General features: G+C 40.6%; 3 protein-coding genes and 2 long non-coding RNA genes across 14 annotated transcripts; 2 read left to right on the top strand and 3 right to left on the bottom strand.

Moving 5' to 3' along the window:
* Positions 1-59,367: 59,367 nt before the first annotated feature.
* Positions 59,368-131,699, bottom strand: LOC105498664 (abhydrolase domain containing 17B, depalmitoylase). 5 transcript variants are annotated; one of them, XM_071077672.1, is made up of 6 exons: positions 131,164-131,699; positions 93,043-93,512; positions 88,531-88,710; positions 85,554-85,761; positions 81,266-81,322; positions 59,368-59,384 (listed from the first exon to the last, which is right to left on the bottom strand). In XM_071077672.1, exons 2-5 carry the CDS (start codon positions 93,507-93,509, stop codon positions 81,296-81,298), a joined length of 882 nt encoding a protein of 293 aa, XP_070933773.1. In that variant the 5' UTR covers positions 93,510-93,512; positions 131,164-131,699; the 3' UTR covers positions 59,368-59,384; positions 81,266-81,295. The 5 variants fall into 5 exon arrangements, with proteins under 5 accessions (XP_070933773.1, XP_011769226.1, XP_011769225.1 ...); XM_011770924.3 differs by lacking the exons at positions 59,368-59,384; positions 131,164-131,699 and adding an exon at positions 130,977-131,022 and having other exon boundaries at positions 76,391-81,322; XM_011770923.3 differs by lacking the exons at positions 59,368-59,384; positions 131,164-131,699 and adding an exon at positions 103,376-103,398 and having other exon boundaries at positions 76,391-81,322.
* Positions 131,700-132,059: 360 nt separating this feature from the next.
* On the top strand, positions 132,060-196,680 carry C14H9orf85 (chromosome 14 C9orf85 homolog). Of its 6 annotated transcripts, none has more exons than XR_011612456.1 (5): positions 132,060-132,358; positions 165,435-165,541; positions 166,083-166,205; positions 177,975-178,405; positions 187,014-187,127. XR_011612456.1 is itself a non-coding variant. In XM_011770921.3 (5 exons), the coding sequence occupies exons 2-5, from the start codon at positions 163,142-163,144 to the stop codon at positions 188,042-188,044; spliced, it is 384 nt and encodes a 127-aa protein (XP_011769223.2). In that variant the 5' UTR covers positions 132,060-132,358; positions 163,068-163,141; the 3' UTR covers positions 188,045-195,828. The 6 variants fall into 6 exon arrangements, 3 of the variants coding, with proteins under 3 accessions (XP_011769223.2, XP_070933775.1, XP_011769222.2); XM_011770921.3 differs by lacking the exons at positions 166,083-166,205; positions 177,975-178,405 and adding exons at positions 163,068-163,153; positions 187,894-195,828; XR_011612455.1 differs by lacking the exon at positions 166,083-166,205.
* A 49,407-nt stretch (positions 196,681-246,087) lies between these two features.
* On the bottom strand, positions 246,088-254,238 carry LOC139358109 (uncharacterized). The gene is made up of 3 exons (XR_011612452.1): positions 254,139-254,238; positions 251,115-251,227; positions 246,088-246,484 (listed from the first exon to the last, which is right to left on the bottom strand). It is a non-coding gene; the product is annotated as an uncharacterized lncRNA (long non-coding RNA).
* A 1,906-nt stretch (positions 254,239-256,144) lies between these two features.
* Positions 256,145-269,877, bottom strand: C14H9orf57 (chromosome 14 C9orf57 homolog). The gene is made up of 4 exons (XM_071077671.1): positions 269,729-269,877; positions 268,512-268,620; positions 261,607-261,729; positions 256,145-257,180 (listed from the first exon to the last, which is right to left on the bottom strand). Exons 2-4 carry the CDS (start codon positions 268,558-268,560, stop codon positions 257,056-257,058), a joined length of 297 nt encoding a protein of 98 aa, XP_070933772.1. The 5' UTR covers positions 268,561-268,620; positions 269,729-269,877; the 3' UTR covers positions 256,145-257,055.
* On the top strand, positions 257,630-259,937 carry LOC139358299 (uncharacterized). The gene is made up of 2 exons (XR_011613045.1): positions 257,630-258,173; positions 259,375-259,937. It is a non-coding gene; the product is annotated as an uncharacterized lncRNA (long non-coding RNA).
* Positions 269,878-288,358: the final 18,481 nt, after the last annotated feature.

Here is a 288,358-nt window from a genome sequence, read left to right as displayed (position 1 = left end):
ATTCAGAAAATTTAGTACACAGTCCATATTTCAAACTCAGTTGGCTCAACAATAGCGTTTATAGAATTTTCCCCAAATCCAGAATTCAAGACCCAAGCAGAATTCAGGAATTGCATTTAGTTGTAACGTCTCTTTAGTTTCCGTTAATCTGGAGCAGTTCCCCAGCCTTTCTGTCTTTTGTGACACGAATGTTGAAGGGTACAGGCCAGTCATTTTGTATAATGTCCCTTAATTTAGGCAGAAAAACTCGTAACTCTATCTATAATTCCAAGGTTCTGTCAATTCAACCTTTCTCTTTTCCAAGAATAACTAGAATTGTTTTTATAGGAATAGAGAAAAATTGAACTGTTAAGCCTTGAAAGTATACATAAAGTATATTCTCCAGGAGCAGTTTCAGACATGCTCTGCTAATAGTGAAATTCGTTACATAAATTTACATGACGGTATCAGGTTTAAGCTTGGCAAAAGACAACTGACAGCTGTAAGTTGATATTAAAACATATTACCAGCCTGGGCAACATAGACCTCATCTCTACAAATAATAATTTTTTTAAAAAACTAGCCAAGCATGGTGGTGTGCCTGTGGTCCCAGTTACTTGGGAGGCTGAGGTGGGAGGATTGCTTGAGTCCAGGTGATCAAAGCTGCCGTGAGCTGTGGCACTGTGATTGTGCCACTGCACTGCAGCCGGGCTGACAGAGTGAAGCCCCATCTCAAAAACAGAACAAAATACGTTACCAAGAGAATCTCTAGTGATCTCTAAAAGTCTGGGTTTTCTTTTGTTTAATTAATTAATTTGTTTATTTATTTATTTATTTATTTTTTGAGACGGAGTTTCATTCTTGTCACCCAGGCTGGAATGCAATCAATGATGTGATCTCGGCTCACCGCAACCTCCATCTCCTGGGTGCAAGTGATTCTCCTGCCTCAGCCTCCTGAGTAGCTGGTATTACAGGCGCGTGCCATCACGCCCAGCTAATTTTTGTATTTTTAGCAAAGACGGGGTTTCACCATGTTGGCCAGGCTGGTCTCGAACTCCTGACCTCAGGTGATCCACCCATTTTGGCCTCCCAAAGTGCTGGGATTACAGGCATGAGCCACAGCTCCAGGTCTATGTATTTTATCTTTTTCTTTTTTTGAAATGGGTCTCGTTCTGTTGCCCAGGCTGGAGTGCAGTAGCACAATCTCAGCTCACTGCAACCTTCGCCTCCTCAGTTCAAGTGATTTTCCTGCCTCAGTCTCCCAAGTAACTGGAATTAAAGGCACATGCCCCCACAGCTGGCTAATTTTTTGTAGTTTTAGTACAGACAAGGTTTTACCATGTTCGCCAGGCTGGTCTTGAACTCCTGACCTAAAGTGATCTGCCTGCCTTAGCCTCCCAAAGTGCTGGGATTACAAGCATGAGCTACTGTGCCCGGCTGTTTATTTTTAACTTTTAGAATAGCATAAATATTTTCTTATCTAGGATGTGCAAGGTATGTATATACAAAAGCAAGAAAACCAAATTTAACTTAAGGTATCTTCCAGAATTGAATTAGTAGATTGAAGAAACCTTAGAGATCATCCAATTCAACTCCTTATTTTATAGAAAATGAGAACAAGACCCAGACTGTATCCAAAGGAAATATCTGAAGAAGTCAACGTGGATGTTTTGCACTAGGATGTTCACCCAACAATGTTTATAATAATAGGGGAAAGGAAATTATCTCAATATCCCGTCATGGAAAGTTGCTTTAAAAATTATTTTGTTGGCCAGGCGCTGTGACTCACGCCTGTAATCCCAACATTTTGGGAGGCCAAGGAGGGTGAATCATGAGGTCAGGAGTTCAAGACCAGCCTGGCCAACATGGCGAAACCCCATTTCTACTAAAAATACAAAAAATTAGCTGGGCGTGGTGGCGGGTGCCTGTAGTCCCAGCTACTTGGGAAGCTGAGGCAGGGGAATCTCTTGAACCTGTGACGTAGAGGTTGCAGTGAGCCAAGATCACGCCACTGTACTCCAGCCCAGGCAACAGTTCAAGATTCTGTCCCAAACAAAAAAAAGAAAAGAAAAGAAAATTATTTTGTCAATACAGTAGATTATCTGTAGCCATTAAATAATGATGTAAATATATATTTAATGAAACTTACTAATCATATATGAAATAGAAAAGCAAATTCTAAAATAGCATGTATAATATAATCCCATTTTTCCAAAAGTAAATTTGTATGGGTGTGTGTGACTGCGGAAAAATGTCTAGAGAGAAATGTACTAAAATATCACTAGTGATGCCATCTAGGCAAAACTAGAATTGGTTTTAACTGACTTTTTAAAAATCTTAGTAAAGTGTGAATTTTTACATCAATTCTTAAAAGGAAAAATAAAGTTATTTTCATTTCAAGAAGCAAAAGTATTTTGATTTTGACTCTCACTGATAAGTATTAACCACCATCAAAAGTGTGTTGGGGCTGGCCATGGTGGTTCACACCTATAATTCCCGCACTTTGGGAGGCAGAGGTGGGCAAATTGCTTGAGTCCAAGAGTTCAAGATCAGCCAAGGCAATATGGCAAAACCTCATGCCTACAAAAAATACAAAAATTAGCCAGATGTGGTGGCACATGCCTGTAGTCCCTGCTACTCAGGAGGCTGAGGTGGGAGGATTCCTTGAGCCTGGAAAGAGGAGGTTGCAGTTAACCAAGATCACACCACTGCACTCCAGCCTGGATGATAGAATGAGACCCTGTCTCAAAAAAGGAAACAAAGTGTGTTGGACAGTATTTTGAAATTGTTACTAGAGGCATTATTCTTTTTTTTTCTTTTTCTTTTTCTCTTCTTTTCTTTTTTTAAGACAAGGTCTCACTTCATTGCCTAGGCCAGAGTGCAGTGGTGTGATTGTGGCTCGTTATAGCCTCTCAGTCTCAAGTGATCCTCCCACCTCAGCTTCTGGAGGGTAGCTGGTACTACAGGGGCGCCACCCTGCCCAGCTAATTTTTTTAAAAAACATCAGTTTTAGACACCGAGTCTGGTCTCAAGTGATCCACCTGCCTTGGTCTCCCAAACTGTGGAAGCATTATTCTTAATTTCCAAGATTAGAACTCCATTAACGATAACATGAAACACCAGGTGAAGTGGCTCACGCCTGTAATCCTAGCACTTTGGGAGGCCAAGGCGGGTGGATCACTTGAGGCCAGGAGTTTGAGACCAGCTTGACCAACATGGTGAAACCTCATCTCCATAAAAAAATACAAAAATTAGCTAGGCATGGTGGTGCATGTCTGTAATCCCGGCTACTCGGGAGGCTGAGGCACGAGAATCACTTAAACCTGGGAAGCAGAGGTTACAGTGAGCTGAGATCATGCCACTGCACTCCAGCCTGGGTGACAGAGTAAGACTATCTCAATAAATAAATAAATAAATAAATAAATAAATAAATAAATAAAACACAAGAGAACAACAGTGGACTTGGCAATGGAATTATACCACTGGGATTCAAATCTGAAAAAAAGGAGAATGTGTCTGATTCATTTGAGAAATACTTGCCATAGGGAGTTTTTTGCATGAATGTAGGAATGTAGAAATGGATGGATGGATATAGAGATGAACGGACAGATGACTGGATGAATGATGGATACATATGCTTAAATATTTATGAATGTACATCACATATTATTCTCTAAATGACTAGAGATGGCTGGAAGGAGAGATGGATTGCTAGAATGACCCTAGGTTTTCATCCTTTAGTATTCACAGCCAACTTTGACAGTAATCATATTTCTTCGTGTTGTAACACCCTTTCAGGGAAAGAAAGGAGAACTTTAGGGCTTTGCTACTCTGAACCTCTGTCCAATCAATATGCCTTTTTTTTCTTTTTTCTTTTCTTTTTTTTTTTTTTTTTTTTTGAGATGGAGTCTAGCTCCGTCACCCAGGCTGGAGTACAGTGGAGCTATCTCGGCTCACTGCAACCTCCACCTCCTGGGTTCAAGCTATTCTCTTGCCTTAGCCTCCCAAGTAGCTAGGACTATGGGCACCACACCCAGCTAATTTTTGTATTTTTAGTAGAGACGGCCACCATGTTGGCCAGGCTGGTCTGGAACTCCTGACCTTAGGTGATCCACCCACCTCAGCTTCCCAAAGTGCTGGGATTACAGACGTGAGCCACCGCGCCTGGCCAGTCAATACTCTTACATCATAAAATGCTCTCACACAGCTTTGTGGCTTCAAAGAATGGATGGAGGTGTGGTAAATGGTGACAATTACAACTATTTGAGGAGTTCCTAGCCTCTATAAAAGGTACTGGGCCCCTTTAAAATCTGAAGAAAGCTAGGGCCCATCCCTCTAGAAAAAGTGAGCACCATATTCTGGCACATTCAGAAGATTCATGAGACCCCAGAGCCCGTCCTTTGATTTCATTGAGGTTCATGAACTCTATGTTAAGGACTCCTAAGCTAAGTAGCAGTAAGAGATGACCGGAGCTGGTAATGACAGGCAGAATTGGCCATGGATGCTTTGGAGGTCAAGCCCTTGTATTCCTGTTTAACACAGAGGATCCTGACTACCTTGAATGGAGCTGAAGTAACTGGATACTTCCAGTTAGAAGGAAGAGGCTGGAAGTTAATATATTTTTTTGGTAAATACTTTGAGTTATAACAATACCTTTCAGAATAAATAATTAACCACAGTCCCAAGAGTTGAATTAAGGACAAGAGTCCATGATTCCTTACAAAGAAATGAAAGAAATAAAACTAAAGATGTATTCATTTATTCAACAAATCTATATTGAAATCTCACTATATGCCAGGCCCCATTCCAGGAGCTGAAGACATAACAAAGAACAAAATAGACACAGTATCTGCCATGTGGAGCTCACTTTATTGTTGAGGCAGGGGGAGGAAGACAATAAACAAATAATTATGTTACATAATGTCATATTGTAATAAGTGCCCAAAAGAAAAATACAGCAGGGTAAAGAGAAAGAGAGCAACCGGGAGGCTGCGTGACAGGGAGCAGTGAGGGAAGGTCTCACTGAGAAAGACATTTGAACAGATGCCAGAATGGAGTGAAGGAATGAGCCATGCAAGCATCTGGGGAAAGGATTTTCCAGGAAAATGAAAAAAAAAAACAAAGGAAATGCAAAGTCTCTGGAAAAGGAATGTATCCCATGTGTTTGAGAAACAGCTAGGAGTCTGCTGCGGTTGGAGGTAGGTGAGCAATGGAGTAGGGAGATAGCGGGGAGGTGTCCTGGGGTCAAACCATGTAAAGGTTTGGAGGCCACAGGAAGGGCTTAAAATTGTCTTCAGCCAGGCACGGTGGCTCACGCCTGTAATTCCAGCACTGTGGGAGGCTGAGATGGGTGGATCACTTAATGTCGGGAGTTTGAGACCAGCCTGGCCAACATGGCGAAACCCCCTCTCTACTAAAAATACAAAAATTAGCCAGGAGTGGTGGTAGGCACCTGTAGTCCCAGCTACTCTGGAAGTTGAGGCAGGAGAATCGCTTGAACTTGGGAGATGGAGGTTGCATTGAGCCAAAATCGCAATGCTGCACTCCAGCCTGGTAGACAGAGTAAGACTCTGTCTCAAAAAAAAAAAAAGAAAAGAAATTGTCTTCTAGAAGTTGTGGGAAGCCATCGGAAGGTTTTCAGCAACGGAGTATCATGATCTGACTTATGTTTTACGAAGGGTCACTCGGGTGCTATGTGAAGAGGAGACCATCAGAGGAGATCCGTGAAGGCTGAGGGACAGGAAAGAATGCTTATTTTCCATTTCCAAATAGTAACCAGTGATTTTTGGTGGCCCAAGGAAAAGAACATAGACACAAAGATGATTTGGATCAAACTGCGTTCTTTAGTCCAGTTCTTTCCACTCAGTATGTTATGAACATCCAGCTGGTAGGTCCTGGAAACCAGACAGCAATCACCCAAGTCAACATTAACTTTTTTTTTTTTTCTTTGAGATGAAGTTTTGCTCTTGTCACCCAGGCTGGAATCTTGGTTCACTGCAACCTCTGCCTCCCGGGTTCAAGTGATTCTCCTGCCTCAGCCTCCCAAGTAGCTGGGATTACAGGCACCCACTACCACGTCCAGCTAATTTTTGTATTTTTAGTAGAGATGGGGTTTCATCATGTTGGTCAGGCTGGTCTCGAACTCCTGACCTCAGGTGATCCACCTACCTCGGCCTCCCAAAGTGCTGAGATTACAGGCATGAGCCACCATACCAGCCTGGCTCTTATCTTTTCTGTGCAAGTAATTTCTTGTCTTTTCCTCAATCCTCCCACTGCAAAGTAGACACAGTAGCTAAGATATAGCCAGCAAAGCCCTGGACTTGGATTCAGAAGACCTGCTCTGACAACAAAAACCTGTATAGACTGGGCAAGTTATTTAACCCCTCTGGACCTCAGATTCTTCATAAGATGAAAAATAATGCTACATTTTTCACAGAGAAGTTATGAGAAGTAAAATTCAAAACTGTATTTGAAAGAACTTTGAGAACTGCAAAGGGCTATGCCAATGGAAAGAATGATTACTGAAGGCTGACTCAGCTCCTGTTAAATCTTAACCCAGCTCAGACCTGGCAATCACTAAGGGAAGGAAGATGGGGCAAAAATATTTCTCCCATTACTCTCTTGCATTTAGCTCTGGAGATGGTCAGCCAGAGGGCAGGCTAAGATTTTTCAAAATAGAGAAAAAGGAATGGGACGGGGAGTGGGAACCTGAATACTAGAGGGAAATGGGAGAGAAAACACAAGAAAAAAGCTGATTCTGGATAGTAGACAGTGGTGCCACTGCCCAGATGGCCTTTTAAGGCTTGCAGTCAATAGACAATCTCTAACTACCAGCTATGTCAGGGTCTGACAATGAAGACTGCATTGGCCAGGGAAGAGTTCACTGGCCTGGGAAGAATGCACTGGCCAGGGAAGAATGCACTGAACAGGAAGAATGCACTGGCCTGGGAAGAATGCACTGGCCTGGGAAGAATGCACTGAATAGGAAGAATGCACTGGCCTGGGAAGAATGCACTGGCCAGGGAAGAATGCATTGACCTGGGAAGGATGCACTGGACTGGGAAGAATGCACTGGCCAGGGAAGAATGCACTGAACAGGAAGAATGCACTGGCCTGGGAAGAATGCATTGACCTGGGAAGGATGCACTGGACTGGGAAGAATGCACTGGCCAGGGAAGAATGCACTGAACAGGAAGAATGCACTGGCCTGGGAAGAATGCATTGACCTGGGAAGGATGCACTGGACTGGGAAGAATGCATTGGCCAGGGAAGAATGCACTGAACAGGGAAGAATGCACTGGCCTGGGAAGAATGCATTGACCTGGGAAGGATGCACTGGACTGGGAAGAATGCATTGGCCAGGGAAGAATGCACTGAACAGGGAAGAATGCACTGAACAGGAAGAATGCACTGGCCTGGGAAGAATGCATTGACCTGGGAAGGATGCACTGGACTGGGAAGAATGCACTGGCCAGGGAAGAATGCACTGAACAGGAAGAATGCACTGGCCTGGGAAGAATGCATTGACCTGGGAAGGATGCACTGGACTGGGAAGAATGCACTGGCCAGGGAAGAATACACTGGCCTGAGAAGAATGCACTGAACAGGAAGAATGCACTGAACAGGAAGAATGCACTGGCCTGGGAAGAATACACCGGCCTGGGAAGAATGCACTGGCCTGGGAAGAATGCACTGGCCTGGGAAGAATGCACTGAACAGGAAGAATGCACTGGCCTGGGAAGAATGCACTGGCCTGGGAAGAATGCACTGAACAGGGAAGAATGCACTGAACAGGAAGAATGCACTGGCCTGGGAAGAATACACTGGCCTGAGAAGAATGCACTGAACAGGAAGAATGCACTGGCCTGGGAAGAATGCACTGAACAGGGAAGAATGCACTGGCCTGGGAAGAATGCACTGAACAGGGAAGAATGCACTGAACAGGAAGAATGCACTGGCCTGGGAAGAATGCACTGGTCTAGGAAGAATGCACTGGCCAGGGAAGAATGCACTGGCCAGGGAAGAATGCATTGGCCTGGGAAGGATGCACTGGCCTGGGAAGAATGCACTGGCCTGGGAAGAATGCACGGAACAAGAAGAATGCACTGGCCTGGGAGAATGCATTGACCAGGAAAGAATGCATTGACCAGGGAAGAATGCATTGGCCAGAAAGAATGCAGTGGTCAAGGAAATGCATTGGCCTGGGAGCCCTGTCCTGAGACACAAACCACAGTGGTTCTGCCTGAGGCCCAGAATTCAGGAAAAGACAAATCCAGACACAGAAAATGTTTCTATTCTTGAGAGTGAACTGCTGGCCCTTCCAGAATGAAAGGGGCCCAATGTAGTCAACTTCTTCCCTAGTCTCTGTTGCTGGCAGCTGCACATTTGGTAGTGGCAGTCTTGGTAAATGGGAATCCACAATGCTTGTTCCATGAGTGACCTCAATCTCTGCTACCATGGCCACTTGATTTGTGTGTCTATCATGCCAACACTGGAGTGGCCAATGACAGGGACAGCTGTCAGTCAACCGGCCAGGACATTTTGTCTATTTGGTTTTTAGTGCCTCTTTTGAGGGTGCTCCCTGGTGGATGTTCACATTGTATGCACTTTATGCTCATTCCTGTATGTCTATCCACATCTCTCTTCCGCAGATCTCCAATCTTTTTCCCTCCAAGTCCCAAATCAACTGAGCAGACCATTTGCCATTGCTCATGAGTTTGTACATATCCTAACCTCAAGCTACTTCTCTTTCCACACAAAGTGGATAACTGAGTGCCCTTCTCAAAGCTCTACCTATTGGGAGGATATTCCCCAGCCACCTGCCACTCTCTCTCAAGACCACCTTTGAGCAGACTGTGGAGAAGCTACCATCCATTTCCAGCTTGCACACATATACAGGGCAGAGCAATCTGCAAAGTAAGCTCAGACATTTTTCTCTTTTTTCGGTTTGTCATGAAGAATCCCCCATTCAACCATGAGAGCGTGGCACTGGGAAAACAGTGGTAGGTACATTGGCGGTCTGGGCTGCTGCTTATGCAGCTTACTTCTGCCCTCTGTTCCTGCTTACGTTCAGTCCCACAGCACCTTCATTTTAGGATGAATTCCTGCTGGGGTCCCCTTATCTTATAACTTGGTTGATTTCCCCCGGATCACAATGAGAAGTTTCACTGCCTGGTCACTTGGCGACCATTGGCAGGCTTTCCGTCTCTGCCAGAGCCTCGTAGCATAGCAGGAGTAGTTTTTTCAAAGGCATGTGATTCTCCACTGGAGATGGCATAGCCTTGCTCCAAATTCCCAAAGCCCTGAGTTGTGATTCTTCCACTGGGCCTTGCCACAAAATCCATATAGCATCTTTCTTTCTAATCTACCTATCTGCACACTGAACACATAGCATCTTTTCTCATAACTGAGACCTCCAAGGCAAGTGTATCTGCAGGATCGTATGGCCCGAGTGACAGGGCCCGGACCTGCTGCAGAGCCTTTTCTTGCACTAGGTCCTATGTAAACTTGGCACTCTTTCATGTCACTGAGTATAGGAGCGGGAGCAGTAATCAAAATATGCACATGGCTTCAAGTTTTCATCTATTTTTGCTAAACATAATGGTGAAGGTGGTTGAAAGCTGGCTGACCCAGGAAGAGGCGCATCAATTTACATGTAGGATCCCGGCTCTCGGGGAGGGAAACACTAGAGAACACTCCTCTTGAAACCACCTATGGTCGCTTTTTCCTGAGGCATGCAAAAATCAAACTTTCTAGTTGATTAGCCAGGCATGAGGTTCTATCTTGTCAAGAAGAAAGTACATCCTGTTGTCTTCTCGTCTTGATCTCAAATGGGTTCTTGCCAGATATTAATACATTGCCTTTCTTTAAGCACAGGAAGTGGGTAAGGCAAATTTTCTCAAAGGCTCAGAATGGCACAATATTTCTCCCCTTCGCTTACATGCAGACGATATCTGAGAATATATCTAGCCAATATGTGTAAAGTTTTCATTGGCTCAAGCAACCAGAAGAGTCCAGACAATAATACGGCATCCTAATTGTTCTAGTGTAAATAAAGGCTCTGCACTTATTTGTGGTTATTTTAAAGAAATCCACTTTGGAAAACGTGCAGGAAATTTCAGGCTTGGCTAATGCTCTTTTTCCATCTCATGTCCATTAGCATATGACTCAAGTTTTCCATGTTATCATAAGATAATTTTGTTCTCTTTCATTTATTAGTGTTTATTATTACTTATTATTATAATATAATGCCAATATAATCACACTTAATACTTAGAAAAATCTAGTAAAGGAGGCTGTGCCAGGAATCTACAGGATCAGGTTCAATGATTTGCTAGGAATCTAAATATAATGACATTCACGTGTAAGATTTATTACAGTAAATAGATGCAAAGAAAAATTAGCAAAGGGAAAAGGCACACGGGTGAGGTCCAGAAGTAACCAGGCACAAGCTTCCAAGAGCCCTCCCCAGTACAGTCCCCTCCCAGTAGATTCCCAAAGGACATGCCTGATTCTTCCAGCAATGAGTTGTGACAACACATGTGAAATGTTGTCTGCAAGGTGAGATAGGAGGCAGTACTCTGGAGGTGATGCTCAGAAACTGGACCAGATTGAGGACTAGCTAAAACAGGGAAGAGGTTAAAATACCTCTCTGTAAGACATGCCTACAAGTGTGCCATGTCAGTTTACCATTGCCATGGCAGCACCCAGAAGTTTCTGCCCCTTTCCATGAAAATGACCCAATGACTCAGAGGTTGCCACTCTTTTTCTACAAAGTTCTGCATAATCCACCCCTTGATTTGCATGCAATTAAAAGTGGGTATAACTATGACTGCAGAACTGCCTCTGAGCTGCCACTCTGGGCACAAGCCTGTGGGGTGGCCTTCTCCACAAGGAGCAGCACCTCTGCTGCTGCTGTACACTGCTGCTTCAATAAAAGTTGCTGTCTAGGCCAAGCGCAGTGGCTCACACTTCTAATTCCAGAAATTTGAGAGGTTGACGTGGGCAGATCACTCGAGCCCAGGAGTTTGAGACCAGCCTGAGCAACATGGCAAAACACTATCCCAACCAAAAATACAAAAATTAGCCAGCCATGGTGACATGCACCTGTGGTCCCAGCTACTCGGGAGGCTGAAGTAGGAGGATCACTTGAGCCTGGGAGGTTTAGGCTGTAGTGAGCTATGACCGTGCCTCTGCACTGAAGCCTTTGAGACTTTTGTCTCAAAAAAAAAAAAAAAAAGTGCTGTCTAACACCACCAGCTTGCTCTTGAATTCTTTCCTGGTCAAAGGCAAGGCAAGAACGCTCCTTGGCTAAGCCCCAACTTTGGGGCTTACCTGCCCTGCATCAAAGGGAAGCCTGTTAGGGCCTCAGTGCTGAGAATTTTTATTGGGGATGGTGGTTTTAATCTTAGTATTTTTCATTTCTAAGAGATTTTTAAAGGAAAAGTACGGATGATCAGCTATGTAGTTGTCTTTGTTAGTTTCTTTGTGTGATTGTTGGTTTTGACTTTGACCTGAGGTGAAAAAAGTCCCAAGGACAGACACCCAGAAACACAAGATGAGTAATCCATCAAAGCTTCCGTATGAGATGCAAGCCTTCCTCTTTCCATCTCTTCATAGGAGGAAATGGGAAGATTCTTCCCCTGAATCATAGCCCTCCAAGTGTCTACAGGATATACAGCTATTTTCACTTCAGTAGCTTCACATGGGAAAAAATCCCTGACATGGCTTTCAGGTCAAAATGAATCAAGAGATAAGAAACATGTATTTGTGAGACTTTTAGACCTAAAAACCAGGCTACATGACAACTATTTATTGGCTCTCTTAACTGTATTAAAGCAAAGTACAAAAAAATAAACATGTCTAAAAATAAATCAGTAAATTAGTCTACACCTACCCACTTCAACATTGCAAACGAACTACTGTGCAACACGGTCTACACTGTGCTGTTTCTTCCGGCAAGTTTCTTGCTTTGATTTGCACAGCAGAAAAGAATCTTCTCATAGGGCATTATTTATGTATCAGTACAGCGAATACTTTGGTCAGCTACCCAATACTAATAAAACTAATGCCTGTTTATGGTTCATCTTAGTCTCACTTGTTTTCTCTTTTCATTTGTGTTGTTGTTGTTGCTGTTGTTGTTGTTGCTGTTGTTGTTGTTGAGACAGGGTCTTGCTTTGTCACCCAGGGTGGAATGCAGTGGTACAATCAATGGCTCACTGCAACCCCAACCTCCCGGGCTCAAATGATCCTCCCACCTCAGCCTCCCGAGTAGCTGAGAGTACAGGTATGTGCCACCATGCCCAGAAAGTTTTATTTTATTTTTGTAGAGATGAGGTCTCACTATGTTGCCCAAACTGTCCTTGAACTCCTGGATTCAAGCGATCTTGCCTCCTTGGCCTCCCAGAGTGCTGGGATTACAAGCATGAGCCACTGTGCCCAACCTTTTAAATGTTTTAACTGGCAAATAATAAATGTATTTACGGGGTGTAGTGTGTGATATTCTGACATATGTATACAGTGAAATGAATAAATCAAACTGATTAACATATTGATCACCTCACTTACTATTTCAGTCTCTCTTGTTTATTTTCAAACCTTAGAAGCCTTTGTATAAATAAAAGCAGGTTTAGCCTTAAGGAATGAAGTCAGTGGTTATTTCAACCACCTCTTGGCCCATATGCCCTTCCCTTTTTCTCCCCAAACAGTGCTTTTATGATCAACATGCCTCTCTAAGCTTACGTGAAAATTTCAGCCCCATAATTTACAAGTGAAGTGAGCTTCGACCAGCTATTTAACCTTTCTGGTTTGAGTTTCCTCATCTGTAAAATGAGAGTGATAATAATACTCATCTCTTGAAGTAGCTGAATTAATGATGCAATGCATGCAAAGCCCCTAGCATACTGCCTGGTACTTAATAAATGCTTAAAATTTTTTATTTATTTTTGTTTATTATCATAAAGGCCACTCCGTGATAACTGACAATCCATTTTGAAAAGTCTGTACAATCTGTCAGAACAGAAATTCTTTTGGCCAGTCATGATGTCTTACACCTGTAATCCCAAGACTTTGGAAGGCCTAGGTGGGTGGATTGCTTGAGCCTAGGAGTTTGAGGCCAACCTGGGCAACATAGCAAGACCCCATCTCAACAACAACAAAAAAGAAATTATTTTATGGTATTCTTTTTCAATCTGTATCAGTTATGTAATGTTGGTATTGTTCTTATGTATGAACACTGGGTATTGGGAAAGTCATGCAAAAATCCAGCAGAGCCCTTTGGTGCCAAATGTTGAGAGTATAGGGGTCCATCTGGGACTAAATACAAGCTAAATGTCGCAAGGTGCCAGACAATAGGAAGATCGAGCCCCAGCTGAGACCCTGAGATAACTTTGGAACTAGGAATGGAGGCTGCCTTTACTGACACTTTCTTGTAATCTTTCCCAATCAACTTTGCTTGTTTGGTATGTGGGTTGCTATGGTGATAGGATAATGGGAAGAAACTGTGCAACAGATGGTCCTAATCTATTTAAACTTTACTAAAGTTTATTCCTTTGAGGTAAAACTGTGACAGCACATACCTAGTTGCCAAGATACCAGTAAGCATCATGACTTTAGTCTGGCCTCTGTCTTCCCTATACGTCCTTGTAACCCAGGGATGCCACCACTTGTGCCAAGTAGTATGATTTGGTGAGGGTTAAAGACTGCTATTTGGTAGCAGTTAAGCATATGCTTATATAAGTGTCTAAAGGCTGAGCACAGTGACTCATACCTGTGCTTCCAGCACTTTGGGAGGCCAAGCCAGGAGAATCAGTGGAGGCCAGGAATTCAGGACTAGCCTGGGCATCATAGTGAGACTCCATCTCTATAAAAACTAGACAAAATTTGCCAGTGTGGTGGTGCACACCTGTACTCTCAGTACTTGGGAGGTTGAGGTGGGAGGAGCGCTTGAACCCAGGAGGTTGAAGCTACAGTGAACTTTGATCATGCCACTGCACTCCAACCTAGGATACAGAGATACAGAGTTAGACGTCATCTAAACACACAACACACACACACACACACACACACAAGAATCTAGAAGATTTTACTATAAAGTTGTAAAGAGAACTTGAGATTTGGAGTCACAAAGATTTAGATTTCAAAGCTTCCCTCCACCACTTAATAACTCTGTGTTCTTGGATGTTTGTTTACCTCTAGAACCTTATAAAATAGGACAATAGTGTCTGTTCTCACTACTTAATAGTTGTTATGAGAATCAAATGGATTAACAAACTTGGAAACCGTTTATGAACTGTCACACATCATAAAGGTATTTTGGTACTATCCAAATGACTGCCTTGGAGTGAGGCTCCATGCAACCTTTTCAGAGAAGTTGCTTTCTGTCTCCCAGAATAAGGTTAATAAGCTGAATTAGAAGGTGACACTTTCCAACAATCCACCAACCTAATGAGCACTTCAAATAAGAACTTTGGAAAAGCACTGAATTGAACAAAATGTCTTTTAAACCTGTTTACCTTCTCCCCAGAATTTCCTAGTAGAAAACAAAATTAAAGACCATCCTTTTTTTTTTTTTTTTTTTTTTTTTAAGAGACAAGGCTCACTCTGTCACCCGGGCTGGAGTTCAGTGGCACAGTCACAGCTCACTGCAGCCTCGAACTCCTGGGCTCAAGCAGTCCTCCTGCCTCAGCCTCCTGAGTAGCTACAACTACAGGCATGTGCCACTGCACCTGGCCGCAAGATCACATCTCTAAAAAACAGAAAAAAGAAAATTAAAGCTGTAAAACTAAAAGTTCACCAAATGCTTACAATAACTCATGCCTGGCCATTTTTTAAAAATAAAATACAGGTAGAAATTAGTACAAATCCATTCAGACCTTACCTAAACAGAAAGAACCAAGCTGTAACACTTGATGACAGTTTGAAAATATGATCTATTGGAATAATGGTACAATCTATAAGATACTGAGGCTTACCACTATAAAAGATATCGTCAGCAAGTATGGGTAAGTTTGCTACATATTTTTCAAGCTGAATTTTTAACCTGTTAAAAGGTTTAACAGGTTATACCTCCATTTCCTTGCAGTTAGTATTCTGGGTTATTTCTAGCCAAAGGTCAAAACTTCTGTACTTAGGATTATGATTTTTATCTTTATATGTATCTCTTATAGTGTGACTGTCAATTTCATAAATGAACTATTGCCCCATCTTCTAGCTTTGATGAGGCTTTTTTTAAATAAGGAAATTAAAGCCAAAGAGCCTCTTATTTCTATTAAGATTAATTTTTTATCTTTGAATATTTATTCTAAAATGTGGGGTATATAATTTGCCTAAGCCCTTTAGCAATAGCAAAGCAAGCAAAATTTCAGCATATGTGATAGTCATAATTATGTAAGATCATTTTTTTAACATGTTTCCATTTTTTATCTGTTCTTTCTTCCAAGATGTCATATCCTTTGCAAAGAAAATGAATAAAATATAAAATGTGATATATTTCCATCTCTGCAGAATATTTTTCACTTCACTGAAACTTGATATGTAGATTCAACGTAGACTATTAGTTCTAAAACTATTAGAGTATCTGTATTAAACTTTAATCATTTTTTCATTGTCGTCTTCACGGAAAAGAAACCTAAATTTTTTTCACAATGTGCCGTATTTTACAAAGTTTGCAACATTTTTAAAAGAATTTTCCTCTCAACATGAATAACTTTCTCCTAATTCAGCAATAAATAGAAGTATGCAAAAGAAGTCATTGCTTTAAAACTACACAGCAATAGAAAAGGCTTTTGTTTTTGCCTGCTTTGAGGAAATTCAATATAGTGTTTTAGAAAGGTTGGCAGAGGTGCTGATGGGGAGAAACGGAGACCCCCTCACCCCAGTTTCAAGTCTTTTAAACCGAAGTTGCATTCTAGGTCATCCACTATGTGTAGTGGTTAGGCTCCTAGTTTAGAATATTTTACATAGATAAAGATAGGCTTTTTTCATATGAAAAAAAGCTCAATATCACTGATCATTAGAGAAATGCAAATCACAACCACAATGAGACACCATTTCATACCAGTCAGAATGGCTATTATTAAAGAGTCAAAAAATAACAGATGCTGGTGAGGTTGTGGTTGTGGGAAAAACGGAACCCTTATACACTATGGGTGGGAGTGTAAATTAGTTCAACCATTGTAGAAAGCAGTATGGTGATTCCTCGGTGAGCTAAAAGCTGAACTACCATTTGATCCAGCAATCCCGTTACTGAGTGTATACCTAAGGAATATAAATCATTCTACCATAAAGACACAAGCATGCAAATGTTCACTGCAGCACTATTCACAATAGCAAAGGCATGGAATCAACCTAAATGCCCGCCATTGACAGACTGGATAAAGAAAATGTCCATGGTACATATACACCATGTATGTATACCATGTATATGTACCAAAGTATATGTCCATGGTTCATATACACCATAGAATATTATGCAGCCATAAAAAAGAACAAGATCATGTCTTTTGCAGGAACACGGATGGAGCTGGAGGCTGTCATCTTTAGCAACCTAATGCAGGAACAGAAAACCAAATACTGCACCTTCTCACTTATAAGTAGGAGCTAAATGATAAGAACTTATGAAAACAAAGAAGGAAACAAAAGACACTGGGTTTTACTTGATGGGGGAGGGTAGGGGGAAGGAGAGGAGCAGAAAAGATAACTATTGGGTAGTGGGAGTAATACCTGGGTGGTGAAATAATATGTACAAAAAACGATTTATGTAACAAACCCTCACATGTACCCCTGAACCTAAAATAATTTTTTTTTGAGAGGGACTTTTTAAAAAAGAAATGTTTCGCCAGGCGTGGTTGGTCACACCTGTAATCCCAGCACTTTGGGAGGCTGAGGCGGGTGGATCACCTGAGGTCAGGAGTTAGAGACAAGCCTGATCAACATGGAGAAACCCGGTCTCTACTAAAAATACAAAATCAGTTGGGCTTGGTGGCGCATGCCTGTGATCTCAGCTATTCGGAAAGTTGAGGCAGGAGAACTGCTTGAACCTGGGAGGTGGAGGTCATGGTTAACCAAGATCATGCCATTGCACTCCAGCCTGGGCAACAAGAGCGAAACTCTGTCTCAAAAAAAGAGAGAAATGTTTCATAATACGTATTGGTAATAAAAATAATAAGATGGACACCCCAAAGGGAATAAGCAGTTAATCCTACACCATGACATGAAACTGCTTGTGTCAAACTCTTCATGTTCCCAAACACGGTAGTCCTCAGCAGTTGGCTGTGGGATAATTTCAAGCCTTTATTGGCAATGACACCACAAAAGAAAAATACAAAGCGAAGATCAATGTTGTGCAACATTCTGTATTATTATGATAGTCTGGTTCAGATTGCCTCTCCAAAACTGGTTCATTGTCAAACGGCTCATGAACTTTGACTGTTATGCTACTATATGTCTACCATACCAGCACAAAAGAGCTAGGAAATCATAATGATCAAGGAGAACAAAATAGTTTAACTTTTGAAAATAAAAAGTGACATCTGTATCTTTACAAAAAATGAAGTTTGGGTCATTGCATCTAAAATTGTAGTGTCATCCAAGTTACTCTGTAAATAGCTGCAAGTTCAGAAGCTAATGTTGTGTAAGTGGTCACAGGTCTCTTTTCAAGGGAAAAGAATGGAAACATGACAGTTGAGGATTTAATACCACAGCATAAATCAGTGACTTTTCTCCCAGAAAAAGCTATCAGGGGCTCCCACTGCTTTAGCGTCAGAAGAGTTGGTCAGTCAACCAGGAGTACGACTTGAGGATGCTACTAAAAACTAAAAGATGGCTGGGCGCGGTGGCTCATGCCTATAATCCCAGCACTTTGGGAGGCTGAGACAGGTGGATCACATGAGGCCAGGAGTTCAAGAGCTGTCTGGTCCATAAGGTGAAACCCCATCTCTACTAAAAATACAAAATTAGCTGGGCATGGTGGCGCACGCCTGTAGTACTAGCTACTTGGGAGGCTGAGGTATGAGAATTGCTTAACCCTGGGAGGCGGAGGTTGCAGTGAGCCAGGATCAGTCCACTGCACTCCAGCCTGGGCAGCAGAGCAAGATCTTGTCTAAAAACAAAAACAAAACAAAACAAAACAAAAAACTAAGAGACTATTGCAAGAATGGAAGCCTTTCTTTTAAATATGTGAAGACATTTAACATGGATGAGCATGTAGTACTGTCCAGAAATCATCCTGAGAGCTACCATTATGGTATGAGTACCTTTTAAAGTATATTGTTACAGATCCTAATCATGCTCATAACCTTGATGAGTATGCTGCAAATTTACAAGCAGAATGTGGTGGATTTGAAAACAAATTTATAAAAGCTGGAGGAATAAATATTTCTGTTGCTAGGAATGATCCTCATAAGAGACACACACAAGGCATTTTCCCTGTACAAAGCAATAGTGAAAAAAGCCAGTTACATGTAGACTATTTTCGCTTTCCAGCAGCATCCCCAAACTATTTTTGTATGTGCTGAAGATGCTACTTTAGAACTAACAGCGAAAATTGTGAAACACTTTACAGTTTAATGAACATGCAGAGTAAGCTTGTGGGTCCACTCCAGAGTATGACAGAAGGAAATTGAAGGCAATTAGAGTAAAATTCCCCTTGAAAGAACAAAATACTTAAATAAATTGTTAACTACTCAATATGAAAACATGGGGAATTCTGGAGGTTGTAATCGTTTTAAAAATCCAATGACTAGCTGGGCGCAGTGGCTCACACCTGTAATCCCAGCACTTTGGGAGGCCGAGACGCATGGATTACCTAAGGTCAGGAGTTTGAGACCAGCCTGACCAACATGGAGAAACACCATCTCTACTAAAAATACAAAAATTAGCCGGGCATGGTGGCACATGCCTGTAATCCCAATTACTCGGGAGGCTGAGACAGGAGAATCGCTTGAACCTGGGAGGTGGAGGTTGCAGTGAGCCGAGAGTGCCTCACCGTACTCTAGCCTGGACAACAAGAACAAAACTCCATCTAAAAAAAAAAAAAAATTCCAATGACTATATGCCAAACATTTTATATTTAGAGTGTGTCTATTTAATACAAGGGCTTAGGAAACATAGTTGGCTCTCACAAGTGACCAGCTGTTTATTATAAATAAATATTTTAAAATAAACTTTGTCATACATGGCCAGCCTATATAACAGCACAGAAATGAAATATCTGCCTGTTTTAAAATTGTAACAGTTAGCCAGGTGCAGTGGTGTGTGCCTACAGTCCCAGTTACTCAGGAGACTGAAGTGAGAGGATTCCCTTGAACCCAGGGGTTTGAGTCCAGCCTCGGCAACATAGCAAGACTCCATCTCTTTAAAAAAAATTCAGGCGGGGCGCAGTGGCTCACGCCTGTAATCCCAGCACTTTGGGAGGCCGAGGCAGGCGGATCACGAGGTCAGGAGACTGAGACCATCCTAGCTAACACGGTGAAACCCTGTATCTACTAAAAATACAAAAAATTAGCCGGGCATGGTGGCGGGCACCTGTAGTCCTAGCTACTCGGGAGGCTGAGGCAGGAGAATGGCGTGAACCTGGGAGGTGGAGCTTGCAGTGAGCCAAGATTGTGTCACTGCACTCCAGCCTGGGCAACAGAGCAGGAGTCTGTCTCAAAAAAAAAAAAAAAAAAAAAAAAAAAAATTATTTTATTTTATTTTATTTTATTTTTTTATTTATTTTATTTATTTTTTTTTTTTGAGACAGAGTCTTACTCTGTCGCCCAGGCTGGAGTGCAGTGGCCGATCTCGGCTCTCTGCAAGCTCTGCCTCCCTGGTTTGCGACATTCTCCTGCCTCAGCCTCCGAAGTAGCTGGGACTACAGGCGCCCGCCACCTCGCCCGGCTAGTTTTTTTGTATTTTTTTAGTAGAGACGGGGTTTCACTGTGTTCACCAGGATGGTCTCGATCTCCTGACCTCGTGATCCGCCGGCCTGGGCCTCCCAAAGTGCTGGGATTACAGGCTTGAGCCACCGCTCCCGGACTAAAAATTATTTTAAAGGTGAAGATTTTGCATATCAAGTACCATTTAAGAGTTTCACTCCAGTGGCATAATATGCATAGATTTGTATTGTTTAATTACATGAAGAGTCAGCAAGCCTTTTCAGTATCAAACAACTTATCTTTGCAAACCTTTATTTGTAACATGCTATCTACTTATTTTCTGTGCATCAGACACAAGATTTTTTGCATAAAGGTGACTTAATCATCTTTCTGTGTTAGCATCTGGGCATCAAAAGTCCTGCCATATATTGTTGACAAAGGAAATCTGAAGAGAAACAGCGCCTAAAAGTGCACTTTGGCCGGGTGCAGTGGCTCACACCTGTAATCCCAGCACTGTGGGAGGCCGAGGCAGGAGGATCACCTGAGGTAGGGTGTTTGAGACCAGCCTGGCCAACATGGTGAAACCCCGCCTCTACTAAAAATACAAAAATTAGTGGGGCATGGTGGCCCATGCCTGTAATCCTAGCTACTCGGGAGGCTAAGGCAGGAGAATCCCTTGAACCCAGGAAGCGGAGGTTGCAGTGAGCCAAGATCATACCACTGCCCTCCAGCCTGGCCTGAGCAACATAGTGAGACTGTGCCCATCCCCCTCCTCCCCAAAAAAGTGCAGTTTATGTCCTTTTGAAAAGTATGTATAAGTGCCTGTTCTTACGCACTTTCTTCTATAGCCTTTTTTTTCAGGTGTGCTTTTATTTTATTTAATAATTTTAGTTCATTCCCTTAATATAAAGATCTTGGCAATTATACTAAGGAAATTATTCTGAAGAAAATTTTCTAATTTTCTTTCTTTCTTTCTCTCCTTCCTTCCTTCCTTCCTTCCTTCTTTTTTTGAGACAATGTCTCTTATTCTGTCACCCAGGCTGGAGAGCTGTGGCACATTCATGGTTCATTGCAGCCTCAACCTCCTGGGCTGAAGCAATCCTCCCACCTCAGCCTGCTGAGTAGCTGGGACTACAGCTGTGCACCCCCATGCACAACTAATTTTCTTTTATTTCTTGTAAAGAAGGGGGTGGTTCTCCCTATGTTGCCCAGGCTGGTCTCGAACTCCTGGTCTCAAACAATCCTCTCACCTTAGCCTCCCAAAGTGCCGTGATTATAGGAGTGAGCTACCGGCCTGATTATTGTTAAACTTAATAAATAGTTAAACCTATTGTTCATATTTTAAAAGTCTAAAAGGATAATATGATAAAGTGCATGCAAATCACTGTAAAGTATTTTACATTGCCATAGCAACGTGCATGATGAAATTGCAAATAAAAGCGTACTGCTTTCTACTTTTAGCTCAAATAATGCTTATAATAAGCAAACAAAAAGCTATCAGGAAGGCCTTAGCAGGTACTGTGGTCTGATTTAGCTGAATACCCAAAGCCATTAATAATCCAATTCTCCATCCCCTTCCTGGATGTGGCTCCACTTTGCCAGTAGAGGGCACCATGTGCATACTGGGCAGAGAAGGCCAAAGGCTTATTATTAAGTAGGACAGCCTCTGGCACTGGTTTCTTTGTCTTCAAAGGAATAGCCCATCCAGTGTGAGTGTGGTTGGAGATCAGAGCTGGAGGACAGGTTGTTACAGCAATTATGCAGAACTTCAAACTCTTATGATGCCCCTCAGCAGTTCACCATCCAGAGGAGCCTGAGTTCAGCCTTGACCCAAATGGGAAAACAAGGTGTAATTATAATCAAATGGTTGTTTGTGGAGGTTGATTGCTGGCAAAATGACAAACAGGAGGAAGTGGAGGTTGAAGTCTTCTGTGTTTGAGGTAGTCCAGGTAGCAAAAATCAGACCAAGCTGGGGGGTCAGGAGACCTGGTTATACCAATTCGGGGGTCGCTCTGTACAAACTAAGAGGAGGAACCAAGTTCCAAATACATTTAGAAGCTTTGCTTTTGCTATTATTACACATGCTCAACATGAGAAATACTTTTTTTTTTTAGTTTGCCATTATAATTATGGAAATTAATATGTCCACTTATTTAAATATTTATAAAATATTTGGTTTGGAATAATACAACCATACTTTTTATGCATAGTATGTTTAAAGATTCAACTTTGGCTAATATTTATTTTAACTCTGTAATGTTTACATAACTTAGAGTAATCGAACTAATTTTTAATATAGCAAAGAACAGCTAGCAATGGCTGAGATTATTGCAGAAATGTGCAAAATTGTGCTTATCTCATTAAAGATTTTTTTGAGACTCTCCTAAGAGCAAATAAAATACCCAACTTTTCAGAGGCAGATTTTATATGGAAAAGATATACAATGTAGAATTATTCAAAATATTAGAGACAATATATGTGAAGTGGCTGTTGCATACTCAATAAATGATCTCCTTGTCTGCTTTTTAATAACATTATTTTAGGAGTGAGGCTGCATTAAAGCAGCTCTCTCTAGGTCATAAATCTAACCTGAAAATAACATGGACATCTCATGTTCAGGTTAATCACATTGTCATATCTATAAAGAACCAAATCTTGCCACCAAGAACAATGAAGGGGTTATATAGATTGTATAGGTCTTAACTCTGGGTCTCTTGATGAGGCAACAAAAAAGGAATTTCCACTTTGGCAAGCCGAGGTAGGAGGATTGCTTGAGCCGAGAAGTTTGAGACCAGCGTGGGCAATATAGTGAGACCCTGTCTCTATTAAAAAAACAACAACAACAAAAGGAATTTAATTGCACAACACAGAGCAAATCTTCATAAACATCCTCCTTAGAGAACAACCACCTCTCCTTTTCTCAATGTCAACTACTCACTCCTTCATTCACCTTAAAACACTCACCCAATCCAGTCTTATTCTCAATTCTCTTGCTCCTCACTCTTTTCTTTCATTCAGTAGTTCCTTGCCCTTGCTTCTATAGAATAATAATTCAGCTTTCTACAGAGAGATACTTTTCGAAATGATGTTTCCTTTTGTTAGATAAGACATCAGCCAAATTACTAACAGAATTTGACACTATCTGGCTACACTGCATTATTAAAATCACAGATAGAATCAGAAACTCTGTAGCTGGGTGTGGTGGTTTGCCCCTGTAATCCCAGCTACACCAGAGGCTAAGGTGGGAGGAATCCTTGAGCCCAGGAATTAGAGGCTGCAGTGAGCAATGATCACACCACTCCACTCCAGCCTGGGCAACAGAGTGACACCCCATCTCTGTCAAAAAAATACATGTGCATATATATTTTTTAAAGGAATCAGAAGCCCTTTGACCTGGAAAGGATCAACAAGTCCAAATCACATATTTTACAGACCCAGAGAGGGTAATTGGATTGTCCATGTTTCCCTGATTAACTACAAAGCTGGGATCAGGATCTAGATTCATTGACCCTGACCTGCTTTGTCCATTATGGCACACTGCCTTGAGCTAAGTTTTTAGCTACATTTTCATTATAATGAGATGTTTCTTACTATAAGAAATCTTAAAATAGAAATAAAATCATCCTTCATAGGGTTTTCTTTCCCCATTGCTATTTTGGAACAACTTTTCTGCCTATTTCATCTAAATGATATGCTATAAATAATTCAGAAATATAGTGTATGTATTTTTATAAAGGGTGATTTTGCAAATATGTTGAGAAAATCATATGTAGGTAACATTACACTAGTTTACTTAAAATAAAACACAACTACAAATCTTTCTTAAAATTGGAAATTTATCTCATCCACTCCATTTATTTGATAAGAAACAAAATGAACTTTTTTCTCCTTTACTATCTCTGGTTTTGTGCTAAGATCAAGTACAAATCTTTGGGAGAAACACTAAATTCTGAGTAGAACATATTTTAAATGACATTGTCATAGGAACTAGCAATACAAAGATGGGTAAGTAATTCTCTTGAGCACCTCAGTCTAGTAGAACAACCTAGCTATACTCTCTCTCCTTTTGTTTTTTATTTGTTTTTGTTTTGTTTTGTTTTGTTTGAGACAGGGTCTTGCTCTGTTGCCCAGGCTGGAGTGCAGTGGCATGATCACAGTGCATTGCAGTCTCACCCTCCAAGGCTCATGCGATCCTCCCACCTCAGCCTCCTGAGTAGCTGGGACCACAGATGCATGCCACCATGCCTGGCTAGTTTTTAAATTTTTTTTAGAGACAAGGTCTCCCTATATCGGCCAGGCTTGTCTATAATTCCTAGGCTCAAGTGATTCTCCCACCTTGGCTTCCCAAAGTGCTGGGATTACAGGTGTGAGCCACCATGCCCAGCAGAAATATTCTTTACCATCACTGCAAAAGGCAGAATAACCACTTTCCTTCTCTCCAAAACAAACAAACAAAAAATGTATGTATAGGCCGGGTGCGGTGGCTCACGCCTGTAATCCAAGCACTTTGGGAAGCCAAGGTGGGCGGATCACTTGAGATCAGGATTTCGAGACCAGCCTGGCTAACATGGTGAAACCCCGTCTCTACTAAAAATACAAAAATTAGCAGGGCGTGGTAGTATGTGCCTGCAATCCCAGCTACTGGGGAGACTAAGAAACAAGAATCGCTTGAACCCGGGAGGCGGAGTTTGCAGTGAGCTGAGAGCATGCCACTGCACTCCAGCCTGGGCGATAGAGTGAGACTCAGTCTCAAAAAAAAAAAAAAAAAAAAAAAAAATATATATATATATATATATATATATGTAGCTATGTGCGTGCATGTGTGCGTGCGTGTTTGTGTATTTGGTCCTCTGTATTTAGGAGTTCCACAGATCAAAAATATTCCAAAAAAATCAGTAAAAAATAAAAATAATACAAATTTAAAATACAGTATAACAACTATTTACATACCATTTACATTGTACATAGTATTGTAAATAATCTAGAGATGATTGAAAGTGTCAGGGGCCAGGTGCAGTGGCTCATGCCTAGAATCCCAACACCTTGTGAGGCCAAAGTGGGAGGATCACTTGAACCCGGGAATTTGAGACAAGCCTGGACAACACAGGGAGACCCCACATCTGTTTAAAAAGAAAAAAAGAAAGAAGGGACAAAATAAAGTATAAGGGAGGATATGTATAGATTATATGAAAGTACTACTCTACTTTATATTAGGGACTTGAGCATCCTTGAATTTTGTTATCCGTGGGGAGTCCTGGAACCAATCCCCTGCAGATAGCAAGGGATGATTATATATGAATCTGTTGGCAATAAACCTAATCCCATACATATATGGTTATCTTCTCTACAATATTTTCATCTGCAAACTGAGTGCAGGATCGTATCATGGTTTTTGGTATAATTAACAGGAAAAAAAAAATCAAATGTGCAAAACTAGCTTAAGTGTGATTGTCTTTATCTGGGAACAAAAGAGACTCTCCGTGACTCTTTATAACCTACTTTGGTTTAAATTAAGAACATTTGGCCAGGCGCGGTGGCTCACGCCTGTAATCCCAGCACTTTGGGAGACCCAGGCTGGTGGATCACCTGAGGTCAGGAGTTTGAGACCAGCCTGGCCAACGTGGTGAAACCCCGTCTCTACTAAAAATACAAAAATTACCTGGGTATGGTGGTGCGCGCCTATAATCCCAGCTACTAGCAGGGGCTGATGCAGGAGAATTGCTTGAATTCTCCGGGAGGGAGAGGTTGCAGTGAGCCAGGATCATACCACTATACTCCAGTCAGGGCAACAGAGCGAGACTCCGTCTCAAAAGAAAATAAGATAAAATAAAATAAACTAAGAACATTTGTGATAAATCACCTACATTTAAGTGTAGAAGTTGAATGCTAACATTTTTCACTTATCACTTTGGCAATGATTTTAAAAGCTAACTCCCCACATTAGTGAGGACACTAGCAAATTTGCCCTCTGATATGCCATTGGTAGGAATATAAATTGGCATAATGCTGGAAGGCAATTTGGCAATGGATACCAAGTAGAAAATAGTCACGACTTTTGACTCAACAATTTTGCTGTTAAGAATTTGCATATAGCTGGGCACGGTGGCTCACTCCCAGAATCCCAGTACTTTGGGAGGCTGAGGTGGGAGGATTGCTTGGGGCCAGGAGTTCAAGACCAGCTTGAGCAACATGTTGAAATCCTGTCTCTACAAAAATAAAAATTAAAAAAAGTATCCAGGCATAGTGGCTTATGCATGTAGTCTCAGCTACTTGAGAGGCTGAGGCAGAGGACTGCTTGAGTCCATGAAGTCAAGGAGGCAGTGAGCTATGATCATGCCACTGCACTCCAGCCTGGGTAATATAGCAAGACCCTCTTTGGGGAGAAAAAAAAGAATTTGCTTATGAAAACAATCAGAGTTGGGGGAAAGGATTTTGATCACAGCATTATTTATAATTACAAAAAAAAAACTGAAGAAATTTAAGTACCCAACAATAGGGAACTGGTTAACTGCATTATGGTATAAGCATATGATGGAATACTATAGGCTGCTGAAAATATTGTAAAATAAGATTTAATGGTATAAGAAGATGTTTATGATGTATTTTAAGAAAAAAGAATATCTACACACACACATATACAAACACATAGAATTCATACAAATATCTTTTTTTTTTTTTTTTTTTTTTTTGAGACAGTTTCACTCTTGCCCAGGCTGGAATTCAATGACGTGATCTCGGCTCACTGCAACCTCTGCCTCCTGGGTTCAAGCAATTCTCCTGCCTCAGCCTCCTGAGTAGCTGGGATTATAGGCACGCGCCACCATGCTGGGCCAATTTTTTGTATTTTTAGTAGAAACAAGGTTTCACCATGTCGGCCAGGCTGGTCTCGAACTCCTGACCTCAGGTGATCCACCCGCCTCGGCCTACCAAAGTGCTGGGATTACAGGCAAGAGCCACTGCGCCTAGCCACAAATATCATTTTTAAAACTGTAAAGAGTATGTAACAACAACGTCACAGTGATTCTCCCTGAATGGTAATGTGATGAAGAGTGTTTATTTCCTTCTCTGTATTTTTCTGTACTTCTAAATTTTCTACAATAAATATGTAGTATTTTTTTTTTTTTTTTTTTTTGAGACGGAGTCTCGCTCTGTCGCTCAGGCTGGAGTGCAGTGGCCGGATTTCGGCTCACTGCAAGCTCTGCCTCCCGGGTTTACGCCATTCTCCTGCCTCAGCCTCCCGAGTAGCTGGGACTACAGGCGCCTGCCACCTCGCCTGGCTAGTTTTTTTGTATTTTTTAGTAGAGACGGGGTTTCACCGTGTTAGCCAGGATGGTCTCAATCTCCTGACCTCGTGATCCGCCCGCCTGGGCCTCCCAAAGTGCTGGGATTACAGGCTTGAGCCACCGCGCCCGGCCTGTAGCATTTTTTTAATTAAGAAAAAGTGATTTCTTTTTCTTAAGCCAGACGCTTCTCAGTTGATTGTCCAAATGTGATAGGGCATATAAGAGAAAGTTCGCATCAGAGCTGCAATGTGTTCAGAGCATGCTTGCCGTTGCAGTTGTGTGCAAACCATTTGTCAAGCCTCAAGCACACCCTTGGCTCTGGAGCTCAGCACAGTTTCCTTTCTGTGAATAACATTCTATCCAAAAAGGAGCGCCTCAGCAGGCTGTTCCTGAGCCACTAAACCTTCCAACACCCTGTGAGCATAGCAGAAAGACCAATTCCCCACTGAACCGGCAGATGGTGAAACATCCCCTTGGCTCTTGTACATCTAGACATATTGGTGCAGACACAGCTGCAAAAAGGCAAGCAAGTTCTCCAAGGCCAGGCAAAATTAGTCCTTTCTCAAGGGAGTGCTCTGCCATGCCAGCTGGCATTTCCTGCCATGCCCCCAGCCTGTTTCAAGAGTGGATAATGGACAAAAATGGAGAGGGCTTAAACTGAAGGACTGAGTATCTCAACCAGTGCAGAGCTGGGCTTTGAACACGGTGAATACACGGTCAAGAAGTAACAGTCTTTCAGGAAGCAAAGAATTCCATATGACAGCAAAGTAGAAGGAGGCCTGGACTGTGAATTAGGAGCCCTGGGTGCTTGTTACATCTCACAGTCTCCCCTCTTTTCAGTTCCTTCTTCTATAAAACATTGGGGGTGGCCTAGGGAGTCGATAGATGAAATGAGCTATAAAAGTTGTTTCCAGCCTTCAAGACCTTTATAATGATTAATAATGAAGTCATGCAGTATAGATTTCAGTCAATAAAAATTTACTCAATACCTATTATATCTGGCAAGAAGGAGCCAGATAAATAAAACACTGTGGCCACCCACAGGACTCACTGTCCAAAGCACTGGAAAATTCCTTGGTTTCAATATGTATAATTATTCGCTGTACCATTTATTTAAGATAATGTTTTCCTCAAGATTGAATTTTCTCTGTTGCCAATAAAGCTAATTCCATTTTCGATGAACAATGTGTGTACTGTATAATGGGAGACAGTATAGGTTTGGGTTAAAAGCATGAATTATAGACTCAGAAAGTCCCAGTTAAATCTTAACTCCACTGTTTCTTAACTGAGTGATCTTGAAAAAATTACTTAAATTCTCTTAGCTTCAGTTTCCTTATCTATAAAATGGGAATAATAATGGTACCTACTTCTTGGGACTATTGTAGGGAATGAATGACCTGAGTCATTTACATTAAATAAAGTCTCAGTAAATCACTGTTATCTGTTTTTAATATAGGAAGTTTAAAATAATTTTAATGTCAGGGGGTTTTTTGGGGGTTTTTTGTTTTTTCGGTTTTTTTTTTAGACTGAGTCTCGCTCCATGGCCCAGGCTGGAGTGCAGTGGCCGGATCTTGGCTCACTGCAAGCTCTGCCTCCCGGGTTTACGCCATTCTCCTGCCTCAGCCTCCCCAGCAGCTGGGACTACAGGCGCCCGCCACCTCGTCCGGCTAGTTTTTTTGTAATTTTTTGTAGTTGAGACGGGGTTTCACCGTGTTCGCCAGGATGGTCTCGATCTCCTGACCTCGTGATCCACCCGTCTCGGCCTCCCAAAGTGCTGGGATTACAGGCTTGAGCCACCGCACCCCGCCAATATCAGTTTTTAAAAAGCACAAAATCTTGGAATGTTAGATTAAACAAGGGACCCTAGAAATAATCAATTCCATTTCAATCCTTCGATCCTCCCATCTTACATAAGAAAGCCATGACTGAAAGAGGCTCACTAAGGTCCCAGGGACCCTTTTGAGTTTTTTTTTTTTTTTTTTTTTTTTTTTTGGTATATTCTGTTAATTAATTAGGAAATATATTGTGCTTTTCTGAAAAACTAAAAACATATATATTTGCAAGTCATACAGAAATTATTTCAACCATTACTATTATTTTGAATTATCTATCTGCTGCTTACTGAGATTTAACTGTCATTTCAAAGTTTTTCCGACAATCTGGCATTTTGGCTAAACAGCCCAGTTGACTCTTGCCCCAGCTTCCCAAAATCCATAGTGATTGATCTAAATGGGCTCAGAATTTCCCTCCTTGTGCATAGATGCCACTTAATCTGCTTTTCCATCTTGGTTTTTTTTTTTTTCTAGCTACTTTTGGCTATCAGAAAAAAATAATTTTTTTTTTTTTTTTTGAGACGGAGTCTCGCTCTGTAGCCCAGGCTGGAGTGCAGTGGCCGGATCTCAGCTCACTGCAAGCTCCGCCTCCCGGGTTCACGCCATTCTCCGGCCTCAGCCTCCCGAGTAGCTGGGACTACAGGCGCTGCCACCTCGCCCGGCTATTTTTTGTATTTCTTAGTAGAGACGGGGTTTCACCGTGTTAGCCAGAATGGTCTCGATCTCCTGACCTCGTGATCCGCCCATCTCGGCCTCCCAAAGTGCTGGGATTACAGGCTTGAGCCACCGCGCCCGGCCAGAAAAAAATAATTTAAAGTTTGTACAAACCAAGTTTGTTTCACTGACTCCAATCAGACAAAGATACCTTTTCCAGAAATCAAGACTGTGGATCTACACCAGTGTCTGGAGGACAATGAGAAGACAGAAGAAAATGGAACTCACGGAGATGAGAGAGAAAGAGAGCTGACACTTACCCTGTGCTTCTGTGTTCCCAAGGATTCACTCGGTCCTCAGGACAACCGTGAATTCGTCATGACTCTCCCCGCTTCAGGTGAAAAAGCTGAGGGTCAGAGAGCAACTTGCCTGATGTAGCACAGCCAGGAAATAGAGAGGGAACTTGAACCCAGGCCAGCCTGTTTCCAAACTCTTTCCAGTAAGTGGGCCACACTCCTCCCATGGTCTTAATGTTATTCAATTGACAGAGAACTGCTTGGTGGAAAAGAATTTAAAAATGAAAACAAATGGTTCCTATAAGATGGTGTAGTCACATATTTGGAGAAGAGAGATCCATTATGCAATTCACTAAAACGTGTTGAATGTCTACTAAGTGTTACCAAAGCACTGACTTTCAATCATTAAAGACTCATCCCAAGTATCGTAAGTCACGTTTCAGTCCTCCCTAATACGGTTTTCCTGTATTATGTATTATGACTCTTGAATGGTCAGAAATGAGAGTGAAACTTAACAGATGACAATGAAGACAGGATTATTATATACATGTTGTTTCTATAAAAACTTTTCTCTAAATCTAATGTCTTTGTAATTGATCGATTCATTGTCCATGGCCTTTTTGAGAGTAAAGGTTTTGTGTTCTCTTCCACCTCCCTACCCTGGCTTTTTTTCAAAGCATTTTTCCAGTCCACTTACAGTTTAGAACAGATGTAGATGCTGGCCTGCTCCCAGAATCTTGCTGCGAAATCATAACTTCACCATTCCCCATGGACTGAGTAGTGCCGAGGTAGAAAATGACTTCAATCCACAGCAGAATCTGTGTTGCTGCCAATCCAATTTAAGCCCAAAGGAGTCACTCCTATTTGTGGCAAGTTTTTTCCTTTCCCGTTTATGCCGAGAATACATAACGCATCATATGTTGATGATTTATAGAGTATATCTGAAGGCCTCTTTCTCCTCCCTGCCCCGACATTGTCATTTGTCAATTTTGCAGACTTAACATGCAGCAAAGGAGCAAAGTTTTCAGAAAATCTGAAGCAAACAATAGATAAAGAATATCAGCCGGGCACAGTGGCTCACGCCTGAAATCTCAGGTGGGCGCCTGTAATCCCAGAGACTCAGGAGGCTGAGGCAGAGAATTGCTCGAACCCGGGAAGTGGAGGTTGCAAATCATGACACTGCACTCCAGCCTGGGCGACACAGCAAGACTCTGTCTCACAAAAAAAAAAAAAAAAAAAAAAGAATATCTAGACGGCCGGCACAGTGGCTCATGCCTGTAATCCCAGCACTTTGGGAGGCCGAGGTGGGTGGATCACTTGAGGCCAGGGGTTTGAGACTTGCCTGCCCAACATGGTGAAACCCCGTCCCTAGTAAAAATACAAAAATTAGCTGGGCTTGGTGGCAGGTGCCTGTAATCCCAGCTACTTGGGAGGCTGAGGCAGAGAGAATTATTTGAACCTGGGTAGTGGAGGTTGCAATGAGCCAAGATCGCACCACTGCACTCCATCCTGCGCAACAGAGTGAGACCCTGTCTCAAAAAAAGAAAGAAAGAAAGAAAGAAAGAAAGAAAGAAAGAAAGAAAGAAAGAAAGAAAGAAAGAAAGAAAGAAGGAAGGAAGGAAGGAAGGAAGGAAGGAAGGAAGGAAGGAAGGAAGGAAGGAAGGAAGGAAGGAAGGAAGGAAGGAAAGAAAGAAAGAAAGAAAAAGAAAGAAAGAAAGAAAGAAAAGAAGAAAAGAAAATCTAGACATGGCTGCCAAGACCCTGTCTCAAAAAAAGAAAGAAAGAAAGAAAGAAAGAAAGAAAGAAAGAAAGAAAGAAAGAAAGAAAGAAAGAAAGAAAGAAAGAAAGAAAGAAAGAAAGAAAGAAAGAAGAAAGAAAGAAAGAAAGAAAGAAAGAAAGAAAGAAAGAAAGAAAGAAAGAAAGAAAGAAAGAAAGAAAGAAAGAAAGAAAGAGAAAGAAAAGAAGAAAAGAAAATCTAGACATGGCTGCCAAGAAAAAGAACATGAACTGAAAGAGAAAATAAAACGGGTCTTAAAGAAAATAACTGCAAATTATTTAAAACATGAGTAAAATTAGAGCATATGACCTGGAAGATGAACACAAAATAACTTTGGGTTACTCCTGTGTACTAATGTCAGCTGTATCATTTCCCCATCACTGAGAGGTACAGGAAACTGTACTGTGTTGCTAAAAAGCAGATAAGAAAGGGGATGGCTGTCAGTAACTCAGCCCATTATTACAGTAAAACTACTCCAGAAAACCTCTGGCTCAAAATGCTGCAACATACAACAGCAGGAACACAAAGTGACCAAAAAATATTGTTACAACTGTCCATTCCAGAAACATTTAGAGATGATCCACCACGAGATGGCCTTGACCAGGCATGGCTGAACATCTTCATGATAGCTAAAGCAGATGCATCATGTGGTATTCTCATGACAAATTTCAAGGCCCAAAGAAGCTAGTCAGGGTCCTGTTTTCCACTTGCTTCAATATATTTAAGCTCCTTGAACTATGATATCCTCCCAAACAGGCTCGTTGACTTCATTCACTGAGGCACCTACCAAATATTTGTTGAGCTCTTCCCATGGGTCAGGAACTGTTCAAGGCACTGGACATAGGGTGTTGAACAAGAAAGAAAGACATGATGATCCTTGCTGTCGTGAAGCATTCATTTCAGAGTCACACTTCTTCTGTTCACACACAAGTGAAGCGATCGATACTGGTATTTCAGAGTGAATGTGCTTTATAACCAGTATCGATATTTTTCTTCTCTAGAGGCTCCCTTTATTTCTTAGTCACAAAACAAATATTTTTGAAAGCAATGAAAACTTGGAACTTTTAGAAAAGCTGTTTATTGCTAGAAATGGGCTAAGCTTACCTTTTCCTAAAATATCTGTAGAATGAAAACATAATCCAAAAAGACACACATTCACCAAGAGTGTCGCACGCTGGCCTTTGACTTACATAACTCTAAGGAAATAACTAGTTTCTATTGATGTTTGACGAACTTTGACAAACTAGCACAAAGGATTAGATCAAATGAACTGTATGCACTGTCTGAACAAGAGGACTAAGCGAAAAATAAAATAAAATAAAATAAAAACCCTCTCTTACAAGGAATGTTGGACTCAAGTATACCCTCCTAGAGAAGAAAACGGAGACTCCTCGATGTAGAGCAACTGGCTCTAAAACACAGAATTAGGGTAAAGGGAAGGAGGTCACTGGAGCAGCAAGGGCGGGCCTGAGCCCTTGATGATGATGGCTAGATTTCAGCTCTGCGTCGATACAGGCTCACTTCCTTCACATGGGGAAACAAATAACAATAAAAAAATAGGGAGGGTAGCTAGAAGCCAAGACTCAGCTGGGAACAACAGGAAGCAGCCGCAAGCTGAGTGCCACTGTGGCCACTTCAAATGGCAGAAGGTGAGAAACCAGCACAGCCGGCAAGTAAAAATGAACTTGCAAACACGAGCAGGCAGAAATCAGGATTTCAGCCTCTGGGGATGCAACAATGAAAAAGACCTGGGGGCCTCTGTTCTGAGAACTCTGAGATTAGAAGAGGAAATAGATGAATTACACGATGTGATAAAAGGGGTGAAGAGTCAAAATGAGGAACACAGTGAACCTGGGGATGGAGGGGGCGGAGGCAGATGATTAATTCAGTCCAGTAACACAGGTATCATAGAGAAGGGATTATGCTCTGGGTATTGAAGTATAAATAGGAGTTTTCCAGGGAGACAACTTGGAAAGACCATAGCATTTCAATTTGGAAAACAGCAAGCTTACAGATAATGAACTAAAATCATGTATTACGGCTGAAGCTTAAACATCAAGGGGGAAAAACAGCAGATAAATCTGGAGAAGTAGGTAAGGACTTTGGATATTATTCTGAGGAAAGCCAGTGAAACATTTTGTTTTGTTTGTTTAACTTTGTTTTGAAAATAAATATAAGCTTACAGAAAAGTTGCCACAATAAAAAAGATTGTACAACATACCTGCATACCATTTATCTACTGTTAACATGTTGCCGCATTTTTCATTCTCCCTCTCTTTCTTTCAATATATATATATCGTTTTTTGAACCCTTTGAGAGTAAATCGCATACAGCCATTGAAGTGATTTCATTAGTGGGAGAACATGATCAGATTTGTGTTTTAGAACAGTCACTCTCATGGGGGTAGGGAGCTCTTCAGGAATATATACCAGAGGCCTGGAACTAAACTAATGAGAAATCAAATGAGGGGTATGTCTGTGGGAATGGAGAGGAGAGAGTACATTCGAGAGAGAAATAAATTTTGCCAATTGCATATGGTATCTGAGGGACAGGGGTGAAAAGAGTGGAATCTGAGTTTTGGGACTGGGTAACTGAGCGGTGGAGACCCTGTCAAGACAGAGAATAATAAATAGAACATAAGAAAAATATGAATAGTTTATATCTATTGAATGCTAATTATATGCTAGGCACAGTTCCTAACACTTTAGGTATGTTAATCCATTTAATCCTCAAAATAGTCCTAACAGGTTTGTTCTTTTATTAACTTCATTTTACAAATAATTTAAACAAACTTGTTTAGAGAAAAAAAAATTAAAATTAAAAAACGTGTTTTGGCTGGGCGCAGTGCTCACGCCTGTAATCACAGCACTTTGAGAGGCCAAGGCAGGCGGATAGCTTGAGGTCAGGAGTTCAAGACAAGCCTGGCCAACATGGTGAAACCCAGTCTCTACTAAAAATAGAAAAATTAATTGGGTGTGGTGGCATGCACCTGTAATCCCAGCTACTGTGGAGACTGAGGCATGAGAATCACTTGAACTCAGGAGGTGGAGGTTGAAGTGAGTGGAGATCATGCCCCTGCACTTCAGCCTCTGTCTCCTAAAATAAATAAATAAATAAATATACATGTTTTGAGGAGAAAAATGATAGAGTCATTTTTGGGGACAAAAAGTACAACCTACTCTTTCTAGAAGCTCCTCCAAAAAGATCAAGGGAAATGTGGGGCCATGGGTCAAGGAATTGTCTAGGAAAACTTGGAACATTTAAGTTTCATTCACATCAAGATATAGCTTGCCATACTCCAAACCTCCAACCTTAGCTTAAATACTGAAGATTACATTCATTTTGTATGTAATTTTATGTCTATAATGCTGGAGATTATGTACACATTATATTAATATAACTTTAGCTCACCCAGCAAATAATTAAACCTAAAATACCAAAGAGATGCTTTCAATCAGAAATTTCTTTCAAATAATACAAAACAAAATTAGATACAGAAATGGAAAATCAATTTTATTTCTATTTTAATTTTCAAAAGGATTTTTAAAATCACTGAGAAGAAAAGCAGCATCTTCTGGGCGCCCCCTTGTGGCTTGGATTAATGATTCCCAAATTTGTCTAATGGACAGCATTTACTTGGAGAACTTCATGAAAATAGTTTCCAAGGCTGCATCCACAAATAATCAGAACAGGTAGAAAGAGATCCATACTTTTGGAAGCGCTCCAAAGAGATTTTGATGACCAGCCACTGTGAAAACCTGCAGTTTAAAATTTCTTTTTTTTTTTTTTTTTCTGAATCAACTTCAGGGCTGGGCGCGGTGGCTCACACCTGTAATCCCAGCACTTTGGGAGGCCAAGGCAGGCGGATCACAAGGTCAGGAGATAGAGACCATCCTGGCTAACACGGTGAAGCCCCATCTCTACTAAAAATACAAAAAATTAGCCGGGCGTGGTGACACACGCCTATAATCCCAGCTACTTGGGAGGCTGAGGCAGGAGAATTGCTTGAACTGGGAGGTGGAGGTTGCAGTGAGCTGGGATAGCGCCACTGCACACCAGCTTGCACTGAAACAACTTCAGAAACAAAGATTGTAGAATCAGGAGGAAACTTAGAACTCATTTTATCCTGTCGTTGCCCTTTACATGTGAAAAAACTACAACCAAACACATGAAATGACCTGCTCAAGATCATAGAGAATGTAAATGTCAAAACCAAGAGCAGAATCTAATGTCTCCTGGCCCTAAATTCAGCATGATTAATTGGAACAATGCTGTCTAATCCAATCTATCTCAACATGTTTATCCCTTAACTCACTGACAGTTCTACAACGCTCCCTACACCCCACATCGCCTCTGACTGAGGAGAGCACAGGCAAAATTGCCAGTGTCTTCTTCGGATATAATTTTTTCCTTGTTAATATTTGGCATATCGTAGATTGATTTTAAGGCAGCACAGATAAATAAGCTGGAGAAAGTATTTCCTATAGGATGAGCCACTTCAACAAGCTGAGTTTCTTCTCTTCTCCAATATCCATCTAGAACTGATACTGGAGGAGTGCTGAGCAGGGACCCTTCCCTACAAATATTGAAGTATTGCCTGTCATTCCACATTAAACATTTATTTCTTTGGGTCTTGAAATTTGAAAGTGCATCTGAAAATGCAGCTTCCCAGGGAGGGATGGGGAAGATGTAACAGGAAAAACCACCTTTCTGTCTGCCCACAGGCAAGGATTAGTTAACCAGCTGCAGAAAGACGGGCTAAGGCCCAGGCAAGGTGCTGAGCCAGGAAAGGAATTTGGAAAGTAGAAAAATAGGCCTGATAACATTTGTCTGCCTCATCATTTTGCAAGATCTAGTTTTGTTTATCCCCAATATAATTACATTTCTGAAATTCCTTTGGGTCCTGTCTCAGTGCCCATGTGTACTTGGAGAAGTAGTGAGCACATCAAAAACTCTGATTTCTTTTTTTTTCGTTTTTTTGGGTTTTTTTTTGTTTTTTTTGTTTTTTTTTCAGAGGGAGTCTTGCTCTGTCACCCAGGCTGGAGTGCAGTGGTGCGATCTCGGCTCACTGCAAGCTCCACCTGCCGGGTTCACGCCATTCCCCTGCCTCAGCCTCCCAAGTAGCTGGACTGCAGGCGCCCGCCACCATGCCCGGCTACTTTTTGTTAGTAAAGACGGGGTTTCACTGTGTTAGCCAGGATGGTCTCAATCTCCTGACCTCATGGTCCGCCTGCCTCACCCTCCCAAAGTGCTAGGATTACAGGCGTGAGCCACTGTAGAACTCTGATTTCTTAAAAGTCAGTCAGCATCATGGGCATCCCCTGGGAGCTTGTTAAAAAATGCAGAAACTTGGGGCCCCACCCCAGACCTATTGAAGCAGAATTGGCATTTTAACAGGATCTCCAGGTGACGCATATTAAGGTGTTTTGTTGTTGTTGTTTGGAGACGGAGTCTTGCTCTGTTCCCCAGGCCAGAGTGCAGTGGCGCAATCTTGTTCTCGGTTCACTGCAATCTCTGCCTCCCAGATTCAAACGATTCTCCTGCCCCAGCCTCCCAAATAGCTGGGATTACAGGCACCCGCCACCATACCTGGCTAATTTTTGTATTTTTAGTAGAGACAGATTTCGCCATGTCGGCCAGGCTGATCTCAAACTCCTGACCTCAGGTGATCCACTGCCTCAGCCTCCCAAAATGCTGGAATTACAGGTGTGCACCGCTGGGCCCAACCTTGCACATTAAGGCTTGAGAAACGCTGCTCTAAAAGATAAGTTTCAGAATCCCGGGGCAGGGTGAGAAACAAAACGTTACTTGGGCAAGTTCAGAGTTTTTCAACTGTATTGAAATAAAAGATTTCATGGGATGTTTCTATGATTCCAAGAAGCATAATGATATTTTGCTGAAACTGCTGAACGTATAAATACTTTGAAAATTAGATCAGGGCCGGGTGCGGTGGCTCAAGCCTGTAATCCCAGCACTTTGGGAGGCCGAGACGGGCGGATCACGAGGTCAGGAGATTGAGACCATCCTGGCTAACACGGTGAAACCCCGTCTCTACTAAAAAAAATACAAAAAACTAGCCGGGCGCCTGTAGTCCCAGCTACTTGGGAGGCTGAGAGGCAGGAGAATGGCGTAAACCCGGAAGGCGGAGCTTGCAGTGAGTTGAGATCCGGCCACTGCACTCCAGCCTGGGCGACAGAGCAAGACTGTGTCTCAAAAAAAAAAAGAAAGAAAGAAAAGAAAATTAGATCAGAACCCAGTTTCTTCCTCTCTTTCTTTAAATCACACAGTTAACTTCACCTATGGGGGCGCATTTGTTTCCAAATGCAGTCAAAGGGAACTAACACCAAACAGCTCAAGCATTGTCATTTGAAGTAGCAAACAAGGCAGCGGCTCTCAGAAATAATGAGATGTGTGGACTTCAGCAAATTACCTGATTTTCTTGAATATTAGTCACTACATCAATAAGATGGAGACAACATTGTCTGCCCTGTGTCTCTTCCAAGATCAACAGAGTTCCCAGTCTCCAGAAATGGTGCCGCTGACTAATAAGTGGCTCAAATCAGTAAAGTGGGGGCTGCCCTTGACTTCCCACAAGCCCATCCCCAATTATTATCAAGCTTATCACTTCTCTCAAAATCTGTGTCAACCTAAAGGAAGAAGCTGAGACACACAATATAATTTTGAAGAGTTTACTTAAGCCAAAGTGAGGACAGCTGCCCAGGACACACTTCCAAGTTGCTTTGGCGAATGCTCCGTTCAGCCTTCGCTACAGCAGGTTTTCAAAGGCAAAAGAAAACAAGGAATGGGCGAATACAAAATTGTTTGACAGGAATTCTCATTGGTTTACAGGAATAACATGGATTAATGACTGGGTATACACTGGCGAACCATAGGGTATGAATTATGTGTCCAGCGTATGACGTTGTTAGGATTTCATGACTACTTGGCGTCAGTCAGTATAGAGCCCACAGAGCAAGTGGCTTCCTTATTTAGCTCAGCGAGGGAATGAGACATGGCTGCTGTCACATTTTATTTTAATAATTTTTTTTTTCTTTTTTGCAGAGATGGGATCTTGCTGTGTTGCCTAGGTTGGTCTCAGACTCCTGGGCTTCAGCGATCATCCTGCATTGGCCTTCCAGGTAGCTAGGACTACAGGTGAGTGCCACTATGCCCAGCTAATGTTTATTTTTGTTTTGTTTTGTTTTGTTTTGAGACAGGGTCTCACTCTGTCACCCAGGCTGGAGTGCAGTGGTGCAATCTCAGCTCACTGCAGCCTCGACTTCCCAGGCTCAAGTGATCCTCCCACCTCAGCCTCCCCAGAGCTGGGACTATAGGTGTGAGCCACTGCCCCCAACCCAACTAATCTTATTACTTTTAGTAGAGATGGGGTCTCACTATGTTGCCCAGGCTGGTCTCAAATTCCAGGGCTCAAGCAATCTTGTCTCAGCTTCCCAAAGTGTTGAGATTATAGATGTGAGCCATCGTACTTGGCCATGCTGTGACATTTCAAATGCCTCTTTGGACCTGATGTTTTAAAGGGGCTTGAATTCCTCAGATTAAAGGGTTATTTTCTTTCTTGCCCTCCATTTCTTTTATCTTCACTGTCACTACTCTAGATCAAACCACCATCATATTTTGCCAAAACCATGTCCTTTTGGTGATTCCTGCCTCTACTGCCCCTCAAATAATCATGTAGCCTGAAACTAGAAGGATTTTTTAAAAAACACAACTTCGGTCACAAAATTCCCCCATCTCAAACTCTTCAACGGCTTTTTTGTTGTTGTTTGTTTGAGATGGGGTCTCACTCTGTTGCCCAGGCTGGAGTGCATTGGTTAATCATAGCTCACTCCAGCTCAAACTCCTGAGCTCAAGTTATCCTCCCACCTCAGCCTTCTGATTAGCTAGGACTAAGGTGTGTGCCACCATGCCTGGCTAATTTTGAAAATTTTTTGAGGAGACGGGGTCTCCTTATGTTGCCCAGGCTGGCCTCAAACTCCTAGCCTCAAGTGACCTTCCTGCTTTGGCCCTCCAAAATGATAGGATTATAGGTGTGAGCCACCATGCCTGGTTTCAAAGGCTTTTTTAAAAAGCCTTTAGGGAAAAGTCCCAAACTCTCATATGACTCATTCTTCCTTCAAATCTGGCCCTTGCCACCTTCTCTACCATATCTTCTCTTGCCACCCTCTAGGTTATATCACTGTTGAAAATCAGGACTCATAGAACATAATCAGGAAACAACAGGAGGAAACCAAAATATACCACCCCAAAATATATATTTTTTTTGTATCTTGATATGGCTATTCAGAGGGGCTGCAGACCACAGGAATAGCTCTGCAAAGCTGTGCTTTTGTAGGGGAGATTTACATCTGTAGAGGAAATCTACATTAGTGAGAAACAGCAGACACAAAACAGTCTGCTCTGAGGCCTCCCTTATCTGTCTTATCCAGATCTAGGAAAGATTAACCCACAGGAGAAGCAGACTAAAAGTCAGACACTTTTAAAGGTCTGACGAAGAAACTTTTACCACAGGCTCTCCCATCTAATCTTCTCTCTTTCTCTCTCCTTTCCTCTCCTCCCCTCTCCCCTCCCCTCCCCTCGCCTCCTCTCCCCTCCTCTCCTCTCCTTCTTTCCTCCCTCCCTCCCTCCCATTCCTCTCATCCCTCCTCCTTCTTTTCTTTTCTGTTCTGTTCCTTTCTGTTCTTTTCTTTCGTCTGTCTCAGTCTGTTGCCCAAGCTGGAGTACAGTGGTATCATCCTGCTGCACTGCAGGCTTGACATTTGAGTTCAAATAATCTTCCCACCTCAGCATCCCTAGTAGCTGGGACCACAGGCTGCACCACCATGCCCTGCTAATTTTTAAATTGTTTTCTGTACAGAGTCCCACTATGTTGCCCAGCGGGTCTCCAACTTCTAGATTCCTGTGATCTTCCTGCCTCAGCCTCCCAAAGTGCTGGGATTATAGGCAAGAGTCACCACCTGGCCCCATCTAATTATTCCGAGTTCTGCTACCTGAGGGACTTTATCTGCCTAACAAGACAGTCTTTGCCCACCCTGGATTTCCTCCCCACTCCCGCCCATAACCTGTCACTGGGCTCCCAGACTCTATTCTTTTCTGTATAGCATAAAAGCTTCAGTCATCTGGCTCTTCTTTGAGTCTCATATTTGCAGGACACTATGTCCATGTGCACATTATTACATTTGTATCCTTTTTTTTTCTTGTTCTTCTGTCTATTGTCAGTCTGTTTTATAGACTCAAATGATCAAACCTTGAGAAGGCGAAAGGAAGCAAATTCCCTCCACCTCTACACAACTTAAATCTCTCTCCTGCTGTTCCTTTACCCCTTTATCTGACTAATTATTTTCTGACACTTGGATGAAAATGTCAGCAATGTGTTTTTTTTTTTTTTGAGACGGAGTTTCACTCTTGTTGCCCAGGCTGGAGTGCAATGGTGCATTCTCGGCTCACCGAAACCTCCACCTCCCAGGTTCAAGCGATTCTCCTGCCTCAGCCTCCCGAGTAGCTGGGACTACAGGCGCCCGCCACCTCGCCCGGCTAGTTTTTTGTATTTTTTAGTAGAGATGGGGTTTCACCGTGTTAGCCAGGATGGTCTTGATCTCCTGACCTCGTGATCCGCCCGTCTCGGCCTCCCAAAGTGCTGGGATTACAGGCTTGAGCCACCACGCCCGGCCTAGAAAATATTATAGTCACTTTAAGTAGCAAGCATATTTTCAGTCTAATATTTTATTTATTTTTGTTTTTTATCTTTTTGTGAGACAGAGTCTTGATCTGTCTCCCAGGCTGGAGTGCCATGGCGCGATCTCAGCTCACTGCAACCTCTGCCTCCTGGGTTCAAGCCATTCTCCTGTCTCAGCCTCCTAAGTAGCTGGGATTACAGGCACAAGCCACCATACCCAGCTGATTTTTGTATTTTTAATAGGGACAGGGTTTCACCATATTGACCAGGCTGGTCTTGAACTCCTGACCTCACGATCCACCCACCTCAGCCTCCCAAAGTGCTGGGATTACAGGCATGAGCCACCACACCCGGCCTCAGTCTAATATTTTAAAATACCTAGTCCTATATAACCATGAAAATACCAAATTTGATCTCAAACTGTGGCCATCTTCACGCTAGGACCGAAGCTGGGGTGGCAGTTTGTGGAGGCAAGGGGTGAGTCGTGATCTCTTCTTTTCTTTTGCTCCCACTTGGTATTCCCAACTTCCTCAACCTCCTTTATCATGCACAATCTGGTTTCTGAGTCCACTAGGATGTTGAAGCAGAGGAAGAGAGTGGAGGTGCTGAAAGAACTAAAGTTCTTTTCTGACTGATATTTTGGTAAGATGCCACACCAGATAACGCCAGCCATTTTGCCTGTAAATTTTTCATGTGTAGTATTTTCTGGAAACAAGGACATTCTCTTACATAACCCGAGTACAATGACTAATACTATTATCTTACCTAGGGATTGGCAAACTGTGGTCTGAGACTCAGTCAAATCCAAGCCACCATCTATTTTTGCAGGGCTCACCAGCTAAGAATGCTTTTAGATAGCTAAGCACTTTTTTTTTTTTTTTTTTTTTTTGAGACAGAGTCTTGCTCTGTCACCCAGGCTGGAATGCAGTGGTGCGATGTCCGCTCACTGCAAGTTCCGCCTTCCAGGTTCATGCCATTCTCCTGCATCAACCTCCCGAGTACCTTGGGCTACGGGTGCCCGCCACCACGCCCAACTACTTTTTTGCATTTTTAGTAGGGACGGGGTTTCACTGTGTTAGCCAGGATGCTCTCGATCTCCTGACCTCGTGAACTGTCTGCCTCAGCATCCCAAAGTGCTGGGATTACAGGCATGAGTCATGGTGCTCGGCCAGCACTTTTTTTTTTTTTTTTTTTTTTGGAGACAGAGTCTTGCTCTGTCACCCAGGCTGGAATGCAGTGGCACTATCTCAGCTCACTGCAGTGTCCACCTCCCGCATTCAAGCGATTCTCCTGCTTCAGCCTCCTGGGTAGTTGAGACTACAGGCACGTGCCACCACACATGGCTAATTATTTTTATTTTTTAAGTAGAGACAGGTTTTCACCATGTTGGCCAGGCTGGTCTTGAACTCCTGACCTCAAGTGATCCACACACCTCAGCCTCCCAAAGTGCTGGGATTACAGGTGTGAGCCACCGCACCCGGCCATTAGCTGTTTTATTTCAGTGAATGGAAATGTTTGACAGAGAAACAACTTTGGATGCAAATGCTGAATATCAACCATCTAAGCCCCAATTCAGAGGAGCTATTTTGCCCACATACTGGACAATGGGGGAAAAGTGGGAGGATAAGAACTATGTTCCAATTTTGGCTCTGTCATGATATTTACCAGCTGCTCAATCTTAAGAATCTTGGCCTCAGTTTTCTTACCTACAAAGTGGGAGTAACAACTCCAACTTCACAGGATTGTTCTGAGGATAAAATGAGAAAAATAGGTACCAAGTGCTTGGGACATAGTAAGTATTCAGAACATGTTAATTTCCTTCCCCACCATGAAAGAAATAGGTAAGTTTGGCCAGGTCCGGTGGCTCACACCTGTAATCCCAGCACTTTGGGAGGCCGAGGTGGGTGGATCACCTGAGGTCAGGTGTTCAAGACCAGCCTGGCAAACACGATGAAACCCCGTCTCAACTAAAAATACAACATTAGCCGGGCATGGTAGCAGGCCCCTGTAATCCCAGCTACTAGGGAGACTGAGGCAGGAGAATTGCTTGAACCTGGGAGGCGGAGGTTGCAGTGAGCAGAGATTGTGCTGTTGCACTCCAGCCTGGGTGACAACAGCGAGAATCATCTCAGAAAAAACAAAAAAGAAATAGGTAAGTTTGTGTTCAAAATGCTGTAGAACTGTCACAGTTACTTACAAACCAAATTTAAGCCTGTGCTCTATTTTAAGTGAACTCATTATTTCATTTGACAGATATTTATTGAATACTATGTACTAGATATTTTCATGATAGATCTGTAGCTTCAACCTCCCAAATGAAAAATGGTATCTCTTCTAACCTAATGACAAGATTTCTGACTCAGGTCATGCACTACATAAGAATGTAGTTACCACAACTTAGGCTCTGGGCAAATAAAATGTTTAATAAATAATGACAAAATGACCCTTGGCGCCAGTATGGCATTTAAGGCCATTAATACTCCCTGCTGTCTGCTGAGTCATTGCTAAGCTGGGGAAACATGAGTTCCTAAAGGTACCTGGAAGGCTGGTTATGTCACCTCTGGTTGAAATAGATCCCAATATATATGTCATGTCCAGGATGGGGAGGGAAAGGTTTTAACTCCTGGAAAATGAGATACTACTTTGTTTCAGTTTACAAAAAAGATCTATTGGACTTCATTCCCAGAAACTGTCTCCTGAATGACTTAAGGCAGTGCTAAGGAAACAGCATATTTTAAATTGATTCTTTCTTTGAGCTGTGTTCCAAGTTGCCTAATAAATTTTTAAATTTCCAAAGAGATGCATTCAGAGTGACTCCCAAAAAGATGTTCTAATTTGGGATGTCACCAGCATCAGTGACATAAATCATCACAAACAACATTGTCGCTTTGACTAATTGCGGGCTGTGTGAAAGGATGTTCTCTTTGTCCTCCTTATCTGCTTTCTCCTTCTTCACCTTATTGGGTATCAGTTCTCAAAGTTAGGGATAAGAATTCAATCTATTCTCCTTTTTTTTTTTTTTTTCCCAGAAGGAGTCTTGCTCTGTCACCCAGGCTGGAGTGCAGTGGCACGATCTCGACTCACTGCAATCTCCACCTCCCTGTTTCATGCGATTCTCTTGCCTCAGCCTCGCGAGTCACTGGGACTACAGGTGTACGCCACCACACCCAGCTAATTTTTGTACTATTAGTAGAGATGGGGTTTCACTATGTTGGCCAGGCTGGTCTGGAACTCCTGACCTCGTGATCCGCCCACCTTGGCCTCCCAAAGTGCTGGGATTACAGGCGTGAGCCACTGTGCCCAGCTATTCTCCTATTAATAATTCAGATGTTAGGTCATAGAAGTACCATAGCATTTTGGAGCTGGCAACTGGAGCTGGGAGTTGTTGCATGCATTGCTCAAGGCCACATAACTTAGCTCAGTGCTTCTCAAACCGTATCACACATCAGAATCACTTGGAGGACTTGTTAAAACACAGATAGCGGGGCCCCATCTCCAGGGTTTCTGATCCAGTAATGGGTAGTCTGAGAATCTGCATTCCTAACAAATTTCTAGGTATTACTGATGCTTCTGGTCCAGGAACTACACTTTGAGAACCACTGTCTTAGTTAATTGTAGGGACAAGGTATAGAAGGCAACTTTCAGACAGTCCCGTACTTTTTCCAAGTACGGGCTCTTTTTTAGGGTACAGATTTTATGCTAAGGTTATAAAAGCCATACTTGTGCCTTTAAAAATAAGAAGGGTTTCTTCTCTTGACATCCTGAAAGGGCAGAATTTCACTGAAGGTAGAGCTGAAAGGATGAGCTTTGGAATCAGGCAGATCTGGATAAAGAATCAGGCAGTCCACAGATTAGCTTTGTGACCTTGAACAAATTACTTAGTTTATTTGAGTCCCAGTTTCTTAATCTGTATATCAGGAGTTATTAGTTCTGAATATTTGAGATTTCGGAGGAATAGTCTAAGAACTATTTGACATAGAGTTATAAGATTGGAAACATTTAACTAATAGAGCATCTAAATTAGCATTTACTAATCTTCATTTTTCTGGGGTGGAAACAAAGGTCTAGGGAAAGTAAATGTCTCAGTCAGGATCTCATGGAATATGGCAGAATGAGGACCAGAACCTGGTCTTTTAATGGGATTTGTTTTGTTTTACTCCTTCACATTGGATGAATATTTCCAAACTAGACACCACTTCGAAACTAAACATTTTGATAGTGGAAGTTTGTTCACGTGGAAAGGTGGAAATTTAGGGCTTATGGCAAGCATTTAAGAGAGCCATATTAGCTAAATTTTATGATTTAATCCACTTTTCATAACACCATTCCTTATATGATGTTGTACATTTTTTTTTTTTTTTTTTTGAGACGGAGTCTCGCTCTGTCACCCAGGCTGGAGTGCTGTGGCCGGATCTCAGCTCACTGCAAGCTCCGCCTCCCGGGTTCACGCCATTCTCCTGCCTCAGCCTCCTGAGTAGCTGGGACTACAGGCACCCGCCACCTCACCCGGCTAGTTTTTTGTATTTTTTAGTAGAGACGGGGTTTCACCGTGTTAGCCAGGATGGTCTCAATCTCCTGACCTCGTGATCCGCCCGTCTCGGCCTCCCAAAGTGCTGGGATTACAGGCTTGAGCCACCGCGCCCGGCTATGTTGTACATTATTAATAGTAAGATAATAAAACATGTATTCTGCTCACACCTAACTACTAAAAGAAAATTTATAGGAAGTAAATTGATTTTTTTTTCTTTAGAGTAGATTTTCAAAGTGGTCTCTTTTTTTTTGGCATAATAGCATATTGCAAAAGGGGTATGGCTATTTATAGAATTGTTGTCTACACTATTACAAATGATTACATTTGAGAAAGAAGAGATTAGTAGATGGGAAAACAATTTCTACATGAAGGGGGAAAAGTTTTAAATGTGTTGGTCAAATGAAAGTAAATGTTTGAAAGGAAAAAAATGCAACTTAAAGGATTCACTCAAGCTGTACTTGTACTTGTTTGGGAAGAATAAAAATTAGAGTGTTTTAAGTCCCTGCTATTCAGGAGGCTGAGATGGGAGGATCCCTTGAGCCCAGGAGTTTGCATCCAGCCTGGGCAACATAGGAAGACCTCATCTCTAAAAATATAAAATAAAATGAGAGTGTTTTAGAGTCAGGTAAATCTCCTCATCTAGCAGACATAGACTCTGGGATGCAGAGATGTCGAGAGTTATGCTGAATTGAGCAAATGATAATGGCAGAGAGGGGGATGAAGCCCAGGACTTCTCAACTCTAGTTTGGTGCTTTTGGCACTGTGACCAGCTTGTCATCAGCATTGTCATTTTTGAGTTTAATATTTTGGAGAAGCCATGAAATAAAGGGTCATTGTTATATACTAAGAGACTGTGTGGTATGCCTTGATGCTCTATTATTATTTATTTTGAAATGAGCCAACTGTTTTACACCCATTAAAGAAAAAAATTACCCAAGTACTTGTTAAGATGGGAAGGCAGACTAAATTCAAGAGGGGGCCATGGTGATAGATAAAGGGACAATTGAAATGAGGTGTTGCAGCAGGGGAGAGAGATTAGACTCAACTCCAACAAGGACCAGTGGAGATCTACAACCAAGGAGTAGGGTGGCAGTCGGCAGATGGAAAATTACTAAGAGAAAGCATCAAACATAAGGGTACGTGGCTAAACCGACTGGATAGGATTATTGCTGAAGGCAGGTCAGAATGGCGAGATATTGAGGGTGGTCAGACACACTAAGGATGGGACAGTTTTGATAAACTGATTTAGAATAATTCTTGTTCAAATTGGATTCTACAAGGACAGAGAGGGAAGCCCAAGACTGGGCCGAGTCAAACAGAGAACTCAGAAGAGACTGACTAAAGTTTTGGCCGAAGGAGAGAGTCTTTGTCATACGTAAGTCAACACTTGGTTTATACTAAGAGTAGGGCCAATGATGTATTTTGTAAGTTACTTTGATCGAAGGAACATTGCCATTAAGTGGCCACTAGCTGGCTAAGTAGACAAGAAAGACACCTCTTCTCACAACTATTTAGTTACCTGTTTGAAGCTTCAGTATCAAGATTTATTCAGTGATACAGATACTCCCACATGGCAAGAATTTTCAACTGCCTTGGAAGGACATACTGACATGTAACAGATCAGCGGGTGAAAAAGGGGGCATGTTCACAGCTATGGGGCAGCGAATTGTGCATATCAGGGAACCTGTGTTATCTACCCAGCACCTGATAATTAACAGTACTCACTGGTAGAATGGTGTCCTCCCAGGGAGAGAATGGAAAATCTTTTTTAAAAGCCAGTTTGATCCTAGTCAAAATTTACAATGTGTTTGTCCTCAGATGATTTGCAGCTCATCTTCATAGGCCTGAAAATCTGAAAATAAATTATTTTGAAGTGATGATATAAATTATGCATGAGTATCAATTGAATATTCAAGTATAATGAGTTTATAGAATACAAGAGAGTGTTTCTTTTGAGATGTTGCAATACTGCTATTGTTAGATTCAGGGCCCAGCTGATTGCTTATAGAGAGCCTTTGTGCAAATTTGAAAAAGGCACCCCCTCTGGGTGATGCAGCCCTGTGGGTACATGATTTGGCTAGTAGAGCTTGAACTGGGTCTTTGCTCCCTTTTGTTCCACTGGCTGGGTGCCTTTCTGCAATGCACAAACTGTGCTTCCCTCAACAGCAGCCCCAGTTGCTACTGGACATGTGTGCCAGCAGAAAAGATGTAAAGGCTTGAAGTGCTTGCGTTAGTTGTTAGAAAGTATTTGAAATTTGTAGGCTAGGCGCGGTGGCTCATGCCTGTAATCCCAGCACTTTGGGAGGCCATGGCAGGTGGATCATTTGAGGTCAGAAGTTCAAGACCCAGCCTGGCCAACATGGTGAAAACCCATCTCTACTAAAAATACAAAAATTATCCGGGTGTGGAGGCACATGCCTTTAGTCCCAGCTACTCGGGAGGCTGGGGTGGGAGAATCACTTGAACCTGGGAGGCAGAGGTTGCAGTGAGCCGAGATCATGCCACTGCACTCCAGCCTGGGCAACAGAACCAGACACTGTCTCAAAAAAAAAAAAAAAAGAAAAGAAAAAGAAAAGAAAAGTAATATGTAAAAGTAAATGGTTCCTTCTCTTACCCCAACATAGAATATTATTTGCAAGAGATAGTTTCAGTTCAGTTCTAAAATACAATGAAAGCAAGTGGTGCCTTCATGATAGAGAGTTGAGATCTGTCTTGGTGTATATATTTCCCGAAAAAAGCACAGCTGGTGAGGGCACACTTCCCTAGCTAGGGGCAAACAACTCAACATCTGGGAAACTTAGATTTTTGGCACCAGAGCCTCATTTGCTACCTGTTGCAGTGACACAACAGGTCAGAGAAAAGCTGTATTGTGTTGGGTGTGGCTTTAAAACTCTTTACACACACCTAGATGGACTGGAACTTAGGAGTGGTGCGTGTTAGCATTAAAAAGCGTATGGGTTTCAATGTCAATTTTTCCTCCTAGAACCATTATAATGCCACAGCAGTGACAGCAGAACCACAGGAATGAATCAAATTCTGAATTTCTGGTTTCAGGACAGAATGGAGTACACACACATCTTCGTATTTCTCCTGCTAAGTGCAGTTAGAGGCCCTGGATATTGTATATAAAACAAGTACAAGAAATTTCTAAAAGGGAGAGAGAAGATGGGCTCAGCTAGGGATCATGGATTTTCTTCCTGCTTTATATAGCCCAAACTGGGTGCTAGAGAAACAGGCAATTAGAAAATGCTAACAGGTGCAGACAAAAAAAGGCCTAATAACAGTCTGCTCTCTAACTACAGGACAAGAAAAGGGGCAGCATAAGCAATCAACAGAGCAAAGAAACAACCAACAGAATGGAAGAATATATTTGCAAACTAGACACCTAAGAAGGAGTTAATATCCAAAATACATGATACTCAAACAACTCAAAACAAAACGAAAAAACAAAAACCGAATAACCCAATTTAAAAATGGGCAAAAGACCTGAACAGATATTTATTTCTCAAAAAAAAGCCCATGCAGATGGCCAACTAATATATGAAATAAATGTTCAACATCACTGATCATCAGGGAAATACAAATAAAAACTACAATGAGATGTGACTTTACTCCAGTTAGAATGGCTACTATCAAAAAACCAAAAGACAGCAAGTGTTGGCAAGGATGTGGAAAAAAGGCAGCCCTTACACACTGCTGGTAGAAACAAAAATTAGTGTACAAAAATTAGCCAGGCATGGTGGCACAGGCCTATAGTCCCAGCTAGTTGGGAGGCTGAGGCAGGATAATCGCTTGAACCCAGGAGGCAGAGGCTGCAGTGAGCCAAGATCACGCTACTGCACTCCAACCTGGGTGACAGAGTGAGACTCTGTCTCAGACAAAAATAAATCAATAAATAATAGAGAGGAAAATTAGTACAGTCCCTATGAAAAACAATATGGAGATCTTCAAAATATTAAAAATAGAATTACCATCTAATTAGCAATCTTACTACTGGGTGATACACCCAAAGGAAATAAAATCAGTATGTCGAATACTGCATATTCAGTAAATTTAAAAAGTAATCTAATTCAGTAAATTTAAAAAGTTGTTAAATTCCGGATTTAACAACTTTTTAAATTTCACATATGTGACTTCTCTCATACATGAAATTTAAAAGGTTGTTTTTTAAAACAACTACCCCAGCCAAATACCATAGAAAAAAATGTGACCCATTCGCAACCTGCACCAAAAGCCAAGAAGGAGCCTAGACTTATGTCTTTGCACCGTTACAACAAAACAACTCCCTTCTCCTCCCCGTTCATGGTGTTAGAGAAGACCAAGTAGGAAGCCGGGACTTTTCTCCCGACCTTAAGTGATGGGAACACTCCCCAACTTCTGCTTGAGGTGTCAGTAAAGACCATGTGGGGTAATAAAAAGCTCCCAGTAGGGAAAAGTGCAGGTCCTGATGGCTTCACTGCTGAATTATACCAAACATTTAAAGAACTATTACCAATACTACTCAAACTATTCTGAAAAATAGAGGAAGAGGGAATACTTATAAACTCATTTTCCGAGGCCGGTGTTACCTTGATACCAAAACCAGACTAAGACACATCAAAAAAAAAAAAAAAAAGACAGGAAAGAAAACTATAGGCCGCTATCTCTGATGAATATTGACGCAGAAATCCTTAACAAAATGCTAGCAAACCAAATTTAACAACACATTAAAAACATCATTCATCATGACCAAGTGGGATTTATCCTTGGGATGCAAAGAAGTTTCAACATATGCAAATGAATCAATGTGATACATCACATCAACAGAATGAAGGACAAAAACCATATGACATTTCAGTTGATGCAAAAAAAGCATTTGATTAAATTCAACATCTCTTCAAGATAAAACCCTAAAAAACAAGGTATAGAAGGAAAATGCCTCAATATAATAAAAGCCATATATAACTGATGACGGATCCACAGCTAATATCATATTGAATGAGGAAAATCTGAAGGCCTTTCCTCTAAGATCTGGAACACAACAAGTATGTCCATTTTCACCACCATTTTTCAACATAGTACTGGAAGCCCTAGCTAGAGCAATCAGACAAGAGAAAGAAATAAAGAGCGTTCAAATTGGAAAGGAAGAATTCAAATTATCCTTGTTGGCAGATGACATGATTTTATATTTCAAAAAACCTGAAGACTGCACCAAAAACTATTGTAACTGATAAATTTAGTAATATTGCAAGATATAAGATCACTCACAAAAATCAGTAGCATTTCTATACGCCAACAGTGAACAATATGGAAAAGAAATTTAAAAAGGAATCCCATTTACAATAACCACAAATGAAATTAAATACTGAAGAATTGTGAACTGGAAGTATCTGAGACAGGTCTCAATAATTTAGAAAGTTTATTTTGCCAAGGTTAAGAACATGCCTGAGACACAACCTCAGAAGGTCCTGATGACATGCACCTAAGGTGGTCAGGGTACAGCCTGCTTTTATACATTTTAGGAAGACATGAGACATCAATCAATATGTGCAAGACGTACCTTGGTTCAGTCCAGAAAGGTTGGACAACTGGAAGTTCAGTCCAGAAAGGTTGGACAACCTGGCTTCCAGGTTATAGGTGGGTAAGAGACAAATAGTTGCATTCTTTTTAGTCTTTGATAAGCCTTTCACTGAACACACAAGTTACATGTGAGAGGTGCATAGAGGAATAGTCAATTATGCCTTAGTCTGGCTCAGTGAATCTACATTTTTTACATAAATAATACGGCAGAGGAGGCAATCAGATATGCATTTGTCTCAGCTGAGCAGAGGGCTATTAGTTCTGTCCTTTATCCCTCATCTGTGAAGATAAGCTATCAATTTATATTACCACGGTAAAATTCAACAGAACTCTTTTAGGGTCAAGATCTTGAAGCCCACAAGGAATTTCCTTTGTAGCTATCTTTGTAGCTATCTTATTTAGGAATAAAATAGGATATAGGTTTGTCTGACACAGTTCCCAGCTTGGCGCTCCCCTTTTGCTTAGTGATTTTAAGGTCCCAAGACTGATTTTCCTTTCACAGAATTAACCAGAAAAGTGAAGAATCTCTACAATTAAAACTATAAAACACTGACAAAATAAATTGAAAGGAACACACAAAAAATGAAAAGATATTCCATGTTCATGGATTGGAAAAAGGAATATTGTTAAAGTGTCCATACTATCTAAAGCAAATTACAAGCTCAATGCAATCCTTATCAAGATGCCAATGACATTCTTCACAGAAATAGAAAAAACAATTCTAAAATTTATATGGAACCACAAAAGACTCAGAATAGCTAACATTATCCTTAGCAAAAAGAATAAATTGGAGGAATCACATTACCTTACTTCAAAATATACTATAGAGCTATAGTAACCAAAACAACATGGTACCAGCATAAAAACAGACACATAGACCAATGGAACAGAATAGAGAACCCAGATACAAATCCATGCATATGCAGTGAACTCATTTTCAAGAAAAGTGCCAAGAACATACATTAGAGAAAGGACAGTTTTTTCAAAAAATGGTAATGGGAAAATTGGATATCCATATGCAGAAAAATGAAACTTTATCTCTATTTTTCATCATATACAAAAATCAAATCAAAATGGATTAAAGACTTAAATCTCAGACATCAAACTATGGAACTACTACAAGAAAACATTGGAGAAACTCTCTAGGACATTGGTCTGGGCAAAATTTCTCGAGTAATATCCCACAAGCACAAACTGCCAAAGCAGAAATGGACAAATGGTATCACATCAAGTTAAAAAGTGTATTCACTGCAAAGGAAAAAACAAGGTGAAGGAACAACCCACAGAATGGGAGAAAATACTTATAAACTCACAAAGGGTTAATAAGGAGTTTAAACAACTCTATAGGAGAAAAATCTAATAATCTGATTTTAAAAAGGGCAAATGATCTGCATAGACATTTATCAAGGGAAGATGTACAAATGACAAAAAGACATACGAAAAGGTGCTCAACATCACTGATCATCAGAGAAATGCAAATCAAAACTACAATGAGATATCATATCACCCCAGTTAAAATAGCTTTTATTCAAAAGACAGACAATAACAAATGCTGGCAAGGACGTAGAGAAAAGAGAACCTTCATACACTGTTTGAAGGAATGTAAATTAGTACAACCACCTTGCAGAACAGTTGGGAGGTTCCTCAAAAAACTAAAAGTAGACCCATCTAGGTCCATGACTCATGACTCAACCAGTCCTGTGTCCCCCACCCAAAGGTGGACTCAGCGCACAAGGACCATTTTCCATACCTCTATGATTTTGCCCCCAACCAATCAGCAACACCCATTCCCTATACCCCTGCCCACCAAATCACCCATAAAAACCCTAATCTTTGCGTTCTCAAGGAGTTTGATTTGAGAACTATCCTCCTGCTTACCTTGCTTTGCATTAATCTTCCTTTCTTTCTTTCTTTCTTTCTTCCTTTCTCTTTCTTTTCCTTCTTTCTTTCTCTATCTCTTCTTTCTTTCTTTTTCTCTTGTTTCTTTGTTTCTTTCTTTTTTTCTTTCTTTCTTTCTTTCTCCTTCCTTCCTTCCTTCCTTCCTTCTTCTTTATTTCTCTTTCTTTCTTCCTTGACAGGGTTTCACTCTGATACCCAAGCTAGAGCGCAGTGACATGATCATGGCTCACTGCAGCCTTGACCTCCCTAGGCTCAGGTGATCCTCCTACCTCAGCCTTCTGAGTAGCTGGGACTACAGGTGTGTGGCACTACACTCAGCTAAGTTTTGTATTTTTTGTAGATACGGGGTTTCATCATATTGCCCAGGCTGGTCTCAAACTCCTGGGCTCAAGCAATCTGCCCACCTCAGCCTCCCAAAGTGCTGGGATTATAGATGTGAGCCGCCATGCCTGGCTACCTCTTTCTTTACAGCAATACTACTGTTTCAGTGAACTGGCTCTATCTTTGCAGAAGGCAAGGGTAATTACAGGAGTAAAAGCAGAAGGTAAAGGTCAAAGGAAAGAATCAAGGACCTTAAAGACAAAACAATAGAAATTACCCAATCTAAACAACAGAATGAAAATAGATTGGAAGAAAATAAACAGAACCTCAGAGACCTGTGGGACTAAATAAGAGATACAATATTTATGTCATCAGAGTCCCAAAAAAAGAAGAAAAAGAAGATGGTGCTCAAAAAGTATCCAAAGAAATAATGAGCTAGGAGCAGTGGTTCAAGCCTGTAATCCCAGTACTTTGGGAGGATGAGGCAGGTGGATCACTTGAGCCCAGGAGTTTGACAGCAGCCTGGGCAACATGGCAAAGCCCTGTCTCTACAAGAAATACAAAAATTAGCCAGGCGTGGTGGTACACACCTGTAGTCTCAGCTACTTGGGAAGCTGAGGCAGGAAGATTGCTTGAGCCCAGAAGGTGGAGGTTGCAGTAAGCCAAGATTGCATCACGTGGGTAACAAAGTGAGACCCAGGCTGGGTGCAGTGGCTCATGCCTGTAATCCCAGCACTTTAGGAGGCTGAGGTGGGCAGATCATGAGGTCAGGAGATTGAGACCTTCCTAGCTAACATGGTGAAACCCCATCTCTACTAAAAATACAAAAATTTTAGCCGGGTGTGGTGGCGGGCACCTGTAGTCCCAGCTACTCAGGAGGCTGAGGCAGGAGAATGGCGTGAACCCGGGAGGCAGAGCTTGCAGTGAGCCGAGATCTCGCCACTGCACTCCAGCCTGGGTGACAGAGTGAGACTCCGTCTCAAAAAAAAAAAAAAAAAAAAAAAAAAAAAAAAAAAAAAAAGAAAGAATGAAAAGGAAAGAAAGAAAGAAAAACAAAAGAAATAATTGCTAAAAATGTCATGCATTTGGCAACAGATGTAAACATAAATTTAAGAAAGTGAGCCAACTCCAAATAGGAGAATCTAGCACCGAGGCTTCCCTTTGTAAGGAACTGTAAAACAGATGTCAACTGCACAGTCAAGTAAAACAATTTTTTTTTTTTAAGTTGGAGTCTCACCCTGTCACCTAGGCTGGAGTACAGTGGCATGCTTTTAGCTCACTGCAACCTCCACCCACTGGGTTCAAGCAATTCTCCTGCCTCAGCCTCCCGAATAGCTGGGATTACAGGCTACCATGCCAGGCTAATTTTTGTATTTTTAGTAGAGACGGGGGTTTTGCCATGTTGGCCAGGCTGGCCTCGAATTCCTGACCTCAAGTGATCAGCCTGCCTTGGACTCTCAAAGTGTTGGGATTACAGGCATGAGCCACCGCCCCCGGCCAAACACATTTTTTTTAAGGTGATAATATTGCTTTAGAGCATCACTGTCGTAGTGTTAAGCATAGTTAAGCTTTTAAGAAAACCCATGACTTGGCTGGTCACGGTGGCTCACACCTGTAATCCTAGCACTTTGGGAAGCCCAGGCAGGCAGATCACCTGAGGTAAGGAGTTCGACCAGCCTGACCAACATGGTGAAACCCCGTCTCTACTAAAAATACAAAAATTATCTGGGCGTGATGGCATCTGCCTGTAATCCCAGCTACTAGTGGAGGTGGGGGTTGCAGTGAGCCGAGATCGCGCCATTATATTCCAGCCCGGGCAACAAGCAAAACTCCGTTTCAAAACAAAACAAAACAAAACAAAACGAAACATAGCTTGGGGATTGCTAGCTTAATTTCAGACAAATTTACATCTGCTAAGCAAACAGCTGAGAATATATATAGTCAATTAGTGAAGCACCAAAGTGATTTGGGAGGTGATTTTTTTGTTTGTTTGTTTGTTTGTTTGTTTTTTGAGACGGAGTCTCGCTCTGTTGCCCAGGCTGGAGTGCAGTGGCCGGATCTCGGCTCACTGCAAGCTCCGCCTCCCGGGTTTACGCCATTCTCTTGCCTCAGCCTCCTGAGTAGCTGGGACTACAGGCGCCCGCCACCTCGCCCGGCTAATTTTTTTGTATTTTTAGTAGAGACGGGTTTTCACCGTGTTAGCCAGGATGGTCTTGATCTCCTGACCACGTGATCCACCCGCCTCGGCCTCCCAGAGGTGATTTTTAAGGAGAGACTTTGGTTTTCATAACCTACCAGTATAACTCTTCACGGTTTTCAAATTTATTTATTTTTTATCCTCTAATTAGTTTGGCAGCAACATTAGAGTGCAGGTGTTTAAAAATGAACTCATTGTTATTTGTTTAATGTATTTAGCATTTAAAATGGTTTAAATTTAACAACCTAGTGAAAATAAAATTCAGAATTTTTAGTTTCAAGTAAATACAATAACCACATATACCATTAATTTCATCTGGAAATACAACCGGCTTTTTTGTCAGCTTCTAGAATCAAATGGCCCAAACAGATGAGACTCCTCTGACAAACTTGAATATTTGTCAATGTGTATAGCAAAGAATGTTGCTTATTTTCAGGCCAGGCACAGTGACTCACGCCTGTAATCCCAGCACTTTGGGAGGCTGAGGCGGGCGGATCACCTGAGGTCAGGAGTCCGAGACCAGCCTGACAATAGGATGAAACCCCGTCTCTACTAAAAATACAAAAATTAGCCGGCTGTGGTGGCACACACCTGTTATCCCAGCTACTCGGGAGCCTGAGACAGGAGAATTGCTTGAACCCGGGAGGTGGAGGTTGCAGCGAGCCCAGATCGTGCCATTGCACTCCAGCCTGGGCAACAAGAGCGAAACTCCGTCCCCTTCGCCCGCCCCCCCACCAAAAAGAATGTCGCTAATTTTCTTATAAACATGACATGTGAAAAGCGGTTGTTAAAAAAAAAAAAGAAAGAAAGGAGAAAAATGATTATTGGGTTATAAGACGTTTATTCAAACATTATCTCCTTTAGTTCTTATAAGAACCCAGCAAGAAGACATTAACCTCTTTATAGAGAAGAACAAAGAGATTCAGAAAAATTAAGGTTTGTGCTGGGTCCTTCCTAGCTGAAGCAGTCACACAACTGACACAAAAATCTGATATTCTTTCCACTTAGGCATCTCATAAAGCATAGAAACTTCATTTCGAGGTCTTAGTTGCCAATGTGTAGGGGAAAATATCAACTGACTTTATGTCAATCAAACTAAAATCTTTTGTTAAGTGACATAGAGTATAAATGAGAACATGCAGTGTTCCAGAATACGTTTTTGTTGTTGTTGTTGTTGTTTGTTTGTTTGTTTTTTGAGACGGAGTCTCGCTCTGTCGCCCAGGCTGGAGTGCAGTGGCGCGATCTCGGCTCACTGCAAGCTCCGCCTCCCGGGTTCCCGCCATTCTCCTGCCTCAGCCTCCGAGTAGCTGGGACTACAGGCGCCGCCACCACGCCCGGCTAATTTTTTTGTATTTTTAGTGGAGACGGGGTTTCATTGTGTTAGCCAGGATGGTCTCGATCTCCTGACCTCGTGATCCACCTGCCTCGGCCTCCCAAAGTGCTGGGATTACAGGCATGAGCCACCACACCCGGCCAGAATAAGTATTTTTTATCCCAAAGTTATGTCTTTTTTTTCTTCTTCTTCTTCTTCTTTTTTTTTTTGAGATGGAGTCTCACTTGGTCGCCTGGGCTGGAGTGCAGTGGCGCTATCTCGGCTCATTGCAACCTCCGCCTCCCGGGTTCAAGTGATTCTCCTGCCTCAGCCTCCGGAGTACCTGGGATTACAGGCTCCAGCCAATATGCCCAACTAATTTTTTATATTTTTAGTAGAGACAGGGTTTCACCATTTTGGCCAGGCTGGTCTTGAACTCCTTACCTCGTGATTCACCCGCCTCAGTCTCCCAAAGTGCTGGGATTACAGATGTGAGCCACCATGCCCAGTTCACAGTTATGTCTTATTCAATATTTAATAGCTTCAAAGATGGCTCTTCTTGATTATTTTCCCTCATTTTAACATATGCACCAGGCACAAGAATGGTCCCTGCTCTTGAGGAGACTGAAAATTTGGGGGGAATATGGATATGCCATTTGTTATATTTCTGGGCACATTGAGTCTGTTACCAGTTTTACTCTAATCTTCTCAGTAACAAGAAAATTGATGAGGTGTTTCCGAGTCTTTAACTGTTATGTTTTTCTTCCCAAGTCACGAAAATCAACCTCTCACTGTGTGATCCTTACTTTATACCCAGAATACTCCCATACACTTTCAATTAAAAACCTGGCGAACAGTTACTCCAAGTAAGTCTTTGTATACAGCGTGTAAGACCTTCCGGGAAGGTATACATTTCTCTTGCCCTTCTTTCCCTAGCCAGTCAAAAAGGCCGATCTGGAAATTGTCTGAGCAAAAATATATCAATCCATTAACTTTCCTTCCCCCAAGAACAAAAAAAATCAGAACAGCATCCTTTCTATGTCTATGTTTATTCTTCTTTTTTCCTTTTGTCTCAACACTCTTCCCTTATCCAAATAAGTTTTGCCACTTAGTATTTTCCTGGTGTTTTCCTCCCTGCCCCACTCCCACACCCCATTTGATTACAAGAATTTGAGAATAGTTTATAATTCTCAGGGTATGTGCAAAACACTTTCAGCATGTGTTCAGTTAGTTTTTTATCTTGTTCACAAGAGAAAATCTGGGAAAGCCTTTAGTCCCTTCCAAGACAGTGCGACTTGAATCTGATACGGCTGTGGCAAACAGTTTGATTTGAATTTGATTCTACTTTTTTGGCATCTTCTTCAGAATCTCTTTGTTCTCTGAAGTTGTGTTTAACAATGCTATGCCTTAGGCATGGTCAGGTGTGTTTGAATTAAAAATATGATGTAATTCAATGTCACACTGACATGATAGTGAAAAGGTAATGCCCTTGCATGCTCTCTTACTTTATTCATCCACCAAATTGAAGTCTGGCAATAGAAAAAAAATGTCTTATCTTGGCAATGTACCTAATACATGCTTCTTACAATATGTTTTCTGGGGTACTCCAAATTCCGTCAGTTAATTTAAATAAATAAAATCTGACTAGCCCCACCCTGTCCAACACAGCTGTGTTACAGCAAGTTGGACACTCTTTAACTTCTTGATGAATCCCAGTCAGTTATTTCTTGATAGATTTCACTTCTCAACATGTAATAGTAAGCATGACTTATTTAGCGATTGCTGTTTATTTTTATTTTCCAAGTTAGAATGATATAACAGCTTGGTAAAATTATCTATTGTTGACTTACTAGGGAAAAGTTTGAATGGGATTCACAAGGAGAGGGAAGAAGAGGAAGAATGAGAGAGATGAGGGGTAAAAGTGAGAGGTTAACGATGAAACACATGTTTTTTCATATGTGGAAAGCAGATAAAACAGCTATAGAGACTAGTATAGAACATAAGCAAAAGCTTCCTAATACAAATTAAGTTCCTTCAGCAGCAAAAGTGTTTCCTTTTTCATTCTTATCAAAAAGCATCAGCCAGGCATGGTGGCACACACCTGTAATCCCAGCTACTTGGGAGGCTGAGATGGGAGGATCACGTGAAGCTGGGAGTCCAAGACCAACGTGGACAACATAGCAAGACCTTGTCTCTAAAAAAAAAAAAAAAAAAAAAAAGACAAAAAACAATTTAAAAAGCACCAATCCTTTCTTAACAGGCAATAGAATAGCTGACTAATCCAAACACAAAATAGATCATTATGGTTGCACATGACATCAAGGTGAAAATATTTAAGAGCCTAACTGCAGAGGCTGGGTGCAATGGCTCACATCTGTAATCCCAGCACTTTAGGAGGCCAAGGTAGGAGGATCAGTTGAGCTCAGGAGTTCAAGACCAGCCTGAGCAACATAGCAAGACCCTGTCTCTAAAAAAAAAGAAAAAAAGAAACAAGGTTTATCTGCAACATTTTTGTATAAATCCCATTCCTCCCCACATCCTGTGATATCATAATGTAAGCAAGGTTCTACAGTCTCTAAAATGGAGTGACTCAGGGCCAAAAAATTTTTTTCAGATCTGCGTTTTCTTTTTAATTTTTTAATTTTTTTTTTTTTTGAGACGAGTCTTGCTCTCTTGCCCAGGCTGGAGTGCAGTGGCATGATCTCAGCTCACTGCAAGCTCCGCCTCCCGGGTTCAAGTGATTCTTCCTGCCTCAACCTCCCAAGTAGCTGGTATTACAGGCATGTGCTGCCATGCCCAGATAATTTTGTATTTTTAGTAGAGACAGGGTTTCACCATGTTGGCTAGGCTGGTCTTGAACTCCAGGTGATCCGCCCACCTCGACCTCCCAAAGTGCTTGAATTACAGGCATGAGCCACTGCGCCCAGCCCAGATCTGCATTTTCTTGAATGATTTATACTAGAGAGTTGACTGTTTTCCTGAGAATGCTCAGATTGAACCTTTTTGGAGAAATTCAATATTTTCTGGGTTACCTCACTTTCTCTATAGATATTCCACGGCAAATGATGTATCAGACCATTTTTTCCTGCCCTCACGTGCTGTTAGATTGTATGTGCTCATGGTACACAATATCATACTTAAATGAAGTGGTAAGGTATATTGAAGTGGAAGGTAAATTGCTTGCCCAATTTATGTCTTTACAGTTTAGATTGTCTTCTCATGTTATTTGTTTTCCCTTAAATTCTTGAACATGTTTATAACTGTTTTCTATCCCTTGCTACCTAATTTCATCATTTCTGTCATTTTTAGTTCTGTTCTTATGATTTTCTCCTGGATATGAGTTGCAATTTGCTGTTTTTTTGTATGTCCACTAATTTTTCATTGGGTGCTGGACATTATGTATGTGACACTGTTTTGTGTTGAGATTTTGTTGTCCTCTTTTAAAAATGTTGAAATTAGTTTTGGCAGGCAGTTGCTACCTTCAGATCACCTTGCTTCTTTTGAAGCCTTGTAAGTTTTATTATATTGAGTTTAGTGTTGCCTTTATCCTAGGACCAATATAGCGTACTTGTAAGGTATAAACTCTCTCAGATCCCCTCTGATGGCCATAAATATTCAGAAAAGTCTTTCTGCCCTGGGTGGACAGAATTCAAATGTCCCCAAGCCCTGTGTGAACTCTTCCTTTACATGCTGGTCTTGTGGAGTTTCACCCTATGCATACAGAGTGGCAGTATGCAGCCAAGAAATCAAGGAGGTCCTTGTGAGATTTTCTGAGTTCTTTCCCTGTGTAGTTTGCTCCCCTGCAGTTTTCTGCACTGGAAATGTTACCTGCCTCAGCCTCACCAAACTAGAATTTCTATCTCCTCATCCTAATGAAATGATAGTCCATTTGAGTTTTCTCTCCCTGTGTCACAGTCCAAAAATTGCCTCCAGGTAGCATTGCCGGATTTAACAAAGAAGAATACAACATTGTATTGTGTACATACTCATATGAAAAATTATTCATTATAATCTGAAATGTGTTGTGTATGTGAAATTTAACTAGATGTTCCTGTATTATGTCTCACAACCCCACCTCAAGACCGAAAGCCAGTTCAATTGTAGGGCTCATTTTAATTGTATCGCTTCTCTCAGGAATCAAAATGTTGAACATACTGTGATTCCAATGTCTGAAAACAGTTGTTTCATGTATGTTTTACAGTCTTCTAGTTGTTTATAGTGGGAGGGTATTTCTGTACCAGTCATTCCTTCTTGCCTAGAAATTGAAGTCCGTAGTACATCTTTAAATTTAAAGAAAGCAAGTAAACAAATAGGATAGCTGGAATTATTCAGGGAATCATTGAAGAAAATAATAAATAAACGCGTCATTTCCACTCATCCTGGGGTATGCTACATAGAATTGCCTGTTTGAGAAAGAGCTAAATTATAATTCAGAGCATCTGCCTTTAATTCAATATTCTCATTTGAAATCACCATTTCTCTTCTGCTTTATGGTCTCATCAGGCTTTAAATGTACCTTAGTTTCAGCTGCTCTGAAGGATGTCAACCTCTCTGGGAAGCTACAATTTATGCCTGGTGAATTATGTGCAGGTCACAGATCCAACATTGTTAGAAAGTGCATCCCTGGCTGGGGCACTGTGGCTCACCCCTGTAATCCTAGCACTTTGGGAGGCCACGGAAGGTGGATCACCTGAGGTCAGGAGTTCAAGACTAGCCTGGTCAATATGGTGAAACCCTGTCTCTACTAAAAATACAAAAATTATCTGGGCGTGATGGTGCACACTTGTAATCCCAGCTAGCTGGGAGACTGAGGCAGGAGAATTGCTTGAACCCGAGAGGCGGAGGTTGCAGTGAGCTGAGATTGTGCCACTGCACTCCAACCTGGGTGACAGAGCAAGACTCAGTCTCGGGGGGAAAAAAAAAAAAAAGGAAAGTGCATCACAAATATACCTTGAAAATCTGTGAAATGCAGGCATCTTCATATGAGAGACAGAGTTCATTTTATTTATATGAATAAGTACAATTATGACTCTCATATCTTGAGAAATTCAAATAGTGTTCATCTAACAATAGTTATATAGTGTGGTGGAAAGAACTCAGGCCTGGTGAGGATGAGAAGGCAACTATTATTTATTGAGTATCTGCTATATGTCAAGTGTTACACAATCAGTGGTGTGCTGAAGCTGGCCCGTGCTGGCTCATACAGGATTATGAGAAGCAGTGATTAGGAATTTCACCAGCTGGTTGCTAAACCACTGGTAGCTTGGAACTGGCCACTGGATGAATATTTACACCATAGAAATAACCAAATACTACAAATTAGGGCTTTTCCTTCAACCTCAAGAGTCTATTATTAAATATTTACCAGCTGGGCGAAGTAACTCACACCTGTAATCCCAGCACTTTGGGAAGCCAAGGCGGGCAAATCACCTGAGGTCAGGAGTTCGAGACCAGCCTGGCCAAAATAGCAAAACCCCATCTCTACTAAAAATACAAAAATTAGCCGGCCATGTTGGCACACACCTGTAATCCCAGCTACTTGGGAGGTTGAGGCAGGAGAATCACTTGAACCAGGGAGGCGGAGGTTGCAGTGATCCAAGATCATACCACTGCACTTCAGCCTGTATGACAGAGGGAGACTCTGTCGCAAAATATATATATATATATATATATATTTTATTTTTTATAAATAAATAAATATAAATATTATATTTTTTATAAATATATATATATATTTTTTTTTTTACCACCACTCCACCGTCACCTTTTTCATTATAGTTTATTTTCCAAACAAGTCTACAAGACGCATAATAGAATGCAAAGTCTAAACATAGAAAAAAACTCAGATTACATAAATAACAAGTCCACATTTACCCAGAGAGCAAGTAATGAAACTAATTCTATGTATATCCTTGTCTTTTCTACTTACGTTCTTATACCTTTGACTTACGCTAAGTTTTTGCCTTAATATTGTGTGGTCTTGGACCAAAACCTGACCATTCCCACCCTGCATTGTCCTTTCAGCTGTCAAGTTGGGAACGTGAATTACTTAATCCCAAGGTCTCTTTTGGATATAATAATCTCTGCTGTCCACTACCTGGTGCTTAAAAGTATGATACCGCCAAATTTGCTTTCTTCAAATCTCCACCATCAAGGAAATACAATAAAGAAAACGTGTGTAGTGGATTGACTTATTGGTTTTTTGACAGAGAACAGTAACTTACCGTAAAATTACCTGTTTTGTTTTTCTCAGCTTTAGACTCGAGAGTTACCATAACTCTTGTCCCAGAAGGGTAACCAAGTCTTTGTCTCATTGATGGTTTTATCCCTGAGGACTATGCAGATCTTTATTTTCAAGTGATTCATTATGGAGATTAAAAGTGGAAATAGTGAAGGACTACTTCAAAGGTAGAAGAGGGAAATATTCCCATTTTATTTTATTTTTAAAAATTTATTTAGAGATAGGATCTCACTCTGTTGCCCAGGCTGGAGTACAGTGGTGTGATAATGGCTCACTGCAGCTTTGACCTCCTGGGCTCAAGTGGTCCTCCCAGCTCAGCCTCCTGTAGCTGTAACTACGGGTGTACACCACCATGCCTAGCTAATTTTATATATGTATGTGTTTTTTTTAGAGATGGGGGTCTTACTTTGGGTTTTTGTTGTCATTGTTGTTTGGGTTTTTTGGTGGTTGTTTGTTTTGTTTTTGGGAAGATTCTCCCTATCGCTCAGGCTGGAGTGCCATGGTGTGATCTTGGCTCAATGCAATCTTTGCCTCCCTTGTTCAAGAAATTCTCAGGCCTCGGCCTCCCAAGTAGCTGAGATTTCAGGCGCACACCAGCATACCTGGCTAATTTTTGTATTTTTAGTAGAGACAAGGTTTCACCATGTTCGCCAGGCTGGTCTCAAACTCCTGACCTCAAGTGATCTGCCCGCCTCAGTCTCCCAAAATGCTGGGATTACAGGCATGAGCCACCATACCCGGCAATAGGGTCTCATTTGGTAATCCCATTTTAGAGGATGAAAATATTTCTGAAATCTAGGAGAAAAGCTGTAGGCTTATAAGTTTAAGAGGACTGAATTTATGGGTTGTTTATGGGGAAAACTGCAGGAATATTACTGAGACCAGGTACTAAGTGTCTTGGCCTTCAGGGCTCAGCAAAGTTCCTCATAATGGGGCACCAGCAGAATAGAGCCACTAGTACAACCATGAGCCTTTGAGTGGACTGAGAAGTGATTTCTGAGTAACCATAGACTGAGGACTAAGACTTTCCTAATTTCTTTAAGGAGGAAAGAGGAGTGAGTTCTAAAGACTTTTACATTTAGTCCTACATATTCATGAGTTAGGCATCTATGGATTCATAGACAGACAATTCATAGATAGACAATCTGTATGGATTCATATGGATAGACAATACTCAGAAAAAATTCCAGAGTTAGAAAAAGTAAAATTTGAATATGTTGCAGACCAAGTACCATGTTGAATCGCATGAATGAAAGACACATGAATGAATATACAGGCACTGTAATAGGTATTATAAGTAATTTAGACATGATTTAAAGTATACAGGAGGATATGCATAGGTCATGTGCAATACTACCCTATTTTATATAAGGGACTTGAGCATCTGGGAATTCTGGTATCTGAAGGGCCTCCTGAAACCAATCCCCAGGGATACCAATGGATGAATGTATTTGACAATTGGGCTTCAGACCAAAATCTCATTGTCATGGAGAAATGTATACCCATTATATACAAATAATTAATACTTTCCAATATGATAAGCGAAGAGATTCTGTGATATACCTCTGTGGCAGGGTAGGGAAAAATAATTTTAGAAACTGGCATAGTTCTTAGGAAATGTTCTACATCTTGCCCTCTCCCCGGTAAATCTCTCTCCATGAAGCTAGATGAAATTGTATGTACAAGAGATTTACTGGGAGAGGGTAAGGTGTAAAAAGTAAACAGAGAGGGCAGAGTAGGGAAGAAAAGCCTTCAGATTGTGACGAAGGTATGACATCTCTGAAAGGAGAGCAGAGCTAAATTTGTAGGATGGGCCTCCGACTGCAACACAGTTCTGAGAAAGTCTGACCCGGTCAATGGGGAGTCCCTGGGCAAATTCCCCCTGGGACTTCTGTAGAGAAGCTCCCCGTCAGGCAAGAATGGCTCCCTCGGCCGGGCGCGGTGGCTCAAGCCTGTAATCCCAGCACTTTGGGAGGCCGAGATGGGCAGATCACGAGGTCAGGAGATCGAGACCATCCTGGCTAACACGGTGAAACCCCGACTCTACTAAAAAATACAAAAAAACTAGCCGGGCGAGGTGGCGGGCGCCTGTAGTCCAAGTACTCGGGAGGCTGAGGCAGGAGAATGGCGTGAACCCGGGAGGCGGAGCTTGCAGTGAGCTGAGATCTGGCCACTGCACTCCAGCCTGGGCAACAGAACGAGACTCCGTCTCAAAAAAAAAAAAAAAAAAAAAAAAAGAATGGCTCCCTCTAGTAGCTTCACTATGTGTAGTTACTGGCTGGGAGCATCCCAGGGGAAGCACAATCTCAATGTGAGAGTCACAGCAGAAACAGAAGTTTGGCAGCCGGAAGCTGTCAGTCAGCTCTGCTCCTGAAGCAAGTGCCCTTCAAGGGACATCCGAGGGGTCCACCTCCATGTCTGCCACTTTTCAGGAAAGTATGTTTTTAGAAAAATACCATGAGGCACTGCTTTGGGGTACCAGGTGGGACCATGAGGCATGATCCCACAAGGGAAAAGGAAATAAAAAAAAAAAGTGTTCACATTTTCACCTTCATAGAATCAGAAATTTGAGAGCACCATTCAAGAATAAAGGAGACAGGCAAAAAACATGGCAGGAAATGACCAACTGACTTTTTACAATCAGTGGTATCTAATATTCAGAGTTACATTTTTTTGTGTCCCAATAAAATCCTTTGTGTCATTGCAAGCCATCAGTAAAATCTTTTGTGTATACAAACACCTCATGGGAACATGTGTGTGCACATATGTGTTTAAGTCAAGAAAAAAGGCTATGTTCTATTCATAGGTCAATAAGATACAAAGCCAGGTGCAGTGGCTCATGGCTATAATTCCAGCACTTTGGGAGAGGCCGAGGTGGGAGGATCATTTGAGGCAAAGACTTTGAGGCCAGCCTGGGCAACATAGCGAGACTCTGCCTTTACAAGAAATTAAAACATTAGCCAGGTGCAGTGGCACATGCATGTAGTCCCAGCTACTCGGGAGGTTGAGGAAGGAGGATTGTTTGAACCTAGGCTTCAGGGAGCTAAGATGGTGCCATTGCACTCTAGCCTGGGCGCAGAGCAAGATCCTGTTTCAGAAAAAAAGATACTAAATAGGGACATTGTTGCAGGAAAAGAAAGAAAATTCATAAATGAATTAATTCTGTAGAAACAGGAGTTCCGAGCCAGAGGTGGTCACTAGAGAGCACAGTTACCCAGGAATTCACAGAAACCTGGGGGAGGGCATTGGAAATTCCAGACTGTGCAATGAGGGCATTGGATCCATTTTGTCTAGCTTTCCTGGGGTTCATACAGATTGACTTCAACCATGAGGTCTTCATGCTTAACCACTGTCAACCCATAGAGTCATGTATGGAGATGTGAACAGTGGTAAGAATAAAGAAGAGATGCCAAGAAATTACATTGCTTTCCAGGGTTTTCCTCTGTCTTCTATGCAATTTTCTGTGCAATTCTGCTAATATATCTTTTCTCCTTCTCTGTACCTCCTTTATAGGATATAATGGTTTCCATGGTCTGTCACATAGAACGCCACTCTTCAGACTGGGCTGAGAAAGCGTTATACATTATTTTTTCCCATTCTGCAAACAAATCCTTGGTTTTAAACCTAACTGATTAGCATGGCTCTCATAAACAACCACCTGTCTCAGACCTAGAATGCCTTCTCTCTTCACTTATTCCAATTTCAACTGGTGTCTTGCAGCTTTCTTCAATTAATAATAACAATAATAATCTTTGTGTGAATATCTACCTAAATTCTTTCACATGTATGATCTTTAAAAAGACCCAGTAATGCAGGCAGGGCAAATATTAATATTGCAACCACTTATAGATGAGGACATTTAAGTTTTGAGTGATGGTATAAAGTCATGCTGTAAATGGTATAGCCAGAATTTAAATGCAGATATTTAATGTTCAAAAGCCTCCCTTTTCCATTATACTGCTTTTCTAAGGTTCCTTCCATGTAGATCTAAATATTCCATGATTTGGTGACTTTGGGAGTCACAAATAGGTTTTAAGCAATGGCAGAATCTTTCTAGGGACCCTCCCCCAATAAGTAGACCCTGAGACAAGCAAGGATTTGGATACAAATACAGACATACCTTAGAGATATTGCAGGTTCAGTCTCAGAGCATTGCAATAAAGCAAGTCACACATTTTTTTTTCATTTTTCAGTACATATAAAAGTTACGTTTATACTATACCAAAAGCAATTGCAACAAAAGCCAAAATTGACAAATGGGATCTAATTAAACTAAAGAAGCTTCTGCACAGCAAAAGAAACTATCATTAGAGTGAACAGGCAACCTGCAGAATGGAAGAAAATTTTTGCAATCTATCCATCTGATGAAGGTCTAATATCCAGAAACAAGGAACTTAAACAAATTTATAAGAAAAAAAAATCAAAAAATGGTCAAAGGATATGACCAGACATTGCTCAAAAGAAGACATTTATGCAGCCAACAAACATGAAAAAAAGCTCATCATCACTGGTCATTAGAGAAATGCAAATCAAAGAAACAGTGAGATACCATCTCACACCAGTTAGAATGGTGGTTATTAAAAAAGTCAGGAAACAACAGATGCTGTCAAGGCTGTGGAGAAACAGGAACTCTTTTACACTGTTCGTGGGAGTATAAACTAGTTCAATCATTGTGGAAGACAGCGTGGCAATTACTCAAGGATCTAGAACCAGAAATACCATTTGACCCAGCAATCCCATTAGTGGGTATATACCCAAAGGATTATAAATCATTCTACTATAAAGACACATGCACACGTATGTTTACTGCAGCACTACTTATGATAGCAAAGACTTGGAACCAACCCAAATGTCTATCAGTGATAGACTGGATAAAGAAAATGTGGCACATATACACCATGGAATACTATGCAGCCATTAAAAAGGATGAGTTTGTGTCCTTTGCAGGACATGAATGAATCTGCAAGCCACCATTCTCAGCAAACTAACACAGGAACAGAAAACCTAACATCACATGTTCTCACTCATAAGTGGGAGGTGAACAATGAGAACATATGGACACAGGAAGGAGAATATCACACACTGGGGCCTGTCAGGGAGTGGGGCGCAAGGGGAGGGAGAACATTAAGACAAATACCTAACGCATGTGAGGCTTAAAACCTGGATGACAGGTTGATAGTGCAGCTAACCACCATGGCACATGTGTGCCTATGTAACAAACCTGCACGTTCTGCACATGTATCCCAGAACTTAAAGTAAAATAAAATTTAAAAAATAAATATATTTTTGTCCTCACAGCATGCAGTCTACCCTGAAGTACCTCTAGAATTTTTCTATCAGAAGGGATTAGGACAGCAATCTGGATGGAAATAGGGCTCAGGAAACTTAAGAGATACGTTAAGAGATATGTGTGTATAGAAAGCACATTAAAACAAATGAACAAACAAAAAAACATTATGTTTATATTACACTGTATTATATTAAGTATGCAATACCACTATGCCTAAAAAAGCAATGTACATACCTTCATTTTAAAATATCTTGTTGCGGCCGGGCGCGGTGGCTCAAGCCTGTAATCCCAGCACTTTGGGAGGCCGAGACGGGCAGATCACGAGGTCAGGAGATCGAGACCATCCTGGCGAACACAGTGAAACCCCGTCTCTACTAAAAAATACAAAAAACTAGCCGGGCGAGATGGCGGGCGCCTGTAGTCCCAGCTACTCGGGAGGCTGAGGCAGGAGAATGGCGGAAACCCCGGAGGCGGAGCTTGCAGTGAGCTGAGATCCGGCCACTGCACTCCAGCCCGGGCGACAGAGCGAGACTCCGTCTCAAAAAAAAAAAAAAAAAAAATCTTCTTGCAAAAAAAAAAAAAAAAAGTCTTGTTGCTAAAAAAGGCTATCAATCATCCAAACCTTCAGCAAGTTGTCATCTTTTTGTTGGTAGAAGGTCTTGCATCAGTGTTGATGGCTGCTAACCAGGATGGTGGCTGCTGAAGGTTGGAATGGCTGTGGCAATTTCTTAAAGTAATAGTGAGGTTTGTTGCATCAATTGACTCTTCCATTCAGGAAAGATTTCTCCGTAGCATAAGATGCTGTCTCATAGCATTTTATCCATAGAACTTCTTTCAAAATTAGAGTAAATGCTCTCAAACCCTGTTGCTGCTTTATTAACTAAGGTTATGTTATATTTAAATCCTTTGTTGTGTCATCTCAATAATGTTCACAGTATCCTCAACAGGAGGAGATTCCATCTCAAGAAACCACTTTCTTTGCTCATCCATAAGAAGCAACACCTGAACTGTTCAAGATTTTTTTTTTTTTTTTTTTTTTTTTTTTTGAGATAAGGTCTTGCTCTGTTGCCTAGGCTGGAGTGCAGTAGCATGATCATGACTCACTGCAGCCTTCATCTCCTGGGCTCAAGCAATCCTCCTGCCTCAGCCTTCCAAGTAGCTGGGACTACAAGCACGTACTATCATACCCAACTAATTTAAAAAAATTATTTTAGTAGAGACGAGGTCTCACTATGTTGCCTAGGCATGTCTCAAACTCCTGAGCACAAGCGATCCTCCTGCCTCAGCCTCCTAAAGTGCTGAGATTACAGGCATGATTACCAGGATTACAGGGCCACTTCACCTGGCCCTGTTCAAGTTTTATCATGAGGTTGCAGCAATTCGGTCACATTCAGGCTCCACTTCTAATTCTCCTGCTATTTCCGCTACATCAGTAGTTATTGCCTCCACTGAAGTCTTAAACCCCTCAAAGTCATCCATGAGTGTTGACATCAACTTCTTCCAAACTCCTGCTAATGTTGCTATTTTGACCTCCTCCCATGAATCACAAATGTTTTTTTTGAGACAGTCTCACTCTGTTGGCCAGCCTGGAATGCAGCTCGCGATCTCGGCTCACTGCAACCTCTGCCTCCCAGGTTCAAGCGATTCTCCTGCCTCAGCCTCCCGAGTAGCTGGGGTTACAGGTGCCTGCCACCATACCTGACGAATTTTTGTATTTTTAGTAGAGACGGGGTTTTGCCATGTTGGCCAGGCTGGTCTTGAACTCCTGACCTCAGGTGATCCACCCACCTCAGTCTCTCAAATGTTGGGATTACAGGCGTGAGCCACCGTGTCTAGCCCACAAATGTTCTTAATGGCATCCAGAATGGTGACTCCTTTCCAGAAGGTTTTCAATTTACTTTGCCCAGATTCATCAGAAGATTTACTATCTATGGCAGCTATAGCCTTATAAAATGTATCTCTTAATAAGACCTGAAAGTCAAAATTATTCCTTGATCCATGGACTGCAGCATGGATGTTGTGTTAGCCACTATAAAAACACTAATCTTATACATCTCTACCAGAGCTCTTAGGGTGCATTGATAATGTGCAGTAATATTTTGAAAGAAATCCTTTTTTCTGAGCAGCAGGTCTCAAAAAATGGACTTAAAATATCCAGTTACCAAGCTGTAAACAGATGTGCTATTATCCAGGCTTTGTTGTTCCATTGATAGAACATAGGCAGAGTAGATTTACATAGTTCTTAAGTGCCCTAAGATTTCCAGAATGGTAAATGAATATTGGCTTCAACTGAAAGTAACAAGCTACATTAGCTTTTTTTTTTTTTTTTTTTTTTTCTGAGACAGCATCATGTTCTGTCACCCAGGCTGGAGTACAGTTGTATAACCATAGCTCACTGCAGCCTTGAAATCCTGGACTCACATCATCCTCTGGCCTCAGCCTCCTGAGTAGCTGGGACTATGGGCACACGCCATCATCTTCAACTAATTTTTTCTTTTTCTTTCTTTTTCTTTTTTTTGAGACAGAGTTTCACTCTGCTGCCCAGGCTGGAGGCAGTGGCGCGATGTCGGCTCACTGCAACCTCCACCTTTAGGTTCAAATGATTCTCCTGCCTCAGCCTCCCAAGTAGCTGGGATTCTAGGCGTGTACCACCATGCCCAGCTAATTTTTATATTTTTGGCAGAGACAGGGTTTCACCACGTTGTCCAGGCTGATCTTGAACTCCTGACCTCAGGTGATCCAACCACCTCGGCCTCCCAAAGTGCTGGGATTACAGGCATGAGCCACCGCGCCTGGCTAATTTTTTCTATCTTTGGTAGAAATAGGGTCTCTAACCTGGATTAGGCTTTGGCCTAAGGGAATGTTGTGGCTGGTTTGATCTTTCCAGATCACTGAAACTTTCTTCCTATGACCAATATGGTTGTTTCACTTTCTTATCCATGTATTTGTTGGAGTATCACTTTCAATTATCTTCAAGAACTTTTGCCTTCCATTCTTAACTTGTTAACTGTTAGGTACAAGCCTAGCTTTTGACCTATCTTAGCCTTACACATACCTTCCTCACTAAGCTTAATGATATCCAGTTTTTGATTTAACATGAGAGACTAATGGCTCGTCCTTTCACTTGAACAGTTAGAGACCATTGCAGGGGTTTTTACATATATATATACACAAAATATATTTTTATATATTTTTATATATATATAAAATATATTTTTATATATTTATATATTTTATATATTTATATATAAAAATAAATATATATATATATAAATATATATTTTGTGTGTATATATATATATACTTTTTTTTTTTTGGACAGGGTCTTGCTCTGTTGCCCAGGCTGAAGACAAGATCTTGCTCTGTCACCCAGGCTGGTTGTTGCCAACCTCTGCCTCCCAGGCTTAAGTGATCCTCTCACCTCAGCCTCCCAAGGAGCTGGGACTACAGGTGTGTGCCACCACACCTGGCTGATCTTTGGGTTTTGGGTAGAGACAGTGCTTTGCCACATCGCCCAGGCTGGTCTCAAACTCCCAAGCTCATGTGATTTGCCCGCCTCAGCCTCCCAAAGTGATGGGATTACAGGTGTGAGCCACAGCACCTGGTCATCGCAGTTATTAATTGGCCTAATTTCAATATTGTTATGATTCGGGAAATAGGGAGGCCTGAGGAGAGGGAGAGAGACGAGGGAATGGCTGGTCGGTGGAGCAGTCAGGACACACACATTTATCCATGAAGTTTGCCATCTTAGTCATCTTATATAAGCGTGGTTCATGGCACCCCCCTACAATTACCATAATAACATGAAAGATCACTGATTATAGATCACCATAACAGATATAGTAATCATAGAAAGTTTGACATATTGTGAGAATTACCAAAACATGACACAGAGACACAAAGTGAGCACATGCTGTTGGAAAAAATGACACCGATAGACTTGCTTGACTCAGGGTTGCCACAAACCTTCAATTTGTAAAAAGCAAAAGCAGTATCTGCAAAGCAGAATAAAGCAAAGCAAAATAAAATAAGGTGTCTCATTATAGTTTATTTTAGGAGGTCTACAGTTTCTTTTAAAAGGTGAAGAAGATCCAGGAGAATGGGGAAATGTCAAGGGGGGGAAAAGGCAACCAATAAAGTCTGAAATTAAGATAGCTAAGATTCTAAGGGACTGAAGCATAATCTTTGTAATCTCTCTGGGGAAACTCTGGGAGCCTGTGAAGGACACAAAGCTCAGTTATCCCACCTGGAAGGCGAGGGAGCTGGGGTGTGCCTAAACTCCAGCCAGTCTTTGGTTAAGGGCTGCTCCCAGTGAGTATAATTCTGCCAATACTTCCAGCAGACTGGACAGCAAAACTGGCTCAGGTAGTGAGAGAAAGCCCTCAGGGAAGAAATACAAGTGCTGGCAGTTGGCAATTGGGCCCATGTGCACTGAAGTGGTACAGATTAGGGAATATGAGTGAGGCACCAAAGCATTTTCGTGGAAGTTTCAATGGAACAGCTTATACACAGACATCATGCTCATTTTTCTCTAATAATAAATAATTGGAATAGAATATAGCTTTACAATTTTAAGAGCCCTTTCACATATATTATAGGATTATTAAAAATCCTTTGATATAAGCAGCATCATGAATATGGAAAAATCAGGAATAAAAATAAATTGGTCACTTGCATTGAATGCTCTGTAGAAAGTACAAATTGTATCTCCTCCATGAGGATTATCATAAATTTAAAAGTTCTTGTTTTCTTACACCAAATTAATTATTCTAAATTACAGTCTTATTTTGAGAATTTTCTGACCTTTTCTTTGGTGGAGCAAGCAACGCAGTAGGGAAACAGGAGCCGTGGGTGATGAAGACCATTTCTTTCTTTTTTTGTTTTTGAGACAGAGGCTTGTTCTGTCGCCCAGGCTGGAGTGCAGTGGCGCAATCTTGGCTCATTGCAACCTCCGCCTCTCAGGTTCAAGTGATTCTCATGCCTCAGCCTCCTGAGTAGCTGGGACTACAGGTGTGTGCCATCACACCCGGCTAATTTTTGTATTTTTAGTAGAGACGGGGTTTCCCCATGCTGGTCAGGCTGATCTCAAACTCCTGACCTCGTGATCCACCTGCCTCGGCCTCCCAAAGTGCTGGAATTACAGGTATGAGCCACTGCACCTGGCCTGATGAAGAGCATTTTAAAACCCCAATTTAAAACTCTTTTTCAGAACTATACAAGTTAGTATAGCACTTTATAACCTAAAATTTAAAAAAGACTAATTAACTGCTGGAATCAGAAAACATAAACAATGTATGGATTAAGTCAAATCAATTCAAATCAATAAGTCAATAGCTGTTCAATTGTTCACTTATAAATATTTTACATTACATTATACAGTAGAAGAAATATTTTCTTCATAAAGTAGTTTAAATCAAAGTGTTTTTCCTTCCCCTTCTCCAAGGTCTGGTGAGATGAACTTACTTCAACGCAGCCACCACTGAAAAGTAATGGAAAAGCTCCAGGAAAGTCATAAGTAGGAGATTTTCTGTTTATTAGCTTGTTTTTCAGGGCAGCTAAATGAATGGCAACTCTGGACAACCACTTTAAAGGGATTATCCCAAATGGATTGGATTGTTTTAAAAAACCCTCCTATCTAAATCCATTGATTCCTGGTTAATGCAAAGGAGTGACTCTACTGCCACTACATTTGAATGAGAAAACGAATGACACAGATTATAAGAACTTAGTCAAGGTATAGAGTTTTCTGTACATCATATTTCTGTTATCATAAAGATAAATAAAATATTAAGAAGGCCGGGCGTGGTAGCTCATGAGGTCAGGAGTTTGAGATCAGCCTGGCCAGCATGGTGAAACCCCATCTCTACGAAAAATACAAAAATTAGCCAGGCATGGTGGCACAGGCCTGTAGTCCCAGCTACTTGGGAGGCTGAGGCAGGAGAATCACTTGAACCCAGGAGGCAGAGGTTGCGGTGAGCCGAGATCATGCCATTGCACTACAGCCTGGGCAACAAGAGCGAAAGTCTGTCTTAAAAAAAAAAAAAGAAATTAAAAGTTTTACATTTAAAAATCTTCTTTAAAAGACATTAAATCTTATTAATGTGCTAGTTATTTATTTATTTATTTTTATTTTTATTTTTTTTGAGAAGGAGTTTTGCTCTTGTTGCCGAGGCTGGAGTGCAATGGCACGATCTCGGCTCACTGCAACCTCCGCCTCCCGGGTTCAAGTGATTCTCCTGCCTCAGCCTCCCAAGTAGCTGGGATTACAGGCATGCACCACTAGGCCCGGCTAATTTTGTATTTTTGGTAGAGATGGAGTTTCTCCATGTTGGTCAGGCTAGTCTTGAACTCCCGACCTCAGGTAATCTGCCCATCTCAACCTCCCAAAGAGCTGGGACTACAGGCGTGAGCCACTGTGCCCAGCCATGTGCTAGTAATTTATTAAGTTTCTTATTTTTTTTTTGAGATGGAGTCGCACGCTGATGCCAAGGCTGGAGTGCAGTGGCCCAATCTCGGCTCACTGCAACCTCCGCCTCCCAGGTTCAAGCAATTCTTGTACCTCAGTCTCCTGAGTAGCTGGGACTACAGGTGCATGCCACCATGCCCAGCTAACTTTCTGTATTTTTAGTAGAGACGGGGTTTCACCTAAAGTTAAACAGCAAACCTCTAACAAACTAAATCTGAATAATTAATTCTGATGTAAGTGGAGGAGCATTGTGATTAAAAAATGCAATCAGGTTTTTTTTTTTTTTTTTTTTTTTTTTAAGGAAAACTGAGCACCAAGGATTTGCCACTACAGATGAAATCTTTGCTGAAACTATGGGATTTTCCTTTCAGCTGTTCCATTGTTGTTTGTCTTGCCTTCATCCTTTCTAGTTTAAACATCAAAATGAAAACACAAAGGCAGCATGTTTGGAGACAATAGAATACATTTGGACCCAAAGTGTCATGAGAATGAAGCGATATTGGACAGGACAAAAGGTGCACTTGCTCTCATTTGCTGTGGTTCACCAGCTGTGCCAGCTTCCTGAAGAACCATCACTTTAAGGTACTACAGGCCAAAGAAAGAAATGGGCCAACTTTAATCAGAGTTCCACAGACTCAAGTGTTCACTGCTAATTCACTTGTAAATTGGCACATTATCAAAAATAAAAACTCCTCAAAAATTATCTACAAGTCCCAGCTACTTGGGAGGCTAAGGCAGCAGGAAGATCACTTGAGTTCAATTCCAGGCTGGGCAACATAGCAAGACCCTGTCTCTAAAAAAGAGAGGAAATAAAAAAAAGTAATGCATGGCCTGACACTTCATTGCTAGGTGTAGATCCAGCTATAACATAAACAATTCCTTATTTTTATTTTTTTAATTTATTTTTTTGAGACGGAGTCTTGCACTGTCGCCCAGGCTGGAGTGCAGTGGCCGGATCTCAGCTCACTGCAAGCTCCGCCTCCTGGGTTTGCGCCATTCTCCTGCCTCAGCCTCCCGAGTCGCAGGGACTACAGGCGCCCGCCACTTTGCCCGGCTATTTTTTGTATTTTTTAGTAGAGACGGGGTTTCACTGTGTTCGCCAGGATGGTCTCGATCTCCTGACCTCGTGATCTACCCGTCTCGGCCTCCTAAAGTGCTGGGATTACAGGCTTGAGCCACCGCGCCCGGCCTACAATTCCTTATTTAAAAAAAAAATTTCTTTAGGGCACTAAGTATTCCCACTTAGGATTATTATTTAATCTTCATAGTAAATCTCTAAGGTCAACAGAAAGGATAATTATCTACCTTTAACTGGTGATGAAACTGTGGCTCAGGGATTACTGTCTAACATTTCAAAAGCTACCCTTAATATCCCCCTTGTACTATTAATTTTACTAGTTTCTTCTCTAATGTAATAAAGATATTTGAGAAAAACATAAAGTCACAGCTTTGAATTATGAGGCTATCCTATTGACTTAAAGCTTTCAAATAAGGCAACAAAAAGGAAAAGTCTTATTTTTTTGGAACATGTTCTTTCTTCATATTAATTCAATTGTTGGGAAGCTTTCAGTTACCAAGGAAGGGAAGGGTGCAAAGATAAAAATGAAAGACATATTCTCTGCCCTTCAGAGATGCCCAATCTAACAGATAAGATAGCAGATAGCTTCTTGGAAGGCAGATCTATAATGCAAAGGGCCTTTGTTTCTGGGGATCTTCTTCCTTTACAACACTCTGCATGGCACTTTGTTGAGAGAACTACCTAGAACTGAGAGGATTAAAAGGGACAGTACACAGTAATATCTCTCATGTCTCACTCCAAGTACTGGAGTGAGGCTTCGAGGGGAAACACTGGGAGAGATCCAAATGACTAGTGCAAACGGCTGTTGTTAGGCTTTCCTTACATTCTTTTATATTCTTTTAATCATTATTATTATTTGCCTTTTTCTCTCGGGCAGACCCTGGCTTCTCTAAGGCACAAGAGTGCTAAGTCCAAATGTGACCAAAATAAGGGCTTAAATAGTGCTAAAGACACCCTAGTCATACTCCCACCAATATAGCCTGTTTCCAGCATTTCAAACAACTGTTCCACACTATTTATTCATATTCAAATGAACAATTAACCCAGAATCTTTATTTATTTATTTTTCTAATGTTATGCTCAGAGTATCTCATGACTTGAAATGTTCCTTAACTGGGTGTTTGGGTGACATTTATATCTACCTTGCCTTTCTTCTAATTATGTATTTGTTTGGAAGGATTTATTAGACCTAAACTATTGCATGTTTCCTCCTATTCTGTTTCTGTTGATTAACCCATTCCTTCATTTTCAAAGTCACTCTAAGTTCTACTCTGTATTTCCCCAATGTTTGCAACTGCTCAACTTTTTGTCTTTGTTTTCAAAGGGAATGCTTCCATATTCATCATCTCAGTCAATGATGGTTATCAAACTACACTAAGCTCAAGGCTGACTGATGCATTCTACCACTTCATATATTACCCCTCAGTTTTTCACATTGCTGATGAGTCATTTAGAAACCATTGACTCAACACTGGCAAAACTTGGGGATGATATATTGCTCTGGTTCTTGAAAATTCATGACTTCTTAAAAAGAAATATAAAAGATAATAGCAGTAACATTCACAAGAAGAGCAGACTCCTAGCAAGCAGCCCAGTATCCTTACCCACTGGACAGAACCAAATCAACTGGGCAGCTAGTAACTACTACTTATTCATTTATTTATTTATTTTTTTGAGATGGAGTCTCGCACTGTCACCCTAGCTGGAGTGCAGTGACGCAATCTTGCCTCACTGCAATCTACACCCCCTGGGTTCAAGCGATTCTCATACCTCAGCCTCCCAAACAGCTGGGATTACAGAGCCATGCCACCACACCTGATTAGTTTTTGTATTTTTAGTAGAGATGGGGTTTCACCATGTTAGCCAGGCTGGTCTCAAACTCCTGACCTCAAGTAATCCGCCTGCCTCAGCCTCCCAAAGTGCTAGGATTACAGGTGTGAGCCACCGCACCTGGCATAACTACTTCTTATTCAGGGTAGGGGCAACTTTAGTCTTGACTATCTGGCTATTGCTCACAGCATAGCCTTTCAGAGATTTCAGTGGAGCTATTTTGCTCTTAATTTAGACATAATGTAATAAGTTTAATTATCTAGTTTCCTAGATCATCTGAGTGGAAATACACAAAAAGCAAGTTGGAACAAAAGAAACAAACTCACAGTAGCAAGTAGCAACAGCTGACAGTATGAAAGAACAACAGAGGAAAGCAGAGAACAAATGTGAGAATCTAAAAAAGCAAAGCAGCCCAAGGTCCATTAACATAAGAGCAGCTGTAATCCTGTAGCCCTTGTGCTGAATACCAGGAGAGAAAAAAAAATATTTGGAGAAATAATGGCAGAAAAGTTTCCAATTTTATTAGAAATCTATAACTTATACATCCAAGAAGCTTAACGAATGCTCTGGGAAAAAAAAGCAAAGATGCCCACAAACAGATACTTTATAGTATAAATGCTGAAAGTCAAAGGAGAAGTTTTAATCAGCAAGAGAAAAACAATGCATCACTTACAAAGGTACTTCAATAAGATTTAAGATTAACACCTTACTTCTCATCAGAAACCATGGAAGCCAGAAAGCAATAGGAAAACATATTCCATATACTCAAAGAAAAAAGTAGGCAACCAAGAATCTTATATAGACTAAAGCTATCTTTCAAAAATGAAGATGAAATAAATACTTTCCCAGATAAGCAAAACTGAGAGAATTTGTTAGCAGACTCATTTTACAATACTAAATGAAGTTCTTCAGGCTGAAATCAAGTGACCCTACAGAAATATGAATCTACAGGAACAAACAACATTGATAATTACGTAATGATAAATGCATATTTTTCCTCCGTAATTGATTTTAAAAAGCAATTTCAAATAATATGTATATAATGGATTGTTGGGCCTATAACATATAGAAATGTAATGTATTTTACTCCCTCTATATTTTTGCCAATAGCACATAGGAAGTAAGTAAAAACAAAGCTGTAATGGGCTAAGGAAATGACTACAGATGGTAAAGTAGTAACTATAACAATGCATTATAGAGTTTTTAACATTAATATATTATGTAGGCAATGCCTAAAAAGTACTTTAGACCTGGCACTCAGTGAGGATTTCAGATATTATTATCCTATTCATTACATTCCCTGCCAAAACAAAACACAAAATTCAATATCGTTCACCCAAATAAAGGAATCCTCTCCTCCTCCAGCTACTTTTATTTGCTGCTCTGGTAGCCAGGCTGAAAACACATTTGAGAATTACTTCTCCTGTATCTGTTCTGGGGTCTTATGATTTTGGAAGTCCAGAAGCCAGTTTCTGACAGTGAAAACCAGGAGACAGTGAAGAAGTAGGTTTCCCCCCTTCTTTTTTATCATAAAAAATAACACACCAACATAAAAGATACCTTTTTAAGTAGGTCAAGGAAAAAAACTCACCCATAATCCTATTGCCTCAACACAATCATTTGTTTCACTGTATTTATTTCCTTTGGCTTTTATTCCATAGACACTCACATTTTATTTTACAGAGGTGTAATCATTTATACTCTCTTTTTCATTTAGGATTACACTGAATACTTTAGCAAGTTTAATTATCATTTTTGACAGCACCAGATATATTTAGGGATATATAAACTATTTTCTTTTGTCTCCTTCCCTTCTGCCCATTCTATTTCCCAGGGATGGGCCTTGAAGGCTTGGAGCCCTAGACTTAAAAGAGCTCAAAAAGTAGCCAATTCTCACTTTGGTGAAGTGATATAGATGGCCTCTGACTTTACCAAAGTTATTAGGTGTTCAAATAGAAACACAAGTTTCATCTAAGATTCATGAGAATGCTAATTATAAGTTTTGATTTATAGCCTATGAATTCACAATACATAGTGTACCTATATTCGTAAACCTACCTGCTACCCTCTCTACTTCTTTTCTTCTTCAAAAACCAGAAGACTGAATCTACTTTAATTCAATACACTGCCTTAAGTAGTTGTTTTAGAGGAAAAAGAAGTCCAAATTTTGAATTAATCAAGTAGTACAGTGGCTGAAACTTGCATTTTATTAGGAGATAAACAAAAATTATCTAAAAATAGCATTTCCCCATTTTTCTAATATAACAATGTCATTTTTTAAAACACACTATTAAAACTTTTTTCTAAAAGTGTCATAATTATATTATGCAAATTTAGTACATGGCCTACACAAGGAAATAGAGGGAGTAAAATAGTTTCATGTCCATCTGGCTTCATATGAAAAAGCCAGTTTAACAGCTTTCAGTTCACTGACATTTGCAAAGACCTTTGTACTTTCCCTAGAAAAAAGAAAGAAAGAAAAACACACAACTCTAACGTAAAGTGGGTCATTTCCAGCATAGAGGTGTTTGTTTCCTTCCTTAGCATTACTCATTCAACTATTCAGTCAGAGGCATAATCCATTTAGAGATACGATAGACAAATGTCTTTTCCATTCTGCAAGTTAAAACTGAAAGCCTCGTTCCAAGTATCGTAAGCATAAACTGTTATTTCTGGTTGCTGGGCGTTTGGGGTGCACATTATCAGAATGCAACATGCTATCATGTTTGAATAAATAGCCTATTTTAAAACAAACCACAAGATAAAAGTTAATTCGTAATAACTATATTGATACTTTTTTCAATGTAATTGCTTATTCTGCGTGTTACAATTTGTAGTAAATCAGCTCCTGAAGTAAATACTTGTTTATTCATGTGTCTGTGGCTACCATCCTCACTAGGTTTCAACATAACTAAATAACTGTAACTCTGCCTAGTAAAATGAATTAGTATTAAATTCTTTAAATAATCATTAACATGAGAATTAATTGGCACAATCTACCAATTTACTATTCAATGAATAATTAGTTGACAAGGAGGGCTCTACCCATTAAAAAAAAATTGTGACTAACATTGGAGAGCAAATAAGTTTACGCCACATAATTTGAAAGGCTCATTGGTATATTAATCCAGATAAGTTTGGTAAAGAGAAGATAATGGAATACATAGTACCGTCGTTGACAACTGTAGACCTTGAGAAAATCACTTCCCTTCTTTATGTTTCTGCACCTGTAAAATAAAGGGATTAGGCTATATCATCTCTGAAGTTTTTATAATCTATGAGTTTATGTGGCTTTCCATAACTTTATGAAAAATCACTCTTAAAAGTTTTGTCATATATGTCTAAATGCAAGAATACCACTATTTACATGACAATTGCTGTCAGTCTACAATTTCTAAAATTCATTTTATAATTATTTTTGCAGAGACAGGGTCTCATTCCATTGGTCAGGTTGGAGTGCAGTGGCACTATCAGTTCACTGCAGCCTTCTAGTCTTGGACTCAAGTGGTTCTCCCACCTCAACCTCTTAAGTAGCTGGGATTACAGGCTTGAGTTACCTCGCTCTACTTAAAATTCATTTTCACTTATGAAGCTCTCTTAAAATGAACACTACCTATATATTTATAGAAATCACAAAGAAAAAAAAATCTATGATATATATTCATGTAGGATATAGAACTGGTAAATTTGTGTAAAGAAACCTGGAAAAGTGTGAAGATGATAAACTAGTTCATGAAAGTTCTTATCTACCATTCTTTTTTGTACCTGGAGGATATGGCAGGAGCTATGTACCAAGGATTTGTGTTATTATCCAAATTGCACTATGTTAGTATGCACAAAAGCCAAATATCAAAACAAGCTAACTGGCACCACTCTAGTTAAGGCTAAAAACTGATATGAGCCATTACGTGTGAGTAGGGCTGAAATTTTCACATTACATTAGAAATGTAAGGGATATTATTATTCAATTAGTTCCATTTCTTTATTTCTAGTGAGAAAACTGAGGTCCAGAAGTAACTTGCCCAATGTTGCAGATCTAATCACTGTTAGCTGACAAGGGGCCCAGATCTGACTGCCAGTTTAATTGTTCTACATCATACTGTCTTCTCAAAACCATAAGGTAAGCTCTGAGGAGTAAGTAGAAATCAAAATGGAATACAAAGTCTCAAACAACCTTACACACAGTACATCTAGTACAACTTTTCATTTAAATCTGGAATTTCTTCTGTGACACCTATGACAGACGTCATTCAGCTTCTGCTCTGTCTCTAGTGATAAGACACTCATTAATGCTTAGGAAGCAATCCCTTTCCTTTACGGACAAATAACCATAAAGTTATTTCTCATACTGAGTTCAAATCTGGTATTTTGTAATTTTCACCCAGTTCTGCTCTGAGAGCCAGATAGAATACATTGTACATGCCTCTCAAATATTTGAAGGCAGCTATTATGCCTTAGTCACATCTTTCAGCTGGTTTGGGAGTTTCAGTTTATGGTACCTTTTCCAACTTGGCAAATACCTCAGGATTTGCTCTAATTTGCAAATATCCTTTCACTGCATCCTGGAATAACATTAGTAATGCAAACGTGGTTTGAACAGCACTTTGTGTATCATTTTCCCATGATGTATTTTTCACCACTCTAAAATTAGATCAGTTTCTACAAAACTGACTTATATGTTATTTCCAGCAAGCAAAAATCTCCAGATTTTTTCATCTATACTCTTGACAAGTGCTGTTTCCTTTTCTATCAATGGCTTCCTGTTTGTTTCTAAGATAAAGACTAGGTAGGGTTCACGATGCCATCTGCAATTGTGTTCCTAATTAGTAGCCTCATTCCTAGGCCAAACTTTTTTTTTTTTTTGAGACGGAGTCTTGCTCTGTTGCCCAGGCTGGAGTGCAGTGGTGCGATCTCGGCTCACTGCAACCTCCACCTCCAGGGTTCAAGTGATTCTCTTGCCTCAGCCTCCCGAGTAGCTGGGACTACAGGCGCATGCCACCACGCCCAGCTAATTTTTTGTGTTTTTAGTAGAGACAGGGTTTCACCGTGTTAGCCAGAATGGTCTCGATTTCCTGACCTCATGATCCACCTGCCTCAGTCTCTCAAAGTGCTGGGATTACAGGTGTGAGCTACCGAGCCCAGCCCAGTCCTCATATTTAACTGCACCTTCCTTCCTCTAGGCTTCCATATATTATTCATCCCCCTCAGCCAGGAATGCTTCTCCTGGGTCACCCAGGTCTACCCAATTCTTAGTTATCCGTCAAAACTTAGCTGAAATACCACTTCTCTGGGGGACTCTTCCTTGTCCTGCTCCCCATGTTCCCCTCCCAAAAGTACCTTTTACCTGTTACAATACCTTACAAATCTCCTTCAGTCCTTATTAAAATAGTAATATTTGGGCAATGAGGTGCCTGTCTCCTTAGCTATACCATGAAATCTATGAGGACACAGTCTGTCTTTACCTAGCACAGGGTTTTGCATGATTTATACATTCAATAACTATCGTTGAATGAACGAACACTGAATAAATAGAATCAATATTTAGATTTCCCTAGGTAATCAAAGAAAACATTTAGCTAAGCCCTGGGTTGTATGCTGTACAAAGAAGAAACTGTATAGGTTACAAGACAATCTTGAGAAAGAAAGACCTCTCCAAAAGAAGTGATGATATAATTTTAAAAGTTTTCAAACTATGTCCTATAAAAACGAAGGGTAATTTTTTTCTTTTCACGCTTTCTAGTGTGGGCGTGGGGAGCATGGAAAAAGGCAAATAAGCACAGGTCAGTGGTATATTTGTTGTTTTACTGTTAATTTGACACATCTGAACCAAAGCATTCACAATACTTGATATACTTTGAAGAGAATCGTATACTATAGTCTTAGACATAACCACGGAACAAGCAGAACAATTAAAACTACATAAGGCCTTAAAATATATCCACAGTGTGTATTATTTCCATATTCATTCATTTACAAATTAGACTACATACCATTAATTTTTTATTTTTATTTTTATTTTTCTTTCATTGTTTTATTCAGGCAGGGTTCATTCAAGGAAAGGCAACTTAGTTTTTGTATGTGTGAGCTTTATTGTTTTACTATATTGGTTAATATAAAAGTTATGAATTAAATGTATTCTTATCTCCTATACCCAGGAGTGAATCCATGAAATTCTCAGATAGTAATCCAAAACAACAGGTCCTATTTTTAAAAATAGCCAAAGTGGGCCAGGCGCGGTGGCTCATGCCTGTAATTCCAACACTTTGGGAGGCCGAGGAGGGCAGATCATGAGGTCAGGAGTTCGAGACCAGCCTGATCAACATGGCAAAACCCTGACTCTACTAAAAATACAAAAATTAGCCAGGCGTGGTGGCGGGCATCTGTAATCCCAGCTACTCGGGAGGCTGAGGCAGGAGAATCGCTTGAACCTGGGAGGCAGAGGTTGCAGTGAGCCAAGATTGCACCACTGCACTCCAGCCTCAGCGACAGAGCAAGACTCCGTCTCAAAAAATGAAAAAAAAAAAAAAAAAAAAAATAGCCAGTGAAAAGGGATCAGATAGCCACTCTGTTTGTGGTCTTTAAGATCAACTCATGGACTTTCAGGATTTCATACAATGAAGACTACTGCAATTCTATGAGACTATGAGATCAGTCAAAATTTAAAACATTGCATACAAAATCATTCTTGAAATCTCTAAATGCCTTTTAAATAACCAGCATGAAAATTTTAAGTAGTTGCCTCACAGTACCAAACTTAGAAGTCAAAACTAGTTAAAATTCAGTGCTATCATGACTTCTCATTTACAAGGTAACTCATTGGTAAATTAACAGATGGCATAAAAATTAAGATTTACATCTTTTTTAAAGGATAAATGTATGTAATCAGAGTATAGAGAAAATTCAATGTATTTTACAATAAAATATCTTTAAACCTCTATCCCTGTACAACAGGGTTTAGGTTAATTCTAGTGAACTTGCATGGTTTTAAATCTCTTTTACAGTTCATTCTATTATGAGTACTTAAATTGCTTTAGATACATAGCTTTCTTCAAAAGAATATTACAGTTGTATTCCAGGATAAGATTTAGTACATTGAGATGTTTTAAAAATATTTATAAATTTGTTTCTAGTATGCAAAAGCATTTGGCAATACTTTTACAGCATTTGATTTTATAGAATTAAAATCTCATACAGTACTCATCTTGATGTTAAAAAAAAATTCACAGAAAAAATATAAATTACACAGCCTGACTGCATGGTACTGTTATTTCCAGTTCTTAGTTCTGGTAATTAAAACCTTCATTAAGTCTGTTAACAAATCATTACCTGTACATTTATGAAGGCAACTGACATGATTTGCAAACAAAACCTTCAGGTTTTATGTTAGTTACCAAAGAGTGCAGTTCAGCAAGAAAGGAAAACCCAGTAGCAAATTTACAGAATATTTTACAAATTTACCAGTTCCTGTGACACAAACTGTTTCAACCTTTCAAGATACTGTCCATACAGTTCCACATCATTGTGACCTGCTCCTTCAACCCAGAGAGGCTCCACAGGTCTTTGGCAACGTTCAAACAACGCGAGGCCATGTGAAAAGTCAATGACTTCGTCTTCAGTCCCATGAATTATTAATACTGGAGAGGTTATCTTAGAGATTTTGTCAATGCTGCAGGGAAAAAGGAAGGGAAAAAATGCAATAAATTAACTATGTAAAGGAACATAAATATTCTTGTGCTGTATCAGACAGGTAATTCAAATATGAGAATTGTACGAATCAGTTCAGAAGGTAAGAACGTCTCTTGAATTTCCAGTAAGATTCAAAAATTGCCTTTTACATACTCCCTACCTTAAGATTATCTGAGGAAGTTATTTTCATGCACTTGTTTTGATGGTTTTGCTGGAATCACTCAATGCTCTCGTCACTCTACTGTACCTTTCTACAATGTTGACTTTTGGCACAGAGAAACTTAGGTGTCCAGAAGAGGAGAAAACTTAAGAACCATTTCAAGTATGCGCTAATTTCACTTTTTGCACTCACTATATTCTTTCTCCTAGTCTCCTACTAAAATGATAGCAAAATGTTTTATGTTTTTGTTCTTGTTTGAGGATAAAGATACAAAAACAAAGAGAATGTACTAAAATATAATAAAATGTTGGAGCTGGAAAGATTAATGTGTGAAATAATTTATCAAAAGGAGAGAAGAAAACACAATTTTAGGCAGATAGACCACAAAGTGATGAACGAAACCAATTTATACCACAGAATACCCCAGAAAGTTAAGGAATTACCATGGTGATGAAGGGGGTGACTGAAATATACAGGATTTTTTCAAAGTCTGTGTAAGAAAGTTAGCCTCCCCTTCCCAGTTCCTTTTGCCTATTCATATACCCGGAAACTGTCTGCCCCCAAGACTGGAATGTCTGTGGACTAAAAGACTCCCAGAGTTTAGAACAGAGGTATCATAGAGACAACGGACACATATACATTTACATACTGGCTACTATGAACCCATTTTCCCTATGTGGCTCCCAGAATGCTGGTAGTCAGGCCACTGTCCTCAAGGAGGGACTTTTAGAAAGAGCCTTCTTTGGAGATTATATCAGAGCAGCCCTTTAGTTGATCTGCTAAATCTTGATTGCCGGCTTATATGTAAGAGTAAAAAGTTGATCAGTTCCTTTACTTACATATAAGCAGGCAACCAAAAGTTATCAGACATGAGAGGAGAACACTTCAAATAACACAGGAATCAAAACAAACACTTTTTTAAAAAAAAACACTTGGCAACTTGGAGGAGACAGAAACTACACAGACAAACAATTCTTTTTAAGAATCCTTAGAGAAAGATATTATAAATAACATAAAATGAAAATGGAATTTTGACAAGGAAAAAACCATCAATGAAATAATCTAAGGCTGCATTTGGTAAGAATAAATACTTGGGTTTACTATCTGCTGTCAGAAAGAGGTTCAGAGGTAGAGGAATTAAAACTTGAATAAAAAAAAGAAATATATTATCTTTTTCAAACAGTTTATTTTTATTTTTTGAGACAGGGTCTTGCTCTGTCACCCAGGTTGAAGTGCAGTGGCACCATCTTGTTTCACTGCCATCTCTGTCTCCCAGGTTCAAGGGATTCTCATGCCTCAGCCTCCTGAGTAGCTGGGATTACAGGCGTGCATCACCACGCCTGGCTAATTTTTGTAATTTTAGTGGAGACAGGGTTTCACCATGTTGGCCAGGCTGGTCTCGAACTCCTGGCCTCAAGTGATCCACCCACCACGGCCTCTGAAAGTGCTGGGATTACAGGCGTGAGCCACTGTGCCTGGTCAAACAGTTTATTTTTAGTGTTGCTCTCTGTTGGTGCACCAGAAATGAAAGAGGGAGCTAGACAGAGATATAAGTTGGCAACAACACTGATATAGGGATACTCAGATACATCCCTATCATTTTTACCATTCAGCTAGACAGAGGCAGTGTAATGCCTATACCTACATTACCTGAAACAAAAACAAACCCAAAACAAAATAAAAACCCAAACACGCCCAGTTTGCCCTTGTGATAAGATCATGTGTTCACATACTTTCCCTACTAAAGTGATCCATTACTGGCTAGTGATGAAAATAATGTGTTTTTAAAATAATCTTTGCTATTCTTTATAAAGAACCATGTGATGACTTTGCCTTAGGCCCATCGGCCATTCACAAAAAAATCCTTTGTATTGTTGCCAATTGGAGAAAGGAAAGAAAACTAAAATTTGCCAGCTTATTTCTTGTCTTCTACTTCTTTGAGAAAAATAGTCCATTAATTTTTTCCAACTATGAAGAGTAGGTGGGAACTACCTCCTGTCTTGAAAAGCATGAAGGAAAAGTAGCTACTTTTCTTTCAAATACATCTAAGTATGTTGGCGGGTTTTGTGGCAGCAATACTTACTAATCTAGTTAATTTAAGATTCAACTTTTTTCAATTCACTTTTGTAAATTAGATATCATTAATCAGATATTTACTCATTTTAACCTCTACTTGTTTTTCTCTAACATCAAGTGTTTCACTGGATGGCACCATCCATTAGCACCTCAGGGCAGAAACATGGTAGTCATGTTCAAGTTTTTCTCTTTAGCATCCTACGTCCAAGTCTGACACTCAGTTCTGTCAAATCTTTCTTTCAAACTCATTCCCTTGTCTCCAATACTAGTGCCACCACCTGAGGTGTAAGGCCCTCAGCAATTTTCATCTGGATTACTACTCCTCAAACATTTCAGCCTTCTGACTGGTCACCAGCTAATACCCTCTTTACAAATTAATTTTTCATAATGTATATGTGCTAATATATGTAAAATAGAAACTTATGGTTGAGTGAACTATGTCACGAATACTTTAAATGATGAAAAAATTCCTAAGTTTCTTGGAATTGAACTATTTTGAATACTGCTACTTACTTTGGGAATGCATCAAAACAGTAGGTCTTCTTGGTGTCAGGAAAGGCAACTCGCATTCCCGAGGTCAGAGGAGAATGAAGAATAACAGCAGCACTCTCATATCGAGCAGCAAGATCCACAGACGGTACTGTCCCTATACTTTGGCCATATATAATCACATTTTCAGGGCGAATGCCATATCTACAAAGTTCAGGCGTTAAAAACAAAAAAGTTGGAGTGGTATGAAATGTTCCATCATTCCAAAGGATTTGATCTTAGAATAAGACAATGTCAACTAATCCATTTTTTAAACTTAAATTTCTTGGCTATTACTGTTATTTTTAACATTACAATAAAGTCTGTATCATCAGTTTATTTCATGTGTTTCTATTTCATCTTTTGGAAAAATAATTGCTGAGGTATTTTAAAATTTCAATCTTAAGAAATAAATTTATTAAATAATTTATTACACTGTAGTATTTCAACCTAGCATACTGTTGACTGAGCTTGGGGCATATCACTAATATTTTAATGAACTGATGTTGAATGAATAGGTCATATTTATTTTCTGTTCAATGTAAGAAAAATTATTTATTTCTCCACACATCAGGAGCAGCTCATTTTAATTTCCAAAACTGGTCATATTGATGAACTGTTACATATAGTTACGGTATGAAATGAATAAACTATATGTATGGTTTTAGTCAAGGGCAAATTATGATTTTATGATTTTTCTTAAAGTTTGTCTTTCCTTAGTTGTAGAAATGGACTAATGATTGAAAACATAAAAAAGAATTCCAAACACCACATGGTCCAGTTATTTATGAATAGACTTTATGCTAAAATCTCAAGGTACTATTTTAATCCCTTTAAAATGGCTGCAGGTTTAAATAGATGAAAACTCATTGACTCAATAAATATTTATTGGGTACCTAGTATGTTCAAGGAACTGCTTGCTACTTGTCTACAGTATAATCATCCCAAAAGTAAACTACTGCAAGTCCAAGTGCAGTGCTACCTGAGCTAATGAATGTGGGGTTCAAGGTTACAGTGACATTAAATACAGCTTTTCACTTAGAAGGCACACAGCAGTCACTCTGGCAGCTAAGACCACAACAGCTTCTTTTGGAAATCTTTTGCAAACGTAAAATATCTTTCTGAGAATCTGAATATTCACCAGGAAAGAGGGAGGCAAACTGTCCCTGTGTTCTCTTCCAGGGGCATAATACTATTTCAACTATACAGGTAGTAACACAGGTCTCCCCACATAGTTTCTTCAAGTCAGGACTACACAAGCATTTGGAAAGGACACAGAAAGTGGGGCTCTGTCTACTCCAAATTGACTCTAAATATTAGCAAACTCAGAAAAGCTTTTTTCTTTACAACAGACCTAGTTGCACATATTTCAAATGAATGAAGAAATTAGGAGAATGAACATTTGCAGCATAACCACAATTCTTGAGGTTGCATTGTTGCTGTCAGTTGAATATCAGCATTGTTGGTGGCAATCATGAAATCTGGGCTATAGCTAGCAATGACAATGCTTGAGGATAGAGTTGCAGAGGTAGCTGACAATTAAGCATTAGGGGACTCACAAGAGTAACAACTGCCTAACAGTATGAGCTAGAAAGGAGTTTAGAGACCATTTAATATAGACTCCAGCTGCCTAATGAGCAGACCTTCAAAGTCACCAGTAGGTGACAGCTCTATAATTAGAACTCAGGTACACTGACTACCAGGTTCAGTGTTTTTTACCTCTGAAGCCCACAGATGAGGAGCTCAAGGACTTTGTGGGAAAGGTGCACAGTGAATGCCAGGCCCTGAGTTTCTTTTGGTCCATCAGAAGGTCAGAAATTGGAGTTATTACGGATATCCAATTTTCCCAAAAAGGACATCATTAAACAAATTTAAGTTTAAGTTTATTTAAGTTCATTATTTATTTTCTCTCTCCTGGTTACTTAAGTCCTAACTTTTAATCAGGTAAATAAAATAAAAGGCATGTCTTCTAATCACACACATTTCATTAGATGACAGAATTCCAGAACTGGAAAAGATCTTGGGGATCATTTAATTCAATCTCTTCATTAAACAGATGAGGAAACACAGGCTCAGAGAAGTTACATTTCCTAAAGTACCTATACTTATGAAACTCTTACAACTATATTTTGGGTTCAACATGAAAGAAAACAGAAGTCTAAAATTCTAAAATGTAAGTGCTAAAATAGTATGTGGGATTATCGGTGAAATCTGCCCATTCCTCATTAACACTGGCTATCAAATATGTTAAAAAAAATTAATCAAGACTGAAAATCATTTTTGAAAGTTTTCTTCAAATTGATAAATGCCAAGATTAAAAAAAAAAAACCAGTAAGTTGACCACTTAAAAAATGGGATTTTTTTCACAAAGACACAGAACACTGAACCCAATACTAACATGTTTTGTTTGAGTAAAGTGACCCTTTTTTGTTACTGGGAAGCACTAATAATGAAGGCTATCAGTTTTAACTTAGCACCCTTTAAAACTTCATTATTCCACTGAAGTTAAACTTTAAAAGTGTGAACTTTATCGCTCAATAAAGTTATTTTGTTTTAATTATAATACTTTCTTACAGTTATTATGTTATTCAACTGGCTGGCTCTAAAAAGTGGGCACTCAGGTTTTGTTTTAAGGCCTGATGTAACTCATATCAATATACCTAAAAAGATTTTTATTTAAAGCAGTTTTTAAATTTATCAATTAGACAATAATTTTACCAACCCCCATCAACTCTACCTACTACTTGCCATCTTTTTTTCCTTATTCCCCATATTTATGTTTTTATATAATTCCAATTGATTTTAAGAATCCCTTTTATGTAGAACTTTGCTATGAGAGCATAACTTTACTACATTTCTTTGGAGGGAAAAATAATTTTAAAGATTTTTTATATATCTTTAATATTATTAACTACTTCATTATTATTAAAATTGAGGAAATTCTTCCTGACTAAATCAAATCTTTAATATTTAAACATTAAATTAGAAAGAGTAAGTTTTCTTTATATCCTATAGGTTCAGTCAAAAACATTCTGGAAGTCAGATGTTTTATTTTCATATAATATAAAGAACAGCCTATATTAAGGTTATCTGTTTATTGTACACTAACCTGACTAATAATACACTGAAGTCTACCAAATTGTGATTTTTCAAGAAAAACGTTTAGGTATCTTGGCAACTAGAAAAGATTAATGCAATTTCTAGTTCCCCAAAAATGTATGCTGCTATATAATCAAAGAATAACTGAACAGTAAGAAAATTTTATTAAACAATTTATCATAACATTAATTTTTTTTTTTTTTTTTGAAACAGAGTCTCACTCTGTCACCTGGGCTGGAGTGCAGTGGTGTGATCTCGGCTCACTGCAACCTCCGCCTCCCGGGTTCAAGCGATTCTCCTGCCTCAGCTTCCCAAATAGCTGGGATTACAGGCACATGCCACTGCACCCAGCTAATTTTTGTATTTTTAGTAGAGACGGGGTTTCACCATCTTGGCCAGGCTAGTCTTGAACTCCTGACCTTGTGATCCACCTGCCTCAGCCTTCCAAAGTGCTGGGATTACAGGCATGAGCCACTGCGCCCAGACATTTTTGTATTTTTAGTAGAGATGGGGTTTCACCATGTTGGCCAGGCTGGTCTCAAATTCCTGACCTTGTGATTTGCCTGCCTTGGCTTCCCAAAGTGCTGGGACAACAGGCGTGAGCCACCGCACCCAGCCTAAAAAATTTTTTTAAACTTGATACCATCTCTCTCAATTTTAGCAATGAAGAATATAAAGTAAAATCTCATTTTTATAGAATGAATACTTGAAAGATAGTTCCAATAAGGTATCTTTAAGTTGTACCTCTCAAGAAGTAATCACATAAAATAATGCAAATCTTGGCTTAGGATTTTAATAGAAAGCAATCCAGCCTCATACTGTTGATGATAGATCAAGTGAATAATTAGCTAAGTCAGTATTTTCTCTCATTGCCTTGAAAGGCTGCAGCTTTGAATAAACATTTTTTTATATCACACTCCAATAAGAAAGCTTACAAAACGAAACATTTGTCACTGGATTTATTAATTTTTTTAACTTTTTAAGAGACAAGGTCTCACTCTGTCACTGAGGCTGGAGTGCAGTGGCACGATCATAGCTCACTGCAGCCTCAAACTCCTGGCCTCAAGTGATTCCCCTGCCTTAGCCTCTTAAGTAAAAACGACTACAGGCATGCACCATGGACATCCAGCTAAGGATTTAAGTGAAAAAAAAAAAAATCATACATATATACATGTATTAATGTAGACAAACCTGAAACTGTCTTTAAAAACTTTGCTTTGCTATTATGTGAAATTTAAAATTGCTGTCTAAAATATTAATTATTACAGGAACATAAAAGTAAACATAACCTCTATATAGCAGTTATGTATAATAAAAACAGCTTTTACTCTATTCTTACACATGGTATTTTTAGCTAACCACCACGAGTATGAAAAATAATTTCCAACTACAATTTACCTTGTCCTAAGAGCAAGCCAAGCAGCTTCAATGTCTGCATAGAGGTTCTTCTCTGTGGGTTTCCCGGAACTTGCACCATATCCAGAATAATCATATGAGAATATATTACAATTAATCCGTGATCCTAGTCCTATGTAAAAGCTGCTCATTTGACCAAGATCAACAGCATTTCCATGTGAGAAGAGTAAAGTGTATTTCGCATTGGGTGAGCAACGTACAAACATACAGGCAATTCTGTTGCCTTTACTGGTTCTAGTCATGAAACACTCAATAGCATCTTTTTCTCTAGAAGAATACTGCCAGTCTGCTCGTTCAGATAGATGTAAAGTCCAACGGCTTCCGCTTTCATCACACATCAGTGTGTAAGTTGGATCAGGTGGCAAAAATGCTAATTTTGAAGCAATTTTCCCTGGACAAGGTGGACAGCAGAAGAGGCAACATAGTTCACTAAATGAAAGATTATTCATGCTCTGAAAAACAAAAGGAGATAGTAAATATTTTAATAACTGAATGTAGATTCTACATTCTCATACAATAAAAAGTTAAAACAAAGACATGGGTAAATTTTATTGGTGGTTAATGACTATTACTATTTTAGGTATGATTCCAAACAGATTTTTGGCTTCTTTCTTTTCTTTTTTTGAGATGGAGTTTCGCTCTTGTTGCCCAGGCTGGAGTGCAATGGCACGATCTCAGCTCACCACAACCTCCGCCTCCCGGTTCAAGAGAATCTCCTGCCTCAGCCTCTGGAGTAGCTGGGATTACAGGCATGCACCACTACACCCGGTTAATTTTGTATTTTTAGTAGAGATGGGGGTTTCTCCATGTTGGTCAGGCTGGTCTTGAACTCCTGACCTCAGGTGATCCACCCATCTCGGCCTCCCAAAGTGCTGGGATTATAGGCGTGAGCCACCGCGCCTGGCCTTTGGCTTCTTTCTAGAAGTACTTTAAATCCTGGGGTGAGGCAAATATTCCTGACCAGCAGACAGACTCAAACACTATATGACAGGTTTCAAATAGCAGTGATTATTATCTCATTTAACAAAAATGTCAAAAATGATAAAGGTAATATTTGCCATTTCTTTACAAATAACACTGAAGGTATGACATATCTTTAGTGTAGTCTGTAGTTTCTATGTAACTCAGCAAAACTTCTCAGAACTTCATGGAGAAGCTAGGGATTTAGCATAAAGTGAATACATAATAATAGCATTTATGAAACTATTTGTCAGACATTGTGCCAAATGCTCTATGTGTATTACTTTGTTTAATTCTCAAAACAACTGTGTAAGTTGGCATGAGAAAGGAAACTTGCACAAGATGAGGCAGTGTTGGAGCCAGGATTTGACCCCAGGCTGTCACTACACTATGTTACTGGGCTATACTGACCTCACAGATTCAGAACACGCTCAGAATACTATCACTTTGGTCACAGTGCCAGTGGTCCAAATAACCTATAGAACATTAAAGTGTATGTTAAGTATGCATGCATGCATGTATGTATGTAATTACTGCCCAAACTAAAAAGGCTATAATATAAAGTTTATTGTGGAAAAAAGGTAAAATCTACTAAAGGTAAACTTTTCTAAATGTTTGGAAGAGAAAGAGTACAAAGTTTAAAGTTAGGAAGCTGGGGTAAAATCCTAACTCTACCACTTACTGTTTACCAGCTGTATGTCCTTGGGCAAACTATCTCTTTGACTCTCATTTTCTTCATAAGTAAACAAGGCCAATACCTACACTGAAGGACTTGGTTGTGAATATCAAATGTTGGTGTAGTGAAGGTCTATCATACAATGAGTGATGGGCATATCATCACACTTTAACTGACGGACAAAAAATTAATTAATACTTGTTTGTTCTATCAGTATTTCCTTCCATCTTGTCCTTTTTCAAACTCCTGTCTCTTTTTAGCAGAATTAGGCCATTGCTTAGTTCCAGGGAAAAGGCATTTAAAATCAACACCTTACAGGTTTGGTGGCATCCAATTTTCTCCAAAAAAAAAAAAAAAAAAAATCTAAATATAAGAATAGGAAAAAAAAAAAGTACATTATTATACCAAAAATGGGATGAAAACAACTCAAGAGAGTGACTAAATGGTTGAGAATATCTGGGGGAAAAAATGCCCTTTTCACTCACTAAAAATCGAATATATCCTATAAAGTTCAACATAAATGTGTTTATAAGCAGCAGCAGAAAAAAGCACAGGAAGAGAGAAACAAGGGTAGGTATAATAACATAAAAGGCAAGGGAATAATAAAAGGTGAGGGAAGGGCAGAAAAACATCTTGGATATTAGGAAATGCTTTAATTGCTTTCTACCTTTATTCCTTTTTAGCCTTCAAAATACTGCCTGAATAAGTTAATGGCTTACTCTGGTTGGAATAAGAAATAGGACAGAAATAACAACGAGGTGTCATCTGTCACCTTTAATTGAGGGCTTCCTGAAGTGTTGTGCTGAGAATGATTCTAAGGCATATGCAGGGCTTAGCCGCCCAATGATATGTGATAAATTAGTGACGTTTACTATAGACTTTGGCTACAAATTTACTATCCTGGTCAGGAGGATAAAGTGCCTGTTGAAGAAGATGGAAGTGAAGGGACTCAAAGGGTCTGTTACAGAGGAGGAAATGACCTGCAGAAAGATGATGAGGTACAAGGTATAATATCAATGCTATTTGTTTAGTATCAGTCTATGGTTATTTCTCAACCCCAATGACCTCATATACCATTGACTGCTGAGCCACAATAGCCTTTTTAAAAGCTTAGTAAGTAAATGGTACATATCTAGACTATAATCTTATAATTTATCTCTTAGCCAGAAAAACTTTTGTTGTTGTTTTTTGATTGTTTATTGAGACGAAGTCTCACTCTATCGCCTAGGCAGGAGTGCAGTGGCGCGATCTTGGCTCACTGCAACCTCTGCCTCCCACGTTCAAGCGATTCTCCTGCCTCAGCCTCCCCAGTAGCTGGGATTACAGGCACACACCATCATGCCCAGCTAATTTTTGTATTTTTAGTAGAGATGGAGTTTCATGATGCTGGCCAGGCTGGTCTCGAACTCCTGACCTCAAATAATCTGCCTGCCTTGGCCGCCCAAACTGTTGGAATTACAGGCGTGAGCCACCGCACCTAGCAGAAAAGCTTTTATAAACTATAATAAACAACTTTTGAAATAAACCTGGCTGGTTGAACACATATAAGGCTGTGAAGAAGCTTCTGGGGATGAACACCAAAGGAAAGAAGCAGAAAGGAGAAAAACTGCAGTGCCAGGGTCTAGTTTAATGACAGCTTCACTTCCTTAATGCTGACAGAATGATTCCCTCTTCCACTGCCCAAAAGTCAGATAACTGGGGCTTATTTAATGACAACAGCTTGCAAATGATCACTTTCCAAAACAGGCCTGGTATAGGGCAGCAACACAGACCTACTCTCAAAATTTAATTGAATAATGTAAGTCTGAAAATTTTCACAAAAAGTATAAACAAAACAAACAAATCTACATTTTAGTATAGTGTGAACAAGTTACTGAAGAAAAATATTTTATTCTGTAAAAAAAATATATTTTATATATAATATATAATTATTTATTTATAATATATTATATATTATATATTTTATATATTTACATATAAATTATATATATGTAAAACTGAAATAGCTTGTTAAACGTAGATAATTTCAAGTCCAACTTGTTCTTATAAAACTCATGTAGGGCCAGGCACAGTGGATTGCCTGAGCAGTAACAGCTGAAAAGCACATCAGTGAGCTAAAAGATCAGGCTGAGTAATTTACAAATATGGAATTTTTTGTGTGTGGGAATTAAGATAGAAAACAAGAAAATTTAATAGATAATAAGAAGTAGAAATATCACTAACTGTACTATAGAAGTTCCAGGAAAAAAATAAAGGAGAAAATAAAGATAAGACTATCCAAGAATTTCTCAGAATTAAAGGGGGAAAAACAGACTGAAACACCTCAAAGTGTACCAAAAAACAACAAACTACTTACAAATGAACAAGATCAGATGAACATATGACTTTCAAATATCAACACTGGAAGCCAAAAGACAATGAAGAGATAATTTTAAGCTAAAGAAGAAATCAAACTTTTAACCTAGTATTGTACACAGAACAAAAATACAGTTTTAATATGAGGATAAAGGTATCTGGGCTGGGTGTGGTGGCTCACTCCTGTAATCCCAGCACTTTGGGAGGCCAAGGTGGGAGGACCACTTAAGCAACATAGGAAAACATTGTTTCTATCAAAAAAAAAAAAAAAAAAAAAAGAGAGAGAGAGAGAGATCTGCAGGCCCACAAACTTGTAAGACTTAACCAAATCAAGTCTCTCTTTGAAAAACCCCAGCAAGGAGGAAAGGAGATAAATCCAAGGGAAGGCCAGGCACGGTGGCTCACACCTATAATCCCAACACTTTGGGAGGCCGAGATAGAAGGATTGCTTGAGCCCAGGGTTCAAAACCAGCCTGAGCAACATGGCAAAACTCCATCTCTATAAAAAATACAAAAATTAGCCGGGCATGGTAGTGTGTGCCTGTAGTCTCAGCTACTGGGGTGGCTGGAGTGGGAGGACTGCTTTGAGTCTGGGAGGTCAAGGCTGCAGTGAGCTGTGATTAAGCCACTACACTCCAGCCTGAGCTATAGAGTGAGAGCCTGTCTCAACAATAACAAGAAACAAAAAACCCCCAAACCCCAAGGGAATTCTATGAGATATCTGAGATATGAGAAATAAAGGAGAATAGTTAATACAATGTTTTTTGTACAAGTGAGCAATGGAAGCAAGGAGGGTGAAGACAACAAAGTATATCCCTAAAAATCCAGAATAAAAACTTTGGTGAATATGCATATGAAGAGGATTGACAAAAGAGGTACTATTTAAGAGGTAAAAATGTGCTGGGGTACCTGACTTGTTGAGAATGCTACTGATACTGATAAGCTTAAGACACAGAAGAAAAGCATGAATATAAGCATGACTCTTAATAAGTCAGACATAATCATCAGAAAAGTGATAGTGCAGGGCACATCTAAAGGAGTTATAATTATCCATTACAAAAATCTAGCTTTAAATATTAGTGTTCGACTTAAGGAGAGAGTAAGCACAAAGAAACAAGAAAAAGAAAATTAAAAACAGATATCAACACAACAAAGAACAAAAAGCAATGGAAAACCAACAGCTGATTTTAAGAAAAGGCTTCCACTACTACTAATAGCAGATAGTATTAACTGAACACTTACAAAGTGTCAGGCACTATTCTAAACACTTGTCACACATTAATCCTTTCAACAATCCTCTGCTGTAGGGACTATTACTACACCCATTTTGAAACAGAGAAAACAGAGGCACAGAAGAGTTATATAAGTTGCCTAATGTCACAAATATGATCAATGGAACTGATATGTGATAGAATGACTATGTAACCCAAACTCATAACTATTGTTTTGTAGAAAGGGTACTCAGACAAGACTGATCACAAGAAAGAGATAAGCAAAATAAACAAAATAATGTACTAAAGGAAAAAGGACTTTGAGCTACATAGTTTCTAGAAATGAAAGAATATCATGTGTCAATAAATAACCTAGACAAAATTCATGCATTTCTTAATATAAAAGTACAAAATTGGCACAAAGGCTAGGATATGCAAATAACCATGAGAACTTCAAATGGAAATTAAAGACCACCTTCATTTAAAATACTTTAAGTGAAGTTATTCCAGAAAATGAATGCTGCTCAACAATTGCTTTCTGAAGATATTATAACTTTACCCCAAAACTTAGAACTGTAAATAAAACTGTAAGTCCATTTCACTTTGAACATGCATGAAAAAAACCTTAAAAACTTTAAAAAAAAAGAAACATGTAAAGTATATATAAATACAAAATACAAAATCAAACTGAAAGACAAGAATGATAAATCTTCCAATGTTAAACCAAAGTAATTCACATTAATGAACAAAAGAAAAAAAATCACATGGTTTTCTTAACAGATATACAGGGACAAAACAATATGTTTGGTAGATGATGTAATCACCTTGATAGAAAACCAAAAGAATCTGGAAAGTATTAAAACAAATGAGAATTCTCAGCAATTTTGGCAAATGCATGAACTTAGGGAAAGTTGGTACAGTTCAATGTTAGCTAGCATTAAACAACTAAAACTATAGTTAAAAAAATAATAAATAAGATCGCACCCACAACCAAAACAACTATCTAGGAATTAATATAAAATAGAATGTAGAAAACCTTTATGCAGAAAAATTTTAAATAAGAACATTAAAAAATGGAAAGAATGACTTAATAGCATTGAGAATGTCAACTCTCCAAAAATGAAAATTTCAAGGTAATTCCCATCAAAATTCCAGCAGAAATTTGAGTAACTCAAAAGTGATTATAAAATTTACATAAAAGCATAAAGGTCTACAGAAAATAATAATAATTAAGAAAAAAGACTCCTCCACTTATAATCAAGAAAAACAAAATGCAGAGAATTCATACGGGACCTCAAGGAACCCACAATAGCCAAATCAATCTTGAAAAGAAAAACTAAGTTGGAGGATTCACACTTTCCAATTTCAAAACTTATAATAAAAAGCAACAGTAATCAAGAGAGAATGGTATTGGCATAAGGGCAGACAAACATATCTAAGGAATAGAACTGAGAATCCAGAAATAAACCTGACATTTATGGTCAGCTGATTTTTGACAAGAGGGCCAAAACAATTCAACGGTGAAAAAAGTGTTTTCAACAAATGGTGCTAGGGCAACTTAATATCCACATGCAAAAGAATTAAATTTTACTCTTAACTTCACACCAAATACAAAAACCAACTCAAAATGAGTCAAAGACTAAATGTAAGATCTAACTATGAAGTTCTCAGAAGAAAATATAGGCATAAATCTTTGTGACCTTGGGTTATAAAATGTTTCCTTAGAAAAGATACTGAAAGCACAAGTAACAAAGAAAAAAAAATAGATAAATCAGACTCCAAAATTAAAAACTTTCATGTTTCAAAAGACACAAGGATAATGAAAAGACAACCTACTGAATGTAAGAAAATACAAATAACCTTTACAATTCAACAATAAAAGGACAGCCGGGTGCAGTGGCTCAAGCCTGTAATCCCAGCACTTTGGAAAGTTGAGGTGGGCAGATCACGAGGTTAGGAGATCCCTGCTAACATGGTGAAACCCTGCCTCTACTAAAAATACAAAAAATTAACATGGTGGCATGTGCCTGTATTCCCAGCTACTTGGGAGGCTGAGGCAGAAGAATCACTCGAACACGGGAGGCAGAGGTTGTAGTGAGCTGAGATCACGCCACTGTACTCCTGAGGAACGGAGCAAGACTCCGTCTCAAAAAATAAATAAATAAATAAAAGGACAACCCAATTAATAAATAGGCAAAGGGATTTACAGACATTTCTCCAAAAGATATACAAATCGCCAATGGGCATGTGAAAAGATGCTTAACATCATCAGTTATTAAGGAAATGGAAATCAAAACCACAAAGAGATACAGCTTCATCTCCATTAAGATAGTTATAATCAAAAAGACATAATAATAAAGGTTATCTAGCAGGTGGAGAAATTGGAACCCTCATACACTGCTGATGGGAAGAAAAATGGTACAGTCACATTAGAAAACAGTCTGATACTTCCTCAAAAACTTAAACAGAGTTGCCAATTGACAAAGCAATTCTACTCTCAAGAGAAAGGAAAACCCATGTCGACACAAAAACTTGTAAGTGCATGTGCAGCACTATTCACAATAGCTGAAAAATGTAAGCAATCCAAATGTTCACCAACTGATGAATGGATAAACAAAATGTAGGCCGGGCACAGAGGCTCACATCTGTAATTCCAGTACTTTGGGAGGCCAACGTGGGCGAATCACCTGAGTTCAGGAGTTCCAGACTAGCCTGGCCAACGTGGTGAAACCCTGTCTCTATTAAAAATACAAAAATTAGCTGGTGTGGTGGTGCATGCCTATAATCACAGCTACTTGGGAGGCTGAGACGGGAGAATTGCTTGAACTCAGGAGGTGGAGGTTGCAGTGAGCTGAGATCGAGCCACTGCACTCCAGCCTGGGCAAAAGAGTTGAGATTCCATTTCAAAAAAAAGAAAACAAAAACAAAACAAAATGTAGTATATATACCCATAAAAATGGAATACTATTTGGCAATAAAAACAAAATACTGATGCATGCTACAATATGAACTTTCAAAACACTCTGCTACATGAAAGGGGCCAGCCATAAAAGAGCTTTTTTTCCCCCTTTTCTTTTCTTTTCTAAGAAAACAGGCTCTCCTTTTGTCACCCAGGCTGGTGTGCACTAGTGTGACTAAAGCTCACTGTAATCTCCCAAACTCCTGCACTTAAGTGATCCTCCCACCTTCGCCTTGCAAGTAGCTAGGACTACAGGCATGCATCACCACACACGGGTAATTTTTAAAATTTTTGTAGAGATGGTTCTTAGTAGGTTGTCCAGGCTGATCTCTAACTCCTGACCTTGAGCATCCTCCTCCTCAGCCTCCCAACATGTAGGGATTACAGGCAGCCACCATGCCTGGCCCACAAAAGACCATTTATCGTATGGTTCCATTTATACAAAATGTCCCTAATAGGCAAACCTATGGAGACAGAGGGTAGATTAGTGGTTGCCTGGGAATAAGGAGAACAGGAGGGATGGAGAACAATAGCTAAAGGGTAACAGGTTTCTTTCTGGGGTAATGAAAATGTTCTGAAATTGATTTGGGTGACTGTTGCACAATTCTGTGGATATATATATTAAAAACATTGTCAGGCGTGGTGGTTTACACCAGTAATCCCAGCACTTTGGGAGGCTGATGTGGGCAGATCACGAGGTCAGGATCAGCATGACCAACATGGTGAAACCCCATCTCTATTAAAAATGCAAAAATTAGCCAGGCGTGGTGGTGCATGCCTATAATCCAAGCTACTCAGAGGCTGAGGCAAGAGAATCGTTTGAACCTGGGAGGCAGAGGTTGCCATGAGCTGAGACTGTGCCATTGCACTCCAGTCTGGGTGACAGGGCGAGACTCTGTCTCAAAACAAACAAACAAACAAACAAACAAAAAACACTGACCTATACCTTAAATATTTGAGTGTTATGGTATGTCAATTATATATTAATAAAGAAGTTACCAGAAAATGTCTATAAAGAGCAAAGGTGTATATATAGACACACACACACACACACACACACACACACACACATATATATATATTTATTTGTGGGGTAGCTGGGAATTTTCCATCCCAGATATTAAGACACAATGCACAAAGTCATAGTAATAAAGATAGAGTGGTGCTGGTACAGAAACAAATAGACCTAGTAACATAGCTTATGAATGAACCCCTATGTGAATGGGACTAGGGACTGACACAGTTGGTTTCTCAAAGCAGTAGGAAAGGATGGATTCTTTAGTAGATTGTGCTGGGAAAACTTACCACATGGGGTAAAGTGGTTGGATCCCTACATCATGGAATACAGAAAGCAAATTCCAGGCAGACTACAGACCTAAAGAGCAAAACTAATTTTTACACAATCCACAAAAGACAAACATTGGTAGATTTAACTTCATTCAAACAAAGGATTTCTCTTAAATGAAACATGTCAGGGCAGGCATGGTGGCTCACGCCTGTAATCCTAGCCCTTTGGGAGGCCAAGGCAGGTAAATTACATGAGGTCAGGAGTTCAAGACCAGCCTGGCCAACGTGGTGAAACCCCATCTCTACTAAAAATACAGAAATTAGCTGGGTGTGGTGGCGTGTGCCTATAATCCCAGCTACTCCGGAGGCTGACGCAGGAGAATCACTTGAGCCTGGGAGGCAGAGGTTGCAGTGAGCTGAGACTGTGCCATTGCACTCCAGTTTGGGCGACAGAGCAAGACTCCGTCTCAAAAAAAAAAAAAAAAAAAAAAAAAAAAACAGAAGGAAAAAAGAAAAATGTCCTTTTTTGGATGATTTGATCATCCCAAACTGTCAGAATATTTAAAATGTAGGGAACTTCAGCAAAAACAAGAAAAAATTGGGTAACTCAAGAACAATGGGCAAAAGATAGGAACAGGCAATTCACATGGCTAACAAGTATACGAAAAAAGGCTCAACCTCACCAACTATCAGAGAAATCAAGAAATAATATATCAAAACTAAAAGAAAAAATTAGAAAGCTGAGTATTATCAAGTGCTGGTGAGAATAGGGAAAATGGGAATCTCTGTAAACTGCCTGGTAAGCCATTGTGTTTACCAATGACCCAGAATCTCTCTCTTGGGTAAGTGCTACAAAGAAATACTTACACAGGTCCTTAAGGTGTATCTGAGGTATTATTATGTCAGGGCCTGAGATGCAATATAGGTTCCATACCTGGGGAAATGAGTAAGCATGTGTTGGATGCAGATAATGGAAAATTAACACAGTCAGAAGCAATGACTGGTGACTAGGGATTAAATATAACGGTATTGGGTGAGAAAGGTAAGGTACAAACAAATCTATAATACCATTAACATACATGCAAAACAGACATAAACAAAACAGACAAATACATTTCTAAGGGTATGTATGTCAGAGTATATGCTTACAGAAGGGGATGGGGTTGGAGGAAAAAAAATAGAAATTAAGTAAAACAAGAGCAGGGCCTATGCTGATAGAGTGATGGTGATAATGTGCCATGAACTAGATTAGAAATTCCAGAGGGCAACAATCATATCTGCTTGCTTACAACTGGACATCTAGTATCAAGCAGAATACTTGACATATAGTAGGGTTTCTAATATTTTTTAAATGAATGACTTAGTAAATTATTAAGACGGATTCAACTCTCTACACCCAAGAAGCTCCTACAAAAGAAAGAAATTCACTAAATTTATATGTCAAGAAAGAATGCAAAAATGTTTTGTTACTATTACTTAGGTTTATCATGGGGGCAAAAAGGAAGCTTTTTCATATAGGGGTGAAAGAGAAGCAGTCAAATAAAAATCTGTGAACCTAAGTGGGGGCAGGTGGAAAAAGCCTTCCAAGTTACTCAAATCATTCAATGTGTTATGAAACACAGAAAAGGACCCTACTCTAGGGAGGAGGGACTCTTGCCCCTCTTGAAACAAATACACAAAATGAAAGGTCAGGAGGGGAACGGTGGCTCACGCCTGTAATCCCAGCACTTTGGGAGGCCAAGGCAGGAGGATCAATTGAGGTCAGGAGTTCAAGACCAGCCTGGCCAACACGGTGAAATCCCATCTCTACTAAAAAAAATAATAATAATTAATACAAAAATTAGCTGGGCGTGGTGGCATGCACCTGTCATCCCAGCTACTCGGGAGGCTGAGGCAGGAGAATGGCGTGAACCCAGGAAGCAGAGGTTGCAGTGAGCCGAGATTGCACCACTGCACTCCAGCCTGGGTGACAAGACTCTGTTTCAAAAAAAAAAAAAACAAAAAAAAAAAAAAAAAAAAACAGGGTCACCTCAATGTTAAACAGATGGCCCATTGTGAAATTTAAGGTTTTCCTTTTGGCAGGGTATTCAACAGTTTCTTGACTTACAGCAAAAGCAATTTCCTAAAATTGTATGAAATAATAATTTAAGAATCTGCTTCTTCTGGTAACGTTTTCCTCCTCAATGACAAAGAAAAAAGATGAATAACTGATTCTTTCTCAGCAAAACAGGAAGACAAATGTTAAAAAAAAGTCCCTAAATAGAATGACCTACTGTATCTCCTTCCTCTCTTCTAATGTAAGAAATTACTGACATGACTCCTGTCGATTTTTGATGTAATAACAATTTACTGGGGAAAAAAATCTCCCTTTGATCTCCTTGTAATAGTTTCTTGGTAATGCAGACCAACTCATATTACTACCATCTACAAAGAACTAATTATTATAAGGTTTAAGATTTTTGTTGTACTGAACTAGTACTAAAAGTCTTTAAAAGCAGGTTTAGAGAAAACATCTAAAGGAATGCTTATATCTTTCTTCATTTCATGTGATATGTTGACAGCTATGCTCAGTACACTGTATATGATAAACCATTTAAATTTTGATATATTAGATTTCCTGTTAAGAACTACAGTCTAAAATTCAAGATGAATTACTCCATTTATGGGTAAATCTGGGGGTGCAATATCATTCTATGTAATCTGCAGTAGTATTCAAAGTATAGCTACATGTGAATCCCTGAGTGTTATGGTTTTTAGAAAGTCATACACATTACAGAGTTTAGTACATACAGAGAAGCTGAATATTCACCTTGAAAGAAGATGAAGCATCCAAACCACAGTATCAGAGTTTCCTGGGACTGGCACAGTGGCTCATGCCTGTAATCTGAGCACTTTGGGAGGCCGAGGCAGGAGGATCTCTTAAGGCCAGGAGTTCAAGACCAGCCTGGGCAATATAGGGAGACCCTGTCTTTAAAAAAAAAAAAAGAAAAGAAAAGAAAAGAAAAAAGTCCACTAACTCACTAACTAACTCACTAACTACAACTTAGAAAGGGGGTACTTAGTTGTAACAATGTTTTAAAACATTTTCTATCTTACCTGGGCATGCCTTATGCAGGACGATAGCTCGTCACACTCTGTTGCCCTGGCTGGAGTGCAGTGGTGTGATCTTGGCTCACTGCACCCTCTGCCTCCCAGGCTCAAGCGATCCTCCTATCTCAGCCTCCCGAGCAGCTGGGACTACAGGTGTGTGCCACCATGCCTGGCTAATTATTCGTACTTTTTGTAGAGACAGGGTTTCACGGATGAAACAGGGATTTCATCTGTGAGATCAAAGGGCTCAAAATTCAGGTGACTTTGCGGGAAAAAGTCTACTTTGCTTGAAGACACAAACTGGATGAACTGCGCTACATGAGAATAGAAGTTTATAAACTCGGAGAAAAAAATTTTTAAATATTAATGTTTTAATATTTTGAATTAAAAGAAGAAATTTTTGCAAAACCTCTTCTTTGAAAAAGAATCATGTCTGGTACTTTTAAGGTAAAGTTGCAATTTTTAAATACCAATAAGATTCTAGATATAGAGTATAACAGTGCCAATGGGTCACTTGAAAACACCCTTAGAAGTATGGGCTTTTTTGGTGGTAAATTGAACAAATGCCTTAATAATTGTGAGTTTAGAAAAATTTAGAGGAGTTTCTCAAATGGAAAAAAAATGTACTGGGCAATGGGCAAATGAGAGTCCTTTCTCACTGGTGGAAAGTACTGGAGTTAGACGAAAAAAGAAAGTTGAGGTGAAGATAGGAGGCATCAACCAGAGACATCAAAATAGTGTCAGTTCTAGTGTAAGCTGTGAACTTACTATTCTAGTAAAAAAAGCTAGTAAGGCTCAGAAATGAAGACGTTAGATCTATGTGACATTATAGTAAAAGATGCAAATTAAGGGTAAAGAGCCTATAAGCTGTGCCAAGCAAACTAATTTGGGTCAGAAGTCCTATTTAGTTTAATGCAGTGCTTTTTATTGCTTTTGTTTTCCCTCAGTTTCTTGATACTACTAGACACAGCACTAAGCACTCACTCTCTACATATGATTATTTAAATTTAAATTACCTAAAATTAAATATTCACTTCTTCACTCCCATCAGCCCCTGTAGCTACAAGTTACACAGCATTGTATGAGTATTTCTTTCACTACAGAAAGCCCTACTGGGCAGTGCTGAACTAAAACCTTTGAAACCCAGGCAATCCAGAACAAATAGTTCCATGCTTTAAATTCATACTAGCTTCAAATGCTAAAGAGCACCTTCCTTCCTGGCTTTTCCATCAAAGTACATATAGGTAATTCTCATAGATCTTTCTGTTGAACATTGATAAGACACATAGAACTAAATGAGATTGCCTACACAAGACTATTCTGGAAAATTTTATCTTTACGACACAGACTTATTTCTAACCCAATTCTAACATAAAAGCCATTTTATTAAAAATGAGCAGTGCAACTCAATTAGGCTATCTATATGTTTTAATCCATGGTTTGATGCATCAAAAGGATTCATGTTCTTGAGAGGCTCCTTGTAAGCTGAAGTTGCAAAGTAAACCATGAGAAAGTGTAAAAAACATTTGTGACTATTAGCTAATGAATTTCTGAACATAGTCCAAAACAGTATCCTAAACACTTACAATCTTGATGATCCACCGGAGCAATGCCCTAACAAGTGAACTAAGTCTTCCTGATGGAGCAGTAAAACAGGATGTGGGTTTTTGCATATGCTAGTATCACATATTCCTATAAAACTTTTGGTGACTGGAAAGTACAATTAGCTCAGGGCTTTTAAAAGTCACACCTCTACCTGTTGCTGAGTGTAAGCTAGACATGAACAGACACATGTTTTCTCTCCCTAATCATCAGCCTGTCATTTCTATTCTAAGAATCCAAATCATGCTTATCCTCAAAGTTCATAGAAAAGCTGACATATTACATTGTTCCAGAAACATTCCACAAATGCACATTATTCCCTAGTTTATAAGCAAGTCCCTGAGAAACTTTTCAGGTGAGTACCTACTCAGTATTTTTCATACCATAGAACAGCCATATGTACCCCAATATTATCTAGTCAATGTAGTCATAAATCTCACAAAATTTAAGGATTATTGATTATAAATAATGAATACAATCTTTTTTAAAAAGAGGTTCATATTATGGGTACCCCAGTTTGAATTTCTAAGACTTACAAAAAAGATTATTTCTAAGAGTTTATAAAAACAGATTATAAAACCATTTACAGGTCAACACAGCATATGAACATGTACCCAATCGACCCTTATTTACCAAGCAGTAAATAAAATAAGGTGTTTCAACAAAGTTAAAAAAACTTTACCAAACAACAACAAAGCTTTTGTTTTTTAGGCAACTGAAACTGCTGTAAAACATATTAGAGCTACAGTGAAAAGACAAAAATGTAAATGGTGATAAGCATATATTCAAATAAATATTAATCAAGTTCCACAAGAGGGATTTGATATTTTAAGAAATAAGATTGCTATTATGAAAGTATTACAAGACATGGTTTTAAAAAAGTCAAACCAGCTGAGTGCAGTGTCTCACGCCTGTAATCACAGCACTTTGGGAAGCTGAGGCAGGTAGATCACAAGGTCAGGAGTTCAAGATCAGTCTGGCCAACATAGTGAAATTTTAGTCTCTACTAAAAATACAAAAAAGTAGCCGGGGGTGGTGGCAGGCGCCTGTAATCCCAGCTACTCGGGAGGCTGAGGCACGTGAATCACTCGAACCTGGGAGGTACAGGATGCGGTGCGCTGAGATCGCACCACTGCACTCCAGCCTGGGCGACAGTGCAAGAATCCATCTAAAGAAAAAAAAAGAAAATCAAACCACATGTTACAACTATTTTTAAAAGTCTCCTTGCCAGGCTAATTGGTTAAAAGTCCACTTCAAAAAATGCAGTTCCCTAGATACTATCTCCAACTCCTAAGGTAGAGGTTTAATTGGGAAAACCTCCTCTGAGGAATCAGACTAATCTGAAAGACATATCTTAAAAGATACTGATATGGCAAATTACACAGGGAAGTTGGGGGATCTGGAAGCGTATTTGTGCGATATTGGTGGGAGACAGCTATGCTCTCTTCTGTAAGTGGGATGTCAACATGTAAGAGGTAGTAATATAATACTGTTATCTAGAGATATGGAGGTAAACACCAAAAGAATCATTCAAAAATAAGTAAATGCCCCTGGGAATTTGTAGAATTATTTGGCTTCCTGACCACGTACAGGTACAAAACTGATAAAAAACAAAAAACAACAAAAAAAAAAAAAAAAAAAAAAACACTTAAAACTTCTTTAGTCTCTTCCCTAATTGCAATCCAAACCTCAGACTTATTCTCAGAAATTACAACGTTGGGTCATTTGTTTTTAATTCTTCTAGTGTTTACTACCATACTCATTTTTTAAAAATCCATTATTTCTTATCATAGTGTATCCTCATTATAAAAGATTGAGCGGGCTGGGCGTGGTAGCTCATACCTGTAATCCCAGCGCTTTAGGAGGCAGAGGCGGGTGGATCACTCGAGGTCAGGAGTTTCAAGACCAGCCTGGCCAACATGGTGAGACCCTGTCTCTACTAAAAATCCAAAAAAAGAAAAAAAACATAAGCCGGGAGTGACAGTGCATGCCTGCAATCCCAGCTACTCGGGAGGCTGAGATAGGAGAACGGCTTGAGCCTGGGAGACAGAGGTTGCAGTAAGCCGAGTTCGTGCCACAGCACTCCAGCCTGGGTGACAGAGCTGGACTCTGTCACACACACACACACACACACACACACACACACACACACGAAAGAGTGAGAAGATTTACACTAATTCCCGCCTTCTCTGTTCATTCTGATTTAGTTTGTATTAGTTACAACTTTACATATTATAGCTGAACCTGTATTTCTTATTCTATCAACTTTAGGAAGTTTCTTCTGGCTCCCCCATGTAATCATATACCATTACTGCCGAGTATACAATTAAGTTTCACATTAAGTTTTACATCATTTGCAGTTTATTAAGTTTTTATCTATTGGTTGATTTTCATTAATTGGATAATAAAAAGTACTTACAGTGTCATTCACTGCCCATCCAAGGGGCATGGTAAAATTCAGAGAATAAATAGCAATTTTATATTACTAAATTCCAAATGTCAATGTGTTTATGTTCTTGACACTGAATTACACCTCACTGTTCAAAAATAAGGCACATTTTCATTTGCTTCACATTTGGACTTTCAGAAGAGGCTTTAATTTTCTGAAGTTTTTGCCTTTTTATTACATTTCACATATTCCAATTTATTATTAGAATTTGCTCAACAAAATCCATGTTGTTCTTAAAGACATGTTTAGACCCCAGTGAATTCTGTTTTAATTTGAAATAATTACGTTCTGGGTTAGTTCACAGCCCAGTTGTTTGCCTACCTAGTACTTCTTTTCATCACATACTTCTGTTGATTCTTAATCTCAAGTTCCTTTATGTAAGATTTTTTGATTTTGCTTCTCCCAAGCACTACCCCCTACCCCCTCACCCAAAGGTTTGCGGAAGTAAACTACACTTTTATGTATACTTCCACACTTACAGCAAACTAGGTCTGCTTCGGAATTATAGGTTGTGTCTTAAAATTCTCCTCGAAATTTAAATCATTGGTCCACATTTTCTAGCACTCAATATTAATAAAAGTGTCTACCAATCTGATTTTTAAAAAGTGATTCTCATCTCTCCCTGCAAAAATATTTATGAGATTTCCCTATATCCTTAGCTCTGAAATTTCATGAGACTACTATCTAAATGTGTGTTATTGTTTGTTCATTTTGTTTTATAGTTAATGGGTCCATTTGATCTAAAGACCTGAAACTTTATTTAGCTCAGATAATTTTTCTTCTATTTATTTCCTATCTATCTTCTCTGTTCCACGTGGAATTCCTTTTCAGGAATCCTAGGACTACCCACTTAATCTATAAAGTTTTTCTTTTTGTTCTCTTCATTTGTGTTTTTCAGGTAATGCTTGTTCATCTTGGGTTTCATGCTGTTGGAAGGCTTCTTTCTTGACTGTTCATATTTCTAAGCAAAGAACTAAATTGGGTTTCCTTTATATTTGTGTAAGCCTATTGACCCAGAAGGCTTATAGTCTGAATAGGACTGACTGCAGAATTGGAACTTGGAATTCCTGTGCTAGAATAAAGAGGATTTTGGGGATAGAGTAGTCGGTGTCAGTCTGTCTCTCTCGCACACACACATTCTCTCTCTCTCTCTCTCTCTCTCTCTCTCACCCACACCCTGTCTATAGGGCAAACAAATATGTTCTGTTTATCTCTTCAATGGCACCAGAAGATACTTTACAAATATTTGAGAACACAGTACAGCTTTAACTACTTGATCCAATAATGTAACTAAAAATTTTACCCAGTAAATTCTTCTAGTGAGATGCCAAAGAAGCCTTTGGACAGCACAATAGCACAGTGTAGTCCAAAGAGCACTAAGAATCAAAAGAGCCATGGCTTTCAGTTCTAGTTTTACTATTAAAAAGCTGGTGACTTTAGGGAAGTCAATCTCTTTATACCTCATTTTCCTTTTCTACAAAGTGAAAAGCAGAAACCGATAATAAGGTTTCTTCTAGTTCTAAAACTTGATAACTAAGAATTTCTTATAAGCTTCAGATACAATCTTCCACAGTATATAAAAAGAATGAAGAAATTTGTAATTTGAAAAACTTCAGGTTTTCAAAGCTGTTCCTGTTACTAAAAACAAAGCTCCTGGCCAGGTGCGGTGGCTCACGCCTGTAATCCCAGCACTTTGGGAGGTCAAGGCAGGTAAATCATGAGGTCAGGAGATCGAGACCATCCTGGCCAACACAGTGAAACCCTGTCTCTACTAAAAATACAAAAAAATTAGCCAGGCGTTTGGTGGTGGGCGTCTGTAGTCCCAGCTACTTGGGAGGCTGAGGCAGGAGAATGGCATGAACCCAGGAGGCGGAGCTTGCAGTGAGTGGAGATAGCGCCACTGAACTCCAGCCTGGGCAACAGAGCAAGACTCCATCTCAGGAAAAAAAAAAAAAAAAGCTCCCAAACAAGTACACTATATTTACCAAAATTTAGCAAATCAATTTGGAGGGGGCAAGGCACGTGATAAGGTGGGGGAAGCACAGAGGTGAGAAAGTAAGGGAGGCTGTCATTTCCTACAGCTGTTTTCCAAAATGAGTGGTTTTTGTATCTTGGTTACTATAGGGAAATAATGTTGTGTTTTTTTAAATGATGGTAAAATATAGATAAAAGTTACCGTTTTAAGTGTACAGCTCTATGCATTAAATACATTCACATTATTGTGCAATTATCACCAGATACTATGTTTCATCTTCCCCAACTGTAACTCTGTACCTACTAAACAATAATATCATTTTCTTCTCCTGCCAGCCTCTGGCAACCACCATTTTGTCTCTATGAATTTGACTATTCTAAGTACCTTATACAATATTTGTCCTTTTGTGTCAGGCTTATTTCATTGTAGCATGTCTTAGAATTTCCCTTCCTTTTCAAGGCTGAATAATATTCCATTGTACATAAAACAAACTGTTTTGTCCTTTGCATTCACACCACAACAATCAACACAGAATACTTCTGTGACCAGATGTATGAGAGATTTCCCCCAAAACAAGCAATCACTTCTGCTGCAGACACCAGGTGGGTGTCCTCCCACCCAGTTCAATTCCAACATTATCTACCTGGAGACAGTGCCACATCCCACAGTTTGAGGGCTCCCCACTTCCAATCCCAATCTAAAGCCCCAGGTTGTTTTACCTATGCTTCTGACTAACTGGCTATAAACTGGGGTTCCCACAACCTCTTACTCCAGTTCGATTAATGTGTTAGAGTGACTCACAGAACTCAGGCAGACACATTTACTTACCAGTTTATTATAAAGGATATTACAAAGGATACAGTTGAAGAGATGTACAGGGCAAGGCATGTAGGAAGGGGATGTCACCCTCCAGTGCTCAGTCATCTGGAAGCTTTCTGAACCCAGTCCTTCTGGATTGTTAAGTAGGCAATGATTGATTAAATCACTGGCCACTGTATCAACTTAACCTTCACACCCTCTCTTCTCCCCAGAGATTAACAGGCAGGAGTGAAAGTCCCAACCCTCTAATCCTGCCTGGGTGTTTCTGGGTAACTAACACCCATCCAATAGCTACCTAGAGGTGCATGGCTTTCAGTCAACTTATTAGCATACAAAGATACTTCACTGGCCAGGCGCAGTGGCTCACGCCTCTAATGCCAGCACTTTGGGAGGCGGAGGCGGGTGGATCACAAGGTCAGGAGATCGAGACCATCCTGGCTAACACAGTGAAACCCCATCTCTACTGAAAATACAAAAAAAATTAGCCGGGCATAGTGGCAGGTACCTGTAGTCCCAGCTACTCGGGAGGCTAAAGCAGAAAAATGACGTGAACCCGGGAGGTGATGCTTGCAGTGAGCCAAGATCGCACCATTGCACTCCAGCCTGGGAGACAGAGCGAGACTCCGTCTTAAAAAAAAAAGAAAAAAAAAAAAATTTCATTTTGGAGATTCTAAGGATTGTAGGAGAGTTGTATGACACAACAAAAGAATGAAGATCAAATATATATTTCACAATATAGTGTGTATTTTGCTTGTCCTTTCATCTACTGATGTTTGACTTATTTCTTATTTATCAGTTGGTAACAAAATAGATACTATAATCAATTTGTATATACACATAAAACTGGATTAAGGTAATAAATACATTAAATTTCAAATTTTTTAGATTTTTTAAAGACGGTGTCTCAGTCTGTTGCCCAGGCTGGAGTGCAGTGGCACCATTTGGGTTCACTGCAACCTCTGCCTCCCAGGTTCAAGTGGGCTCTGCCTCAGCCTCCCAAGTAGCTGGAATTACAGGTGCCCACCACGACGCCTGGCTATCAAACTTTTTAGAAGTTTTATCTTTAGTACTTGGGGCATTATTACTAAAAAATTAAATTGCAGTCTGTACATATTATTAAAAGCTACCTTTTAAAAGCATGGAAATGTATACAAAGGGCCCAGAAAGTCTTATTTCAAAAGGAACTAGACTTCTTGGGCTTAAAAATGTTCATTTTAGCCAGGTGTGGTGGCTCATGCCTATTATAATCCCAGCTACTTGGGTGGCTGAGGTAGGAGAATACTTGAGCCCAGAAATTTGAAGCTGCAATAAGCTATGATCACACTATGGCACTACTAGTCTAGGTGACAAACCATAAGGTCATGTTTGTCCTTATTAGTTTTGAACCATGTAACACACCCCTCCCCCATTGCACGTACTTAAATTCAAGTATACCTACACCTAGCAATGGCTGTCACACAGAAATCAATCAAAAGCCACTGCTGGCTGAGGTGAATTTTGTCAAAACAAATCAAACAGTATTATTATTGACTGACAAATCCAAACTTTCAGGTTTAAAACTTTGCTAGGTTAGAAAAGCCAGACTAGTGTTAATTTACCAAAACATATTTATGCAGCACTTACTAGGTCTTGCTCCAAGTACTTAAACAATCCTATGAGATAGATATTATTTTTTCCTCCCTCCTCCCACCCCATTTACAGATGAGGAAACAGAAACAGAGATAAGTTTAACTTATGCAAGACCACAGTGTTAGTAAATGGTAATGGTAAAGCCGGGTTTCATATTCAGCAGTTTGAGTGCAGTGTCAATGCTTTATTTTTTAAGATGGGGTCTCAGCTATGTTGACCTGGCTGGTTTTGAATTCCTGGCCTCAAGCAATCCTTACACTTCAGCTTCTCAAAGTGCTGGGATTACAGGCAAGAGCTGCTGTGCCTGGCTTCCATACTTTTAATTACTGAGTTAGATTAATATGCGGGAATGAAATGTTTTGCTACAATGTGAATATGGAAAGAGGGTACAATGAGCCCAGTAGAAAATGAAAAGTAAGGATAAATGGCCCTCCCATTTCATATGCAAAAAAAATTATCAATATTAGATTAAAAAATGAAGGTGGGACAGTTGCTCAGAATATGTGAGATGTATTTGGGAAAAGAGGAAGGAAGTGGCCTTGGCTATTAGATGATAAAAAAGAAGTAAGCAAAACCTGGACTAACATGATAAATTCACAGCTTTTGTTTAATTCTTAAGATTCTGAGGTGTAATTTTAAAGAAAAAACCTGATGTATTACAGTAGTCACAAAATTTGTGAAGATTCCAGGAAGTCTTTGGACATACGCTAATATTGAAGCATCATATATAAAAAATAGTATCTGAAGTGACCACCAAAACTGGTCTCAAAAACGGCATCAGTTTGCGTAACACCTACACAACCAACCCATGGGGATTTATCATTGGATTAACTTTGCTATCTTAATTAATATAGGTGAGACTGTGTTGGGATGCTGATGGCACTGCATCTAGAAACTAATCTGGGAACAACTGAAATCTTGAGTCATCTCTGTCCTGTTGCTTCCTGACTAGATTTTCCCTTCAATTTTGGGGGCTTGGCTACATGGTTCACTTGACTTTCAAATCACCCCCCAGCTCCATTCTCTGAGACACATAAATCACAGACCTCAGCCCCACATTAAATCCAGGCTTCTACTTGCGTAGGGTCGGGGGAAAACAGAATAATGCACTAGACAGAGAGCCAAGTAAACTGGCTGTCTAGTATACCTTGGTTAGAGCAGAGATGAGTCACTAGCCTGGGAACCACTACAGATGCACTGACCCTGTGTGGCTTGTAACTGAAGAGGATCTGAAGTCAATGTACATGCTTACTGAAATGAAGCATAATTACAATTCTGCTTGTATTTCAGGGTAACAGGCCATAAACAAGGATGGGCCACCTAAAATGCCTCCATTCTAACTAGCTGGGTCCAAGTCCATCCCCCTTTTATGTTTCATTTTAGACTTTTCATCTTTCTGAGAAGAGCTTCTCTTGGAATAACTAGGAGCCATGGACATGGTAGACTCCTGAGCACTGGGAAGTTTTATAGACCTTGTGTTCATTCAATGGGCACATTACAGTGAGACCAAAACTCATCATTAATGAGTGGTAGTGAGTGGACAAGTGCATAAATATGTTACATAGGAAATCTGCCCTAGAGGAGGTCTGAGAGAAATCTTGAGAAGCAGCATGTATTTTCTAGTGCCTACTGAGGCTGTTTAATTAGAAATCATCAATCCCTGATAATCTACTACGGGAAGTTCTATCCTCTCTCTCCCTATAATGTCACCAATATATTTATGGATTTCAGAGCTTGTCATCAGGAAGTGTTCTTAGACCTGGAAGCCAAGAAGTTGTAACTTCTTAAGGAATTTGACTAGACCAGTACTTACTTGCCTAAAGCCTATGTCCTGGCCAAAGAGAGTATATAATTGTGTTTCAGGCTGAATTATGTCTCTGCAACTTACTCTCAAGATTCTTCTGCCTTCTGTAGAATACCAGTATGGAAAACGGAGGCCATCACCCAGTATAGATTTTTCCAGTTGATAAGTACTACATTACCTTACTTTGTAAAGTCTGCAATCTGAAGAATGCATCAAGCTCTTCAACCTCTATAACACCAATCTGTCAATGTCCTAATACTTAATGAACTTTCTTATTAATATCTTCTACCAGAAAATGTCAATGTCTCAGGATAACATTATACTGTATATTGCTCTCAGACCTGACTTTGGACAAACCCTTATTTGGATGGTTTGGAGCTAGGTACTATTTAATCCATTCCATGCAAAATCACTTAATGTGCCAACAGCTTGGGGTCAAACCTAAAAATTACCTTAGAATGCAACAGGACTATTAAGAGTCTGTGGTTCATGGAAAACTCCTGAAACTACATGCAAAATTTTGGGACAAAAGGTCCAAAACATTTCATAACAGACTGACTTGAAAACTACTTTCTCAAAATTCTGGAGGTTAAGGGATATTACATTTTCATTTTAAGCTTCTCAAGCTTTACCACTCACCCAATCTAGAACAGCTATAATATCTTAATTTCTATTTAGAAAGCTAAAAGAACCTTCCTTTCTGCATCTATCTAATCTGTGGTTAAGATGGATATTTCCAGTGCTGTGTAAGACATTTCTGTTACAAAATAAACCAAGTTGAATCTTAATCTACTCATATCTTGATTCAGTGAATGCTCATTCTGTCCCCAACTTCACTTCTGTATGAATAACATTCTCTGCTGTAGAGAGGAATTTCTGCATTGTACTCCTGACTTCAATTTTTTTTTACCTTTTAGAATTGCATAAAATTGCAGACTACAAATGTAGTAGCAGACTTCTTATTCTTGCCCTGAAAATATGTCTACCTATGGGCATTAAGAAATATCCCTAGTTCTGTCACCTATCCAGTGGGGGTTCAAGAGAACTTGGTCAAGATATCAAACTTCTAAAAAATATCTTGAGTTCTTGGTAACTAAGAGATTCTGATGAAGGAGGAGGGTTAGAATTTCAGCCTGCGAATAAAAAAGATGCCAAATTTGTAGCATAAGGCTTCAGCTTTTCCTAGTGGAAACGCTGTTTAAAAAGTCCTCTGATGGTTATTACAGAGTCAACCAAATAAACAGGGGTCTATACATACACAGTTCTATCTTCTATCAATGCGCGCACCCACACACACACACACACACACATACACATACCTTCTTAAAGACATAGGAGTGTCCCTCTCCTCACCTTTTCAAAGACAAATGACAGAATTAAAAGGGAAAATGGGATAAATGGACATGGAGAAAACTGATTAAACCCCTGTATAGGTTTTCATGTTGTTATAAAAAAGATCCTTTTTTCTGAGCTGAAGAAGCTGAACTTGGTTAGGAAATGTCATCTCTCTCTTCTAGCAGCCCTGGGGCTGATTATATGCAAAACCCCTTAGAATAAGGGTTAAGATGTTCAGTGGTGGGTGCCCAAAAGGAAGTACAGAACAATAAGAAAATGTTTAGGTCTCTCATGGGAGACACATGAATTTATAACTAGAAAGAATTTTAGGTGCCAACTAATGGCTAATAAATCGATCTGTCCCCTTTTTACTTAAAGATTAACCCAAGAAAAGTTATAGAAGTGGCAGCTCCAAGAACAACCTATAAAACTAATTAATAACAGTTGGCTTAGAGAGTTTCAACCACTCCATATCGTTAAATTTCTTGTAGCCTTGCTCTACATAAGATATAAAGTCTTTCTGCAGGCCACGCTCAGTGGCTCATCCCAGCACTTTGGGAGGCCAAAGTGGGAGGATCACTTGAGCCCAGGAGTTCAAGACCAACTTGGGCAACATCATGTACAAAAAATAAAAATTAGATGGGTGTGGTGGCACACGCCTGTGGTCCCAGCTACTCGGGAGTCTGAGGTGGGAAGATTGCCTGAGCACAGGAGTCGAGACTACGGTGAGCCATGATCATGCCACTGCACTCCAGCCTGGGCAACAGAGGAAGACCCTGTCTCAAAAAATATAAAAAATGAAAATAAAATGAAGCCATCTTGCAAAGAATTTATTTCCCAAAGGAATTTATATTCCTCATTTAACTATCAATCCCTTTTCCATATACTGTATATAATACGTTTTTAGTAGTGATATGGGGGAATTATAACATTTACGTAGTCTCAATATAAATGCAATACTCTTTAACTCTCTTTACCTAGATGTTGTAACATGTCAGTCAATCCTTACTAACGTGGCCTTCAGTTTGTCCGCCCAGTTTGGCTTGCTGCATAAATTGTCATCTCTACCACTTCCTTTTCCTCTGGCTGCAGCTGTTTCCCTTAATCATATGCATCTGTTAAGTAAAGGTTTGAAGAAATAGCACTACTCTTAGATGTGTAACAAACACTTGTTACTTGTGCTTAAAAGTTTTCCAGCCTCAAAAAGTTTACATTTCACCACTTTCTTCAAATATGGAAATTTTGTCTTTTCATACATTTTTTTCAGTAGTGCGTAAGAAGAAATGGAATAAAGATTTCAAAGAATAGTCTGGATGCCTAATATAAGAAAATAAGAACTATATATATATCAGATTGGGAATTAATGTTCTGTAGGGTCTTTTCATCCAATAAAAAATTAAGGGCTACTTAATGTGGAGTAGATTTTAAGCTTTCAGAAATCAGAAGACAGTAGAGATCAAGAATTAGGAAAGCCTTTTTAAGAGAATTAGAACTTCAGTTAGATATGACTTCCCAAAACAGAGGGAAAACCTTCCAGGCTTGGAGGATAATGTGAAAAGTGAGAAAGAACAAAAGCATAGGGTGTATGGTGGAAAGGAATTAAAAACATGGGAGGCCGGGCATGGTGGCTCACGCCTGTAATCCCAACACTTTGGGAGGCCGAGGTGGGTGGATTACCTAAGGTCGGGAGTTCGAGACGAGTCTGACCAATATGGCGAAACTCCATCTCTACTAAAAACAAAACAAAAAATACAAAAATTAGCTGGCCATGGTGGTGCATGCCCGTAATCCCAACTACTCAGGAGGCTGAGTCAGGAGAATCGCTTGATCCCAGGAGGCAGAAGTTGCGGTGAGCTGAGATCGCACCATTGCACTCCAGCCTCGGCAACAAAAGTGAAACTCCATCTCAAAAAAACACATATGGGAAAGGGCGGGTTTAGATATGTGAGAAATTTAAAAACAAATCTCTGGCTGGGAGTGGTGGCTCCCACCTATAATCTCAGCACTTTGGGGGGGCCGAGGCAGGTGGATCACTTGAGCTCAGGCATTTGAGACCATCCTGGGCAACATGGCAAAACTCTGTCTCTACCAAAAAAAAAAAAAAAAAATTAGTGAGGAGTGGTGGTGCACGCCTGTAGTCCCAGCACTTTGGGGGTCTGAGGTGGGTGGATCACCTGAGGTCAGAAGTTTCAGAGCAAGCCTGGCCAACATGGTGAAACCATATCTCTACTAAAAATACAAAAATTAGCCAGGTGTGGTGGTGCGTGCCTGTAATCCCAGCTACTCAAGAGGCTGAGACATGAGAAAAGCTTGAACCCGGAAGACAGAGGCTGCAGTGAGCCAAGATTGCGCCACTGCACTCCAACCTGGGCAACAGAGCAAGACTCTCCAAAAAAAAAAAAAGAGAGCCACGTAGCAAGAATACAAGCAAATACTGTTTTCATTTTTTCTTTTAAAGAAATGTCCTAGGGTAGGTCTGAAAAGTTTAGCCAAAGCTGACAGAGAACAACGTTTCCAAAGTTGTATGTCAAGTAATGCAACTGGGGAAGAGTGGGATGGAGGAAAGCAGAAGATGAAGATGTCTGTAAAACATTGAGGCAAATCCTTTATTTGAGATGAATCTCATAGGCTGAGCCTATAGTTTTTATTTGGTAATCTATATGTCTAGGGTATCTCTGGTGTAAATACTTATTTGTAATAAGGAAGAAAGCAGGCATTTAAGACGGGTGGTTTGCTCACCCTTACAAATGTCGCACATTAGGTTACTACATCGTCTTGCATACCATTTTAGGCAGGGATCTCATGGACCCTGTTATTAGATGAGTTAAATATATCTTTGATAACATTACTTGGATCTGTAGGAAATATAGGAATTGTGGAAGGAGCACTAGCCCAAGAGTTGGAAAATGAAGGTTCTGGCTATAATTCTATTTAAATGAGCTCTATGCCCCCTACTGCCTCAATTTTAATGTGAAAATAATGCACCATGAGACACAGAGCTTCTCTGGCAAAATTATACTAAATCCTCCCTCTTCTCTGTAAACTACCTATTTTGGGGATATCATATCCTATGTTAACATTATCTTTATGCAACTAAATATGGCTCTCTTCCTGCCTTGTCCTTACAGGAAAAACAAACAAAAAAACACAAAAAACCTTTAATTCTACATTCCATTAAAAATACTGAGAATATTTTAAAAATTCTCTAAATGACATTTCTAAAAGAAAACTAAATTCTTTAGGAGCCTTACTAAAAACAAGCCAGAATAGTACGAGATACGCAGGAAATTTTCATTGACTTTAATATCTTAAAAGTCTAGGCTGGGTGCGGTGGCTCAGGCTTGTAATCCCAGCACTTTGGGAGGCCGAGACGGGCGGATCACCAGGTCAGGAGATCGAGACCATCCTGGCTAACATGGTGAAACCCCGTCTCTACTAAAAAATACAAAAAACTAGCCGGGCGAGGTGGCAGGCGCTGTAGTCCCAGCTACTCGGGAGGCTGAGGCAGGAGAATGGCATGAATCCGGGAGGCGGAGCTTGCAGTGAGCCAAGATATCGTGCCATTGCACTCCAGCCTGGACGACAGAGCGAGACTCCGTCTCAAAAAAAAAAAAAAAAAAAAAAAAAGTCTAAATCCCAAAAAAGACAGTTCAAATGAAAAGTCAATTTATGTCATCTTTAATTATAATTAAGAACAAATGTAATTCTCTGAATTTATTAAGATTGCCTTTTCTATGTTTTTGTACTAGTCTCTCACTATGAGGAAATGAAAGGACAAACCAGGGTTACATAGAGTAACACAACAGAAAGAACAACTCAAAATGTGAGAGTAAACACAAAGAAATATATTTGAGTAAATGTGAATTTCTTCCATTCATATGTTCTCCTAATCTACAATTTCTTTTCTAGATGGCCTACAAGGTGATTTCCTGCTTAAAAACTCCTTGATGTCTTCTCTCTCTACTTGTAAAAAAATCAAGGTCAGGGATAGTGGCTTATGCCTGTAATCCCAGCACTTCGGGAGGTTGAGGCAGACAAGAGTTCGAGACCAGCTGGGCCAAAAGGGTGAAATCCTGTCTCTACTAAAAATATAAAAATTAGCCAGGTGTAATGGGGTGTGTCTATAAACCCAGGATTACTTGGGAGGCTGATGTGGTAGAATCGCTTGAATTCATGAGGCTGAGGTTGCAGTGAGCCAAGATTGTGCCACTGCACTTCAGTCTGGGCAACAGAGCGAGACTCTATCTCAAAAAAAAGAAAAAAGAAAAAAATCAAACTTTTCCACAGGTCCTTAAACACCTTGTGTCAAGTGGCTTTTTCTTACCCCTCCAACCATATCTTGATACTATCCCCCCTCATCAATATGGTTACAGCCTCTCTCACTCACCATTTTTCAGTATCTTGAAAGCATGAAGCTGTTTCCACATCAGAGTTCACGCACATGCTTCAAATTTTTTTGCATGTATCTGTATCTAGATTCTTCTTACCGTACCTGAGTCTTTTTTTCAGAATCAAACCTCTTTACTTCTCACTTACCAATATTCCCTGTCAGGCCCAAAATGAATTGTAATATAACCTCTCTCATCAACTTGTAGCATCACTGACAACCTCTTAACAATTTCGAAGTATAACAGGTATTTTTCAATCTTCAACTTATACAGGATCACTTTATAGCATTTAACATTGTTGTCCTTTCCCTCCTTCTTGAAATTAACCTTCAATCTTGGTTTCTCTGATGGTTTCTTCAAACTCTTTTTTAACCTATTTATTTATTTTTATAGATTGGTCTTTTGTCTTCCTCTTTTCATCTCACCCAAACCTACTGCTTTAACTACCCTTTATACTACAATGTTACCTAGATCTAAAAATCTAAATCTCTAAGGTTTCAGGTCTCTCCCCTTAAACTCTAGACTCTGAAATATCTCCATCTGCATTTCACTCTTTCCCCATGCCCCTCTTCATTCCTCTCATTTAATTAAGGTCTACTTCCTATGGACCTCTCTGCAAACCTCTTAGCCACATTTTAGCTCAACCACTTTTCAATGAATGTTATAAAATCACTCACTAATATCTATTTCATACCCCTCTAATCCATGCTCTACACTGCCACCAGTTGATGTCACCTTCCTGTTTAAAATGTTCTAATGGGCCTTTCAAGCCCTCTTAAGTCTAAATTCTCTGGCATGCGATACATGATTCCCCCACCCTCCTTGGTCTCTAGCCTTATTTCTGAGCATTTTCCTATTCAATTTTCTATTTAACATGCTGTTCCTCATTAAGAGAGGTTCTTTTTTGCTTCTGTGCCTTATCACATATTGTTCCTTCTTTGTTGATAAAATTTCCCCAACTCATCACTCCTCCTTCAAATAAATGAAACAACTTTTACTAGTTTTTCAGCCTCTGGCAAAAACAGTCTCCCCTGACCCGTGCACATGCTGATTAATTTAGATAATCTGTTTAGTGATACTTATTTTGGTTTCTGGGTGCATATGTATGAATTAGGTTGTGAAGCAAAATGTATTTTTTTATAGAATCTAACGAAAAATGGAAAGCCATTACCCTAGTGGTTTGTATCAGAACACCCTTTATATATGTAAAGTCCTGCTTCTGGCTATTCTCATTACCCCTACCTTCCACCCCACCCCCACCCTTTCAGTTTTTTTTTTTTTTTTTTTTTTTTCAGGCTAGTCAAAAGAAGCAGTAGAACTGGAGAAGGAACAAAGAAGTCTGTAGCAGGTTGTTATCAATTAGTTGTAAACGGACTGTGATCAGCCCCTAACTCTTTGATTAATAAAAGCAACAATGAGGTCTGTTAAAAAGCTCTGAACAAAATGTAACTTCTAGTGTTTCAGATGTAGGCTTGCCAATACAAGTTACTAAATGACATTTTCTTTGCTAATAACTGATGTGCAGAGAATAATCATTACTTTTAGGGATTGGGTCCACAGAGCTAGAGTGAAAAATTACCAGCACACTAGGCAGGACAGTAATCAGAAACAAAATATCTAGGTCACAATCTGCAAATGACATTTTTGGGAAAAGTTTATTATATGAATTATTTCCATGGATTTTCATTTTCAAAACAAACTAAAAAAAAAAAAAAAATCTAAATTCAGAAGCCAAACAAGTTTGACATGATTGACAATGTCTTTTATTTTTGTTCCTGGAGGCACTTGCTTTACTTCAAGTTTCTTGGGATTGGAATGGAGACTCGGCTGCATCAAGTAAATGAAGTTATTTCAACCCCCTTTCTTCACTCTGATCTACATTAGGCATATGCTATGCATTTTCTAAATCCTACCCTTTTAATGTGACTACATCCTCAACATAAATCTTAAATACTCTGATAAGGCATAATTTTAAAAAGTATTTATCAATATACAGTATTTTTAAGTGTAAAGGCCTCTAATTATTGCCATCCTTTTTTTTCACTGATAGATAATATTTTATCTATTTATGGGGTACATGTGTTTGATACATGCATAGAATTCGAACATCTACTCAGACACTATAAGAAGCTTCTCATGGGGAAAAAAACTGAAAGTAAGGTCATCACTAAAATATTAATTGCTTGTTTGCTAGTGGTTTTCCAATAATCTATGTATTATTGCTTTTATACTTTAGAGAGTCCATTTTAACACTATTGAAAGAAAGAAAGAGAGAGAGAGAGAGAGGGAGGGAGGGAGGGAGGGAGGGAGGGAATATAATCAAATATAATCAGATTTGATCCAAATTCTCTGATTTCCTAGGTCTCTATGCCATTAGCAACCTCAGTTCCTTCAACTCCAAGATGATACACATCCATTACCTTCATCACAAAGATGACATGTGGTAATTAATGGGCTAATACCCGTAATACAATCTGAAGCTCTAGCATAAAGACATTCTATAAGTACAAAACACTTTCTCAATAAATCTGCATGAGATGATTTTCACATGAAAAAAGGTTTACGGTTTGTCTACAAATGACTGTATGTTAACAAAATAGATCTACTGCAATGACTAGTTCTTTCCATCAATGTTTTAGAATGAGTGAGATATATATTTATCAAATAATGACACAGATAATTATAGACCGTAATAAATGCTATGAAAATACAGAGTGCTATGAGAACAAGGTGGGGGGCGGGAAGTAGGCACTTTTACTTGTTATATCTTTTAATCTTAATAATACTTTTCTCAGGTTATCATGAAGAAATCAAGAAATCAGGTTAATTAGCGTGTCAAGTTCACACAGCTTAAAGGTGGGGAGAGCCAGGAACACAGGTTTCACTTAGAGACCATATTCTGTCCACTCTTCCAGTATTTTGCTAATATCTGCATTGCTAATACTCTCACTGACTGCATTTCTCTGCTCATTCTCCTTTTCTCAATGAGGCTTACCCTAAACACCCTATTTAACAGGTTCAACTAACTCCTTTGGTCCACCTTACCCCTCTCTATGTTTTTTTATTCCAAAGCAGTTACCACTTTCAAAAACATTATTTTATTTGTTGTGCATATTATCAGTGGCCTTCTGGTAGGTGATAAGCTCCAGGAAGTTAGGGATCTTTGCTTGTTTTGCTCATAGATGTCATTCCCCTACTCCCATCCCCAGAATAGTGACTGGTACCCAGTGGACACTGGCCCAATTTTCCTTTCCCGTTTTTCAGCTTTAGCTGTATGCAAGAACTTGTTTAATCGTTCTCACTTTTAACTACTAGGAAAACAAAGAAGTTTGACCCTATATCTGAGACAAATTTATATTCAAGTAACATTTAAATTTAGCCTGAAATTCTATTCTGTTAAAAAAAAAAAAAAAGTAGGGTCATTAGTCTCATTTTAAAAATCCTAGCCATAATAAAAAGTGATGAAAAGACATGTCAAGCAAACTCTGAAATGTGGAAGATGCAGAAGAGGATCAATGATCAGTATTTAAGAGTGTCTACTTGCATTTGATGATGCTGTAGTGGCTAAATGTGAGACATAGATGAAACATAAGAATCAGAGTACACTAAAGTAGTAACTGCTAAACCTTAGGGATTTCAAAAAACAGGTAAAGTAAAAAAGAGAAAAGTTGGAATGAAAGAGATGTCAAATTTTAATTTTGCAACAAAGGGATGTTAAGAACTAAAAACAATTACTATCACTGTAATTTCATCAGAACATCATCATAAAAAATTACCTAATTTCAGAATAAAGGGCAGTTATTTTTATTAAGTCAATTTAGATCTATGAGCACCTCATTATATAAAAACAGTTCAACATGAATTTAAGATCTAAATGTGAAAACTCTTAAAAGATGCTCTGAAAGAATTTTTATAACCCCAGTATAGAGAAGGCTTTAAAAAGAATAATACATTTGATATTAAAATTAAAACAACTTCTAGTCATTAAAAGACAACGTATTTAAGTGAAAATGCATGCTAAAGAGTGGAAGAAGATTTTTTTTTTTTTTTGAGATGGAATCTGGTTCTGTCCCCCAGGATGGAGTGTGGTGGCATGACCTCGGCTCACCGCAACCTCTGCCTCCCGGGTTCAAGCGATTCTCCTGTCTCAGCCTCCTGAGTAGCTGGGATTACAGGAGCCCACCACTACACCCGGTTAAATTTTGGTATTTTTAGTAGAGATGGGGTTTCACCACGTTGACCAGGCTGGAAGATATTTTTAATGCCTACCAAATATTATTACGAAGAATACATTTTAAAAAGATGCAAATAAAAACTACAATGAGGTACCATTTCATACTCTTCAGAATGGCAAAAATTAATCAAATATTACTACTAATATTTTTGTACCTTCTAAAATATCTGGAATGCAAACAAGAAGACCCTCTCTCATGCATTATGGACTGGAAGGTGTACTTTGTAGAGAAAACTGACAGTTATCTAATAAAGTTGAAGACATTTATACCCTGTGGTCTTGCAATCTACTACCAGATTTATAAACCAGGGCAATCTTTCTCAATGACAGCTTTTGGCTGCTACATTGAATGAGGGGCACTACTAAACACAGGCCAGGAATGCAAGGCACTTTTCTTGCACAAAGAAAGTGCTGCTCAGATTGGGCGCGGTGGCTCACACCTGTAATCCCAGCACTTTTGGGAGGCAGGGGGCGGGGTGCGGTGCCACAGTAGGCAGATCACTTGAGCTCAGTTCAAGACCCGCCTGGCCAACATGGTGAAACCCTAGTCTGTCCAAAAAAATTAAAAATTAGATGGGTGTGGTGGCACATGCCTGTAGTCCCAGCTACTCGAGAGGCCGAGGTGGGAGGATTGTTTGAGTTTGCGGGGGTCGAGGGTTCAGTGGGCACTGATCATGCCACTACACTCCAGCCTGGGTGACAGAGTGAGAATCTGTCTCAAAACATACATACATACATACATACATACATACATACATACATACATAAATAGTGCTGCTCCATGCCTCATGACTTGAATATTCTGTTGGACATTCATAGAGGGGAACAGAAAGAGGAAAAAATCCCACTAATGCCAGATAATTCTAAAGAGGATTTAATACCAAGTTTATTTGTATAGTTTTAATGAAGATGAAGATCTGTTATGAGTGCAACCACTGTGTAAAGAGGTAAGATTGCACTTTTATTTCTGTTTAAACTTTTCTGAAGATAGTTTGTCATTTCAGAAAATCATTTTCCACCAATGACAGTTCCAGCATTGGTACTTGAATGGCTAACTCAACATACCTGTCATAATCTGTAGCTGTTGTATTGATGGAGACACCACCCATTGGTACAAAGCGTCTAATTACTACTATTTCTTTTAGCAGCGCTTCTTATATTTCAGTGGGTACATACATCACCTGGGACTCTTGATAAAATACAGCATCTGGCCAGGCACAGTGGCTGATGTCTGTAATCCCAATGTCCTAGTGCTTTGGGATACTGAGGAGGGAGGATCACTTGAGGCCAGGAGTTCAAGATCAGCCTGGGCAATATAGCAAGACCCTGTCTCTGTAAAAAATGTATACCTGTAGTCCCAGATACTCAGGAGGCTGAAGTGGGAGGATCCCTTGAGCCCAGGAGTTTGAGGTTACAGTGAGTTGTATGACTCCAGAGATCCTGTCTCTTACATTATTTAAAAACAAAACAAACAAACAAACAAAAAAACAGCATTTGCATCAGTAGGTTAAAGTCTGACGCTCTGCATTTTCAACAAGCTCCCAAGTGATTCAGATGTTGCTGGTCCACCATTACACCTGGTAGCTAATCTTGAATGTAGTCTTGAGCTCAAGCATTTACAAAGTGAAACACATATTACTTTATTACAAATTTTTCTTATTTTATTAAAGCCATTGCTTTCTTTAAAGTATGAATATAGATTATTATGAAGTTCATTTTAGGATAGTATTGAAGGAACTATAAAATATTTTCTATGAACATGGGATGTACTTAGGGTCAAGAACCACTGCCCTAGAAGTCTTACACAACAGATACCTAACATACACAGGAATATTCCTTATAGCACTGTTTAATAGCAAACAAGTGGAAACAACAAAAATGACCATCGACAGAAACCTGACATAGTTACATAACACAGCACATACCACCTAACAGTAAAAGTAAATAAACTAGAGCAACCTGAATAAACATAGATAAATCTTGGCCACGTTGTATGAAGAAAGCAAGCTAAAGAAAGATATCTGTATTTAAATAGTCTTAAGACAATCAAAATAAAACTATATAATAATGTTCATAGGATATAGGTAAATAGTTAAGTATAAACATGTGGATATAGGAAGGATGCATGTCAACTTTGGGTCATTGGTTAGATGTGGGGGGAAAAGAGAATAGCATTTAAGAGAGATATAGCATACCAAGGACACTTCATTATTTTTGTTTTTTGTTTGTTTGTTTGTTTTCCTCAGAAAGAGTTTTGCTCTTGTTGCCCAGGCTGGAGTGCAATGGTGCGATCTTGGCTCACCACAACTTCTGCCTCCTGGGTTCTAGCAATTCTCCTGCCTCAGCCTCCCGAGTAGCTGGGATTACAGGCATGTGCCACCACACCCAGCTAATTTTGTATTTTTAGTAGAGACGGGGTTTCTTCATGTTGGTCAGGCTGGTCTCGAACTCCCGACCTCAGGTGATCTGCCCGCCTCGGCCTCCCAAAATACTGGGATTACAAGCGTGAGCCACTGAGCCCGGCCGGACACTTCGTTTTAATTGGTAGTTTTGTTTAACTGGGTGATGGGTACATGGATATTCATTATATTGTATGGCACCAACATTTATATTGCTATGTTAGTTCTCATTTCACTAGGACAAAACTCTTAGGCATGAAAAGGTGTTTGGAAAACACTGCTCCAAAGCAAAGGATTCAGGACTAGAGAAGACCCAGGTTCAAGCCTCAATTCTACTTCTGACTAATTGCTTAGCTTTAGGCAATCGAAATAATTAACTTATCTGGGCTTTATTTCATCTGTGAAAATTCCACAAACAGCCAGGTGCGGTGGCTCACACCTGTAAACCCAGCACTTTGGGAGGCCAAGGCGGGTGGATCACCTGAGGTCAGGAGTTCAAGACCAGACTGGCCAACGTGGTGAAACCCCGTCTCTACTAAAAATACAAAAATTAGCCGGGTGTGGTGGCGGGTGCCTATACTCCCAGCTACTAGGGAGGCTAAGGCAGGAGAATCATTTGAACCCAGGAAGCAGACGTTGCAGAGAGCCAAGGTCACGCCATTGCACTCCAGCCTGGGCAACAAGAGCAAAGCTCCGTCTCGAAAAAAAAAAAAAAAAAAAAAAAAGCCACAAACTCACTTTCTCTCTCCAACTCGACAGGCAAATGGGGCAATGTATGTGAGAAATTTTAAACAGTAGGAAGGGTAGGAGTAATTTTCAGAATTAAGAGCAAAACTTTGGATAAATTAGAAGTAAAATCTACCAGTAAATAAATCAACCAATAAAATATACTCTATTTTCTTGTCATCACTGCTTCTAAAGATCTTAACACCAATCTTAATATGGAAGAAATTTTAATTCTTAAATAATGGCATAGGGATAGTCATTCTCCCTATCTTTATGCTGACTGTTCATCAAAGGACTGAAATTCACAATATCAAAACAAAGTAAGAGCACTGCATTAAAAAGTATTCTCATTTAACATATATCAACGGTCACATAACCAGAGTAACTGTTGCCTATATGGTTCTCACTGCCCTTTTTTATAAAGTGAGCAGGTGGCACATTTTATTAGCCCTATATTACAGATGGAGAAAACTGACTCAGATGTGGGATAGCATGCCCGGAGTTGTAGACCAATTCAGTGAAACTTGGAACAGACACTAATTGCTTAATTCTTCTGTGTTCATTAAGCTACTAAAAACATTATTTTTTCATGATGTTTTTTGGTGATTTTGTTTGTCCCAGGAAACAGAAAATTCTTTGTCAGCAGTCATTTCATAAACATTTCAAAATGGGAAAAGATACTCAAGGAAACAAGCTACTCATCAACTAGAGTACTGCACACTAAGGGACAAAATTAAAACTGCCTAGCCTGCTAAAAATCTAATCCTGTCCTTGCCAATTAACCTTATTAATATAGAGTAGGAGAAAAGAGAGGTCAAAATATAGGTGAAGGTGCCATTCATTTCCTTCTGGATTTCAAATGATATGACAATTACCGCACAACAGAGATTTTTACCTCTGCTGTTCCTTAAGTAACACGACCCCTATTCTCCACATAAAAACTTTCCAACAAGTTGGGCAGTCTCAAATTAGAATACTAGCAATCATGAGAATTTTCAAAATTCTGGCTATCATTAGATGTCACCCAACTGAAATTCATGCTATAAACATATGTAGGGAAACTATGGGAAAAAGTTCATTTTAATGTAAATTTCCCTGTTAATCTAAACAGATTAACGTTATTACAACATGTATCTGACTTTCTACTCCGACTCATGAGGCTTTATAGTTTCATATGTTGGCACAAGATCTACAAAGATTTATTAGAGGCATAAAAAAATTCCAATGAATCATCTGTGGATCAAGCACCATATATCACAAAAAGTATTAAGCAAGAACACATTTCATAAACAGCGAAATTTAAAGGTCACCCTCTCTGTATTCCGTTATTCATCCTTTTGCTTACCAAATCTACCTCACCCTGAATTAAAGCGTCATTTACAGAAAATTCTCTTCTGGCATTGGCAGAAATCTCACCAAGGATCAAAGATCTGAACTTTTTTTTTTTTTAAACAAAAACCCCAGGTTAAATACACTCTTTCCTTTACGAAAGACCCCACACAGTACAACCTAACACAGTACAATATAACTTTGTATCGGGGTTAAAAAAAAAAATCCCAAACAAAACCTTTAAATTTTCCAATTCAAAAACGATTCCTGATAAGCCTACCTTAGAGTTCGAAAACAGGTAAGATTAAAGTTCAACCATCTAAAGAAAAAGAACCCTACGACAGCCCCACCGGAATACACAAATCGCCAAGCCCCGTGCAGATTCAATCTAAAATCGCGCCTGACAGAGCTATAAGGACATTCAGGAGAAAGCTTTTAGGCACCCGCGAATCTCTCAGTGCGCCAGGGAGGGGAATGGGAACCTGACCCCATCTTTTCATCCACTGAGAGAAAAGCAAAGGAAATGAAATGGAACCCTTCTCTTCTGCGAGGAGGACCAAAGACCTTCTTAGAGCGTCGGTCGGTCCTCCCTCCCCCGCTCCCTGACTCCGGCCGCTCCACGGACCGCAGGGACTGTCCTACCGCTCCCCTTCACGCAACCACCAGAGAATCTTCTCAAAATCACAGACCCGATCAGGAGTGGCTTCCCCGCCTTTCCCCTACGCCGAGAGGGATCCCGGTCGCCAACAACAAAGACGCTTCCCGCTCCCCTCCCCCCGCCGGCCCGGGCTCGTCCCTCCCGCGCTGCGGCTCCCGGCCTAGCGCCCCCTCCCCGGGCCGGGCTGCGGCGTCCCCAAGCCCCGAGGCCGCACGCACCTGCACCTGAGCGGCCCGGGCCGAAGCGCCGGGCAGAAGTGGTAGGGAGAGAACCGCAGCCGACGCGCTGTGCTCCACAAAGCGAGATCCGCGCTCCGGGCGCCGTCGGACTCTCTCCGCCTGCAGACGGGCCAGGCAGACGAGCGGGGACCAGGGCTGCAGCCCCCGGGGCCGGGACGAAGAAGGACGGTGGCGCCCGAGGGGCCCCGCTCGCGCTCCCGAGTCTCGCCTCGCGCCGGCCCTGCTCCTCCACAAGAGCTCGCGTTCTGCTGACTAACGGCCCCGGTGCGGGGCGCTGGAGCGGCCGCAGCTGCCGTCGGCTGCTCTCGGGCCTCACGTCCCGCGCGGCCGTGGTCGCAGCCGCCGCCGCCGCCGCCGCCACCGCCTCCCTTTCTGGCACCGCAGACACCACCCAGACCCGGCCAGGTCTTCCTTCTCTTTAATCCTGCTTTCTTTGCTCCTCCTCAGCGTGCCAGGCGCGGGGCTCGCTCCGGTAGCGGGAGGGAGACTGGAGGGGAACCGAGGGAACGAGCACAATCCTCACTGAGCCAGGAGTTGTCCACTGACTGGAGGAAGGTGCCAAAGCTGACCCCGGCTCCAGCCTGCGAGCGGGCGGGGGGAGAGACGGAGCCCAGCCTCGCCTCATTTCCACCAATCACAGGCTGCCCAGCAGGGTCGGAGACGCTCTGGGCTCCAGGAGAGGCTGAGCTCGCTCGGCAGGAGGCGGGGATTGCGGAAAAGAAGAACCAATAGGAGCAAAGGTTCCCCGCCCCTTTGCCTTGATGGACTACCACATTCGGGCCAATGGGGGAATTCTCATTTCGAAGAAAGCGGGACTTGAGAAAGAAGCTACGCGGAGCAGGAGGGGTCGGGGCTGCGCCGCGTGGAGTGGCCTGGCCTAACAGCAGGGAGGGCAGAGCTATGCTCTTTGACCTCCCAGAAGAGTCACGTGGGCTGACCCGGAGCCGGGGCGGAAAGGGTGCATTAGTTTCTTCCGGGTCATTGACAGAAGCGTCAATTCCTGGGAGTAGTTCGTTGGTTTTCCCTTCATCCTTTTGCCTGCTCCCGGCGAGGGGTGGCTTTGATTTCGGCGATGAGCTCCCAGAAAGGCAACGTGGCTCGTTCCAGACCTCAGAAGCACCAGAATACGTTTAGCTTCAAAAATGACAAGTTCGATAAGAGTGTGCAGACCAAGGTAGGAACCTGCCTGTTGCACCGTCTCTGACTCCAGGAAGGAATGGTTCACTGGAGAGGGGAGAGAGGAAATGAGAGGAGTCGACTGGGGCGAGTGTGGACCGCAGCCCAGAGTTAGTCTTGGCTGCAGCGCAACTCTTTCTAAAATGTTATTCTCACGCCCTTTCTTTGACCTGGACATGTTGTCTCCTGGTAAATATTTGATGGTCAGCACACTTAACTAATTGCACAGAGTGAACAGGACCCTAATCAAATCTAAGGTGCAAATGGGGCAGTTACATCGTTCAGCGTTTCCATCTGGATCACATTAGCAGAGGGAAACAAGGATTGTGGCATGAGTGTCTCTCTCAAACTTTACACCAAGTTTATTCAGCTACGATTTTTTTTCCCCAAAAACCCCAAGCCCACAGGGGAAATGTGAATGATTAAGTGGTCTTAGGCTGTTCTCACTAGTATAGTGGGAAATTTCTGTTTTTTAACAATTGTTTGAAGATAAAAATATTTGGTTAATGTAAAAATACTTGTTTTGCTGTTTATCTTTAGCAGGACTTCTGTAAACTGGAAAAAATTCAGACTAGATAGCCAGAGGACTTGGGTTGTTTATAAGTACTAATGTGCAGGCTGGGCGCCGTGGCTTAAAGTGCTGTAATCCCAGCACTTTGGGAGACCGAGGCGGGTGGATCACCTGAGGTCAGGAGTTTGACACCAACCTGGCCAACATGGCAAAACCCCGTCTCTACTAAAAATACAAAAACTAGCTGGGCGTGGTGGCGGGCGCCTGTAATCTCAGCACTTTGGGAGGCCGAGGTGGTGGGCGGATCACCTGAGATCAGGAGTTCGAGAACAACCTGGCCAACATGGCGAAACCCCGAATCTACTAAAAATAGAAAAATTTGCCGGGCGCCGGTAATCCCAGCTACTTGGGAGTCTGAGGCAGGAGAATCGCTTGAACCCTGGAGGCGGTGGTTGCGGTGAGCTGAGATCACATCACTGTACTCCTGGGCGACAGAGTGAGACTCCGTCTCAAAAAACAAAAACAACTACTACTTGCTGTTTGCTGTGAATCTCGCTCCCTGTCTCCATAGCTGTATGGAGAGAAAATCATTGACGACAGGGGCATATTAGGGGCCAGCATCACTCAGGTAAACCTAATATTCACATAGGTTATGAAGCTCAAATTTACTAGATGTGTGGCTTGAGTGAGTTATATAATATTTAGTTTATCTAAGCCTTACTTTGGTCTCAAATGACAAAGTTATCAGGATTGTTGGGAGGCTAAACTATGTGATATGCATAAATGGCCTAGGTCATAGTAAGTGTTCAATAAGTGATTAATTTCCCAACATTGATTGGGAAAGCAAAGTAATCTGTTTTTGGTAACCTGTGGTCTCCTTTCTTTTCCTTTCCTCTTTCTTTCTTTGCTTATTCTACAAATATTTAATAAGCACCTTCCATGTGCAAGGCCCTGTGTTCATAGGTATACTATGTTCAAAAGAGCTGACTCTGCCTTCACGGAGCTTATAGTTTCTAAGTGATATGGGCAAAAAGTAAGCAGAAAGATAAATAAATACCAATTATAAATGTTGGTGAAGGACAACACAGGTCAGTAAGGGAGAATAAGGAAGAATATTTTAAATTGAGTGCTCTCCTTTCCCCCACTTGGGTTGAGAGGTTTTTGAGCATGAAAACCTGAAGCAACATTTGAGAAGACTTTCCCAAGTTTGCTCCTATTATCAATAGGTACACCAGAATAAAAATAAAAAGCTGCACTATTCCAAATAGATGTCTGCCTCTTTTGTATTCTTACCGTAAGGCTGTGCACAAACATTTGCTTTTGATTGTTTCTCATGACTGTTTTCGTAAAAAGCAGTTTTAACTAAAGTGTAGCTATTCCTAGGCTTCTCCTACTTGTACTTTTCATTGTGCATTTTGTTGGTGTTATCTAGTAACTATGCCATTCTCGTTCTAAATGTTTTCCTGGGTCTCAGGTTCAGTCACTAAGTTGCAATTGACCATTTTTCTCTTTTTATCTTTAATTCCTTTCTCTCTTTTAAGTTATGGAAAAGTCTCATTTGTTAATCAGGAGGACCACCAGGCCACTTTGTTATTGAAGGTTCTGACAAAAACAACACAAAATATTTTACTGAGGAAAAATCATTAGGTTGATTGTTCATCTGTGTAATGAATAGCTAATAATTGTCTGTGATCATAACAGATTCTTGCATCTGCTATGAGTAGCCATCTAAAGGCAAGACTTTGTCAGAAGCATCTGACCCCAATTTCGTGCCTATTCTTTACACTGCAAAGCTATTTGATTTGGTGACATCTAACAAAGGAGTGATAAAAAATGCCCATTCTCTGTAACTCCCCATAAAGCAAGCTTGTCCAACACATGGCGCAGGGAACATTTGAATGCAACCCAACACAAGTTCGTAAACTTTCTTAAAACATTACGAGTTTGTTATTTTTTGTTTGTTTGTTTGTTTTATAGCTGATCAGTTGTCATTAGTGTTAGTGTATTTTATGTGTGGCCCAAGACAGTTCTTCCAGTGTGGCCCAGAGAAGCCAAAAGATTGGACACCCCTACCTTAAAGGATTGTAGTAACAATTGACTGCTTGTATTAAACACTTTGTGATTTGGTAAGGGTCCTACATGATGGTTTTCCTTTTCCTTCTCTGCCAAGCAGTTTATTAGGACTTCACTGCAATTAGAAGTTGGATAATTAAAGATGTTGTATTGGAAGTTTATATAGGTAAAGCACTCATTCTCAAAAGGACACAAATGATAGCTTTCTTCATATACTTGAATATACTCTAGAAAAGGAGAGTATATTCATTTTGTGCCATTCCAAATGGCCAAACTTGGACCAGGGAGTCAAAGTAACAAAAATAGGTTTCAGCTCAATATAAGGAATTGTCTAACAGTAAAGGGGCTTGCGCCAGGATTTGTAACCTCCTCTTCCCTGGAGTTATTTAAAAGGGTCCCTATGGCCATTGGTCAGCAGTACCCTCAAATGACTTACGGAGATTGGGAGGGTCAGCAGTGGGAATAGGTTTAAATCTTTTCTAGTCATTTACTACTAAGATGTTGAGCGGATCAAGGCAGCCTTTCCTGTCCTGGAGAGGCAGTGATGTTCAACAAAAACAGCATTGGACTAAGAGAAAAGAGCCATTCCTTAGCCCCAGTTCTGTCATTTGTTTTGCTTGGTGATGTCAGGCAATTTACCTATAGCTTTTAATCTATGATACTGGGTTAGTACTATCACTTGTCTTACCTTTCTCTCAGGATTGCTACAGGGATCATTAGAAAAATAATAATTATTATTATTTTTATATATTTATTTTGAAACATAGTCTCGCTCTCTTACCCAGGCTGGAGTGCAGTGGCGCGATCTCGGATCACTGCAACCTCCACCTCCCAGGTTCAAGTGATTCTCCTGCCTCAGCCTCCCGAGTAGCTGGGATTTCAGGGGCGCACCACCATGCCTGGCTAATTTTTGTATTTTTAGTAGAGACGGGGTTTCACTGTGTTGGCCAGGTTGGTCTCAAACTCCTGACCTCAAGCAATCCGCCAGTCTCGGCCTCCCAAAGTGCTGGGATTACAGGCGTGAGCCACTGCACCTGGCTACAAAAATAGTTTTAAGAAATAGGGATAAAAATATGAACTAAGAATAAAGCCTGTAATAATTTATGTGGACCTGCAGTTGATCAAAGCCTTAAAAAATTGATTAGAAAGAAATGCATACTTGTTGAAGAATACTGAAACAATAGAGAAGTATATAAGGTACTGTGTAAAAGTGAAAGTCTGTTCCCAGTTTTAGTTCTGTTCGGATGTAGTCACTGTTAACACTTTGATGTGTACATTTCTAGACATCTGTGTATGATGCAGTGTGTATGTAATAAAATACATGTTTTCCCTTCTCATTCAGTAAAGTGGATGTATCAGAACAGAAAGATTAAGCTCATTTTTAAAATGGCTGTGTAATATTATACAGCACAAATGTGGATTAGCTTATTTAAGCACTTTCCTATTAATAAACATTTGAGTTGTTTTCGGTTTAGCACTATGCCAAAAAGCCTGCAGTGCAATTCTGGTATTCATGTCTTTATTCCACATCTGTTATCTAGTACCAAACATTGTGCTAGATATTGGAGGTATAGGGTTGAGCAAAATATAAAGTCACAGTCTTAATTGAAGCTTGTGATTTGGTGGAAGAAGTGACAGGCATTAATCAAAAGTAATCCTAAGATAGATGCAAAATGATCCCATTTTACATATTGGGAAATTAGGGCTTAGAGGTGAATGACATGCCCAGAGTTACGTAATTAGCACATGCCTCTTCATTGGTTGGATGGGGTCTGTGGGAGGACAATTCAAAGGACAAGTAAATCAAAAGCCCTCCATGTGTATTTGTGATTTTAAAATATACATACTGTATTTTTGGGTGTAATAGAAGCAGTGTGACACCAGATTAGGGTCAGAACAGAAATGAGTGCTGTTTATTGCCACTGATCCTAAACATTGCCTGTTTGAAATATTCTAGGGAGAGTCTCTCCTCGTAAGGTGTGGCCCCTGGAGTATCACATGCCAAAGATGTGGGCTGGTTGGGGTGGATCTCATCTCATCAGCCTGGGCTCTGTAGCAGAGGCTCCTTTTGCTGACTTACTGTGAAAGTAGATAGTAATTTAGTCCATTTTCTTGGCTCCTGATTTAGGCAGAAAGCTGTCAAGTTTAAGATTAGTTATGATTGCATTTATACAGCGGAACAGGATTCTGTGTTTACATACACCTTTATTCACAGTTGTCAAAAATGGGGAAAACCTCCAAATATCTATCAACAGAATATATATAAGCAGATTGTGGCAGATGCATGTAGTGGAATACTACTCTGCTATTTTAAAAAAAAAGAACCACTGATATAAGCAAAGCAGATGAATCTTGGAAACATTAATGTGGAGAGAAAGAAACCAGATACAAAAGAGCGTATTATGTGATTCCATCTATAGAGACCAGAAAAGCACAAGAAAACTTTCTGGAGTGGCGAGAGCAGTGAAGATTATAAGAGTAAATATATTAAAACTCATTAAATTGTACGTTTAAGGCCTGTGCATGACATTGATGTAAATTTTACCTCAGTCGAAAATAAGCCAAAACAAACAAACAAGAAGGCTGGGTGCAGTGGCTCATGACTGTAATCCCAGCACTTTGGGAGGCCAAGGCAGGCAGATCACTTGAGGTCAGGAGTTTGCAATCAGCCTGGCCAACATGGTAAAACCCCATCTCTACTAAAAATACAAAAATTACGCCACCGGGCGTGATGGTGGGCGCCTGTAATCCCAGCTATTTGGGAGGCTGAGGCAGGAGAATCACTTGAACCCAGGAGGCAGAGGTTGCAGTGAGCTGAGATCACGCCACTGCACTCCAGCCTGGGCCACAGTAGGGGGAAAAAAAAGGTATTACAGCCAAAGGACTGATGTACCGCCTAGATGTTTTAAAGTTCTGTTTTTGTTTGCTTGCCTTTTGTTTTGGGAAAGTTGAAGGAACACTAATTAGATTAGTCCTATTTTAAAAGACAACTATTTTATTCTCCAGAAATAAAACAAAAACAAGTTAACATTCTAACAGATATTGAGTATCTTAGCTAACCACAAGTCACAATAATTCTAATTGTCTTTTCATCTTTACCTTTTTGTAAGTCTTTATCTGCAAACTCTAGTCATGACGCTTGAGTTTGTCTCTCTGTGGAGCAGGGGTCACTAACCCCCACATCGGTCCATGGCCTGTTAGGAACTGGGCCGCACAGCAGGAGTTGAAGTGCAGGTGAGTGAGTGAAGCTTCATCTGTATTTACAGCCACTCCCCATCACTCACGTTACCACCTGAGTTCTGCCTCCTGTCAGATCAGCTCTGGCATTAGATTCTCATAGGAGTGTGAACCCTATTGTGAACTGCACATGGGAGGGATTTAGGCTGTGTGCTCGTTATGAGAATCTAATGCCTGATGATCTGTCACTGTTACCCATCACCCCCAGATGGGACCATCTAGTTGCAGGAAAACAAGCTTAGGGCTCCCGTTGATTCTACATTATGGTTAGTTGCATAATTATTTCGTTATATATTACAATGTAAAAATAATAGAAATAAAGTGTACAATAAATGTAATGCACTTGAATCATCCCAAAGCCACCCTGATCGCCCACCCCCACCCTGGTCCATGAAAAAATTGTCTTCCACGAAATCCGTTTCTGGTGCCAAAAAGGTTGGGGACTGCTGCTGTTGAGTGAAGATGATCATTACAAAGTAGATTTTGTATATAAGGTACTGAGCCTGGATACTGATTTTTTTCTAGTTTCAGTTAAAGTTATAATCCTCATTTAATGGGTTGTGATGCCTGACACTGTAAAATGAATGAGTAAATTTTGCTGTGGGAAAAACCTTTCCAGGTAGCTTGGTATCAGCTGTTAAGGTCTTTGTCCTGTCTCGCCCTGCCCAGAGATGTTGAGCTTTAGGGAATAGTTCCAGATTGGTTCATGTGATTGGTGTGAGTAATTTTAGTGTGAGTGGTGAAGTGCCAGTCATGGGAATAAATGTTATTTCTCAGCCAATGGGTATCAGCAATTAAGGGTAGCCATGAAGTGGGTAGCCACTGAGCAAAGCACTTGGCCAGACATAGAATCTACCATAGATCTGATTTGAGCATCTCTGACATTCTGTAGATGATTCTGGTGTTATAGAGGTCACCCTCTTTTATCTTTCTCCAAATTGGGAAATATTCTTTGGTATGTTTCCCAGTGCTATTCAGTGAGTTTATGTTAAATGTATTCCCTCCTCAGTTGATTTGTTTTAAATTTAACATATTTTTTCAAGTGACAAGACAATTTATGGTATGCTAGGCATTAAGATATTTATAATATTACACCTAGTAGTGCTAGTGAAGGTCTTTACTTTTCCTTTGTGCCTTTTTCAATGCTTTGAAGAACTGTAATCCGTACTATTGTTTACCTTTTATTTTCTCTTCTCTCTTTCACACAACGTAATTTCCTCTATGCTTGGGGATATACCATATGCTTAGATTACCAAGTTGCTTCCACTTGAAGCTAATAAAGCATGTTTCCTTTTTTTTTTTTTTTTTTTTTTTTGAGACGGAGTCTCACTCTGTTGCCAGGCTGGAGTGCAGTGGCACAATCTCGGCTCACTGCAATCTCTACCTCCCTGGTTCAAGCACTTCTCCTGCCTCAGCCTCCTGAGTAGCTGGGATTATAGGTGTGCATCACCACACCCAGCTAATTTTTGTAGTTTTAGTAGAGACGGGATTTTACCATGTTGGCCAGGATGGTCTCAGTCTCTTGACCCCATGATCTGCCTGCCTTGGCCTCCCAAAGTGTTGGGATTACAGGCGTGAGCCACCACGCCCAGGCTAAAACATGTTTCTTAATGTTGAGGCCTGATACAATATAATTTTTTTGTGTGCATTAATTATGTATTTTAGGTACTTAATTTTATGTCTAATACATGACAGCTGAAATTAATTTGTCTTGATTTGCTCTACTATGGGGAATAGTACTATACTTACTGTTTTTAGGGAATAGTACTATACTTACCGTTGGATTAATTATGAAATTTTATAATTGTATTGCCAATACTTGTTTCTACGTAAATTCACGGTTAGAAACAGAGTATTCTCAGAATTCTTCATTCAGGTAAATTCATTCATCTGAAAGAAAGTTGTAATTAATATGAATTCACCCCCAAATGGGCCGTTTTCCTTTTAGAGAAATACTATAGGAGGGAGGGGCATAGTTAGACACAAACCCTTGGGGTTGAGAGTGTGGCATTTGTTATTTTAAGCCTCAGGACTCTCCACACCTGCAAAAGTGTCACTGTGAGGTCACAGGCAGGTATACAGTGAATCCTGTATGTCCTCAGAACACCCCGGCTGCCAGCTCACTTCTACCTCAATGACTGGTGCTGTTTTTCACATCTTGACTTTTGTGAAGGGAAGAAATGAAATAAGGAGGGGATAAAGGAATAGCTGACATGCCTAAGATTCCTTTCTTAGATTTTTCTTATCATTCCAGACCAAATAGCAGTTAAATATATTGAATGGGTAAAACAACAATAAAATTCTAAGCCCCTCAACCAACTTAATGGACCCCCCCTTTCAACTAAGGGGAACTCAAAGAAACTTGGAAAATTAATTCAGGCCATGATGGGAAGAGGGGAAGGGGTCAAGACATGCTTCATTATACCCTTCTCCATGCAGAGTCTAGATACAACTGACCAGCAGTAACATTAAAATAGAGATCTTAAGACTAACAAAACAGACTCTGTAGTAATAAGATACCAACTTCCAACCTGACTCTAGTATAGTATCACATGACAGATAGCAGGCCCTGAAGGAAATCAAAGTATTTTTCCCCAAAATATATTTCTTTTGACATATTTGAAATAACCCTGCAAAGCTGTGTTTTGTGGGGTGAAATCTGCATTCTGTAGAGAATCTCCTTCCCTTAGGAGAGGCTGACACCTTTTAAGGTCTGTTAAGAGACATTCACTGGCTATTCTCTCTGAAGCCTGCTACTTGGAGGCTTCATCTACATGACAAGAACCTTGACTTCCACAACTCCCTTACCTAAAGGCAAGCATTTATTTATGCTGTATTCAACTGTTGAGGCAGAGCTGAACTCTTTCAACCAATTGCCAGTCAGGAAATCTTTGAATCCACCTATGATCTGGAAGCCTCCCCCACCTCCCTTCCCTACAAGATGTCCTCCCTTTTCAGGCTAAATCAATGTATACATTACATACAGTGATTTTTGTGTTAGCCTGTAACTTCTGTCTTTCTAAAATGTACAAAACCAAACTGTATCCCAGCCATCTTGGGTACATGTTCCCAGGACTCCCTGAGACTGTGTCATGGGCCATGGTCTTTAACCTTGGCCAAATAAACCTCTAAATTGATTGAGACCTGTCTCAAATTCTTTTTGGTTTACAAATGCAGTAAATAAACATTCCTTTTTTGACTTGTCTGATGTGTGCAAGGCACTGTCCATGAAGTTAGCATTAGGATTCTTCAGTTGCTAACTTAAACAGAAAGGGAATTTATTGGAAAGATACTGAGCTACTCTCTTGAAACTTACAAAAGGCATTTATTTGTTTTGGTTGGTTTTTTATTTTAATTTATTATTAGTAGTAGTAGTAGTATTTTGAAACAGAGTCTTGCTCTGTCACCCAGGCTAGAGTGCAGTGGTGCGATCTTGGCTCACTGCAACCTCTGCCTCCCAAGTTCAAGCGATTCTCCTACCCCAGCCTCCCGAGTAGCTGGGATTAGAGGTGCCCGCCACCGCTTCTGGCTAATTTTGGTATTTTTAGTAGAGACAGGGTTTCACCATCTTGGCCAGGCTGGTCTCAAACTCCTGACCTTGTAATCCACCTGCTTTGGCCTCCCAAAGTGCTGGGATTACAGGCATGAGCCACCGTGCCTGGCTGGTTGGTGTTTTAATGTCCTAGATTCCCAGATCATTTATTATTACTTTTCCCTATTTGGTTTTGTACATACCCTAACCTGATGCAATCTTCCAGCCTTTCAGTACTCCCTCCCCTAATGCTTCCACTTTACCTTCTACAATTTATAGTCTGTTGTCATGAAATAGAGACATAGAGTTGAATATAAAATGTCTTTTACTTTCTTGCCCTACCTGACTGTTCCTGGGAACACTGTTTCCCTGTGATCCTCTTAAGTGATGATGTATTTTCACTCCACACCTTTACCACTCCTCTCCCATGTAGAACCCTTTCTCCCATTTCCTCTGTTTGTTTCTCCCTACTCAAAAACTATAGCTCCTCTGAAATAAATGCTGTCAGACTACTATACCCTCCAGATCTGTACTAACCTCCTAGTTACACCTCTTCATTAGTACCTGGGCTTACTACCTTTCCACAGTTCCTATCATCATGCTTAGTAATTGCTACATACACATGGATAATCTGTCCAATATCTGACATCTCAGCTTTTAGACTCCCCGCCTCAGAAGTGTACCCTCATGGTCAAACCACAAACTTGCTCCTCACTGGTAACTGCTGTACTTATAAAATTTTTGAAAGACTGGGCCGGGCATCGTGGCTCACACCTGTAATCCCAGCACTTTGGGAGGCCGAGGCGGGCGGATCACGAGGTCAGGAGTTTGAGACCAGCCTGGCCAACATAGTGAAACTCCCGTCTCTACTAAAGATACAAAAAGTTAGCTGGGCGTGGTGGTGCGTGCCTTTAATCCCAGCTACTCGGGAGGCTGGGGTAGGAGAATCGCTTGAACCTGGGAGGTGGAGGTTGTAGTGAGCTGAGATCGTGCCACTGCACTTCAGCCTGGGCAACAGTGCGAGACTCCATCTCAAAAAAAAAAAAAAAAAAGACTGACCGCCATCCATCTGGTTTCCATATCCCTGAGGTAATATTTATTATCGCCATTGGATAGTCCTGTCCATTAACCCTTCTACTTTTCACTGTTCATTCATGTTTTGGTTTCCCTGCTTTTCTATTTTATTTTTATTTTTTTGAGACAGAGTCTCTCCCTGTTGCCAGGCAACTTCCACCTCCTGGGTTCAAGTGATTCTCCTGCCTCAGCCTCCCAAGTAGCTGGGATTACAGGCATGTGCCACCATCCCTGGCTAATTTTATATTTTTAGTAGAGACAGGGTTTCTCCATGTTGGTCAGGCTGGTCTTGAACTCCCGACCTTGTGTGATCCACCCACCTCGGCCTCCCAAAGTGCTGGGATTACAGGCGTGAGCCACAGTGCCCAGCCCTTCCCTGCTTTTCTAGTTTGGGGTCTGTGTTTCATCAGTATAACTGCTTTTTGCATATACCCCTAGTCCATCTTTCCCACTGTGGTACTCACCTGACAAAATCCTAACCCTGCTTAGATTCAGCTTTTTATTAAACCACCACCACATCTATCAAACTATCAATGTCTGTACCCATATATTCTATTTTACTATCACAGTAGATGAAATGCATGTCTGTCCCTGAGGCTAGTCACTCCACAAAACCCTGGAACCCATCTTCTCTTGCCTACCTAAAGATTTAAGGTGTAAATTTCCTTAGTTGTTCATGCTTTCTTGCATCCTCAATCTTTCCATCTCTAATGGGTTACTACAGTTTCTATTAAAACACTCCCTAGATAGAACAAACGTTAACCTTTAAATCATGACCTTTGGGGACAGATACAGGTACCCAGATGACCAGGTTCTTTTCAGAAATAGTATTAGTGGATGTGAAAAAGCATTCCAAAAGATCCTCTTAGCTATTTAAATACACAAAGCAACTTCAGATAATCCTTCTTTGGGCTGAAAGAAATCAGTGTGATTTGATTTTCTAACAGTGATTAATTTGGTCCCTGTAGGATTTTTTGGCTTCTAAAAATATCGAGTGAACTTGGACTTTCCCATAGCTTTGGAGTTGATTTTCTCAACCTTAGTTCTAATTCCTTTCCAATTTATCTGCTTATTCATGAGGTAGAATGACATTTTTAGAACTTTATGGCAAACATTTTCTTTGATATTTTCTCAGATATATTTTTAGTTGGAAGAGTTGGAGTTACATTCTAAAAAATTAATAACTCAAATTGTCCTTTTGTAACTAACTTATGTGATGCATTTTCTGTTTTGCTTTTGTTTTTGCAGAGTCATATGTCATAAAGAAGTATTTCTTCTTGTAGTTGATGGAGTTACATATATGTAATAATTTTCAAATGATGGTCCATCAGTGGTAGCATTCAATTACAACTTTACACTAATCAGACCCAGTTTTGGAGGTCAGCTGATATTGTAGGCCATTCTCAGCATCATGGATATGAAATGCCAAGCTAAGCTAGGGATTATGTTAAATGCTTTGTTGTCCTGAGAATATTTATATAGGTAGCTTACACCAGGTGTCTGTCTTGTTTATTTTTAAATGACTCATGCCACTGAAGTCATCAATTTGAGTAATATATTTGACATCATGGTATATACTTATATATGTGAATGTTCAGTATACCATCATTAGTCTTTATCATAAGACACTATAGTAATAGGATGTCACATTTCCCATAAACTTGAATGACATAATAATGCTAAATCTGGTTTTCAGTAAAACTAGAATAGTCATGTGCGGTAAGTTGTCATCTATTATTGATATAAAATAATATTGTGGTTACTTTTACATATGTAACACTATTGCTTGAATTTAAACTCACCAATACAGAACAGAGCAGTTCTTTGACCCTCATATGATGATTCAATGTCAGTTAGTCCTTAGTATATTAAAAAAAATTCCTGGCTTACTGTGGTAGTTAATTCTAATTTTAATGTGTCTCTAGGGACACATTTATTAAGGTCTTTTTTTCACTGCCTAGTAAGAAAAGTCAGTCAAATATAACTAAGGTATTTTTCTAATTCAAAATGGCTGACTGAACAGATACTTAAAATTTTCCTTTACCTGGCTGGGCACAGTGGCTCAAACCTGTAATCCCAGCACTCTGGGAGACCAAAGTGGGTGGATCACTTGAGGTCAGAAGTTCAAGACCAGCCTGATAAACATGGTGAAACCCCGTCGCTACTAAAAATACAAAATTAGCCGTGCATGTTGGTACACGCCTATAATCCCAGCTACTTGGGAGGCTAAGGCAGGAGTTTTCTTTTTCCCCCAATCTCAGTGAAAAGAAAAAGAAAGAAAGAAAAAAAAACGATGATACCAAAAAACTGAAAAAGGTTATGTCGGCAGAAAGCAGCATTAAGGAGAGCAGGACAGAGACAGGTCCCTTCTCTGAAGCTGGAGGAAACAGTGGACTCTCTTGTCCAATGAGACTGTCTTGGGAAAAAATATAAGGAGGCAAAATTCGAAGAAAAGGAACATACACCTGAAGGAAACTGTTTTAATCAATCCGTGGCTTCTGATAAAGGCCAGATTATAAGAAATGAACAAGCTGGTTTTTTATATATCTGAATGTAGCGAACCTTGTAACACATACATTGAGCAGTTAAAACCAAAAGTAAAATAAGTCCTACCTTTATTTTAAAAATTAAGGAAACTAAAGATATAAAGTAGAGAGGATTAGATTTATACAACTACACAGTATATGAATTTGCAATATAATATGGGTGGAAGTTAAGGTTTTTTCAGTAAAACTCTAGAATAATGCCAAGACAGTCAGAAGAATAACTTTCTAAAGTGGAGAAATGCCATGAAAGAGAAAAGCAGAGCAGTATACCTTATCCCTGTTGGTCTTAGAGCTTAACAAAGAAGCCCTTGTGCTTAGAGGCAAAATGCTCCCTGTGTATACTAAAGTAAAGCCATAGCTGTTAATTTTTCATCTATCAACAGAGCCAGGGATTGTATAATTAATATCTGAATTCACTTCCAAAGCAATGGTGATTCCCAATTCTGCTTTAGTAATGCATTCTATGGCTACAACTCTTTAATCACTAGCAGTACTGTCCAACAGACCTTTCTGTGATAGAAATATGCCAGATAATTGCTATCCATTTTGGTAGCCAGTAACCACATGTCCCTATTGAGCACTTGAAATACAACCAATACAACTGGGGAATTTTAATTTTATTTAATGTTAGTTCGCAAATGTGAATACTGGTTACCATATTGGATAATATAGATTTAGGCCCTCATTTATAAATATGAGCTAAGCAGACTAAACTTTTTAGGAAAATAGAAACCATGAAGCACATGCTAGAAACCCTCCCACGCTCAGTTAACAGAGGTTATCTAAGTCACAGAAGAATACTTTTAAAAACTGCAATTGCAACCTCAAGTATCCTAAATTATATCCTTAATGATTCAAATAGCTTTCGAAGTCCAAAAACCAGCAAACACTGCTGTTGGAAAAAAAAAACAACAAGAATCCTATAACATTGCTTAGAAACTACCACTGTGGTTGCAGAAATGTAAACATCTTAATAGGATGGCTGAATAGGACAAGGTTAAAGACTAAATTAGCGATTTGGGAGATCAAGCCAATGGGCTTGTCTAAAACCTAGTCAAAAAGGTCAAAGTGATAAAACTTATGAAATAAAATGTGATATTTGGAAGCTCAAGCTAAGAAAGCCACTCTGTCTAAAGGAAATACAGAAGCCAAGGTAGGTAAGAAATAAATGATAAAAAGAAAAAAAAACCTCCAAAGTTAAGGAAAATCTTAGGCCTTCAAGTAGAAGGGTTCTATCAAGCGCTTTCTAGGAATATTGTGGGAAAAAGATGTTACCTAGGCATATCATGGTGAGGTTGGTAAACTCCAGTGGTACAGAGAAATTGCTACCAGCTTTCAGAGGGACAAAAGAGGTTAACTATAAAGCAACTGAGGGTAGGCATCAGACTTCTCATCTATTATCATAAAAAGTAGGGCAAGTTCTACAAAATACGGTAACAGAGTATTTTGAATTTAGAATTTCTTACAGAGCTAAGCTATGGCTCACTCATATATCAGGACAAAAAATCATCCAGGCTGAAAGTTTGTCAAAAAAAAAAAAAAAAAAAAAGTATACATTTAGGGATGTACTCCAGAATATAAAAAGATGCGAGAGAAGAAACTAATGAACCAAGAACTTAGTAAAACTGGGTTAACTTTGAAAATGATTGACAATATGGTGGTGAAATTTAATGCTGTTGTTATATAGAATTATACAAATAGAAAGGGTATCTTTCAGAAGAAGAAAAAATGTAAACTCATAGTTCCAGGTTTCACCCAAACCTAGGGATTAAAAATAAATGCGAGCTAACGAGCTTGTCTTGTTTGGGTGGTGGAGAAGCCATAAATGAAAAATCAGTATTGCTATCAAAATTTTAAAGTCTGAGTGCCTATCATCCTGGCCTTTGTAGTGTTAATACTCTAGCTGGGAGATAAGACCAGTGTACAAGAAGCATAGTAAGCAATCTAGTAATGTTACTAAGACCTTCTTATAATAAAAAGCTTAAAATTAAAAATAGCTGATAAGTTCCTGAAGTAGATTTTTAGTTTGTTAGTAAAGTGATATTTGCACTGTAGTAGTATTTATGTAATATAGCATTAAAAACATGGGATTTCTCCTCTTTGTAAAAAACAGTGACCTGGATTACTTTATTGTCTATCCTTTATCAAGTTACATGCATTTCATGGCCAGGCACAGTGGCTCCTACCTGTAATCCCAACACTTTGGGTGGCCAAGGTGGGCAGATCACTTGAGGGTAGGAGTTCGAGATCAGCCTGGCCAACATGATGAAACTCCGACTCTAACTAAAAATACAAAAATTAGTAGAGCGTGGTGGTTGTGATCCTGTGATCCTGTGATCACAGCTACTTGGGAGGCTGAGGCAGGACACTCGCTTGAACCCAGGAGGCAGAGGTTGCAGTGAATTGAGATTCTGCCACTGTACTCCAGCCTGGGCAACAGAGTGAGGCTCTGTCTCAAAAGAAAAAGCAATGGCTTATGTGACTATCTGCAGGAGCCATCAATTAGCCCTGGCTCAATGCAGATTTTTCTGAAAGCCCACTTTGAGAAATCAGTTAGTTAATTTCTTATTTTAAACACTATTTTAACTCTAAGAATATATTGCTTGCTGTTCAGATTTATAGCATGCACTGTGAGGAAGGGACTATGCATTATGAATCTTCTGAATCTTTGAGATGCTTAGCATAGTGCAGAGTACATACTAGCTCATATTTTTTTGGATTGTTCCTGTAGACAACAAAGAGATGGTCATGATACAGACTATGCTTAATTCTAACCTGTGACACATTTTACAGTTTAATATGTTGGAAGGTGTCCTAAACCTGGAGTCAGGGCCACACCAGGAGTAGACTCTTCACATGGCTACTGAGTCACTCTTTATATAACCTTGGGTGAGTTATAACAACTCTCTTTAAGTTAGAATATCAATAAATAACAGTACCACTTATTTTCCTTCACCCAAGGATGATTTGAGAATAAAATGAAAAGAATTATAGGACAAATTCAGATAGAGCAAAACTATAGAAATAAAATGTAGTATTTTATTACAAGTAATTTGCCTTCTTCATTGAGAATGTTTATTAATTTTATCCCTTAGATTTTTATATTCTTGTCATCAAAATTATCTTCCTGCTGTTTCTTTTTTTAAGAGAGTGAGAAAATGCTCTCAACTGAAGTTAGGCAAGTCACATGTGAATACTGAGCATTAAAACAAATGAATCATGGTACAATCTAATTTCTTCCTGATGTGAGTTGACTCCTGAATTCATTATTATCATAAATAGGTTATGCTTGTGACATATTAATATGACCAGAGCGAGGCAACTATCTTTGAGGAAGTTAGTTAGTTTTAAGATGGTAATTGTCCTCTTACACCTGCCCCAAGTAAATGTCTTATGAAGTAGATTTTTTAAAAGATAAAATCATTTGGTTTGTGGACATTACCAATGATTATAATTGAAAGACTTAACTCCATACATCCCTATTAGGAAATAAATCTAATTCTTCCTTTTTGTTTAATATATGTTAAACAATAGTCCATCAGTGGTTTGTCTCTTTTAAGATCACTAACTTGGGGCATACCATACCAGTTGGACAAGATCTCAAATAGTGACTAACTTTTAATGAGTGCTTATAAAAACATGTGTGTTGCCTCATGACACTACACAATTGCTGCTTTAGTGGTGCTTTTTGCATTCCAGTCGAATTGTACATAGGTTGGCCCATGTTGCTCACCATTTAGTTAGATCTTCATTGTTGAGATCTCAGTATATTGAAAATCTGGGAACAGCATCATAGAAAACTATATCCTCCTCTCTTGAAACATTGCTTAGCAAAAATTAGTGCTGTTCTCTAAATGAACTTTTCCAACTTTGAAGTTTTGTGACTTTTACATAATGTATAATACTCTAACGTTACTCTAGGCTAGGAACAAGCCAGCACGTTTGGCCCTATTTACAAAGCAGTTAATATACCAGTGTTAGAATAAGTCACAACACTATACCAATAAAAATGTGTGCTCTGCCAAGTAGTATATGTGTTTTATTTTAATATTTAGAAGATCTGAAAAGCTATAGGAACACATGTTCCACTTGTAACTTAATAGCATGCCTTAAATTTAAAGATCTTTTTATGGATTCTGCCTCTGCTGCTTCTGATTAATTTTGTGACCTCAAGCAAATCTCTTAATTCTTTGAGCCTTGGGTTTCTCATCTGCAAAACGAGGATAATTATACCTACTCCTAGCCACAGGAATGTTGTAAAAATAGCAGGGAGAATTTTTATAAAGAATTAGACATGTGGTTTATAGATTTATGGTAGCAGTCTTTTGAATAAAAATTATTTAGTTTGCTAATATTTTTATAATAAAAACCAAAAGACTTATTTTATAGTAAACTTTGTAGATAAATGATTTTTCCTTAAGAATGCTTTTGTCTAGACACCTGACCAAAGTACAGCCATGTTCCATGCACATAAAATCACTCAGACTTGAGTAAGCAAAAGAACATTCACCAGAAACATAAACAACCAAGCAGGGAGCTAAATGGTAAGGATACTAGAAGATCTGAGAAGATAGAAACTCATGCATATAGCTATATTCCCTTTAATTTTCATGTGGATATTCTCTGTTGGAAGATACTGTTCCAGGTTCTCTCTTCCCTGTTTTTCCCCAAAATACTTGTTACTCTCCTATTATTTATGATATACCACTTTCTGTATATGATGATGAAGGTATGGCCATGTGGACAGTAAAGACAGAAACAGGCCAGGTATGTTGGCTCACACCTGTAATCCCAACACTTTGGGAGGCTGAGGCGAGAGGATTGCTTGAGCCCCAGGGGTTGGAGGCCAGCCTGGGCAACATAGTGACATGGTGAGACTCTGTCTGTACCAAAAAAAAAAAAAAAAAGCCAGGCATGGTGGCACATGCCTGTGGTCCCAGCTACTAGGGAGACTGAGGTGAGAGGATCACTTGAGCCTGAGAGGTTGAGGCTACAATGAGCCATGATCCCACCACTGCACTCTATCTAGGTGACAGAGCAAGACTCTGTCTCAAAAAAAAGAAGACACAAACAAAGGTTGACAATCACTGATCTAGAAATTACCTACATTTCCTAGCATGTTCCTAATTTTAGATTCACTGGCAAATTTGGTCTGACCTTTGAACTTATAACTAAGGCAGAAGTAAGACAATGGAAAGAGTGAGAAAGAAGGAATAGTCTCCCAGCCTTCATGGTGTTTAGATTTGGCTTAAATTTCAGGAATAGGAATAAAGGCCAGAAACTACTGATATAAACTTTATTTTTCTGACCATGGAGGAAGTCAATCCAGGAAACAGATGATTTCTATACAGTGCAGTACCCATGTCAACCCCTGTCTGAATTAAGGGACTTTAGTCATACAGAGTGAGAATCTGGAAAAAATTACATCTGGGGGTGATGCCTTTTGATACATGATTTTGGAAAAGCTTCTTAAATGATAGCTCTTCTGGATTCCTGACTTATGCCTCTACCATATCTTTTCCTGTCAGTTCAGAGATTGTTCTGGAGACTGTTTCTGCATATGCTAGACTAATGTATCAGATATCTGAAACAATCTCCAGAATGTTTCGTCTGTAAACACTGTATGTTTCAAAGCTTTCTTTAAGTCACTTGTTTGGAGCTCAAAATTAATCACCCCAAAGAATCAATGCTTTGAATGGTGAAACTAAAAATCAGTCTAAGATTTAGTTTCCAAAAGAGAGGCAGTATGGAATAGTGGGGCAAATGATTAAATTTAGAGTCAGAGGCATGGTCTTGAGCCCTGGTTGTAATATTTGGTAGATGTGGGATCTTGGACAGATTATTAAACCTGCCTGGATTTGTTTCTTCCTATATAAGATAGGAATAGTACTATTGATCCCTCAAGATAGTTGTAAGGAAATGATTTAATTAATTGTAAAAATTGATTTTTAAGCAGAAGGTACTATACACTTGTCAGTGATTTATTTTTTCTCAGCTACACTAACCAGTGTTGTTTAAACTATAAGAATCATAACTTTCTCAGGAAAAGTACATCATGTCCTTAATAGTATTCCCAGTAGCAGAGGTGAGGTAGGGAACACATTCCTCTAGAAATGTCAGTTTGCTTTAGCTGCCTAGGGCAGTGGTTCTTAGACTTTGGTGTGCTTAAGGATCATCTGGAAAGCTTGTTTAAAATGCAGAATCCCAGGTGCCAGACATTCTTAATATATCTTAGGGTTGAGTCCAGGAATGATCATTCTTAACAAGCCTCATCTGTGATTCTGATAGATGTGCTTGCTCCTCAAATCATACATGAAACTATTCTAGTAATTGCCTTCTCCTGTATTTGTTGCTCAGATCTGATACTCCAGTCTACGTGAGTAGCTTTCCAAGGAGCGCACACACTCAGTTTGTACACGTAGGTCTACCTTACCTTGAGAAGTGGTCGGGGGAGGAAGAGATTATTTTCACAGAAGCTCATTCTGTCTGAACTCTTTCTTGGCATTAATCATACCTTACTTGCTCTAGTGCACTCCCCATCCCTTAACCGTAGGTTGTCAAAGTATTGTCTACACAACAGAAACTCCTGAGTTACAAAACCACAGTCTCAGAATGTAGGGCCTAGAAATCTGATTTTTGATATACTCTTCAGTAGGGCCTTATAGACACTACAGATTGAGAACTGGCTTAATAGTTGCTCTTCTACAGAGTCATGACTTTGCCTCAGCTCTGTACTAGGCATTTTGTGTGTAACCATTTATTGAATCTAGATCATTCCATCTTTATGAGACAGTCTACAATAATAAAAAACAAAACAAACAAAAAAAGCAAACCCTGGGGAAAGGAGAGAATCTAACGTCCAGAGTTACTATGTTATTTGATTCAAATATTCGGTTTTCAAGAAAAAAAATCATAAGGCATAAAAGAAACGGAAAATATGGCTCATTCAAAGGAAAAAAGTAAATCAACAGAAACCGCCCCTGAAAAAGAACTGATGGTGGATCTATTAAAGACTTTGAAACAGCTGTCCAAAAGATACTTAAAAAACTAAAGAAAGATGTGGAGTCAAGAAAATGATATATGAATAAAATATAAATATCAATAAAGAAAAATCCTAAAAAGAAACCAAAAAGAAATTCCGGAGCTGAAAGTAGAGTAACTAAAGTGAAACATTTACTAGAGGGATTCAAAGGCACTTTTCAGCAGGCAGAAGAAAGTATTCGTATACTTGAAGATAGGACAATGGAAATTGTCAAGTATGAGAAACATAAAAGAGAAGATTGGAAAAAAGTGAACAGAGTCTAAAGAATCTGTGGGATACCGTTAAGTGGAGCAACTTACATATCGTGGGGATTCCAGGAGAAGAAGAGAGAAAGTGGCAGAATATTTGAAGAAATAATGCCTGAAAACTTCCCAAACTTGATGAAAAACGTGAATATAAACATCCAAGAAGCTCAAAGAACTCCAAGTTAGGTGAATTTAGAGACCCACATTGAGATACATTATAATCAAACTGTTAAAAACCAAAGACAAAGAATTTTGAAGGCAGCAAGAGAGAAGTGACTCATCATTTACAATAACCCCCCATTATCTGCAGGAGGAAATGTTCCAGCTTTTTCCTGCTTCACAATTTTACAGATAGATTTATTCTTACCATGGATCTTAGCAACCTCATACAAAATTTGTTTTTTCTAAGTTGAGAACTTTCACCTTTTCACTTAAAGGAACCACTCCACAGCTTCTCTTTGGCATATCTGAATCGCTAGACTGCCCTTGGGCTTTGGGGCCATGTTACGTGTAATAGTAACTTAACACATAGCCAAGGAAGTTATATTCAGGAGATATTTTGTCCCCTGTAGAAACTAACAATAACATCATAACATACGTCTTTGAGTTGCTTTTCGGAAACTTGGACTCACACTAGATGGATGTGCTGGCGCATAGACCTCAGATAAGGGGGAACTGAGAACTAAACTCTAACTGCTATTGGTTGTTCTAATTTTCTTTCTGAGGAACCTTCAGAAGAAGGTCATGCCCATAAGCCAGAGCTGACTTTTTTTTTTCTGATCCCAAATTTTTAGACAAAGTTTCACCTCCTTAACCAATCACCAACCAGAAAATATTTGAATCCACCTATGACCTGTGTGCTCCCACTTCAAGATGTCCCTCCTTTTTAGGTCAAGCCAATGTATAGTCTCCATGTATTGATTTATGACTTTGCTTGTCACCCGCCTTTAAAAACCATTACCTGGACTGGGCACGGTGGCTCATGCCTGTAATCCCAGCACTTTGAGGGGCAAAGGTGGGCAGATCACCTGAGGTCAGGAGTTTGAGAACAGCCTGGCCAACGTGATGAAAGCTTGTCTCTACTAAAAATACAAAAATTAGACGGGTGTTGTGGCAGGCACCTGTAATCCCAGCTGCTTGGGAGGCTGAGGCATGAGAATCACTTGAACTGCACTCCAGCCTGGGCAACAGAGCATGACACTGTCTCAAAACAAATAAACAAAACAAACACTGTCTCAAAACAAACAAACAAAAAAACCCTTACCTGTAAGCCATCTGGGAATTCAGGCACGAGCTGCCCAGTTCTCTTTGATTGGCACCTTGCAATAAATGCCTCACTTTCTCTTTCTGCTGTCAGTATTTGGCTTTGCTGAAAATTTAAACATGTTTTTCCATCAAAAGACACCAACCAAGTAGAAAGGCAACTCATAGAGTGGGAGAAAATGTGTGCAAACCATATATCTGATAAGGGATTAATAGCCAGAATATATGGTCGAGGACGGTGGCTCACATCTGTAATCCCAGCACTTTGGGAGGCCGAGGCAGGTGGATCACTTGAGCCAAGGAGTTTGAGACCAACCTGGGCAATGCAGCAAAACCCTGTCTCTACTAAAAAATACAAAAGTTAGCCAAGTGTGGTGCCGTGTGCCTGTAGTCCCAGCTACCCAGGAGACTGAGGTAGGAGGATTGCTTGAGCCTGGGAGGCAGAGTATGCAGTGAGCCAAGATGGTGCCATTGCACTCCAGCCTGGGCAACAGAGCAAGACCCTGTCTCAGGAAAAAGAAAAGAAAAGCCAGAATATATAATGCTATAACTATTACTCAACAACAAAAGAAACAACCCAATTCAAAAATGGGCAGAGGACGTAAGTAGACATTTCTCCAAAGATATACGAATGGTCAATAAGCACACAAAAGCATGCTTGTCACTAATCACTGGGGAACTACAGATGAAAACTACAAGATACCACTGCATACTCATTAGGATGACTATTATTTAAAAACAAACAAACAGAAATTAACATGTTGTGAGGCTGTTGCAAAATTTGAACCTTTGTTCGTTAATCTTCATGGGAATATGAAATGGTACAGCTGCTCTGGATAACAGCATGGTGGCTCCTCAAAAACTTAAAAACAAAATCATTATATGATCCTACAATTTCGCTTCTCGCTATATGCCCAAAAGAATTGAAAGCAGGGTTTTAGAGATATTTGTACATCCATGTTCATAGCAGCATTATTTACAATAACTAAAACCTAGAAACAACTGAAGTATCCATCTAGGGAAGAGTAGATAAGCAAAATATGTTATATACATACAATGTAATATTAGCCTTAAAAAGAAAGGAAATTCTGACATATTCTACAGCATCAAGGACATTATACTAAGTGAAATAAGCCAGTCACAAAAAGACAAATGTTAGCCAGGCGCAGTGGCTCACACCTATAATCCTATACTTTGGGATACTGAGACAAGAAGATCACTTGAGGCCAGCAGTTTGAGATCAGCCAGGACAACACAGCGAGACCCTGCCCCCTCCCCCCCAAAAAGACAAATACTCTATAATTCCACTTACATGAGATACTTAAAGTGATAAAATTATAGAGACAGAAAATGACATGATTGTTGCCAGGGGCTAGGAAGAAGGGAAAATGAGAGTTATGGCTTTCAGATTTGGAAGATGAAAAGAGTTCTAGACATGGATGGTGGTGATGGTTGTACAATATGAATGTTTTTAATACCACTGAACTATACACATAAAAATCGTTCAGTTGGTGAATTTTATGCTATGTGTATTTACCAGTGGAAAAACATGGAAGCAAAATAACTCTTGGCTGTTTGGTCTCACTCGCTCCATCTTTACTCTGTAACCCATCTTCTGTGTGAGAGGCCACTTCAGTAATACAGATTATATAAGGAAGTAAAGAGATACAAAGGTGAAAGGAGAGGAAGAAGTAAAAAAAGTGACCTGAGATTTTTTTTTTTTATCTAAAGATTTTTAAAGATGAGGTTTGGTACACAAGAGGAACAGATTGTATTGCTAATTGAGTGATTGCCGTTTAGTCTTTGAATTTGAGGTGTCTCAAGGATCTCTGTGAGGAGAAAAATGGGTATCTTGCCTGCAATCTGAGACATCAGAACTTCCAGAGAGACATGAGTTAGCACTAGGGACATAGTTTTGGATGTAGTCTTCGTTGAGCTCATTGCTGAGGCTGTAGTTACGCATTCAGTTGACCTGGAGAAAATAGTGTGAAAAGAAGGGACTGAACAGGGTTGAGAGAGAAAGTTGATGACTAAAAGAAGGAGTTGTATTGGCAAGATCTTGAGGAGCAAATGGGATTGAAAGTACTACTCTACTTGTAGAGAGAGTCTTTTTTTCAGGAAAGACATATTATTTCTGGATAAAACCATTGGCATTCAAAATTTTGAGGAAGGAAAGGTGTGCTTCCCATATTACTGCTGCAACAATATAGCTATTTGTTTCCATTTACATGAGTTTTTCTTGGGTTATTATTTACTACGAGCATCTCATAGTTAATAATGAAGATAGGTCAAAGATAATTTAAAAACATTGCACTGTAGGTCCTTTCTTAAAAATATTTTCTAATGTTCATAACACACCTTCCTGAATTGGAATGGAATGGAGAAAATTAAAAATCTTCATACTGGAGTCTTTGTTCAAGCTTTTTTTTTTTTGCTTTTTTTTTTTTTTGCTTTTTTTTTTTGCTTTTTTTGAGACAGGGTCTTACTCTGTTACCAGTGGTATGATCACAGTTTACTGCAGCCTTGACCTCCCTGGCTCAAGCAATCCTCCCACCTCAGCTTCCAGAGTAGCTGGGACCACAGGTGTGCACCACCTTGCCTGGCTAATTTTCATTTTTTTGTAGAAATAGGATCTCCCTGTGTTGCCCAGGCTGGTCTCAAACTCCTGGACTCAAGTGATCCTCCCATCTCAGCTTCCCAAAGTGTTGGGATTATAGCCCTGAGCCACCTTACCCGGCCTGTTGAAACTTTCAAAGTTGTGATAGATTTATCAGTGCAGTGTTTGTTAGAATGCTTCGCAAATATTTATTTGTTAAAATACAATGCCAACCTATTTTAATTTCCTTAAAAGTAAGTGAGAAAAATATACTTGGGAAAATAAAGTTGCTTAAATAGGTTTTCTCAACTGCCAGAAAGAGGTACTGCCACAGCATGTTTCGGCCTGTAGGTAGGTGTGGCTCCACTTTGTGTATGCATTAGGTTTGTCAGTGAAAATCTAGGTAGTTTGCTTGGTTGCTGAAATAAATCAGTGGTTAGTTTGTACACAGACCCTGTCTGCATAATTGCAACTGACAATAGCTTTACCCACTTATTGAAAGAATAGTTCTCTGTTTGGGATGATCAGAACTCATTTTATATTCAGTCTTTGGATAAAAATGTGATTGTTCATTTTTGTAGATGTCATTTGTTAAAGATTCTAGCAGTAACAAGGAAAATGGGACAAGGGAAATAAATATTATTTCTTGACTAGAAAAAGATAATTGTGAGTATATTGAACAAGAGGATCATTTTGAGTATTTCTAGTATATACTTTCACTTCTCAGTTTGTTATTGGTGTTTTAAAAACTTGTGATGATTTTAGAGTGAATGGGAGCAAGATGGACTAAACTTCAGAGAATATTATTTTAGCTCACAGTGCAGATCTATATCACCTATATTTTAGATATCTTTTAATTACATTTTTATAGATAAAAAATCAAATATTAGTTACTGAAATATTGACATATATATGCATATCAGGATTTTTAGGGTAATAAATTTGCTCAACTTGGACTTAAGTTTTTGTGAAGAATTCTTATAAATGTTGATTACTCTCTAATTAGTTATGTGGAACAAATGTAATTTCCTAAAAAGAAGAAAAAGAAGTAAGCTAGTAATAACTTTGATTTTATATTTTTCCTTAAGTGACAATAAAACCAATTTTACTACCAGAACTCATTTCAAAAGTATTTCTGGGCTATTTGTATGACTAGCTCATTTTGTGAAATAATAAAATACATAAAAATAGTAATGCTCAGTAACTTGTCCAAATAAGGTATTTTTGAGGATAGTGCACATTCAAATTATTACTTCTTATCACATTTTAAAAGGGCTTATAGGTTTGAAAGTTTTCATCTAGTAGGGGTGTTCTGTCTATTGGAAGTGCAGTAAGTTGATTATAGCAAGAATTTTAATTCCTTTTTCAAAAAGGAAACCATCAATGTCTTCTATTCTTTGAAAAAATCTTAACTGCCAGGATAAAAAAGCAAAGCAAGTTTTTACAGACAGTAGTAGGAAACATTTGCCTCACTATCCAAATAATTATGTGTACTCATTCTAAGTTTGGTCATTTTTTAAAAACACAAGTCAGTTGAGTTGAGTAATACACAAATTTGAGACTTGTTGTATACTTTGTTATAATAGCAACAATGTTTACAAAATAAAATCATTTTGTAATGATTTCTGTATTGGTACATTGGCAATTAAAACAAGAACATGAACTATTTTTTTCTCTTATTCTTATCCGTACATGTAAACTCTTTTTAGAGAAACTTAATAAAGGAGTAGTACGCACTTGACCAAAGAAACGGACATTTATTTTTTACTATGAGATTTTGCATCTAATAAAATTGCTGTTATTTTCTTACAATGTTGTTGATATGGGACCAGAACTTGTTATGTATAAATATAATGGGATGATAATTTACATGTTTATTAGAAGTTTTCTGATATTTATAGCCCAATATATTTAAAATACATATATTCAGAAATTGGAAACATTTAAACTGTCAAATAATAGATAATAGGTTAAGTAAATTATAGTATTACTCTGAGAGACTATAGTACAGCCAATAAAGACATACTTTGAAAGTATATATATTATGGAAAAATGAATAATAAGTTATAAAACAGCACATGTGGACCAAATGTGAACTTATGTAAATGTATACTTGAAGTGCTGCAAAGTATAGAATCTCTGAGTGATAGGACTTGTCTTTATTCTTTATCTGTATTTTTATAAAATTTCTATATTTTGAATATTTATATGTAAAGATTCATATTGTTTTAACTCTATAAAATTGATCTGTAGAGGTATTTTTCATCTATAAAAGTAATAAAGTCTAGTAAAAAATAATATATATACAATACTATATTATTGTATGATTTTCTTATGTGTGATTTTCTTATTATTGTATGACTTTCTTCTCTTGTGTTTAATTTTGAGAAACAAGCAAACAACCCACGACGGCAAGTAAACACATCAAAAGATGTTCAACATTATTAGTTATTAGAGAAATGGAAATTGAAATCATAATGATAACACTACATACCTATTCGAATGACTAAAGTAAAAAATAAAATTTCAAGTCCAGGAAATAATATAGAAAAACTATTTTCATATATGACTGGTGTAAATGCAAAATGGCACAGCAACATTGAAAAACTAATAGTTTCTCATAAAATTAAGCATTCCATTATACAACCCAACTATATCATTCCAAGTTATTAACCCAAGATAAATAATATGTCCACACAAAACTTCTATGCAAATATTTATTAGCACTCCAAACTAGAAACAACTCCAACTGTCCTTTAATTGGTGAATTGAATAAACATTATGGTAATTTATACAATGGAATACTATTCACCAATAAAAAGGAATGAGCTCCTCGAATGGCTATATACTTAACCATTTCGTTTACATGACATGCTGGAAAAGGCAAAACTGTAGGAGCAGATTTGAAATCATTATTACCTGGGAGGTAGGAGAAGGGATTGACAACCAAGGGGAATTAGATAACTTTTTGGAGTGATGGAAGTATTGGAAGTTTGGTTGTCAGATTCATTAGAACTGTATACTTAAAATGGGTGAATTTTTTGGTATGTATGTACTTCTCAAAACTGATTTAAGATGACAATCTTTTTTAAAAAATTAATATAGAAAGAATAGAATTCGAGTTAGCATTCTTCATCGGTTAGTAAAATGGATGATTCAGGCAAAGATCATGAGTGGATGCTAAAACCATGAGGGAAAGTGTTACTGTGGTACAGTACATTAACATGGCCTCCATAGATTATTGTAGTTGTTATAATTTGAAGAGATCTGGGTCACCACCTTAAGCAAGTTATCAAATTCAGCATTGCTGACAAGGCGAGAACTGTACAGTATGTGCCTCCTGACTTGGAGTAATACGAAGTACACAACAGTAGCAGCATCACCTATGAATTATTCTGATCCAAAAAACATTTAAACTGGATGTAATTAAGTCTGTAAACCTAACTTCTACTTTATAGGAAATAAAACAATGAGTTAAATTACAGCATGAGAAAATGGACAAATTCAGAGTGTAGGATATTCTCTAAAATGACTTGCTTGTTACTTTCAAAAATATTCATGTAATAGGGGATAAAACATAAATAGCTGAAAAGAGAGATAACGGATAAACAGTACTTGAATACTGATTGATCCTGATTTGGCGAGGAAAAAACAGCTCTGAAAGCTGTTTTGGAGCAGTTGAAATTTCAATATAGACTGACTACATTCAGTGACATTAAGGAGTTATTTTTCATTTTTCTTAGGTGTGGTAACAGTATTGTGGTTAAGTGCAAGAAAGTCTTTATTGCTAGGATATGATGAGTATTAAGAGTGAAGTGTCTTGATGTCCATAAGTTATTTTACCTGTACCCATACACACAAAAAGCAAAAAGGTAGTATGTTAATAGTTGTCTCTGGAGTGTGTATATGGTATACATTAGTATTATTGTTTTCACTGTTTTCTGCAAGTTTGATATTTCTCATAATAGAAGGGATTGCTTTTAGAGCTAAGTTGGGAGAAATAGTGTTTATTGAAGATGGCCTTATGATATACAGTGCATTCCTGTAGATCCTATGACTGTCAGGGATCTGTACCTACATTGTCCACCTAAGAATAACTTTATTGCACTCTGTTTTGGCATTATAACACTGGCCTACATTGAGAACCAGGATAGAAAACAGTTCTGTGAAATGCTTTGTGTTGTAAGGACGTTTTTGAGAGCGTCGCTTACTGTATCACATGGTGTAGGAAAGATTAAACTTTGCATTTCAGTAACAAGAATAGTTGTGCTGCTTCTGAGAAACTGGATTTTTGGCATGTTACAGACAATGAGTTATGTTTTACTGGGTGCCAGAAAGCTCAGACTTCATTTGTGGCCCATCTCTAACGAGTGCACTTCCAGCTGCACTCCTGACTGCTTTGTAATTTCCCTTCTACCCTTACTTTTCTCTCATTCTGATTCCCTCATCTATTTTTTGGTTGTGTTTTATAAGATACTTTATATCCAACAATGTTCTAGCCATATTTAAAGGAATTTAAATAATGTAGTTTATGATTTGAAACTCACAGCCTAAAGCCAGGTGCTGTGGCTCACACCTGTAATCCAAGCACTTTGGGAGGCCAAGGTGGGAAGGTGGGCAGATCACTTGAGGTCAGAAGTTCAAGACCAGCCTGGCCAACATGGGGAAACCCTGTCTCTACTAAAAATACAAAAATTAGCTGGGCGTGGTGATGTGTGCCTGTTATCCTAGCTACTAGGAGGCTCAGGTAGGAGAATCACTTGAACCCAGGAGACAGAGGTTGGAGTGAGCCAAGATCATGCCACTGCACTCCAACCTGGGCAACAGAGTGAGACTCCAACTCAAAAAAAAGAAAGAAAGAAAGAAACTCACAGCCTAAAAGTCAGATTTTTACGTTATTGTTATTAGTCACGTGAGTTCTTGCCCCCAAATCCAGGGATCTTTTATCCTCTAGCCAAATTTAGAATAAGGAACTGTTTCTAGCAAATTTCAAAGCACATACTTTTAAATATGATTAAATAAGATATAAAAGTTTCTATTTCTGGAGTAACAGTGTAGCAGTAGTAGCATAAAATACCTTATTTTAGGGGAAGAATACTGCAGGGAAAAGAACAAAGCCAGTTTATGGAGATAGATTTTTAGCATTGGATTTGGCATTAGAATTTTTCTTTGAGAATTTCATTTTTTAAATTATGTTTTTGTTTTTTTTGTTTTCAATTAAAAGGAATAAATAAGCCTTTGTTTTACCTTTGGAAATTCTGAAAGAATTATGTACAAAAAAAATCCTAAGGAAAAATTATTTTAGTTGCTTTTGAATGGTATTCAAATTTCTTTTCACCTGCCATAGTACCTTCCTTCTGTTAAATGATACTTTATATTTTATAAAATATTTTTCAGCATCAGCATATTGGTACAGATATAATATTTACAATTTGCTCCTGCTACCTTCTTAGGAGTTGAAGTCCTTTCTCACCCAGCTTCTTTTTTTTTTCTTCTTTTTTTTTGAGAGAGAGTTTCGCTCTTATTGCCCAGGCTGAAGTGCAATGGCACGATCTCAGTTCACTGCAACATCCAAATCCCAGGTTCAAAAGATTCTCCTGCCTCAGCCTCCCAAGTAGATGGGATTACAGCCATGCGCCACCACCCCAGCTAATTTTGTATTTTTAGTAGAGACAGGGTTTCTCCGTGTTGGTCAGGCTGCTCTTGAACTCCCGACCTCAGGTGATCTGCCTGCCTTGGCTTCCCAAAGTGCTGGGATTACACGTGTGAGCCAACGCACCCGGCCCTTTCTCACCCAATTTCTGTATGGCATTACTGTGTTAAAGATGTATTGTTTGACAACAAATAGAATGCTTAAAGCAGCAGTAACAATGCTTACTCTAAAATATATGTTGTATGGGGCAGGTGCAGTGGCTCACGCCTATAATCCCAGCACTTTGGGAGGCCAAGGAAAGCGATCAGTTGAGGCCAGAAGTTTGAGACCAGCCTGGCTAAATGGCAAAACCCCATCTCTACTAAAAATACAAAAATTAGCTGGCATGCTGGTGCACGCCTGTAATCCTAGCTGCTCAGGAGGCTGAGACAAGAGGATTGCTTGAACCCAGGAGGCGGAGGTTGCAGTGAGCTGAGATCGCCCCACTGTACACCAGTCTGGGCAACAGAGCAAGACTCTGTCTCAAAAAAAAAAAAAAGATGTAGGAATGATGGCTAACACGTTTTTAAGACATTATGTATGTATTAAGTAGGCATGCTTTTTGATGTTCCTTAAGTTTATTCTAACTTTGAAAAGTATTCATTTGATAAGTAAGGGTTTCTTCTTTCACTGTTTCCTAAGTTCAGTGGACTCTTCCACTGAAGATTTTTTTTTTCTTCAAAAATCTGAAAAGTAGCTTGTTGAACGAACTAAATGACCTTTATAAGCTTTTGTATTTATAAAACTTTTGATTTTATATTTGGGCAGACTTCAATTTTAACCTTAATTACCTATGATCTTCTACCACGAGGAATATACTAAAAGTAATTGCCAAAATAGGGTTAATTGTAAATATAAAGGTGAATAAGGTAAGATTGTCATTTCTTTTCCCCCAGGCAGAAGGATTCCTAAAACTAGGATTAACTTTCTTTGCTCACATCTCTGGAATTCACTTCTCTTTTGGCAAAGTATGGTAAAACAGGTATACACTTTTCTTTCTTCTGTGCCTATTTTTAAGTGAAAAATACTATTGTTTCTCATTCTTACTCTCATTAATTTCTTAACACATAAAAATCAAGTTTAATTTGATAGTAGTGCCTGTTAGTCATGTGAACCCTGCACAGCATATCTGTTTATACTGCTTCACACATCACTCACAGGACAAGTTCCCACAAAGACTTGTTTTGTTCTACTGTTGATCCACCCTAAAGAAACCAGTTTCCAAACTGTGCACAGCTTTGTAAATCAAGATGAACTGGTCAGAAATTGGATACAGAAACAAACAAGGAACCAAAGAATGCTTCCTAGTTAACAAGCAGAATGTGTTATATGTAATAAAATTGCAGGTAATGAAATGTTCTGTGTTCTAAGGATATTCCAATTAGGAAGTATAATATCACATACTGAAGTCATAGTTCAAAGTCAATCACTTAAGGAAATATAAGTAATGCTTAGTAAGATGTTCTGGACAACAGAGTAGACAAATGATGCATGTAAACTTTGATTCTGTGTTTCTTAACTAGCTTTGTCCATGATAACTATTAGTAAGTACAAAGGTTGAGAGGATGAAGAGTTTGGTGTGTAGGTACAGATTCCCTTCTTTCTGGCAACAGTTAGGGGCCCAGAGTAAGGAGGGAATATAGTAGCATGCGGAACTGGGACTCTCCATCTATGTCCAGGAGGAAAGAATGCACCTATACACAATTCGTAAGTAACAGAATGTATTTCTCATGACAAAGTTAAATAATATATTCACACTTCCTGATGGTGAAGATTCCTTGAAGAAAGAGAAAAATTAAATAAAATGAAATATATTCACAGCTTAATTTATGGTTTTTCACAATATTCCTGAAATATTTTCTCATTGAAGAAATGTTTTTTCAAATATTTTATCTGCTTGTTTAGAACTTTCAAGAATATCAAGCGCTATTCAAAAATTGTTTCTTTCAGATAATCTGATCTAAACATTGTGCTTTTAACTTAATATCTAATAGCCTCCCAAAGAATCTGCATACTTGTGATGCATTTTTCTTCCCCTGAGAAATTTAAAAAGAAAACAAAAGAAGCAAAGAAAATTTTAAATGTCTTCTGTTCATTATTCCAACAATAGGCAAAGACCAAGCTTCCACAGCCAAAGCAAACGAGAGAATTCTCAGAGTACTCAGTGAAAATATATAGTCTGTGTCCTGAATCAAATGAGTATGTTACAAAATATAAAACTATTAGAGAAAATACATGACACATTTAAATTTTTCCTATCTTCCTTCTTTCCCAACACATTTTGAAAAGAAAATTATAATAAAAAAAACTTTAACTTATAAAGCCCTTTCTCTACCACAGATATTCACATATGAATACATATTTTTTTAAGTTTGAAGAAACCAAGTTAGTAGGGGGAGCTTTTCTAAAACTTTTCTAACATGAGAATTCAAAAGGATAAAATTGAAAAATGAAATGCCTTTTTGCTTCCAGCCACTTCTCCCTGGCACCCCTTCCTCAAATTTCAGTCTCTGTTCTCTTCAACAAACTGTCAATTCAGGACAGCCCAATTTCTCAGTTTAATTCCAACTCACTGGGAGGATTTGAATTGTTGAAATGGTAGTCTTCAAATATGAGCAAGCTTTTCTTTTTTATTATTATGTTTTTATTGAATATAACTTACATACTATGTAATACATATATCTTAACTGTGCAGTTTGAGTTTTGACATATGTATACATCAGAATCAATGGGAAGGTTAAAAATTTTCTAGATGAGGGCTGGGCCCAGTGACTCACACCTGTAATATGAGCACTTTGTGAGGCCTAGGCGGGTGTATCATTTGAGCTCAGGAGTTCAAAACTACCCTGGGCAACATAGTGAAAGTCTGTCTCTACCAAAATACAAAAAATTAGCTGGGCATGGTGGCGCGTGCCTGTAATCCTAGCTACTCAGGAGGCTGAGGCAGGAGAATCGCTTGAGCCCCGGGAGGTGGAGGTTGCAGTGAGCCAAAATTGTGCCACTGCATTCCAGCCTGGGCGACAGAGTGAGACTGTCTCAAAAAAAAAAAAAAAAAAAAAAAAAAAGAACCATTGCCTTTGTAAAAAAAAATAATAATAACAAATTGAGTAATATACATAAAAATACATAATATATCATAAATTGTTATGCAGATTAAGGTTCAGTTATATTTTAAAACTTAACATCTCATATATTCTTTTGTGGGATTTGCAATGCTGGCTCACGCGTGAAATTCTCAGTTTGTCGTTCTGTTTGTTTTTAAGAAAATTAATGCAAAACTTCATGATGGAGTATGTCAGCACTGTAAAGAAGTTCTTGAGTGGCGCGTAAAATACAGCAAATACAAACCATTAACAAAACCTAAAAAATGGTGAGTTAAGATTCATTACCTTACTTCGTAGTATATGTATCATAGTTTATTGTTTCATTTCCTGCTTTTCAAAATTGTGTCCAAATGTTAAAGACAGAAAAAATTCCATTCTCCCCTGTAGAATTTCATCTTGTGTGCAGAATCTTGGTTTGTGAAGGCAGACAGATTTAAAAAGTAAATTCATTTCCTGCCCCATTCTTCCATAAATATGCATCATTTTTATAGAACTTTATTCATGAAAGGTGGGTTAGGGCTGAGAAGAGAGTATTTGTTTTCTACAATTCTGTCTCCCACTGATAAGGTAATACTATGCACCGTAGATTATCAGTTCTTAAAACAGATCAGACCTTTAGACCTTTTAATTCAACTCATAAAGATTACAGAAATGGCTGAGGTTAAATATTATAAGTGAATCACTAGATTGATAACTTCTAATATTATTTCTTTGGGAATAGAGGTCTAAATGAAAAGATAGTAGATTTTGTTTCTGATCCTTCCATCCCTAACTCCTTTTTTTTTTTCCTTCTTTTTCTTTTTGGAGATGGAGTTTTGCTCTTGTCATCCAGGCTGGAGTGCACTGGTGTAATTTCAGCTCACTGCAACCTCCGCCTCCCGGGTTTAAGCGATTCTCCTGCCTCAGCCTCCTGAGTAGCTGGCATTACAGGTACCCGCCATCATGCCTGGCTAATTTTTTTGTATTTTTAGTAGAGGCGGGGATTTCGCCATGTTGGCCAGGCTGGCCTCAAACTCCTGACCTCAGGTGATCTGCCTGCCTAGGCCTCCCAAAGTGCTGGGATTATAGGCATGAGCCACCACGCCCAGCCTTAACTCTTGTGTAATTCAGCCTTCTGTGCATCCTCTACAGCTCCCTGACATCCTTCAGGTCAGCTGTGTAAGGAAAATATTAGAGAGTAATTGCTGCATGAAAGAGCAAAGTGATAATCTTAAATAAAAATTAGTATTGTTCCTTTTACATTATAAGATTTAATTTGGTAATCTGCATAGTAGCTATTTGAACAATGTTTGCTCACTGTTGCCTTATTTTTCTGACTATTCAATAGTTTCATCTTCTTTGAATGCATTCTTCCTTCCTTTATGGGAAAAAATTTTGCTTACAATTTAGAAAATCAGTCTAAATAATAGATATAATATGACCTTTGTTTATATCTACTAAAAAATTACGTCAGCCTTTTGCAAATCTAAAACTCAAGATATAAAATAATTTGTTTATTTCAAAATATTTAAACACTGAAAGGCAAAAGTGTCAAGGAAGGATAAACTAACTTAAGCTTTTTAGATGTTTTTTCTGTGCCCCGTTTTGGAGCAGTCTAGTATTTATTACAGGTATAGTTGACCCCTCTTTTATTTTATTTATTTATTTATTTATTTATTTTGAGATAGGGTCTCACTGTTGCCTAGGCTGGAGTGCAGTGACATAATCTTAGATCACTGCAACCTCCGCCTCCCAGGTTCAAGCAATTCTCCTACCTCAGCCTCCTGAGTAGCTGGGACTACAGGTACATGCCACCCTGCCTGGCTAATTTTTGTTTTTTGGTAGGGACAAGATTTCATCGTGCTGGCCAGGCCGGTCTCAAACTCCTGACCTCAAGTGATCCACCCACCTCGGCCTCCAAAAGTGCTGGGATTACAGGCATGAGCCACCCCCCGCTTTTAAATAGTTTTACCAGCTTCTTGCTCCTTTTAGTCTTTTCTTCCGTTCTCTACATTTCCTCCCAAAAGAAAACACTTTTAAACAAGTCTGATGAGTTTTATGCTTAGTGGCCCAAATTAGCAGTAAGGAAATTTGGCAACTATTTGCATTACCCAATTTTAGACTTCCATGAATGAATTAATTGTGTTCTCTGCTAGAGTAATTAGATGTTGATTGCAAAATAAATCATGTAGTTTTAGTTAATAGTCCTCATACAAGATTTGTAGCTTTCTGAATATTTTCAACAAGTTTTTATTCCTATAAAGGTATTTTAAGATTTCGTCATCCATCTCCATTTTCTCTTTATAGTGTTGTTTCCTAAAAGAATTTGAAGTATAGGCAATAAACAACATTTATGTAGTCATAGCATTTTAATAGATTAGCGCTGTGTAACAAAGGAAATGATTTTAAAACATTCCTGCCTTATCCATCATCAGTATTTAAATCTCTTACCTTTAATATGTGCTAAATCCTATATGTTTATCTTCATTTTGAATGTGTCAGTGTGTAAAAGATCACATCAGTTATTGTAAATTTTCCAGATGCTATAGTTTGCTGGAGAACTTCTGAACTTATGTATTTTGTTTTTTTCTCATGACATTAAAACAAGATCTTGTAGAGGAGGAAAAAGGTCCTTTCCTTCTACCAGTCTAAGTTCTCATCCTTGGCTTTGTAACAAAAACCAGATTAACAAGAGAAAAATATACAGATTTATTTAATGTAAGCTTTTTGTGACACCAAAGCCTTCAAAAGAAAACAAAGACCCAAAGAAAGGGTAAACCTGTGTGTTTTTATGCTAAGTTTGATGAGGAGTGGAAAATCATGGGGAAAATGTGATAGGGAACAAAAACAAAAGGGTATGAGCTAAGCGTAGTAAACTAAAAGCAGGGCTTGTTCATTCAGATTCCTCTTACTGTTCCTCCGTTTTTAGAGATAAGCATGGTCCTTTCCTCTAGGTATAGGAAGCGCACCTCTCATATTAGGGTCTTATGGCCTACTTCAGGGGTGGATCAGAGAGTCCTTCCTACATTTGCTATTTGTCACATTTCTTCAGCTCAAAATACTAAATATGCCAAGGCACCATATTTTGGGGTAGTGTGTTCTGAATCCCCTCAGTCTGAACATATTACTTAGGGCGTTACTTGCCTGGACTAGAACATCATGTATTTCAGATGGTCCTGAACACATGGCACATTAGACATATTGGAAATTCTAGCTTTCAAGCTCCAATCCAGGATTGAGAGTGTTATAGAAAGTAAAACTCACTTATATTCATTCACTTTACTTTCTCTGTGTATTAAGACTTGGCCAACATTGTAAGGAATTTGAATCCATTGCTGATGCTGATGGTAGCATTACTTGTCTTAAAATGTTTAATGTTGTGTTCAAGCTAGTCACTTATGAATTAAATTTGTCATTTGTTAGGGTTTGTATATGAATTTTACTGGATATATCTTTTGTCTTTGTTTTTGTTTTTGTTTTTTTGAGACAGAGTCTCACTCTGTTGCCCAGGTTGGAATGCAATGGTGTGGTCTTGGCTTACTGCAGCCTCCGCCTCCTGGGTTCAAGCAATTCTCCTGCCTCAGCCTCCAGAGTAGCTGGGACTACAGGCATGCACATGCCACTGTGCCCGGCTAATTTTTGTATTTTTAGTAGAGACAGTTTCACTATGTTGGCCAGGCTGATCTCAAACTCCTGACCTCGTGATCCTCCCGCCTCAGCTTCCCAAAGTGCTGGAGTTACAGGCATGAGCCACCATGTCTGGCCTTGGATATCTCTTTTGTATAAAGATTTATTTTTCTGGCATGCTGAGTATTTCCATCAGTTAAAATGTTGAATATTGTTTCATGCGTCTGTCTGTTGCCACAAATTATGTAACTAAATGATGTAGATAAAGAAAAGTTCTGCACAACATAAAATATAGGGTATGATGGGGCTTTTTATAAGTGACATTTCTTTTAGAAGTAATAATATCCTGGCTATTGGAAAAATTAAAACTTATTCTCCCATTTGTTTATATTGTGAATCACCAAAAACCACACGTTAATTAGCAAATTTCCATTTGTTCATGGGATCCGATGCCAAAAGTTAAATCAAAGAAAAAGAGTTTGACATCTAAACTCTTCAAACTTACCTGTTTCAACCATGTGAAACAAAAATTATACTGTGTTTGTAGCTGACAGAATATTTCACGTTTCTCTTTTTCTTTTTGCGGTAAGGTGACATGCTGCAGTATTTTTATAAACATGTTCTTTATGGAATTTTCTCTCAGTTACTGAATACAATCCTGGACCATCTCCAGAGACTTTTTAGAAAAGAATAGATGTCCTAACTTAAGTTGGAAGAGAGATGAATTGAAAATTATGTATGTACTGGAGGAGGATAGGATGATGGCTATGAAAGACGGGGGATAAAAAGCATCTCATTTATCAGCAATATATAAACAGTGTGACACTGGTACTGTCCTTTGACGTAATGAGATAAATATCTCTGACTACTCAAAGCTTTAGGTATTTATAGAAATAAAGTGATAAGCTCCTAAAGATACAAGCACCAAGACCAACCGCCACCCTTAATTAGAAGTCAGCACAATCTGTACCAGGATCCCCCCACCCATTTCTTAAGGCCAGTACCTACTGCTCCCTGGGGGAGGGCTGCAATGTGCTGTCAACATCTCCCTTGACACAGAATGGCGTTAGTATTGTTAGACCTGAATAAGAGGATTCAGACTTTTTCATATATGTAAGAAATAGGGTTCAGGAAAAGTCTAAATCTTTTTGTATAAAGTTTTATTTTTCAAGTGCCTTGTTTTTTACTTTTGAAAAAGAACCCCAAAATAAATGAAAACTGTTCATTACCATTCCTGGTCAATCCCAGGTCACTCATGAACACTGTAAATAATCTCAATATGGAGCTGAATTATTGGAGAAACAAGAGATCTTATAAATATAAAACAATCCTAGTCAGTAATACCTATGAAAAAAATAAACGTAAAAATATATTAAATAATTTGTATACATCTTAAGGAAGGAATCTTGATATTTTTATATTTAAAAGTCATTATAGACATTTATCTATTTTTCCAGGTACTAGAAATATAAATGTTTAAAAGATTTTGTCCCTTTCCTCAAGCAGTACAGGGCCAAATGAAATTATTTCTTTTCTTTATTCTGGGCTCAGAAGGATTATACTTCTTACCCAAGACAAAAGTAAAGCAGATGGAGGTTAAGATTCAAATGCAAATTGATTGGATTCCAAAGCCTTGTTTTCCTTTTCTCTCAGTGATTTCTCAGCATTGTATTATTCAATTCAAAAAGTCCTTTTCTCCTCTTCACCTGGACCTAATGCTTCATTAATTTTTACAAATGTCACCTATCTTGTTTATGGATATTGTCTGCTGTTGAGTATCACATATCCTGCTGAGGACCACCCTGCTTTTATTTTTTTATTTTTTATTTTTTTATTTTTTGAGATGGAATCTTGCTCTGTCGCCCAGGCTGGAGTGCAGTGGCACAATCTCAGCTTGCTGCAAGCTCCGCTTCCTGGGTTCACACTATTCTCCTGCTTCAGCCTCCCGAGTAGCTGGGACTACAGGTGCTTGCCACCACACCCGGCTAAATTTTTTTGTGTTTTTAGTAGAGACAGGGTTTCACCGTGTTAGCCAGGATGGTCTGGATCTCATGACCTCGTGATCCGCCCACCTTAACCTCCCGAAGTGCTGGGATTACAGGCATGAGCCACTGCACCCAGCCCAGCCTGCTTTTAATTTTTAATACATATACCTGTGGAAAGACAAATAGATTTTTGCTTTGAGGCCCTGAAATGCCTATGCTGGTACTTAGAAACCTTTTTTGACTCTTATTTCAGGTAACCAAGCAACCTTTTCTCCTATTAATTTAGAAATGTGGTAGGCAAATACCCCCATTTATGTGAGAATCTCAAGCCTGCTTCTTTTCTTTTCTACCTATTAAAAAAAAAAAAATCACCAGCATTATAACGTTACCCCATGTTTAACCTTGCCATAGCAGTAGAAAAGAAAGGAGAAGCTGGTATAAAACAGCACAGCCCTCAAACAGATTGGAGTCTGAGTTTGGAACTGAACCTGTGAATTCTTTACATTCAGTGGTTCTCAAATAAGGAGGTGGCTTGAGGATGGAGTTTGTCCCCCAGGAAGGGTGCTACTGACACATAGTGTAAAGAGACCAGGTATGCTGCTAAACATCCCACAGTTGACAGGACAGCCCACCACAATAAAGAAATATCCAGTTCAACATGTCAAGAGTGTCTTGGTTGAGAAGCCTTGCTCTGTACCGAATAGATAGATACCCACAAAACCAAGGCACTAAAACATCCTGTATCTTAGTTCAGTGGTTTTCAAACTTTTCAGCTGTCAAATTCTTTAATAAAACACTTATCCAGGAGTCCCATAAATACAACAGGCTAAAACGGAACTGCCCTAAATGGGGAAAAGGGAGCCCAGACCTTACTTGCTGTGTGATAAATATTCATTGAAAGTAGATTTTATCATAAAAATATTTCAAGTGAAGGAGGAAAGAGCTAATATAACCAGCCTTGGAACCAGCATTACTCTAGAGATGTCTAGCCTGAGAGTTTCATGTCATGAGGATGCTTTATTCCTTAAAAAACTTTCCTTTTCATTGAATATTTTAATTGAACAGAGTCACTCTTCTGGCCCTCACATCCAGGTATCTAACCCCTCCAGATTTATTGCCTCTCAACTTTTATTCCCGCTGATGGCCCAAGTGTACCCCTTACGTATTCATACTCCATTGCATTGAATAAGTGAATTCTCCTCTCTCTTTTGCATCTCATCTCACCTCTACTCAAATACTTCTGTGGGTTCAGAGTTGACTAAACCAGTGGTTTAAAAAAAAGTGGGGGAGGGAGGCAGGCACAGTCGCTCACACCTGTAATCCCAGCACTTTGAGAAGCTAAGGCAGGAGGATCACTTGATTCTAGGAGTTTGAGACTAGGCTGGGCAACATAGCGAGACCTCATCTCTACAAATAATTTTAAAAATTAGCCAGGCATGCTGACGCGCACCTGTGGTCCTAGCTGCTGGAGAGGCTGAGGCAGGACACTGAGGCTGAAAGATCACTTGAGCCTGGGCAGTCAAGGCTGCAGTGAGCTGTGATCACATCACTGCACTCTGGCCTGGGTAACAGAGCAAGACCCCAGCTCAAAAAAAAAAAAGCATATTTTACATAAGTTGAGTCATGAGCTCCAGTGGTGATGGGTGGGACTCCAGCAGCAGGAGGCTGAGAGAGCTTTGTCACCAGAGAAGTTCTGCTTTTACATGTCTACTATAATGTGAGAGTTGGCTGGGGGGATTGGTTGGTCAGGGGGAGGGGGTCCTCTAGACCGTAGGGAAAAAGGTGTTGCTGTTTGGGAGAAAATGAGATGGAGGACTGAAATGTTGCCAAATAGGTTATGTTACAGGACAGGGGTCCCAATCCAGACCCCAAGAAAGGGTTCTTGGATCTAGTGAAAGCAAGTTTATTAAGAAAGTAGAAGAATAAAAGAATGGCTACTCCATAGACAGAGCAGCGCCGAGGGCTGCTGGTTGCCCATTTTTATGGTTATTTCTTGATATGCTAAACAAGGGGTGGATTATTCATGTCTCTCCTTTTTAGACCATGTAGGGTAGCTTCTCGACATTGCCATGGCGTTCGTAAACTGTAATGGTGCTAGTGGGAGTGTAGCAGTGAGGATAACCAGAGGACATTCTAGTGGCCATCTTGGTTTTGGTGGGTTTTAGCCAGCTTCTTTACTGCAGCCTGTTTTATCAGCAAGGTCTTTATGACCTCTACTTTGTGCTAATCTCCTGTCTTATTCTGTGACTTAGAATGCCTTAATAACCATCTGGGAATGCAGCCCAGTAGGTCTCAGCCTCATTCTACCCAGCTCCTATTCAAGATGGAGTTGCTCTGGTTCACACACCTCTGATAGTTATGCCATAATAAGGCTGCCTTCCTAACCATGTGCTTGCTCCCTAGCTTTCTTATAACTAAATTAGCCAAACCAAGACATTAGAGATAGTATTTTATTAACCAACCCCTTTCCTGTTTTTAGCCTCTATTTTTAAAGGGAAGAATTTCTGTACCCCTAAAATGTTGCTTAATAGAGTATCACTGTCCTCATTTTTCAATGGAAATAAATTAGTGAACAGAGAGATACATTGGCCAGTTTATGGTTAAATTCGTGATCGTTTCTTGCACTCAGTTCTTGGCCTTGTATTATTGTATGTGTCTATCAATTGGCATTCATTACTTATATTTGTTCATTGAGCAAGCACTCAAGGAAATCAGAGTCTCCTTAAACTAGTTGTAATCACAATTTAGATAGGTTATGTTTAAAAAAAAAAAAAAAAAACTTTAGACAAATTAGATTTAACAGAATTTAATTGCGCAAAGAATGATTGAAGAATCAGGCAGCCCCCAGAACCAGAGTAGTTTCAGAACAACTCCCAGGGCTTCCCTGTACTTCAATAACGTTTTTGGACAGAAAAAGGAAAATGACCTTACAGAAAACTGAAGTACATAAACAGCTGGATTGGTTACAGCTTGGCATTTGCCTTATTTGAACCTACTTTGAAAAGTTGGCTGACTGGTTGGCCGAGACTTGGTTACTGTTACAGTAGTAGGTTACAGTTTACACATCAAGTTATCTTACAGTTCAGTATATAGAGAGAAACCTTTAGGCCAAACTTAAAATATGTACCCAGGCAGCTTTAGGCCAAATTTAATTTATCAGTAGATTCCATCTGCAACCATCCAAGCTGTACTTGTTCTCAGTGCTTAGAAGCTGAGCATACCACTCACTAGGAGGTACCTGAGGAATAATGTATGCTATATGCAGTGATCAGTACAAACGGAGTCCTTGATCTCCATGTAATCTGAATTTGTGGCATCTGAATGGAGATCCATGATTTAAATGGCTAATTTTTACAGTCCATATGTTTTAAACACTTTGACTTGCCTCCATTTTGATATGTTTGTAGTCAACGAAAAAGAAAAATAAATGGATACAAATCCATTTATTTTACAAATAAATAAATTTGTAGTCAATGAAAAGTAAATGGATTTTTTTAATGCATTACTATGAAAGGATTTTTGCATGTTTTTTCTTCTTTAAAGAATATGTTTATTTCAGGATATCTAAATATTATATGCCTTATTGTAGAATCTTCTAATAAAACAACTGTTTACATGCTAATAAGCATTGGGTATCACAATTGGTAATAGGAAGGGGAACACAAAAGCTTTTCTTTTTTTCTTTTTTTCTTTTTTTTTGAGATGGAATTTGGCTCTTGTTGCCCAGGCTGGAGTGTAATGGCGCGATCTTGGCTCGCCACAACCTCCACCTCCCAGATTCTCCTGCCTCAGCCTCTGGACTAGGTAGGATTACAGGCATGGGCCACCATGCCCAGCTAATTTTGTATTTTTAGTAGAGACGGAGTTTCTCCATGTTGGTCAGGCTGGTCTCGAACTCCCGACCTTAGGTGATCTGCCCGCCTCGGCCTCCCAAAGTGCTGGAATTACAGGTGTGAGCCACTGCACCCGGCCCACAAAAACTTTATATTTTATAATACAGTTTGAACGTCCCAAATTCCAATCCAAAATGTCCTAAAATCTGAAACTTTTTGAGTGCCAACATAATGCTCGAAGGATATGCTAATAGGAGCATTTCAGACTTCAGATTTTTGGATTTGGGATGCTTAACTATTAGTATTAGCAAATATTCCAAAACCTGGGGGGGTAAAAACACGTCTGAACACTTCTCATCCCAAATATTTTAGATAAGGGATTCTTAGTCTATACTAGGGTCATAGCCAGAGAAGTCTTTGACTTGGTGATATTTTCTAAAAAGAAATAACTAAAGAGAAATGAACAAAGCTGAGTGCCTTCATGATAGAACATATGACAAGGAGAAACACTATAGAATGTAAAAGGTCTTGGTTAAAATTGAGTGTTTAATTTGTGTGTTTATTCCCTGAAGACTGACTTTTTTTTTTTTTTAAGTAGAGACAGGTTTTCACCATGTTGGCCAGGCTGGTCTCGAACTCCTGACCTTTGCCCACCTTGGCCTCCCAAAGTGCTGGGATTATAGTCATGAGCTACAGCACCGGCCAAGACTGACTTTCTGTAGTTTTATGTTTACCACTTAAACTAACCTAGCAATGTGATTGTTTATCCAGTTGATAGATTATCAAGCCCCTTCACATCCTGCCCCAAATTTCACCCATTATTTTTGTTATTAACTTAGGGTATCAGACTAAGTGGAAATAGAAGATGAAGTTCATATCAGTTGTATTCATTACATTTTAAAGATTTATTGGCTAAGAGAGAAGAATTTGTATTTTTAAGCATTGAGTTAAATTTTGTACCAAACTCCAGGTGAAATCTCAATCAATGTCATTGAAATAAGTAATTATTAAATATCATATTACCCAGTGAAAAACTGATTACTTACTGCTGCAAAGAACATAATAAATTAGGAAGGAAAATTAGTTCTGAAATACAACAGGAGAAAGATATATTAAATGATTAAACCTTCATTGTTAGCCTGTTCCTCTCTTTAGATGTGTGTGTACCTATGTGTAGTTTATTTAAAAAATCAGGTAAGTTTGTGATGGCAGAGGTTATTAAGATGAAGATAGTCAAAAAACAAATGCCATTTTCCAGAATCTAAGCACAATTAAAAGGTAGTAAATACTTCAACAGTAGTTCAGGTCTTTTCTCTCTCCTTCCTCCTCATTCCTCATAAACATGGTAAAGATCTACTATAAATAACTGAGAAAACCCGCGCAGTTGTGTATGTTTTTCCCACCATGAGTCATGATACAGCATCACTTCCACAAATAAGGATTAGGAATGGCACTGCAGAGAATATGTCTTAGATCAATAAAATAGTCATTGGTAAGAATTGGAATGTAGAAGTAGCTTCGGTACTATTTAAGGTCTGAATGATGTATCCTTTCTAGTGGAATTTTAAGTGTAAAAGGTTGAAACCAGAACCCTTACGAAATCCCTTAAAACTAGAAATCATATTCTATTGGTGGGAATTTTGAGTATTATTGCTGGAATTCTTCAGAGAATGTTCAGGAAGCTGGTGTGGTTTGGGGAAATAGGGTAAAAGGAAAGGAAAAGATCCCAAATACTTCAAGCTGGCCTGTCTAAGGAGGTCATTGAAGGTAATTAAAATATATGTGTGTGTGTGTGTGTGTGTGTGTGTGTGTGTGTGTATGTATGTGTGTGTGTGTGTGTGTGTGTGTGTGTGTGTGTGTATATATTTTTTTTTTTTTTTTTTTTTTTGAGACAGAGTTTCACTCTTGTTGCCCGGTCTGGAGTGCAATGGCATGATCTCTGCTCACCGCACCCTCTGCCTCCCAGGTTCAAGCCATTCTCCCGCCTCAGCCTCCCAGGTAGCTGGGATTGTAGGCATGTGCCAACACGCCTGGCTAATTTTGTATTTTTAGTAGAGAAGAGGTTTCTACATGTTGGTCAGGCTGGTCTCGAACTCTTGACCTCAGGTGATCTGCCCGCCTCGGCCTCCCAAAGTGCTGGGATTACAGGCGTGAGCCACCATGCCTGGCCAGTAATTAAAATATTTTACCCTCAAAATATATTTATTTGACGTATTTTGAAATGGCTGCCACTTCACCATCCTGAAAGAAGTGGCCTTGCAAATCTGTCTTAAGTGGGGAAAATTTGTATCTGTATAGAATCTCCATTAATACAGTCATGCCCCCTCCCCTTTCTCTTTCTTTCCCCAGATCCAGGAGAGATTGAGAGCAGGACACCTTTAAAAGTCTCTCTGAGGGAGGCTCCTCTACATAACCAGGCCACCTTTGATGGCCAAACCTCTTCCCTGCTCAGTTTTACCAGAATCTAAGCCCCCATTCTTTCTGTAACCTCAAGATGGTATAAAGTTTCTGTAACTATTGAGAAGTTGGATCTTCATTCTGAAAGTTCCTGTGTATGCACATTAAGTAAATTTATAGCCTTTTCTCCTATGAGTCAATCCACCTCTTGTCAATTATTTTTAACAAAAATTTAAGGGGCCAAAAGCCAGTGGCTGCCACATCATATATATTATATATTTTAACCCCGGAATTTGAGTTCAGAGTGGACAAATAAGATATTTATTTTAAATTTAACATTTTCTTCTTCTTTTTTTTTTTTTTTCTTTTTTGGGACAGAGTTTCACTCTTGTTGCCCAGGCTGGAGTGCAATGGCACGATTTCGGCTCACCGCAACCTCTGCCTCCCAGGTTCAAATGATTCTCCTGCCTCAGCCTCCCGAGTAGCTGGGATTACAGGCATGCACCACCATGCCCGGCTAATTTTGTATTTTTAGTAGAGACAGAGATTCTCCTGTTGGTCAAGCTGGTCTCGAACTCCCAACCTCAGATGATCCGCCTGCCTCGGCCTCCCAAAGTGCTGGGATTACAGGCATGAGCCACCTGGCCAAATTTAACATTTTCAAACCTCTCACATATGTTGGATTCTAATAACAACCCTGTAGAGGTAACAAGAACAGATAAGGAGGTGGCCTTAGAAAACTTAGGTGTCTTACCCTGTACATAGCTAGTAAACAGTATATTCAAAACGAGCATCTAGATTTTTTAAAGTTTCATAATCTTATTGCTGGCTTTTATTTTAATGTCAGTTCCCTAACTAAGTAGAGTTTTCCTTTATAGAATGAAGATAATACCTGTCAGAACACCTTGTCTCGTGTAACCAGGTCTGCTGTAACCTACAAGAACCAAGAATCTGGACTGGATGTGAAAGATAATTTACTATAATTCACTAGTTGTATTAAGAACAAAATTGTCTCTAGGAAGAGTCCATGGTTATATTGGGGAATACTATTCCAAACAGAGCTCTTAATTTCTGAACAAAAACAAAATTGTTAAAGATGACAGATAGGAAACGGTTCAATTTACAATTATTTTAAATGCCATCCTCAATATACAAGACACTGTGTTGTATGTCAAAAGAAGACAGCAAATGAATCGTGACACCCAGGAATTTACCATCTGTTTAGAGAGAGAGACTCCACAGATAACTCGGCAGGTTGCAAAAAGTGCTAGGTGTGAGTAAAAGGAGAAAGAGATGCAGAGGACACAAGGTAAGACTACAGAAGAATAAAGTGAAACCAAGAGAAACAGGTCTAGAAAAGACTTAAAGGTGGAAGAGTGGAATTAATAATGTTTATAGGAAACCCTGTGAGGAGGGACCAGGGAATGGAGGGAAAATCAACAAGAATCCCTTTGACTTTCATAGACAATACAAATAATCCCGGGCAGTCTTCATATGTCCTGTTTTTTGGTTCCACATAAATTATCATTTCTTCATTCATTTGCTCTTGTTACTTTTTTTTTTCTCATTGCATAACTTTTGGTGATCCATGAACAGTAATAAAGTTGCCTATCAAAAGGAGGTTTTGGTCTATTTTGAATATACATGAAATGAAAAGAAAACTAGGAAAGTTGGCTTAGGGTCTGGATTTCTAGGTTTTAAAAACTGGGTTATTATTTTTGTTCTTTTGTCAAACAAAAGTAAACAGTTACATTTTATAGGTCTTTTTTGTTTGTTTTTGTTTTTTGAGACAGAGTCTCTCTCTGTCACCCAGGCTGGAGGGCAGTGGTGTGATCTCGGCTGACTGCAACCTCTGCCTCAGCCTCCCGAGTAGCTGGAATTTCAGGTGCCTGCCACCATGCCTGGCTAATTTTTGTGTTTGTAGTAGAGATGGGGTTTCATCATGTTGGCCAGGCTAGTCTCAAACTCCTGACCTCAAGTGATCTGCCACAAAGTGCTGGGATACAGGCGCAAGCCACCGCACCCGGCCATATTCTACATATCTATCTGTTCCTTCATGTTTACCAGTGTGGCAATACACATTGGCCGTTTTTCAGTTTCAGCATTTTTTTTTTTTTTCAGACGGAATTTTTCTCTTGTTGCCCAAGCTGGAGTGCGGTGGCGCAATCTCGCCTCACCACAACTTCTGCCTCCCAGGATCCAGTGATTCTCCTGCCTCAGCCTCCCAAGTAGCTGGGATTACAGGCATGTACCACCACGCCCGGCTATTTGTGTATTTTCAGTAGAGATGGAATTTCTCCATGTTGGTCAGGCTGGTCTCAAACTCCTGACCTCGGGTGATCCGCCCGCCTCAGGCTCCCAAAGTGCTGGGATTACAGGTGTGAGTCACCACGCCTGGCCTCCAGCATTTCTTATAATAGGCTGAGGCTCTGAAGGTTAATTAGTGATTTGAAAATTGTGTCACCACGGCCAGGTGCAGTGCCTCACGCCTGTAATCCCAGCACTTTGGGAGGCCGAGGCGGGCAGATCACGAGGTCAGAAGCTCGAGACCAGTCTGGTCAACATAGTGAAACCCCATCTCTACTAAAAATACAAAAATTAGCCGGGCATGGTGGCATGTGCCTGTAGTCCCAGCTACTCAGGAGGCTGAGGCAGGAGAATCACTTGAACCTGGGAGGTGGAGGTTATGGTGAGCTGAGATTGTGTCACTGCACTCCAGCCTGGGCAACAAAGCAAGACTCTGCCTCCAGAAAAAAAAAAAAATTTGTGTCACCACATTCCAAGAGTATTAAAATGTCCTAGAGTGGGTTTTAGTCATTGATAGTTCTTTGTATCACATTATAGTATAAAATAACCGTAAACTGTGGCTTTACTGTTGCCCACAACCATGGTCTGACTGTCTTTAAAGGTGAAAGCAGTAGAGAGCTTTTATTAGTTCCATCAATGCCGCTCCATTTCACGAAGACTCCAGTTCATGCTTTGATTTAAAATTGGCTGCCCTAAAGTATTGAATACTTTTTATTTTTTATTTTTCCTAAACTACACTTGGTCAGAGGTAAATATTTTGTACCTGTTATGAATTATTGGCTGTAAACCCAGTACTTTGGGAGGCCAAGGCTAGAGGATGCCTTGAGCCCAAAAGTGCTAGACCAACTTGGGCAACATAGTGAGACCCTGTCACTACAAAAAATAGAAAAAAATAGCTGGACGTGGTGACTGCTCCTATAGTTCCAGCTATTCTGGAGGCCAAGGTGTGAGGTTTGCTCAAGCCTGGGAAGTTGAGGCTTCAATGAGCTGTGATTGTACTACTGTACTCCAGCCTGGGCGACAGAGTGAGACCCTGTCTCAAAAAATAAAACTAAGAAGTATTGTAATCTACTTGTCTACTACATTAAGACAAGGCAGTATACTTTGTATACCTCTTCATTTACTTTCAAACTTGTAATCTAGGGACACAAGGAAGTGAATTGTGTAATAACTTCTTATACTCGAGGTACTTAGAATTTGGGGATATTGTTTCCTTAAAAGCATTCTCTAAGTAGCATATCATGTAATCCCATAGTAAAGTTTTATGATCTTGCTATGTTGAGTACAGATTACTTAGAGCCATTGCAGGCAAATAAGACTTTATGTAACTTCAGCAATGTTGTGTTTCTGTTTTGTACACCAAGGGTGGAGTACTGTGGCTCACTGTTTACGAAAGTACCTCGTCATCACATACATGAGAGTACAGCAGGAACTGAATTATGTTAAAGGTTAAAGTGTAATAACCAGGAAATGAAGGCAGTGCCAGAAGAGTTGTAATCACGTAAAGTCTTTTATTTCTAGCAAGTAATAATCTATTTTATGTCAGTCCCAAAGGGAAACCCTAAGAAGGTAGAGGATAAATTTTACTTCCTTCAAACAGATTTTCCAGATGTTGATATGTTTAATCATACAATATAAAAAGTTGTGTTACTGGCCGGGCGCAGTGGCTCAGGCTTGTAATCCTAGCACTTTGGGAGGCCAAGGCAGGCGGATCACTTGAGGTCAGGAGTTCGAGACCAGCCTGGCCAACATGGTGAAACCCTGTCTCTACTACAAATACAAAAATTAGCTGGGTGTAGTGGTGCGTGGCTATAATCCCAGCTGCTCAGGAGGCTGAGGCATGAGAATCGCTTGAACCCGGGAAGTAGAGGTTGCAGTGAGCCGAGATCTCGCCATTGCACTCCAGCATGGGGGACAAAAGTGAAACTTCATCTCAAAAAAAAAAAAAGTTGTGTTACTATGACAACAGTATCTTAAAAAAATCTTAAGGGTTTTTTGTTTTTTAACTGGGGTTGTGGAAGGGATGATACAGTGATTACTAGTATAATTTGATGCTACTGTTTTGTTCATGCTAAGCTGCCAGGACTTTTAGTACCCATTATAAAAAATGAGACTCAGAGAACTTAAAGTGACTTTCAGAGATTACATTGTTACCAGGGGGATCCTTGCTCCCAGAGCTCCCAAGATGGTGGCGGGCCACTTCCAAGATGGTGGCAAGCCTTGTGTTCTCTGACCTGGGGTTCTTGGCCTCACAGATTCCAACGAATGGAATCTTGGGCCATACAGTGAGTGTTATAGCTCTATTAGAAGCTGTGGGTCATGGAAAAGAACCATGGAACCCGGTGACTAGTGTTCAGCTCAATTAGGACAAATCCAGGCACTTAGCCATGCAGGAACAATGGCAAGCCTTTAGCCCAATCAGGAGTGGCAGTGGGCGCCTCCCTGGATCAGGAGCACAGCGGATGCTTTGCCGGATCCAGAGGGATGGAAGTCAGTGGCAGGTCTGCGACAGCGGCAAACAGCAGTGGTGGACAACAAGCAAAAGCTCAGCTCAAGCCCTAAGAAACACAGACCAGAAGAGAGTGCAGTTGCAAGATTTAATAGAGTGAAAACAGAGCTCCCATACAAAGGGAGGGGACCCAAAGAGGGTAGCCCTTGCCGGCTAGAATGCCTGGATTTATATCCTGATCATCGTCCCTCCCACTGTGCTCTCAGGTGATAGATGATTGGCTATTTCTTTACCTCCTGCTTTTGCCTAATTAGCATTTTAGTGAGCTCTCTTTACTACCTGATTGGTTGGGTGTGAGCTAAGCTGCAAGCCCCATCCCAGCTAGGCTTAGAGATTCTTAGTTGGCCCAGCTAGGCTTAGAGATTCTTAGTTGGCCTAGGAAATCCAGCTAGTCTTGTCTCTCAGCATGACAAGGACATGTCAAGGGTGGGCTAGAATCAAGGTCTCCAGTTTCCCAAACTGGTGTTTATTGCCAGTGCTAAAGTGATCCTCCCACCTTAGCCTCTGAGTAGCTGGAACTCCTACACTCTGGTAGGTGGTGTGCACGCCCACCCTGGCTAATTTTTGTTTTTTGTATAGATGGGGTCTCTCTATGTTGCCAAGGCTGTTCTCTAATTCCTGGGCTCAAGCAATTCTCCTGCCTGGTCCTCCCAAGGTGCTGGGATTACAGGCATGAACCACTGTGCCCACCCAATAGTAATATTTTTAAGAAGTGTATTGTCTCCTTTATCAAGAAACATGTAAACAATGGTGACCTGTGTTTTTATTTGACCATAGTTTCCACTAAAATGATTAGTTGTGGTATATTTATGGCCAGAATTGTTTGAGTGATTTGTTTGAATGATTGTTTCTGGGAATTGTGTTTGTTAAAGTGAACTAAAGATAGCCTGATAAGGACTCCCTATATCTATATTTGAGTCATTGTGCATGAACTGCAACCTAATTTAATAGGTAGACAAGATTGAAAGCCTAACTTAGGAGTAGACACCTGTAACAATAGCTGAGTCTTGGCCAATCCCAGCAGCCATACTTCAACCATTCATACACTGCTGAATGTTCAAACTGTGTTCAAATAAGGCAAATACTAACCTGTAACCAATCCCAGCTGTTTCTGTACCTCCCTTCCTATTTCTGTACTGCACTTTACTTTTTTTGTCTATAAATTTGTTCTGACCATGAGGCATGCCTGGAGTCTCTCTGAATCTGCTGTGATTCTGGGGGCTGCCTGATTCGTGAATCATATATTGCTCAATTAAACTCCTTTAAATGTAATTCTGCTGAATTTTTTCTTTTAACATGTGTATTGCATAAAGAAATGAAAAGAAGGCAAAACTATCATTATTTTGACCTTTCTGAAGTTTTCTTAGCAATGAACTCATAAAATACAATATAGCCATTTTTGAGGGAAATTTGGAAAAAGTTATATTTAGGCGAATTTAAAATTTCTCCTTACCATTGTAGGGAGGTTTGAATTTTTCCCCTGAAGGTTTGGTAATTTAAATCTATAAAACAAACATAATACATAAATTAACAAGGGAAAAGGGCATACAAATTTTATTGTGTGCATACATGTGCACAGGAGTCATGAGTATAAAAAAAAAAAAAACGCAGAGGCAAGGTGGTTAACACTTTTGTATCACCTTGAGATTACAGAAAGATTAGGGGGCTCAGATTTTGGCAAAGCAGGATATTGTGGAAAGACAGTTATGAGTGGGGGAGAGGAGAAACCTGGGCAAAGGCAGTCTTGTGCTGCAGATGAAACTTCAGAGGCAGTAGCCTCACAGGGCCTCTGATAAATGTTTCTGTCAGACCTGTAAAGTTTTAGAGCTGAGTTGATCTTTCCTAGATCCAGACAAGGGCGGGCTTCAGAGGAAGCCTGTTTATATCTGTTGTTTACTTCATTTTATTTCCTCTGCAGATGCAAATCATCCTCACAAAAGACAGCTTTGCTGGCTGTGTTTGCAGGCCCTCTAAACAGCCATCTCAAAATGTGCCAAAGAAGCATATTTTGGGGTGAAATATTTTGATTTTTTTCACCATGAATCTTATAAGAGAAAATACCCAGTAGTGATTGGAGAATTTATAAATGTTTTTTAAGATGTTTCAAAATACTTAATAAGTTGTGCCAACCTCTGGCTTGTTTTTTTCATTCTTTTAAGAGTGTGTTTTGAAGACGAGACATTTTTTATTCTGATGAGGGTCCATCTAACAAATCATTCTTTCTAGATCATGGTTTTGTTGTTCTAGATAAGATATCTTTGCCTAGCTGAGGGTCACAAATAGTTCTTCCTATGTTTTCTTCTAGAAGTTGTATAATTCTTGATTTTATATTTGAATTTATGTTCTATTTCTTGTTAATTTTAGGGATAGTCAGTTTTTCCAGCATCGTTTGTTGAAAAGACTGTCTTTTCTCTATTCAGTTACCTTTCTACTATCTTGAAAATCAGTTGGTCATATATGTATGTGGGTCTATTTCTGGTCTTTATTCCATTGATCTGTGTGTCTGTCCTTTCACCAGTACTATACTGCCTTGATCACTACCTTGTGATAAGTTTTGAAATCACGTAGTGAGAATTCTCCAACCTCATTTTTCATTTTCATAACTCTTTTGGCTGTTATAATTTCTTTGCTTTTTCTTATAAAAAGTAATTAGTCATTGCTAGAAACATAAAAATACAGTTTATGTTTGTTTACTGACCCTATATATTGTGATTTTATTAAACTCACTGTTTATGTCCAGTACCTTTTAAAAAATAGATTCATTGGTGTTTTCTATATAGACAATGATTTTTTCTTCTAAATAAAGACACTTGTTTCTTCTTTCCAATCTCTATGACCTTTCTTTTTTTTTTTTTTTTTTTGGCTGCTATTGCACTGCCTGGGACCTCCAATATGATGCTGAAAAGGAGTGGTGAGAGCAGATATTCTTGCCCTGTTTCTGATCTTATGGGGAAGGTATTCAGTCTTTCATCATTAAGTATGAAATTAGCTGTAGGTTCTTTGTAGTTATCTGTTTTTAGGTTGAGAATGTTTCCTTCAGTTCATAGTTTACTGAGAGTTGTTATTATAAACGAATGTTACATTTTTATAGAGCTTTTTTCACATCTATTAACATCATCTTATGGTTTTTCTTAGAACATTGCTTTAGTGAATTATATTTATTGCCTTTGAATATATTGAATCAGCCTTGTACTCCCAGGATAAATCCACTTGGTGCATATACATATATATATATATAAAGAGAGAAAGCATGCGAGAGAGTGAGCAAGTGTGTGGCAAGATTTTTATGTATTGCTGGATTTGATTTGCTAACATTTTGTCATGGATTTTTCCATCTTTGTTCATTAGAAATACTCATCTGTTGTTTTCTTGTTTGCTTTTTTTGTCTTGATGTTAGAGCCTTATCAAATGAGTTGGAAAATATTTATTCCTATTTGTTTTAAGGATTTGTGTATGATCACTATTATTTCTTAAATATTTGATAGAATTTATCAGTAAAGTCTTTTGGGCCTGGAGTTTTCCAAAAAAAAATAGAGTTTTTTTAGAGTTATGATTAAATTTTTCTTTAATAAATAGAGGAGTATTTATCTATTTCTTCTTCAGTGAGTTTTGATATTCTTTCTTTGCAAAACTTTGGCCATTTCTACAGAGTTATTGGGTTTATATGCATAGAGTTAATACCAAAATTTTCACATTATTCTTTGTTTTTTGAGACAGAGTGTTGCTTTGTCATTTGTTAGAAATAAGTTTTCAGTGCCACAAAAGAAATAGCACTCGGACATAAATTTCTCAGCAAGGCAATTTTACTTCTACAAAAGGGTATGTTTCATGGATGAAGCAATGGCAAGAGCACACCTATATACATCTATTATGTCAGTACTGCATAGTCTGGGTTACTGTAGGTTTGTAGTGTGTTTTGAAATCAATACATGTGAATCTTTCCATTTTATTGTTCCTTTTCAAGATTGTTTTGCCTATTCTGGGTCCCTAGAATTTCTGTATGAACTTTAGGATTAGCTTGTCAATTTCTGCAAAAAAGCCAGCTGGAATTTATCTGTAGATCAGTTTGGGGAGTATTGCTATCTTCTCAATATTCTCAATATTAAGTCTCTCTTTTTTTTTTTTTTTTTTTTTTTTTTTTTGAGATGGAGTCTCACTCTGTTGCCCAGGCTGAAGTGCAGTGGCCCATCTCCCAGGCATGCCACCACACCCACCTAAGTTTTGTATTTTTAGTAGAGATGGGGTTTCACCATGTTGGCCAGGCTGGTCTTGAACTCCTGATCTCAGGTGATCCGCCCACCTCGGCCTCCCAAACTTGTGGGATTACAGGCCTGAGCACTGCTCCTGGCCTACAATATTAAGTCTTTTCATATAAAATATGGGATGTCTTTCCATATAGTTAGGTCTTTAGTTTCTTTCAGTGATGTTTTGTAATTTTCAGTGTATTGGTCTTGCACTTCTTTTATTGAATTTATTCCTTTATTCTTTTATAGATTGTTTATTGGTAGTGTATAGAAATACAGTTGAGTTTTATATATTGATCTTGTTTTACCACATTTTTAATGACACTTAAAAAAAATCCAGCAGTTTTATTCTGCAGCTATAAACTGTTATCTAGAAATGCGATATAATTAATTTAGAGTGACATAAGATAAACACCTGAAATTGAAATCTAGGAGTTTTGATTGTTAGGCTGCTGTTTTTTTTTTTTTTTTTTTTCTGAAACAGTGTCTCACTGTGTCACCCAGGTTGGAGTGCAGTGGTGCGAACTCGACTCCTTCAACCTCCACCTCCAGGGTTCAAGCAATTCTCCTGCCTCAGCCTCCTGAGTAGCTGGGATTATAGGCATGAGCCACCACGCCCAGCTAATTTTTTGTATTTTTAGTAGAGATGGGGTTTCGCCATGTTGGCCAGGCTGGTCTCAAACTCCTGACCTCATGATCTGCCTGCCTCGACCTCCCAAAGTGCTGGGATTACAGGCGTGAGCCACCACGCCCAGTCTTGTTAGGCTTTTTAACTATACATTTAGACACATCCTCTTATTTTACCAAATAAGTCTGAAATAAATATAAATAAATTAACATTTTGTTTTTTATTTTAGTGTTAAATGTTTACAAAAGACAGTGAAGGATTCTTATCACACAATGTGTAGACCCTGTGCCTGTGAACTTGAAGTTTGCGCAAAATGTGGAAAGAAAGAAGACATTGTTATTCCGTGAGTGTTTCCTTTTATGTTTGACGTTTACTCTTAGTGATTGATACATGAATGTCTTTTAAGAGATGATCCATAACTCTTAGACTTAAGTTGCATGTCAAACTTATATAGACTTTTAAAATTATTTTTCTATCATTACAATAAAAGTGAAACTTTGTATTTTAAAGAAAGCAAAATATTTATTGGTGAAATTCTTATTCACTACAAAAGAATTACGCGTTATGTAACTTTTCTTTTAATAGATATCATGTATTAATTTTTTTGAGCCTACTTTAGTGACAATAGTGTTATAATTGGTTGGATCTCGAGTTAGTGTTCAAGGATTTTTTTTTTTTTTTTTTTTTTTTTTTTTGAGACAGAGTTTCGCTGTTGTTGTCCAGGCTGGAGTGCAATGGCACAATCTCGGCTCACTGCAACCTCCGCCTCCCAAGTTCAAGCGATTCTCCTGCCTCAGCCTCCCAAGTACTTGGGATTACAGGCTTGTACCACCACGCCCAGCTAATTTTGTATTTTTAGTAGAGAGAGGGTTTCGCCACGTTGGCCAGGCGGTTTCGACCCTCTGACCTCGGGTGATCCGCCTGCCTCAGCCTCCCAAAGTGCTGGGATTACAGGCGTGAGCCACCGCTCCTGGTTGGATCTTTTTCTTTATACTTACTTCATTAGGTTCTTGTTAATCAAGAAATGTAGTGGTAAAAGTCTTTTCAATCTACATAGTTAAATAATGAAAGCCTGAGAAATAAATAGAAACTTTTTCTTTCATCTTTAGGTTGAATAAAGAAACAGAAAAAATAGAACATACTGAAAATAATCTAAGTTCCAACCATAGAAGAAGCTGCAGAAGAAATGAAGAAAGTGATGATGATTTAGATTTTGATATTGATTTAGAAGACACAGGAGGAGACCTTCAAATGAATTAATATCACTGTATTAAAAGTTGGCCGGGCACAGTGGCTCACGCCTGTAATCCCAGCACTTTGGGAGGCCAAGACGGGCTACACTCCAGCCTGGGTGACAGAGCGAGACTCTGTCTCAAAAAAAAAAAAAAGTAAATTTAAGAATGTGAAATTCTGACCACCTTTGGCTTTGAGTATTTTCCAAAAGATACTGTGAAATCCTAATGAGGAAATCAGAAAAAGCTATGGAAAAATAGACAAATTTCATACAGGAACAATGTAAATTGTGTATATTACTTAATACCAAACTAAACAAGATTCAGAATTGATGGTTGTATAAGAACTAGCTCATGTAAAAATAAGATGACATTATGTTGCCTCAAAAATTGGTCCTCAGTAAGTGCCTTTTGATAAATGATCTCAAATAAATGACTCATAGCAAAAGCCGTCACTTATGTTTAAGTGTTACAAAGCAAAAGCAGTTTTTTCAAAATAATGTTTAACAAGCATATAGCAACTCCTCTTTGTAATTTTTTTTTTTTTTTTTTTTTGAGACGGAGTCTCACTGTTGCCCAGGCTGATGTGTAATGGCGCGATCTCAGTTCACTGCAAGCTCTGCCTCCCGGGCTCACGCCATTCTCCTGCCTCAGCCCCCCGAGTAGCTGGGACTACAGGCGCCCGCCACCACACCCGGCTAATTTTTTATATTTTTAGTAGAGACGGGGTTTCACCATGTTAGCCAGGAGTGTCTCGATCTCCTGACCTTGTGATCCGCCCGCCTCGGCCTCCCAAAGTGCTGGGATTACAGGCGCGAGCCACCACGCCTGGCCCTCTTCTTTGTATTTTTATATATCTCATCACATTTGAATCTTTTTTCTCTTGTGAAATGTATATATAGAAAAAGTGCATATAATTTATACACTTTCTAATAAATTTATGCATTTTTTATAATAAGTAATTATAGAGGAAAGTTTATGCATGTACACACCTGGGTGAGGAAACTGCCAGCATCAGGATACCCCAGCCAGCCTCTCCCTCAGCACAGGTTCATCTTTCTTCCCAAAGTTGGTACTATTCTTCTGAATTTTGATCATTATTGTCTTAATTTTTTTACTATCCATGTTTGTACTCCTAAACAATATAAATTAGCTTGGTCTGTTTTTTTTTTTTTAATTCTTTTCTGTCTTTTAATTTTTTATTATATATTTTTTATTTTTAAAAATTTTATTTATTTAATTAAGTTTTTTTTTTGAGATAAGAGTTTTGCTCTTGTCGCACAGGCTGAAGTGCAATGGCGTGATCTTGGCTCACGACAACCTCCACCTCCTGGGTTCAAGCGATTCTCCTGCCTCAGCCTCCCAAGTAGCTGGAATTACAGGTCCCCACCACCACGCCCAGCTGATTTTTGTATTCTAGTAGAGACAGAGTTTCACCATGTTGGCCAGGCTGGTCTTGAACTCCTGACCTTAGGTGATCCACCTGCCTTGGCCTCCCAAAGTGCTGGGATTACAGGCGTGAGCCACCACACCAGTCCATATATTTTATTTTTTATTTTACTTTTTTTTTCTTTTTTTTGAGACGGAATCTCGCTCTGTTTCCCAGGTAGAATGCAGTGGCATGATCTCGACTCACTGCAGCCTCCACCTCCCAGGTTCAAGAGATTCTCCTGCCTTAGCCTCCCAAGTAGCAGGGACTGCAGGCCTGCACCACCATGCCTGGCTAATTTTGCACAAGGTTTCACCATGTTGGCCAGGTGGTCTTGAATTCCTGGCCTTAAGTGATCCATCTGCCTTGGCCTCCCAAAGTGCTGGGATTACAAGCATGAGCCTCTGCATCTGGCCCATAGTTTGTTTTTTCTCATGTTGAGAGACATTTGAGTTATCTCAAAATTTTCCTGTTACAACATACTAGCATGAACATTGTTATATGTGTCTCTTGTGCATTTCTGTTAGATATATATCTAGCAGTGGTAGAGGGAATCGGGTCTATGCATCTTCATTTTTACTATGTAAAACAAAACTTCTCCAGAGAGAGTTTATCCCCTTGTTCGTAGCAATGGATTAGAATTTCAGTGCTCTGCATCCTTTCTAACACTTGGTATCAGACTTTTTTGTCTTAATAATTTGTATTTCTAATTACAAATAAGCTTGAGCCCCTTGTTGTGTTTATTGGCTATTTCACTTTTGATAATAGATGATATTAGGGAATAATTTAAGTGGAATGTTATTTTAGAAAACCATACTGAAATACTTAAGGATGTAATACTAATTTACTTAAAAATATTTCAGCATAAAAAAAGTGCAGACGTAGATAACGTTTCAGTGACATCAGAAAATATTACCTGGGAATACATCAAAAAATATTCAAGAACTCTGTCAACAAAAATATAAAATCTTATCAAGACATTAAAGAAAGTGGAGGCTGGGTGAGTTGGCTCATGCCTGTAATCCCAGCACTTTGGGAGGCCAATGCAGGCAGATTATCTGAGGTCAGGAGTTTGAGACCAACTTGCCCAACATGGTGAAACCCCATGTCTACTAAAAATACAAAAACTAGTCAGGCGTGGCAGCAGGTGCCTGCAATCCCAGCTACTCGGGAGGCTGAGGCAGGAGAATCACTTGAACCCAATAAGCAAAGGTTGCAGTGAGCCGAGATCGCACCACTGCACTCCAGCCTGGGCGACAGAGCAAGACTCCGTCTCAAAAAAAAAAAAAAAAAAAAAAAAAAAAAAATATATATATATATATATATATATATATAGGTTGTGAAAACACAAATAGGACCTAAGTGCTCAGAAGTAAGTGGTACAATATTTCATCAAAACTTGGTTTAGACAGTTCTGTAACCTCTAGCAATGTTAATTTGAAGTATACGGATTAAATTTTAATATTAAACATTTATATGTAAATCATTTAAATATTTTAAATGAACTTTTTTATTTTTTGAGACGGAGTCTCACTCTGTCACCCAGGCTGGAGTGCAGTGGTGTGATCTCGGCTCACTGAAATCTCTGCCTCCCAGGTTCAAGAGATTCTCCGCCCTCAGCCTCCCGAGTAGCTGGGATTACAGGCGCCCGCCACCATGCCCAGCTACTTTTTGTGTTTTTTAGTAGAGACAGGGTTTTGCAATGTTGGCCAGACTGGCCTCAAACTCTTGACCTTAGGTGATCTGCCTGCCTCAGCCTCCCAAAGTGCTGAGATTACAGGTATGAGCCACCGCGCCCACTCACTTTTTTTCATTTTTAAAGTAAATCAAATGTCTTTGAATTCAACATAAGTTGTAACTAACATTTTTTAAAATACAGTTATTTTAAAGATACCTTGAGCAAAAGAATCCAGACACAAGATATTATATACTTTATGGGCCCCTTTATGCAAAGTTCAGAAATCGTTTTACGGTGATAGACATCAGAATAGTGGTTGTCTTTGGGGAAGTGATATTGATTGGGAATGCGTAGAAGGGGAAACTTCTGGAATGCTGGAATCATCTGTATCTTGATCCAGGTGGTGGCTACACAGGTACAGAAATATAAAATTCAGCACTTAAAATGTGTTTATTTTGGCTGGGCATGGTGACTCAGGCCTGTAATCCCAGCACTTTGGGAGGCCAAGGCAGGCAGATCACGAGGTCAAGAGATCTAGACCTTCCTGGCCAACATGGTGAAACCCCATCTCTATTAAAAATATAAAAATTAGCTGGGCATGGTGGCACGTGCCTGTAGTCCCAGTTACTCAGGAGGCTGAGGCAAGAGGATTGCTTGAACCCAGGAGGCGGAGGTTGCAGGGAGCCACGATCGCACTACTGCACTTCAGCCTGGTGACAGAGCGAGACTCCGTCTCAAGGAAAAAAATAAAAATTGTTTATTTAGTTGTATGTCAGTTTTACCTCAATTAAAAGGTAATAACACTTTTAAAAATAAATTAGTAATGTATTGTTGTGAAATCCATGCCTTAAAATGAAACAACATAAATCTTGACTTAAGCAAGAGTAGTAGATAAAACCATTCTGAGGCAGAATGATCTGAATCTCACCGCTGTGACCCTGGGCTCATTTCTTTACCTTCATTAAGTTATGTTGTGTGTGCCTTTCTTTGAAAAATGAGGGCTGTAATTTCTACAGTGTAAAGTTATTGTGAGTATTAAATATGTAAAAAACAGAGTAGGTACTCTCTTCATGATGTTTATAAACATTTCTTGATACTTTTTGGTTGAGACATTCCTTTCAAATCATCCTAGGGGGTTTTGTGGGTGTAGGAATCAGGTAAAGTTGAAACTCTTGGATGGAAGTAAAAGAAAGAAACCTGGAGATAGAATTCCTATTGCCCTGAAAGAGGAGAAGCAAACCTCTCCAATGAAAACATTTATACAGGAAAGTCAGGCTTGCTATTCACAGTTTTTAATACTTGTTGAGTTATAGACTCTTAAATAATACCACCCATAAGTGTGTGAGTGCAGTAGCAAGCTTTAGAAAAAAATTGACAGTAACAACTTTATAAACTGTCCATTGTTTCTTCGTCAAAACTGTAACTATTGCTAACTATAATTGATATCACACACACACCAAGGAACTTGAGTAAAACAAGTGATAAAAAAATTGATATTTTAAAATTACAAAATTGAACTAAAAATGGAAAGTGAATTAGAAAAACATATTCCGTGGCTCAAGCCTGTAATCCCACCACTTTGGGAGGCCGAGGCGGGTGGATCACGAGGTCAGGAGATCGAGACTATCCTGGCTAACATGGTGAAACCCCGTCTCTACTAAAAATACAAAAAACTAGCCGGGCGTGGTGGCGGGCGCCTGTAGTCCCAGCTACTTGGGAGGCTGAGGCGGGAGAATGGCGTGAACCCAGGAGGCGGAGCTTGCAGTGAGCCGAGATCACGCCACTGCACTCCAGCCTGGGAGACACAGCGAGACTCCGTCTCAAAAAAAAAAAAAAAAAAAAAAAGAAAAACATATTCCATTACACTGAACTTTTATTCAAATTCTAAATTTGCATTTTAAATTACAAATACATTTTTAGCATAATTCAATATCACCTTATGTATTCCACTTTTTATTTTTATGTAATTGTTTAATATAGTTACAAATTTATTTGTGACAAATTCTTTTTCTTTTTCTTTTTTTCTTTTTTTTTTGAGTTGGAGTCTCACTCTGTCACCCAGGCTGGAGTGCAGTGACACAATCTCAGCTCACTGTAACCTCCGCCTCCCAGTTTCAAGCGATTCTTCTGCCTCAGCCTTCAGAGTAGCTAGGATCACAGGTGTGTGCCACCATGCCCGGCTAATTTTTGTATTTTTAGTAGAGACGGGGTTTCACCATGTTGGCCAGGCTGGTCTCGAACTTCTGACTGCAAGTGATCCGCCCACCTCAGCCTTCCAAAGTGCTGGGATTACAGGTGTGAGCCATTGCACCTGGCCTATATTTTTTCTTTAATCTGTAAGAGTTATTTATTTATTTTGTCATTATGAAGAAAAATCATAACATGGGAACAATGACCTAAATAACTGAAACAGGAAATGAACTGGCTCTGGGGAAATCGCCGTGACCAGCTGAGGTTAGAAAAGATGGTCTAGAACAGGACAAAACTGACATCCCTTAGCAGAGGATATTACAACATGTCCGCAAAGTCAGGAAACAAAATGATTTTTAAAACTATGTTATTTACACTTCCAAACAGTATACGGTACTCAATATGTTTTCTGGCAAAGTACTCTAAATTTAAAGCAATAGGTCCAATTGTGACTCTGGAAAAACATATAATGAGTAATCTGGAAACACAGGGAGAATAGTATATTATATACTTCTCCCAAAAACATTCTGAGCTTACTATTTAGAAATGCAACTGAACAGTTACACATTGTTTAAAAATAAGTTTCTCCTATGTTTCTCGTCTCTGCAACACTTGTGGCTGCCAGCTGACACAAGGCAGGTGCAGTGTGAGTGGCTGCCAGTGGACAGTGACAAAAACAAGATTTACTGAAACAAACAAGTGTTTCATAAATAATTTGGAAACAATTTTGGAATCCCTTTCTTGGCCATGGAAATAGTACATTTCAGATTCTGTTAATTGATTTATGTGTGGGAAATCCTCAACTGGTAATGCTGGAAATGCTTAATGATGCTATACTACTGTCCGTAAATGTGAGAGGACATCCTACAGTAATTGAAAATCCCAGAGGAAGCAAGCCGCAGTGAGGAGCCAGGCTGTCTCTGCAGGGTCATTAACATTTGATACAAAGTTTACATTGTAGCTGTGTGGTTCCACAAGCAGGTACAACTGAAAGGGGCCCTAAGGGATAGATTAGAGACAAATCAGGAATCCACAAAACAGCTCCATAGTATGTTTGGACCAGCATCTAACCAGTCGACCTTTGTATATTTTTCCAGTCATACAGCATCCTCTTTTTCTATGATCCACTTGTCAAGTAAATTTTGCCCACACATGGGACATGCTTCTAGTCCGAAAAATAAATCATGTTCTTCCCAGCTGTAAACTAATTGCAGAGATGAGTAAAAACATCATGGAATTGAACTTAAAGCAGCAATTTTGCTTTTCTTGGTTCACTGCTGCATTAAGGAGATGGAAACTTTAGAAGGAGTTTCAACTCAGGGATCACTGTCCCTTGAGTGAGACCCCACCTGTATGGAGGAGCTGGTGAACCTATATCTGCACTTAACATTGTTGGTAGACAGATTACTATATCTTGCTATTTATATACTATTTTGTATGTAGTAGATGTGATTAGTTAAGTCCAAATTCAATTAAAATTATCCCAGTATTCCTGAAATTATGTGTTTCCTCAATTTATGCTTAAGGTTCAATTTAACTATCGTGGGGCTGTGATTTTTTTTGCTGTTATAAAGGGATTCTTGGCCTGGAAATGGTTGGGAATTACTGATAAAAATACCAGCCTTCATTGTGCTGTAAAGTCAGTTAAATTGTATGAAAGCTTTTTTCATAGTGATAATTGTCTCTATATTTTTAAAATGCTTTATTGAGGCATAATTTACATGCATGAGACTCACCAACTTGAAGTGTATAATTTAATAGTTTGGTAAATATACAAGCATTGTGCATTTATCATCACAATCCAGTTTTAGAACATTTCCATCATCCCAAAATGATCCCTCATGCTCATTTGTAGCCACTCCCAATTCCCACTCCCCAGCCCCAAGCAACTTAATCTTTGTGTGTCCATAAAATTGCCTCTTATGAACCTTTCATATAAATGAGCTCATAAAATATGTAGTCTTTGAGTCTAGCTCCATTCACCTTACATGACATTTCTGAAGCAGAGCCATGTTAAAACATGTACCGATAGTTCATCATTTTTTTTTTCTGAATAGTATTCCATCGTATGGACATATTAATTTTGTTTACCCCTTCAAATTTGGATTGTTTCCACTTTGGGCTATTATGAATGATACTGTTGTGAATATTTGCATGCAAAGCCTTTGTGTGGACATATGTTTTTATTTTTCTTGGATATATATACCTAACGGGGAGATTAGATTGCTGGATTGTGTGGTAAATTCATATTTAGTTTTTAAGGAACTACCAAACTTGTGGTAATGTCTGCACCCTTTTACAGTCCTAGAGCTTTGTGAGGACTCCACACTGAGGCGGCTCCAGATCCTCACCAACACTTGTAATTGTCAATGCATTTTCATTATTGTCATTCTAGTGTGTGTGAAGTCTCACTGTGGTTTTAATTTGTATATTTCTTTTTTTTTTTTTGAGATGGAGTCTCACTCTGTTGCCCAGGCTGGAGTGCAGTGGCAGGATCTTGGCTCACCACAACCTCTGCCTCCCTGGGTCAAGCGATTCTCCTGCCTCAGACTCTCGAGTAGCTGGGATTACAGGCACACACCACCATGCCCAGCTAATCTTTGTATTTTTAGTAGAGACGGGAGTTCACTATGTTGGCCAGGCTAGTGTCGAACTCCTTGTGATCCGCCCACCTCAACCTACCAAAGTGCTGGAATTACAGGTGTGAGCCATCACGCCTGGCCTAATTTGTATATTTCTAATGACTCATAATGTTGACTAAGCATCTTTTCTTTTTTTTTTTTTTTTTGAGATGGAGTCTTGCTCTGTCACCCAGGCTGGAGTGCAGTGATGCCATTTCAGCTCAATGCAACCTCTGCCTCCCTGGTTCAAGTGATTCTCCTGCCTCAGCCTCCCAAGTAGCTGGGAGTACAGGCACACACCACCATGCCCAGCTAACTTTTGTATTTTTCATAGAAACGGGTTTTCACCATATTGGCCAGGATGGTCTCCATCTACTGACCTCGTGATCCGTCCACCTCAGCCTCCCAAAGTGCTGGGCTTACAGGCGTGAGCCACGGTGCCTGGCTGACTGAACATCTTTTCATGTGTTTATCAGCCAATCCTATATCTTCATTGGTGAAATGTCTGTTCAGATGTGTTGCCCATTTTAAGAATTGGGTTGTTTTCTTACCATTGAGTTATGAGTCTTTTATATATATTCTAGATACAAGTCCTTTATCAGATATAATTTGGAAATATTTTCTTGCAGTCTGTAATGTGTTATACATCAATTTTAAGATATCCTTCACATTGGCCGGGCGCGGTGGCTCAAGCCTGTAATCCCAGCACTTTGGGAGGCCAAGACGGGCGGATCACGAGGTCAGGAGATCGAGACCATCCTGACTAACACGGTGAAACCCCATCTCTACTAAAAAATACAAAAAACTAGCCGGGCGCGGTGGCGGGCGCCTGTAGTCCCAGCTACTCAGGAGGCTGAGGCAGGAGAATGGCGTCAACCCGGGAGGCGGAGCTTGCAGTGAGCTGAGATCCGGCCACTGCACTCCAGCCTGAACGGCAGAGCGAGACTCCGTCTCAAAAAAAAAATAAAAAATAAAAAATAAAAAATCCTTCACATTAAGAAACTAACAGTGTGGATAGTAATCCTGGTATTGACAGAGGTTTGGACTCCTGAAGCCTGAAAGACTATCTGCTGCCACGCCTGGGCACGTACTGCATCATTTACAAAAACTGTAGAGCATCCGTTGTGTGTGCAGTTGTGATTGCTTATAGATTTTTAGAATTGGAAGGCATGTAAAGAGCATGTAGTCTGGTACATTGCCTCAGTAGGTAAGTCAGTATGAACTTTTAAGAATTTTTGTTTTCTTCTGTATTGGGTCTATTGTGGGTATGTCCAACGTGACAGGGGAGGTAAGGGAAGTGGCATCCCCTGAGATTGTGATTGAAATGGCTTTCATCATCTTTAAGTGAACGTGAGATGCCAGTAATAGGATATATGTATATCTGTACTTGTGTCTCTCTGTGTATGTAAATAAATAAACATGCTGGAAGGAGGAGGCGATTCAATCAGGGACTTTGTGAAAGAAACAAAATAATAACTGGACCTTCCTTTAATGATGAAAACTGTTTATACAGCAAACCATCAAAGCCGAAATGTGAATTCTGGTATTAGTCTGATTTTTCCTAAGAAAATGTTGATGTAAGGACTGTAGTTGCAAAGATTGTTTTAGTATATTCTAGACCCTCTTTGTTTTGTTCTGTTTGGGGTTTTCCCTCCTCAAGTTGCTCTTGTCCACCACTAGACTGGCTGCCTTTTATTCCATAGCAGACAGTCCTTAAGTCTTTGCATATGTCCTTATTCAAAAATTAATCTTCATCAGTTTTTTTTCCTGCAGAAAACCGTTTTTAAATATCTTGCATAACAATGCCCTGCACCTGCAATGTCTGGTTGATGCCGTTTCCTTTCTCTCTTCTCTGTTCCCATTGGTAGAATAAATCAGTTCCTTCTTGAATCCTGAGCCAGAAGTGTACTTTAGAATCACCTGTAACATGTATTTAAAATACAGATTACCCAGCTCCCCGGGCAAAGCTCTTCTGCCATGTGACACCCTGATACAGTTCAGGGAGCCACTAAGGCAGGCCAAAATGGCTCAGCAGGCAAAGGTCCAAGCTGCCAGTTTATTGTGTCATTACAGCATGCTTAGCATAGCTAGGAGGACAGGCTCGCACCCAGCCCCACAGCTGTTGCGCTACAGACTCAGGCACAGGGCTGTCTAAATGGCAGATGTGAGCCACAACTGTTGGGGACAAGCCAGCCATATTTGGGAAAATCTTATTGTAAGGGGCAAGTGTGAGTGAGATATAGGAGTCATGGGAAAATACAGCAACACAGTACATCTTGTGTTATGGGAGGGATGTGGAAGAAAGAGATAAACTGCTGGCCAGTGTCTCCTGACTGGGTAACTTGCCACCACATGGGCCAGGCAGATTGCAGCAGCTCTGCCTTCAGGAGGTGACTGGAGGAGGGGAGGAGAGAGAGGCATGATGAAGACAGATGCACCCTTTCCTAAGCAGGGGTTAATGTTCAGGCTGCCGAAAGGAACTCCACAGCCTGTTTCCCGTCCCTCTTGTCCTTATCAAGTACTGGTCCTAATGTATGTGCTCTGCTTCCACTTTCTCGGGATGCTTACGTTTTTGCAAATACGTTTATGGAAAAGAGTTACCTCACCCACCTCTCCAAATATCTATTTGTTTTACATTTTTGTTGCAGGTGAGTGATCTCTTTACATAGCTTCAAATGGCATAACATTGAGCAGTATCCAAGCCTGGATATATCTGATGAGAGGAAAGTAATTGTGAGGCCTTTGTTCTAATTACAACTTTGTCACTATCTAACTCCATGACTCTAGCAAATTGCTTCAACTGTCTGGCCTGCAGTTTTTTTCTTGCGTTAAATAACAAACTTAGTCTAGATCAGTGGTTCTTATCATGTGGTTTCTGGACTAACAGCATCAGCATTACCTGGGAAACTTGTTAGAAATGCAAATTCTTGGGCTCTGCCCTAGATCTACAGAAACATACTCTGTGGGCGGGGCCCAGCAATCTGTGTTTGAAACGCGATTCTGATTATTTGACAAAAGTTTGCAAAGCACTGGTCTAGATAAGTAGTTCTTAGCCTTGGCTGCACATTAAAATCATCTGGGCAACTTTTATAACCTACCAATCCTGGCCTCTTCCTCCAAAGATTCTGACTTAAATGATTTCAGATGGGGTCCATTGTTATGTGGTTATAGCGGACGTCTAGGTGCTATCTGAGCTCTTCAAAACTAAAAGTCAGTGTTTCCCAGTTGTAAATGCATACCTCTAGACCTGGCCTTCTCAAGCCACTAGGTGTTGCTATAATAGAGAAGAAAAGGCATTTTCAAAACTGTCTTTGGATGTGGATGAGGAGGAGGAAAATGTATTTCTTAACTTCTGATAAGAGATTATTTTGTTATTTTAATCTGAGTGCAATTTGCTAAATACTCATTTTCAACCTGTGACACGTATTCAAAGAAATTAAATGCCCACAAATGACAGAAGGAATAAAGAATTGTGATATATATTTACAATAAAATACTCTTTAGCAATAAAAAGAAAGAAACAAGTGATGCACGTTATAACATGGCTGAAGCTCACAACATAATGAACCAGAAAGAAGTTCTTTTAAGTGAAAATCAAACACAGGTAAAACTAGTCTATGGTGATTGAGGTCAGGACAGTGATTACCCTTGAGGGTAGGGTGGTGATAATTAAAAGAGAGCATAAGGGAACCTTCCAGAGTGCCACAAATGTTCTACTTCTTGATCTGGTGATAGTTATTTACATATACACACACTGCACATATATATACACTGAGCTATACTCTTAAATTTGCACACTTTACTGTATATGTGTTACTCGTTAGTAATAAAGATTTAGTTACTCGTTAGTGATAAAGATTTACAAAAAATAAAATGTAATCCTCAGGTGGTACCCCAGCCCATTATCGCTTGGCATATATGCCACGTACCTTGGTATTTGTACCATCTGTGGTCACTAAAAGATGAACATAGCACTTTCATTTCGTGTTGATATTAAGTTAAAATGTATGTATCAATGTCTATGATCCCAAATTGAGAAGGTAATGGCATGGTCTCTATTTATTTAAACATTTAGTTTGTTTTGAATATTTGCATGCTGGCAGGTCCCACATTCTGCAGCAATACCCGTGGGTGATTGAATCTCTTCAAAACCATCTGCTATCTCTTCCTTACTCCTCAAATCTTGTAGTAGGATCTAAGAAATAAAACTGCCTGCTCTTTACTATCTGCAGAAAAAGACCTCACGCCTTCTCCTGTCAGTGACAGGAGGTCAAATGCATCCTAACAAATCAAGGTGACATTTAAAAAAAAAATCATTCTGTAGCAGGCAGAAACAAGTCCCTGCAAAATGCAATAAGCCACTGACTATTTAAACAAGGCATATTAGAAAGGCATTCAGGGAAGAAAAATGTGTTAGGGAAATGAAAACCAGAGCCACTTAGCAGAATGCAGAAAAATCCTTTGGAAAGGGAGTCTTATCATAATAGATGGGAAATTACCATTCATCACTCAGCTATCACTTTAAAGCCACAGGCTGGATGATCTCACTTGAGGGAGCACATCTTAAGCACTGTTCATCAAAAGCACAGGCTGGACTGGCTGATGTCTACCTATGAAATCATTCAAAGAGAGCAGAAATCTTTGTTCAGTTCGGACTGTATTAAATGCTGTCAGTTTTACCTGATACTGTCTTTTGAAATGCTGTGCTCTGTGCCATTATGTTCCAGTTATTTTGATGTCATTCTGTTGGAGTTGGGTAGAACACATAGGGCAGTTTTTGTTGTTGTTGTTGTTGTTGTTGTTTTCAGATTAAAAAAAGTTTTTAAGAGATGGGGTTTTGCTATGTTGCCCAGGCTGGACTCAAACTGCTAATTTGTGGGCTCAAGGGATCCTCCCACCTCAGCCTCCACGAGTAGCTGAGACTACAGGCACATGCCACCTGTTAACTTAAAAAAAAATCACAAATCTACAAGTTTGGAAAGGTGAGGAGACTTTATTTCTTATAAGGAGTTATAGCTTGCAAGGTAGCATCCTGCAGGCTGGGAAGCACAGCCTCCAGGCAAGACCAGAGACAGGCACTTCGAAGGAGGAAGGATTGGGGTAAGAGCTTTATGATGAATGGGTTGGCTAAACATACATGTTCAACAGGCTACAGGAGGATTATAAATATTCATGAAGGTGGTCCTGACGCATGCATATTGAACAAACACGTAGGGTATGTACAACTCATGTTCACTTTAGGGTGGAGACTTAACATTTAAATGTTAGGCCCTATACGTACATAACATTTAAAAATTAGGTCCTGTACATCAGGTCTTTTCAGGACATGAACGCACACAAATGCACAACCTCTGTAAACCAGCCGGAACCAGTCCAGAATCGGTGTTCTTATCAGGGGAAAGTTGTTGAAACCAGTCTCTTGTCCAATCAAGGCTATAGTTGTGGCTGGTGCAACAGGGGTTCAGTTAGTCAGGGTTGCGTGAGCTGCAACTTTTTTTACTATTGCTTATCTCAAGACTAGCATTTGTTTAGCTGCTAGAGAAAAAGAAACCCTTGTGGCAGTTAGAACACAGTTTATCCTTTAAGTGTGGGAGTGCATGACTTAACTCTTGCCTGGCATAGCCTAGGTCCTGTTTGTAATTTGGTGTCTTATTGCCACAAAGAGTCTGTTCTATCAATCTTATGATCTCTATTTTAACATTAATGCTGGGTGGTAATGGTGCCATGCTGTTACTAGCCCCAGGGTAATTATACCATGCTTAGTGAATTCCCTATGCCCTACTCATATCCTTCTAAATGGTGCCTTTATTAAACTCTCTTTAAGCTATCCAATTGGAGTATGTCCTCTATTTATTTCTGGAATTTTTTTTTTCTTTTTCTTCTTTTTTTTTTTTTTTTTTGAGATGGAGTCTCGCTGTGTCACCAGGCTGGAGTGCAGTGGCGTGATCTCAGCTCACTGCAACCTCCGACTCCCTGGTTCAAGCAATTCTCCTGCCTCAGCCTCCCAAGTAGCTGGGATTACAGGCACCTGCCACCATGCCTGGCTAATTTTTGTATTTTTAGTAGAGATGGGGTTTCACCATCTTAGCCAGGCTGGTCTTGAACTCCTGACCTCATGATCCACCCATCTCGGCCTCCCAAAGTGCTGGGATTATAGGTGTGAGCCACCGCACCCAGCCTCTTTCTGGGATCTTGACTGACACAGAAATTGCTACTACAGGTGCCCCAGGAGAAAGACTCAGATTGGGAATCTTGGTTTGGACAGCCCGTTTACTTACTTGCCAGTGGTAAATGCGACACAGATAACCCCTGCCATAGGGCAGCATCATGGTTATTCACATTATCACTGTGTGGGCATGAAATGAAGAGCAGGAAGAGGACAAGGCATTGGGAGATCAAGTACTGTGGCACTGACATTATGGTGATTAGTAATGATTACATAGACCATGGGACCACCTGGCTTCTTTGAACAGTGCGAGAAAGTATGTGAAGAATAAAGGAAAAACGAAATTGCAGGTGTGCAGTTGAGATTGTAAGTGGATAATCAGAAAGCCTGGGTGGCAGCTTTTGAAGGATGAAGTGTCTCCTATCCTCACAGAGCAGATGACACTGTGGGCCACGTCCAGTTCCTAATGCTGAGCACTGTAACAACATTTAATTGGGTTGCACAACAACTTCACTAGGCCTTTTCTGCCAAGGTGAGGGCACTGGTAGAGGAGTGGAGCTTAAAACAGGGGTTGGATCAATGTGGGTAAAACAGAATTTTGAAACTCCTGACTCCCTTGGACTTCCCTAGCTGTGGGAGGGAGCTCTGCCTCCACTGTTTGAGAGAAGCAGTTCTTACCTACACCAGAATTCTTCCAACACCTGCACCTGGGGCAGTTGTCACACAGGCTGAGCTAGTGCCCCTCAGGACCTCCCTCCACCCAATACCTGCCCCTCTTTACTGAAAGGAATTACAAGTCCTGAAGTGAGTAGTGATAGCCTGTACCCAGAAAGAAGTTTAGATCAGGATTGTACCAAACTATATTGTCAGGAGCCTGGGGAGCCCTTATGGGGTAGTGAATCCTAAGGATGTTAGACACAGGAGATAAAATATATGGCTTTACTGAGCCGCACCCACAGAGATGGGTTGGAATTTAATGTACTGCATGGGCCACCCAGGAGTGAACATTAATGGTCTGCTAGCTTGGCTAATTGAGCTTGAACTCATGGCCTCGAGCCTTGATACTCAGTGTGGTCTGTGGATCAGCAGCAGTGGTATCACCTGGGAGATGAATAGAATCCTAGAATCTCAGAATCCACCCCAGACCTACTGAAGCAAAACTCTGTATTTTACAATCCTGCCAGGTGACTTGTGTGCATATTAAAGATTGAGAAAAACTCCTCTAGGCCTCTGATATAATGAGATTGAAATATTGAACAGTGGCTTCCAAACTGTGTTCCCAAACAACAGTGTTGGCACCATCTGGGAACTCAGAAATGCAAATTCTCAAAACCCAGCCAAGATCTCCCGAATCAGAGACTTAACGGGGTAGGGCGCGGGAATCTGTGTTTTGACAAGCTGTCCAGGGGATTCTGATGCACACTCTTGTTTGAGTCGGTTTCATGACCTGCTTATGGCCTATAGTTAATTAGGTCAAAATGCTGGAACTTCCCTGGCATACCAAAGAGCAGTGCTTCTCTATTACAAACAGCTACTCAGCCACCCTCTCGCGGGCTTGTCACCAAAGCAGCAGGAAGTGCCTCAGTGGGAAGATACCAACCTGCTTGGAAAGGTGATGACTGTCCTTGAGAGGCCAGAGATAACCTTGGGGGAAATTGCAAAAGGACTGGTTTTTCTGATCTCATGGGAATATGGGACCCCAGAGGCTTGAAGCCAAATGGCAGCATTTTACTGTCAAAGACAGTTGAGTACACTGGCTACAGTAAGCCACAGAGACAGAGGTTATTAGAGATTTTTGGCCCACAGGCATCTGTGGCAATAACTAAATGATCATAGGATCTCTTGAAATGAAATATGTGGTCACTACTGAAGTTCTTCTTGATATATACAGGTGAAAAAATTGGGGCTATACTGGGAAAACCTCAGATCTATCTAATGGGAAATCCTGGCCTCTTAGGTCCCAGATCTAAGCCAAAGCCCCTCAACAGAGGAAAAGGGTGGATCCTTTGAGGACGGATGCTATAGTAGAGGCATAGTTGTTTATCATGAACGATCCATCTCCTCTTCCCTGGAAGAACCTACTGCCATTTACTTAAGAAGCTATACATAGAGCAGAGAGAAATAACACATCCTCTCAGGAGCTACTAGATACTTACTCTGAACTGACATTTATCCTAGGAGACCTGAAGAATGCCAGTGGGGTCCACCATTCAGATAACTGGTGGAGTGTGGACCCAGGTTTATCCTACCGTTGGTCCAGTAGGACCTTGGATCCACATTGTGGTTATTTCCCAGCCTTAAAATATACAGTGGGGCTAGATATGCTTAGTAATAGGCAGATGCCCATATTTGTTACCTGATTTATGGAGTGAGAATTACTATGGTAGAAAGGGCCAAGTCAAGACCCTGGAACCGCACCACCACCCTCCTTCATGATAGTAAGCTGAAAGCAATTCCCCATCTTTAGGGGAATTGCAGAGGTTGGTGCCACCATCGAACACTTAAAAGATGCAGTGCTTCGATCCCTGTCACATGCTCATTCAACTTACCTGTTTGGCCAGTGTAAGAGTCAGACAGGTTATGGAAAATGATTGCATATCACTGCAAACTTTAACAGATGGTGATGGCAAACATCAACGATCTGGATGTAGTATCTTTACTGGAACAAATCAATACGGCCCTAGTGTCCACTTACAGTCATTGACCTGGCATATTCCTTTCTCCCCCATTCTCATAATTAACAAAAATCAGAAGACGTTCACATTTTCAAGGCAGGGCAACATTATACCTTTACTTAGTTGCCTCCAGGCCACATGAACTCTCCTGGTCTCTGTTATAAAACAGTCCAAAGGGTCTGTAATCAACTTGATACTGTACATCATGCCACTCTCATCTTTTACAATGATGACATAATGCTAACTGGAACTGGGGAACAGGAAGTAGCAAGTACCCTAGATGTCTTAGTAAGTCACATTCGTGCCAGAGGATAGGAGATAGAGTCCATGAACATTCAGGAGCCTGCTGTATGTCTAATGTTTTGAGGGGTGCAATAGCCTGGGGTACGTCTCTCACTTTCTAAGAGTGACAAGTAACTTGCCCTGCTTTGCACTGGTCACCACAAAGGGGCACAACATTTATGGAGCTGCTTTAGATTTCGGAGGCAACAAGCCACATTTGGCCGGGCGCGGTGGCTCAAGCCTGTAATCCCAGCACTTTGGGAGGCCGAGACGAGCGGATCACGAGGTCAAGAGATCGAGACCATCCTGGCTAACACGGTGAAACCCCGTCTCTACTAAAAAATACAAAAAACTAGCCGGGCGAGGTGGCAGGCGCCTGTAGTCCCAGCTACTTGGGAGGCTGAGGCAGGAGAATGGCGTAAACCCGGGAGGCGGAGCTTGCAGTGAGCTGAGATCTGGCCACTGCACTCCAGCCTGGGCGACAGAGCGAGACTCCGTCTCAAAAAAAAAAAAAAAACAAGCCACATTCGTGCATACTGCTCGAACCCATCACCTAGGAAGCTGCGAAGCTGACAGTTTGGAGTGGGATACAGAGCACGAAAGGGTTCTGAGGCAGATCCAGGCTGTGGTGCCAGCTGTCCTGTCACTTGAGCCTTCTGACCCCACAGACTCAATGATCCTCAAAATACCTTTGACCAACAGAGGTGTCTTATGGAGCCTCTGGCAATCCTCAGTAGGAAACTCATGACCTGCTGGTGATTATTACCATTGGAAGGTGGCTCTGGCTTGTTCCTGCACCCTGGTAGAGCCTGAAAGCCTTATCATGGGCTGCCCTGTGTTTGTGTGACCCAGACCACCCACCAAGCATGGCAATATCCTCTGAACCATAAAGCTGTTTATATGTGCAGCAGCATTCCATTTGTTAAAGCAAACTAAATATGGCCTGAGAAGGACTCCGTACTTCTATATTTGAGTCCTTGTGGATGAACTGTAACCTAGCTTAATAGTCAGACAAAACTGAAAACCTAACTTAAGAGTATGTGCTTGTAACAATAACTGAGTCTTGGCCAATCCCAGCAGCCATACTTCAACCACTCATAGACTGCTAAGTGTTCAAACTGTTCAAATAAGGCAAACGCCAACTTGTAACCAATCCAGCTGTTTCTGTCCCTCACTGCTGATTTCTGTATGTTATTTCCCTTTTTATGTCTATAAATCTTCTTCCACCACGTGGCTGCGCTGGAGTCTCTGTGAATCTGCTGTGATTCTGGGGGTTGCCCGATTCGCCAGTTGTTCATTGCTCAATAAAACTTCTTTAAATTGAATTTGGCTGAAGTTTTTCTTTTATCACATTACACATGCAAGTGGGATACATGCAGTCAACCTGCTTGTGCAGTGTACTTGGCTCCTGAACCTACACGAGTGAAGCAAACTGCACGAGCAAGGGGCCTGGCCGCCTGCATTGCCTGGTCTTCTGCTTCACTGCCCTCCCTCACCTCGTACACATGGCCCCAGGGGAAGATTTCTATGACCACTTGATGGAGGAAAATGGGTCTAGTTTACTGACAGGTCTTCCAGGTATGCTGGCTTCTGTAGCACAGATTCATTCAGGGATGGCCGTGAAAGCCTCCCAATGGGCAGAACTTTGGTACTTCTGATTGTCCACTTTGTGTGAAAGAAGAGATGGCTCAGATCTCAAATGATTTATAAACAGTAGGAAGTAGATTTACCAGATTGCTAGGGACTTGGAGAAAACAATTGAGGAAAACTGGTGTCATGAAGGCTTGGGAGAAAAGCATGAGAAGGGATATTTCAGAACAGATGGTGGACAAGATAACCTGTCCTGTGGATGTTGAGATGTCTTTCTCCAGCCACTCCAGTGCTTTCCCAATGAGCCTATGCACAAAGTGGCCACAGTGGCAGGGATAGAGCCAGCCATGAACTCAGCGATATGGACTTCCCCTCATGTTGTTGCCGTCACTGCTGAGTGCCTCACCTGCCCACAGGAAAGGCCAAACCTGAGCCTTGGATACGATACCATTCCCAGGGTCACCAGCCAGCCATCGGGTGATACACCAATTACACTGGGATTCTTTCATTATGGAGGGAACAGTGGTTTGTCCCCCACAAGATCCAACACATACTCTGAATGCTGATTTCTCTTCCTTGCTTCCAGCACTTCTGCCAGAATCACTGTCTTTGGACTTAGAGAATTCCTGATTTGTAGCCACCATATCTTACACAACACTGTCTCTAATCAAGGGACTCATGTTGTGGCAAGGAAAGTAAAGAAATCGGTTTGCACTCATGGAATTCATTGATCTAACATGTGCCCCATTACCTAGAATAACCTGGGTTGATAAAGGGTAGAATGTCTAGACTACTGTAGATTCAATCAATGGAACCAACTCTGTAAGTTTGGGTTACCATCTTTTTTTTTTTTTTCTTTGAGATGGAGTCTCGCTCTGTCACCCAGGTTGGAGTGCAGTGGTGCAATCTTGGCTCACTGCAACCTCTGCCTCTCGGGTTCAAGCGAGTCTCCTGCCTCAGCCTCCCGAGTAGCTGGGACTACAGGCGTGTGCCATCACACCCAGCTAGTTTTTTGTATTTTTAGCAGAGACGGGTTTTTGCCGTGTTAGCCAGGATGAATCTGAATCTGAATCTCCTGACCTCAGGTGATCCACCCGCCTTGGCCTCCCAAAGTGCTGGGATTACAGGCGTGAGCCACCGTGCCCAGCCTGGGTTGCAGTTGCAGTATATGCTTTAAATCATCAGTGAACATAAAAGGCCCTCTTCCCCAGAGCCAGAATGTCTAGTAAACAAGAGGTGGATGTGGGAGTACCCTCTCACAGCTGTACCGAGCAGTCCTTTTAAGATTTCGCTTCCGGCCGGGCGCGGTGGCTCAAGCCTGTAATCCCAGCACTTTGGGAGGCCGAGACGGGCGGATCACGAGGTCAGGAGATCGAGACCATCCTGGCTAACACAGTGAAACTCCGTCTCTACTAAAAATACAAAAACTTAGCCGGGCGAGGTGGCAGGCGCCTGTAGTCCCAGCTATTCGGGAGGCTGAGGCAGGAGAATGGCGTGAACCCGGGAGGCGGAGCTTGCAGTGAGCTGAGATCCGGCCACTGCACTCCAGCCTGGGTGACAGAGCGAGACTCCGTCTCAAAAAAAAAAAAAAAAAAAAAAAGATTTTGCTTCCTTTCCCCACCATCCTGAGTTCAAAGGATTTGAAGGTGCTAGAACTTGTAGAAGTTCCTCCACCAGGAAATACGGTAATGATTCCAATTACTTGGTAGCCCTGACCATTTTAGGCTTCTCATGCCTCTGAGCAAACAGGCAGAGAAGAGAGCTATCCTATTGGCCACGGTGACTGATCTCGATACCAGAAGAAATTAGGTTGTTACTTCACAATCAGGGAAAAGAGAACCACAGCTGGAATGCAGAGGATTCACAGGGGCATCTCTTCAGTCCTCGCTTACCTAAGATTCTTACTCAGTAGAAAACAGGGCCATCCAACAAAACAAGACCACTAAGATCTCAGACTCACCAGGTATCAATGCTAGAGCTACCCCACAAGATAAAGAATCCCAACCAGCTGAGTCCTGACAGAAAACACAAAACAGGTGGTAGAGGAAAGCAGAGACTGGGCACGGTGGCTCATGCGTGTAATCCCAGCATTTTGGGAGGCTGAGGCAGGTGGATCACTTGAGCCCAGGAGTTTAAGACCAGTCTGAGCAACATGGTGAAACCCTGTCTCTATGAAAAAGTACCAAAAAATTAGCTGGGTGTGGTGGCGTGCGTCTGTGGTCCCAGCTACTCAGGGGTCTGAGGTGGGAAGATCACTTGAGTCTGGGAGATCAAGGCTGCAGTGAGCTATGTTCACAACTCTATACTGTAGCCTGGGCAGCAGGAGTGAGACCCTGTCTTGAAAAAAAAGAAAAAAAAAAGACTGAATTGACATCGCCAGAAGATGATACAATTGCCGGTGAGCCTTTGCATATCTCTTGTGTTGGGGACATGAATTTTTCACTTGGAGGACAGGAGTGGATGCTTAAGGGAAGAGAGAAGAGATTGCACTGAAAGCTTCCTTTTGGCCTTGCAGATACACACTGTCCCCTTCTCCCCCAGTGCTATTCCCAAGGAAGTTGACATTTAGGGGCCACAGCAATGCACCTTCTATGATTTCTGATTTCCTATGGGTTTGGTCTTTGGGAAGCATCCACAGGGAACTGGAGGAAGGAGAGGTTGGAGGATTTATTCCCTTGTCTCCCTGCATTAAAGGTTGCTGCAGGCTGGTAGTGCCCCTCAACTGAAGGCCCTCTCCACACAATTGTCTAAGTTTCCGGCTTCTAGTAATCACTAGAAACCACTCTGTCCCTCCCTCCTTCAGGCCTAGGCAGGACTAGGCTTGGGGTATTGTCCTATCTCTTATGAGTTTTCTGTACCCTATTCTGACCTTCTAAATTGGGTATTTACTTAAATTTTTCAAATTACCCAATTTGAGTGGGCCATCTGCTTGTCAGATTCCTTATGTGGACATTTGTATAAAACATGAAAGTCATTAATTTTTTTAAAGGAAATAAGGGCTGGGTGCAGTAGCTCATGCCTCTAATGCCAGCGTTTTGGGAGAGTGAGGCAGGTGGATCACCTGAGCCCAGGAGTTCCAGACTGGCCTGGGCAATATAGTGAGACCCCTCTCTACAAAAAATAAAAAAAAATTAAAAATTAAAAAAACTATCCAGGTGTGGTGGTGTACCCAGCTACTCAGGAGGCTGAGATGGGAGAATTGCTTGAGCTGAGAGGCAGAGGTTGCAGTGAGCAGTGATTGAGTCACTGCACTCCAGCCTGGGCGACAGAGTGAGACCCCATCTCAAAAAAAAAAAAAAAAAGTAATTAATAAGCCTAGCTTTCTCTCCTTATCTTTTCCTCTATCAACCAGACCAGGGCTTAGAGGGAATCAGCTCAGGGCCTGTAGTACTTAGATTCAGAAGTCCTAAAGTTGCAGCTTGGGGCTTAGGAGTCTCAGGCTTAGAAATTCTATTTTAAAATCTGTTAAATTATCAATTAATATGAGCACTAATTCAGCTATGGGTAACCACTTGCCTTTGGCTGGTGTGTCAGTTGCAGGGCAATGTTTCTAGGAGAAATGTATTTTGTGTTCAAAGTAACTGACCCATGAACCTTGCAATATATTAATACATATATGCACACATACGTATATTAAATATCCTAGCATGGCTAAAACTAAAAAGACTGACCATGTCAAATGTTGGCAACAGCGAGTAGTTACTAAATGTTCATACGTTGCTCATGGGGATGTAAAATAGGACAACCACTTTGGAAAACACTTTGAAAACTTAAACATTCATCTACCACATGGCCCAGTCATTCTACTCCTAGTCATTTCCTCAAGATAAATGAAATAGAAATGAGAAATTTAAAAATGAGAAAACTTTAGTTCAGAGAGGAAAAGTAATTAGTTCAAGACAAAGTGGAGATTTAACCTTATTTAAATCTGCTTCATGTGTTGTGCCTGCACCATTCTGTCTCTCTCTCTGTGTGCGTGTGTGTGTCTCTCTCTCTCTGGCCAGAAATTGAACTGGGCCCCATATGACAGATGTAAGAATTTGGGGAAGGAGATTCCAAAAGGAGAGAAGCAACTCTAATAACAGTAGCAGGAACAACTGTGTTGAAGAAACAGGAGTCAGGCCAGCCCAACAGAGGAAAAGCATCCTTTTGGAAAGGAGAGTCAATAAGACTTATAAGGCAAGTGGCAGTCAGGTTTCAAAGGCAATGAATTTTCTGTTTTTCAGGATAGAAAGTTAGGACTTTGTTCCATAGACTGTAGATCCCAGTGAATAGTGAGACTGGTGGAGGAACAGGGGTGACTTATCCATTAGGCAGAGTAGGTTCAGTGTCTAGGACCCAGGATACTTTCAGGAGCCCATAAAAATGTTTAAATTTTAATTTATCTCAAAAGAAGAAAAAATGAGTACAGTAATAATAATGAATATATAAAATGAATACAGTCTGGATCAGATCCATCTTTATTTTTATTTATTTATTTATTTTTTTTTGAGGCAGAGTTTTGCTCTTGTTGCCCAGGCTGGAGTGCAATGGCGTGATCTCGGCTCACCACAACCTCTGCCTCCCAGGTTCAAGTGATTCTCCTGCCTCAACCTCCTGAGTAGCTGGCACTACAGGCAGGCACCACCACACCCAGCTAATTTTGTATTTTTACTAGACATGGGGTTTCTCCATGTTGGTCAGGCTGGTCTTGAACTCCCGACCTCAGGTGATCCACCTGCCTTGGCCTCCCAAAGTGCTGGGATTACAGGCGTGAGCCACCGCGCCCAGCCTAGATCCATCTTTATAACTATGCAGTTGTAAAATACAATTGTGGGCTGGGCGCGGTGGCTCATGCCTGTAATCCCAGCACTTTGGGAGGCTGAGGCAGGCAGATCACCTGAGGTCAGTAGTTCGAGACCAGCCTGGCCAACATGGTGAAACCCCATCTCTACTAAGAATACAAAAATTAGCCAGGTGTGATGGCGCACACCTGTAATCCCAGCTAATTGGGAGGGGGTAAGGCAGGAGAATCGCTTGAACTTCAGTGAGCCGAGAGGATATATAACTGGCAAATAAACACATGAAAAGATGTTCAACATCATTACCCAGTAGGAAACTGCAAATGAAAACCACAATGAGATATCACTATACATCTATTATAACAGCTAAAATAGAAAATAGTGACAATACCAAATGGTGACAACTTAATTTTTCATACATTTCTGGTGGCAATATCAAATGATGCAGCCTCTCCGGAAAATACTTTGACAGTTTCTTAAAGAACAAAACACACCCTTAACATATGACCTATAGTCATACTTCTGGGCATTTACCCCAGAGAAATAAAAATTCATGTCCACACAAAAATCTACACAGGAATGTTCATAGAAGTTTTATTTCTAACAGCCCTAAACTACAAACAACCCAAATGCCTTTTTTTTTTTTTTGAGAGAGAGGGTCTCACTGTGTTGCCCAGGCTGCAGTATAGTGGCACAATCACAGCTCACTGCAGCCTCGACCTCTCATGCTCAAGCAATCCTCTCGCCTCAGCCTTCCAAGTAGCTGGGACTACAGGCATGTGCCAGCATGCCGGGTTTTTGTTGTTGTTGCTGTTGTTGTTGTAGAGACATGGTCTCACTATATTGTCCAGGCTGGTTGGTCTCACACTCTTGAGCTCTAGAGATCCTTCCACCTCAGCCTCCCAAAGTATTGGGATTAGAAGTGTGAGCCACCACTCTCAGCCTTCAAATGCCTCTTGATATGTGAATGGTTAAACCAATTGTTGTACATTGATGCTATGGAATATTACTCAGTAATAAAAAGGAACAGACTGTTGATACTGCAACAACATGGATCTCAAGGGCATTGTGTTATGTGGGAAAAAGCCAATCTCAAAAGGCCACATACTATATAATTCCATTGATATAACATTCTTGAAACGACAAAATCATAGATATGGAAAACAAATTAGGGATTGCCAGGAGTTAAGGATGGTGAGGGTGAGGGGGTGGGTGTGACTGTAAAGGAATAGCACAAGGGAGGTCTTTGTGGTGATGGGATAGTTTTGTATACTAACTTCAGTGGATTTACATGAATCTACACATATCATAAAATGGCATAGGACTATATGCGCACACATCATACATTTTCTTGCATACATAAGATGCACACACATCATACTTTTTCTTTCTTTCTGATTTGGATCTTGTGCTAGAGTTACATAAGATGTAACCATTGAGGAAGACTGAAGGCTACAGGGGACTTGTCTCTACCATTTTTTGCAGTTCCCCATGAATCTGTGATTATTTTCAAAGTGAAAAGTTTATAAGGGCTGGGTGCGGTGGCTGACGCCTATAATCTCAGCACTTTGGGAGGCCAAGGTGGGCAGATCACGAAGTCAGAAGTTCGAGACCAGCCTGGCCAACATGGTGAAACACTGTCTCTACTAAAAATACAAAAAATTAGCTGGGCATGGTGGCGTGTGCCTGTAATCCCAGCTACTTGGGAGGCTGAGGCAGGAGAATAACTTGAACCCAGGAGGTGGAGGTTGCAGTGAGCCAAGATTGCACTACTGCACTCCAGCCTGGGTGACAGAGCAAGAGTCTGCCTCAACAAAAAAGGAAAGAAAAGTTAATAAAAACATATATGTTAAAATTTTAGAGTATGCAATAGATTCACAGGATCAGAAACTAAAAAGTGTAAAGCAGTACGCAATGAAAAAAAATCTCCATTTTATTTCTGCATTCCATCAGTTCAATAGCTGAATCAGTCAAAGACCCAGCAGGAAATAGATGGCAAACTCAAATGGGGCAGCTGAGAAAAATTTTAATAGAGGACTATTTATAACGTTTTGTATATAGTTAAGGAAAAGCAACAAAGATGATTAAGCATATAAGGGCTAGCAAAAGCAGGGCTGTGGGGAAAATGTATGGTTGCTAGGGCTCAAGGGGAAAGAGGAGAGAGCAGTTGTTAGAACTAGACAGTTTTAGGACAGTGTTACCCAACAGTAGCTATGGCTGTGAGTAGAGAAAAAGCTACTGCAGGCTGTGGCTCACACCTGTAATCCCAGCACTTTGGGAGCCCCAGGAGGGCAGATCACCTGAGGTCAGAAGTTTGAGACCAGCCTGGCCAACATGATGAAACTCTATGTCTACTAAAAATACAAAAATTAACCAGGCATGGTGGTGCACACCTGTAGTCCCAGGTACTCACTCACCTCTTGATCGTGGGAGGTGGAGGTTGCAGTGACCGAGATTGTAGCACTGCACTCCAGCCTGGGCGACAGAGTGAGACTCTGTCTCAAACAAAATGAAACAAAACAGAAAAACAGTCACTGCCAACTTGCAGCTGACCTATTGAGGTAAAACCTGCCAAATGAATACCACTGATCACACTTTCCCGTGTTCCACCTCCTACTTTATCTCCCATCTTCCCAATCCAGCCCAGGCTGAGAGGGCATCCCTGAAGCATAGCACTCAGCCTGCTGGGGAAGAGGGAAACGGAAAGTTGAAGATTTGAGCTAAAGGAAAAAACATTAAGAATATCCAGCACGGCCGGGCGCGGTGGCTCAAGCCTGTAATCCCAGCACTTTGGGAGGCCGAGGCGGGCGGATTACAAGGTCAGGAGATCGAGACCATCCTGGCTAACACCGTGAAACCCCGTCTCTACTAAAAAAAAAAAAATACAAAAAATTAGCCGGGCGCGGTTGTGGGCGCCTGTAGTCCCAGCTACTCGGGAGGCTGAGGCAGGAGAATGGCGTGAACCCGGGGGGAGGAGCTTGCAGTGAGCCGAGATCGCGCCACTGCACTCCAGCCTGGGGCACAGAGCAAGACTCCGTCTCAAAAAAAAAAAAAAAAAAAAAAAAAAAAAAAAGAATATCCAGCACAGGCCGGGCGCGGTGGCTCACGCCTGTAATCCCATCGCTATGGGAGGCCGAGATGGGCGGATCATGAGGTCAGCGAGACCATCCTGGCTAACACGGTGAAATCCCATCTCTACTAAAAATACAAAAAAATTAGCCAGGTGTGGTGGCGGGCGCCTGTAGTCCCAGCTACTTGGAGGTTGAGGCAGGAGAATGGCGTGAACCCGGGAGGCGGAGCTTGCAGTGAGCCGAGATCGCGCCACTGCACTCCAGCCTGGGCGACAGAGCGAGACTCCGTCTCAAAAAAAAAAAAAAAAAAAAAAAAAAAGAATATCCAACACAACATCCTTCTAAAACATTTTTTAAAATTGCTTACATAGGCAATAGATTCTTATTCTTTTCCTACTGATGTACACAAAGTACGATATTTCACACGCTTTCCTGCAACATGCTTTTGTACCCCACTCACTATGTCTCAGACTTACTTTCTCATTCTTTCTTTCCCTCCCTCCCTTCCTTCCTTCTTTTTTTTTTTTTTTTTTTTTTTTTTTTTTTGAGATGGAGTCTCACTCTGTCACCCAGGCTGGAGTGCAGTGGCATGATCTTGGCTCACTGCAACCTCCGCCTCCTGGGTTCACGCAATTCTTCTGCCTCAGCCTCCCAAGTAGCTGGAGCTACAGGCACGTGCCACGTGCCACCACGCCTGGCTAATTTTTGTATTTTTAGTAGAGACCAGTTTCACCATGTTGGCCAGGCTGGTCTCGAACTCCCAACCTCATGATCTGCCCGCCTCAGCCTTCCAAAGTACTGAGATTACAGGCGTGAGCCACCGTGCCCGGCCTGACATTTTCAAATTGCTTCAAGAATAATTCCCCATTTGGCCAGTCATGGTGGCAGACACGTGTAATCCCAGCATTTTGGAAGACCAAGGTGAGTGGATTCCTTGAGCTCAGGAGTTTGAGACTAGCCTGGGCAACATGGAGAAACCCCATCTATACAAAAAAACACAAAAATTATCTGGGCATAGTGGTTCATGCCTGTAGTCTCAGTGACTCAGGAGGCTGAGGCAGGAGGATCAATTGAGCCCAAGAGGTCAAGGCTGCAGTAAGCCATAATCATGCCACTGCACTCCAGTCTGGGAAACAGAGCAAGACCCTCGTCCATTACTGTTTGTGTCCAATCTTTTGCTGTCACGTTAATACAATGAATAGTCTTGTATACACATGTCATTTTAAGAGTATACACTTGTGGATGCACAACAAATTCTCAGAAATGGGATTGCTGAGTTAAAGGGATTTGCATTCATAATTTTGATAGGGACAAGTGGCCCTCCACTGGAGTTGTATTTATTTAAACTCCTACCAGCAATGTGTGAAAAGTGCCTGTCTTCCCACAGCTTTGTCAGCAGAATTTATTATTACTGTTTTGCATTTTTGCCCATCTACTACAAGGGAAAATAGTATCTTAGGTTAGTTTTAATTGCAATTATTTTATAATGAGTAAGGCTAAGCAACTCTTCATAAATTTGCAGTTATTTCTACTTCCTTTTCTGTGAACGGTGTCTTCATATTTGCCCATTTTTCTACAGGTTTGTTGGTATTTCTCTTTTTGATTTTGTAAACAAAAAATAAAATTCTAAGGCCCACCAGCCATCTGAATGGACCCCTTCTCTCAGCCAAGGGCATTCCAAAGTTAATCCAAAAAACTAGTTCAGGCCATGATAAGAAGGGGAAGCCAGACATGCCTGATTAGACCTTTTTGGGTATAATTCCTTTAGGAATTACTGATAGAACAAACTCTTTAAGTCTGATAAGAAACATTTATAAGGCTGGGTGCAGTGGCTCACACCTGTAATCCCAGCACTTTGGGAGGTAGAGGTAGGCAGATTGCTCAGGAGTTCCAGATCAGCCTGGGCAACATGGTGAGATCCCAGCTCTATAAAAAACACAAAAATTAACCAGTCATGGTGGCACATGCCTGTTAGGTCAGCTCCTTGGAAGGCTGAGGTGGGAGGATCGCTTGAGTCCTAGGGGGTTGAGACTTCAGTGAGCTGTGACCACACCACTACACTCCAGCCTTGGCAACGGAGAAAGACCCTGCCTCACAAAAAAGAAAAAAAAAAGAAAAAGAAAAAGGAAGAAATATTTATAATCTATTCCCTGTAAAACCTGCTACCTGGATGCTTCATTTACGTGATAAAACCCTGGTCTTCACAACCCCTTATGACCCAGACATTCCTTTCTGTTGAAAATAAACCCTTAAAAACAATTGCCAATCAGAAAAGTTTGAATATGCCTATGACTTGGAAGCCCCTGTTCCGGCTGTCTTGCCTTTTCGGGCTGAGCCGATGTATTGATTGGCGTCTCATGTCTCCCTAAAATGCCTAAAAGCAAGTTGTACACCAACCACCTGAGGCACATGCACTCAGGAGCTCCTGAAGGCTGAGTCACGAGCCATTGGTCACCCATATTTGGCTCAGAATAAATCTCCCTGAATATTTTACAAAGTCTGACTTTTTCCATCCACAATTTCTAGGAGCCCTTTAAATATTGGGGGAGATAAACTGTTCTTTTGTGATATTCATTGCCAAGATTTTTCCAGAGGGTCACTGATTTTTTTTGACTTCGCTTACAATGTCTCCCACTCCACCTCATGAGGAAGCTTTCCTTTGTTTGTATTCATGTATTGGAATTTAGCAGTTAGCTAATTTTTTGGTTTTTGTTATTTCTTTTCTTGTTTATTTCAGCAATTAGCCATTTTTAATGGCTATGAAACATAACTAGTAAGGTCTTCACTTTAAAGTTATAAAAGAATTTCTGAATCTCTATAGGTTTTCTTTTTAGAAGTGGTATGCCTTCATATTTTACATTTAAATCATTGATCCACTTGATATTTTCTTGGAGTAAGATGTAAGAAATGGTTCCAACTTAATTTTTCTCCAGACATTAACTAGTTATTCTAACACTGTTTATTGAATAATCATTACTCTGCTCCCGGATTTGAGATGCATCACTTGCTGCCATAAAAATGTGCATGTATTTATATCTATTTATAAACTTTCTAATCTCTTCTGCAGGTCTCTCTGTTATACTGTTTTAATTACTGAAGCTTTTTAGTATGCTTCAATATCTCTTACAGTTAGTCCCTGCTTACGGCTCTTCCTTTTTTTTTTTTTCAGACAGAGTCTCACTCTGTCACCCAGGCTGGAGTGCAGTGGCATGATCTTGGCTCTCTGCAACCTCTGCCTCCCAGTTTCAAACAATTCTCCTGCCTCAGCCTCCCGAGTAGCTGGGACTACGGGCACCAGCCACCACGCCCAGCTAATTTTTTGTATTTTTAGTAGAGATAGGGTTTCACCATGTTGGCCAGGCTCGTCTCGAGCTCCTGACCCCAGGTGATCTGCCTGCCTCGGCCTCCCAAAGAGCTGGGATTACAGGCATAAGCCATTGCGCCTGGCCGGCTCTTCTTTTTAAAAAGCTTTTCTGTCATTTTTAAGCTTACACTTAAGGATTTATCTAGTCCTCACCCTCCAGCCGCTGCCCGGAAAAAAACAACCCTCTTTGTTGGACAAGGAGGACATTAAATTTATAAATTCCCTTGGGAGAAAATTAACACTTTTGATGTTATCTTCCAATTTAAGAACGCTGTATATCTTTCACTCGCTCAAGTCTTCCTTTATGCCCTTCAGTAATGTTTTAAGATATTATCTTCCTACAGACCTGGTATTATTACTTATTAGGTTTATTCCTAGGTTTTCTTTTTTTCCTATTAAAATTGAGGAGTTTTCTTCCATTGTGTCTGATTGTTGGTTAAGTGAAAGCTATTTATTTTGTATATTACTTCATACTGTATCACCTTGCATAATTTAATTTTTATTTACAGTATTTTTCAGTTGATTGCTTTGTATTTTCTACTGTAGAACCATATCATTTGCACCTAGCAAATATTATGTCTTTTTCTTTCTTTTATGTGTTTTTTTTTACCAAATCTGTTGGATAATATCTCTGATACTATGTTTAATAAAAATAATGATAATAAGCATATTTGTCTTTTTCCTGAGTATAGTGGGAGTGTTTCTAGTGTTTTCTCATTAAACATAACACTGGTTATTTATTGGCTGAGATGGATACATTTTCTTATGTTAAAGATATCAACTAGCTCAAGTTTGTTAATAGTGTTGCTCAAATACTCTTTATTCTTACTGGTTTTTGGCCTGCTTTTCCTAAAAGTTATTGAGAGAGGTATGTGAATGGGGGCAAAGATTTATTAAGTAGGACACAAAAATCACTAATATTAAGGAAAAGTTTGATAAATTGGACTAAAATAAATTTTAAAATTCTGTTAATCCTAAGACATCACTAAGAGAGTAAAAGGCAAGTCACAAGATATTTGCAATGCCTATATCTGAATATAAAAAGGAACACATAAAAAGCTTGATAAAGATAGCTCACCAACATAAAAATGGGCAAAAGACTTGAACAGTCAATCCACAAAAGAGAATGTTGAAATATCAATAATATATGAAAAGATGCTCATTAGTCTTTAGGGAAATTTATGATTAAAACTACAATGACAATCCACTGGTACAGCTAAAATTAAACAGACATCAATATAAAGTATCAGTGTGGCTGGGCCTGGTGGTTCATGCCTGTAATTCCAGCACTTTGGGAAGCTGAGGCAGGCAGATCCCTTGAGGTTAGGAGTTTTAGAGCTTCCTGGCCAAGATGGTGAAATCCCATCTCTCCTAAAAATACAAAAATTAGCTACACATGGTGGCAGGCACCTGTAATCTCAGCTACTCGGGAGGGTGAGGCACAAGAATTGCTTGAACCTGGGAGGTAGAGATTGCAGTGAGCCGAGACCGCACCACTGCACTCCAGTCTGGGCAACAGCAAGACTCTGTCTCAAAAGAAGAAGAAGAAGAAGAGGAAGAACAAGAAGGAGGAGGAGGAGGAGGAGGAGGAGAAGGAGGAGGAGGAGGAGGAGGAGAAGGAGGAGGAGGAGGAGGAGGAGGAGTAGAAGAATTGATGTGAATGTATAGCAGGTAGAACTCTCATCCATTGCCGACAGGAGTATAAACTATATCCACTTTGCAGATATGTATGGCAGTGTCTTCTAAAGCTGAACACCACATTCTGCATAGATGTAGAATTCTACTCCTGAGTATGAAATAGACACAGAAATATACGCCAAAAGAAAAGGCAGGTACAAGAATGTTTATACCACAACCATTCACAACATTCCCAAACTGAAAACAATCCAAATATCTGTCAAAATTTTAAAAATCATAAATGTGATATATTCTGTAAACCAAAGGATATCTGACACAGGTCACAATCAATTTAGAAAGTTTATTTTGCCAAGGTTAAGGACGCACCCATGACACTGCCTCGAGGTTCTGATGACACGTGCCCAAGGTGGTTGGGGTACAGCTTACTTTTATACATTTTAGGGAGACATGAGACATCAGTCAATATGTGTAATGTACATTGGTTCAATTTGGTAAGGTGGGACAACCTGAAGCCAGAGCTTCCAGGTCATAAGTAGATAAGAGACAAAACGTTGCATTCTTTTGAGTCCTTGATTAGCTTTCCACTGAACATGAAATGGGAAAATTTCCCTTATCCCCCTCACAGGACATGCGATGGGGGTGTGGCTTGCTTCTTCAGTGCATGACTGTTCAAACCCCTAAGGGGAGCAGGCAGACAGGCAGGTTGTGGGGCTCCAACCCCACAGCAGTGTCTAGGGGTGAATGTTTACAGCTCCTGAGGCCCCAGAGGGCGTGTTACAGGCTGTTCTTTTAGTTTAGCTGTCTGTAGGTGGGTTGTTAGTCAGCTCAATTAGACCCCCTGCCTTATCACAAGGGCAGAGGGCTTTCTGCATCTGAGGGTTTCTTTCCTCGATGTACAGGAAGAATTGGATCACACATGGGCTTGGAGAGTGAGTGCAAGGTTTTGGGAGTGGAAATAGCTCTCAGCAGATGGGGGAGCCAGAAGGTGATAGAGTGGGAAGGTGGTTTTCCCCTGGAGTCAGGCCACTCAGCAGCCCCGGCTCTGCTCTGACCACTCCGGCCAAACTCCGCATCGTTCCACAGGTCGATGGCCTGCCGGCTTGCCAGCATCTGTCCATGTGCTTTTACACTGGTGTATTCCTCTCGACATGCAGCTGCTTGTGTGCATGCCCGCTAGGGTCTCGGGGGTTTTTATACGTGCAGGATGGGGGCGTGGCAGACCAGGGTGGTCTTGGGAAATGCAACATTTGGTCGCAGAGGCAGGGGTGCCTGTCCTCGTCTAGGTCCATGGGCACAGGCCTGGGGGTGGAACCCTCACCAGGGACCTGCCCTTCTCCTCCCAGCACTTCCCTGCCCCCTTCCATGTCAAATACACAATTTGATCTGGCTTAGTGAATCTGCATTTTAACATAAACAATAGGGCAGAGGAAGCAGTCAGATACGCGTTTGTCTTAGGTGAACCTCAGAGGGATGACTGAGTTCTGTCTGTCCTTTGTCCACAAGGAATTTCCATGTGGGAAAATTGTGAGGGAGGTATGTAGCTTTTTATCTTTGTAGCTATCTTATTTAGTAATAAAATTGGAGTCAGGTTTGCCTCACATAGATCCCAGCTTGACTTTTCCTTTGGCTTAGTAATTTGGGGGTCCTGAGATTTATTTTCCTTTCACAATTCATACAGTAGAATATTATATAGCAATGAAAATGTGTATATTACTGTTATTTGAAAACATGGATGAATCTGAAGGAACATGTTGAATGAAAGAAACCAGATACAAACTTATCTGCTGAATAATTATATTTACAAAATCTTCACAAACAGGCACAACCAATCTGTTATCAGAAGTGGGGATAAGGCCAGGTGTGGTGGCTCACACCTGTAATCCCAGCACTTTGGGAGGCTGAGGCGGGTGGATCAAGAGTTTGAGACCAGCCTGACCAACGCGGCGAAACCACGTTTCTACTAAATATACAAAAATTAGCTGGGCGTGGTGGCAGGCGCCTGTAGTCTCAGCTACTCGGGAGATTGAGGCAGGAGAATTGCTTGAACCTGGGAGGCGGAGGTTGCAGTGAGCGTAGATCACGCCACCGCACTCCAGCGTGGGTGACAGAGCGAGACTCTGCCTCAAAAAAAAAAAAAAAAAGAAGAAGAAGAAGAAGAAATGGGGATAGTGATGATCTTTGGAGAAATAGGAAGGACATGGCAGGTGCTTCTGGGATAATGCTTATGTTTTTGATCTCGAGTAGTTGTTATATAGGATGTTTATTTTGTGATAATCCATGAAGATGTACTCTTATGATTTGTGCACTTTTCTATGTTATACTTAAGTGAAAATGTATTGAAGGGAAGATGATTAACTTTCTTTCAAGGGTGTGTGAAAATAATTCAAATTTGTGAGCCTCTGTCTGTAGAAGCATGGGGTGCTCCACTGTCGTGTTTTATGCTTACCCCCTCCAACAAGACTCACTCCCAAAATCTTCCAGTCAGGATTCATGCACCAGTTCTTGTTGCCCCAAAATTTGAGGCAGGGAGGATTCTGGTTTTCTAAACGCCCATGCTGGAAGGTTGTGGGTTTACTGGAAGGAGGGCAAGGAACACCTGGCCCACCCAGGGCAGAAAACCGCTTAAAGGCATTCTTAAGCCACAAACAATAGCATACAGGATCTGTGCCTTAAGGACATGCTCCTGCTGCAGTTAACTAGCCCAACCTATCCCTTTAATTCGTCCCAACCCTTTGTTTCCCATAAGGGATACTTTTAGTTAATTTAATATCTATAGAAACAATGCTAATTACTGGTTTGCTGTTAGTAAATATGTGGGTAAATCTCTGTTCTGGGCTCTCATCTCTGAAGGCTGTGAGACCCCTGATTTCCCACTTCACACCTCTATATTTCTGTGTGTGTCTTTAATTCCTCTAGCGCCGCTGGGTTAGGGTCTCACCGACCAAGCTGGTCTTGGCAATCATCCCTGACCACTTTATCTGAAGTGTCCTTTCCCAGAAACTCTACATTTTGGCATCTTGTTTTTTTCTTTTTATAAAATTTGTAAAAACATGTACTTTTCTTAAGGATCTCACTGACCTTCTTATGAACTAGGCTATAGGCTCCACAAGGGCGGGAAGTGAGTTTGTTCAGGCCCCCACTGCACCCTGAGTGCCTGGCATAGTGTCTGGCATATAATGGGCCCTCAGTAAATGTGAAATGGAAAGAATGGATGAACTCTCAAAGACATACCATGATCTTTTGGAAACTGAATAGCAGGAACTGTGGCAAATATGTAGTAAAGTAATAATGGTGTACATGGCAGAGAACCATTAACCTCAAGTCACTGGGAGAAATGGATCCCTAACCCAGGGTGTCTCATTAAACATGTCAAAGAGAACGCGTAGGAGCTTAAGCCTATTGTTGTCTCATCTCACCAGAGCTGTTTTCTATGCTATGATGTTGATTTACTTTTCATTATCTTTGAAATAGAGTTAAGTGAATTGATCATGCTTTCCTGCCTTAAAAAAAGAGAGAGGGGGCTGGGCGCGGTGGCTCAAGCCTGTAATCCCAGCACTTTGGGAGGCCGAGACGGGCGGATCACGAGGTCAGGAGATCGAGACCATCCTGGCTAACACGGTGAAACCCCGTCTCTACTAAAAAAAAAAAAAATACAGAAAACTAGCCGGGTGAGGTGACGGGAGCCTGTGGTCCCAGCTATTCGGGAGGCTGAGGCAGGAGAATGGCGTAAGCCTGGGAGGCAGAGCTTGCAGTGAGCCGAGATCGCGCCACTGCACTCCAGCCCTGGCGACAGAGCGAGACTCCGTCTCAAAAAAAAAAAAAAAAAAGAGAGAGGGCTGGGTGCGGTGGCACACGCCTGTAATCCCAGCACTTTGGGAAGCTGAGGCGGGTAGATCACAAGGTCAGGAGATCAAGATCATCCTGGCTGACACGGTGAAACCCCATCTCTACTAAAAATACAAAAAATTAGCCATCCCAGCTACTCGGGAGGCTGAGGCAGGAGAATCGCTTGAACCCGGGAGGTGGAGGTTGCAGTGAGATGAGATTGCACCACTGCACCCCAGCCTGGCGACAGAGCAAGACTCCATCTCAAAAAGAAAAAAAGAAAAAAAAAAGAAGAGAGAATCCAATTTATTCACTTATTTTTAGTTAGAAGTAGAAGTTTCTGGGCCAGGCATGGTGGCTCATGCCTGTAATCCCAGCACTTTGAGAGGTTGAAGTGGGCGGATCACCTGAGGTCAGGAGTCTTTCGACCTGGAACCCAGGAATCAGTATTTTTGTGAAGCTCCACAGGTCATTCCTATCAGCGGCCATGTGGGTGTTGGTGTACAAAGTTCCAGACTCAGTGCCAAACTCGCTGTATTTTTTTTTTTTTTTTTTGAGATGGAGTTTTGCTCTTGTCACCCAGGCTGGAGTGCAATGGTGTGATCTTGGCTCACTGCAACCTCTGCCTCCCAGTTTCAAGCCATTCTCCTGCCTCAGCCTCCCAAGTAGCTGGGATTACAGGCGCACACCACCATGCCCAGCTAATTTTTTGTATTTTTAGTAGAGATGAGGACTCACCATGTTGGCCAGGCTAGTTTCGAACTCCTGATCTCAGGTGATTCACCCGCCTCAGCCTTCCAAAGTGTTGGGATTACAAGCGTGAGCCACCATGTCGGGCCTTAATTTGTTACTTTGTAACTTTGTAAACATGAAATTTCATCAACTTTTCACCTATAATGGTTTTAGCATCTTTTGGTAATCCTTGCTGCACTCATTTTTCTTCATTAGGAGGGAACAAACTGGGGACTTTCTAATTCTTTTTTTTTTTTTTTTTTGAGACGGAGTCTCGCTCTGTCGCCCAGGCTGGAGTGCAGTGGCCGGATCTCAGCTCACTGCAAGCTCTGCCTCCCGGGTTTACGCCATTCTCCTGCCTCAGCCTCCTGAGTAGCTGGGACTACAGGCGCCCGCCACCTCGCCCGGCTAGTTTTTTGTATTTTTAGTAGAGACGGGATTTCACCATGTTAGCCAGGATGGTCTCGATCTCCTGACCTTGTGATCCGCCCGTCTCGGCCTCCCAAAGTGCTGGGATTACAGGCTTGAGCCACCGCGCCCGGCCTAGGACTTTCTAATTCTTTATTTCTTCTGCATGCATTAGCTGGAATTCTTCGATAAGAAATAGCTTTCCTTTTGGCTACCGTTCTTTGGTTACTCTTCAGTACAGTTCTTATTTCAAATACAGCATGAAGGTTCAGTTATTTCCTTTTAACCCTTAAAAGCTGAATATGTGGCTGGGTGCGGTGGCTCACGCCTGTAATACCGGCACTTTGGGGGACCGAGGCGGGCAGATCACAAGGTCAGGAGATGGAGACCATCCTGGCTAACATGGTGAAACCCCGTCTCTACTAAAAACACAAAAAAATTAGCTGGGCATGGTGGTGCCTGTAGTCCCAGCAACTTGGGTGGCCGAGGCAGGAGAATGGCATGAACCCTGGAGGCGGAGCTTGCAGTGAGCCGAGATCGCGCCACTGCACTCCAGCCTGGGTGACAGAGCAAGACTCCGTCTCAAAAAAAAAAAAAAAACAGCTTATATGTGTACTTAATACTTATCTAAGTTATTCAATATCTCTGCTCTCTTCCACCTAAACTCAAGGACCTTGGAATATCTCCATTTGTCTTGCACTTTATTTATTTATTTATTTATTTATTTATTTATTTATTTTGAGACGGAGTTTCACTCTTGTTGCCCAGGCTAGAGTGCAGTAGCAGGACCTCGGCTCACTGCAACCTCCGCCTCGCGGGTTCCAGTGACTCTCCTACCTCAGCCTCCCAAGTAGCTGGGATTACAGAAGTGTGCCACCACGCCCGGCTAATTTTTTGTACTTTTAGTAGAAATGGGGTTTCACCATATTGGTCAGCTAGTCTCGAACTCCAGACCTCAGGTGATCCACCCGCCTTGGCCTCCCAAATTGCTGGGATTACAGGTGTGAGCCACTGCGCCCGGCCGTCTTGCACATTATTATTGTCAGGGTTTTAGCTCTATCTTCTTCTCTTTTTTCCCCCTAAAGTCAGACTTAATTATTACTGATAGATACAGCCAGTCTCTATATGTTTGCACTTATTTAACACCAGTATGTGAACTCACTCCCCACCACCCTCACTCAATCTCCTATCTTTTATGATTATTTTCCATCTTCAGGACTGTCTTTTAATGTTTGTTTAGAGAGGTTATTTTGATGACAAAAAATTTTAGTCTTTGTTTCTCTGAAAAGAGAAGAGTTTTACTGAGTATATCGTTCTAGATTAATCATTGTGTTCCATCCTCTTGCTCCATTTGGGGACTGAGTCGGCCTCGAGCGCATTGCTCAATTCTGAGATTTCCCTTTGCTGCTGCCCAATGTAGTTTCTGTTTTCTGTATCTCCTGCTGCCTTGGGTTTTTTCTGTTTTTTTTTTTTTTTTTTTGGTGGTGGTTGTTGTTGTTTTTCATTATAATTCCTTTATTTTGTTGAAGCATATTCTTCAGTGGTTTCTTAAGGGCACATGAGGTAAATTTTTAGAGCCCGTGCGTGTCTATAAATGTCCTTATTTAATCTTCACACTTGATTTATAACTTGATAAAGATTTGGCAGGCATGGTTCCTTCAATATTTTGAAGTAATTGTCCTAACACCTCTCAGTGTTGCTGTTGAGCATTAAATGTCCTTTCGATTCTCCCACCCTTTGTGTGTGACCTGTTTTTCCTTTCTGAAAGTGACTTCAGAATCTTTTATTTACTTTGTTTCTCTAAAATTTATTTCATTTGTTTAAACTGGACCGTTGGTGACCTCCTTCCAAGTGGAGACTTACATTCTTGTTTTCTGGATTGCTTTTTGTTGGGGGGTATTAGTTCTTTGATAATTTGATTCCTTTTAACTTATCTGTTTACTTTTTCCAGAATTGCTTTGATTTCTCCTCTAAGTCTCTTGTCCTTTTATTTCTATCTCTTTGTCTTTTATAGTTTTACCTTCTGGAAGGCTTACTCAATTTTCATTGTCCAACTCTTCTATTGAATTTTAAATTTTGTTAGTCATACTTTGTGTTTTTAAGAACTTTTCATTTTTCTCAATGTCTTTTTTTTTTTTATAGCATCCTGTTTACTTTTTATGGGTGGAATATCTTGTGTCTTGCTAAAAGTAGTGAGAGTTGCTTACAAAATAACTGAATAAAAGAGAACAGAATAAAATAAAACAGAATAAAATAAGATGTATATTTTATTCTGTTTCTTGCATTATACTGGTTTTCCTCTGAGGGTGTGTGGGTGCGTGCACACCCACCTCTATTTTTTCTACTCATAGATTTCCACAAATGTCTAACTCTTCTTGATTCAAAGCCAATAAAACATCCTATAAAGAAAGATTGAGAAGAAGTTATAGTATAAAAAGTATTTGCTTTGGCTAATTGTTTTTGAACTAAACGTCTAGTTATTGAGTGTCATCTTTCTTTCACATTCACGTTATCGTCTTTTCTTGGAGAAAATCCAAGCGCTCTTATTATTATTATTATTTTTCCAATAATAAGACTGTTTTCTATAGGTGAATATAAATTTAGATGTAACCTTCTGGGGGGATTTTGGATAGTATGATTATATGTCTTAAGTTTTATGAAGGTCAACGGTTTGTCCATATGTACTTGTAAGCATACTAGGCTGTAAGTTAGAAGGACTGGGCTCTATCTAGTTACAGGTTCTTTTTGTGTGATTATAGGTGTATCATCTACCTCGTCTGAACTTCAGTTTCTTTATGCATAAAATGAAACCCATTTTCTCACTAAAGTATTACAGGGATCCAATGACATTTGTATTTATTTATTTTTATTTTTTATTTTATTCTTTAATTTTAATTTTTTTGATTTTTTTTGTTCTTTTTCTTTTTTTTTTTTGAGACAGAGTCTCGCTCTTGCCCAGGCTGGAGTGCAGTGGTGCTCTCTCTTCCTCCTGCTTTAGCCATGTGAAGATGTGCCTGCTTCCCCTTCACCTTCTGCCATGATTGTAAGTTTCCTGAGGCCTCCCCAGCTATGCTTCCTGCACAGCCTGTGGAACCATGAGTCAATTAAACCTCGTCTCTTTATAAATTATCCAGTTTCATATCTTTAAAGCCTTGCACTGGTTCTTAAGAAGGGGTGCCAGGAAGAACAGGAATCAAAGCAGGCCTGAGAGAGAGAATGAGTTGTTCTAGAAAGTGTGAGAACAAGAGCAAATGTGTGAGAATGAGATGAAGAGAGCGTGAGAGAAAGACGAGAAAAAGACAAAGAGAGATAGAGACAGAGGCTCTTCCAGAAAGATGAATCACTTTTAACCAAGCTACACAAACACACACACACCCCCCTCACAAGTTCTTCATCCTAGAAGTCCAAGCCTCTCCAGGCTGACTCACCATCCAAACCCTAAATAAACTGCTTGACCTAGTTCTGAAGAGGATTACTTTTAGCCTCAATCACTCATGGATTATTCCTTTATATATGCAGTGTCTACCTGTCTTATCCACCCCAGGTGACTAATGAACTGAATTTCTCTTTCATGACATCAGATTTGTGACATGAACTTCATGCAGCCATGTTTGTGTTTAAAAGACCATTCAGAGGCTGAGTCTAATAGAATGTGGCCTTGGGATTCTCATCCAGGAATAAAACCATTGAAAATATTTCCTTGTCCCTAGGCCAGGTAAGAGAAACAAAAACAAAGGAATTAGAAAAAAATAAAAATTTAGTAGCTGTTTGCAAACTTTGGGAGGCCAAGGTGGGTGGATTACTTGGGGTCAGGAGTTCAAGACCAGCCTGGCCAACATGTTGAAACCCCGTCTCTACTAAAAATGCAAAAATTAGCCGGGTATAGTGGCGCATGCCTGTAATCCCAGCACTCGGGAGGTGGAGGCAGGAGAATCTCTTGAACCTGAGAGGTGGAGGTTGCAGTGAGCCGAGATTTTGCCATTGCACCCCAGCCTGGGGAACAAGAGTGAAACTTCATCTCAAAAAAAAAAAAAAAAAAAAAAAGAAAAGAAAAGAAATAAGAAAGAATGAATGGGTGTGCTATCTGGGAAGCTGTGGCAATGTTAAAAGTAATAAATGATTCAAAGGTCATCAGATAAATATAGGTAGATCAGAACAAATGAGTAACATCAATAAAGTAGGTCATGTTTCTATGCATGAAGAAATGTTGGGTCTTATAATTCAATTCACTTTAGACATTTATTAGGCACTCATCAGGTACAAACTCTGCTCTAGGAATTGGTGGGTGCTACAAAATAAATGAAACATTGTTGTATTCGGCCCTTCTTGCACTGCTATAAAGAAATTGGGTAATTTATAAGAAAAGAGGTATAATTGACTCACGGTCTGCAGGCTGTACAGGAAGCATAGTGGCATCTGCTTCTGGGGAGGCCTCTAGAAGCTTCCAATCATGGCAGAAGGCAAAGTGGGAGCAGGCACATTGCCTGGTGAGAACAGGAGCGAGAGAGAGAGGTGCCTCACTTTTAAACAGCCAGATCTTGTGAGAAATCACAATGATGAGGATGGCACCAAGAGGATGGTGCTAAATTATTCCTGAGAAATCCACCCCCGTGATCCAGTCACCTCCCACCTGGTTCCGCCTCCGACACCGGAGATTACGTTTCAACGTGAGATGGGGGTGGGGCCAGCATCCAAACGATATCAACTGTTAAGGAAATAAAAGCTTTCTGCTATTTTATATGTACGTTCCTCATTCCCATTACACAGTTCTTGTGTTGTATTCTGTGTAACGCTCTCACTGACTTTGTTCCAGTGAAGGCCAGTGGATAAAACCTCTTATGCTATTCACAAGGGGTATTCATCTGCCCTGAAGCAGGGAGCTGGGGAAGAGAGGCCAATTCTCAATCAGAAAACCAGAGTTCAGGCGATTCACAGAGGTCAGAGGCAAAAAGAATAAGCAATATTATATGATTGGGTCTAGCTCTGTTGTCTGTGTGTTTTTCCAAATATATATATATATTTGTTTTCAGTAAGTTTTCCTTTCAAAGTTCTGGCCCTGTTTCTGAAGACATAAAGAAGGGCCTTAGATCCTTGGGAGCAGGGTTCTTACAATGTGGTCTCAGGGCCAGCAGCAGCATGTCCCTGGGGACTCGGGAGTAATGCAGGTTCCTACGTGTCACCCACATCTACTGATCGGGAACTCTGGTGTGGGACCCTATGATGAAAGCCATCCAAGGGAATTCCGACGCTGCTCAGGATTAAAAACCACAGCTTGATCTGAAAAACTGCGGGGGACAGCGCCCTCTGGAGGCCACATGTTCACAGCAACCATGGAAAAGCAGCCGCATCCAGAGAGAGAAGCAAGAGTCCAGGTTTCCAAGTCCAATTGTCCCTTCTCATGCAAAGAGACTTCTATGGTGGTCAACTTTGGAGATCCTGACTTGATTTAATTAAAGGATATTGCTGGGGTTTTTTTTCTTTTTCTCTTTTTTTTTTTTTTTGAGACAGGGCTTCGCTCTGTCACCACGCTGGAGTGCGGTGGTATGATCTTGGCTCATAGCAACCTACATCTCCCGGGTTCAAGCGATTCTCCTGCCTCAGCCTCCCAGCAAATTTTTGTATTTTTAGTAGAGATGGGGTTTCACCATGTTGACCAGGCTGCTCTCGAACTCGTGATCTCAAATAATCCACCCAGCTCAGCCTCTCAAATGGCTGGGATTATAGGCGTGAGCCACTGTACCTGGCCTTGTTTTCTTTGTAATAGTCCAGGCTCTCAGCATGGGTGAATATGGGTGTGTTCTAAAATAAATACTTACTGTTTACTTTTTCCAGTTCAGGTGTTCATCTCATTCCCCTATTCAAAACCATTTTACTGGTTCTTCATTAAACAGTCATCTCAGCCTAGTCTTTAAGGCTTCTGCAATAGGTCCAGCCCTCATTCTCAGCTCTCTCTCTCTTCCTCCCTACATGGAAAAATGCTGCTTGCTTGCTTTTGTGTTCATGTAGCATAGCTCATGCAACAGCGGCAGCCCACACAGTGTTGACAACTTTGTCTCTCCTCTAAACTAAGCTCCTTAAGGGCAGGCACCACATTCTATTCCTGCTTATCCCAGCATTTAGCACAGTGCCTGTTAAGCATAGCTAGTTGGAAAATGTTTTAAAAATGAGTAAGTGGACTGGGCGTGGTGGCTCACGCCTGTAATCCCAGCATTTTGGGAGGCTGAGGTGGATGGATCACAAGGTCAGGAGATCAAGACCATCCTGGCTAACACCTGAAAACCCGTCTCTACCGAAAATACAAAAAATTAGCCAGGCGTGGTGTCGGGCACCTGTAGTCCCAGCTACTCGGGAGGCTGAGGCAGGAGAATGGTGTGAACCCGGGAGGCGGAGCTTGCGGTGAGCCGAGATCGCACCACTGCACTCCAGCCTGGGTGACAGAGCGGGACTCCACCTAAAAAAAAAAAAAAAAAAAGAGTAAGTGGGTGAATATTATGCGTGGTCTAGCTATGTTGAACTATTTGCTGTTCTTGGAACTTTCTAACTCTGTCTTCCTTTGTGCAGTTCCTTTCCATGTGAGATGTCCTTACATGTCCTTCTCTAGCCTCTCAAAATCCCACCCATCCTTTAAGATTTACTCATAGTGGCTGCTTAATAAATACGTGGGAGTGAACTGTACAGAACGAGCACTTGGTCGAACAGAGTCATCAGCTGGCAAGTTCATTAAGTCACACTGTTTCTAGGGCAAAGTGCACACATGATAAAAAGTGGCACAAATAATAATGACATTTATCTATAACATCAATCAGTTGTATTGGTTGAGATCTTAGTGCCAAACCTTGCGCTAAACTTTTTACATATTGTATTTTATTTAATTCTTAAATCAGTTTATGGAGAAGGTATTGTTATTTGTAAAAATATAGAATGAGGAAATGGAGGCACAGAGGGGTTAAATAATTTGCCCAAGGTTATTTATTTATTTTATTTTATTTTTGAGACAGAGTCTTGGTCTGTCACCCACGCTGGAGTGCAGTGGCACGATCTTGGCTCACTGCAAGCTCCACCTCCCTGGTTCACCCCATTCTCCTGCCTCAGCCTCCCAAGTAGCTGGGACTACAGGCGCCCACCACCACAGCCAGCTAATTTTTTTGTATTTTTTTTTTTTTAGTAGGGACCGAGTTTCACCATGTTAGCCAGGATGGTCTCGATCTCCTGACCTCACGATCCACTCACCTCGGCCTCCCAAAGTGCTGGGATTATAGGTGTAAGCCACCGCGCCCAGCCTGCCCAAGGTTATATAGTTAAAAATGTTAAAGACAAGGTTTCACTAGGTTGCCCAGGCTGGTCTTGAACTCTTAGGATCAAGCAATCCTCCTTCCTCAGCCTCCCAAACAGCTGGGACTATAGTCATGCCACCATACCTGGATAAAGCCAATGTTACAATGTAGGTCTAGGCCGGGCATGGTGGCTCACGCCTGTAATACCAGCACTTTGGGAGGCCGAGGCTGGCAGATCACAAGGTCAAGAGATTGAGACCATCCCAGCCAATATGGTGAAATCCTGTATCTACTAAAAATACAAAAATTAGCTGGGCATGGTGGTGTGTGACTGTAATCCCAGCTACTCAGGAGGCTGAGGCAGGAGAATCACTTGAACCTGGGAGTGGAGGTTGCAGTGAGCTGAGATCGCACCACTGCACTCCAACCTGGGTGACACAGTGAGACTCTGTCTCAAAAATAAATAAATAAATAAATAAAAAATAAAATGTAGGTCTGGTAGACGCCAAAGTCAATGCTCTTAACTTGAAGCTAAATAGATTATTGATAAAGTATATGGATATTAGAGAACTTGACAAAACAGAAATGCAAATCTAAACAGACAAGCAAGAAACCTGAACTCATATGCCAGTCAATGAATAAATTAATATTTATTGAGCAGCTACTATAGGTCAGGCATTGTTCTAGGAGCAGGATGATAGAGCGGATGAATAGGCAAAGTCTCTACTCTCAGGGAATTTACTTTCCAGTGAGATAATCTGTTTAGGAGATAACATTTGAGCCAAGCCCTGAATGATGAGAAGGAGCAGTCATTTAAAGATTTGAGAAGAGCCTGTCTCAGACAAAAGGAAGGAAGAGGAAGTGCAAAAGTCCCGAGGCTAGGAAGACCAACAGAGGAGCCAATATGCAGAAACCATTGAGTGGAAATGACCCTGGATCAAGCTGTGCTTTCTGGACACAGCTTCCATAAAAGAAGGAAACACAGGTGTGAGTGGCCCAAAACAGGTGAGTCAATTACCGTATCTAGGAAGCAGGATTGAGTTGAAAGCAGGTTCTCTTACCTTTTAAATATTTTCATCTGTGCCACTATTGCAGTATCTGAAAATGAATCAAGTTTGTAGATGACTTTGGGGGTGAAAGCAAGTGTCATCATTAAATAACACCATCAACACCATTCCCAAAAAGTCAATAAAGTGAGTAACACATTCTAGGAAGGACTTGCTTCTCAAAAGGTTCTGCACACCAAACATCTCCCTATATTGTTGCCTTTTCAGAGTAATTTTGTAAGAACCAAGCCATGGTCTCACTAATGGCACTTCTTACAGTGGCAGGATCCAATACCCAGGGGCTTTATGGACATACCAAGAATCAGGAGTGAGGTCCGGGTGAGAGTGAATCTGTTGATGAAAACATGCCAGGGAATATTTTGTTTCCAATTGAGTGGTCTAAGAAAATGGGGAATGGGGAAGCGGGGTGATCCCTAGATACAGGCAATGGAAGCTTCCTCTCTGCAGAAAATTTAACAATAATAATAAAGCTGATTAAAAGTCAAGTGATAAAAAGCAGACAAACAAACCCTTTTCCTGCAGGGGCAGGGCAGGCCCTTCCCACAGCAAATCCCCTGGTAGGTTAACAATGTTAACAATGTCAAATCCAATTTGCAATACCTTTTTGTTCCTTCTTTGAATCTATACTTGATGTCTTCCACGTGGTCTCCCGTGGGTCTGGTTTCTCTCTCCAGTAATTGCTGTCTCTTCATGGGTGCTATGAGGAGCTCTCTTCCCTGTTTTGAGGTTCACAGCTCTTCTCTTCATGAGAGAACTTTTCCATACCCAGCCATTCACCTGATTTGTCAGAGGTGTTCAAACCAGAGTGACTCCATCTTGAATAGGGGCTGGATAAAATAAGGCTGAGACGGACTGGGCTGAATTCCCAGGAGGTCAGACATTCTTAGTCCAGGATGGGATAGGAAGTGAGCAGGACTGGTATCATAAGATACAGGTCACAAAGACCCTGCTGATAAAACAGGATGCAGTAAAGAAGCCGACCAAAACCCACTAAAATCAAGATGGCAACGAAAGTGACTTTTGGTCATCCTCACTGCTCATTATACACTAATTATAATGCATTAGCATGCTAAAAGACACTCCCACCAGCACCATGACAGTTTACGAATGCCATGGCAATGTCAAAAAGTGACCCTGTATGGTCTAAAAGGTGGAGTAGCCCTTAGTTCTGGGAACTGACTGCCCCTTTCCCAGCAAACTCATGAACAATCCACCCCTTGTTTAGCATATAATCAAGAAAGAACTACAAGTATACTCAGTTAGGTAGCCCATGTCTCTGCTCCGCCTATGGAGTAGCCATTCTTTTATTCCTTTACTTTCTTAATAAAGTTGCTTACACTTCACTCTGTGATCTCACCCCAAGTTCTTTCTTGAGTGACGTCCAAGAACCCTCTTTTGGGGTCTGGATGGGGACTCCTTTCTGGGAACACTTTTATCTAAAGAGATACTTCCTTCCAGGCATCCCTTAAAGGAAGGCCTCTGTAACTTGCAGAGCTGCTCTCCTCTCTTGGCCACAGCCAGTCCCTGTAATACATCCTTCAGGATACTTGCCTCCTTATGTAAGCACATTTATTACCAAAAAAGTACACTGAAGCGCAAATATTTAGTGAGGCCCATAGGCCAGGCACTGTCTGGACATTGGGAAAAGAGCAGTAAACCAGCAGACAGACATGGTCCCTGCCCTCAGAGTGAATTGTTTTTTAAAAAATAAGTAAACAAAATAATTTCAGATGTTGATAAGTACAGTGAGGAAAATAGAAGAGGACTATGTGATGGAAGCAACTGAGGATGACACCACTTAACCAGGCAGGCAAGGGAAGCTTCTCTGAGGATGGGTATTTGACCAGATACCTGAGTACACAAGGCAAACCCACCATCCACCCACCCAGCCAACCAACCGATCAACCAACCAGCCAATCACTTGCACACCCAGCCAAACACTCACCCACCCACCCACCCAACAGGCCAATCAACCACCCCACACATTCACCCACCCACCCACCCAACCAACCAGCTACCCACCCATCCACCCACCCATCGAGCCAACCAGCCAACCATCCAACCACCCACCGAACCAGCCAACCACTCACCCAACCAACCAACCAGCCAACCAACAAACCATCCACCCACCCAACCAGCCATCCACCCACCCACCCAACCAACCAGACAATTTTGAAACCATCCGGAGGAAGACTATTACAGTTAGAAGAAAATGCAAGAGGAAATTCCTGGGCTGTGAGTAAACTCAGTGCGTTTAAGGAATAGAAAGATGCCAATGTACTTACAGTGGAGGGAGTGGGAGGGAATAGGTGGGTGAGGTCCCTCAGGCCAAGGCCATGATAAGGAGCTGAGATTTTATTCCAAGGATAAAGGAGAGCCATTGAACAGATGAGTGACCCAATATTTATAAAATTTATACAATTTATAAAAATTATATTACTTATTTGATCCTCTAAACTAATAGTGGGATAATTAGTACTTAGAGACAAAGAAAAGAAGATCCTGAACATTTATGTGATGGATTCAAGGGTCACCTAGACTGAGGAGAGTCTGAAAGCCGGATCTTCAAAGTACCAAGGTGTTTTTTTTTTCCTATGTACCAGCCCAAAGCAAAGTAAGATTCATGGTAAGAATGAAAGATGGATGTGTTATTTTATTTGGAAATATTCTAAGTGCATGATAGAGTTGGAGTGTACATGCGGGCGTGTCCTGGAGAAACACATTTCTTAGTGGATCTGTATATGCAGCAGGAATTCAGCTAGCTTTGGGGGTTAAGGGATAATAGTAACCGTTGCAATAGCTCAAACTTATAGAGAGCTTACTATGTGCCAGGCACTGTTCTAAATGTTTTACAAACCAGCCATCCAACCCACTAACCACCCAAACCAATAAACAAACAAAGCCATCTTTAAGAGAGCATTATAGGTGGAGAAAAGAATAAAGTTCCTGAGATAGAAATAAGCTTGGTACATTTGATGAATAGAAAGAGGTCAATGTACTTACAGCTGGAAGGTATTGTCATTATTCCAGCTTTACAGAGAAGGAAACTGAGGTGTAGAGAGGTTAATAATTTGCCAAAGATTATACAACCAGTAAGTAGCAAGAACTCTAGAGCACACACTTTCAACCACATAATAGGCTGCTATTTATTGAGTGGATCATGTACAGGAGTGCTATACAAATTATTTATGACCCAGCCGGACAATGTGCCCATCATTAGCCTCCTCATATGGTAGCTAACAGAATTTATACTCTTCAGAGAGTATCAACAACTTCCCCAAGGAGGCCAGGTGCAGTGGCGCATGCCTGTAATCCCAGCACTTTGGGAGGCCGAGGCAGGCAGATCACGAGGTCAGGAGATCGAGACCATCCTGGCTAACACAGTGAAACCCCGTCTCTACTAAAAAATACAAAAAATTAGCCAGGCATGGTGGCGGGTGCCTGTAGTCCTAGCTACTTGGGAGGCTGAGGCAGGAGAATGGTGTGAACCGGAGAGGCAGAGCTTGCAGTGAGGGGAGATTGAGCCACTGCATTCCAGCCTGGGCAACAGAGCAAGACTCCATCTCAAAACAAAAACAAAAACAAAAAACTGCCCCAAGGCTGCTCAGTGACCTGGGAATCCAATCCAGATGTGCCCAGTGGTCAAATTCATGCTCTTTGCTTTACATTCTGCCACCTCTTAGGACCTTCGAAAAGATACTATCTGGGTCGGGTGTGGTGGCTCACACCTGTAATCCCAGCACTTGGGAGGCCGAGGCAGGCAGATCACCTGAGGTCGGGAGTTCAAGACTAGCATGACCAACATGGAGAAATCATGTTTATAGTTGGTACTAAAAATACAAAATTAACTGGGTGTGGTGGCACATTCCTGTAATCCCAGCTACTAGGGAGGCTGAGGCAGGAGAATCGCTTGAACCCGGGAGGTGGAGGTTGCCGTGAGCCGAGATTACGCCACTGCACTCCAGTCTGGGCAACAAGAGTGAAACTCCATCTCAACAAATAAATAAATACATAAATAAATAAATAAAAGAAGACACTGTCTGTTAAATTGGACAAAATAGCAGGCTTTTTACCAACCCGAAGTGAAATGCCCAAACCTGAGGTCAACAGCATCTTAGGTGTTCTTGTTATTAATTCACTAAAATGTTTGAATTGAAAAAAAAAAGCAGCCCTGGAGTCTTGCCAAGAGGAGAGTTATAGCATTTAAGGGGCAGGATCCTTCCAGAGGGTCATGGCCAAAGATGCGGTTTCAAAAGTCGAAAGCTACAATTTTCTCGACAAGGAAGAGACGGATATAGTGGCAACCACTAGAGAACTGGGAAGGGGTATGAATTTACCTCAGGGGGAACCTGTCCTGTACCCACAGCGTCAAACTTGTTAGCCAGCTAGTCTTGTGTTTTTCGTATTTTCCCAATGATTGGATGCATTTAATACTTCTTGCTTTCATAAAGACCTCAAGGCAGGCATATAGTGACTTTGGTTTCTGACCAAGAGAATTTCAAGATCATATATGTATACAAATGCTTCATCTCTTTCTTCTATGAATAGCATACATTTCTCATTAGTCTTAAATCGTTCTTACGGTTGTTTTCCTTTTATCCTTTTCTTTTCTTTTTTTAAATTTGAGACACCGTCTTGTTCTTGTTGCCCAGGCTGAAGTGCAGTGGCGTGATCTTGGCTCACTGCAACCTCTGCCTCCCTGCCTCAGCCTCCTGAATAGCTGAGATTACAGGCACCCACCACCATGCGTGGCCAATTTTTGCATTTTTAGGAGAGATGGGGTTTCACCATGTTGGCCAGGCTGGTCTCAAACTCCCGACCTCAACTGCTCCACTCACTTCTACCTCCCAAAGTTCTGGGATTACACGTGTGAGCCACCATGCCTGGCCCTTATGACTGTTTTCTGACAGTCAAATCCTTCCAAATATATTATCAGTTGTCATTGTGTGTTGAAGGGAGTGTTTATAGTGACTACTGCATGCTCGTGTTGGATTTTTACTGTAGCGTTTAATAACCATGAAATTCATATAGAAACAGCATTCTGAAATCTCAAGTTCAGTGCCAAGATAATTGACATTTTAGACAATAGGGTTAAAGAATAAAAGACCTATTGAAATCTTAGTTAAATTGTTATGTATCTTTAATCTTGTGAAATATTCACTTAACGTTTCTACTGCTGTTTTTCTGGGGCTTTTCAGTCTCATGAAAAGAACTGAAGAGAAACTTTAAAAAGGTCTATTTTACTGAATCCGTATAGTTAACAGGTCATGTGGCCATGAGTAGATCTTAGACGACAAAACTTAAAACCTTCATGAATATTATCTATAAGCATACGATTATGTAGGTCTTTTGGGTTAAAGAAAGGACTTGTGTTCAAGGGGCTGAAGATTCATGAGTTTTTACTATTTCTGTAGATTATTAATCAATATTGAAAAGTGACTTTGCCAAATGTAGCTGGCAAGTGAGGGGAGTTAATGGCCCTAAGGGAGAGTCCTCAACCAAATGCTCTGGCCACCCACTCCCTACATGGACAATTCTAGGAGGCATTTTGTACCCTTTTCAAGAGGTGCCAGAGGAATCAAGATAGGAGGTAGGAGCGATCTTGCTGATGCACTTTTTTTTTTTTTTCTTTGAGACAGTCTCCCGCTGTCACCCAGGCTAGAGTGCAGTGGTACAATCTCAGCTCACTGCAACTTCTGCCTCCCAGGTTCAAGCAATTCTCAAGCCTCAGCACTTGTAGCTGGGATTACAAGTGCATGACACCAAGCCCAGCTAATTTTTGTAGTTTTAGTAGAGATGAGGTTTCACCATATTGGTCAGGCTGGTCTCAAACTCCTAACCTCAAGTAATCTGCCTACCTCGGCCTCCCAGGGTGCTAGGATTACAGGTGTGAGCCACTGTGACCGGCCTGACTCACTCCTATTTTTTTTTTTTTTTTTTTTTTAATTGAGATGGACTCTTGCTCTGTCACCCAGACTGGAGTGCAGTGGTGTGATCTCGGCTCGCTGCAACCTCGGTTCGCTGCAGCCTCAGCCTCCCGGGTTCAAGCGATTCTCTTGCCTCAGCCTCTTGAGTATCTGGGAGTACAGGCACCAGCCACCATGCCTGGCTAATTTTTGCATTTTTAGTAGAGATGGGGTTTCACCATGTTGACCAGGCTGGTCTCCAACTCCTGACCTCGAGTGATCTGTCCATCTCGGCCTCCCAAAGTGCTGGGATTACAGGCGTGAGTCACTGTGCCTGGCCAGGTCAGCCAACTATTAACTTAAGGGAATCTATAGAAGCCAGACAGCGTCCCTGGAAGCATATAAAGAGAATCTTGTCTCTTGCAGCTGTGGGACAGCCTGGGCTACGGATCAGGCCTAGGAATTAATAATAAGGTGGCCAGGCTGCAAGAACAAGTGAATGTGTAGCCCCCACTCGTCTTCTGTATTAGGGTGCCAGCTTGAAAAGATTTGCAAGGATGTGTCTGAGAACCTTGAACTTTTTGCTATATTCCTTTGACCCCTCTTGGTTGGCAGAACCAACAGTTGTTAGTGAAAGGCAATAGCCTCCTTTTGCCTGAAGATCAAGAAAGACCTCACCTGAAGTGGTTGTGTCAAAAGATGATGGTTAAAGGCTGGTGAGGTGGCTCAAGCTTGCAATCGCAGCACTTTGGGAGGCTGAGGCAGGAGGATTGCTTGAGCTCAGGAGTTTGAGACCATCCTGGGCACCATAGCTAGTTCTCATCTGTATTAAAAAAAAAAAAAAAATCGCTGGGCATGCTGGTGCATGCTTCTAGTCCCAGCTACTTGGGAGGCTGAGGTGGGAGGATCACTTTCCAGGAGGTTGAGGCTGCAGTAAGCCATGATTGCACCACTGTGCTCCAGTCTGGGCAACACAGGGAGACCCTGTCTCAAAAAAAATTGAAAATAAATAAAATGAAAGATAATGGTTGTTCTTCAGATCTGACACCCTCCAGATCATGCCCACCCTCCAGCTCATTGCCTCCAGACCAATAACTAGGGTCAGATCTCAGCATAACTCAAAAAGGAAAGTTTAATATCTGCTATGGTAGAAATAGGTATTCACCAAAATAACTGCAGAACTTGGCATGCAAAATATGTACTGCCTGGAACCAGCGGAGCATGTGCAGGAATGGTGAGAGTACTGACTTGGGGGAGGGTGGAAGAGCCAAATATAAAGCCAGTTAGGGGAGAATGAAATAATACTGGAATGCTCTTTCATGATTCAGGATTAAATTTCTAGCAAGGAAACATGAAGCTGGTTCAATGTGCTGCTGGGATGGCTCCTTGAAGCTTGAACATGATGATGACCTTCAGCAAAGGAGGTGGAGCTGTACAGAGGAGAGGGTTAGTAGGCTCAGAGAGGAGGGTGTGATAGAATGGATTTATTGCATAAGACTATTTATTACCAACTAGGTTTTCAAAGGAGGGCCCAGGGGTACTCTTTTTATCAAAGAGATAAGGAATGTGCTGGTGAGAGGCACCAGAATCATCGAAAGCTCAGGGGTGTCTGTCCTCTGTAGGTTGGGGCTGATAATGTTACGTAGTATTGCAAAACTGATCTCTTTTCTGGTGTTAGTGGGAGCAGTAAGATTTCAGAATGACAGAGACCAGTGGCAGTGCTTTAGCATCAGATGCATGGAGACATAATCATCATAATGAACAGTAAGAGTGGAGTGTCAAGTAGAGCACCTTGACCTGAAAGAGTCTATAATGATGGTTCACAGAGCTTGGTGTTCTTAGAGGTGAGGCAGATGGGTAGCCAACTAGGTGATGCTTGAATTATAGCCAGAAAAAAAAAAAAAAAAAAAAAAAAGAAATGATGAGAGACAGACTGATGTTAGTTACCACTATAAATTCTATCCCCGTTTTCATATTCGAGTAATTCTCAGACCCAGTCTTAGAGCGGACCATGGGTCCTTGGAGGGAGTACTCTGCAGCTCTCCAGCAAGTATATACAATACGTGGTCCTCTAATTCTCCCCCAAATACAACTACATGCTGGGGAAGTTTCTGTATGAACCCTGTCCAGGGCTGTTGGATACAGGATTTCAGCTGCAAAGTTGAAAAGAGAGTCATCATATCCCTGTTCAATTCAATCGCACGACCCCTGTAAAAACCAAATCGGCTGAAGCAATAAAGGTGGACTACCATAGATTTATACAAATAGCCTCAATTATAGCTATTCCACTATATGTGGCATCTTTACTGTAACAGGTCTGGTACTCGGTATTTGGTTATTCACCTGGAGAATACATCCCTGCCCCCCCGATTCTGTCAGTAAAGGTGATCAAAAGAGTTCACGTTAATGTGGGAAGTATAGTGATGCACCTTCACTGAATTGGATCAAGGTTGTATTAAGCATCCTGATTTCTGAAATAAAATAGTCTTCATGATCTTTGATCATCTTGACATTTTGCAGCACATCATGATGGTCTGTTACCTCATTGATATTACATTAATTGGACCTGAGGAACAGAAAGTAGCAAAGACTGTGGATGCTCTAGTTAGACATATGGGGTCCAAGATAAAATGAAAAAGATTCAGGGGGCTGCCATATTGGTGAAGTTATTAGGGGCCCAATTGTTAGAGATATGCTGGGACATCCACTTTAAGGAGAGAAAGAAATCAAAGCATCGTGTACCCTCCACCACAAAGAGGATTAGTGGTTGTTGAGCATCTTTGGATTTCAGATACAGCCAATTTTGAGTGGAGACCAGTACAAGAAATAACTTTATTAGCAGGTTAGAATTGTGTTGCAGTCTGCCCGGAATCTTGTGCTAGATGACCCAGCAGGCCCAATGGTGCTAGAGGTACCCATGGTGGAAAGGATGCTGCTCAGTCTCCGACAAGCTCCAATAGGAGAGGCAGAGCAGAGATCCACAGTGTTCTGGATATAGTCGTGCCTTCTGAAGCAGTCTTAGAGCGGACCATGGGTCCTTAGAGGGAGTACTCTGCAGCTCTCCAGCAAGTATATACAATACGTGGTCCTCTAATTCTCCCCCAAATACAACTACATGCTGGGGAAGTTTCTGTATGAACCCTGTCCAGGGCTGTTGGACACGCACTATAGGAAAAGAAGCTCGATGAGGGCTATTGTGCCATTGTAGAGACTGAGTATCTGACTATAGGATGTCAAGTGGCAATGAGAATGAGATGCTCATCATGGATGGGGCATCGTCATAACCACAGAATCATAAGGAACTTTCATAATTTGTTGTATGATGAAAAATGGTTCGTAAGGATCAGGTCCAAGCAGCTCCAGAGGGTATGTCACTTTTGTGGCACTAATGCCTCTTGCCTCAGTTCACACACATGGCCTTACAACAGCTTCTGGATGATCCAGTGGTGGAAGAGGGAAACTCTTGCATCTGGTGCACAGATGGTTTGGCTTAGGATATGAAGGGAAGGAGAAAATGCACAGTTGCCACATTATAGTCTCATTCAGTATTGACCTTAAGGACAGAGTGTAGGGGAAATCCTCTCAGCAGACAGAGCTGCAACCGGTACACTTGGTTGTTCACTTTGTATGGAAGGAGTGGTCCGAGATACAGATATGCATAGAATTCCGGCTAGGGGAGGATGGCATGGTTTGTTGACCAGGGGTGTGAAACTAGCAATATTAGAAGATTGGTGACATGTGGATTGCTATAGTCTAGATGTTTGTGTCTCCTCAATATTCACATGTTAAAATCTAACCTCCAAGGTCATGGTATGAGAAGGTGGCCTTTGGGAAGTGATTAGGTAATGAAGGGGATTGGTGCCTTTATAAAAGAGACCCCAGAGAACTAGCAAGCTCTTTCTATCATGTGAGATGTGAGGACGCAGTAAGAAGCCAACATCTGTGAACCAGACAGCAAGCCCTCACAAGAAACGAGTTCCTGGGTTAGGTGTTTCCCATAAGGTACTTTTTTTTTTTTTTTTTTTTTTTGAGATAGAGTCTCATAGCGTCTGACTCTGTTGCCCAGGCTGGAGTACAGTGGCATAATCTCGGCTCACTGCAACCTCCACCTCCCAGGTTCAAGCAATCCTCCCAACTCAGCCTCCCAAGTAGCCAGGATTACAAGCATGCACCACCATGCCTGGCTAATTTTTTTTATTATTTATTTATTTATTTATTTATTTATTTATTTGAGATGGAGTCTCGCTCTGTTGCCCAGGCTGGAGTGCAGTGGCACGATCTCAGCTCACTGCAAGCTCCGCCTCCTGGGTTCACGCCATTCCCCTGCTTCAGACTCCGGAGTAGCTGGGACTATAGGCGCCTGCCACCACGCCCGGCTAATTTTTTTTGTATTTTAATAGACACGGGGTTTCACTGTGTTAGCCAGGATGGTCTCGATCTCCTGACCTCGTGATCCGCCTGCCTCGGCCTCCCAAAGTGCTGGGATTACAGGTGTGAGCCACCGCACCTGGCTTATTTTATTTTTAGTAGACAGGGGGTTTCACCATGTTGGCCAGGCTGGTCTCCAACTCCTGACCTCAAGTGATCCGCCCGCTTTGGTCTCCCAAAGTGTTGGGATTACAGGCGTGAGCCAACGCATCTGGCCTTCCATAAGGCATTTTATTTAATTTCAGAACAATTACATGAGTAAATATTACAATCACAACAATGTCGATGAGAGAAGTTAGGTAACTTGCCAAGCTAGTCAGCTGGGTGGCTAGGATAGAATCCAGCTGTGGTCCTCAACAGTGCAAACATAATTCCCACTTGTTTTTTGAACTTAAGAGCTATGTAACCTACTGGGTCAGGTGAATTTACTAGGCCTCAGGAATCATCTTCCCTCATCTTCACTCCTTATTTTTTATCCTACATTTTACACTTTGTCCTCGTCAGTCAGACTGCAAACCTCCTTCACAGGCCCTGTTATTGAGTAGCTAGGACTACAGGTGCTCACCACCATGCCCAGCTAAATTACCTTTTTTTGGTAGAGATGGGATCTCGCTATGTTGCCCAGGCTGGTCTCAAACTCCTGGGCTCAAGCGATCCTCCCGCCTCAGCCTCCCAAAGTGCTGGGATTACAGGGTTTAAAGAGACAGTAAGTAGAACATCTTGGTCTGACAGGTCCAGGAAAAGAGCTTGGACTCTAGAGTGCCGTTACCATGGTTGACCACCAGATGGCAGAGGCACTCAAGGAATCGCGGCGAGAAGACAAAGGACGTGCTGAAGGCCTTAGGGGAAGCCTCAGGCCTTCTCAGCAGGGAGGGCCAGTTGTTCAAGTAAATGTAATTCAGACAGCTGGAATATGGGATGCGCTGGTGAGATCCAAACAGACCCACTTTGGTTCTACCAGAAGGAGAAATAGAGAGTGTGAGCTGGAGATGGAGATTGGATCATTGCAGCAGAACGTTTCAAAGGCTCAAGATCAAAACACAATATAAATAAGCTGGGGAACAGCTGGATGTGCCTGCAGGCAGGACGAGAACGAGAATGGGTGACTGGCATTCGAAGGCGAGGATGAGCTGTGAGTGAAATTCAGGGTAGGCTGAGCATCCAGAAGGGAGTTAACCTCGGTTATGCCTGGGACCATCTGACCCATAGATGACCCTGTAGTGGACTGTATTTCATAGAAATGGCCCTAAACGGCCGGGCGCGGTGGCTCAAGCCTGTAATCCCAGCACTTTGGGAGGCCGAGACGGGCGGATCACGAGGTCAGGAGATCGAGACCATCCTGGCTAACACGGTGAAACCCCGTCTCTACTAAAAAATACAAAAAACTAGCCGGGGGAGGTGGCGGGTGCCTGTAGTCCCAGCTACTCGGGAGGCTGAGGCAGGAGAATGGTCTAAACCCGGGAGGCGGAGCTTGCAGTGAGCTGAGATCCGGCCACTGCACTCCAGCCTGGGCGGCAGAGCAAGACTCTGTCTCAAAAAAAAAAAAAAAAAAAGAAATGGCCCTAAACACATTTTGGGTCCTGTGTTTCCCCAGAAGCTTAGTACCTCCCCGACAAGAGGTAGAGTCTAAGTACTCCCTCTGTGAACCTGGGCAGGACTTCCTGACTGCCTCAGCTAACAGCACAGTGAAAGTCACGTGTATGACTTTCAAGACTCAGTCACAAAGATGGTGCTGTTTCTGTTACAGCTTCCTCTCTCTCAGGACCCTCACTTTAAAACCCGGAGCTACCATGCGAGGAGCCAGGCTACCTTGAAACTGCCCTATTAGAAACCATGTGGAAGGATCACGTGTGTTGGGGCTCAGAAAATAATACCCCAAAATGGAGACCTCGGAAGCGGAAGTTTTTCTCTGACACTCTCCTGCCCTCCTCTCTCTCAGTCACAGTCTCCCCTGAGGCCAGCCACGGAAACCAGCATCCCTCCTCCCCAACATGGGTTACAGCAGCGCTCCCCAATCTTTTGGGGACCAGGGACCGGGACTGGTTTCACGGAAGACAATTTTCCCACGGAGTGAGGTGGGGATGGCTTCAGGATGAAACTGTTCCATCTCAGACCATCAGGCATTATGCAGATTCTCACAAGGAACACGCAACCTAGATCCCTCCCACGTGCAGTTCACAGTAGGGTTCAGGCTCCTGTGACGATCTAATGCCACTGCTGATCTGACAAGAGGCAGAGCTCAGGCACTAATGCCTGCTCACCCATGCTCCCCTCCTGCTGTACGACCGGGTTCCTAACAGACCACGGACCAGTACCGGTCAGTAGCCCTGGTGTTGGGGACCCCTGGGTTATATGAAACCAGAACTCCTTTTCCCTAAAGCTAGTCATAAAACCTAAAAATATTACTCTAATTTCCCCCTCTGCCTTTCTGTATAAAAACTGGCCATAAAGAATTTATTTGGCTTATCTTGTTTGACTCTTGGTCATCAGACCCCCATTTCAGAGACGATCCTGACCCATATCCAGAAGGAAAGAATACTGCACGGAGAAGCCAAGAAGAATCTAGACAGACAGGCCTTACTCAGTGTATCAGCATTAGATCATTCCATTTTTGTCCAATCGTATTTCTGCATAGTCCATACTGTATTGGACCTAAGCAATAAAATGGACAATGTCCCCTGTATTTTTGAATCTTCATTCTAAAGGCTCCCACTGTAATAATAATCCTGTACATAAAATAGTATGTATATGATTACAAAGGAATATAAAATATTTTTAAAAGCTACAATACATGTGCTTCTTTAATAATGTATTAAATAAGATAAAGTGTTGCCTATAATAACTACTGTAGCTTTCAAGTGTTGGTGAGCTTAAATGATATTTGGAGGTATCTGCACGACTGTGATAAAACAAACATTGCTATTTTTTTGATAACAAAGTCACAGGTACTTCTAATGTTTTTATGACTTGCTGCTTTTGTTCATTATGGAAGGAAAGCTAAATTTCAGTTACAGATGAGTGAAAATAAAGGAATAGTATTTTTTTTTTTTCCCATCCAAGTTCATGGACAACTTCCCCTACATTCCCCAACTCTCACTGTTGAGAACCATGGGAAGCAGGTGCTTGCAAGGATCTCAGGGATTATTAACCAAATCTGTCTTTTGCAGATGGTGGAAGGGAAGGGAGTGACATTTGGTCCTTGCCCAAGGTCACATGGCTCTTTGGTGGCAAGGCATTTTCCTAGGTGTTCCTCTGCTCCTTTCCATGGTCTGTCTTTCATTCTCCTTCCAGTACATCTGTCCGCTTCTCTCTTTCTCCATGGCGTTTTCGTCTGTGACTCTTCCTAGTCATAAAATGAAATGGAGATCTTGAAAACCAAAGCCGTGTGTACACTCACTGCTTTCTCATTCTGACCCACAATTCCAGAGTTTTTTTAATTGGGCCTCATTGTTCTCATTTACATCCTGTGATTTTTCACATGAGCCCTCTACTTAGATCATAAATTCATGTACATTCCTACATCTCACCCCAAGAACACGCTGCACTCTTGGTGGTGCACTCTTTTCTTTTTTCCATGTATCTACATTAGCGTCTCTTCCACGTGAGGTCTGAGCACTACTTTTAGCAGAATCACCTGGCCCTCTGCCCAGACTCATGACTACATGGGGGTGGGTGTTGAAAACTTGCATTTTATTAAGCTTCACTGACTGGTCTAATGGCTCTGAATGCTTGTGAGACACAGACCTGAGTCCCGCCCTTCCTGAAGGGCCACACTAGTTCCACAGACACAGTATGGCCTCTTCTTTTTTTTTTTTTTTTTTTGAGACGGAGTCTCGCTCTGTCGCCCAGGCTGGAGTGCAGTGGCGCGGTCTCGGCTCACTGCAAGCTCTGCCTCCCGGGTTCACGCCATTCTCCTGCCTCAGCCTCCCGAGTAGCTGGGACTACAGGCGCCCGCCACCACGCCCGGCTAATTTTTTGTATTTTTAGTAGATACGGGGTTTCACCGGGTTAGCCAGGATGGTCTTGATCTCCTGACCTCGTGATCTACCCGCCTTGGCCTCCCAAAGTGCTGGGATTACAGGCACGAACCGTCATGCCCAGCCAATATAGCCTCTTCTAACTGCAAGAGCCCCATTTTCCCTGGAGACTCCCACTTTTAGTATTGCTGCTTCTCGTATCCTATCCTGTTTGCATGATTCAAACGTTAAAGCCAAGAGGAAGAAGGAAGAGAATGAGGTGATGAATACTGGTCATGTACCGGATACTCTGCAAGGCTCAGTGACGTAGACACTGTTGACCATGTTTTACGAGTAAGAAAATTAAAGTTTAAAAAGTTGGGTAATGTGTTCAGGGTCACACAGTTAATAAACGGTGGAATTAAACTGCTAGCCTTGGTGTTTTTTTCTGTTTTTGCTCCAATGCTTCTTTTCTCATGACACAGACTTTATTCAACATAGTCTCAGGGTTGATACATAGTATCTTTGCATTTGCTGTGTCTCAAAATATGTTCCTTTTTTTTTTTTTTGCAGTCATCTGGAATTGATCCTTCACAGATTCCTTTCTCATTTTCTACCCACTCCCTTTAATGTATGGCCTTCTAAAAGTTCTGCCATGATCTCTTCTCTTTTCTCACTCTTCATACTAACCTCATTTTTTGCACCTATATTACAGATGCCTGAATCTATCTCAAGCCAGGATTTCCCTGTTGAGCTTCAAACCCATATGCCCAAATGCCTAGTGTCAGTTCCACAGGGACTAAAATCCAACCAGCCGGACTTTGTTCCTTGGCCTCACTTCCAGGTATCTTTTCTTATCAAGCACTTCAGCTGCTGTGGCAGATTCTGTGGGAAGCCTCGTTCAACATGTCCTCCAGCCTGTATTTAGTGGACCTTCCCAGTGCAGTGGCTACCACGATCCTTTTGTATTGTACCCGTTAATTTCTCAGGACCCCAGGGCTTAGTCCTAATCCCTCTTTCCTTCTACACTCATTCCTTAGGTGGTCTCATTGAGTTTAAAGGCATTTTCAAGCATAAATTTGCTGATGGATCTCAAATGTTTCTCTCTCCAGCCGGATCTCTCCCCTGGGCTTCAAACTTGGATATATTGTCACACATTAGCCATCTTCATATGAGTGTCTAATCAGTGCTGCACACTCAGGATGTCCAAAGAGAACACTGAGGTCCCTGCTGCCTGCTGTGCTCACCTTGCATGTGGTGCTTGACTGATCCTCCCACCCCTTTCAGGTTTCTACTCAGAGACACCTTGCTGTGCCCACCTGTCTCAAACAGACACCCACCATCACCCTAACCCACTTAATTTTATTTCCATAACATTCGCTTTCTGAAATTAGGCGATTTATGGTTTCTTGTCTCATTCTTCCACTGTAAGGTTTCTGAGAGCAAGGACATGTTCACTGCTCTCTCGCTGGTACCTAGCAGGGTTCTTGTACATACGAAGTGCAAGCAGTGTTTCTTACTTTCTGATGCTCACTGACACTTTTCTAGCACAGGCCATTATTTCTCACCTGGCTTGCTGCAAAAGTCTAAATGCTCCCTTTGTCTCCAGTTCCAATTATTTTCCAAGCTGAAGCCCATGTGATCTTTTGAAAACACAGAGCTGTTTGTCTGCTGCCCTTTTCAAACCTTTCAGGGAGGTTCTGTCTTAGTTTGGTTGGACCTTCTGTCTCAAGCAACAGAAACGCAGCTTGCTCAGGCAATGTGAATTTTCTTTTTCAGCTCAGCATGGCTTTGGTCTCTCCATCTGGTCACCAGACATGCCACGATTCTCTTGTACCTCAAAGGCCCTGGCGTACGTGGACCTCTCTGTTTAGAAGCTGTATTAATCAGGGTTCTCCAGGGAGGTAGGACCAATAGATGTATGTGCATATATAGAGAGAGGGAGAGATATTTATTCTAAGGACTTGGCTCACATGATTGTGGAGGATGGGAAGTCCAAAGTCTGCAGGGTAGGCAGGCGGGTTGGAGATGCAGATAAGCACTGCAGTTTGAGTCTGAAGGCAGTCCGCTGGCAGAATTTCTTCTTCCTCAGGGAGGTCAGTCATTTTTCTCTTAAGGCTTTCAACTGAATGAGGTCTCCCACGTTATGGTGGGTAATTGGCTTTACTCAAAGTCTATTCATTTAAATGTTAATCTCATCTAAAAAATATCTTCATAGAGACATCTAGAATAATGTTTGACCAGATACCTGGATATTGTGGCCTAGTCAAGTTGACACATCAGAAAACCTTTTCCCTCCAACCTCCCAACTCTTCTGGTTAATTTCTTTCAGATATTGGCTTAGATGCCTCCTTTGAGAGCCTTTTATGACAACATGGGGGTAGGTACCTCTCTCTCTTTTTTTTTTTTTTGAGATGAAGTTTCACTCTTGTTGCCCAGGCTGGAGTGCAGTGGCACCAGCTCAGCTCACTGCAACCCCCACCTCCCGGGTTCAAGCGATTCTCCTGCCTCAACCTCTTGAGTAGTTGGGATTACAGGCATGCACCACCATGCCCGGCTAAGTTTTGTATTTTTAGTAGAGACGAAGTTTTACCATTTGGTCAGACTGGTCTTGAACTCCTGACCTCAAGTGATCCACCTGCCTCGGCCTCCCAAAGTGTTAGGATTACAGGTGTGAGCCACCCCCCTTTTAAATAGTTTTACCAGCTTCTTAGTCCTTTTAGTCTTTTCTTCCTGTTCTCTCTTTTGAGCCCCATGGACTCCCTGTACTTATTCATGGCACAGATTTATTTTACCATATTACAAAACGCCACTTTTTGTGGTCTTGTTGCCCACACCAGAAGCTTACTTCGTGAACATCTAAATTGTTCACTATTGTATCCTCCTCACCTCCATAGCACCTGACATGTAAGAACTGCTGAATAAATATTCATTGAATGAATGACTCCTATGTGCTTCAAATTTTTCCCATCATTGCCTACTTCTTTCTCTCCTCTCTCCGTAATCAGAGCTGTAACTAGAGCTCTGAAATTTACAGTGTGCCAGTTTTTTATTTCTTTTTCTTTTTCTTTTTTTTTTTTTTTGAGACAGAGTCTAGCTCTGTCGCCGAGGCTGGAATGCAGAGGCACGATCTCGGCTCACTGCAACCTCCACCTCCCAGGCTCAAGCAATTCTCCTGCCTCAGCCTCCCCAGTTGCTAGGATTACAGGTGCACGCCACCATACCAGCTAATTTTTGTATTTTAGTAGAGATGGGGTTTCACCATGTTGGCCAGGCTGGTCTCAGTGTGGCCAGTTTTTAAAATGATCGTGCAACTAATTCAATAGCACAAACATGTAGTATCACTAAATTTAACAGCTAGTAAGTGAGAATAACTAGTTAAAATAGGAAGCTACCAGATGGAAAGGATTATCAATAGCACCCATATGCAAGCTGAGACACGAATCATAAAGTCAATTTGATGGCCATGTTTTATGCTTGCCCTGGCACTGAAATTGCTAGTTACAGCTGGACACTCCATTGTACACAGTACTTTCTGGTGGCTGATCTATTAACTTCATTCAGTGTGTGGGGGGAAGGAAGGTGGAAAATATACTCACACCAGGAAGTTACATGTAGGACAGAAGATAGATCTGCCTTTTTTTTTTTTTTTTTGAGATAAGAGTCTCACTCTGTCACCCAGGCGGGAGTGCAGTGGTGTGATCTTGGCTCACTGCCACCTCCGCCTCCCAGGTTCAAGTGATTCTTCTGCCTCAGCCTCCCAAGTAGCTGGGACTACAGGGGCTCGCCACCACGCTGACTAATTTTTGTATTTTAAATAGAGACGGGGTTTCACCATATTGGCCAGGTTGGTCTCAAACTCGTGACCTCCTGATCTGCCTGCCTCAACCTCCCAAAGTGTTGGGATTACAGGTGTGAGCTGCCTTGCCCAGCCTAGACCTGCCTTTTTGTATTTGTTCTGCTAATTGGAGAATTAAGATTTGAGGTTCAGCCAAAGGAAGACACAGCATGACTTACAGGTGCTGATCTGCATGGGTCAGTGAAATGTGCGAGATAATATGTGTCCATCAACAGGTACAGCCACCGCCAATGCCTCCACTTCTAGGATTTGCAGCCCCATGGAGCAGCCGCTGGCAGAGAGAGAGGGGAGGACTTTAAACAGTCCGTCCTGGGATGGCCCCACATCTCCTCAAAGATGGGGCTGTTTTGCTATGTTGCCAACATCATACATCAGCTAGCACTTTTAGCCATAAAGATATTAGCATATGAAGTCCTTCACTGCAGAAAATCAAGAAAAGATGGCTCCCTGTTTACTTAGCTTGCAACCTTCAGCTTTTCAGACTTTTTGCCATGATTATCTAACTGAATATTTCTTTCTGTCCAGAGTCCTCACTTAGACACAGAATCATTTGTGGAGCTCTGGGGTCAATCATCAACCATCCTATTATTACAGTAGGTAGTCAGGCAGACATGAGCAGGGCAGGAGAGGGCCCCCCCACCCCCTACCAGGAATGCCAGGTGACCATCAGGTGATGGTCAGGTGGTTGTTAACTGTTGCGCTAAAGTACTAATTGGTTGCACCTGGCACCAGGGAACGGCATTCTTCCAACAGATAGAAAAACCTGAAACTGGTAAAACCTGAAACTGGTGATTAGCTTCCTGATGAGATCTCAGGAGCTGGGTGAGTGGGCTCTGGCATGTGCACTAAGAGGCAAAATGGTGATCTTTTTGGTATGTGACCTTCCTCTAGGAGCATTTGACTGGTAACGGACGAAGGTCTCAAGTGAGCATGTGCAAACTCCAGTACTGTGCATGTGGCCCCTTGCAAGTGTAGCAGACCCCTGAACACTGCGCATGCACACAGCTCACCCCGAGTGAAGAATAACAGGAGAAGTAATGCAAGGCCCTGGAAGTATGCCAACGTATAAAACCCCAAGTTAAAGGTCAAACCGTGCATTTAATCTCTCAAGTTACCCGCTTGGCCCTTTTCAAAGTGTACTTTACTTCTTTTCATTCCTACCCTAAAACTTTCTCTCTCTCTCTCTCTCTTTTTTTTTTCTTTTTTGAGACAGAGTCTCACTCTGTTGCCCAGGCTGGAGTGCAGTGGTGTGATCTGAGCTCATTGCACCCTCTGCCTCCCAGGCTCAAGCAATTCTCATGCCTCAACCTCCCAAGTAGCTGGGACTACAGGTGTATGCCACTGAACCCGGCTAACTTTTTAATTTTTAATAGAGGCAGAGTTTTGCCATGTTGGCCAGGCTGGTCTTGAACTCCTGGCCTCAAGTGATCCACCCACCTCTGCCTCTCAGAGTGCTGGGATTACAGGCGTGAGCTGCTGCACCCAGCCTGCCCTAAAACCTTTTCATAAACTTTCACTCCTGCTCTAAAACTTGTTTCGATCTCTCATTCTGCCTTATGACCCCCAGTCGAATTCTTTCTTCTGAGGAGGCAAGAACTGAGGTTGCTGCAGACCCATACAGATTTGCTGCTGGGAACATACTTTGGTGCCATGTTATTCAGATACATTCTGCTGCTAACCCTGTTTTCTTCTATTTCTTAGCTCTTGTGCTTCATTTTTTATTTTTGAGATAGAGTTTCGCTCCTGTTGCCCAGGCTGGAGTGCAGTGGCATGATCTCGGCTCACTGCAACCTCCACCTCCTGGATTCAAACAATTCTCCTGCCTCAGCCTCTCAAGTAGCTGGGATCACAGACACATGCCACCACACGTGGCTAATTTTTGTATTTTTAATGGAGATGGGGTTTCACCATGTTGGTCAGGCTGGTCTAGAACTCCTGACCTCAGGTGATCCACCCACCTTGGCCTCCCAAAGTGCTGGGATTACAGGCGTGAACCACCAAGCCTGGCCTCCTGTGCGTCCTTTAAAAGCCCCCATGTCTCATTTTTCAGAGGCCTGAAACATACACTGAAGAGTCAGAGTTGCAGCATCCCAGACACTGAGCTTCTTGGCCCCCCATGTGGTTCTCTCAAAGGCTGGCATTTGTGGAGGAGTGAGGATGACTGCAAGTTCCTCTCGGCCACCTGTCAGCTCTGGAAGCTTCAGATTCCTTATTAGTACAGTGGGATAGCCGGTAATGGCCATCTCAGTTGTAAAAAGTGTGCTTCTTAGAACTTCAGAAGACGTAACTGAGTGCTCGCAGGCAAATGTTACATCTCTCCTTTGCTAATAGAATCATTTCGGTCTCTTCCCTGCCACATCCTCCAGATGCCCCTAATGTATTGACTGCAGAGACATTTAAATGAATTAGGAGGCATTAACCACTGACATTTCTATTTCAGTTGCAGGAAAAATGTAATCAACAAGGAAGCCAACCTAGTATTCAGAGGATCAAGGGAGGCTCCTGGATCCACAGGCCCTTCGGGCTGATGTCTTATAAATAGATCACATTCAGGCTAATCTCATATCACGTTGTCTTTGGGTGTGAAGGACTTGAAAAAAATAAACTTGTTAGCTAAATAAATCTTGAATGGATAGGGGCTTGAGTGGGAGGTGTCAGCTGAAAAGATGTGATCGCATGTCTGTAGGCCATCTGTGTGTTTCGAGGGAAATTATGACTGAGAGGTTGTGAGAATGAAAGGAAGACCATATGACACCAAGGTGCCTCTCTTGAAATTAGATCCCACAAAAAGCCAGTATGGCCTGTGTTAACTTTGCGGGAGGAGAAATGCCACACCACCCATTGCATGACCAAGGCATTTCCCGAGGCTGCGGTAACAAATGACCACGTCTAAAGAAAGCAAAGTCATTAGCTTACAGTGCTGGAGGTCAGAAATCTGAAATGTGTCAGCAGGGCTGCATTCCCACTGGAAACTCTCAGGAAACTGCGCTTCCTTGCCTTTTCCAGCTTCTAGAGGCCGCCCAAATTCCTCGGCTGTGATACCCGCCCCGCCTCTTCAAAGTCAGCAGCATAGCACCTTCAAATCTGTGACCGCTGCCTCCATAAACACATCTCCTCTTTCTTGGGCTCTCTTCCATCCTTGTGATTATGTTGGACCTACCCAAATAAGCCAGGATAATTACCTAATCTCAAATCTTTAAGTACATCCACAAACTTCCTTTTGTCAGGCTCCAGGGACTAGAATGTGGACACCTTTGGGGGACCATCATTCAGTCTACCACACCAAAGTTGTCAGTTATTTTTGTTTCCGTGGTGACTGCTGGGTCAAACTGGCGGGTGGGTAAACTGCTTCTGTGATTGTCACTGCTCTGGAGGCTGGCATTTCTCCTCTGTTTTTCATCGATTCTACAGAGCTGGGTGTGAAATTGACTCCATAGTCACGTGGACTGTTCTTTTTGATAAACACAAAAATGAACCCTTCTGTGTTATTTTTAAAAATTTTATTTTATTATTATTTTTTTTTGAGATAGAGTCTCACTCTGTCGCCGAGGCTGGAATGGAGTGGCGCAATCTCGGCTCACTGCAAGCTCCGCCTCCTGGGTTCAGGCCATTCTCCTGCCTCAGCCTCCCGAGTAGCTGGGACCACAGGCACGTGCTACCACGCCTGGCTACTTTTTTGTGTGTTTTTAGTAGAGACGGGGTTTCACCGTGTTAGCCAGGATGGTCTCGATCTCCTGACCTCGTGATCTGCCCGCCTCGGCCTCCCAAAGTGCTGGGATTACAGGCATGAGCCCCCATGCCCCAGTGACCCTTCTGGCCTTAAAGTTTGAAACATTTGTTTTATCTGAGTTCCTTCCTCAGGAAAGGACCTTCAGACCTCTGAAAAAGGGTATCAAAGAACTGAAACTCACCAGATCACCAGGGTCCTGACAATGAGATGCCAGACCCCTCATTCATCATGACTGCTTATTTGCCCCTCCCTAGTTCCTGTTTTCTTACACGTCGTTACATTTCTTCCCTGCTATGTAAACCTTTCGTTTTAGTGGGTCAGGGAGATGGGTTTGAGACTGAGCTCTCATCTCCTCAGCTGCAGCACCCTGGTAAAGCCTTCTTCCTTGGCAATACTCGTCTCAGTGATTGGCTTTCTGTGTGTCCAGCAGCAGAACCTGGACCAAACATGGTGTTTTGGTAACAGGTGCACAATGGTCATTTAATCAGGACGTATCTTGGGCTGTGTTCAGCATCAAGTCTTATTTTTAATATAAGAAAACAAGAAAAAGGTCTTACTTGATGTTGAGTCATAAAATGTTAGAATTTGAGGAAATGTAAGAGATGGTGTGATCCAACAATGAGGTGTAGAGAGGCTGGCGGGACTTGCCGAGGTTAGCAGCTATAGTACTTAGTGAACCAAAAAGGTAGCACCTGCTCCCTAGTTCTCCTCTCAATACATCACCTGGATTGTGAATTAGGCTTGGGAAGCACTCTGGAGTTCGTGATGGAGTAAGTGATCTTGTCATTCCCCACCACCGTGATATTGAGTAAATAAGGTAACAAAAAAAAAAAAAGCCCAGCACGGTAGCTCATGCCTGTGACCCCAGCACTTTGGGAGGCCAAGGTGGGTGGATTGCCTGAGCCCAGGAGTTTAAGACCAGCCTGAACAACATGATGAAACCCTATCTCTACAAAAAATGCAAAAATTAGTGGGGGCATGGTTGTGCACACCTGTAGTCCCAGCTACTCGGGAGGCTGAGGTGCGAGGATCACTTGAGCCTTGAGAGCTTGAGGCTGCAGTGAGCTGTGATCGCACCACTACACTCCAGCTTGGGTGACAGAGCAAGACCCAATCTCAAAAAATAAAATAAGATTAAATAAAAAACCTAAGAGAAAGAAAAGTTAAATTTTCGTGAAATTCGCTGATCTAAGGTATCCATTCTTCATCAATGTGGCTATGGCAAAATATGACAGAATAAGGGGAACAGGATTTCAGTCTCAGGATGGAGACTTTTCTTCTCTTAGTCTCAGAGATATGGTCTAAGGAATATAGTTGAAACGGGCCTGAAGGGAAAAAATCTAGCTTTCTTGGACTTAAAACAAAATGCTTGTTTTTGTTCCAAGTTTACAGAGAAGCATTTGTTGAGGGCTCACTATGTGAATGTGGTCCTAAGTCCCGAGAAAAAGACAGACAAGATTTTATTGACATTTATTATTTATTTTTTGAATTTTCAAACTTCTGAAAATACAGAGAAAGAGAGTTTTAAATGAAATTGTAAAATGCAGTACTCTTCCTGCTGCCAAAGTAGGGCATTGTAATAGAAGATGTAATGATCACAAAATGTGAAATGTAGTTCAAAACACGTCCCTACTCCTTTTAAATTCCCTGTGGTTGGGAACTTACTGCTCTGCTGACCTTGAACGGCTTAATCTGCCAAAATTGAATAAGCCAAAGCATTTAGGCATGGTTAGGTGTGGAAAATTCAAAATTTGTATAAACTCTGAGGGAGATGGAAGAAATAAGGGCCAGCCCTACCGTAACCTGCCTCAGCCCTTTCCTGTTTGGGTTCATACTTTCCTCAGAGGCCTGGTTTGCTGATTTATGGCTTATTTTTTTTTTCCTATAGTATATGTTAAATCAGTTTCTTCTATACCATAAACCACCCCAAAGGAGCAAGGCAGTTTGCTTTGGAAACCAAATGAATATTCTCAGGTCACTTGCCGTGTTGTGAAACATTTGTAACCATATTTTGTAGGATTTTATATGAGGAAATAAAAGTAGTTAGAGGTGACCTGTGCGTAGTTTGACTTGGAGAATCATCAACATTTTCACTTCTTTGTAGCCTTGTGGTAGAAAGGTAAATTAAGCAGAAGGAGGAGAGGAGAGAAATGGTGTTGAAAGGGATATTTCTCAGATGAGTTGGAGGTGGTGGGGGAGGCATCGGGAATACTGAAAACCAAAGTCAATTTCAGACCAAAATTCCTTCCATCTACAAGGGTCTGAGGTTTCTGAAGCGGGCTAATTGACAGTAGCCATTATTTTGTGATAGCCAGGTCAGGCTTCGAGACTGATTGATCTGCCAAGCATTTTAGATATGGGCCACTGACTCAGAAATTACACAAAGGACGACGGCAGCAGTGAGTAGATACAAGTTCATGCCGTTTGATAGTTCTCTTGAAGCACTCTGTTATGTTCTTTGTGCAGCCTTTAACTGAATACCATTCAATGCCACCTGACAGAAAGAAAAGAGGTAAGGAAATTTCTTGGGAGGTGCAACCTATGTGGCCTCAGATGCTGCAGATAACTATTAGGTTAAAAAGAATACTAAGCAAAAACTTTAGTTTTATCAAGATACGAATCTAGCATGTCCACCATTAAGAATGGTTCATTTCAGGCCGGGCGCGGTGGCTCAAGCCTGTAATCCCAGCACTTTGGGAGGCCGAGACGGGCGGATCACGAGGTCAGGAGATCGAGACCATCCTGGCTAACACGGTGAAACCCCATCTCTACTAAAAAATACAAAAAACTAGCCGGGCGAGGTGGCAGGCGCCTGTAGTCCCAGCTACTCGGGAGACTGAGGCAGGAGAATGGCGTGAACCCGAGAGGCGGAGCTTGCAGTGAGCTGAGATCCGGCCACTGCACTCCAGCCTGGGTGACAGAGCCAGACTCCGTCTCAAAAAAAAAAAAAAAAAGAATGGTTTATTTCATTATTTTATCTTTAAGAGCTCCAGACTATTGTAGTTGGGTACATTGCATACACAAGCTTTGAAACCGTAAAACAAAAAAGCTCTCAAATTCAGATTATAAAAGCCATGCAATTGCCATTGACTATGTAGAATTTCTGAAGTGCTAGCTGTTTTGAAGCTTCCTGATAATCATCCCTCAGTTTTACCCAGGTCGTTGAGTTTTTCAAAAGGCTGAATGTACAGAAGCATCCTTTAGATGTGTTAAGTGCCTCTCAGAAATGGAGGCGTATGTATAACCTCACTTAATTCCTTCCCCGATTAAAGAAGTAATGCATGTTCACTGTAGAAAATACAAAAAATGCACGCAAGTACAAAATAAGTGACAGTAACATCCTGTAAGTCTACCACCCCAGCTTCAATTGTAGGTAGGAGGACAAAAGGAGCAATTCCCCAAAGCAAAACGTGATGATTGGAAACTTGGACAAAACAGTGGTTTCTCAGCTGGGGATGATTTTGCTCTCCCTTTCCCAGGACATCAGGTAATACCCAGAGACATTGTTATTATCAGAACTGGTAGGGGCGGCAGGGTGGGGTCGCAGGTGCTCTTGGCATCTAGTGGGTAGAAGCTACGATGCTGCTGTGCATCCTACAGTACCACTGCAAAGAATTCACCTGCCCAAAATGTCAATAGTGCAAAAGTTGAGAAACCCTATTGATAAAACTATCAAAAGCATGAAGTTCAGTTGTTTGTTTTGCATCAGTGTAAATGGCAAAATTCCCAAATGAGGAAACTGCTCTTCCCAACATTGTAGTCATTCCAGGCCTTCGACCCATCAAGAACTATTGTTAGGCCGGGCGCGGTGGCTCACGCCTGTAATCCCAGCACTTTGGGAGGCCGAGGCGGGCAGATCACGAGGTCAGGAGATCAAGACCATCCTGGCTAACACGGTGAAACCCCGTCTCTACTAAAAATACAAAAAACTAGCCGGGCGTGGTGGCAGCGCCTGTAGTCCCAGCTACTCGGGAGGCTGAGGCAGGAGAATGGCGTGAACCCGGGAGGCGGAGCTTGCAGTGAGCTGAGATCGCGCCACTGCACTCCAGCCTGGGCGACAGAGCGAGACTCCGTCTCAAAAAAAAAAAAAAAAAAGAACTATTGTTAGTATTTTGTTGAATAAGCTTCCAGGCTCTTTCTTATACATAGAGTATTTTAATCCTAATTCTGGTGTCCGTCTGGCTAGATGACTCTGGCCACATTCAGGAAGAGAAGAGCCAACATCTCATGGGCCCAGGGGGTCTGGATATCTTTCCCATTCCATGAAGAACGGGCTGTGACTAGCAGACAGGAGAACTGACCTTAGAGAGGGGACCTAGACTAGAAAGACTGAACAGAACTCAAGTAACCCTCTTAATACCAAAACACCTTGCGATGTGACCCATGACTCTTATCCTCTCTCCAAACTAACTTTGATCGCCTCTAGTTTTTGTTCTTTCCTTCCAATTCCACAGAAAAATTGTTTTGTGGATTTTTATTCATCGGTGGTATACTGACCGTACTTATTGGCAACTGAATTTTTTCCCACTCAATATGTGTTAGAGATTCCTCCATGTTAACAAAGGGATCTAGTTCATTCTGAGTGTTGCATAGCACTCAAAGGCCTGCATATAACACAGTTTAATGAATAGTTCCCTATAGATGAACATTTAGGTCATTTCTTTCTTTTTCTTTTTTTTTTTTTTCAGATGGCGTTCTCTTTTGTTGCCCAGGCTGGAGTGCAATGGCACCATCTTGGCTCACCGCAACCTCCGCCTCCCGTGTTCAAGCGATTCTCCTGCCTAAGCTCCCCAGGTAGCTGGGATTACAGCCACCACACCTGGCTAATTTTGTATTTTTAGTAGAGATGGGATTTCTCCATGTTGGTCAGACTGGTCTCGAACTCCCCACTTCAGGTGATGTGCCTGCCTCGGCCTCCCAAAGTGCTGGGATTACAGGCATGAGCCACCGCGCCTACACCGTTTAGGTCATTTATATTACTTTACTATTAAACGTAATGCTGCAGTGATAACCTTGATACATGTGTTAAATATAAATATTTTTCTGCAGTAGATACCAAGAAATAGAATTGCTTTATCGAAGGCTGTGTTTATTTAAAATTTTAATGGAAATTCACAAATTGTCTAAAAAGATGCTGAACCAATCTAAGCTGTCATTGAAAATGCATGAGCATTCCCATTTCCCATACTGTCACTAACTCCTGATATAATAAAACTTTCATATCTTTTACCAATCTGATGGGTTAAAAATATTATATTGTTTTCATAATTTGCATTTCCTTGATTTTTACTAACAAGGTTGAGCAGGCTTTTATATTTGTAGGTTACTTATATTTATTCTTATGGGAATTGCCTTCATACTTCCTTTAATAAGGTATTTACTCTTGATTGTTGGGCTTTTTAAAATTGTTTTTGAAGTTTTTTATTCTGGATAAATATTAATTTTTTTCCCTGTTATCTATATTTCTTATATGTTTACCCAGTTATTTCCTTATCTTTTACATTTTGGAATTATCACACATTTTATAAATGTTAAAATCTTCATATATTCAAATGTATTTATTATTTCCTTTACAACTTTGGGGTTTAGGATTTTTTTTTTCTTTTTTTGACAGTGTCTTACTCTGTCACCCAGGCTGGAGTGCAGTGGTTCAATCTTGGCTCACTGTAACCTCTGCCTCCTGGGCTCAAGCAAGTTTCCTGCCTCAGCCTCCATGCTGAGTAACCAGGAAAACAGGTGCGAGCCACCATGCCCGACTAATTTTTTATTTTTTTTTGTAGAGACAAGGCTTCTCCATGTTGCCCAGGTTGGTCTTGAGGTCAAGCAGTCCACCCACCTCTGCCTTCTAAAGTGCTAGGATTATAGGCATGAGTCACTGTGCCCTCCCTCCCTCCCTCCCCGCTCCCTCCCTCCCTCCCCGCTCCCTCCCTCCCTCCCCGCTCCCTCCCTCCCCGCTCCCTCCCTCCCCGCTCCCTCCCTCCCCGCTTCCTCCCCCTCCCCGCTCCCTCCCCCTCCCTCCCTCCCTCCCTCCTTCACTCCCCCCTCCCTTCCTTTCTTCCTTCCTTCCTTCCTCTTTCTCTCTTTCTCTTCCTTCCTTTCTTTCTTTCCCTTTCTTTCTTTCTTTCTTTCTTTCTTTCTTTCTTTCTTTCTTTCTTTCTTTCTTTCTTTCTTTCTTTCTTTCTTTCTTTCTTTCTTTCTTTCTTTCTCTTCCTTCCTTCCTTCCTTCCTTCCTTCCTTCCTTTCTTTCTTTCTTTCTTTCTCTCTCTCTCTCTTTTTTTTTTTTTTTTTCAGGACATAGTCTCACTCCATTGTTCAGGCTAGAGTTCTGTGGCGTGATCACAGCTCACTGTGGCCTCAAAGTCCTGGGCTCAGGTGATCCTCCCACCTAGCCTCTCCGGTAGCTGGGACTGCTACAGGTGTGCGCTACCATTCCTAGCTAACCTCCTTTCTTTCAAACTTAAAATCTTTCCCAGTATTTTCTTCTGATGTTTCATCATTTGGATTTTTATGTTTTAGAGAAGGCCAGCTTCATGGGCATGCAACTGGTGCACAGGGCCCAAGTTTAGAAGGGCTCTGAAAATTGTGTATTACTTTTTTGTGAGGACGTGAGTGGTGTGAATGAGACAGTATGTAGATTATTAGGAATGTGTGCTCTGGAGTCAAAGTACTCACATTTGAATCTTGTCTATAAGACTCATTAGCTGTGTAACCGTGCAAATTACTTAATCGTTCATGTCTGACATTTCTCATCTTTAAAATGGGGATAGTGACAAGATCCATCCAGCTCTTTTCATTGTTTTGTTGGTGTAACGTAGCCCTGGTAAAGACCTTAGTGTAGCATCTGGCATATGAAAGTTTGTTGTGATAAGCATTTTCCCCGTACTTATTTTAATTAAAATTTTTAAAGTGTCAAAACTTACCTTTAATGTGGACCACTTTTTTACAGTACTGAGCAGGTTTTGCCTGGCAGGTTCCCAAGTCTAAAAGACATCCATGGAAGGGGATTGCAAGATTGCATGCTCTGCAAATCACACCTCCAACATCTCCAAGTATAGGGGCAGAAAAATAAGGAGAAAATAGTGATAGATATGAGAGAGAAAAAGAGGAAGGAAGAGAAATCAAAACAATAATGATTTCTGACTTTATATATGTGTGTGTGTGTGTATACATATATATGTATATATATATATATATATATTTTTTTTTTTTTTTTTTTGAGACAGGGTTGTACTCCTGTTACCCAGGCTGGAGTGCAGTAGCGCAATCTCGGCTCACTGCAACCTCCGCTTCCCGGGCTCAAGTGAGTGATCCTCCCACTTCAGCCTCTCAGGTAACTGGGACTACAGGCACACACCCACCGTGTCCAGCTTTTTGTATGTTTAGTGGGGAGACGGGGTTTTGCTATGTTGCCCAGGCTGGTCCCTCTGCTTCAGCCTTCCAAAGTGCTGGGATTACAGGTGTGGGCCATTGTGCCCCAGGAAGTAAGCAATACTTTAAAAATTCTAAAACCTTACGTAAATTATTATTATTATTATTTTTGAGATAGAATTTCACTCTTGTTGCCCAGGCTAGAGAGCAATGGCGTGATCTCGGCTCACTGCAACCTCCACCTCCCGGGTTCAAGCAATTCTCCTGCCTCAACCTCCCGAGTAGCTGGGATTACAGGTGTGTGCCACCACGCCCAGCTAATTTTTTGTATTTTTAGTAGAGACGGGGTTTCACCATATTGGTCAGGCTGGTCTCAAACTCCTACCTCAGGTGATCTACCCGCCTCGGACTCCCAAAGTGCTGGGGTTACAGGTGTGAGCCACCACACCAGGCTAAAATTATTTTTTATTTTGAGAATTTAATGAGGGAAATTTCGAAGCATATACTATATTTATGAATTGGAAGCACCTTGAACTGTAGTAATCAGACAGGAGCCCATGTGGTCTAAACAACTCAGCTGGTTAAAATTCATTCAGTTCCTCAGTGCTTAATTAAATCACACCAAATTTATTTTACCAGAAAATTTAATTTCAGCTACATATTCACTGTTAGGGCTTAATTTCAGTGCCTAAGGTAGCACATTATATGTAGTCAGTTCTTCATGAATATTTATTGCTTCATTAATGTTTACATATTGGTTATCTTCCACACTCAAACTCAGTGGCTCGAAAATGTTATTCATTTTGTTTATGCAGAAATAGCCCAGAGATTCTTGAACTGGTCAATATTGATAAGGTTGGAAGACATTATCTAGAAGATTGTTTTCCAAATGCTACTGTGCATCAGATTTATTTAAGCAGATTAAATAAACACACAGATTCCCAGAGCCCCCCAAAACCTGAATTAGAATCTATGAAAGGTGGGGCTTGATAATTTGTATTTTAGATATGGAGAAATAGCTAAGGGGCTATGATTTAGCTCTCAACATCTAGACCAATGCTTGTGAATCTATGATTCTTCCAATTCAGGGATCTTTCTTTTTTTTAGAGACAGAGTCTCGCTCTTTTGCCCAGGCTAGAGTGCAGTGGTGCGATCTCGTTCGTCTCACTGCAACCTCTGTTCAAGCGATTCTCCTGCCTCAGCCTCCCAAGTAGCTGGGACTACAGGCACCTGCCACCACGCCCAGCTAATTTTTTTGTATTTTAGTAGAAATGGGGTCTCACTGTGTTGCCCAGGCTGGTCTCGAACTCCTGAGCTCAGGCAATCCACCCACCTCAGCCTCCTAAAGTGTTAGGATTACAAGCGTGAGCCATTGCGCCTGGCCTTAGGGATCTTTCTTTCAGAAGCAGGGAGCTTTGGCCAGTGATAGAGAACTGATCACCATTAAAAACAGCTCAGATTGGCCGGGCGCGGTGGCTCAAGCCTGTAATCCCAGCACTTTGGGAGGCCGAGACGGGCGGATCACGAGGTCAGGAGATCGAGACCATCCTGGCTGACACTGTGAAACCCCGTCTCTACTAAAAACTACAAAAAACTAGCCGGGCGAGGTGGCGGGCGCCTGTACTCCCAGCTACTCGGGAGGCTGAGGCAGGAGAATGGCGTGAACCCGGGAGGCGGAGCTTGCAGTGAGCTGAGATCCGGCCACTGCACTCCAGCCTGGGCGACAGAGCGAGACTCCGTCTCAAAAAAAAAAAAAAAAAAAAAAAAACAGCTCAGATTGTTAAAAGATTCTTTTGAAATTGAGCCAGAATTTCTCTGAGTGCTCACAGTTTCCGTCTTCCACTATATAATGGCCACTGCCGTGTCACTCCTGTTCACTGATGGCCCCAAAGAAGGATTTACCAGATGTTTTCTGCAATGTGTCTTATATCTCCCTCTGCCATGTTGGGAGATAGAGGAGAACATTTTTAATAGAAAACAGTCTGGCTGATGAGGCTAATTAACCTTTGTTGATGATTTTCCCCAGGCTCAACCTCATCTAAAGACATTTGGGAAATTTCACATTGGTTCTGCCACTAAGCATGACAGACTTTCCATTCAAAATCAATGATCAATCAACATTTTTTTTTTTTTTTTGAGACGGAGTCTCGCTCTGTCGCCCAGGCTGGAGTGCAGTGGCCGGATCTCAGCTCACTGCAAGCTCCGCCTCCCGGGTTCACGCCATTCTCCTGCCTCAGCCTCCCGAGTAGCTGGGACTACAGGCGCCCGCCACCTCGCCCGGCTAGTTTTCTGTATTTTTTTAGTAGAGACGGGGTTTCACTGTGTTATCTAGGATGGTCTCGATCTCCTGACCTCGTGATCCACCCGTCTCGGCCTCCCAAAGTGCTGGGATTACAGGCTTGAGCCACCGCGCCCAGCCTTTTTTTTTTTGAAACAGAGTTTTGCTCTTGTTGCCCAGGCTGGAGTACAATGGCATGATCTTGGCTCACCGCAACCTGTGCCTCCCGGGTTCAAACAATTCTCCTGCCTCAGCCTCCCGAGTAGCTAGGATTACAGGCATGCACCACCATGCCCAGCTAATTTTGTATTTTTAGTAGAGATGGGGTTTCTCCACGTTGGTCAGGCTGGTCTTGAACTCCCGACCTCAGATCTGATCCACCTGCCTCGGCCTCCCAAAGTGCTGGGATTACAGGCATGAGCCACTGCGCCTGGCCAATCAATAAACATTTTTAAAGAATGGAGCTTATACATAACAAGGACTCTACTAAGCCATTTACATTCATAAGCCCAATTATTTCCCAAAGTATACATTTCAGGTAGGTATTATAGATGTCTGCATTTCACATAAAAGAAAACTTAGGCTTTAATACCTTGGGTAAGTGGGAGAGAGAGTGAAAAATAGTCTGTTGGAATCTAAGTCCCTATTCTCAGCAAGCACACTACCTCCTTGGAGCTCCCTACCTTTTGCATATCCCAAACTTTCTGGTCACCCTCTTCATACTGGAGGTCTTGGCTCTTCTTGGATCAGGATCAATTGCCTGCCTGGAATACTAGGCTTGCTGTTTCTTCAGGTCATCCTGGAGTAAGTTTTCCTCCTGAATTTTTGATCACTCAATCTCAAAACTTGCCCTTAGCTACTCATCACGTTACTCAGACTTTTGGTGCAAGAGGCCCCCTGAGGTGGAGAGCTCATGTGATATCGGATCAGTGTCCTTCTTGCCCAAGGCCCCTGGACTGTTTTCCTTGGTGAGATCTGTTGCAGTTTCTCTCTCCTCCTCTCAGACGGTCTCTCTATCTGATTCCACACCCAACAACCATAGCCTTCTCCTTCCTGAAACCTTGACCCTGACATGCTTCACTATGGCTGAAGATGATGCCTTAACTTCTAGGCCTTTTTGCTGTCATTGTTCAGTTTTCTGTTTACTTACAAATATGTTCCTGGATCCCATTTTCTTTCTTCCAGTCTCTTTTGGTTTGAACATTTACTGTTGATTTTATTAACATATCTACTACATAATATATTCCAATTTGGCAACTAAGTTTAATGCTTCAGGTTAAATGTAAAATGAATTATTTCCTTAAGTGTTTAATTCTGAAGTGTGCTATTCTCTTTATTACTTTATTAGCTGACAAAGATCTATTATATACATAATTATTTAAATGCATACTGTAATTCATATATATGTGTATGTGTGTGTGTATATATATGTTGAGGGGGTGGTGGGGAGGAGATGGAGCCTCACTCTGTTGCCCAGGCTGGACTACAGTGGCGCAATTTCTGCTCTCTGAAACCTCTGCCTCATGGGTTCAAGAGATTCTCCTGTCTCAGCCTCCTGAGTAGCCAGGATTACAGGCGCATGCCACCATTCCTGGCTAATTTTTGTATTTTTTAGTAGAGATGGGGTTTCACCATGTTGGCCAGACTGGTCTTGAACTCCTGACCTCAGGTGATCCACTCCCCTTGGCCCTCCCAAAGTGTTGAGATTACAGACATAAGCCACTGCACCCGGCCTATAATTCATATATACATATATTTAAACTTATAAATCATGATGATGTGATCCTTTAAAATAACCACCCCTCACTTCATGGGCTGTCCTGCAAACCAGGTAAGTACCAACAACAAAATTTCTCTTTATGCTGAATTTTCTTCTTTTGCCCATACCTCTTTCTTGTGTCCAGCAAAATTAATGCAACCCCTGAATTATTTTCTCATGACACTCAAGACACAAGATGTTTTCTTATGATTTTTCATCTATACATATGCTTCCTTCCACATTCTTTATAGGAGAACAGTATGAGGACTTCAAATGCAGCAGAGACCTAAGCTGTACAATTTGAATTTCTTGCTGCCCTCTCTGCAAGGGGTAATCAGAACTCTATGGTGCACTGTATTTAGTAATGAGGGTAGTGTGGGAAGCAGAGGCCAGAGACTTGTGTTCCAGATGTGGTGTGTTTAACTTGCATAGAGTTTTCAAAAATTGTGTTAGTTGTCAACATTTAAAAATCGGGAGAGTTCTCCTAAGAATCTGAGATTCTGGCTTCTCGTGAAGAATCAGGAGATTTGGCAATCTTGGGCTCTGCTTTCTCTGTGGCAGCAAACATCTGCAGCTGCATACCAGCTGCCCTTCCTTAGAAGAGCTTTTCCTCTTGTGTAGCTAGCTGGCTTCCCTCATTTATATTAGGTGGCCAGAAACTTTATGAATGTGAGTTGGTGACCCCAGTATTTGATATCAAGTCTCCAAGTCTCAATACACATGCTCCTCCCCTTATGATGGAGTTACGTCCAGATACACTTGAAAATATATATATATATATATTTTTTTTTTTTTTTGAGACGGAGTCTCTCACTGTCGCTCAGGCTGGAGTGCAGTGATGTGATCTTGGTTCACTGCAAGCTCCGCCTCCCGGGTTCATGCCATTCTCCTGCCTCAGCCTCCCGAGTAGCTGGGACTACAGGTGCCTGCCACAATGCCGTTTTTTTTTTTTCTTTCTTTTTCTTTTTTTTTTTTTGTATTTTTAGTAGAGATGGGGTTTCATTCTGTTAGCCAGGATGGTCTCGATCTCCTGACCTCGTGATCCGCCTGCCTTGGCCTCCCAAAGTGCTGGGATTACAGGCGTGAGCCGCCGTGCCCGGCCTTGAAAATATCTTGTCAAAAATGCATTTAATACACCTAACCTGCCAAATGTCACAGCCCACCTTAAACATGCCACTTAAATTAGTACACACTTGGGCAAAATCATCGAACAAAAAGCCTATTTTATAATAAAGTGTTGAATATCTCATTTAATTTATTGAATACTGTACTGAAAGTGAAAAGCGGGATGATTGTATAGGCACTCGAAGTATGATTTCTATTGAAGGCATATCACTTTTGCACCATCGTAAAGCTGAAAAACTGTAAGTGTGGAACCATCATAAGTCATATTGGAATTGTATTTATTGCTGGGATGCCCTGTAGATTCTTCCTACTGGTGTGGTCTCCAGACAACAGCATCAGCATCACGTGAGAGCTTGTTGGAAATGCAGAAGCTCAGGCCTCACCTCGGACCTACTGCATCAGACTCACTTTAACAAGATCCCAGGTGACTCGTACGCACGTTAAATTTGTAAAGCACTGGTGTAGAAGCCACCTTATCGTCCTCCTTCCTCTGCCACCCTCTCACTCTAAGAGACTGCTCTGTTAACTTCTGGGCGCCATGTAGATCATCTGTGTTCATTACCATCTCACCACCTCATTGAGGGAGAATTCCCATAATGGCGCTTGCACATGTCTGTTACCATTGTGAACATCTACCTAGTTTGAAAGGCCTTAAGAATTCTCTAAAAGGAATTTGAAAACTCCCTGTTATCTCCTTATGTGGTTCCTCTCTCTATGGAGGAATGTGAGAATTGGTGGAAAAAAGCACTTATAAAAGGGAAAGTGCTAGCAGGCCCCTATCTACACTTCTTTTGTTATGATTAATTCACTTACTTTGCCCCGCTTATAAGGGCTTCTGGACCAGTTTGGTTAGTTCTAGCTTAGTGATATTAATAGCAATGTGTGGTCCGCCACCTCTCAGCTCAATTTTCTCACCTATAAAATGAGAAATAACAGCACCTAACTTAAAGAGCATGAGAATTAAATGAATTATTAATAATACTAATGAAATGTTTAGAACAGAACCTGAATATATAAGTGCTCAATAAATGTGAGCTCTTATTATTAATCGAGTGCTTACTCAGGCCATGTTGTAAGCGCCCAGAGATTGAACCCAGAGGTTAGCAGGCAGTCTGTTAGAGTCAGAAGGTGGTTACCAAGAGTACGTTTAGAGGAAAGAGCAAGAGAAGGTGGCTTCTACGGCAGTACTTTTCAGATTCCCTTATTTAAGGTCACTCTCCACTGAGTCATATGGCAATTCTACAATTTCTTAATCATTTTCTTTTCTTTTAACTTATGCTTTCCTAACGACTTACCACCTAAGAGGCAGAATAAGATCACACCAGCAAAGACAATCCTTCTCATTCTGATTTCCAAGGCGAAAAGGAGATGAAAGGAAAGACGCGTCCCACTGTTAAATCTTTTCTGGGGAAGCAATAAAGTTACACATTTATGTTAGCTATTTTAAAAAGGGAAAGGACTGGTTAAGTTTTATTAATTTCATTAAAACAGTATAAATAAGTTTATTTTGTGAAGGAGGAAAAATAAGGTACCTGTCTTTATAAAAAATTCACCATATGGCTGGGCGCAGTGGCTCACACTTGTAATCCCAACCCTTTGGGAGGCCAAGGTGGGTGGATCGCCTGAGGTAGGGGGTTCAAGTCCAGCCGGTCCAACATGGTGAAACCCTGTCTCTACTAAAAATACAAAAATTAGCCAGGTGTGGTGGTGGATGCCTGTAATCCCAGCTACTTGGGAGGTTGAGGCACAAGAATCGCTTGAACCCAGGATGCGAAGGTTGCAGTGAGCTGAGATCAGGCCACTGCGCTCCAGCCTGGGGGACAGAGCGAGACTGTTAGAAAAAAAAAAAAAAAGAAAGTCATAAAACTTCTAGTTCCAGAACATTTTAAGTTATCTTATTACCAAATATCACCTTCTCTCTTCACTTTTTCCTCAGAATTATAATGGTTTTATACAAAAATATGAAGTGAAATAGATGGTGTTTCTAGAATAATATCCTGTTAGAAATCCTTTTAACTATTGGCCAAAAGGTAAATACACATATTCATGCTTCTTTATGAATTATTATTATTATTATTATTATTGAGATGTACTCTCACTCTGTTGCCAGACTGGAGTGCAATGGCATGATCACAGCTCACTGCAACTTTGGCCTCCCAGGTTCAAGCGATTCTCCTGCCTCAGCCTCCCAGTAGCTGGGGATTACAGGAGCGTGCCACAACACCCGGCTTATTTTTGTATTTCTAGTGGAGACGGGGTTTCACCATGTTGGCCAGGATGGTCTTGATCTCCTGACCTTGTGATCTGCCCACTGTGGCCTCCCAAAGTGCTGGGATTACAGGTGTGAGCCACCATGCCTGGCCTATGAATTATTAATAATACTTTCACTGCAAAAGACCATATTTATGAGGGAAAAGCATGTGATAGTTAATGATAGTTAATACTTATTAAAATGAAGGGAAGAAATTGTAAGATTGGGTAAAGTATAATATTTCAGTTATTTATGACCTACCTATCTTTTTCATTAAGGTACTATGGAAATTTTCCTGGGTCTGAACTTCCTTAAAAGGATGAAAACGAGTACGATTTCTGACGTGATGAAGTCTGTTACAACGGAAAGCAACACTCTGATCCACTAGATTCCAAACGGTTTAAACAGTAAAAATTGACTGAGTAAATGCAAATATTTTTTCACTTGAACACTCTGATCTGTTTGGAACTTAATTTCCTTACTCATGAAATTAATATAATAAGACTAAGTTGGTCAGTAGTTAAACTAACTGTAAATTTGGCTAAAGATTCCTATGTTCACTATGCAAAGATTAGGTAATTCAAAAATAGACAGCCTTGTGGGCATACTATCTATTTATTACGTGAAATACTTGGTCTTGATTTTAAAAAAAATACCATATAGTCTTTAAAGCAGAACTTAGTGCATTCAGAAAGCAATTTGAATTTTAAAAAAAGTTTATTTCCAAATTAATATATAGTTCCAAATTAGTATACATTATTTTTGGAAAAAAATGAAAGTATTAAGAATGTTAAAATCCCCTTTGACCATGTTCCCGTCAAACCCAGTGTCTCCTCCAAATGTAAACACATCATCAATGTGTTGGGTATCTTTTTTTTTTTTTTTTTTTAAAGTCATTTCCTAAAGTTTATTCAAGGGCACTTTTTCTTCTGTGCATTTTCATCATAACACTTATAGGATTATGTATAGTAATACTTTCTCTTTTACTTTTGGAAAAATAATATAATACTCTTTTTATTATTCCCCCCTTATATTTCATTCAAAAATATGTTTAAAATCTTCCTATGTCAGTCTTTCAAACTTTCATTATTTTTTATTGCTATATAATATTTTCTGGTATGGATACATCATATTTATCCACTTCCTGGTTGATGAGCACAGACATTCTTTTTTTAAAAATGACGAACAATGCTGTAATGTGTGTATATGGACGTGGGCACATATGCAAATTGTTTCTCTAAGACGGATCCTGAAAATTGGGATTGCTTGTCCCAAGGCCTATCAAATTGCCCCTGAAAGTAGCTATAGAAATTTTGCCATTCACTGGCCGGGCACGGTGGCTCACGCCTGTAATGCCAGCACTTTGGGAGGCCGGGGCAGGCAGATCACGAGCTCAGGAGTTCAAGACCAGCCTGGCTAACACGGTGATACCCCCTCTCTACTAAAAATACAAAAAAATTAGCCGGCGTGTTGACCGGCGCCTGTAATCCCAGCTACTCGGGAGGCTGAGGCAGGAGAATCACTTGAAACCGGAAGGCAGACGTTGCAGTGAGCCGAGATTGCGTCACTGCCCTCCAGCCGGGGAAGCAAGAGCAAAACCCCGTCTCAAAAAAAGAGAAAATTTTCCACCCACCAGCAGAGTGTGAATACTTCCCCCCCATGTCCTCATTAATATTGAATCAAAGATTTGCAAAATAATGGTTATTAATAGCGAAAAGTCTCAATTAACATTATCTTTTGCCTAGCAAGTTGCAGAGATGAAGAAATAGATGCATTATTGACAAAGGGTGTTCTCAAATACTCACTTTTAGTCGAAGGGTGGAGAAATGTAAATGAGTGTGTGTGTGTATGTGTGTGTATTAATACATGTTAGTACCTATACTCAAATATATGTACATACCTACATAATTTATATCACCCCATACCTATAGCTTTGTAGCCTGTTCTTTTTAAAACTTAACTTCATATTTTGAGTACTTATTTTGTCATTAAGTATTTTTCTTTTCTGAGACGGAGTTTCGCTCTTGTTGCCCAGGCTGGAGTGCAATGGTGCGACCTCGGCTCACCACAACCTCTGCCTCCTGGGTTAAAGCGATTCTCCTGCCACCGCGCCCGGCCAAGAACATATTTTTAAAGCTCCTGTAATATTCAACCATATAGAGTTACTATAATTTATTTAATCATCCCCTCATGTTTGGGGATCTTTCATTATAATTTTATTTGTGTTTCAAATTTTCTTTAGGGTCAGTTCATAGAAATGAAATTATCAGAACAAAAACATAAACCCTGCAGTGGCTCACGCCTGTAATCCCAGCACTTTGGGAGGCTGAGGCAGGCGGGTCACCTGAGGTCGGGAGTTCGAGACCAGCCTGACCAACATGGAGAAACCCCATCTTTACTAAAAATAAAAAATTAGCTGGGCGTGGTGGTGCATGCCTGTAATCCCAGCTACTCAGGAGGCTGAGGCAGGAGAACTGCTTGAACCCGGGAGGTAGGGGTTGCGGTGAGCTGAGGTCATGCCATTGCACTACAGCCTGGGCAATGAGAGTGAAACTCCATCTCAAAACAAAACAAAACCCTTTTATATAAGCCTTTTGATACACATTGGAAAATAGTTTTCCAGAAAGATAACAGCAATTTAGAGCTACAGTGTGGCATATTCATCTTCAAATTCATGACTAGACCATAATAACCCCTCAATTAATTCTACTTTTGCTTCCATTCCTTCTTGAGATTTTCCTCTTGTTTAAATGTCTTCATTACAAGTTTTTCTTTGGCTCTAATGTCCCACTATTAAAAATTTATTTTCTTGAATGAAGGTGACATTATCTGATTAGTCGATCAGTAAACATAATTAATGTTCATACAAATATAAAGTCGTAGGTATTAATGAGGATGATATTTTTCATGGTATATATTATCTGTTTTTCCTTTCCTTTAGTGAAAATTGTTTTCCTGACACCTCCTAATTGATATCTGTAGGAAATAGGTTTTGGTAAAAACAAAGAAATCAATATGGAATATGGATCCCTGAAAGTGGCCACTGGTATCTTGGAGTTGTGGGTGGGCATTTTCATCTGAGATGCTCTAGCAAAGCTACCTGGATACAAAATAGTAATACTCAAGTCAATAGCAGTATTTACTGTATGATTCCATTGAATGTATGAAGTTCAAGAAAGGTGACACTTGTGTGTAGTAATTAAAGATGGAGTAGTGGTTATCTCTGAGCAGGAGGACTGACATGAGAAGGGGCATGAGAAAGCCTTCTAGGCTGATGAAAATGTCTTATATTTGATCTGGGAGGTGAGCATATGTGTTTTTGCAAATATAAAGTGTTATTGAGCTGCATGCACATCTTAGATTTGGACATTTTACAGAGTAATACCTTCAGGGGTGTATTTGTTTTCATTTTCCTCCTCTTTAGTGATAAATCAGTGGAAAAATATTGCAAGCATCTCTGTATGAGTTAGGAATTTACTGAATGGTGTTAAGCACAGGAGTGACATTATTTATTTAAAAAAAATTTATTCTCTGTCTGCTATGATCCAGACAGGCTGATTTCTTTCTTTCGTTTCTTTCCTTTCCTTTTCTTTCCTTTTCTTTCTCTTTTTCTTTTTCTTTCTTTCTTTCTTTTTTCTTTCTTTCTTTCTTTCTTTCTTTCTTTTTCTTTCTTTCTTCCTTTCCTTTCCTTTTCTTTCCCTTTCTTTCTTTTCTTTTCTCCTTCCTTCCTTCCCTTCCTCCCTCCCTCCCTTCCTCCTTCCTTCCTTTCTCTCTTTTCTCTCTTTTCTTTCTTTCTTTCTTTCTTTCTTTCTTTCTTTCTTTCTTTCTTTCTTTCTTTCTTTCTCTCTCTCTCTCTCTCTCTCTCTCTCTCTCTCTCTCTCTCTCTTTCTTTCTTAGATGCAGTTTCACTCTTGTTGCCCAGGCTGTAGTGCAGTGGCATGATCTCAGCCCACCGCAACCTCTGCCTCATGGGTTTAAGCGATTCTCCTGCCTCAGCCTCCCAAGTAGCTGGGATTACAGGCATGCGCTACCATGCCTGGCTAATTTTGTATTTTTAATTGAGACAGGGTTTCACTAGGCTGATCTCAAACTCCTGACCTCAAGTGATCTACTCACTTCAGCCTCCTAAAGTGCTGGGATTACAGGCATGAACCGCCGCGCCCAGCCGATTTCATTTTTTTTTTTTTTTTTAAGAAAATAGTCCTGCTAGAAGAGTGAATGTTAGGTTGGCAAAGATGAAAAAGGATGCAGGGAAAAAGGTAGGTGATGCATGAAGGGATGGCAAGGAGGAAACAGGTGAGAGGAATGCTGAGGGCTCATTGTTCAACATCTTAACTCTACTGGTCTGTGTTTGAGGGAAAAACTTAGTCTTAATCTTCTCTACCTCTAGTACTCCACTTAACACCCTTTAAAGGAATGATCTTTTTATATTCTCTCTCATCAGACCGTTAGCTCCCTGAGTGAAGACATGCTATCTTGGTATCTCCAGCTTCCAACCGGGTGCTTTGCACAGAATAGGGGTTTGGTAAATGTTTTCCAAATGAATGGGATATGTTTGATGGGAAGAAGATAAGGTGAAGGAATTCCTGGGTAGTATGGAGATGAGAATCTGTGAGAAGGATAAGTGACACTGGGTGACAAGGACAGATGTGAGGTTGGATGGGGTGCCCTTGGGCTGGTGCGGGCTTTGGTTCCAAGTGGTGTTTAAGACCTGAAGGCATGAGCTGGCTTCAGTTTTTTCTAAAGATTGCTGAATTGTTTTGCTGCCTCTTAAGACGCTTCTCTTTTGGCGGTAGGAAGAAAGAATTAGCTGGTGTCTAGGATGTAACCTTCCCAGTGAAATCCTAGAATCCAAGTCAGTGAGGAGTTCAGAGTCAAATTTAAAGTTGGACAGACTGGGGCAACTTGGGAGAGTCTCTCCAGGCAAAGCAGGACACAGCTGTCTGCTTTCCTGGGTGGTCACCTTTGTGGTAACACAAAGAACCCTTGTGATCTTAACTTACTCCATCATCCTGGGCTTCAGTGTACTCATTTCTATAATGAAGGTACTGGAATATAGTATTCTGTGCTTCCACTAACTCATAAAGAAGGCAGCTCTTTCTGTTTTATTCCACCAGTTTTTAGTGAGCGGAATGAGATAGTCTAAAATCACAGTGTAGGTAAGAACTCCTTCGTAGCAAGAAATGTCATTTTTAGTCAACAAACTTTAAGTTCTCATTCACAAGTCAGAGTGTATTTGCAGATACATGTACTGGTGCCTGTCGCAGTGGACACACAGACGCACGCATTGCAGAACACCACCAGTGAGTCACATTTTGGATACTTGCCCCAGTATTCTGGTAGATACTGTGATGACAAAAAACATGAAGAACATAATTTGAATTTTGTGCTGGGGATGGTAAAAGCAGACTTCAAAAGCACTGTAATACTTATTGCAAGAGGAGCGACTTACCTGTGGAGTCATTGTCATCCTAGTCTCTGTTGATTAATCATGAATTATATTGCTTTAAAGCTGGAAAACATTGCCAGCAACCAACTTGCATCTAGACCTGGCAAATTCTTTTATTTTCCAGTTTTGGTGTAAAGGTCTACCATGTCTTATGACTTTAATTTGTCTAGCTTAGATAGAAGTCCCCAATTTATCATTTCTCATTCCGAACCTTCGAGATGTTTTGAATTTTAAAATGTTGCATTGACAGGTAAGTTTGGAAACAAGCTATATATGATATTCTCTAATGAAAAACTTAAATGTGCTTTGGAATATTAAAAAATTCTGAGAATTACTGAGGTAAAGAAACTTTGTTTAAACCTGATCTGCCTTTCCTGAATTTACTTGAACAGCTGGGTTTTTTTTTCCCCTTCAACCTCCCCCTCTCCCTCTTTTTTTTTGAGACGGAGTCTTGCTCTGTGGCCCAGGCTGGAGTGTAGTGACACAGTCTGGGCTCACTGCAGCCTCTGCCTCCCAGGTTCAAGTGATTCTTGTGCCTCAGCCTCCTGAGTAGCTGGGATTACAGGAGTGCACCACCACCCCCGGCTAATTTTTGTATATTTAGTAGAGACAGGGTTTTGCCATGTTGGCCAAGCTGCTCTTGAACTCCGGACCTCAACTGATCCGCCCGCCTCAGTCTCCCAAAGTGCTGGAATTACACACATGAGCCACTGCACCCAACCTCCTTTAATGCTTTTTAATATCCTTAAAAACAAGTCCTGGTTCAAATAGTGTCCCACTAATAACTATAGTCACCACAATGATGATGATAGTATGCAACTGTCTCTCGCTTTACACTTTACAAAGCATGTTTGGCTTCTTAATTACCTTCACAAAGCCTTCTGATATTAGGGATAGAAAGTGGTTTTAGTCCCATTTGAGGAATTCAGGCTGAGAGAGATTACAAGATTTCCTTGATATGACACAATGAGTCAACTGTAGATCTGGGGAAGAAAAACAACCAAATGTCCTCATTTTTCATGATGTTGTCAGAAATAAGGTGTACATCTTCTAAACCATCAAGGGAAAAATTCTGGAATAAGAAAAAAATATCTAGTCAGTTTAAAATGTATAAGAAAGGAGGAAAACATGAATAGATCAACAAGGTGAAATTTGGTTCTTAGAAATAGTAATAAAATAATTTATTTTTAATTATTTAAATACATTTAATTATTTAAATAATTTAAAGTACAATTATTAAGAATAAGGATATGAAGGAAAAAACCCTCAAAATGATGATTCAAATGACTATTGGTTTGTTACCAGAAAACCATAAAAAGTAAGAAGACAGTGAAGCAACATAATTGAAGGACACAGAGAAAAGAATGGCCAACCCTGAATTCTACAACCAGCAAAGGAAAATATCCTTTATAAATGCAGGCAACATAATGACATTCTTAGGTGAAGGAAAACTAACAGTTTGTCACCATCAGACCTACTCTAAATGTAGAGTCTAAAAGACATGCTGTAGTTCTAAGTTCTGCAAACAGCAGGGAAATGACACCTGGGAGAGCCTGGGAATTTCAAGAACACAAAAATGGCAATATTTGGTAAACAAAATAGACTACTTTTTTCTTAAGTTCTTTAAAATACATGTGATAGTGGAAAGCAAAAATTATAACATTGTCTGTTGGGGTAGTCAACGCAGTACAAACAACAACTATAACATAAAGAGAGGAGAAAAAAAGGGGCCATTGTGGTTGAAAGGCCTCTATATTTTATGTGAGGTGGCAAAATATTAGCTCTAAGTAGACTGTGAAAGGTATATATATTGTAACCCCCACAGCAACTACTTAAACAACACCACCAAGAAGTACAGTCTCTTAGTGATCAGTAGAACAAGTAGACAGAAAATTGGCAAAGATAGAGAAGACTTGGAATTCTTTTAAGTGTTCATAGAATATTCACTAAGACAGACCATATAATGATTCATATAACAAACCTTAAGTTTTTTAAATAATACAAATCATGTAAATCTGACCATAATGAAAGCAAATAGACTTTCATATCTATTTCATGTGGGTTACAGATTTTTGGCAAAAGTCAAGAAGACACAGTGTGCTCAACAAATAATGCTGAAACAATCACCTGTTCATGCCCTTTCCCTAAAAAATACACCTCAACTCATACCTTACACTTTATACAAAAATTAGTTAGAAATGCATCATAGAGTTAAATATGAAACACAAAACTATAAATTTTCCAGAATAAAACATAGGATAATTTAATTTTTTTTTTTTGAGACAGAGACTTGCTCTGTCACCCAGGCTGGTGCAATGGTGCAGTCACGGCTCACTGAAGCCTTGGCCTCCCGGCTGAAGCAATCCTCCCACCTAAGCCTCCCGAGTAGGTGGGACCACAGGTGCACACCATCATGCCCAGCTCATTTTTAATGTTTTTTTTTTTTTAGAGAGACAAGGTCTCACATGTTGCCCAGGCTGGTCTCAAACACCTGGGCTCAAATGATCCTCCCGCCTCAGCCTCTCAAAGTTCTGGGATTATAGGCATGAGCTTATAGGATAATTTTTGTGAATATGAGTTAAGCAGAGTTCTTAGACACCAAAACCATGATTCACAAAAGTAAAACAAAAACCAAAAAACAAAAAAAAAAACCCTAATAAATTGAACTTCATCAAAACTAAAAATATTTGTTCTCCAAAAGACAAGAATGAAAGGACAAGCCATAGACTGGAAAAAAATATTTGTAAATGATATGTCTGATAAAGGCCTTGTATTCAGAAAACATTAAAAATTTTCAATAATATGAAAACAAACAGCTCAATTAAAGAAAAATAAGCAAAGGATCTAAACAGACATTTCCCCAGAGAAGATACATGGATGTCAGATAATCATATAACAAGATGCTCAATATCATGAATCATTAGCAAAATGCAAATTGAAATTATAATTAGATACCAATATACATCTATATTGAACAGCTTAAATAATGTAAAAAGAAACCTGAAAATACCAAGTAATGGTGAGGATGCAAAGCATTTGGAAATCTCATTTATTGCTGGTGAGAATGGATCATGGCACAGCCTCTTTGGAAAAGAATTTGGGAGATATCCAATAAAGATAGACATATACTTACCATATAACTTAGGAATCCCATGCCTATATAACTACTCGGAGAAATGAAAGTGTACATTCATGCAAAAACTTGTATGTGAATGTTTACAGCAACTTTATTCATAATTGCCTCACACTGGAAATAGTCCAGATGCCCTTCAATTGATGAAGGGATAAACAAACTGTACTTTGTCCATACAATAGAATACTATGCAACAATGAAAAATAATGAAATATCGGTGCACAAACAACATAAATGGATCTCAATTTCATTATACTGAATGACAGAAACCATACCAAAAAAGCTACATATTCTTGAATACCAGTTACATGACACTCTTGAAAAGGCAAAACATTTTCCTGGAGAGTGGTTGACACGGGCTAAAGGCGAAATGTTGGGGTCCGTGCCGGGGGTGGTGGAGAATGAAAGAACACACAAAAGACAAAGACACACAGAGAACATGGCGGCCGCGCTCAGAGCCTCCACCTCACTTTATTTATACCCCATAAACCCCACGTCAGCAGAAAGAATGCAATGCAAAACAAACTTTCTTTTCCCAGATGTAACCTTCTACTCAGTTCCTTGTTTCTATGCTCTTCCTTATCTGCCCGCCTTCTTGGCGCCTACGGGAGTTCATTAAAAGTTCAATTGGAGATACTGTCCTTGAGCCCTATCTATTCTCAGCATACTGTTTTCAAAGGCCCCTGCAGCGAAAGGAAGGATTGACTACGAAAAGACAGCACGGCCAGGTGCAGTGGCTCACACCTGTAATCCCAGCACTTTGGGAGGTCAAGGTGGGCAGATCATGAGGTCAAGGGATTGAGACCATCCTGGCCAACATGGTGAAACTCCATCTCTACTAAAAATACAAAAATTAGCTGGGCATGGTGGCACACACCTATAGTCCCAGTTACTTGGAAGGCTGAGGCAAGAGAATCACTGGAACCCAGGAGGCAGAGGTTGCAGTGAGCCGAGATCGTCCCACTGCACTCCAATCTGACAACAGAGTGAGACTCTGTCAAAAAAACAAAAACAAAAACAAAAACAAAACACCCTAATGACTCATCCAAAAAGGTCCTAGATCTAATAAATGAATTAAGTTTCAGGATACAAAATCAATGTACACAAATCAGTAGCACTGCTATATACCAAGAATGACTAAGCTGAGAATCAAAGTAAGAACCCAATCACCTTTACAACAGCTGCAAAAAAATAAAATAGGAAGAGACCTAACCAAGGAGGTGAAAGATCTCTGCAAAGAAAACTACAAAACACTGCTGAAAGAAATCATAGATTACACAAACAAATGGAAACACATCCCATGTTCATACATGGTTAGAATCAATATTGTAAAAATGACCATACTGCCAAAAGCAATCTAGAGATTCAATGCAATTTCTATCAAAGTACCATCATCATTCTTCATGAAACTAGAAAAAACAATCCTAAAATTCATGTGGAACCAAAAAAGTGCTCACATAGCCAAAGCAACACTAACCAAAAAGAACAAATCTGGAGGCAGCACATTACCCAACTTCAAACTATATTACAAGACTATAGTTACCAAAACTGTGTGGTACTGGTATACAAATGGGCAGGTACACCAATGGAACAGAATAGAGAACCCAGAAATAAAGTCAAATACTTATAGCCAACTGGTCTTCAACAAAACAGACAAAAACATAAAATGGAGAAAGGACAATAAATGGTGCTGGGATAACTGGCAAGCCACATGTAGAAGAATGAAACGGGACCCTCATCTCTCACCTTATACAAAAATTAACTCAAAATGATCAAAGACTTAAATCTAAGACCTGAAATCATAAAAATTCTGGAAGATAACATTGGAAAAACTCTTCTAGACATTGGCTTAGGCAAAGAATTTATGACCAAGAACCCAAAAGCAAGTGCAACAAAAACAAAGATAAATAGCTGGGACCTAATTAAACTAAAAAGTTTCTGCTCAGCAAAATAATAATGATAATAATCAGCAGAGTAAACAGACAACTCACAGAGTGGGAAAAAAATCTTTGCAAGTTACGCTTCTGCCAAAGGACTAATATCCAGAATCTACAAGAAACTGAAACAAATCAGCAAGAATAAAGCAATCCTATCAAAAAGAGGGCAAAGGACATGAATAGACAATATCTCAGAAGATGTACAAACAGCCAACAAACGTGAACAAATGCTCAACATCACTAATTATCAGAGAAATGCAAATGAAAACCACAATGAGATAACACCTCACTCCTGCAAGAATGGCCATAACTAAAAACTAAAAAATAAATAAATATTGGCATGAATGTGGTGAAAAGGGAACACTTTTACACTGCTGGTGGGAATGTAAACTCATACAACCACTACAGAAAACAGTGTGGAGATTCCTTGAAGAACTAAAAGTAGGCCAGGTGTGGTGGCTCACGCCTGTAATCCCAGCACTTTGGGAGGCCAAGGCGGGCAGATCACGAGGTCAGGAGATTGAGACCATCCTGGCTAACACGGTGAAACACCATCTCTACTAAAAATATAAAAACTTAGCCAGGTGTGGTGGTGTGCGTCTGTAGTCCCAGCTACTCGGGAGGCTGAGGCAGGAGAATGGCATGAACCCGGGAGATGGAGCTTGCAGTGAGCCGAGATTGTGTCGCTGCACTCCAGCCTGGGCGACAGAGCGAGACTCTGTCTCAAAAAGAAAAAAAGAAAAAAAAAAAAAAAAAAGAGCGAAAAGTAGGACTGGGCGCAGTGGCTCACTTCTGTAATCTCAGCACTTTGGGAGGCTGAGGCAGGCAGATCACAAGGTCAGCAGATAGAGACCATCCTGGCTAACACGGTGAAACCCCATCTCTACTAAAAATACAAAAACAAAAAATTAGCCGGGCAAGGTGGCAGGTGCCTGTAGTCCCAGCTACTCGGGAGACTGAGGCAGGAGAATGGCGTGAACCCAGGAGGCAGAGCTTGCAGTGAGCTAAGATCATGTCACAGCACTCCAGTCTGGGCGACAGAGCAAGACTCTGTTTTGAAAAAAAAGAACTAAAAGTAGAATTACCATTTGATCCAGCAATCCCACTACTGGGTAACTACCCAAAGGAAAAGAAATCATTATATGAAAAAGACACATGCACATACATGACTATAGCTGCATGATTCACAACTGCAAAAATATGAAACCTGCCTAAATGCCCATCATCCAACAAGTCAATAAAGAAAATGTGGTATATACACATGATAGAATACTACTCGGTCATAAAACGAAACAAAATAATGGCCTTTGCAGTAACTTGGATGGAGTTGGAAGCCATTATTTTAAGTAAAGTTAGCTCAGGAGTGGAAAATCAAATATTGTATGCTCTCATTTATAAGTGAGAACTAAGCTGTGAGGATGAAAAGGCATAAAAATTATATAATAGGAGGGGGGCTGGGAAGATGACTGAATAGGAACAACTCTGGTCTGCAGCTCCCAGCAAGACCAATGCAGAAAGGCAGGTGATTGTGCACTTTCTTCTAATAGCCAGGTACCCAGTTCATCTCATTGGGACTGGTTAGACAGTGGATGCAGCCCATGGAGGGCAAGCAGAAGCTGGGTGGGGCATTGCCTCACCTGGGAAGTGCAAGGGGTTGGGAAACGCCCTCCCCTAGCCAAGGGAAGGCGTGAGGGACTGTTTCATGAGGAACGGTGCACTCCAGCCCAGATACTATGCTTTTCCCATGGTCTTCACAACCCACAGACCAGGAGATTCCCTTGGGTGCCTACACCACCAGGGTCCTGAGTTTCAAGCACAAAAGTGGACAGCTATTTGGGCAGACACTGAGCTAGCTGCAGGAGTTCTTTTTCTTACCCCAGTGGCACCTGGAATGCCAGCAAGACAGAACTGTTCATTCACCTGAAAAGAGGGCTGAAGCCAGGGAGCCAAGTGGTCTAGCTCAGTGGATCCCACCCTCATGGAGCCCAACAAGCTAAGATCCACTAGCTTGAAATTCTTGCTGCCAGCACAGCAGTCTGAAGTTGACCTGGGATGCTTGAGCTTGGTGAGGGGAGGGATATCCACCATTAATGAGGCTTGAGTAGATGGTTTTCCCCTCACAGTATAAACAAAGCTGCCAGGAAGTCCAAACTGGGTGAGGAACCCACTACAGCACAGCAAAGTGGCTGTAGCCAGACTGCCTCTCTAGATTCCTCCTCTCTGGGCAAGGCATCTCTGAAAGAAAGGCAGCAGCCCGAGTCAGGGGCTTATAGATGAAACTCCCATTTCCCTGGGACAGAGCACCTGGGGGAAGGGACAGCTGTGGGCACAGCTTCAGCAGACTTAAATGTCCCTGCCTGCCGGCTCTGAAGAGAACAGTGGATCTCCCAGCACAGTGCTCGAGCTCTGCTAAGGGACAGACTGCTTCCTCTAGTGGGTCCCTGACCCCTGTGCCTCCTGACAGGGAGAAACCTCCCAGGAGGGGTCAACAGACACCTTACACAGGAGAGCTCCAGCTGGCATCTGGCGGGTGCCCCTCTGGGATGAAGCCTCCAAAGGAAGGAGCAGGCAAAGCAATCTTTGCTGTTCTGCAGCCTCCACTGGTGATACCCAGGAAAATAGGGTCTGGAGTGAACCTTCAGCAAACTCCAGCAGGCCTGCAGAAGAGGGGACTGACTGTTAGAAGGAAAACTAACAAAAAGAAGGCAATAGCGGCTGGGTGCGGTGGCTCACGCCTGTAATCCCAGCACTTTGGGAGGCCGAGGCGGGCGGATCACAAGGTCAGGAGATCGAGACCACGGTGAAACCCCGTCTCTACTAAAAATACAAAAAATTAGCCGGGCGCGGTTGTGGGCGCCTGTAGTCCCAGCTACTCAGGAGGCTGAGGCAGGAGAATGGCGTGAACCCGGGAGGCGGAGGTTGCAGTGAGCCGAGATTGCGCCACTGCACTCCAGCCTGGGCGACAGAGCGAGACTCCGTCTCAAAAAAAAAAAAAAAAAAAAAAAAAAAAAAAAAAAAAAAAAAAAAAAGAAGGCAATAGCATCAACATCAACAAAAAGGATACCCACACAAAAACCGCATTTGAAGGTCACCTCTAAGACCAAAGGTAGATAAATCCACGAAGATGAGGAAAAACTGGCACAAAAGCCTGAAAATTCCAAAAACCAGAATGCCTCTTCTCCTCCAAAGGATCACAACTCCTCGCCAGCAAGGGAATAAAACTGGATGGAGAATGAGTTTGACGAATTGACAGAAGTAGGCTTCAGAAGGTGGGTAATAACAAACTCCTCAGAGCTAAAGGAGCATGTTCTAACCCAATGCGAGGAAGCTAAGAACCTTGATAAAAGGTTACAGGAACTGCTAACTAGAATAGCCAGTTTAGAGAAGTACATAAATGACCTGATGGAGCAGAAAAACACAGCACGAGAACTTTGTAAAGCATACACCAGTATCGATAGCTGAGTCAATCCAGTGGAAGAAAGGATATCAGAGACTGAATATCAACTTAATGACATAAAGCATGAAGGCAAAATTAGAGAAAAAAAGAATGAAGAGGAATGAACAGAAACACCAAGAAATATGGGACTATGTGAAAAGACCAAATCTACGTTTGATTGGCGTACCTGAAAGTGACAGTGAGAATGGAACCAAGTTGGAAAACACTCTTCAGGATATTATCTGGGAGAACTTCCCCAACCTAGTAAGGCAGGTCAATGTTCAAATTCAGGAAATACAGAGAACACCACAAAGATATTCCTCAGGAAGAGTAACCTCAAGACATATAATCGTCAAATTCACCAAGGTTGAAATGAAGGAAAAAATGTTAAGAGCAGTCAGAGAGAAAAGTCGGATTACCTACAAAGGGAAGCCCATCAGACTAACAGTGGATCTCTCAGCAGAACCCCTACATGCCAGAAGAGAATGGAGTCCAATATTCAACATTCTTAAAGAAAAGAATGTTCAGCCGGGCGCGGTGGCTCAAGCCTGTAATCCCAGCACTTTGGGAGGCCGAGACGGGCGGATCACGAGGTCAGGAGATCGAGACCATCCTGGCTAACACAATGAAACCCCGTCTCCACTAAAAATACAAAAAAATTAGCCGGGCGTGGTGGCGGCGCCTGTAGTCCCAGCTACTCGGGAGGCTGAGGCAGGAGAATGGCGGGAACCCGGGAGGCGGAGCTTGCAGTGAGCCGAGATCGCGCCACTGCACTCCAGCCTGGGTGACAGAGCGAGACTCCGCCTCAAAAAAAAAAAAAAAAAAAAAAAAAAGAAAAGAATGTTCAACCCAGCATTTCATATCCAACCAAACTAAGTTTCATAAGTGAAGGAGAAATAAAATCCTTTACAGACAAGCAAATACTAAGGGATTTTTGTCACCACCAGGCCTGCCTCACAAGAGCTCCTGAAGGAAGCACTAAATATGGAAAGGAAAAACCAGTACCAGCCACTGCAAAAACATATCAAAATGTAAAGATCATTGACACTATGAAGAAACTGCATCAACTAATGGGCAAAAAACCCAGCTAGCATCATATGACAGGATCAAATTCACACATAACAATATTAACCTTAAATGTAAATGAGCGAAATGCCCCAATTAAAAGACACAGACTGGCAAATTGGATAGAGTCAAGACCCATTGGTGTGCTGTGTTTGGGAGACCCCTCTCACATGCAAAGACACACATAGGCTCAAAATAAATGGATGGAGGAATATTTACCAAACAAATGGAAAGAAAACAAAGGCAGAGGTTGCAATCCTAGTCTCTGATAAAACAGACTAAACCAGCAAAGATCAAAAAAGACAAGGGCATTACAAAATGGTAAAGGGATCAATGCAACAAGAAGAGCTAACTATCCTGAATATATATCCACCCAATACAGAAGTACCCAGATTCATACAGCAAGTTCTTAGAGACCTACAAAGAGACTTAGAGGTGCACACAATAATAGTGGGAGACTTTAACACCCCACTGTCAATATTAGACAGAGCAACAAGACAGAAAATTAACAAGGATATTCAGGAATTGAATTCAGCTCTAGACCAAGTGGACCTCATAGACAGCCACAGAACTCTCCATCCCAAATTAACAGAATGTACATTGTTCTCAGCACCACATAGCACTTATTCTAAAATTGACCACATAATTGGAAGTAAAGCACTCCTCAGCAAATGCAATAGAACAGAAATAATAACAAACTGTCTCTCAGACCACAGTGCAATCAAAATAGAACTCAGGATTAAGAAACTCACTCAAAACTGCACAAGTACGTGGAAACTGAACAACCTGCTCCTGAATGACTACTGGGTAAATAATAAAGTTAAGGCAGAAATAAGTTCTTTGAAACCAATGAGAACAAAGACACAGCATACCAGAATTTCTGGGACACAGCTAAAGCAGTGTTTAGAGGGAAACTTACAGCACTAAATGCCCACAGGAGAAAGCAGGAAAGATCTAAAATCAACACCCTAACATCACAATTAAAAGAACTAGAGAAACAAAAGCAAACAAATTCAAAAGCTAGCCGAAGACAAGAAATAACTAAGATCAGAGCAGAACTGAAGGAGATAGAGACAGAAAAAACCCTTCAAAAAATCAATGAATCCAGGAGCTGTTTTTTGAAAAGATTAACAAAATAGATAGCCCACTAGCCAGACTAATAAAGAAGAAAAGAAAGAATCAAACAGACACAATAAAAAATGATAAAGGGGACATCACCACCGACCCCACAGAAATACAAAGTACCATCAGAGAATACTATAAACATCTCTACGCAAACAAACTAGAAAATCTAGAAGAAATGGATAAATTCCTGGACATATACACCCTCCGAAGACTAAACCAGGAAGAAGTCGAATCCCTGAATAGACTAATAACATGTTCTGAGATTGAGGCAGTAATTAATAGTCTACCAACCAAGAAAAGCCCAGGAGTAGAAGGATTCACAGCCGAATTCTACCAGAAGTACAAAGAGGAGCTGGTACCATTCCTTCTGAAACTATTCCAAACAACAGAAAAAAGGGACTCCTCCCTAACTCATTTTATGAGGCCAGCATCATCCGGATACCAAAACCTGGCAGAGACACAACATAAAAAGAAAATTTCAGGCCAATATCCCTGATGAACATCAATGTGAAAATCCTCAATAAAATACTGGCAAACCGAATCCAGTAGCACATCAAAAAGCTTATCCACCATGATCAAGTCAGCTTAATCTCTGGAATGTAAGGCTGGTTCAACATATGTAAACCAATAAACATAATCCATCACATAAACAGAACCAATGACAAAAGCCACATGATTATCTCAATAGATGCAGAAAAGGCCTTCGATAAAATTCAACACCTGTTTATGCTAAAAACACTCAATACCTAAGTATTTATTAAACGTATCTCAAAATAATAGGACCTATTTATGACAAACACACAGTCAATACGACACTGAATGGGAAAAAGCTGGAAGCATTCCCTTTGAAAACTGGCACAAGAAAAGTATGCCCTGTCTCACCACTCCTATTCAACATAGTATTGGAAGTTCTGGCCAGGACAATCGGGCAAGAGAAAGAAATAAATGGTATTCAAATAGGAAGAGAGGAAGTCAGATTGTCTCTGTCTGCAGACGACATGATTGGATTTTTAGAAAACCCCATCATCAGCCAGGCATGGTGGCTCATGCCTGTAATATCAGCACTTTGGGAGGTTGAGGAGGGCGGATCATGAGGTCAGGAGTTCGAGACCAGCCTGGCAATATGGTGAAACCCCGTGTCTACTAAAAATACAAAAATTAGCTGGGCATGGTGACGTGTGCCTGTGGTCCCAGCTATTCGGGAGGCTGAGGCAGAAGAATTGCTTGAACCTGGGAGGCAGAGGCTGCAGTGAGTGGATATCACACCACTGCACTTGAGCCTGGGCAACAGAGCGAGATTCCATCCCCCCCGCTCCCCTGACACACAAAAACATTGACTCAGCTCCGAAACTCCTTAAGCTGATAAGCAGCTTCAGCAAAGTGTCAGGATACAAAATCATTGTGCAATAATTACAAGCATCCTATACATCAATAACAACAAACAGAGAGCTAAATCATGAGTGAACTCCCATTTGCAATTGCTACAAAGAGAATAAAATACCAAGGAATACAACTTACAAGGGATTTGAAGGACCCCTTCAAGGAGAACTACAAACCACTGCTTAAGGAAATAAGAGAGAACACAAATGAATGGAAAAACATTCCATGCTCATGGATAGGAAGAATCAGTACCTTGAAAGTGGCCATACTGCCCAAAGTAATTTATAGATTTCATGCTATTCCCATCAAACTACCATTGACTTTCTTCACAGAATTAAAAAGAACTACTTTAAATTTCATATGGAACCAAAAAAAGAGCCCATATAGCCAAGATAATCCTAAGCAAAAAGAACAAAGCTGGAGGCATCATGCTACCTGACTTCAAACTATACTACCAGGTGATAGTAACCAAAAACAGCATGGTACTGCTACCAAAACAGATATATTGACCAACGGAACAGAACAGAGGCCTCAGAAATAACACCACACATCTACAACCATCTTCGACAACTGATCTTCGACAAACCTGACAAAAACAAGCAATGGGGAAAGGATTCCCTGTTTAATAAATGGTGTTGGGAAAACTGGCTAGCCATATGAAGAAAACTGAAACTGGACCCCTTCCTTACACCTTATACAAAAATTAACTCAAGATGGATTAAAGACTTAAATGTAAGACCTAAAACCATAAAAACCCTAGAAGAAAATCTAAGCAATACCATTCAGGACATAGGCATGGGCAAAGACTTCATGACTAAAACACCAAAAGCAATGGCAACAAAAGCCAAAATTGACAAATGGGATCTAATTAAACTAAAGAGCTTCTGCACAGCAAAAGAAACTGTCATCAGAGTGAACAGGCAACCTACAGAACGGGAGAAAATTTTTGCAATCTATCCATCTGATAAAGGGCTAATATCCAGAATCTACAAGGAACTTAAACAAATTTATAAGGAAAAAACAAACAGCTCCATCAAAAAGTGGACAAAGGATATGAACAGACACTGCTCAAAAGAAGATATTTATGCAGCCAACAAACATATTTTAAAAAGCTCATCATCACTGGTTATCATAGAAATGTAAATCAAAACCACAATGAGATACCATCTCACGCCAGTTAGAATGGCAATCATTAAAAAGTCAGGAAACAACAGGTGCTGGAGAGGATGTGGAGAAATAGGAATGCTTTTACACTGTTGGTGGGACTGTAAATTAGCTCAACCATTGTGGAAGACAGTGTGGTCATTCCTCAAGGATCTAGAACCAGAAATACCATTTGACCCAGCAATCCCATTACTGGGTATAT

This window comes from Macaca nemestrina, chromosome 14, assembly GCF_043159975.1.
Source record: "Macaca nemestrina isolate mMacNem1 chromosome 14, mMacNem.hap1, whole genome shotgun sequence".
In the NCBI taxonomy this organism is placed as follows: domain Eukaryota; kingdom Metazoa; phylum Chordata; class Mammalia; order Primates; family Cercopithecidae; genus Macaca; species Macaca nemestrina.
Note: the sequence above shows the minus strand (reverse complement) of the source record. Positions and strands in the feature narration are given on the sequence as shown.

Bases quoted from the DNA above. Each gene is read 5' to 3' on its own strand.
- LOC105498664 (XM_071077672.1), bottom strand. From the start codon at position 93,509: ATGAATAATCTTTCATTTAGTGAACTATGTTGCCTCTTCTGCTGTCCA. The intron at 85,762-88,530 runs GTAAGTAGCAGT...TTTTCCCTGCAG, and splicing joins TGTTTTGATGCATTCCCAAA to CATTGACAAAATCTCTAAGA. The intron at 81,323-85,553 runs GTAAATTTGTAA...TTTATTTTACAG, and splicing joins AGTTTGTGTCACAGGAACTG to GTGCAGAAACATAAAGAAGG.
- C14H9orf85 (XM_071077674.1), top strand. From the start codon at position 132,257: ATGAGCTCCCAGAAAGGCAACGTGGCTCGTTCCAGACCTCAGAAGCAC. The intron at 165,542-187,013 runs GTGAGTTAAGAT...TTTTTATTTTAG, and splicing joins TTAACAAAACCTAAAAAATG to TGTTAAATGTTTACAAAAGA. The intron at 187,128-195,764 runs GTGAGTGTTTCC...TTTTTTTTTGAG, and splicing joins AAAGAAGACATTGTTATTCC to ATGGAGTCTCACTCTGTTGC.
- C14H9orf57 (XM_071077671.1), bottom strand. From the start codon at position 268,560: ATGAGAAGGATTGTCTTTGCTGGTGTGATCTTATTCTGCCTCTTAGGT. The intron at 261,730-268,511 runs GTAAGTCGTTAG...CTATACTTGGAG, and splicing joins CTTATTCTGCCTCTTAGGTG to ATGTTGGAGGTGTGATTTGC. The intron at 257,181-261,606 runs GTAAGTTTTGAC...TCTTTCTGTCAG, and splicing joins AAAAGTGGTCCACATTAAAG to GTGGCATTGAATGGTATTCA.